Source organism: Lytechinus variegatus, chromosome 15 (genome assembly GCF_018143015.1).
Source record: "Lytechinus variegatus isolate NC3 chromosome 15, Lvar_3.0, whole genome shotgun sequence".
In the NCBI taxonomy this organism is placed as follows: Eukaryota; Metazoa; Echinodermata; class Echinoidea; order Temnopleuroida; family Toxopneustidae; genus Lytechinus; species Lytechinus variegatus.
The window spans coordinates 4,143,131-4,431,488 of NC_054754.1; the positions used below are offsets into that span (position 1 = coordinate 4,143,131).

Sequence of the window (288,358 nt, forward strand, 5' to 3'; positions counted from 1 at the left end):
GGCATGGGACTGCATTGGACTTCAGGTACCCCCCCCCCCCCCCTCAATAAAGTGTATAGGCCTACAAAAAAGAAACCAGACTTTCAAAACAGTTCCGCGGCCCTGGCACTTATTATATATTAATGAAATTGTTATTGTGTGTGGGGGGGGGTTGTCAGGTATGTTACTAGAGTAAAAGTTGGTATAGTTTTAGTTATTATAAGGATGCTTAGGTAGTGGTAGAAGAGGAATTAATAGTACTAGATGCAGTAATATAGTAGTAGTAGTAGTAGTAGTAGTAGTAGTAGTAGTAGTAGTAGTAGTAGTAGTAGTAGTAGTAGTAGTAGTAGTAGTAGTAGTAGTAGTAGTAGTAGTAGTAGTAGTAGTAGTAGTAGTAGTTGTATCCAAATATGTAAAAATAAAATTAAAAATGTAACTGTACTGCAAAATATAGGATGGGTCGCCAGCAATGTTTTAATGTTACCTTACAGTCTTTGAATCTAACTAAATAATGTAGCCATTTCAAGAAAACACTTTTATGGGGGCCTTTTTGCAACCAATTGTAACAAATATTTATTTAATTGAATTTGAATTACTGTATTTAAAAGTGCCAAACAGGCTTGAAGTTCCTCTATCATTTTTGTGTGTTACAAGTATCTGTACTAAAAAAATCTTCGGAAATGAATCAATTTTTGGAATTGTCATTAAATTGAAAAAAAATTAGTTGTTTTTCATGTTTTTATTTCATTTTTTATATTCACTCCTTGCCAACATCATAATATTAAGATATAACAGCGTGTTACTGTCTGCTCCATTGGGGAGAGTGATCAATACAGCATGAATGCTAACCAAACGGATTCTATTAACAGGTGACAACCACTCTATTGTGTTGATATTGATCGATGATGGTGACTTCAGAACGTGCGGACGACTGTTTTAGAAAGTAGTCTCTAAGGGCAGACATGAGAATTGCCTTTTAAAGGGAACTCACGAATAAGCATAGGCCTAAATGCCCTCACCTCGACCAACTCCTGAACCGGGGGCGGATCCAGGAATTTCCAATTGGGGGCATTTTTTTACAGAAAGAAATTGACAACGAACCCCTTCCACCCCCAAGTCCTCACTCCCAATTACTGCTGAATTATAGCTGGGCTATTTATAGCACATTATCATTTTATGATAAAATATAAGCCTATGCACATGCGGCTGGGGCAACGTGCCCCCCCCCCAAATTAAAAACTTAAATTTACCCCCTGATTTTTTTGTTGATAACCTTTATTTTTTCTGTTTTGCTTGTCACTTTTTTTCCTACCCCCCCCCCCCTAAAATTTTGGGTTGATAACTTTTTTTATTTTTTGCTTGTCAAAAGATTTTTATGCTCCCCCCTAATTTTTTTTTGTTTTCGCCGCCCATGAGCCTGTGTGAATCCAAAACGTACGTATGATGTGCATGCACTTACGAGCAAAATGCTTCGTGTAAGTCTTACAAATTACGTTGTGTGTGGTTGATCTTCTGCTGGGAATGATTTTAAACTATGATATTTGTTTCAAATTATTTCAAAAATCAATAGATATTCTAGTTACAAACACTTGTCATATTCTGAGTCAAGTGAGTTTCAGCTATGACATCGTTGTCTTTATGATTGATACTGACCACACTGCATTGATCGTTGATGGATTCATTATGTTATTGTCGATCCAGAAAAAAAAGACTTCATCAATCCTTCTCTGCGTTACCATGGCGCTCAAAAGAATATATATTCTCATAATAATACTGAAACACCTGCGGAGTATATCGACGATGGCGAACAAAATAGAAGGGGTGGTATAGTTCTGAAAACCTAAACTGCGATATGAGTAAATTGTATTTCACCCTTTTTTCTTCAATCATCTCCCCTCCTCCCCACTCTCTCTCTCTTCACCCCCTCTTTCTCCCTCTTTTCACACTTTTCCCTCTCTATCTTTGATCCTGCATCTCTCACATTCTTTCCATCTCCCTCCCTTTCTTTCGCTCCCTCCAAATGCGTATTAGTATATCTATCTATCTATATATCATAGCAAGTGTTGGCTAGTTATTTTTATTTTCCTTTTTATATTGTACTTAGTTGATACTTTAATAATTCGTAATTATCCATTCTGCTCATAATATAATTATTATTATATGTTTCGATTTGTCATATTTTCAAGCATTTTTTTGCTAACAATGGCAATCCACCTTCTGCTACTGATTTTATGCTAGACGACATATGCCTGATTTATTGTCAATTTATATTTGTTATATCTATGTTACATCATATTGTTATGTGAGAAGAAAAATGAATCAAATCAAATGTTTCTATCTAGCTATCTTTCTATATCTATCTATCTTTCCCCCAATTTTATCCATGTATTTATCGATATCAAAACAAAATAAAAATAAATAAATTCAAATGACTTTCATTAAAGTTCTACTAGCGTACAGATAGGGAGGGGGAGGGGGTCTTTGGGACCACAGACCCCCCCCCATAAATAATAATAATCACGACCAAGGAAAAAAGGGGAAAACGAAAGAAAAGGGTTTAAATATGCTACTTTTTATATTATGTCAAAATTTACCACCAAATTAGATTTTTGCATTTTAAAGGTCAACATTTTTGCTCGGTCGCGGCATTTTTTTTTAATTTTACCCTGCGCGCCGTGTCTGGCAACCCTAAAATATGTGGCTCGTTAAAAAGCCCCAAAAGCCCTGTTTGAGGAAAATGTATTTATATAATAATAATTCATCTTTATATAATAATAATTCAACAATTCATAATGAGTAAATTCGCCCCCCCCCCCACCACCACCGTCAAAACTATGCATTTATTAGATAATATTAATCGAAACCGTTCCTTTTTATATCATTCATTTTGCTAGATAGGTGGCCAGCCACTAACAAATACAACGTCGACCCTAATAAATGCTTGTAAATTCGAACATTATTGCTTTTATATGGCAAAACGAAGACAAGTCATTGACCCAGAAAGACTTTCAGCATGAAAATTACCTTCCTTTCTACATCCACTCGCATGAAATCATGACGACCCTTGAACATTGTTGAAAGCTGTAGTCAATGAAAATACCGGCCATATTTTGGCTAGCTCCCTCTTTTGATCAGCCATTGCCATTCTGCAGAAACCAAATCTTTTTTTTTTTTCAAAAAACACCTGTTGCATATCCCAACTGTATATACTCTGGTAATACTTCGAATCTTCTTATCTATCTATCTTATACCCCTTTCCTCTTTAAGTTCCGTTTAATCTTCCTCCTCCTCCTCCTCGTCTTCTTCTTCTTCTCCTCCTCCTCCTCATTCTCCTCCTTCTCCTCCTCTTTCTTCTTCTTCTCCTTCTTCTTCTTCTTCTTCTTCTTCTCCTTCTTCTTCTTCTTCTCCTCTTCCTCATCCTTCTTCTTTTTTTCCTCCTCTTTCTTCTCCTACTTCTCCTCCTTCTTCTTCTTCTTTTTCTTCTTCTTCATCTCCTTCATCTTCTACTTATCTCATTCCTTTTTGTCTTAATATCCTTTCTCTAAAAAGTATCCATCCATCTTTATCAATTATCCATCAATCGGCATAGGTAATTTTGTGCCTTACCTCCCCAATATGAAATTGTATACAGATTTGGTGGCATCCTATTCAAGTGGATATCAGAGGGTTTTTTTTTTTCGTTTACTATTCCAAAAAGGTGAGAAACTGAAATCACAAACAAAAGCAGCTTCATACAAGTTGTGTTCACCAACGAATGTGCTCTATAGTTCTTGTTGTATAAAATAAAATATTACTTAACAGGTGAATATACACCATGTCAATTTAAGGCAGTTTGTATTAAAAAAAATATATATCCTTCTGAAAACGGGTCCATCCACAACGACGCCGGAAAAACTCTGGCAAGTATTTTGCCAGAGTTATTTAATGTTTGATTTTCAATGGCATAATAGTGTTTGCCAGAGTTTTTGTTTATATGCCAGAGTTTTTTAATGGCAACAGTTTTATGCAACGGGTCCCGGATCCAAACGTATGATTTTGTCAAACAATAACATCATAATTAAAGCTTCGTTGAATTGAAAGGAAGTTATTACTTACAACGAGGTAAAAGTTTGTTTGCCATTCTCATCCGGATCTTTTAACTTGCCAATATCCCGTTTAGCAATAAGTTATTAAAATTACAAAAAATTGTCTCCATTTTTAAAAGGCTACCAAAAATACGAAAACGATTGAATAAATTTTCTATTGTGTCTAAAAGATTTTCCAAAAGGGCTGTTTTTACCACTACGTGCATGGGCGCGTAAAATATTGAAGAAAATTGCATTTTCGAAAATTAATTTTTAAGGTGATTATTTTCTTCGGTAGGATTTTGATTCTTTAATCTTTGGCGCGATGTAGAAAAACATGAAAAAGTCATCGTTATCGCCGTCGTCAGTAGAAGAAGTAAATAGTAGGAGTAGTAGTAGTAGTAGTAGTAGTAGTAGTAGTAGTAGTAGTAGTAGTAGTAGTAGTAGTCAGTGGCGTAACTACGGGGGGCATGGGGGCACGTGCGCCCCCCCCCCCCCTATCGGCTGACCAAAAAAAAAGTAAAAGGAGAAAAAGAGGGAGAAAGGAAGAGGAACGTAGTGGGAAGGAAGAAATTATTTTTCATTATAATTGTATATTGTATTATAATCATGTTATGTTATTTTACAAAGGAAACATTTTTTCATAACTTTATGAAACATAATTTGCTCAGGGTCCATGTCTTCATTGTTCCTGGTGCTCGCATTGTCTGTTTAAAGAGATATATAAACCTGTACGAAAACCTCCCGTTTTCAAGTCAATATATGTACACCAAATTATTGTTGTTTTATGTTGTGACATATGCTTCTTTTCATGACTACTTAAAGTGATTGCCCATGTTAAGGTCTTAATATAAAACATTTCCCGTCCGTGATTACGTTCACTTCAGTGGATTGGTGAGATATGTCTGCTCTCCATGAATTCCTAGAAAATCAGTCCTTGAAATGTCCCCTTTTCTGATCTAAATATCCAAAATTTTCAGCTCGCGCTTCGCGCTCGCATCATTTGGTTAGTGAAATACGTATGGTCTTAGTGAATTCCTACAAACAAGCCTTAGACTGCCCCGCTTCAGGTCTGAATTATCTAAATTTTCAGCTCGCGCTTCGCGCTCGCAATATTTGATTAGTGAGATGCGTATGTTATTCAAGATTACAATGACTACAAGTGCTTCATATGTGTTTAAATATAATTCTAACAAAATCAGCAAGCGCTTGGCACTCGCATTAGATGAACTATGGTGAGATATGTATACTGTTTGGGATCAATATATACAAAAATTTAGGCTCGCGCTTCGCGCTCGCATTGTTTAGAGAGACAGGTACGTATCATGATTACAAAAATTTGATTATAAATTCCCTTTTTAGGTCTGAATATAAAAAATGTTCAGCTCGCGCTTCGCGCTCGCATTATTTGATTGCTGATGCGTATGTTATTCATGATTACAATGACTACAAGTGCTTCCTTAAAATGTCTCTATTAGGTCAGTATACCTGACAACTGAGCGCGCTTCGCGCGCTCACTAAGTGACTCAATTTTTTTGCTGGTGCCCCCCAATGCTGTGACCCACGGTACGCCACTGGTAGTAGTAGTAGCAGCAGCAGAAGTAGTAGTAGTAGTAGTGTAGTAATAGTAGTAGTAGTAGTAGTAGTAGTAGAACACAGCAAAAACTGTGGTGTTAACCGGTGTACATAGAAGACCACACCAGTTATTTTACACCGGTGTTAAATTGGTGGTGTTAGTTTTACACCTATAGGTGTGTCCGCACCTCAGGGTGTGGTCCTCTATTAACACCAATTGGTGTCAGTTTTAACACCACAGTTTTTACAGTGTAGTAGTAGTAGTAGCAGCAGCAGTAGTAGTAGTAGTAGTAGTAGTAGTAGTAGTAGTAGTAGTAGTAGTAGTAGTAGTAGTAGTAGTAGTAGTAGTAGTAGTAGTAGTAGTAGTAGTAGTAGTAGTAGTAGTAGTAGTAGTAGTAGTAGTAATAGAAGTAGTGGTAGTAGCAGCAGCAGCAGCAGAAGAAGAAGAAGAAGTAGTAGTAGTAGTAGTAGTAGTAGTAGTAGTAGTAGTAGTAGTAGTAGTAGTAGTAGTAGTAGTAGTAGTAGTAGTAAAGTAGTAGTAGAAGCAGTAGTAGTGGTAGTAGTAGTAGTAGTAGTAGTAGTAGTAGTAGTAGTAGTAGTAGTAGTAGTAGTAGTAGTAGTAGTAGTAGTAGTAGTAGTAGAAGTAATAGTAGTAGTAGTAGTAGTAGTAGTAGTAGTAGTAGTAGTAGTAGTAGTAGTAGTAGTAGTAGTAGTAGTAGTAGTAGTAGTAGTAGTATTAGTAGTAGTAGTAGTAGTAGTAGTAGTAGTAGTAGTAGTAGTAGTAGTAGTAGTAGTAGTAGTAGTAGTAGTAGTAGTAGTAGTAGTAGTAGTAGTAAGAACAGGAATAGGAAGGGGAAGGTTTTTTGTTGACTGTACCGACTTAAAAACCTACCGTATATCCTGTCAGTATTTATACTGACCTGTATGGAAGAACCTGACATTTCTTCTCCAGGTGATGCACTGCATATACGGTGACTCATAGCACTTCGAGGTGAGGCGTTACCATTGCCCTCAATCATGCACCTCGGGGACAAATTAGAGGCACTTACAAAGTCTTTCCTTATGCATGCTGTTTGAAAAATTCATTAGTGCGCAAGCAAGGCTCACCATCGAAAATGTCGTTCTGAAAGGGCGTAATGTATGCAATGGAAACGAGCCGGTTCATTCATGATGCAGTTGTTAATGATGCACCTTGAAATGCAAATATCCATTTGCTCGTTCGAGAACATTGTGCGAAAGGTGATATATTTTTTTTATCTGGTATCTGATTCGATTCAATCTTTCTGGAATAAAGGGTTTTGGAACTCACGGGGTATAGAATAATATCTCGAATAAAAGGAAATGAAACGTGAAATGAAATGAAAGGAGTATATCACAAGACACTAGGGTTATTTTTCAAATACTTCCCGGAACAAGGTAGTACACATAATACTTGTAAGATAAAGCATTATAAAGGCGAATGTCATCCCCCCCTTTTTTTTGGGGGGGGGGTGGGGGGTACATTATTGTAGAGTTCACGACCATATTTGTCACTTCGGAACTCCTTATTTCTATGAGGCGCCGATCATCATTGTTGCCTATACAGTATTATAGAGTGCCATAATCATATATCATAAGTAGCTCCAGCTGCTTAAGGCATTCACCTCACCTGGGTTGAGTGTACAGCACAATGTGGTTAATTTTCTTGCTGAAGGAAAACACGCCATAGCTGGGATTCGAACCAACGTCCCTCTGACTGAATTCGAGAGGTGGACTAGGATTCAGGGTTGCCCCCTTCCCCCCCCCCCCAAAAAAAAAAAATACTCCAAAGTCCAAAAGATCAAACTGCCGACCGTTCATGGGCTTGAAACACTTTTCGTCTATTTACTTGTCATATTCCCGATGAGGCAAACGTCAATGCACTGTAGAGATCAATTATCGACCCTCTTTTGTCAACGGAAGCAAGCTTTTTTTTATGAAAAGCCCCTCCCAACCCCCCCCCCCGGAAAAAAAAGAATTTTGTATGGAAGTGCAACTTCGTGCTTTATAGTTTGTCATTGATGCTACTTTTCAGGGGCGGTGCCACTGTGGTATTTTGGGTAGGGGGGAGGGGGGGGGGGTTAAGATGCCCAAAAGTTGACGTCATTCCTTAAAAAATCAATTATAAGATAAATGACCTGGGACCCGTTGCAGAAAGAGTTGCAATCAATCGCAACTCTAAAAATCAAGCGCAACGTGATTTTCAACCAATCAACAGCGCGCATTTGGGACTTGTAATTTATTTTTTTTTTCACTTGCGTTTAAACGCAATTCTTTCTGCAACGGACCCCAGCTAGGTCTCCCTTTTTTATTTATATACTCTTCCAACCTCTTTCCTGTTAATTTTTTCTTCAATAATGTTTTAACTTCATGTGAAAAATCATATGGGCAACCGCCTGTGGTGCCCCTGAGTTTAATGGTAACGTTTACTTTTATTTAATGTAATATTTGCTGCATATTTTCAAACGAAATAATATATCTCTACGACTTTGTATACATACTTGGATATTGTTTTAGGTCCCTGGGCAAATCTGCTTTTGGTTAAGTGGATAACGCACATGGCCCTGGGAAGCGGGGGCGCTGGGGGTGTTGAAGCACACCACAAATTTTCCTTGGGGGTGCTGCGTGTGTTATTTTCCATAGGCAGCACCCCTTGGAAATCTGGTAGGTATGACGAATGACAGAAATGTAATGAAAATGAACTGCGTTTTGTAGGAACCCCGTCTTCAGAAACTCTACACATGTGGTGCTTGAAAAAGTGTTTAAATTCACCTTTATTTCTGATCGGAATATCAAATATTTTAGTTCGCGCTTCGACCTCGCATTGTTTTTGTCTTTCATTAAAAAAAAATATTTAGTATGCCCTATAGGTATAAGTCTAAACATGCGCATGCGTATTTATTCAGATACGCAGCTTGTTTTTTTTATATTAGAAACGTACTTAAATTATAAAGATTCAGATCAGAATATGAAATATTTTGTGTTCGCGCTTCGCGCTCACATTATTAACGTAAGAAGATACCAAATTACCCATCCTTTTCCTGACTTACAAAACAATGAATACAATGTCCAGTTTCTAGGTCTGAAATCTCAATTTTGTTTACGCTCGCGCTTCGCGTTCGGATCAATTGTATATATACCTATCCTGTTCATGATTACGAAAAGTGCTTACAATGTCTTCGCGCTTGCATTATTTGATTTGATTGTTGAAATATGTATAGTAAACTGCAAACATTCCCTATAACAGATCCCTTTTCGATCAGGCCAGAACGTTAAAAATATCTGATCGCGCTAGCAGTAATTATTTGTTACATACACATCTTATTTATGATCACAAACGTTGTTCAAAATGTTTTTTTTTCAGGACAAAATAAATGAAATTTCGAAAAATTTGAGCTTGCGCTTCGCGCTCGCACTATTTAATATCTACACTGAAAAAACTCCGGTGTTGATTTAACACCAGACCTGAATCTATATATGTCCACACCAGAGAAGTATTGAAACAACACCGGTTTGGAATCAAACCGATACTGTTTTAATATGAATTGGTGTTGTATAAACACCTATCTGGTGTTAGGCCAAAACCAAACTGGATTCCAGGCTGGTGTTTAATCAACACCGGAGTTTTTGCAGTGTGTTCTTTCATAAGAATAAAGAAAAGAAGTGACTGTATATATGTGTATGGGGGTATCCTTGCATGTGTGTGAGGGTGTGAGGATGTGTGTGTGTGTGATCGGGTGTGGGGGTGAGTGTGTGTGTATAAAAGAACAATAGAAAACTCAATTGTGTCCCCCACCACCTTTTAGGCGAGATTTCAACCCATGTCATCAGCACCCCCACTGAAAAAAGATCATTCCCAGGGCCCTGATTATTAGCGCACTAGTTTGATGTGAGAAAAATAGGAAATTGGTCGTAATTGGCAGACCGTGCTAAGATGTCCGCCAATTGCTTCCTGCGCTGTGACCTAGTGAATAACGATGCTGAGATAGTCAAGTGCTGAATTATGATCTGCACATAATGATATGTGTTTAAGAAATTTATATCAATATAACATAGGTAAAAAAAAAAAAATTGGGCAAGCTCTTTTTTATTTCTTTAAGGTAAAAGAAAATATAAATATCGTTGGAGTTTCAAACGAGATACTGATTTCTGTCACCTTAAATCGGTCTGAGTAGTACAAATATTTTTTTCTTCCTTATTTTTTTCTGGGGGATGGTTTTGACTAAGGCAACAAATGTGCCCCCCCCCCTCCTCCCCATATATACATAAACAACCCCAAAAAAACCTACTACAAAGTCTTTTGCGTCTCTGTACACTGCAAAAACGGCAAAAAAAACAAAACATTATTGTTCAAAAGCGACCGACGTGGATTCTTCGACTTCATATTGTATTATAGTCGAGAATAAGTTCTGGTATAATCATGATAATTGTATATTTCTTTATTCCTCCTCTCTGTCTCGTTCTCTCTCTCTCTCCATCTCTCCCTCTCTCTCACACACACACACACACGCACTCACACACCACACACACGCACATACAGACATGCATTCCGCCTTCCTCCTTTCTTCTTATCCGACCCCCCCCCCCCCTCCCCCTCTCCCCCTCTCTCTCTCTCTCTCTCTCTTCTCTCTATTTGCCATTCTGTTCTACATCTTCATTGCGAACATCGTCTCTATTATCTCTCTCTTTGTATCCTTCATGCACTACTTTATTGTTGAAAAATTAAGTCATGATTGTCCCTTGTTCGTGGCTTTGTAGGGAGGGGGGGGGGGGGACAATGTCCGACAGAAATACACAAAAATTCTACAAGGTAAACGAAAGGTCAGTAATAATTACAGTCATTAAAAAACAAATTAAACACCTTTAATGGTCAATGAGCTAGGCTTTATCTTAATTGGTCAGTCAATTGGTCAGTTAGGCAGTAAACATGGTAAATGAGTTGCATCTGTCTACATCTATCATGGTAGATAGGCGCTTTGCGGACGCCACTCTTCAAATTCTAATCACCTGAAAGATGAAATCATCTAAAGAGAATCAACCCCTATCAATCAAGAACGGAATTGGGAGTTGGTGATCGTTGATGGTGACGATTCGTATGGCGCCATTAAGTCTGAGTGCCATGAAAATTGAGTAATGTATACCCCTATCCGTTTTAATTTATGTCTATTTTTAGGATATAATAATGGATATGCCTAAGTTTCATAATCTATATATTTCCCAAAACTAGGTAAGAAAAATAGACAAACACTGAAAGATTACAGGCATTAAGTTATTAATGAACTTAAAGTGTTTTACCTATTCTATTGTTTTTCATCCATCAACATCATCATCATATCACCGTCACCCTCAGCTTTATCATCTTTATCTTCATACTATGATGAATTCATGCTTCGTATTTGAAAATATATGCCCATTCTGCTTTATAAATGTATTAATCAATTCAATTAGTATAAGTTTGGGATTGTCATTTTTTCAAGCAATCTGCTTATGATGACAATCCTTCTCCTGCAAATTGTGAATATCATATAGTTAATAATTTTTGTATGGAATTATCATTTTAGTACTCTTTATTTATGATTCATGCCAAAAATGCTAACATATTATGTTTATTATGTTATGAAAAATGTATTATACGACTGTTATTGATGCAGAAGAAAACAATAAGTCAAATCAAATCATTTATATTAATATCCACTTAAATTGCCTATTAATACATTTAATGAGATTTTGAATAATCCAACAATCAGCCTGACTTTTTTGTTGATATCTAAGAAATTGTAAGATCATATTCAACCAACCAAATATTTCTAACCCATGATGCACAGCCTCTCAACATTATACTTCGAACATAATTATATCGAATGTGAACACACCAATCATTTTGAAAAAAAAGGGAAAAACATCACCGTCTTGTTTTTAAACCCTAATCAACCCTCATTTTAGGAGGCCGCCATCATTTTCAAGCTTAACCGCTCATGATGGCGGTCTCCTGCATTCATTTAAACTGTTATTTTCTTTTGATTGAATATTGCTCCTTGTTGATATTTATTTTTCATTGCTTTATTACGACTATTGCGTTATTACTTTGTAAAGCTTAAATGTATCCCCCTTGATGTTATGTTGCATATATTATCTTGAATGCAGAAATAAATAAAATAAAATAAAATAATGTTCCCTTTGACCCTCAGAGCCAGATGCAATACAGAACATGAATGTACCTCTGTATACATACAGCAGACATGATTCGTACAGACGTTTTAGTCATGGATGTTTAATGATTTATTCCGCACAGTCACATTATACATGACACCTGCTTTCCATCCAGGGACGGTTTCACAAAGTTATCCTCAGCCTAACGTTGTGCGCATCCTGTATAAACGGATAAACTCAAACAGGTTTTTACGCAGAAAACCTTGAACTTGCGCTACGACGGTTTCAGCCATATGGCTCCAGGGCAAGTGAAAATGAAGGAAAGGCGTACAGAAAAAAAAATCGAATTTATTACCTGCATGAGCTTGCAAAGTCTATTCCACGCAGAATCATTTGGGTTGATTAATGGGAGGTGTCCACGCGAAAGCGTTAATGGTTACCAGACAAGAAACGCAAAACGCCATGCAGACCTCTTCACAATCACTTAGGTACTCGGATCTTTATCACCGAAATATGTTCATTAGGGGGAAATGTATTTCTTAAAATAGAATTAGAAAGATATATACACAAGGGAGGCGCGATAGCTCAGTCGGTAGAGCGGGGGTTTCGGATTCCGGTGACCCAGGTTCGATTCCCAAGTCGTGCGCTAGTGCCCTTTAGTAAGGCATTTATCCTCATTACCAGGTTCCTCGGAGAGGACTTTAAACCGTTGGTCCCCTGGTTAATTGCTCACAGGCATTCGTGCTGTCTTAGCAGTCAGGTAAAAAAACATCGGTATAACAATACTGTGATCCGGAAACGGGCCAGACAATTTTAGGCAATCTGTTCGGCTCCAATTTCCTATACCTATGTATTTATGATTTACATTAATTGTTTCCTATCCCTTGCTCGACCGACTTTGCCACTATTCAATTGTAAAATGGATCCACTGAACTTCCTTGATTTCTTTTGACTTGCCCGAACGCAATTGTTATTTTTTGTTATCCTCCTCAATCATATCATAAGACATGTTAGATATGCACTTAACACTGTAAAAACACTGTTTAAAATGTTGAGGCCCATCACTCTAACGACTATTGTTCAAACTTTTAAACAACAATTTGAACTTTTGAAAACACTGTTTAAACTTTTAAAACAAGTAGCTTAAAAAGTTTAAACAATTACCAAAAACAACTTGTAGTTACAGTGACAGGCTTAAAGAATGTGCTATTTTTACTGAGTATGTTAAAAAAAACACTGACACAATCTAATATAAATTTAATGGCACAAGAACGTCAGTGTCGTTAATTTTGAAAATGGGTTTATTTTGTCTCTCTTCATTTGTGATAAAATTGCGGCTTTAAAGATGACATTTCAAATGGTATCTTTAAGAATATAATCCTTGTTATTTGTTTTCGATATTTTAGTATTTCAATAACTATTGATCTTTACATTTAGGCTCCTGCAACCCCCCCCTCTCCCGAGAGTTTGATTATAAATAAAATCAAAATCTATCATTTTTAGGGGGATCTAAACTTACTTAAGGGGAAGTTCACCCTGAAGAAAACTTTGTTGTAAAAATAGCAGAAAAATTAGTAAATAATATTGGTGAAGGTTTGAGGAAAATCCGTTAAAAAGTAAGAAAGTTATTAGAGTTCAAAGTTTTGGGACGTCATAAACGAGCAGCTGCCCCATGTGTTATGTAATATAAAATGCATGAATTTCAAATTTTTTATGGTTCCTGATGACTTAATTTTGTTTTCTATTCATGATCGGATGTGAAATGATTTATCTATTGATATACAAAAGGTACAGTGAAAACCATTCTCAATTTTCTGAGAAAATGACATTTTTTTTAATTTTTTACCATTCGCTATGTATGAATGCTGCTCGCATATGACGTCACAAATCAAATCATTGAAATTCTCATAACTTTTCAATTATTTGATGAATTTTTCTCAAACCTTCGGCAATATATTTTATTGTTTTCTGCTATCTTTACAATAAACTTTTTGTCAGGATGAACTTCCCTTTAATATTACACACTTCTTCACCTTAGTCCCATACCTTCCCTTTAACAGGGTGATTCACTGAACATCTGATCAAGGCTAATATAAAACCAATTGGATAATGTTATATCAATTAAGCAGCACTGAGCTATTTTGCTGCATATCATCGTTGTTCGATGAATTATAATAGATTGGCTATATGCCGTAGTGTATATAATATTGATAACGTGATAAAGTGATTGTCAAAACAAGAAATTTCTAAAAAGAAAATAATACACCTGGGTCCCGTAAACACAAAGGTTAGCGATTGGTCGTTCACTTGATTTTTACGACTGATTGTACATTGTAGTCAATGGAATCAATCGTAGTAAAAAAAAATGTTCTACGATCATTGCTAAGCTTTGTCTTAAGGGCCCCAGGACGATATATCTGAATTTGTAACAATATTTTATCATTCAAAACGAATATGAAGGATTCATTTCTCCCAAAATACTCTTGATATGTTTGTTCGAAGTATTGTTGATTCAGACGATGTTTATTTGATGCTAAGGGGCAAATTTATAATTTTGTTTTAACTTGATAGATTCTGGATCACTCCAACGATATACTTATCCTAATATCAGAGTCTCTGCGTATCAAACATATTTTTCTCTTATTGTTAATGGTTAGTTCCCACTCACTGTTGTCATCTGCAAATATATATCTTTTTAAATATGGTTTTACATGGTGAAAATAAAACAAATAAACCTGCATTATATATCATTCAATGCTTGATCTCCTAGAAAAAAAATTAATCACCTCACCAGAATATGTAGGTAAATCAAATTGATAAATACTCTACTATAAGTAGTCCGAGTGTATTTCAAGGGTCCTCTTCGAGAATTCAGAAGAAAGAAAGATAATTTGTTTCACCATGAAATGAATAATATATGTAGTGTAACATGATTTGATACTACACATTAGTAGGTATGTAATATATAAAAATTGCCTCATGGTCACTATGAATAGTGTAAAATTGCAAACAAAGCAAATTAAAACTCAATATTTAAAAAATGTTACATTCAAGAACATGAAGAAATTGTGGGTTGATTCAATTATCAGTTCAGCCGTTTATAGCTACCTACACTGATTCACAAAATGGTGCAAAAACACTTTTTGTAACATTGAACTCAACTGGATAGTTTCTAACTGAACAGTTAACGCGAGCGCGAAGCGCGAGCTGAAGATTTTTTAATTTCAGACCTGAAAATGGACATGGACGAAATATTTCCATAACTTGGTGTTTTTCATCAAATTTAGATGAATTTTGTACTGCTAGATAGCTCGTTCAATGCTATTCTATTTATTCAAATGAAATTTGATCTCTGTTCGAAGCGGAAACCCCCTTTAATTTATATTATTTGTAGTAGAGAGTACGTATAAAGACGGATATGAGTGTATGTGAGCGTGGATATATAGGACTAAATGAGGAGACCCCCAAAATAGAAGAGATGAACATCGATGCATGTGCCCCAGTTTCGGTCGTCACACCAATCACACATCCCATCATTAATAACTGGGGAACGTTAATTGAAAGACTTCCATACTGACGGGAGGAAGGGATCAGGGGTGGAGCCGCATGGGGGGAGGAGACAAACAGTTTAAATCGGGGTATCGGGGTAGGAAAAGGAACCCAAAAGAAAGAAAAACTTACAAATGAAATGCACAGGCCATATCTTTACCTTACCCATGCAATATACTATCAAACTTGAGAAAAGAAATGTTCACTCGGCAGGTGCCCCCCCCTCCCTCCCTCCCTCCCAAAATACCTGGTACCGCTCCCTGGAAGGGATGAGGACCCTGCTAACATCAGCGTATCTGCAAACTAAAGCAGTATGCTGATATAAATAGTGTCCCGGACTCCAGAGAATATTAATGTTCACGAAGCACATGAAGAGTGCTTCAACAGAGTCATGACTTGTGATGTGAAAGAATAATCTAAAACAAAATATGCAGCGGTTTGGCGTGCGAGAATGTGAAGGGAAATATATATCTAATAATATACAATCAAAGTTTTAAATAGAGCACGACTGATACTTGCGTATATTTTGCATCCTTCGCTTTTTTTTTTTTAAAATATGCAACTGAATTCAACTAAATTGAACTTTTACCCTGATTCTGATATTTGCTATTTAAATTTATTTCCATGTGGATTTTTCTTCTCCACCTTATCATCCCCTTTTACTACATTTTATACTATTCCTACATTCGTCTCCCGAAAAGTTGACAAGACAAAAAGGTAATCGTTGCATTTTCGGGTTCTATGGGGTGCCTCATTATATCTTCAAATTTTTGGGTGCATCTGCACCTTCTGGCACCCCCTTCATCCGCATAAGATACTGCTACTTCTACTGATGCCGATGCTGCTGCCTCTTGTTGGTTCTGCTGCTATTTCTACGACTTCTACAACTTCTACCACTTAGTCGATATTCACATGCTCTTATTCTTCTTTTTTCTTCTCCTTCTCTTTCTTCTTTCTCTTCTTTTTCTTCTCCTTCTTCTTCTTCTCTTCTTCTTCTTCATCCTCATCCTCTCCTTCTTCTCCTCCTACTCCTTCTTCTTATTCTTCCTCCTCCTCCTTCTTTTTCTTCTTCATGTTCTTCTTCTCCTTCTTCTTCATGTTCTTCTTCCTCCTCCTCCTCTTTCTTCTTCTTCTTCTTTTTCTTCTTCTTCTCCTTCTCTTCATCCACTCCTCCACCTCTTCTTCTTTTCTCTCTCGCTTGCTCCCCCCCCCTCTCTCTCTCTTTGGTCAATTTGAACCTCTAATTCCTGTTCCTTCTCATCGCTGCCTCTGATCTATAAATACCATAATCGCTACACTACAATGGCAAATGGGGTTCAACTGCAGATCATCAGATCTTTCCCATGTAAAGTTCGGCGTATGCGATGAAAAAAGCCCCGAAACCACGATGTTTCCTGCCCATTCTTCGCCCCTCCCCCTTCCTCATCCACGGGTGAGGAGAGAGGCGGATGAAAGGTGTAGCTGGCTGACGAAAGCCGATTTCCGACGCCGAGACGATCAAGACAATGGAAAGAGCAAAATAGTTATTTCTTTGCCGTTTTTATAAAAGAAACTCCTTTTATGAAAAGGACGACGTAACTTTTGAAATAAAAAACAGAAAGGTGGAATTTGTCAATGGAGTCGTACTTGAGAGAGCGCACGTCTAGGCAACTGTATCACTTTTCAAAAGTATTACTGCACTATTATGGATTTGTCAAAAAACGTGTCCTAAAAAAAATATCCCAAATTGAACAAAATTATTTGTTTCTTTTAAATAATTATAATTTTTTTAAGGGGAAAGTGGACATATATTCATCATCGCATCGGTTAATGTTTATCACTCCATTTAAAGAGTGTACACGAGTTAACTTATGTTTTATTTTTTTTCAACAGTGGTTAAAAATTGCTGAATCATAGCGAGACAACAATCGCATCTTCCCTGGCAAATTTCTTTTTTACACTCGTCGATTTTACAGAGAATTTCCGATGTCAATCCTAATAAGTTTCGAATCGCTATATCAATGGAGATTTTGAAAATCACAACATTTTGCCATCAACATGGGTTGTCACTTATATAAACAGTAATGTTCGAGCAATTAACATACTCTCCTACCCCTTTAAATTGCGATCATTTATTACACTGCCCACTTCACGAAAGACAAGAAAAGTGAGAGTTTGCTTCTTCTCACCCACATGTGTCGATTAAATCACTGTAAAGATCTTCTTATGCCGTAAACACTTTGTCGTCGCAAAGTTGAATATCATATACCAGGGACAGACTGAAAATTAGAGATAATCCTAACAGGTCTGATATTGCAAACATAATTACCATCATCACTCTGCATCGTCATACACGTGACTATTTGCAAAATTCGATTCCGTGGCTGTCAAAAAATGCGTGTGTGTCATTTTGAAATTCCTACCCCTTTAAAAAGTTCGCAAATATTAGCATTTCCCCGGGGCTCCTTTTTCGGACCAGCTGATCCAACGCTCTGATAATGCAAACGTGCATACAGGGTTCCTTCTCCGGGGGCATCGAAATGAGCTCACCTCCACAGCCAGTTAAGTCCATGTTCATGAACGCATTATACTCTGCCAGTGTAATATTACACTCTTTTACGCAGCGAAATCACAATACTTTGCACGTGATTTCAGATATGTTTGCCAGCAGTTGGGGAGCCAAGGCGATTGAATGGCAAAGGACCTACAAGGGTTCCCTGTGGCAATGCGAACGTTATTTCGGAGCGGTGACTCATACGTGTTGAAGATGCGGTTTTTTGGAAGTAGCACTAACTGGCGCAACACATGACATTAATTTCAGCCAGACTGACTTCGAGATGAAACGCATGGAATAGAAAATATGAGAAAACAAATATGAAGAGTGCTCGGAGAGTTCAGTATCGTGTGGTGGAAAAAGGTCAAATTAATATTGAAGTTTATGTTTCAGCAATATTCTTGGGGGGGGGGGGCGATTGAGGTGACGTAAATCTTTCCCTTTAATGAAAAGCAGAAGTAATACATGATAATCGAAAATCTCTCTCTGGTTTACACTCTTGCCTATCCCTTTTTTCTCTCTCTCTTCCCTAGCTATATAGCTGACCCATATTCTGTAATAATTTATTTAACTACTTACAAAAATCATAAGGGTGATTGCCCCCCCCCCCGTATCTCCAGCCCTGACCCTGTTCCATCAATTCTTTTCACATATTTAATCTCACATGTCATTATACACACATGCATAATTCAGCGATAGATGCAAACGAGAGAATCTCGTTTGCATATCAACCTAAACATGCCATCATGCAATCATGCCATAACTTTCTTATTCTATATTGATTTTGGTGATTTTTTTCAGCGTCATATTTTGGTTGAATCTTCTCTATTGATTCAAATCAACATTTTTTGGGGGTGGACTTGATCTTTAAGTTCACGTCGTAATAGAACAAACAAGGATTTTTAAATAATGTATTCGTGACAAAGCACTACAAAGAAACAGATTGGGATCAAGGGTTGCAGAGCTGGAAAGGTAATTAAACTCATTATAAGCCATATGCCTTTCAGATAAAGAAGCATGGCATCGGGCAGTCATTCTATAAATAGTTATTATTTCTAGTCTCCTTCCTATCTGTCTTAATCAGTTCTATCCTTATTAGCCGCCGGTCTTTATAACAAAACTTATTTTTCGAACGCGTGCATTACTAAAAATCAACAGCAGTAGTCTGACTTGGCTCTGCTCTCACAGAACTAAAGAAAAGCTGCATTGTGATATAAAAAGAATTAGCAATCAGTTGTTAAAATGATTATAGCAGTTTTGCAAATGAGATAGTGTTCCTGTAAGACAGTCGACTGGAAAAAAAGAGAAAAAAAATTAAAAGAGTGAAGAGCCAAAAAGGAAATTGAATAATCTGACAATTCTTTTGAAAGTGTTGTCTCTTTCTGATGGAATACCTAAATAACCATGAAATTATAATTAGAGTATTATCCTTATTATGATAATTGTCTGATGACGGTTTCCTGGAATACATTCAAATGAATGCTTTCATCAATAAGAGCTATTGTAACTAAAAATATCATAATCCGTATCAATTTCTTTTTAATATTTGAGGACGACTGTATATGGTTATTACATTATCATTATATACCTATTGTATATGATCAATCATATCATTACCATAAATGTTATTATTAGTAATATTTTCATTATAATTATTATTATCATTCATTGTTTTTATCATTATTATTATTATCATTATTATTACTATTGTTATTATTATTTTCATTATAATTATTATTATCATTGTTTCTATCATTAGCATTATTATTATTATCATCATTTTATTATTATTATCATTATTATTATTACTATTATTATTATTATTACCATCATCATCATTATTGTCACTATCATAATTATCGTTATCATCAGCAGCAGCAGCAACAACAAAAACATCGTAAACAATGGTTAAGGAGTCTTGCTTTCAAATTTTTTACTTGACGCTGTACCCATAATGCACCTAGTTGGTGTTTCATAAAGCAGTTCGTACGTTCCACGTTAAATTTACAGAAAGGATCACCAGTCGTTCTTAAAGTCACTATTAACTTACAAACAAGCTTTATCAAACGCCCCCCCCCCCCCCTGGACCCCCTCATTCCCAGGCCGTGCCACCCTTCAACACCCGTTCGAAAATCTGTTTGGGAAGGAAGTGCAGAGGGAGGAAGTATGACTGGAGCAGTGACCTAAGATAGGGCGGCCAGTCGAGGTCATAACTATTTTTCTGATTATATTCTGACCGTCTTTTCTTTCCACAGGAAGGCGAGCAGGCATAGGATATGTAATCGGAGAAGTGCAATACACCAAACCGACATCATCTAGAGTCAATTATCCAATTTTAGAAATAGATGAACATCTATGTTAACATTTTTCGGCATGGAGAAAATAAGCATAAAACCTTTCTGCAGTAAAATTGATATTTCATACACTAAAGCACGTTTCTATATTATTTTGGCCTATACATCACCTATAGTATATTTACCGTTTGTGATATACATAATACCTTGATACCGTGATGAACTGTAACAGTGGTTTATGTTTTGTTTCAGGTACAGCAATGTGTTACGTTGAATAGACATCTGTTCAATGCGAACGCATTCTGGGGAATTTGAAAGATGTAAATATTTGTTGGTTTGCAACAACCAAATTAGAACATGTTCCATCTGCATAATAAGTTTATATCTAATGATGATAATTGATAGGATATTGGATGTTTATGATGATTGTATAATTTATAATTTTACATCTAATGATGGTTATTGATAGGATATTGGATGTTCATGACGATTGTATAATTTCGATGCACTGGCGGATCCAGGGGGGGCACAGCCGGCCCGTGCGCACCCCCCCCCCCTTGAGAAACAACTTTGTAGTGCAAAAATTCCGTTAAAACAGAAGTGTGCTCCCCCTTTGAATGTAAAGACTTTTTTTTTGCTTGACAAATTTTTCCTCGGAAAAATGTCCCCCCCCCTTGGAAAATCCTGGATCCGCCCCTGTTTAGGTTGATATCATTTCAACGATGATGATAGCATAATGTATACTCTTTGACTCAACTATGAATATACTATGCAGTAGATTTTAAATTGTTTTTCTTTTAAGTTGATCGCTGATTTCATTAAACTAAGTAAACACAGAAACACTGTAATCTTGATAATTTTATCGGTATGATTTGACTATTTATTATAATTGATGTATCTATGTATGTTTGTATGTATTTTATCATTCCCAGGGCCCTCTTGTAAATCAGTTTACGTAACTGAAGGGGCTACCTTGGTAAAAAAAAACTGAAAAATATAAATAAATGAATAAAAATTGTGTGATTTTTAGAATGTTTATGATGATTGGATACGTCTCGTCTGTATATGCCTAATGATGATTTTAGTAGCAGTGCACTGTTAACAACGCACTATTTGTCATCATAAAACATCACCATTTGACATAGGTAGGACTGCAGGAGGATGCATCTCTTAATGTTAGACGGAAATTAGAGGCGATAAACGCTCCAGGCTTGGCACTATAGCTAGTCCGAACCTGGTTGGAGATTTTTTTTTGTTCTTCTGTCTGAATCTAAATCAAACAAGCTGAGTCATTTAACTGACACATAGCCTACATGTTCTTAAAGCAAACAGGTAAGACTGGGTTTGAATATTTGCTTTATGTTACATCCATTAACATCGTCTGAATGCATTATGTGATCAAATGTAATTAACAATTTAACGTCGAACATTGTATCAGCTCCAGACTCTAAATTACAACCATGGGCAGATAAAGCAAATGTACACATTGGGAAGGAAACAGCCTCGAAACAAAAGTAGGCCTAGACAGAACCCCGTAATTTGCCACTCTTGGAAAAGAGGGCTCTGCCTGTCCCGCATTTTGAAACTTTAAATGAAACCAACCAAAACCCAAGATGAGAAGCAATCTTATTGCAAAGAGTGAAATAAGAGGAACAATTAAAACAACTTTCATCAAAATCGGTTGTGAAATAAGCAAGTTATGGACGTTTAAAAGGTCTTGTACTTTTTATGGGGATCCTCAATTGGCAAACATGCTTCAAAATAAGATTGCTTCTCATTTTGGGTTTTGGTTTCCTTTAATATGAATTCCTATAAAGGGTTCTAAATCACTTTAAGCAGCCACTGTCGATCGTTTTTAGGTTCTTTATAAAATCATTGAACATGTTTAAGGTTCTTGGGCAGGTAAAGATTTTTTGGGGGGAATCCTTTCTTTTCGATGGTTCCAAATACGGGCAAAAGTGTTCCGATCCGTATATCCTTTTTTCTAACAGTGTTGATACATTTTCCATCCAAATTAATCAACTTGATCATTCTGTATTGAAATTGAAGGAAACTTAAATGATGTTCACCACCATCTTCATTCTTTCCGCTTGAAGGTTAGGTGGCCTTCGACTAAAAGGCCACCCGCCATGACGCAATCAACCACTGTTTTGGTACATATAGTACTTGCCAACTGATTAAGAAAACGAATATCAGGGAAGCCCTGGGGAGTATACCAACAATATCCCAAATTCCCAATGATGTCTCAATACCATACACGGTTTTTCTCTTTTATTCAACTTATTATTATAATTCTTTTGCTTGCTGCATCTTGCTTCAGACTTGCAACCCCCTTTACTGGAAGCGCCGCTGATACAAAAACTTGGCAGTCAACACCTTTGCCTGGGAGAAAAAAAAAACTTGCCATTTCATTGGAGTGCGGGCTAGGGAATCATCGCTTCGGTTATGACTAATAAGGCGTAAATTGTTTATGATTGGCACTTGTTGTTAGCAATGTCATCTGCTGAGGTATAGTTCATCCAGAAGTCAGATACTTTAAGATACATTCATACCTCTAGGTATCTAATACAAGTGCGTGTTTGATAGAACTTGCTGTGGGCCCTATCCATTGTCGAAAAGAAAGTGAAAATCGTCTGATTTTTTAATATACTGAAATTATGTTATTTGATTAGCGAAATACTTATTGTACATTGATTGACCAACAATTTTGAGGGGTTCAAAACGGCGAGTGTGGGAAAATTTTTGAAAATCGGGAGCAGGTGATAATTTTGTGGAAATTTAGCTACGGATGTCAAAACAGTTTGCTCAGAAATTATATTATGTCTAGTTTTTTTATAGTTTTTACTTCATATTTAAATTTGGTGGATTATTCTAGAGTATATTATTTTGATAACAATTTCTTTGTGCATATTTATCCACTTCCCATCAAGATGACAAAATAATGAAAACAAACATGTTGCGACACACGGGAACTTGGAGATGAAGGGATACACAACAGATTGGAAAATTAATTTCTTATAATCAATTCCCTTTTTTTGAGGAAAAAGATGTAAGAAAATCTAAAAACAAACAGTCATATAAGCGATGCATACCCATCAACAGATCACGTGAGATAGTTTCATTAATGAAATTATAGTTTTAAATCAAGTCATCAATTAATTGGCTTAACTGTAGAATTAATCAATGTTGGGAGAGAATTATTCACACGTGACAATCTGGATTTGAAGGAAATTACGAACATCTCGAGCAATGGCTTCAATCTCACAGATTATACTAATCTACTCGGCGGAATGAAAATAAGATTAAAATATGATATAAAGTTTGCAATCTATTACAGTCTAATACTGATCACATTTCGGTGACTCTCAACTGGGGCCTATAAACTGAAGATTTGGTTCTCTAAAATGAATGCCTCATGATAATTTCTAATCGACACCGATACAAAAACATTTTCGGACTTCTAAGTACTTTCTCACTTGCCATCTTTGTGATCGCATTTTTTTTTTCCTAAAAAAAATAGTATCAAAACGATATCATCTATCAATGTTACAATAAACATTTGCAACTGTTGATAACGCATTCTTAACAAGGTTATTTATCTGACAGATGACCAAAGCAGGCCTATATGATATTGTTTTTATGCAGTCGTCAACTTGCCAGAAAGATATGAGCAGGCAGCTGCAATTTTCTTAGGAGAAGGGGTTCAAACAAATATTTCTCAGGCGCCTTCGTGTATAGATTATGGTTCTTAATTTGACTGGACGAGGACGGCCGTTTGTGACAGGTGCGCTCACTAGATCATGCACTAATTAGGGAAATGTCATCAGTCATAAACAGGGATGAGTTCACATCAGTTGACAAACTTTTTCTCCGGGATACAAGCCAGTACCTGTTATTTATACACCAGCACTGAAATTTTATTATTATTATTATTATTATTATCATTGTCATTTTTTTATTGTTATTATTGTTATTATTATTATTATTATTGAGCAATGATGGGTCTCTTCATTTCTTTTGTTTTATTTTTGTTTTACTGCAATTTTCTAATATCTAGATTCTATAGGGGGGTGCTTAAGATTTACCAGGGAGTGCTGCGTGTTTTTGTCTCCAGAGGCAGAACTCTGGAAATCTGGCAGTATGATTAATAGCCAAAATGTAACCAAAAAGACCTACATTTTCTGGTGAAAACCTTTTTTTGCGGTAGCGAAACCATTTTTTTTTGGTTGTCAAATTTAAACCAACCCTTTCCTGACATAGATTCCTAAATATGTTCATGACCGAGGAGAAAAGGGCAAAAAACAAAAGAGAGGAGTGTAAGATTGGATATCATTTTTTAAAGAATAATGTCAAAACCTATCACAAAATATCAATTTAGATTTTTGTGATAGAAGATATCAAACTTTTTGCTGGCTTACAACTTTTTACATTTTTTTGCCCGATGTGCCATGTCTAGCTGGCCCCCTCAACATGCTCAAGATTTGTTTTACTCATTAAGCCAGGGTGGGGTAGCGTTGTACTGTGAATGAATTTGGCTAACCTGTAGCTGGATGCATATTCTATGCCCATGTATGCAAGGTTGCCTTTCGTGAATTTATCCCCGAAAACAGTATTTTGATGTGGGGACCGTTTGAGATTATTCAATATGATTAGTAAAGGTGGGTGGACAGGAATCCTTAATCAGTTAATTTGGTCAACCGTGTATCAGCAGCGACCAGTGGCACATTTCCATCAATTGGGGATTTGAAATTACCCGTCCAAGGGTTTATTTCATTAGCCAAAGTGTCAGAAAACTTTGGGGGTGAGGGAATTTAACTACATGTTACGATATTAGGCAAGCTATATACAATCTATTCCCATTGCAGAGCAGAAAGACACGTATTACATAGTATCACATTTTGCATGCCTAAACATTCTCAAATATGATTTTTGTCATGTTTGCTGTTGTTGCTTGGGCGAGTTGTCACATCCTGAAATATCAACCACGATCAAAACGCAGGTAATTCAACAGGGAGTAATTTATTGAAAGAAGAGATATTTCACTTTGATATTATTTTATTATCATGATCATGCCTATTCTGTTATCATGATATCATTTTGAATAGCCACTCAGCAGAGAGGAAAGTAGATAGAGTGGGTGCGTCGTGGTCTAGTGGCTCTAACTCTCGCCTTTCAAACAGAGGGTCGTGGGTTCGAATCCTAGCCATGGCGTGTTTTCCTTCAGCAAGAAATTTATCCACACTGTGCTGCACTCGACCCAGGTGAGGTGAATGGGTACCCGGCAGGATTATTTCCTTGAATGCACTGAGCGCCGGCGATGGTAGCTCGAGCTAAAACCGGGGTAATAATAGCAGCGCTTTGTATCCCCAGGCAAAAAGCGCTTTATAAATCCAGCTATTATTATTATTATTTTACCTTTGAACACGGACATACCAGACATCGTACAATCTTCATGATCTTCCAACATCCCTTTCCTTAGTCCCAGTTGGAACACATCATTATGGTGATCAAGATATATTAATATCAGTCCATGATTATAATCCGCTCCGTTGTTTTTAGCTTAGATGATTAGACATTTTGGCGCCCGTGATCAAGCGAAACGATTAACTTGGATAAACTGCTCAATAAAATAATCTACCTAGGGTGAGAACATGGAGCTTAGTAGCTCCATGTTGAGAATGTATTTCAGTATCAATTACCCATATTTAGTAATTTCTTATAGAGAGTTGGGGGCTAATTTTTTATCGTTTAAAATATTCCAGAAAAGACCAATGTATCGCTTTATACATTAGCATTCTCTCGCTAGCCTACGTTAAATGACTTCAGTTTGTGGTGCGTGCGTGTGGATACGTCTGTGTAAATATCATCTTGTACGTATGTTCTTATCAATTTCCTTTACGGAAGTATCTGATAGTTTTTACATTAAACTGACCTCTGTTTGTCGTTGATTTTTTTCTTTTTGTTTTACTGTCTCCGTGCCACTGCTCTGAACAGGGGTTATTCAAGGCAACGCGCATTTCACATGAACTCTTTTTTTCCCAAATTTTTCTTCCGGTTTGAAATTCATTATTCTAAAATTAAGACCTGCTAGTGATTCAATCATTAAAAAGTATAAAACACAATAAACATTAAAGGACAAGTCCACCCCAATAAAAAGTTGAGTTGAATAAAAAGAGAAAAATCCAACAAGCATAACACTGAAAATTTTATCAAAATCGGTTGTTGTGACATTTTAAAGTTTCGCTTGATTTCACAAAACAGCTATAAGCACATCCTGGCTGGTATGCAAATAAGGATCGAGACTATGATGTCCTGCACTCACTATTTTTTTTGTATTTTATTACTTAAAATACGACTTATTCCAATTTTTCATCTCATTGTCAAGTGATACAACGATTAATTCCTCACTGAACATGTTGAATTAGCATTGTTTATTGTTCAGTCAAGTTGGCCCGTACTGTCAAATCTATAAAAAAAGCAATATTTTATAATTCAAACAATAAAAAAACAAAAGAAATAGTGAGTGATGGACATCTTCGACTGAGTCACATAGTAATGCATATTACTGTTCTGTGAAAAATAAGCGAAACTTTAAAATGTCATAACTTTCTCATTTTACATCCGATTTTGATGAAATTTTCAGCACTATGCTTGTTTGATTTTTCTCTATTCATTCAAGTCAACATTTTCCTGTGGTGGACTTGACCTTTAAAAGATATATGTAAGCCTGCATGACTACCCTACAACTGTACTACCCTCCATGCAGAAACACATACCCTGAACCTACTCATAACAGCATTGGCTCTCCACACTGCTTAAAAGCATATTCCAACATAAACATCTTCGTCTTTGGAAAAGCATTTTGTCCCCCTCCCCTCTTGTATTCCTTTTTTTTACATTCACGCGAACTCCGCACTACCTGCTTTTTCAGGAGACTTTCCCATCCAGGGCCGCGGATAGACACACCTGCAACCTCAAACCAAGGAGCTACCAGCGCAAAAACAAGGGATCTAAGGCCAATAAAAATGTATACATCCACAGCAGTGTAGTTTCATCAAAACGCACACGCTCAAACACACACTGTGCATATGGAGACAGGTTATCTGTGAGAAACACACACCCACAAACACACGCAAACAATGTTGCAGTGCACCCTCATTGCTCATATATGTGCCTACAATCAGAGATACTCGCTCACACACCCCATTTAAACCTACCCATATTCATGCATAAAATGACCACACACATAAACATCCTCACCCACACACTCCCATAGGCCCACATACAGACATCCATGCACATCACACATACATATTCCCACAAACATCCATTTACACCTTCACCAAACCCACCTCCCGAAACATGAGATGGAAATGTGTGTTATCTGTGAGACATCCACACACACCCACACACACAGTGGTGCAGTGCAGCCCCTTGCGCTCATAAAACATGTAAAAGTGCCTACCGAGATACCCGCTCACAAGTCACAACCCCATTTACAACCACCCACATTCATGCATATGACCACACACATAAACATCCTTACCCCCACACACACCCACTCGCATAGGCTCAAATATACAAACAAACATGCATATCACACACACATATGCGCACACACATCCATGTACACTTCCACTAAACCCACCTCCAAAAACACTAGATGGAAATGTGTGTTATCTTTGAGACACGCACACCCCCACGCACGCAGTGTTGCAGCGCAGCCCCTTGTGCTCATAAACGTACCAACAGGGATATCTACTCGCACACCCCTTTTACACCTACCCACATTCATCAATATAACCACACACAATAAACACCCTCACACACACCAACACACACAAACATCCATGCACATTACACACACATAGACCCACAAAATGTCCATGTACACCTACATCAAACCCACCACCCGAAACATTTGATGAAAATGTGTGTAGGAAAAATTGAGTCAGACTGGACGTTGCAACTAAAAATTATAAAGACTTGTGATAATGATGATGACGATAATGATAATAAATCAGGGGCGGACATTTTTCCAAGGAAAAATTTGACGAGCAAAAAAAAGAAAAGAAAAAAGGTCTTCACTTTCAGAAAGGGGGACACACTTCTGTATTAACGGCATGTTTACATCACACATTTTAATTTTGCTTCTCAAAAAGGGGGCAGGGGCCGGCTGGATCCGCCAGTGTGATAAATGGTGATAGTTATAAACGTTCTTCGTTGAATTTTGAATTCTTTTACAAAATAATAGCTCTCTCTTAAAATACACTCTCATCTCACCTTGCTTCATGAAACTCTTTTTTTTGCAAGTAAAATACAACAAAATGCAATCACAAATAATTGACTTTCCTTTTATTGAATGGAACAGTGTCACAACTCGTTAATTTTACGTTCCGTGAACGGGATACATCTCTAGTTGTATAATTGTGAATCTCATGACAGGGGCGAATTCCATGGCCAACCGATATAATTTTACCATGAACGGGTATATTCTTAAAGCCCAGTTAAAGTAACCTTGGCTAACTTCGTTCGATCGGCACTTCGTGTTGCTCAATCCTTACGCTAAAAAGTCGTGAGATTTTTATCTTAAAGAAAAAACACCTTGTGCATGTGACGACATGATATCATAGCGCCCTCCCTTAGAGGATATGGGAAATGCGTAAACTGTCAGAGATGCGCCTGCATGCTGCATAACCCCAACACACGCAAGGCAATAGCGTCAACATCTAAGATGGCGTCGTGATGACGTCACTGCATGTGGAAATTTAGTAACCGTCCTACGTTATACAATATCAATTCCATACACTCGTAATTCCGTAGATTGAAAGTCAACCTAATACAATGTATTCAGAAACCAATCTAGAATTGGATCGGAAGTTTCAATCGAATAAGATTAAATTCGAAATCTATTAGAGATTGAAAACTTTAATCCAACTTTCGATTGGCTCCTGATCACGATCATTATGTATATCAATCTAAGGAATTTAGAGAGTGTCGTTTTATCGAAGTCGATACACAGACTGCACATTCACTGCATAGTATATACATCGGAGTTCAACAATTATTATGCATTTTCAAACATTGAAAAAGATCGGACATTGTGTTCTAACCAAATATGACTTTAAAGACCATCTTCGTCACCACGTTATCACATTCTATGAGTTATGGATGGATGGTGCATGTAAAGGGTTTTTTTAATATCATTCTTTTAAAGGTTTTCAAAATATGAAAATAATCTTAAATAACTGAAAGCGGAGCATTTCGTCATCGTTTGGGTTTAGATCGCACCTATTTATCACGTTTTACGCATTGAACGGAATTATAAAAATTAATTTCGCTTCATAAGGAACCAATGCACCATTTAAACAGCCTAAGCAAAGCACTAAAAGTACCCACAAAACGGTGTTACAAAATAATAGAAACACCGACTGTGTGTGATCTGGAATTCTCGATTGAACAATATTCAATATTGGCATTTAGAAGCAAAGAAATACATTATTCATAATATTGAAAGGATACACATTTATCTGTGCCAGGCATCATTGGTAAAACAATGTAATTCAGTTAACGCATTTCAATTCATGTATAAACAACTCGACAGAAACTATATACACCAACGAGAAAATACTGATGTCCGTTGCATAAAGTATCTTACAAACAATTGGAAAATATTGCTCAATTAATACAAAGTAGTAAAAAAACTCATAACGTGATTGATTGAACATCGTACATAATGGAAAGGGGTCGAAATCTCTGTACAGATTATGTCAGAAATGGTTATAAAACGAACGGGATAAACATTACTGCTTATCAATATAAAAAATGAAATTAAATCGATAAACATTGCGCGTTGCCATGAAATATCTCCTTTGGTCGAATTCAATCATGACAATATAAGCAAAGAAAACAATCGCATGTTGACGGTATCCTCCCAAAGATGCCGAGTTTTTCCTATTATATTCCATTTGAAAAAAAATGATGATAATGATGATAATGACAATAATTATTATTGATAATGATAATAATAATATAAATAATGATACCAATAAGAACTATTATCTAGATATATATTGATTATCAATATCATTATTGCAAAACTAAAGATAACAGAAATAATAATAATAATAGATAATAATAATAATAAATCTGTTGTATGTATCGCTTGACACATCGAAATGACATCTCAACATTTATCCTACTAACAATAATTGCATGACACTTCATCAGATACGATTTGTACTCTCTGCTTTAATATCCAATACGTTGTCTTAAATATTTAGAACATTTTCGTCATATAGTGTTGTAATAATGACATATCATAATCACAGAAATGTTTGAGTTGATAAGAAGTACATGTTGTGTTTTACCTTGCATTATAAGGATCCAGTTCCAATATTGATACATTTATATTTCATGGAATCCAAGTAAATTCCATCTGTGGGGTACATGTAAATAATGTACTGTGAACTTGATATTACTAAGTTTTCGCACCTCATCACAGACCGATTTCAAGAACATAGAAAATCTATTGTCAAATGCTCTCCATGACAATGAGCAACCATAGAGCCTTTGTCGAAAATTTGTGAACATTGGTGAAACATCACTCGCTGCATGGACTTTGAACGAACCGCTGCTCTGGTCCACCAACTTTCGACAAAGCCCTCCAAGCTGTTCATTGTCATTTGGCGGGCATGTTCAATGCATTTATTTTACTGCGTTTTTAAATTCGTTCTGCGTGGTGGTGTGAAAACTCACTATTTCCTTTTTCATCAAGCCAGGGTTGGAGTTAGCCCATTTTCAAGTTATTATACCAGAACAAAATTACATTCCTAAGAATGTTTGGGAAATCCATCAAATTGAGTATAGCACCGCCCTATAATGTCATGAATGTATTCAATGTACACGTAACTATTCATACTTTCATAATAATGGTCGTAATCAATTCTACGACGATATCGTCAATAGAAAACAATTTGTGACAGGACCCTCAGAGTGTGTTAATAATTGTTTTTACTTTTTCACAAAAGAAGTCTTTCTTATCAACTGCTGTGTATAATATTTTTAACAGAAATACATGTTATATTATTATATACTCTACCACATAACAATACAGTGTATGCAAATAAATGTTTTTAAAGCACTTTCGGTATAATAAATCTGGATAAGAGCTTTTAAAGCATCTGTATATAAAATCTTTGTATAATTTACAACATTATACAAGTTCGCAATATCTGTACATTACAGTGATCATACAGTTACATTTTTTAAGGAAACAAATTTTCAAGCGATTTACACGTTTTTAATATATCATTTCACATAAAGTACGTATTTATTTTCTTATTCTCTTATTTTCTCAATGCCCATGTGCATGGCAAAACTTTACTATGGCCACCCATGGTATTGTATGTACAGAAACGGAGAAGTGCAAATTAGCGTATTTTCTCGTCTGTGACTTAAATAGCTTTGCTCAATCCCCTCATAAGTGTACAAGAGTGGTGCCATGTCATATCCATAACAACGATAGTTAACTTTAAATCTATTACAATAGTAACATCACAATTCCATCTAGATTATGCATTCAATATATGTCACAAAGTATCTGAATATGAAATACACTTTACTACCAAATTCAGTAGGTACAATGTACTCCGTCACAGCTTGATCAGAGCGTATAGGTTTCGCTTGGGCCATGTCAACAACAATCGACGGACTCAAGAACAGAGAAAATGTATTGAAAATGCCCCTCAAATGACAATCAACAGCTGGGAGGTCTTTGTAAAAAAATGGTGAAACTTAACAGCAGTTTCGTTCCAAGTTTCGGAGCTGACAGAAAATGCATATATATCGTTTGGAGGAAACTGCTGTTTTGGATTCACTAATTTTCGAAAAGGGCATCTTGGCTGTGCTTTGTCATGAAGAGCATTTGAATATATATTTTCTATGTTCTTATTTTCATCATGCGTCGTAAAAGCGATAACTCCCTATAAAAGAGTATTAAAAGCCGGAGTTGATAAATTTCATATTTTGTTTGTTATTTTTACGTTCACACGCTTCCTGTTTCACACAATTATCAAAATAGTTTTCACAATATGATACAGTTTACGATGACATTTGTTCTTTGCGGTCCATGTACATAATAAGTAAGACTTCTGCTTCATAACTCTTATGTAATGCACATGTATTGCCCCCATCCTTGCCAATGCTTATCGGACTTTTGTCAGTGTATTGGGTTAAAGAAAATGATACCTGTCATAATCCCATTATCTTCATGAGAGAATTCAATTACACACAACGTTATACCTCTGAAACTGACTTGACGTATTACCGGACTGATAATTAATCTAGCGTACCTACTTCTATATGTATGTTATATCAAGTTGATAAGTAACGCATATACTAATTAAGTGTATCCCATTTACTATGGACAAGCACGTGCCTTTATTGGCCTTACTTGCAACATCGTTATCTCCACGAATGATGATACATGTACCAGCTAACATTACCCGTCCAAAATATACCATAATCTTTCAAAATTCATTGCAGTATGCTTATTTATTTGGCAAGATAAACAAATATACATGTCCCTAACCAAATATGCAACAGAAATATATGGCTTTATAATTTCCCATTTAATAGTAGGTAAAATAAAAATATTCAGGATTTTTTGTGCATATCATGCACAGTAAAAACGCTGTTTAAGATTTTATACAACGCTGTTTACTATATGAACCTTACAGTATTTGTTTAAACAATCATGTTTAATTTATTGAAGATTAGATATTGAAAATTAAACTTTGTTGTTTAAGATTTAAACAGTTGTTTAAACTGTTTAAACAATTACTGTAAGGTTCATATAGTAAACAGCGTTGTATGATTTTTTTTTAACTGTGTGTTATCATGTAATAAGCATGTAATATGAAACAAGGAAACTCAGAAATTGCTATTCACTCTGACCAGGAAGTTTCACTTTCCAGAGCACGAATACACATACATCACTGGTTTCCATCGTCCCATGTAGAACAACACTCTACCCAACAAGGAAGTAAATATCTTAGTATCAAAACGTGATTGCAAATCACAATTGAATATATGAATACAATTTTGACCAAGTCCATGATACTTGTATAAATCAAGAAAAATCAAACGAATGTTGTGTTAGTCCATGCGTATTTTGGTCGATTTTCCTTTGTTTCAGTCATTTATAGATGGTTTTTCCAGGATATAAATTACACGCGTGACCTTGGGCTCATGTTTAAGCAACGATAGGGAGTTTTCAAGGACACAGAAAATGAATTGTGTTGATAATGCCTGCCAAATGACAAAGAACAGCTGACAGGTCTTTGTCGGAAAGTGGTGAACCAGAACACCAGTTTCGTCCTAAGTTTCAGTGCTGACGAAAAATCGCAAGAATTTCCAAGATGTAACTCTACTAAGCCAAGAAATGGACTTGGTACGTCCTCATTCATATTCTCAATCGCTTTGATGTAATAAAATAATCAAGTCAGTTTCAGGGTATGTTTTCTTTCCAGGGATGCTTAATGGAAAATTAATCGTAATATTTATAGCTATATATCGAAGCATCTAGATCGGTCTATACTTGGAATTAAGAAGAGAGTTTCGATAGTATTCAATAAATTTTGGTAAAATATGTCACATCGTTTTTATAACATGTATCATACAGTCATATCATACATAATCGCATGATACAGTAAAAACGATGTATAACATTTTATATAACGCTGTTTTCTATATATTGATACCTTTACAGTTGTTTAATAGTTTCTGTTCTTAATCTATTGAGAATTCAGTATTGAAAATTAAACTTTCAGATTAATCTTAGTTCAACTGTTTAAACTACTGTAGGGTCATATAGCATGTAAAGTGAATAACGTATAGAAGTTTTTAAGCAGTGGTTTTACTGAGAGAGGGTTTTCACTGTAAAATGCAATTTGAGTTAATGTTTATTCAATAACCAAAGCCACATTGAAATGCATCAGCTGAAGTCCTTGAATATTCATTTACATGTAGTTATCTAGGATGCTTCATTTTGAAAATTATAACTTAAAATTATAAATTGTTTTCTGCCAAAGAAACAGACGCTACAGAGTATTTGCACCGCGACACAGGACGAATCCTAAAACACAGCAAATGCTAGTCAAATCACATTGAAAACCTGGGAGGGCTTTGTCGAATATTGGTGAATCGGAACAGCAGTTTCGCCCTCTGTTTCGGAGCTGACGAAATATGCAAATATTTCGTTGGTCCAGAGCCCAGTACGAAACTGTTGTTTCGATTCACCATCCCTCGACAAAGACTTCATTGCCAAGAAGGGCAGTTGACAATACTATTCTCTATGTTCCAAAAAGCTTTCCGTGTCGCGGTTGCGAAAACTCCTGTCGATTAAACTCACAATCTTACGTAGCTGAGATAGTTCATCCCCTTTTAAGTAGCTAACACCCCCTATATTTTTCTATTTTTATCAATATCATCATCTGATCGTTACTGATGTTGAATAATATATTTTTACATCATACTCTTGCTATATAACTATTCACCTAATTATATTTGTAAGCATGTTAACAGTGTCAATTTAATAATATGTCAGGGCAAAAAGATTCGTACACATTCACATTAGAGTATGGGATAATGACATACATTGTATAAGGTACCCAGTGATTTTACATTATCATGAACTCATTTAGGGGTGCATAACCGCTAAATGGCCCCGGCACACTTTGCGACTGGTCTACGATCCTTCTTGGAACAAATATAGCATTTTGCTTGTTTTCTGAAAACAATGACTGAATAGCTTTTTTTTATTTGAGGTTCAAAGTGAACGTAAGAACAATAATAATACCAAAATTTTGATTTTTTTAGTACACTACAGGCCCCCCATTGGTTACAAATCGTGGCCGATCGTACACTTGCTAAGACGTTATCGCTATTGAATATTCCATTCGCCTTTTATTTTTTAAGAAGGAGTGTATATAGCATAGTGACGGACATAATACCCAGTTCCCACTCTCCTGATTTGCGCCACGATTCAAGTGGCGTACTTCATCGTGGAGTAATCGTAGTGATCTTATCAGATCGTATATCAGTCGTGGCAATCGTATTAGTCGTAGAACAATTTTGAATTGTTAAAAAAATTGCGATCACTTACGAAAGGCCAATCGCGGCTTTCGTAAGTACTGATCGCACGACAGTGGAAAAGATGTATTAACATTAAGTCTTGTACGATGATTCAAAACCTTGCACAGTAGGATGTACCATATCCATAATCATATTCGCATCGAATGTTACGAATTTTATCCCAAAATAGGGTCTCGCAGCGAATCGTAAAGTGTGCGGTGGCCCTAACACGTAGAGGCATCGAACACTCTCTCGTCTGCTTCGATCAAATTATATTCTCGAGAGCTTTGTCGTCGACCACTTCACAGACTATATATTTTGGCAACGGTACAAGAACTATATAGACAAGACAGGGATTACATGTAAATGTCTCTGATCTGACTGTTTATTTCATCCAATCTGTAGCTGCCTCCCCGGAAATTAACCCTTTCCTTTCTCCCAACAAGTGGTAATCAAATGATCAGTGACATTGCAAAATAAGGGTTGTGTCTTATTACAATCCGTTTCCATGGTTACTATATAAATTGCATCCTTTTCACCACTCGAGGTACAAGTTCACTGGGATTCTCAAGTTGGATTAAGAGAGTCATATATACCTAAATTGTAATTAGGGCATCAGGACATAAGACATATATTGGATACAAGCATGTATAGATGTATATCTCCGATATTCAGTATATATAACGCACATTTGATGATATTCAAAATTCTAATTCCAATATTTAATTTTAGTTTAATTTTGAAATCCAATTTTTTCTCTTGCGTACGATCAGGTGCGATATGTACCATGTGTATTATATATAATATTCTCACTCACATAAATATTCAGCAATACATTCACATTAAGGTATGGGATGATGACGTGTACGAAGGTAACTGATATTACATATATCTTCAAATCTAAATTAGCAGGGATGCTTCTAAAACGTAAATCACTTTAATAAGATACAAGATGAGAATGCGATAATGTACGCTTTACTATACTCATTTGATATTTTCTTGTAAATTCTAAAGAAACACAATTTTAACCAATATGTTAAAATATCCAAATTCTGTTTATCTATCTATTTGAAAAAGGAAAAAAATGCCGAAAATAATTTTTGTTTTATCAACAATAGAACCATATCATGTAGTTGTAAATCACCACAGCCTTATAAAACCTCACGGAAAATGGCGGCCGTGAAAGTTAAATCATAACTGAATATTTTTCAAAATCGTTTTGAGTTGAATGCACAAATCATGCAAAAGAATCTAAAAAACTTGTATTGCAGAGTATTGCAGAATATTTCTTGAAATCTGTATATTTTCATTTTGTCAATGCGGTTTGACTAATATCCCTTGTGGACATTCGTCACCATATTTTCTGTAACTGCATTTCTGCCAAGTAAATGACAAAGGTAACCGGTTACCCCTTGCTTGAACCGACATCAAAACCAAATCAGGTTAAGAAAATTATAAAACATACCACTGCATTATTACTGACAGCTCATCTCGGCACAAAGATTTAATAGTGAATCTTCAATATGTCGTATCTTCAGTGGTGCGATACAATCTGCTATTTCATTATTGGCATTAATCTAAGGAAGATCTTCGATTGCGTCTCTACCATGCCATTCTCTTCAGCTCCTACCCTGCAGAGGCCCCCGAGCATTGCACTAGGGGATTAGCGGGTTAACACGAAATCTCTTTTCTTCATCACTTCGCTTTCCTATTCCATCTACAAGCGCAAACTTGTTTCTTGTCGTAGGGGGTTCAGCATCTCCTGCGATAATTGAAGTCTCCGTTATCTCTTAAGACGACTCCTGGTGATGAGAATTATTACGATGATGAACCAACGTGATTTAATTTCCGCCAAACCGACACTCTCATGTATTTTCACCCGAAAATTTCATCTCCGCTTCCATATGTTAAAAGACCGTTTTGGGTCTTCAACGTATCTGATATATGTGATATATATATATATCCATGGCGTAAAGATGTTGTAGAATAGGATATCAAACACACATATCCTTCAAACCAACTCCTAAAAGGCACATTTAATCTTAGGCAAATATCGGCAGACTTCATTTCAGTGGACTTCATTTCAGGAACGATGTAAGCGGACTTTAATAAACGTCGGTAATACTAGGCACATGCTATGACACATCAGCAGCAAACACTTTGGCGAAACACATGACAGCAAATGTTTGTTACTAGACGAACACAATTACACGACAAGGTCGACCCAGTGAGGACAAGAAGAAAAGAAGAATAAACCATACTTTGCGCTTTTTTCCATTTGGTGTCCCTTCTTTAAACTTTATCTTTGGTTTCAAATCAACCTGGATGAGATTCCACTTTCAAACCACCACTGCCTTCGGGTATTTCCCCGATCTCCTGTAAGAGGGGTATTTCAGGGTGGAGATCGATGCATATAGCTATACCACCTATGCAAGCTTCATTGATGGGTACGCTATGATTTCCTCAGAAATTTAAATCCCCCATGTTCGTCAAGGGCTGGCATAACCGTTTTCACTACTATTCTCTGAGCTGCCTCTTCGATTTTCTGGCAAGCCATTTGATGCTGAAAGGTAGCCATTGATGGTTGCGGAAGACCCAGGACCCATCGGAAGCGGTGTCCTACGAGGGATACGTGGTGAAGGGTTTCCTCCTACATCATCCTGAGACGCAAACCGATTCATCCGCTGAATACGGCGTTGTTTCAAGTCCTCGTAGCGCCTCTTCAACGTGTCGTAACGTTCCCACGTTCCATCCAGTTTCTCATACCTATCGCCATTCCCGCCATCGAATGAGATATTCAATTGTTCCATACTGCTGTGGGCCCTCGTGCCATTTTCTTGACACTGTGCAACGGCTCTATGCTTTAGGGAGCTGGTGCTACCTAGTGGGCTACCGTTACTGGTAACTCCTAGCTGATTGTTTACGCTGGTGTTTGACAGCTGTTTGGACAAAGGTGGACTACGCCTTGGTGGGCTTGTGTACTGTATGGTAGTTTTGGCTGATTGATGCTCTGATGCTAGTCTGTCAAGTTGAAATTGTAAGACAGCACTTTCTTTGTTAATCTCCTCCCGCTCAGTTTCTATTTGGCGAATCCGGGATAATGCTGATGCACGAGGTCGCATCCTAGGACTCTCGATGTCCTGGTGGTGGACACCATTGACATGCCCATAGCCATTGGGCAATCTATCTGGATTACTGGCTGCTTCCAATTCCATGGTTCTGGCTCGCACCTCGTTGTGTCCTAGGGACCCAGTACGCACTAGAGGCTGAACTTTCCGTCTGTGGGGGTAAGTTGGTCCTGGCATGGATGATTTAGTTTCAAGTTCTTCTACCCTCAGTTCGAGTTTCTTCTTTTCAAGTTCAAGCTTTTGTGTGTGCAGTTGTTCCCTTTTCAGTTCAAGTACTTTCAAAGAAAGAGCAGTGTTCTCCTCCTCAAGTATTCTTATGTTCTCCTGCATTTTAAGGCCATCTTTCAGTAACTGGTCGAAAGTTTCTGAAATAAGAGAGAGCAATACATTGAGGGCTCCAGCGTAATCTCCAGGCTGGACCATCTTATCATCTCCACCGACAATCTTGTACGAATCGTTTGGGATACGGGCAATTTCGCCGGACCAACGCACACTAGGGAACTCCGCTGGAATGTCCATAACTGACGACGACGTACACCCGAAGCCCCCTGTGGAACCATCAAAGGGGTACACACGTTTTCCATTGGCGTACACCCTACCGCCACAGTCCAGAAGAACGACAACCTCGTCGTGTGAAGTCGTCGGTGTGCCATTGGATGATTCAGTTCGGTACAACTTCAAGCTGCAGTTCTCCAAGCTCTTACTGTAGAAAACCTGCGAAGGCTGTCCCATGCAGAGCCCATAGAGAGAGGCGTTGCTCTCTGGCCGAAGACCATTGTTCCTCCTCAATTTTCCATTCTGACCTCCCATCGTGAGTGCAACATCTACTTCCTCTGTGCTCAAAGACAATGTTATCGACGAACACTGGCCTGCGCACCTTTAATTGGGAGAAACCGGCAACGGGTTTAATGCTTGTATTTGTCAGATTAATAGTTACTGCTCATTAAACTGGAGGGATACCACGACCAGTCAGCGATGAATAAAGCGTCTGCGGACAAGCGCACAGGAAGTGGGATTAACCTGTCATACCGGAGAACGGCGACAACGGCAAATCTAGCACATGGGTTTGAGGGTCACCGGTGGTACCTTCAGGGTAGGAGAATATGCATTCATGAAGCATAGCAACAGGACGATGACACAATTACGTTAATCAATTAAAACAGCTGTGAGAACATCCGTCAGGTACACTATACACAATAGCCATGTCAAAGAGCATTGTCCATCACATACGGCTCCAAAGTTTACATCCTTATCAGGTTAAAACACAATGGTTATGCTTATGATTGTCCATGGTTAATATCATTTCCTGGTTTTACAAATACCACTTTCGTATCAAAATTGCGCTAGATGCACGAATACAAATACGAGATTAGATGCCTGGTATCACACAGACATAATATTTAAACACGAATCTTTTATAAGTTACAAGTCAATATAGTTACAAATGCACGAACATGAGACAGGTTAGCTTACTCTGGCTGCGTTATTATCATTAAAATCACAAAAATAAGTTTGAGCTATTTGTCCTCTCCCTCAACACAAGACAGCTGCCAAAAGCTTTCCGATTTGTACATACATATATTCCATGTAAATCCTTATAGGTATAAATCCTTTCGAATGTCACGCCTTAATCCTGAAACACACACTGGATGTGCATTGAAGACATGTGCACATGTAGATGCAGGGCACGCATCCCTTTTAAGCATCCACCGAAAATCAGAGACTCGTGAAATCAAGTATATCTTTTCTTTTCCCGTGAAAACGGTGGGGATTCAATGTCACTACAGTAGCAAAATGGAGTTCTCCCTTTTAATATCCTTTCCGTGTCTGTGGGCATCTCCTTATAGCTCTTCATTAAAAAGCACTTTTCCCTATACATGCACAGTCTGTTTCGCGACAATTGAGGAGACCCGGTATTGGGGTGCTGATCGCCGTCTAACTTCAAAGTTAATAATTGTCGGCGTCTCGACCTTTTCCTTCCGAATTCCCCATGCACCTCGCATCCACTCCCCAATAGTGTGCGCGTGTGCGACACAAGCGATCAGGAGTTTGTGAAATACTAGCTGTAAGCGATGCTGTTAAGGTTTGCTGCTCCCCGTGCACTCAGATTTGTACGCGTTCATTGCAGACGGACTCCAAAGTGAGAGTTGCCCACTTGAAGCCTCCCGACAATTTGCAAATGCATGCTTAGTCATAGGAAGCGGTTGCTCCTCGGCAATCGAATATAGATTTGCGAACGAACATATTGGGCATGGGTGGAAGCTTGTCGGTCTTTCATCTATGTATCGTGAATTCTGATTTCCTCCGGCACCTTACAGGGGTATCGGCAGGAGATTGAGAATGAGGGGACGGGGGGGGGGGGTGTTAGAGTTATTTTACTTGGCTATGCAATAAAAACATTGTTAGGCATATATCAGATAATTCATCCCGACTGAAGTTTTCAATGTCCGGTATGCTAATATCTTGCTTTTCGCTGATGAAGTTATGAGAAAAGCATCTTAACCAACATCCAAAAGGGGAACATCTGGACAAAATGAACGTGGACAACAAAACTTCTTTTTTTTTAATTGTACTTTTTAATTTGATTTTACGAATAGCCACTCGGTTTTAATTTTGATATATCTTCAAGAACTACAATCATGTATCTCTATCATGTATTCTACTTAATATATTTTCTCAGCTTTGTTTATATTTCCCCCCAAATATGTAATTGCGATACAAATACTTTAAATCAAATGCCTTGAAGTAAACATTCAACGCAACAACCAAAAATTGCAATATGCTTGCAGGAGTTGAAATTTTGTCAAATATCGAATTCAAAAAGGTCTAAGTCATACAACTTGATTGTCCTTGTCACTTTTAAACGGTCCCCAAATATTATGATAATTGTTATCTCATGAAGGAGTCACAACTGACAGAGAACATTAAAGAAAGGAAGAGTATCGAGACACTGGAGGAAAAAATGTGACAGTGAAAATCGAGGATTTATGTAGTAACGTAAAAGAAAATAGCAATCCAAGGAATACAGCTGGAAGAAAGGAAAAACAAGGAAATTTACAATTTTTATACAGAAAGAAAACAACAGGCATAGAAATGAAAGTTCAAAAAGGCGAGAAAAATGGAACAAAACAAAACAATAGAAATATGAAGAAAAAAGTGATGAAAATAACATCAGAAACAAAAATGGATCAAAGAGGGAACAGTATTAGGGGAAATATTAGAATCATCCCGAGCCTTCCGATTGATTGAATGTAGGGACAGTGATTTTCCGTTTCTAAAAATTGCCTTTTCCGTTTCAGAAAATCTCGAATTCCGTTTCAGCATGTCTGAAAACGGAAATTCCGTTTCCCCATAGACTTTGTGTACAAGAAAAATTGACAATTCCGTTTACATAGAAAACCAATACGCAACGAGTAGCGATGTCAAAATGCTAGCGCTGCTCAAAATTTGCATCTACCAATGTACTAACATAGCTTTAAAATCCATATTAATCGAAGAGATTCGAGCTCATAAAATATTTAGGGAAACATAATCAACATGAATATATTCTCACCTTTCATATTATTAGCATTATTTTATTGTTAAATGGGATTTTATCGCTGATTTGGGGACTTTTTGGACATCGTTTTGAGCAGTCGACGACTTCCGAATATCCGCCATTTTGGATTTGATGAATCACCGTGATCATTATATTATGACCGAACGTAGAGGGCAGCAACACACGGCCGGATTCTGCTTTCTATGCGGACGTAAGTGAAAACTAATTTGGATACGATCGAGTGATGGAGAGGCTCGAGTGACTGCAGTCTCGAGTGTAGTTACGATGTGTTGATTGTCATGATTGTTGTTGCAAAGTGAGATCGTGTTTTTTCAGTTGATATTCGTATTTTGTTGAGGATTTGGGATTAATTTCTGTTGCTTTTTTGTGCATTTTGAGAAAAAACATGTTTTCCGTGATTTTCCGTTTGAAAAGCCACTTTCCGTTTCAAACAGCCGATTCCGTGAATTCCGTCCGTTTTCCGCGATCGCGGAAAATCACTGTCCCTATGAATGGGGGGGGGGGGGAAATAAACGCGACAGACTTGTAAAACGTAGACATGGTAGAGGGAGCTCGTCCATGAAAGGGCGAGTGGAATTTCATTGACGCTCCCATTCTCTTCAGCAGCACTCAATGAAATATAGCACCAGTACTTTTGTCTTACCTGCATAGCAGAGTGAGACTATAAAGGCGCCGCTTTTTAGATGGGGGCGTCATCAAATCTTTGATAACCGAAGGTTACCATTTTTTAAATGACAGAACTTAGAAAGTATATGTACCTAGTTCATGACACTTGAACATAAGGGTAATCAAGTACTACTAAATATTCTGCCTGAGTTTCAGGTCACATGACCAAGGTCAAAGGTCATTTAGGGTCAATGACCTTAGGCCATGTTGAGGGAATCAACATCAAAATCTTAACATGAGGTTAAGTTGTTGAAATGTCATAACTTAGAGTGTACCTAGTTCATGAAGCTTGGCAATTAATTTACGTAATCAAATATTACCGAACATCCTGCTTGGGTTTCGAGTCACATGATCAAGGTCAAAAGTCATTTAGGGTCAATGATCTTTGGCAAAGATGGGGTATTTGTTGAATTACCATCATAACTTTAAAAGTTTATGGATCTGATTCATGAAACTTGGACATAAAAGTAATCAAGTATCACTGAACATCTCAGATTATTCTCGTGCAAGTTTCAGGTCACATGCCCAAGGTCATTTAAGGTCAATAAACTTCGGCCATGGTGGGGGTTCATGTCATTATTAAAATGCTGTCATGACTTTCAAAGTTTATTGTTATACATGTATTTCATGAAATGAGGACAGGGGTAATCAAGTATCACTGACAAGTCTTAGGTCACATGATCAAGGTTAAATGTCATTAAGGGTCAATGAATGTAGTATTGTATCATTATATGAATGATGTTTTTTTGTGAATGATTATTTTATATTAAAGTTTTCAAAGTCAGCAATGCTGTAATTGCGTAATGCAATGAGACTGCCAGAGGCGCTCCAATCGTTAGCTTTAATACTTTGAATATGACAAAAAAAACTACAAATTGAGGAATGACAAAGGACGATTTCTCTTGCAGAGCCATAGAATGTGTACATGTAGATTTTATGCCATGCATAGGCTCCTACATGTATATATTCCATTTTGTTAGAAAAAGTAATATCATATTTCATATTAATATATGTAGGCTTTGGTAATTCTTACTAATATTTTTTTGTATCGACAGGTTTAAGCACTAACGTCAATATCGTTATCACTATTATCAAAATATCATTTTGATACCAGTTACATAAAGAAATCCTTAAAACATACAAGTTTCATGAAATATGAAAATGAATGGGTTTGACAGAATGAGTTTGAAATTATGAAAAAAATAAATTCTAAAACTTGATGTAAAATCACCTATGAACTTTAACCAGTGATTTCACAAATTCAAATTTCATGGATAATAATGATTGATACTTTACATGTTTTGGGGAATATAAAATGGATAGGAATTAGGATTAATATTTCCAAATCAAGTATGATTTTTCTTCTCTTTTATTTCATTCTAATGATGATAAATTGTACATGTAAGTTCATTGACTAATTTTAACTTGTGATCTTCAATTGATGACAAGCTATTCATGTCACACTTTCTGAATATCTGATACCCAATAATAAAATTTGATTAAATTATGAAATTTTGAAATATTGATCATTATCAAAGTTTATTGACCCTAAATGCTATTACATTTCACCCTGGCAAAGGGATCTGAAAATGTAATTAAACAATTGCTGATGATTTGGTGACCATTATCATGATTATGTAGGAGTTTAAATAGAAAAGCCTTTGACTTAAAATAAAATCTTTTCATATAGTCCAGTCATTTTAAATTTTCACTTGGAACAAATTGCAACAGAATTTATTCCAATGCAGAACGTTTCTTTGTGGTCCATAGAAGACCATACTAAAAGTCCCAGAAAATCCGAATAGGGGAAAGTGTTCTAATTTGCATAAACATAATGGTTAATTTTGGTCATATTCGCTCATTAAGTTTTCGTAGCAGACGACGCCAGTGTATACTATGTACTCAGACCCGATTACAAATAATATCAATTCCGGCCTCGATATACTATAAACATTGACTTCCTCAAACTATCGCTGTATCATAAATATCAGTAAGCAAAGATTTATACCACAAGAACATTGTTACTATTAACATTAAATACATAAATTCGATTCTGTTTGGACTGTATTAATTGTTTAACATGAAAGGGTCTTGGCACGGAAACTATCATATGCTAGTCACGTGACATTGTACACCAAAATAATGACATTTTCTGCTTGCTCGATCTCAAAGTCTAAGAGAAAAATAAGATGTATAACTATTAGACCTGCCACATCCTATTATACTACTATTTAACTGTATACCAAAGTAGCACTTTTTCCGTATTTTGCCAATTTATGGGAAAAATCTGTCAATTTGGAGCCCCTGAAGAGGGAAGGGGTCGATGCGCCGTATTTTGCCAATTTATGGGAAAATCTGTCAATTTGGAGTCCCTGAAGAGGGAAGGGTCGATGCGCTGATAGACTAAACCTACTCATCTTTAAGTTTCAAATAATAAAAGTGACTTAACCATATAGCAGAAATGCCTTTTGCCCGAAGGGGGGGGGTCAAAAACTGCAATTTTGAGACTTCGGGAACCCCTAAGGGAGGTAGGCTTTGCTGAGCCAGCAATTCTTTATTGTAGTTGATAGAGGAAAATCTACTTTTTTATCTCCAAGTGGTTACGAAACAATGAAAGAAGTTTGCTATAGAGCAGAAACAACGTTTCGCCTTAATAGGGGCTCCAAATTGGCAGATTTTCCCCATAAATTATAAATAAAATAAGGAGGGGAAAATAGGCAAAAAGGGTGGGGAGACTTAGGGAACCCCTGAGGGGGTAGGCTTTGCTGAGCCAGAACTTCTTTATATGTAGCTGATATAAAGGATTTTTTTTAACCTCCAAGTGATTACGAAACAATGAAAGTGGTTTGCTATATATATATATATATATATATATATATATATATATAAAACATTTTTGCATCAATGAGGGCTCCAAATTGATAGATTTTTCCATAAATAGGCAAAATATGGAAAAGGGATGGTTGACTTCGGCAAACCCCTGAGAGGTAGGGTTTGCTGTGCCAGCACTTCTTTGCATGTAGCTGATGGAGGAAAATCTAATTTTGTTATCTCCAAGTGGTTCCAAGGAATAAAAGTGGTCTACTGCAAAGGGGGAAACGCCTTTTACCTCATTGGGGCTCCATTTTTACAAGAAATGGGTAAAATACGCTTAAGGGGTGGGGTGATTTCAGCAGCTCCCTAAAGGATGTAGGCTTTGATGTGCCAGCACTTCTTTATACGTAGCACATAGACAAAAGGCTACTCTTTTGTTTCCAAGTGGTTTTAAAACGATAAAAGTGGCTTACACTGTAGCAGAAACATCTTTTTGCCTCAATGAGGGCTCCGGATTTATAGATTTTTCCATAAATTGGCAAAATATGGAAAAGGGGTGATTGACTTTAGCGAACCCCGTAGGGGATAGACTTTGCTGTGCCAGCACTTCTTTAAATTTAGCTGATAGAAGAAAATCTATTTTTTCATCCCCAAGTGCTTACAAAACAATTAAATCGGTTTACTGCAAAGGGGAAACGCCTATTGCCTCAATGGAGCTAAAAATTGTGCGAATTTTCCAAGAAATTAGCAAAATACAAAAAAGGGGTTGGTGACTTCAGAAGACCCCTGAAAGGGTAGGCTTTGATGTGCCATCACTTCTTTATATGTAACTCAAAGAGAAAAGCCTGCTCTTTTGCCTCCAAGTGATTTCTAGACAATAAAAGTTTTTTTCTTTGTAGCAAAACACCGCGTTGTCACATTGGGGGCTCCAAAAAGCACAATATTTTTAATAGTTGAGCTACGGATAAGGGGGTAACTTTGACAAGCTATTGCGGGACTATGCTGTGATGTTCTTGAACGTAATTGCATACAGCATGCAGATCAATTATGCATCCTCTAACTTTTTCTAAGAAATTTCATTAACATAAAAGTTACTTTCAAATGAAGAAAAAGCCCTTTGCCCACATATCAATTTAAGTAATATACACCTTTGTATCGCTAGACGTCATTGTATTTACGCGTGTTAGTCACACCAACAAAGGCGAGGCAAGACCGATTTAGTATATTGTACTATCTTCAAAGGCATCCAAGCGATCGCGTTGTAGTCGATATAAAAGAGTGACTGGACACGGAGGTTGGTTTTTGGTGTCACTTTATCGCAATATCGCATAATACATTCGGATGTATTTGCCCTTAATCTAAGCAAGTTAAGACATTAATACTGTTATGAAGCATATCAATTTTTTCGTTGATATATCCCCTTTCTTGTCGAATGCTGATATTTTACATTAGTTGTTGATGCTAATGTTAAAACAGAAAGATTTCAATGCACATGCAAATTTTTGACCGAAAACACGAAAATTTTGGCATAATTTCTCACATTTTTCGAAAAATATGAACCGGACAGTCCCGGAAACGATTGCAACCGATTTATGATATCTTAATCATAGTGAATTGCGTATTCATTTCAAGATTTTTCCATTATCTGTACAAAAAATATTAAGGATAAGGCATATCAATTAATTTTTGCAGCCATCTTGGATTTATGCAAATTAGATGCCTTTCCCCTATTCGGAAAGTTTGGGACTTTTAGTATGTTGTACTAGGGACCTTACAGAAATGCATTGTGATAAAAAAAATTCTGTTGCAATTTGTTCCAAGTTTGGTCAAAATTTGGGCTAAAATGACTGGGCTAATAGCCTAAGTTCATTGACCTGATATTAAGACATTTGAACTGGATTTAGTGACCTAAAATTAATGTCAATAGATAATTGAGTTATTAGTATTACCTTTATGACTCAAGATTTGTGGTACAGGACATTTACCATTATTAAAAGACATTTTAAAACTAAGAAGCTCCTGTCATCTTCATTACAATAATGATAAATCCATTTGGCAATAATGAATTTTACGGATATTCCTAAGTTAACTCCAACAGTGTCCAACATACTAGAAGGACCTTTAAAAGAAAAGGAAGTGTATGAAGTGTTAAAAAGTATGAAAAATAATAAATCTCCTGGGCAAGATGGATTCTCTGTTGAATTCTTTCGCTTTTTTTTTGGAAATATCTAAAACTATTCATGGTCAGATCTTAGAATCACAAACCTTAGGGGTTATTACTTTAATTCCCAAGAAAAATAAGCCAAGACATTTATTACAAAATTGGCAACCAATTTCACTTTTAAATGTTAATTGCAACTGGGTATATAGCCAATCGTTTAAAACGTGTATTCCCCTCTTAAATAAATGAAAATCAAAAGGGTTTGTTGAAAGGACGTTTTATTGGAGAAAACATTCGCTTGCTTTATAATATTCTCCTTTACACTGAACTCAATGATATATCTGGTATGTTGTTAATGATTGATTTTGAAAAAGCATTCGATTGTGTATCGCATAAATTTCTATTTAATGTCCTCGACTTTTTTCAATTCAGTCCGTCATTTAAGAAATGGATTCATGTATTTATTCAAATGCATCTTCTGGTGTAACAGTGAATGTTTTTTCGTACAAAAAAAATTAATATACGAAGAGGATGTCGCCAAGGAGATCCGTTATCACCTTATCTCTTTTTACTTGCTAATAAAATATTAGCAACTTTAGTAAGACATTCCAATGATATTATTGGTTTACATGTAGAAGGAAAATATAGTCAACTACAACATATGCTGATGACACAATTTTTACACTTTACCTGCACTGGAAATATTAGGTCATTTTGAAAAAATGTCGGGCCTTAAGGTCAATATATCAAAAACTTATGCAATATGGATAGGCAAAAATAGATTTTGTAAAAAGCAACTTCTTCCTGAGCATAAATTAAATTGGGTATCAGAGGGCTACTCTAGGACCGGTACTTGGGTATAGATTTTTCTGTTAATTTTGCTTTGGCTGTGACAACTTATTGATTGTATAATAAGTCAGTTTGACTTTATGTCTATGTATTATGAATTATGTATATACCATGTTTATTTACTGTTTGTCTGAAAAAAAAATTGTAAATGTTTATACAGTGTAATTATGCTTTTTGAAAATAAAGAACCCAGTGGAAGGGGGAAAAAGGGAAAAAATAAATAAATCCATCGTCACCAACATTGCAACAAATCATTATATTCTTGTCATCATTGATCAACTCTTCATCATGATCACCATCATCATTATCAACTATTCATCAATTCAATCATTATCATCATATCTTAAATATCAATTACATTATCTTCACCACCATCATCATCATATCTTAATCATTATTAATTCTTCATAATCATAATCATCATTATCATCACTATCATAATAATCATATCTGTCATGATGATGATGATCATTATTATCATCTTCATCATCACCATCGTTACCACCATCATCACCATCACTGGATCTCCACCATCATAAGTGTGATCATTTTTAAAATCATAATTTAAACCTCCATCATCAAAATCATATATTCATCATCACGATCTGCATCATCATCAACGTCATCACCAACAGCATTTTCAACATCACCATTAACATGATCCTCCCCCTCTTGATCATTATCACTGTCATCAAAACATTCAGAAAAAATAAGAACTTTGTGATATAATGGAGTATAATTTCCTTTTCGTTTTAGCTTTGTGTTTGTAGTTATTTTACAATGTATACAAATGTATATAAATACAATTTACAACATAATTACAGAGAATTTACAATTCTTAATTTACATGAAGATGCACAAAATAAGCATCAAAGTAGTTCCATGAAAATCTATCAATGGCAATAGGGAAATATTTTGCTTCAGTGCAACAGCCATTAATATCTACATTATGTATTCTTCACAAAGTCTTCCAAAAGTACTGTCAAAATGTAATACAAAAATTTACATTTAATATGGTGTCAAATACGGAGATCAGATATAGTATCGAATTTTGTGCTCCCTAAAATTAATTTCCGTTTTCACAGTCCAAAATAACAAGTATAACTTCAAATCAGATTTGCATTAAATTATGACAAGGAGTCTGTAACACAAAGGTTTGCGATGAATTGCAAATGAAAGAACCGCACTGATTGGTTCTCGGTCAGTATTTTAAACAGAGTGCGCATACAACAGTGATCTTGATTGGTCATTGGTATTTATGATTGATTGTAAAACTTTTGTGCTACAAAGCCCAGATTAGAGTTTTAAAGAGAAATTCCAGTAGTTGCAGTAAACACTGATTTCATGAGAAAGTCTGTAAAACAAGGCTTAATTGTCAGTATATCATCGAGGATCTAGATCTGGTACAGTTAAATTAACTGAATTTTGTGAAATCTTGAAATCTACGCTGAAACATGTTCACACCGAAGATCCCCAACACAGATAAGCGCACGTGGGACAATGTATAATTATTGCTTAGGGCGTCTGGCCCGACGCTCTATCCGAATCCTGTGCTTATTTGCTGATTTCTCAGCAATTACACAATTCTTCCAGAATCCTTTGGCACATGCGTTTTATTTATACAAACAGACAGTATGGTGGTCATTTCATTGGATTCTGTACGAACTCATTTTGATATCGTTACCAACACTAGCATTTACCTTTAAACCTGATAAACGGAAATGTTACATTCTTGCTTCTGCACTTTTATATTGCCGTTTTCAATAAAAGTTTTAGAAAATCTCTTGATGGGGTCCTGGATTTTCTTCTCTCCCAGCACATTGACCTTTGACCTCAGGCCTTTGTTGCAGCCTGCCAGAGCAATATTCCAAGGTTAATTGCTTTCAAGTCCAATTGAACTTAAAACATGGCATGCTAAGAATATGGGAATCAAAATTATTCATTTTGAATGTTTTTCGTCTTTCTTGTCTTTACTGTCTTCTCTCCCTACTGCTTTAATGGTGAAGAAATTATTCTTACTTTTTGCTATTTGTAGACACTATACAAGTGAATTGATCACCAAATACAATGACAAATTTAACATTCAATGTTAAACAACAGTGTCAAAATAGGCTATCCATAGTTAAACTATAACTTTAGACCAGAAATTAAATCGATCCCGGGTTCAGAATATGGAATACAGTGAACATGTTTGTCTTAGAATTTTTTAATATGTACCTTTAATCCTGCTAGCTCATTTCCAGTCGGAAAGATCTCAGTGGAGGATTGTTACTGTGTTAGTGCAGAAGATAGGTATGAACATTGACATGGCCATTGTTGCTTACTTCTTTCTAGGCAAATGGACCTAAAATAAAGTTACTACAAGTCCCAGGGGCACATGTACATGTATGTGAAGTCTGTGCCACTTGCTACTTATACTTCATACTTGGATTTGCCTATATACTTCTTGGGCAGTGATTCTAACCATTGGTAGCAGCCTTTTTCAATGGTTACGATTTGACATATAGTACATCTACATTAATTACTGAGCATTGGCTTTTTTCCAGCCACATGATCTAAAAACATAGCCATAATTCTGAGGCACTGAGTCTACTTCTTGGGCAGCGATTCCAGCCATTGGTAGCAGCCTTCTTTGATGGTTATGATTTGACATATAGTACATCTACATCAATTACTGAGCATTGGCTTATTTCCAGCCACATGATCTAAAAACATAGCCATAATTCTGAGGCACTGATTGGCTCCTTGGACAAAAGTTTGAGCCTTTTTGAGCAGCGGTCACTCAAGACCGACGCCTTGATATTTCATATAAATTCTTGTGTTAACGACGGACTTAAACCCATCAACTCACCATGCAAAGTTCATTCATAACCTGATAACATAGCAAAGGCCATTCTTACAAGCAGGGTCCACTGCTACACATTTGATTTAGGCTTGACATTCTTGAGTATTGGTTCCAGCCTTTGAGAGCAACTTCCTAGGATCTGTGATGTCTTGGTAGCCATCGAAGGAATCAACAGCTGTGTGAGGCAGAAACAGTTAAGACAGAAACTAGTTTTAGTAAAACATTACTAATCTTCCTATAGTTCATACCAACATTTGAAATATTCTTTTAACCACATATCCCTTTGATTGCTCTCCATTCAACAAAATGCTGTGTCTTGGCAATTATTGGACTTGACGATAGCAGTGGCATGGTGGCCAAGGGCCACTAAAAATGAGAGTCAGGACCACCAAAATTCTGGTTAAGTCCACCCTTTATGACCCAACTATTAAAATCACCTTAGTTTTAATTACTTTGAATGTTTTATAGCATTTCATGACCACCAAAATAGCTTTCTGGGTTATCACAAATTCTAAATTGATGATTATGGAGGACTGATCAGGCCACAAAGTTAGTGTGGAGCCTTGCTTACACAATCTGTAGGGGAAGGCGGGGTAAGCTGAGCCACCACCCCCAGGCCAATAATGAATGAGTCAGATATTGTGGTGGTGTCATGTATTGATGACCCATTGCATAACCCTTCACCCCACCACTTTGTTTTCAACTTTGAAACAAAACGTACTTTTTTAGAGGGAAAAATACAAATTTCAACCAAAAAGGTAAAAAGGTGTGTGAAAATCAGTACTTTTTACCCACACATGTCTTTAAATGTAATAAAGAAATAAGAACAATATTGTTTGTCCAGGTATGGATCCTCATTCTTGTCATAGTCTTTTACATGATGGATGCATACGAAATGTGTGGATGAGAAAATTTCACATGAAGTTAGGACTGGGGTAATTTGAGCCAGCTAACATGGGGCAAGTTGAGCCATGGTAATTCTTATGGTAATGTATAAAAATAGAAAAAAACTTAAAAAGCTATTGATAAGCAGGCAGAAAGGAGCAAATTCACATGACAGTTTTTTTACTTTTAAAGGATGAGATTATTTATAGAGAATTATCAAGTGAAAAAGACTCTGAATAAAAAATTGACATGCAGATTCTTCCTGCATACATTTTGTACATAGTTTTTGTGGCTCATCTTTACCCAGAACGTGGCACAGCTTACCCCACATGTGGGGCAAGTTGAGCCATTTGACATCGATTTTTTCAAAGGTCACAGTGACTTTCAGTGTGGGGGTAGAGTGTTATATAGGTGAAAAATATTGCCCAAGAAACAAATGTAAACGCAAGATACTAATTTATGCAATATTATTGATCATATCAATTATAACATCCAAAATGCAAAAAATGTCACAACTTACCCCGCCTTCCCCTACTGGACACAAAACACTTCAAACCCTAGTTGGTACTCACCAAAAACCTCAAGCTCATGTTGAAGGTAATCCTCCATGGAATCTTTGAACTTCATCATCTGTTTGACTGTCTGGTGAACTTTAGCAATCTGAAAAAAATAAATAATCGTAGAATAGAGAGCTTGAAGAATGGCATGTCCCAAATGTTTCTCATAAATCGTTCAGTTCATTCTCATAATACTTGGTCAAGCAATAAATTTCATTATCCCCAAGTTAAAAACCCCAATTCTACTTAATTCATTAAAGGAGAATGAAACCATTGGAACAAGATAGCTTGTGTGAAAACAGAAAAATCAAAGAAACAGATCAACAAAAGTTTGAGAAAAATCTGACAAATAATGAGAAAGTTATGAGCATTTGAATATTGCGATCACTAATGCTATGGAGATAGCAAATTGGCAATGCGACAAAGATGTGTGATGTCACTCATGAACAACTCTCCCCATTACTTTAGTATATATTTCACTTGAATTGCCTCTTTTATCACATCTATCCATAGATCATGTGTTCTTTCTACATGAGGGCATGTAATACATATTTTTTAAGAATACATCATGGATAAAGAGTTTGTATCATAAGAAAAAGCAAAAAGAGACATTTTGAGGGTATTTTATAGTCTACCAAAGGGAAAGTTGTTCATCAGTGACATCACACATCCTTGTCGCATTGCCAATGGGAGGATCTCCATAGCATTAGTGATTGTAATATTCAAATGCTCATAACTTTCTCATTATTTGTCCGATTTTTCTCAAACTTTCTTTATTCTTATTCTTTGATTTTTCTGTTTCTACACAAGCCTATTTGTTCCAAAGGTTTCATTCCCCTTTAAGGCATCGTGGCCCCCGTACACGGAACAATCTTTCCGATAACATCAAGTGTTCAACTACATTGACTTCATTTAAAGCCAAGTTAAAAAACGTGTATATAAGTGAATTTTTAAAATAATTATTTTCTGCCTAATTCTACACTTTCCCCGATTGTTCCCCGTCCCCCTTGTATGTATGCTGGTGATTGCTGATGCTGTGTGTATATTATTCATTGAATTTTAATCTATATTTTTTCTTGTTTTACTGGGAGCTACAACTCACAAGCTCTTATGAACTTTACAGTAGTTTTCCATTTTTCCCTATTACATGTAACATTCATTTTTGTACATATTGTATATATTTTTTTCTTATATTTGTGAGAAAAATAAATAAATTGAACTTGAAAATGAAACATGTCGAACCTTCAAATGTATATTCAAGCGATTTGTATTCACTTGGTGTAACTCAGAATGTCTAACGCCATGGCCAACAAAATAAGGTTGATGACAGACATGCACAAAACTCACTAAGGCTGAGACTTGCACTGGTTATATAAAAATCCTTTTAGATTAAACTAGCACCTTACTTTCCAAAGCAGTCATAATGTCAGTATCCCTTTTTAATGATTTCTTCAGTAGAATGAAAATGAACTGAAGCTCAGGGCCTCATCTTACAAAGAATTGCGATTGATCCAATCAAATTCAATTGTATGGAAATCCATCCATACCATAATTTTTTTACAAGAAATTTGCACAATCTCCGTAATAATCAGAGAATCATACTGAATTTTCAAGAGAATGATGAATGTATGCATATATACTGTACTTCATATCTAGAAAATATTTTGAATATGTCTTTCAGACATTGATGTGGCTGGCCGTCCATAGTTGTGGTTGATCTGATCAATGATCACGACTCTTTGTGAGATGGGACCCAGGAATTCACAGGCCAGTATTCTGAAGTCCCGTTGAACTTGTGTCATGGTCTAATTCTATGCTGAAATTATGTGCTCTTTCATCATGCTACAGTGACAAGGAAAATTGATTCAGTAGTTATTACAAGACAGTTATGAATGACCCAAGAAAGATATCAGCTGATTAAATCCAACATGTAGTGTTAAAGGTCAAGTCCATCCCAGCAAAATGTTGATTTGAATAAGTAGAGAAAATCAAACTAGCATAACACTGAAAATTTCATCAAAATCGGATGTAAAATAAGAAAATTATCGCATTTTAAAGTTTCACCTATTTTTCACAAAACAGTGATATGCACAACTGAGTGACATGCAAATGTCACTCATTTTTTGTGTTTTAGTGTTTGAATTATACACTGTAATTTTTTACAGATTTGACCATAGGGACCGACTAGACTAAACCATATAGTATTAAACAATGCTAATTCCACATGTTCAGGGATAAATTAATCACTGTTTCACTTGACAATGAGGAGAAAATTAGAATATTTCATATCTCATATAATAAAATACAGAAGAAACAGTGAGTGGATGACGTCATCAGTCTCCTCATTTGCATACCGACAAGGATGTGCATGTAACTGTCTTATGAAATTAAGCGAAACTTTAAAATGTCATAACTTCCTTATTTTACATCCGATTTTGATGAAATTTTCAGTGTTATGCTTGTTGGATTTTTCTCTTCTTATTCAAATCAATTTTTTGTTGAAATAGACTTGTCCTTTAAAGATTTGTGTCACAAATGGCTATCCATAGATAAACCAAAATGCTAAACCAGAGTTTGAACTAAGCAGGAGTTCAGAATACGTGCCTTAGTGTACTTGGGCATTCTTAGGACAGTGTTGTCCACAGGGGTAGAAAATTGAGGCTAGGACCAAGGGCTGTATGTCCTAGGACAACATCCCAGCAAAGGACACATAATCCTCCTCGAGGTCTGACAACGCCAAGGCTATGAGAAACACAAGATTTGAATTTATACTTTCCATTCAAAAGATTTACCTGGAGGGCTGTTTCCTCAGCTGAAGTCTTGGCCCATGCTGCTATTCCCTCAAGGTCTGGTAGGTCAGCAAGTAGCCTCCTCTGCTGAATGGTCAAGGTCTCAGGAACCTTGGACACTGTTTGAGGTTCTGAAGCTGATGCAGCAATCCTATGTGAAATGATTTTATTACATTAATACTTAAAATTACAAGTAAACTTAAAGTATCAGCAAATTAAAAAGGCATATTCATAAAAAAAATTACAGCTAGTCCCTTCTTGCAGGAAGCGGATGAATACCAGTACTATGAAGAATACTAATATCTACATGCTCTTTTAATACACTATGTTGACTACTACTACACTTGTACGACTACGACTACTACTACTACTACCACTACTTCTACTACTACTACTACTACTATCACGACCAGACTTAAACCTTTACTCTTGATTCTCGACTATAAAGGGGAACAAGTAGGCTTGTGTTGAAAGAGAAAAATCAAAGAATAAGAACAAAGAAAGTTTGAGAAAAATCAGACAAATAATGAGAAAGTTATGAGCATTTGAATATTACAAATAATAATAATAGCGGCATATTTACCCAGGGTAGCCACTTCAGTTCCGAAAACTGTTCTCCCAGCGGGCCCTGCTATTATTACCCCGGCTTTAGCACGGCTACCTTGATCGGGTGCTCGAGCATTCGAAGAATTTCTTCCTACCGGGTACCCATTCATCTCACCCGGGTCGAGTGCAGCACAATGTGGATAAATTTCTTGCTGAAGGAAATTACGCCATGGCTGGGATTCGAACCCACGACCCTCTGTTTCAAAGTCCAAAGACTAATCCACTGGGCCACAACGCTCCACAATAAGTAATGCTATGGAGATCCTCCCATTGGCAATGCGACAAGGATGTGTAATGTCACATGTGAACAACTTTCCCTTTGATGGACTGAAAATACCCCAAAATTTCTCATTTTGCTTTTTCTTATGGTGATACAAACTCTTCATCCATGATGTATTTCTAAAAAATCTGTATTACATGCTCTCCTATAGAAAGAATATATGCTCTACTGATAGATGTGAAAAAAGTGGCAGTTTAAGTGAAATATATACTAAAGTAATGGGGAGAGTTGTTCACACGTGACATCACACATCTTTGTCACATTGCCAATTTGAGGATCTCCATGGCCTTAGTGATCTCAATATTCAAATGCTCATAACTTTCTCATTATTTGTCTGATTTTCTCAAACTTTTGTTGATCTGTTTCTTTGATTCTTCTGTTTTCACATCTTGTTCCTAAGGTTTCATTCTCCTTTAAGGATTAATCTACATGTAGCAATAAAAGGGTGATGTTTACCATAGCTAGATTTTGACATTTGACATTACTTCTCACAATCACCGGTCACCTAGATATGGCAAATAAACAGGACTAAATTAAAATGACATTGTTTGACATTTGAACTTACTTTTCAGCATCACGGGTCGACTGAGCGTGATCCTGGAGTAAACTCTCCCACTTGTCTCCTTCGTCTGATAACCTTCTGATGTGGGACTGCATCTTGATCAAGACTTCCTTCATTTCCAGGTTGGCGGGATTCGGCTCCAAACTTATGAAGAAAGAAAATGAACAGACAAAATTTGATATGAATTTAAAACAGGTTCACACAAGACCAAGTATGTTTTTTTGTTAGAGAGAGATGGTTTGGCTTAGTGCTGGTCAATATTTTAATTCAATGTTATGCAATCATTGCCAGCAGAATAACGCTGATATCGTGACATTTCACAGAGTCTGGCAATTTATGAGCTGCATGAGAACAGGGAAGGAGAAAAAGAAACTCAGGCTTTCATCAGTGTATGTTCATGAAAAGCGAGCCTTTGGGTACCACCTTAAAAAAATCTTAGTTGGTTGTGGAGACGCAATTCAGAGCAGCAATTGTGGTCAATAAATAGTGATTAACTTCTTAACAAGTGGAATGCCTCTGGCCGTCTCACCTGCATCACGCGGTTCAATATAGCATCAGTGCTGACTTTGAAAACTACTCTAACTCGCACAAGATGTTCAGTGATACATGGTTACTTTTATGTCCACTTTTTATGAACTAGACCAATAAACTTACAGAGATATGGTTATTCAACAAAAAAACCCAACATGGCCAAAGTTCATTGACCTTACATGACCTTTGACCTTGATCATGTGACTTGAAACTCGCACAGGATGTTCAGTGATACTTGATTACTCTTATGTCCAAGATTTATGAATCAGATCCATAAACTTTCAAAGTTATGATGGTAATTCAACAGATACACCCAATTCGGCCAAAGTTCATTGACCTTTGACCTTGGTCATGTGACATGAAATGCGCACAGGATGTTCAGTGATACTTGATTACTCTAATGTCCAAGTTTAACGAACTAGACCAATAAACTTTCAAAGTTATGATGGTAATTCAACAGATACCCCCAATTCGGTCAAAGTTCATTGACCCTAATGACCTTTGACCTTAATCATGAGAGCTGAAACTTGCACAAAATGTTCAGTGATGCTTGATTACTATTATGTCCATGTTTCATGAATCAGATCCATAAACTGTCAAAGTTATGATGGGAATTCAACAGATACCCCCAATTCGGCCAAAGTTCATTGACCCTAAATGACCTTTGACCTTGGTCATGTGACATAAAACTCACGCAGGATGTTCAGTGATAATTGATTAACCTTATGTCCAAGTTTCATGAACTAGGTCCATATATTTTCTAAGTTATGATGACATTTCAAAAACTTAATCTCAGGTTAAGATTTCAATGCTGATTCCTCCAACATGGTCTAAGTTCATTGACCCTAAATGACCTTTGACCTTGGTCATGTGACATGAAACTCTAATAGGATGTTCAGTAATACTTGATTAACCTTATGGCCAAGTTTCATGAACTAGGTCCATATACTTTCTAAGTTATGATGTCATTTCAAAAACTTAACCTCAGGTTAAGATTTGATGTTGACGCCGCCGCCGCCGTCGGAAAAGCGGCGCCTAAAGTCTCACTCGGCTATGCAGGTGAGACAAAAATGACAATATTTTGGTCATATCGTGTTACAATATATCAACATAATCATCAAACCATGATCAAATATTCAATATTTTTTTCAATATTGCAAATTTTTTATAATGCCCAGCACTAGTGTGGCCCTACATATAACTACAAGTAACAGTTAGTCGATATCTTTGTTGTCTGTTGACATCTTGCAATTCTAATATGCCATGCACACGAGTCATAAAGCTGTTATGCACAGATATAGGCAGAACTTTTAGGACTAGATTATAAAAAGCTTATTACCGTGAGCCCATTTTTTTAAATTAAATATTCAAATGTGGAAGACTTTGTAATAATCTTGTAAAAAAATATTATTTTTACAACAGAAGTAACAGAAGATAGTTGGCACTTTTGATACCTAACTAGTTTTTTAGCTAAAATGAAAATCATCAGACTATATTTTGATGTTAGATCTTGAATTTCAAACACAAATCACACTTGTTTGACGCAAGATATTTGTTCAGAAATGGATTAAATAAGTAAATTTCTTGCGAGGGTATTATACAAATAGCAACGGTGTAAACTGAAAGAAATTTCTGTTCACGTTCTTGTGCACAAGCTGGACTGGTAGCTGTCCGCAAAAGTGACCCAGACATTGCAGTGTTTGAGAGTTGATATGTGATCATTTGAATTATTTTATAGCTTTTATTACCTATTTTTCTTGCAGGCGTGGGTTAGGATGCCAGACTTGGCAACATCAGCTAAGGTGTCCTCAAAGGCTTTCCTCACTGTGAATTGAAAAGAACAAAATCATCAAATTTTAAAATATGAATGTGATTTAAATCATTCCATAGTGATGACACAAAATGTGCTCCTGCAACATTTGCTCTTGTCTTAATATATCAGAGGGCATAGCATTAGGTTTGTAATTGTGTCTTTGGTTCAGAATAGTGTAAAGATAAGGGGCCCATTGCATAAAACTTTTGCTATTAAAAAACCCATAATTTGCCATAGGTTTTTAATGTGTAATTTTCAATGGCATAATTCTGTTTGCCAGAGTTTTTTATGGCAAAGGTTTTATGCAACGGGTCCCTGGATTAGGGTTTATTCAGTTTTGGAGGTTAGGTTTTATGTTTGGCTCAACGTGTAGATATTCCGTCGGAGCAAATGTCATCAAATCTCTTTAGTACACCCCTGTCCCATTCTACCCTCAACATCCCCCATCCCCTTCACCTTATGCACAACGCCAAGTACGTTACGGCCACTATTTAAAAATTATCATTTGTAGTAGCAACCCATTAGTGTCTTGTGATACATTTGTTTGTTTTTATCAGATAGGACTCCAGAAAACCATGCATAAAAACAGACAATTCCGGTTAGGATGTATTAAGTAATTGTCAATACGAATAATCAATTTCATTGACTTAATTGTAAGGCTTAAAATAAGGACATCCAAGGTTATGGCTTTAAGGGGCATGTCCACCCAACAAAAAGTTTGTTTGAATTAAAGGAGAAAAATCCAATAAGCATAAACCTAATGATTTCATCAAAATCAGATGTAGAATAAGAAAATTAGTACATTTCAAAATTTTGCTTGATTTCACATAACAGTTATATGCACATCCTGGGCCCGTTTCATAAAGACCTGTCTATTACAAGTTTACAATCAGCCAATCAGATCGAAAGATTTCGGTAGCTTTTAAATGTTATCAAAACAATTTGTTATTATAACAAGTCAGTATGCAAATAGCATTCATAACAAGGCTTCACTAGGTAAGGGATGCAAATAGAATAAAAATTTAAAAGTAGTTAGAGAGGCACTGTACTCACTTTTACAATGGAGCTCATCGTCTGACTGAAAGAGCGGTATCTCAGCTATAAGCTTTTGTATGGTGTACTAAAGATAAATACATTTAAACAAAATAAACCGTAATGGCCCATATTCTGAACTCAAGTTTATATTAAACCATGGTTTAAAGAGAAATTCCAGTAGTTGCAGTTAACACTGATTTCATGAGAAAGTCTGTAAAACAAGGCTTAATTGCCAGTATATCAGCGAGGATCTAGATCTGGTACAGTTACATTAACTGGACTTTGTGAAATCTTGAAATCTACGCTGAAAAATGTTCACACCGAAAATCCCCAACACAGATAAGCGCACGTGGGACAATGTATAATTATTGCTTAGGGCGTCGGGCCCGACGCCCTACCCGAATCCCGTGCTTATTTGCTGATTTCTCAGCAATTACACAATTTCTTCCAGAATCCTTTGGCACATGCGTTTTATTTATACAAACAGACACTTTAGTGGTCATTTCATTGGATTCTGTACGAACTCATTTTGATATCGTTACCAAAACTAGCATTTACCTTTAAGGTTGTTGGTTTAACTATGGAGAGCCAATTGGAACACAAATCCCTTACAGTACACATCAAATTTATTAACCCATTTGACACCCAAATTGGTCATAATAATCTGGGAATGGTAACTTAAGTATTTTTCTTTGTTATAAAAGCAAAATGAAACAAAGTAGAAATCATCAGGAATATACAATATAAACAGAATATTTGAAATTTTGGCTCCCCATAATTTTAGCAGAGTTAGACCGTGGTCTAAGTTAAACCCTGGTTTAAAGTTGTGGTTTAACTATGGAGAGCCAATTGGGACCAGTACACATCAAATCTTTCTCAACTCAAATGACACTCAAATTATCTGGAAATGATAACTGAACTATACTGAGGTATTTTTCTTAAATATGAAAACAAAAGGAAACAAAATAGTAAACCTAAGAAATAAACAATGTGAAAAGGATTTTTGAATTTTTGGCTTCCCATAATTTTAGCACAGAGTTAGACCATGGTCTAAGTTAAACCTGACTTCAGAATACAGGCCTATGAGTCTAATGCAAAAGGAACCCAAGACAAGATGAGATACGTGTGTAATATGTATCTTCACGAAACCTCAAGAGAACACACATAAAGAATTAATATACCGGTAACTCTGTACAATCAGCTAGCAAGAAATATCTTCCCCCAATATTGGCTCATCAATATCTAAAAAAAAAGAAAAAAAATCCAATAGATGTCAATGTTACATGTAGACTGTCTGATGATAGTGATAATGATTCAGTTTTTAGTATCTTATTAATATAAACTAACACTCATTGAAAAAGTCTGTAACACAAATACAGGCTCATTTCACAAATGTTCACACAAATTCCACTACTAATCTTGTATACCTCAAAACTTGACTGCTGTAATTGCTCTAGTCTCTTTTCTTCTGGAAGGTCTGTTGATATCTTTTGATGGATTTCTAATATCAAAATAGAGAATACATACATTTTATATTGAAATGAAATCTGAAATGAGACAAAGTACACATGTACATAATTAAACAACATTAATAGTTAACAATTAAATAATAATAACATGGTATGTTTTCCTTTAGCAAGAATCTTATCCGCACTGTATTGCACTTGACCAAGGTGAGGTGAAGAATGGGTCCCCGGAAAGATTCATTCAAAAAAAAATTTGAGCTAAAGCTGGGGTAAGGATAGCAGCACTTTGTATTCTTAGGCAAAAAAAACGCTTTATAAATACAGCTTATTATTATTATTATAAATAAGGTAAAGAGAAAGAAAAGACAAAATTTAGGATACAAAAATGCAGAAAAGCTGATGTATTACCAGGCACCAATGACAACAAAAAGTACATGTAGCTTCCTAAAACAATAAGCATACATGGGCAAACAGAAGATAAAATTGAGTGTGATTTTTAATTAAAACTCTAAGATACCACATCACATTCCATTGACAGTGTCATTTGCCATTGACTGTATTTAATAAAGCTGGAATCTTTGTGGTATATTTAGTCATAAATTTAGAGAGTCCACATTCTGCAACAATAAAATGGTTAATGACAATTGTTACCTAAAGATGGGTTGTGTGTATTTTGATCTTGTGAAGTGAGAAAAATTCAATATTCATGTGATATGGATGTATTTCTGTAAACACGCAATGATTACAATGCCCAATTTTGAAAGGAAAATCATTTTGTTTTTAGCATATGTACAGCCAAAAAAACTCTTGTCTCTCATTCAATATCATTTCAGGAAGAAATCAGGGATGGCTCACCGGAACTTTCTATATTGACTGGGGGCAAAGACTTCCGTGAACGTGATCTCATGAAACTGGAGCGCCGCTTCTGTCTCTTCTGGTGCTTTTTTATTGTCGACATGCCCTAATGGAAAGGAACCACAACACAAAATAACATTGATAACAAGAAGTTCAAATTATGTGTATGTTGGGGTGGCGGGGAGTACTCATTCTTTTGTTTTTTCTTTGTTTTTTCTCTCTCTCTCTCCTTCTCTCTGTTTCTCTGTTACTTGTTAGTTAACAAAACATTTTGTTTTTGAAATAGGAATATTCTTAGATTTCCTGTTCATGTGCTAGAGATTACAGATTTATTTAATATATTAATAGGAATACAACTTTAGGTTTAAATGCCAATTTTCTTTCGTAATAAGATATAAATCCAAAAGCATTCAATATGAGAAAGATAATAGAGATGACGGGGAGAGAGAGGGGGGGGGGGGGGGGGGGGGTGGCAGGTACTGTCTGAGTACTGTACTGAAATTAAGCATTGAAATCAGCATTGCAATATCATTGCTGCAAGCATGATACGGCATATTTGGGTAGGCCTATACATTCATTTCTATAATCATACAATATCACACCCCATGAATTTCAAACAATGTTTGGACTTACATACATACTTGTCTGCATCCGGATGGGGGGGGTGAAAATATTTGAATGACAAGTGGTTTAATGTGAAATCATCGCTGAATGGCCTGCACCTTTTTATTTTGTTACAAGGAAATCATCATAAGGTGCCAGCTAACTCCGCATTTCAAACTCGGCCCTGCTAAAATATTAGGTGCCCAGTTGGCTAATATCTGATCGCTATATTTTTTGACAAATGTTTGTTTTGAATACAAAATAACTGCACCATTTTCTACTATGATTTTGATTGACCAAGTGTATTTTAGTATGATCAGTCTTAATACCATAGGATTAGGGTTTTTTCTAATTCAATTTATATATTAGGTAAAAAATCACATGAGTAGATATGTACATTGTAAAATGTGAGGATCAAACACCCTAGAAAAGCCAGAGGCTTGAAAAGCAGGGGGATCCATGACAAATAGATTACAGTGATACAAATACAGCAAATAAATTATAGTAGGAATAAAATACATAGGAAATAGCAATTGAAATATTACATGAAACAAGTTACAATATTTACAATACATGACAAAACAAGACCAAACAAAATATATCATATGACTGTTTGTTTAATTTTGGTTCAATTTAAAGGAATCACTTGTAAGTGGCAAGAAGATGCTGTTTAATTTTAGCCTTAAATGAGGTAACGGTGGTCATTTTTTTAAGTAGTGGGATAAGACTGTTCCAAAATTGAGCCCCTTTGTGTTTAATAGAGTTCGTCTGTCATAGTTTTAAGCTTGAATATGGCACAAATATATTGTTTCTCTGTCTTGTATTAACACTATGTTTTTTATCAACCGTAAGAAAGTAATTATTGAAAATAGCCGGTAACAAGTTATTCATATATCGGAACATAAAAAGTGGGTTTACGATGGATAACTCGGCAACTCATTTTTCAGAGGGGGGCTTATAGTTGTCTCAATTGCCAAGTTGACCTTGACCCTTATCACATTACACCCATGTATTAAAAATAATTCTGATTTCATGAAATAACATTATAAAATGAAAGTGGGAACATTATCAGCCATCCATATTGCATATTCATGACATGCCATATTTCAACTCTGTAACTTACAAACATGTTTGTTACTTGATTTTAGATTTGTTGGATAAGGTGATGGCTACAAAAATGGAAGTTTCAATATCACAATATATGAATACTGTCATCATCATCATGTACTCGTATTTTGTCAATTTGAAAATTCAACTGTAACCTCTTTTTTCCCAAATCAATTGTAAATAATGTACATGCACTCACCGCAGTACTGTCATCGTCTGCTTTTCGTTTTCTTTCAGACCTGAGATTAGAAAAGAAAACACAACAAAATAAGTTTCTTGGCTCCCTGCAATATTACATTTCTTTATTATGTTTTGAATCCCTCTCTTGGTTCATTTTTATTTTCAATTTCAAGTGTGTGTTTCGGTGTTTCCTATTTTGTAGGCATAGAGTATATTATTGTGGAAACAAAATTATTTAGTTTTATTTGAAAAGCGATTCAAATCATTTGAAAGATTTCCACTCATGCCAATTGAAATTCTTAAACATGAAGATATTAGCACATACACGAGAAATATAGTTTTTCATTCACATACATAATATGCCTAATGTCAAGTAGAGTAGACCCTACCTGTACCTGTTTACGCCTTTTTGAAGATGTACTTTTGCAGTCAAGAGACTGAATACAGATTTTCCTTGCTCTCATTTTTTTTTTAATCATGGATAGAAAAGAACTTGGACTCGACTCCCAACAGTAGAGGCGCACGGCCAATATGGGAGACTATCTCCCACGAGAGAGATTATCTCCAATATCAGAGACTTTTGTAAATAATTTGGGTATCCAATTTCAGAGACAGTCTCCAGTTTAGGAGACCAATTTCCTTTGTTTACATTTGCTGCAAAAGGATTACCTTGGCGGCAAATAAAAATGTGATAGGCAGATTCCTCGTGTAAAATTACCCCTTTTCACCGTCTACTTTTGTTTTGATAAGGATTTTTGTTGTCATCCACACACAAAACAAATGGGCTTCTGACCTCAGTGAGACAAAATTTTGGGTGGAAAAAATTACGCTTTTGTTGGTGTTGTTTCTTTTGTTCTTTTGCAAAGCAAGTCTCCAATATGGGAGATTGTCTCCCCTATTGGAGAGCGTTTCCCATATTGGCCGTGCGCCTCTACTGCCCAAGGTTGTAATTTCTAACGAAACAACAATTTTATTTTGACTAGATCTCTAGCGAGACCATTTTCTACTCTAATACTAACATGACTAATACTAGTGTTTGCATAAACAGCCTTGTTTTAATCTACCAAAGGCGCACTTTTTCGCAATGTCAGAAAATGAATTCAAAAAGACAAAGAAACGTAAGAATTCCTTTTACATAATGAGGAAACCTTGGAATAGCCTAAGTAATGAATTAGTAAATGCACCCAGTGTCAACAGCTTCGAGAATGGATTGGATAATTATTGGAGATGTGAACCTGCGAAGTTCAAGTTTGATGCTGACCCACCAGGACATGACCCGGCCAACCTAAAAAGGAGACAGAATTTGGAACTGAATATAGTTAGACTGCGTTCAGAAGCATCCATAGGCATAGGTATCCATAGGTAAGTAGGCCCTAGGTAAATTATTAGAAGAGAATGATAAAAAAAAAGTTGTTCAATTTCAAACTCAAGACATCTAATTTTAATTAAGTTGTGCTGATCCAACATCCTCAAACCTCAAGTCAACTTGACTTGAGTCTTGACCCAAATTCTTTGGATTCTGAAAAGGAAATGGGACGCGACGCGCGACCTGGCGACAAGTCAAGCAAGGCCGAATTCGAAGGGCCAATCGCCAATCGGAAGCCGATATTGTGAAAAAGAAAACTGATCTTGGCACTGGCAACACTTTAATTTTACATCTTTTGCAGGTAGATATATATATGGTGGAAGTTTTATGAACTTAGTGAAGATATCGTTCATGCGATTGCGATGTGTCTCATGTCATCGTTTGATCTCGAGTGAGCACAACTCCGGCACGATCGTCCCCGAAGCTCGCCCGGGCCACTACTGCCGCGCCACCGGTGAACGGGTGGTGGAACGCTTCGTATTTCGTTCGACTTCATTTAAAGCGCGCGCACACTAGCACAGAATATAGTTTTTGAAAAAAAACAGTTTTAATTATTAGTTAAATATATTATTCTACAAAATTCTTTCAATCAAATATAAATATGACTAAAATAAATATTAAATAAATTGAAATTCTCACCGCGACATGGCCACAGAGACGTCCATTTTGAAATCTGGCGCGCCTACCATATAATGTAGGCTCTTTTCAAGACGTATATAGGCCAATTAATAGATAATTTATTCTTGTCGGAAATTAATTTATACACTTATATTTAAATCAACATCATCCGCATCATCATCATCGCCATCATCATCATTATTATCATTATCGCACCGTAATCATTGTCCTAAATCATTATATCAATGCATTTCATCATCATCATCATAATCATTATCATCATCGTTTGGCATATTATAGGCCCAATAGATTTGTTGATATGATTATAATCCACTGCTATACAACCCAGGACTACAATATACTGCTGGGTTAAACAAACGTTAGGATGGAAATCAATTTTACTGATAAAAATGGCGTGCACACCGGACGTGCACAAACAATTATTTTATCATTTTATGACACCATTAAAGCTATTGAGGTAATAAAGGGAACTGGCTTTTACAAGGCATTGATAGGTGTATAACTAAAATCTGCTCTTAAAACTTCCAGTTACACATGATCGTACTCTCCTTCATGGAAGCAGGGGCGGATCCAGCCTTCGCCAATAGGGGGGGCCCGGAATTTTTTTCAGCCATATTTCCCCGATCGACCGCTCGAATATGATTTTTGCCGGGATTTTTTTGTTTCTTTGAAGGGGTAGTCCTAATGGTCACTTTTTAGCTTTATTCTTATGAAACATAAATGTATAATACCATAACCCTTATTTATATAATGCGAGCGCGAAGCGCGAGCTAAATTTTTTGGAAAACTTTTTCCTAAAATTTTGAACATTCTGGGAAATGTTTGTCTTCCTGAAAAAAAAGATGTGTATGCAAGTTAATAATTACTACGAACGTAAAGAGTGAGCAGAAATGAAGTGATGGAAAAGGTACTGTTAAATACTAGCTTGGAATTAGCCATGAAGACGTTACACATTTTTAAAAATGAAATAATGCGAGCGCGAAGCGCGAGCCGAATTTTTTTACCTAAGGAATGGAAATTCTTAGCACTTTTTGTTTAACAGAATAGGTATATATAAACATGCGAGCACGAAGCGTGAGCAAAAGATTTCGAGATTTAGACCTACTGAACAAGACAGTATTCAATTAGTTTTCTAAATCATGAAAAGGATAAGTGGGGATCTTCCTTACATTAATAATGCGAGCGCAGAGCGCGAGCAGAAAATTTTTGTATACGTTTTGAACTGCTCGAAATTGTACCTGTTATGGACTGCTTGCAATTAGCCATGAAGACGTTACATATTTCAACATTCAAATATTGCGAGCGCGAAGCGCGAGCTGAAAAATTTTGACCTTTTTTACCTGAATAATGGAAATGCTAAGCACTTTTTGTAATCTTGGAAGGACTCTAAGTATATAAACTAAACCTTATTGATGCGAGCACGAAGCGCGAGCGGAAAAATTCTGGACACTCTATTCATGTTTGTAAATCATGAAAATCATAAGTTATTTATCCGCAAGCAGACATTTTTGATATTGTGATCTGAAACTGGATAATGATTTAAATAGAGAACAATCTGCGTATCTGAATTAACGTGTGCTTTAGATTTCGACCTAGAATTTGGGTATTCTTAGTACCTTTCTTATCATGAAAATCAATAAAGCGAGCGCAAAGCGCGAGCTAAAAACATCTGATATTCCGATCTTACAAAGTGTCAATTTAAGCTCTGTATTGCAAACAATTTGTGGGAAAATTGTGAATCGTGATGGATGACAGTTAAAAAAGAGCTGATGTATTTTATTATTATCACTTTGAGTTTTTACATAGGACCGGGACATTCTATAAGGGCATTATGTCATCGTAAGAAAATGATGACTATCTTCCTATTTCTCTAATTCCTAAGCATGAGAGCGCGAAATCTGTTAATATTATGGCCTGAAAACTGGACATTTAAAGCACTTTTGTAATTATGCATAAAATGCACGATATCTATCAATGCAAGCGGTAATCGCGAACCGAAATTTTTGATAAACTGTCATCAAAGTAGTTTGATTTAGAATTAATATTGGGATATACATAACTCACTAATCAAAATGCTAGCATGCAGCGCTAGCTGATACGTTTTGACAATCTGACCTGAATAGGGAACTTTTTGAGAACTTTATGGAATACAGGAAAATAATCGGTACCTTACAAATCAAATTTGGCGAGCGCGCAGCGCAAGCAGAAAATGATAATATTCAGACCATAACACAGACATTTTTACAGAGCACTTTTTTAAAATCAATTTCTAAATCAAACAAAATAATGAAAGTTCAATTTCCCAGCTGAAATATATTTTGTATATTGACTTCAAAGTTTGATATTTCAAGCTCCATATTGAGCAAGATATGCAAATCCCCTAAAAGACAATAAGAGCGCGAAAATTTTATATCCTAACAAATAGATTTTTCAAAAAATCATTTTCAAAGTCTTCCCCTCATGTTATTTTATTCAATCATGTTCCTCCTCTTATGTTTGCCTTTCTTCTTTTCTCCTCTCTTTTCCCTTCCTTTTCTTTTTTCCTTTCTTTTTCCCTTTCTTTTTCTTTTTTTTGCTCCGCCAATAGGGGGGGCCCGGGCCCCTCGGGCCCCCCCTGGATCCGCCTATGCCATGTACCTCTTCTCCCCTCCCAGCTACATACCCCCCCCCCCGTCCCATTCATACCAGGCTCCTTTTCCTCTTTCTCTGGAGATAATCATCAATCTCCTTTTAAAATGATCCCTGCCACCTCTTCTCCCCTTTGACCTACCTATCTCATCTCTCTCTACCCCGGCCTCCCTTCTTAATTTTCCTGTCTCTCCCACCTCTTCTCCCCCTCCCATTCATGCAGGCTCCTTTTCCTCTCTCTCTGGAGACTGATGATTCAATAACCTTTTAAAATGATCCCTGCCACCTCTTTTCCCCTTTGACCTACCTATCTCATCTCTCTCTACTGCACCCTCCCCTTAATTTTCCTGTCTCTCCCACCTCTTCTCCCCCTCCCCCATCCCATTCATGCATTGGCGGCGGAAGCCAAAAATTTTAGGAGGGGACAACCAAAAAATTCTGACAAGCAAAAAAAAAAAGGTTCTCCACCCAAAAATTTTAGGGGGGACGTAGTAAAAAAAATTGACAAGCAAAAAAAAAAAAAAAAAAAAAAAAGGTCATCAACAACAAATTTAGGGGGGACCGTCCCCCCTCCTCAAATTTAGGAGGGGACACGTCCCTCCCGCTTCCGCCGCCCATGCATTCATGCAGGCTCCTTTTCCTCTCTCTCTCTGGATATAACATTTTCAGTCTTCATTAAAGTGATCCCTGCCACCTCCTCTCCCCTCTGAGCCAGCTTTATCTCATCTCTCTTTCCCCCCCCCTCCCCTTCTTAATTTTCCTGTCTCTCCCACCTCTTCTCCCCTCCCAGCTATCTCTCCCTCTCTATCCGCCCCCCTTACCCCTCTTTTCCTACCTCTCTTGAAATAACATATTCAGACACTCTCCTTTAAAGTGATCAAGTTCTCTCAATTCTCAAATGATGTAAGAGCTGCAATACTAAACAGCCAAACTTCTCTGAATTTATGGCGCAGTTACATATATACCTATCGTGGCCATATGGCAAGTTGAAGACCGTTTTTCAATTTGTCTGTACCAGCTACATATGGGTGGTTTGAAGAAAAATGAATAAAACAGCTGTTTTCGACTCGCCGTACGGCCACCATAGGGGAAATTTGACTGCAGCATTATGTAAAATAACCAATGCACGAGTAGAGTCAATATTTTTATATCACAATCTTTTTAATTGAAATCTTACTCAAGGTGATCAATTATGCAATCATAAATCCCTATGAAATATTTTGTTGCATTCATAATTACAAAACCAGAATACATGTCGTTTAATAGGAAGACGATCTAACATCTGCAAATTGCAGACCTTTAAAAGAAATCTCATTTCAGTAGACTGCTAGTTATATAGCCTACATTAGGAACATATTTAGAGAATATCTGTACTTGTTTCGATTCATGAAATGTATATATTTATTTTTCCATCAAATTGGTCAACCTTGTCTATCAATTCCACTATAAGGAAACAGAAAAAGTGACCACTATGGAGACAGGTGGTCTATATATCAGGTAACACATATTCTTTTCAAATGGGAGACAGGCCACTTTAAGAAGGTTAATTAGGCTTTAGCTACAGACAAGAGGCCAAATGACCAAAGACAAATATGACTATGCATGCATTTCACCTTCATATTTTCATAAAAACACATTTCAAACAATATATATTTGACACAATATGAGCTATTTGATATTTAATGAAACATAATGTATTCAAGGTGAGAGTAATTAGGAATGAAACAACACCCACATGCACACACACAAACACACACAAATTGTCCCTCCAAATTTTTAGATTTAACAAATAAAGTGAAATGTGCTTTCCAATGGTATGAATTCAATATCTCATTTCGTTTACTAAAAAGCGTTCAGTGGTAGTTTGGACATGACTATTCCCAGTTTATGTACATTTGTATGCCTCATCACATTCATATTCAGATGTAATAATTAGAAGCAAAGAGTGAATAACAACAAACAATTATTGTTCGTAATATACATGCAGCATGTCTACAACTGGAGATTAGATAATGTTCCTAACCATGAGACTGCAATTCAATCAAGCTATAAAGAACATGAGTATATAGTATCAGGAAAAAAATCCCTGATATGCAATCATTAGCACCTATTCTTTATTCAATTCAGTTTATTCATAACTTTCATTGCAGTCAATTTTTGATTAATTGGCTTGCAGTTTAACACTGCATGGGTGCATTACTGTCATAGGTAAGTCTCATATCGGTACAATTTATATCAATTTATGGCAAAAAAATACATTGCAATCGGACAAAATTTCAAGTCAATAATTAATGTTACAAATATTCAAATACTTTTTGCAAATAAATGCATGCACTTTATCATTAAAGTAATACAAAAAATAAGAGAAAATCTATACAATCTATCATATCTACTAATAATTATGTACTTCTGCTTTTTACTAAGTGAAAGACATCTTATATTACATATAATAGTTTTCTCAAATCAGCCACCATATATTTATATTATTCCATATATATGCAATGCTTAAGTAATATTTGTGTCATAGTAACTGTTTGATGGGGGATATAGACTTTCAAAAATGAAAATATTGAAATGAAAATTATACATTTAAAATTAATAAACATATGTGCCACCTCTAATGGTCACCTTTGATGAAGAATAGAAAAATGAGTTAGATCTTTTAATAAACCCTTTCAATTCAAGCACAAATAAATATAAGGGACAACTATTAAAGTGCTATCTTTTTATGATCACAATGAATGAATTTATAAATGAATGGCATGACAGACAAAATGACCCCTAAAATTTGCAAAATGGAATGCTTTGGGGCAACCATCTTGTCTAAGGTTGCCTGAATATTGCAATAAACAATATTCAAAAAAGAAAAACCATTATTCTACATTCAACATACATGTATTGCTTGTTGAACACAAAAACTAGCCCTTGAAATCAAATAAACTAGCCCCAAAACTCAGTAATAGCCCCAAATGTGACATAAATAATAGCCCCTAAAATAAAAAAAATAAAAAACTACTTCCTACCCTGAGCAGGCTACATGTAATACAGAACTGTCACACAAGGGGGGGGGGGAATAAATGAAAATCTCAAATATCTATCAACTTAAAAATGACTATATAACAGTACTATTCCATGTATTTCAATACTTCAATCAAAGCTCTACCTGTTTGCATATAAATGTTCAATACTTGTCTACAATTTAGCACAACTTTATTGCAAAATTATTTATGGCATGATAACAATCAGCAACACTGGGATCTGTACAGTGTTTAAAGGACAGTCTAAATATGGAATGTACCAAAAAGCAGGCAAGAAGCCCTTGGAATTCATGACAAGATTGGTTATATCAGGACACAATTTTATAAGATTTCATATAATCATCAAACCATAATCACTACAATCACTAACAAAAAGGATATCTCACTGAGCCGCAAATGCTTGAATATAGAGTATTTTAGGATTTTGCGAAGACTTGTTGAAGATTTGTAAAAGGTTGGAAGAAAGTTTGAAAACAGTATTTCACTGTCGCAAACTATTGTTTCTTATTGCAAATTTTAGGATTTTGCGAAGACTTGTTGAAGATTTGTAAAAGGTTGGAAGAAAGTTTGAAAACAGTATTTCACTGTCGCAAACTATTGTTTCTTATTGCAAAGAAATTTATATGCTGGTAAAAATTCTAGTGAATCCGTTTTTTTTTAAATAAACAGTTGCCACATGTTGAGCAAAACAGTTGGACTTTAATAGCAGTTGATTGTAAAACAGTGTTGTTGAAGTTATTGATTTGCACATGGCTCCTTCTATATTAATTTGTGAAAGTGTTTGCAGCACAAGTCAGAAAATTTGGTGAATCCAAAATCGTCTTAGCTTCTAAGTGAGGCATCCTTTAGTTTACTCTGGCATTAGAATGATTAATTATTTACATTATTATACATGTAACATTTACTTCAGCCTTCTTTAAGATGTTTCTTTTCTAGCATATAGAAGATGTAGACACACACAAAAATTAAGCAGAAAATAATAAATACAGTTATAAATCTTATTTTTCCTTTGATTTGAACAATAAGTCTGCTCAGCAAAGCAAACCACCAATCCAACACAACAAAATAAAATGTGTAGCACACACAGTAAATAAAAGACCAGATACCATATAATATCCCAATATTTGGAGCATTTATCATTATACTTCCACATAATAAATGTCAAATCTATTTCCATAATAAAAAGTATATACAAGTTTTAAGCTCTATGCATTCTTTATCCGGATGCTTATTTTTTTTTCATTTTCAGTTAGACTAGGAAGTTTTCAGTAGCAACCCTGGTTGAATATGCATGTACAACTGTAAATATATCCACGAACCGTGCCCCATGCTCTCTGAAATATCTCTTTATATACGGTATACACATAAGTGTACACAAACAATGCAAGAATATTGGCAAAACAAACAATTTCTTTACACTAGAAAATACATATGCATCTACACAGCACTTAAAAATTTGGAAATCATTCCATCATAGAATCTGCTCTATAGCCATCAGTGAAAACTATGACACAGACAAGAGAAAAGGAAACTAAATGAAAGCTATTTGTAAGGTTAAATAGATTCAATTTAAAAATGCAACTTAGTTCTAGAAAATAGATTTGATCAAACGATATGTTTGACAATCGTGCCATGAAAAACAATTTGGTAATCTGGCTCAGGAGCACATGGATATAGCCTTTTAAAAATATTACATTCCCTAAAACACACAAAAAGCACATAGGAAAGTGACGTTTTCATTTAGAAAGAAAGTATTTTAAAAAGTCCTACAGGGAAAAGATTAACATCTGAAAAATTATGAATAAATTAAGAACTCCCCCTCCATATTATTAACCTAAATACCTCGTTCTTTAGATTAAGATATTGGCCCGTGTGGCACATACATACATGGGTTTTGATAAAAATATGAATACTACACTACATGATCTACTTTGAATATGACATGGCATGAAAGCCAATACATGATTGCTTGTACCTCACAAAAGGAGACCCCGCCATATCAAAACACCATGGCGAGGAGAAGGAGCGGAAGCATCATCGACAGCATAAATGTGCATATCTACGGATTGACATTGAAACTCTCCAAGGCGTCAATCTGTGCTTGGAGTTCTGAAATCACAGTCCTCGTATCTTCTAGCCATGCTCCTTGCTGGGCAAGTCCCTGCTGAAGTGCCGCGACAATTGCAGCGTAGTCCCGCATGGAGAAGAGCTCCCCGGATTCCCGGAGCCTTTCCTGGAGAGCCGGTAACTGGCTGGTATCCACCTGCTCAATGTTTGCAACTTCCTGCAGGAGTGCTTCAAGTCTTCCCTGATTGGCAGAAGTGGACACGGCCGATTCATCAGCTTTGGCTGCATAAGGAAAAATAAATAACAAAATGGTAAAATCTAACTTTACCCAGGAGCGCAATATTTTTAAACGTATTGACCCAGGCCTAGTTTCACCACAGATTAATAGTTACGCAGTTATTGCATATACAATGTTAAGAAAAATCTACAATTTATCATACATGTATTGTATTGAATTGATTTGAGCTCCTCAAGGAGAGCAATTCTGAGGAGCTCAATTGAGCTCCTCAAAAAAATAAGGAGAGCGATTTATTGAGCTACATGAAATTATAAACATGAAGGAGTATATCATATCTCCTGAATAAAACCAAAGTGGCAACCAGCATTTCAAGTTGCAAGGGGCACATTTTCACTGCTAGACCCGGGTGCCATTATCCTAGACATACCACTGCATTTTACACAAGACAAATACCTGAAACTTGATCATACGATGCCTCTAGATCATCAATGTCAGGTTGGAATACATCACATGCTTGGAGTGAGGGCTGGATCTGGTCCTGGTCTAGCTGGTTCAAGGACTCTGTAATCTGGTCCGTGTCTGTCAGTTGGTTCGCTGCCTCCGTGTAGAGTTGTTCCGCTCTTTCATGGATTGGCAGGACAGTCTGTAAGGAATGGTATGGAGGAAAGATGACAATTAAAATTTTAATTTGGCACGGTAAGAGAATTAAATAATTTGGCATCAGTGAAAAAAGGAGATAAACAAGTCAATAGACCAGTTCGTAGTTAGCCCTTGTCCCCGATATCCACTGATGTTTGTAAATTAAGAGGCTTTTATAGGAGGAAATTATAATTTGTTTAACAAATTTTCGGCATTACTCCTATTTGTTTGCTCGATCTGTATGCTCGATCTGTAATGAAAATCATAAGATCAGTATGCTCGATCTGTATGAAAATCATAAATCATAAGTCAGAAAAATTGGAACCAGTGGGATTTGAACCTGCCATCTACTGCTTTCCGGGCAGCGACTCAACCACCAGGCTATTCTGGTTCACGGCTAAGCCACGAACTGGATGAACTGATGTTTGAAGTATAAAATTCTTCTTTTGCTCTTAGATCGGGCACTCCCAGAGGAAGTGCCTCATAAATTCTCTCTAGAGAAGTAAATACCTACATATGGATATCATCCACTCATTCCATCCATCCATCCACCCACCCACTCACTCACTCAATCATCCATCCATCTATACATCTATCTATCCATCCATCTATCCACCCATCCATCCACCCATCCATCCACCCACCCACCCATCCATCCATCCATCCACCCATCTATCCATCCATTTATCCATCCATCCACCCACCCATCCATCCACCCTTCTATCCATCAACTCATTTATTCACTCACTGACTCACCCATCCATCCATCCATTTCTATTATTAAGAAACACCATATATCCTTACCTGTCCTTCATTGTTCACAACAGTGAATGCTTCAGCGGCGACCCTTGACCCTTCACTTGCTGTACTTCCTACTCCGCTGACCTGAGCCCTCAATTGCCCTGACTCTGCCAAGTTCTCATTAGCAATCCGATTTATTTCTGGTATCTGCTCTACTGCAGTGAAAGCCTCAGACTGTGCAACTATATCAAATAAGCAACAAAGATGAAATATCAACATAAAATAAAAGAGTCGCTTGTTATTTTGGGGCTAATATGTATGTAAATGCATTAAGAACCATTATTTCACATTTTAAAAAATATTTGATTTCCAATACATCGAATTACTCTTTTATTTAGATTATGTACCGCAGTTAAATCAATTTTGAGATTTCACAAAGATCTTAATATCATATTAATTCTGCATCTGTGGCGATGTTATCTTAAACTCTTAACCTAAGAATTAAATTATCTACTTGGGTCTATTAATGTGTTTAACAGATCAAGTGCCTGTAATATTTTTTGAAAGATTTCTTTGCTAGTTTATTTTTTCTTAGCTTTTTTGTTTAGTTTTGTTGTTCTTGTTTTTCTGTATTCTTTTGTGGGGGTGAGATGACTGGATGAAAGCGAACAGATACAACAAACATTACATAAAAAATAGATATCAAAATATGTAGTATACTTAAACGGTTGAAGCATTCAATAACAAATATACGCTTTTTCAGGAAATAAAATATGTAAAATTATTAAATGTAAAATCTACCAAACTGAAAAATCAAAGTATTTGACAGCATTGGAGAAAAAAACAACACTCTACTAACCATTTGACTGGGCGTCAAAATTCAAAGAGACAACTAGCATTTCTTCAGCAGCATTGAAAGTATCTTGAGAGAGCATGACAGAGTCAGAAGAGTCCCGGTTAGCTTCTGCTGCTCTGTCATACCGGTCCATGACTTCAGCAACCGTGGCGTCTACCTCAAGCTGAGTGTTCTCCGTAGTGATGCGGGCCTCCTCGACGGTGGTGATGGTGTTCTGGGCATCAGATAACTTGGAATCGGCCTATCATAATTGAAACATGTGGTAAACTATTTTAAGATATCAATGTAAATACTTGAACCATGTGTTGATACTGATGAACACAAAACAGGAATAAACATGCTTATTACTCAATAAACCTACATGGGGGGGAGATAAATTTGAAATAACATATAAATGTTCATAATGACTTGTGATCTTTGACCATGTGACTCTGATATTCAAACCAGATAAAGTCACTGCTATAGATTCATACATGAGCCTAGTTTGAAGATAATGTTGCATCTTTTTCCACCCAACCCACCCTAAACCTGCAAGCAATTTCCGGAGGACATTACCGGTATGTTCAACCAACCTGAACTGTCAAAGACACTGCTTGACCTGTCTTCACGGAGGCATCCGTCATCAGAAGATCGATCCTGTCATCATCCACAGACGTGCGTGCCGCTTCCACGTCGGCCACCTTCTGCTTGGCAGAGTCATCGAGATCTTGAGCACTTCCAAGCAACTCTTCAGCATCATCTAGGGTTTCTTCGGCAAGGGTTGCAACGCTGTTGGCATGGGTGACCTCTGTGGCTGTCCTTGAGGTCGTATTGTCATGAATAACCTGAGCTGTTTGGGCGGTCTGCAGTGACAGAAGACAAAGGAGGACTCAACTCTTAACCGATTAATTCAAATTGGACATATAGGCAAACCTGATCATATCAACCTTTCACAAGGCGAAACAGTGTTAGATTCCTGACTCTACTGTTTTAAGGTGAAAACATTGACAGATTAGCCAAGAAGCCAAACATATGAACCTGACTGTAAAAAAAAAAAGATTTTGCATTTGTGCAAGTAAAATGTCTTAAAACCGAAATTCCATACCTCTAGCAGTTCATCTGCTGCTTGAATCGTCTCTTGGGTCAATTCCCTGATACGCGCCACATCCTGTTCCAATGCAGCCGTCTGATTGGCTGTCTGTTGCCTAACCTCCTCCAATGAGACGGCTTGTCTCATTAGGTCATCTCTCAGTCCTTCAAGAATGGTCTGGGCAGCTTGGAAATCACCTGAATACAAAATATAACCAACAAGGAAGAACAAAATTATACAAGGCAAAGCGATGATTTCACTTACATAGGGGGTTTACATGCAACAGTTGTTTTAGTTATGGGACAGTCCCCATAGGCCAATAAATGGATAAACAAATCACAAAAAAGTCGACATACCACTATGTTTTCACAATACAAGGGGAGGTAAGTACTCTTCAAGTTCTGGCACTGTTCAATAAATAACATCGTAATTGTAATGGAGACATATCAATAAATATGTTTTTCATAAGTTAGTGATAAGTAAGCAAGACAATGACCAATAAGCCATAACTCTTTTCTCGTAATTCAATGAATTCATAAATTACTACTGAAATATATACAGTTGAGGCCAGAAGTTTAGATACACCCAGGAAATTCAAAGAAAATTTGACACCTGCCACACATCATAAAGTTTAATGTATCTTATAAAATATTTGTGCTATCATGACGATAAAACAAATGAGTATGTCATGTCCCTTTATTACATTGCTTTGTCATCAAGAGCTGAAAAATATTTAGGTGCCATTTTCCCCAAAAAATCTTCATATTTTAGACAAATTAAAAATAAAAACATGACAAAAAAATTTCATATTTGTGCTAATTGCTTCTTAACACAAACATTTCTGATTACACTTTTTGTTCAGTGGTGACAAATCATGAAAGAAAATCTTATATAAATCATAGATTTGACATTTTTATATTTCTATGAAACGATGTTTGAAATAATAAACAATAGAATCAATTTGGCACAAATATTTCTTTTTTTCTTCAAAAAAAATTCCACCTGAAATATACTTAATTCCCAGCAACAATCCAATCTTGTGAAAGATCTTAAAACGCTCTTTCATTTGATACCAAATTCGTCATGGTAGTATTTATATTTCTGAAGATATAGTAAATTTTACGATGTTTGGTAAATGAACAAATTTCACTAAATTCCATGGGAGTATGTAAACTTTTGGCCTCAACTGTACTTACCACTTGTAAGGGTTTCATAAGCAACGGTTAAGTCGACATTCACCACACCAATGGCTTCTAAGGCAAGTTGAGCATTCTCCTGAGCAGCAGAGGCATTTCCTTGGGCAAACATGATATCATTTTGAACAGCGCCATCTAGTGTTGATATCAAAGCTTCCATGACACTGATGAGTGCAGCAATGGTGCTTTGTAGATTGGAACCTTCCTGTATTGTTGAGCTGGTCTAAAGTAACAGGAAAAAGGGGTTCAATCAAACAAATAAATTTCATTATTCTATTACAAAATTCAAACTTGGAAACAATTCTATTCACAAATCATTTCAATATCTCACATTAAAGTCAAATATTGCTACATTCTTAGTTCATTTTATGTCAGAAAAGGAGGAAATGACAAATCAACAATCAAGTTTCTTCTCATCTATATTGTAATTGTCTAATCTACATTCTTTGATGGGAAACATTTTTGCTAAATTATTTTCTTTTCTTTTATGTGAGAAAGTCTGAAAATGACAAGTCAGCAATTTTATGCTTTTAAAGAGAACTATGATATAACGAAATCATCTTTGACCCTTTCTCTCACTTCGAAAATAAAAATCCTTTGGAGAACAACATTATATCATAGTTGTGTTAAATTTGTAATAAATGATATAAATAAAAAGAAAAATACATTTCCAATGTTAACTTACAGCATCCACAAGATCAGCCAGAAGATCGTTGGTTTCCTGCAGTCGCTGATAGAAGGGTTCGGGTATGGAGGAGTTGTCTCTCTCCTCAAGGTCCGATACAAACTGAGACAGGTTACGCTGCAACGCCAGCAATCTGAGATGAGTTGTCTCGATACCGTCATAACACACATCACATTCTGAAAATTAATCAAATTGTTCTTTCTTGATTTTTTCTATATATTGAATTGTTTTGTGTATGATTTTGAATAAAAAGAAAAAAAGAAATTGTTCTTTCTGATGAGAATGTCAATAAACAGAGCTGCCAGGCTGAAGAAGAATATTTCAATATTTCAAAAGATGGAAATCAGCATTTTGGTGCAAAAATAAGTATTTTCAATTTTTCAAGAAATACCATACAATACATAAAACTAAAACTATAAATCAGTATTCTGCATGAAATCATCAGTATTCTTCTAATTTCTAAGGACAAAACATTAAAAATCAGTACTAGTTGGCACCTCTGCATTAAGGATTTGATGCATTTCTCTAGCTGAAGGGCAGCAGCAGATCTTGGCAGGTACATGAGTGACACAAATCCTCTTTAATGGTATTTCAAATAAATGCATTTACTACCATTTAATACTCATCAGTGGCCTTTAATACAGAATGTGGTTTGACCTAGATTCAGCTCCAATCTTGTGTCTACTTGAGGCAAAACTATTTGACTGAAGACTATGGATGTGTTCTACAAACAAGGTTTAATTCAAGCCCCCTTTTTTAAAGGGATGGTCCGGGCTGAAAATATATTTTTTAATAATAATAATAATAGACAGTTCTTGTATAGCGCATAACACATTATAAATAACATCTCTATGCGCTTCCAAAGGACTTGGATATTATTACCCTGGCTTTAGCCCCGCAGCCTTTTACAGCGCTGTGGCATTTCAAGGAATAAATTCCTGCCAGGTACCCATTCACCTCACCTGGGTTGAGTGCAGCACAATGTGGATAAATTTCTTGCTGAAGGAAACTACGCCATGGCTGGGATTTGATTAATACATAGAGTAGAATTCACTGAGCAAAATGCTGAAAATTTCATCAAAATCGGATAACAAATAAAGTTATTGAAGTTTAAAGTTTAGCAATATTTTGTGAAAACAGTCGTCATGAATACTCATTAGTTGGGCTGATGATGTCACATCGCCACTTTTCGTTTTCTTATGTTATTACATAAAATCATAATTTTTTCATTAAATCATACTTATGTGAATAATGTCTCCCTTATAATACGCACTAAATCAGTTGTCAATCCAATTTTTCTAGTTCTTGGAGGAAAAAATTTGAATAAACCTAATTTCATATAATAAAATACAAAAGAACAAGTGGGAATGTGACATCATCAGCCCACCTAATGAATATACATGACGACTGTTTTCACAAAATATTGCTAAACTTTAAAATTCAATAACTTTGTCATTTTTTATCCGATTTTGCTTTTTTTTTGCATTTTGCTGAGTGAATTCTACTCTATTATTAAGCTATAAATACTTTCAGCCCGGACCATCCCTTTATGTCTTTGAATTTGAAAAAAAAAAGCTTTTGCTCATCATACATGTATGTGTATACATGTAATATCACATGATACAAACTCTGCAGGAAGATAAAAGTATTCACTCAATTGCATCTAGAAAAAGCTAGGCCTTCATATATAGTTCTGCTCCAGATTTTAGCTAAGAATTCAAACTATATGTACATTTGTGTGTCCGGAATTTCAAAGCAACTGCATTCAAATCAAAACACCTACTCAAGCAACCAGAGTCGTAGTTGTAGTAGTTGTACGCGCATCCATCACAACGTTGTTCACCAAAGTTGCCGACACAGGGGCATTGGCCGCTGTCGTTGTCACACTGAGTGGCTCCTCCCGTTCCGGTGGTGTTACACCCGCAGGCTGCGGTAGAAAAACATTATAATACAATCTTTTACACGAAAGTCTTGATTTAGTGTGACCTGAATGATATTGCAGACCTAAAATCTTTCTAACTTTAATCATCTCTTCTTTTGATGCAATTGAAAATATATTTGATCTCTAGAATTCAAACCAAGAAATTTACTGATATAATAGAAATAGATGACAATAATCATAATAATAATAAAACTAATAATAATCATCATCAGCATCATCCACATATTGGGCATGCATGGGCAAAGGATATATCCCCTCTCACAATTGCATACAAATTTTAGACGATCATTTGGCTTTTCTACCAAACTATTGATCAGTGTTGCCCATTACCTGAGCAGGCTCCACCAAAGAGATCAGTTCCAAATCCGTAATAGTCCGGGATGCACTGGTCACAGTTCGGTTCCTGGACATTATCTGCACAGCTTTCACAGAGATCCCCAACCGTGCCCGAACGGCAGCCCATGCAGACGCCCGAATCAGGGTCGCACGCCGAGGAACGGCCGTTGCAGAAGCAGGGCACGCAGATGTCCGTTTTGGGCCCAAACGGAGTCAGGCGCTTCGTACCACTTGAACAGCTGCTGCATGATAGACCTGAAACGAAGTATGAATGGCAATTGATTTTAACACTTTTTAAGGAATAGTTAAGTTATCTTCCATCTTCAGAAAAGTACTAGTATCGGGAAGGGGGGGGGGGGGTGAGAATCAACGATTCATGCTGGAGTTTATGTCACTCTTTCATTCTTAGTTGAAAGCGATAAATACAACACATTCCCTGCACCAGTCAGACCATGCTCAGTGAGTTTACACATCAAATACCATGTGCACATCACCATTTCATTCGTAACTTTAAATTCACATTTACTGGATACACTTCTTCATTTACTAGTAAAAGTGCTAATTTAAGATGCTGAAGATAAATGCACAGTTTTTGTGCGTGTATAAACATGTATAAAACTTTTCACATACCGTTTTTTGTTTTTCAAATGAAGTGTTGTTCTTATAGTGCAGGTGTCTATATCAGGGCTCGAATTAATCCAAGGCCATCCAAGGCCATGGCCTTAGATGCCCTCAGAAATGGCCTTGATGCCCTTTCAAATATTTGTAGACTTAAGGCCAAAATAACTGCCCTTTTCTGCTGTGGCCTTGGTGCCCTGCGGTAATCCAGTGCATGTGCCCCATTGAAAAGTGCATTTATTATTGATGCCCTTTTTTTGGTGGCCTTGGATGTCCCATAAAGTGAAAACTGCCTGCCCTTTCCCTTAAGTGCCCTTTAAAAAATGGCCTTGCCCCTTTAAATTCTTAATTCGAGCCCTGCTATATACATATCCAAGTAAAACACTGTTTGAGGGTGTTTATTTCTGCATCAACCAAAACAAACTGAACTGTTTGTGAAACACCCCTCATTTCATTCATTTCATTTCATGGTTTATTTATTTCAAGTTAAACAATCATACACATACTACAGCTAAAAAGCTGAAATATGTGGATTTACAGAGGTATAACAATTTTGCAATACATGTAGCATAAAACATTAATGTAATGATGATAAAACTAATGGTACCTTAATAAAAAAAAAATCCAGTATATATTATGAAAGTATATTGAATGTGTACCTACCCATGGTATTTGAAGAAGTGTCGCAGACACACTGTTCTACAGTGGTCACAAACTCATTGTTCGCATCTTCAGAACTTGAGACCGATGATGCCGTTTCCATGGAAACATCAAAGAATGTGCTAACCGTTCCTGGACCAAACGATGCCCGAACTTGAATACTGGTGACGTCAGCCAGTATTTCTGCATTGATTCAGGAAGATAGATGCAAATTAAAATGTAAATGCCATATCTTAAACTTTCAAGCGATAAACTAACTTCAAAACTGGTAAAGTTTAGTAGGATTTATCAACTCTGAAAACTCCCTTATGGCACATGAAAGTGCAAACAAAATATTTTTAAAATCTCAATATTAGGGATGCCACACAGAATTGATAAAAAAGTCTGAAAAGCTGAAAAGTATCTGGAACGAGCTGTTTCATTGACAAAAAAATTGTTATCTATGTCGGAGAATGAGTAGATGAAGTCTGATTTCTGAACCATCGTCCATATACATCCTACAAAATTTATTCAAATTGGATAAAAGGCATCTAAATCTATGTTTGAGATTGTATTTTTGCAGAATGTGCCGATGTCCTGAAACTCATGAATCTTATAAATCATGGAAGGAAAAATTGAAGACAGGAGAGGAAGAGGTTGAAAATGGAAAAGCTGGCATGGAAATATTGTGAAGAATGATGGGCAGAAAGATAAATAAACGCTGTGAGATTGCACTGGACAGAGAAAGATGGAAAACCTTGACATCCAACCTCTTTAAAGGGTCCTGGCTGAAAGTATGTAAAGCTTAATAAATAGAGTAGAATTCACTGAGCAAAATGTCGAAAATTTCATCAAAATCGGATAACAAATGATAAAGTTATTGAAATTTAAAGTTTAACAATATTTTGTGAAAAGAGTCGTCATGAATATTTTTATTAGGTGGGCTGGTGATATCACATCTCCACTTGTCCTTTTGTATTTTATTATATGAAATTAGGTATTTTCAAATTTTTCATACTTGTGTGAATAATATGGCTCCCTTATAATGAAATAAGTTGCAGCAATAAATATCTAATGCACTAAATCAGTTGTCAATCCTATTTTTCTAGTTCTTGGAGGGAAAAATTTGAATAAACCTTATTTCATATAATAAAATACAAAACAAGTGGAGATGTGACATCATCAGCCCAACTAATGAATATTCATGATGAATGTTTTCACAAAATATTGCTAAATTTTTAAATTCAATAACTGTGTTATTTTTATCCGATTCTGATGACATTTCGGCATTTTGCTCAGTGAATTCTACTCTATTTATTAAGCTTTACATACTTTCAGCCCGGACCATCCCTTTAATTAAAGAGAAGGTACAGTTGTACCTGTAAACTAAGGGAAGGTTAAGTGTGTTGGCAGAAATGTCAAATAAATGCTGAAATCACCTTGAAACTGAAGCACAGTGACCTCACTTCCTGTCTCTGTAGTTCGCCACATCCCTTCATAAAACGTCGCTGTAAATTCTGAAGGCTGGTCCGTCGGGACAAACTCCTCCGCGGCGTAGAAGATACTGGTGTTTTGTGGTCCACCCGTCAACACCAAATACCTGTTAGAAGACTGGTCTGCGCTTCCTACTTCTATCTTGGAGGTGAAGCGAAAGGACCCGCCGTAGGAACTGAGCTTGAATCCAAGGTATTCCTCGGGGGCGATCAGATACACGGACGCCCCACTGGGCAAGGAGGGCGGGTGAGATACCCGGATGTTTGTCGGATTGATGTTCAAGGATGAAGGGTCTGACAATCTCCATCCGTTGGTACTGCAAGAAATATCAGGGACATATTTCATAAAGCAGTTTCGCACAACTTTTTGCATGACTTCAGGAACAACTGAAACACCTTGGCCCGAATTCACAAAGGCGGTTTTGAAAACCCACGGTTGAGTCCATGGTTTATGCAGATTTCCCGTATAAATCATGTTCAATTTACCGCTTATCTGGCGCGTGTATAAAAAAATGCCCAATTCTGGTGCGCGCTTTTGTCACAGTGCGCCAAATTGGCGCCAGTTACCAAGGTTAGATAAGCTATTTTATTCATGTTCATGGACTCATGAATAAAATCAAGGATATCTACACAAGACACATCTTTTAGCACAAGAAAGTATCAACCGTTAAGAGTAAAGTAACGCACAAACAGTTATATGAAACAGCCCTAAGGGTCCTATTGCATAAGAGTTACTATTATGGCAACTTAACCATCCAATAGTAACATGTATGGATCATGGACCATGAATCATGGATCATGATCAATCACGGACCTGTCCACGGAGAATTATCTATTGTTACTGGGGTGCTGTGACATGGCTAAGCACCCCCAGTAGCAACAGAATAATCCTCCTTGGACAGAGCCATGATTGATTTGTATTCTGAATATTTTATCGATGATTGTTTTCAAAGTATTGATCCTATTGTTATTGTATTCCTGAAAATGGTAATGAAGTAAATAAAAGAGACCTAGCAATGCAATCCAAGTTTTCTTGGATACAGAGCTCATCTTTCATGTATTTCAAAAGGAACTTTAAAAAGAGTGCCTACCTTCCCTGTGTAAAGTCAGATCTCACAAAGTCCAGGACATAGTTTGGTGCAGCGTTGCAGCTCGTTCCATGACCATAGCAGAAGCATGGCTGGCATCCTTCTGGGTTTGCATCGTCCAGGTTGAAGAACCCTGGGCGACACCCATCGCACTTTGACCCCTCTACATTAGTCTTGCACGAGCAGACCCCGGTGATGGAGTTGCACTCGGAGGTGAGGGAGCCTGCCATGTTACAGTCACAAGCGCTAGATGGGAAAAAAGAGAGAATTGAAAAGTTGATTTCAAAGCTATTCAATTATTCTCACTGGGCCTAAAGAGCATATTAACATAAAGCCTAAAAACCTGAAATGACATCTGGGATCAGAGTATTTTAACCCTTATCACACTACATTTCTCAGTGCTTAACAGATGTATCATTACCCCTTGTCGTTGGATTCTTGCTTGCCTCTATACATAATCCGTGCAATTCAATTCCCGGTATAATTATTTCTCTTTCTATATGAAGTCAACACTACCCAGGGCTCGACACTAGCGGCGGTCCGACGGTCCCAGACCGGTAAAAATCGCCGTCGGGCCAGTAGATTTTCAGAAATAGGAAGATTTACTGGTCCGACATGACCAGTAAAAAGTATCATTGTCGGGCCAGTAATTTTTCCAAAAATAGCAAGATTTAAGGGTCCAACATGACCAGTAATAAAAACCATTGTTGGGCCAATAACTTTTCTAGAAATGGTCAAATTCACTGCAAACCACTTCCCCTGCGTTAAATTCTGTCATTCACACACAGAATACACACAGAATGAATCGCACGTGTTACTAGAGTAGCATACAGTACACAGTGCATGCAGTGCAGTGTACATGTAGCCAGCCACACCCCCACATGGTACCTTCTCTACTGGCTGCTCAAACGAAGCTTGGCTAAAGTAAACTCTGGCAGAAATCCCTCACAGAACTATCAAAATTCACGGTTCATACTCATGGAAGGCTCTTATAATGTCCGTATTTCCTAAAAATTGGAATAACTCTATCATTTGTAAGCAGTAAAAGGAGATATTTTCACATCTGTTTTGGTTCAAACAGATCGGGTTTTGGGTGATATCGTCTGAATACATATAGCCCCACATATGCATTTGTGTGTGTGTTGATACACTTGGTTTCTGACTTTCTTTCGTAGCTGTTTTAATCGAGCCAAAAAAGAAACTGATAAATCATTTAGGATAAAACTTTTAGCTTTCTTCCTCTGTTTTCTTCCTATCTTTCTTTCCTTCTTTCTTTTCAATCTTTTTTTGTTTCTTCCCTATTTCATTTTTTTTTGTTACTGTTTTTTTTTAATTTCCCTTTTTTTCTTTTAATTAGTTCTTTCTGAAACCAAATATATCATATTTTGCAAAGTAAACATGAAATCCTTTCGAAAGCAAATGATGCTCACCCGAGTGACAGTAATCTTACTGAACTTAACGATGTTACTAAGCAGATTGATAAATTAATTGAAGATAAATGTAAAGGTGCCTTTGTGAGATCCCGCGAAAAATGGATGGAAGAAGGCGAAAAATCATCAAAATATTTTCTCAACTTGGAAAAAAGGAATGGTATAAAGAAACATCTAGACTTTTTGAAACGGGAAAAAGATGTCATTTTTGATGAAGAAACCATTTTAAAAGAAATCTATGAATACTACCAAAATCTATATTCAAATAAGAATAATGTTCTTGCAACAGAAATATATGATTATCTCAATGATGTTGAGTTTACTACCCTGTCGGAAGAAGAAGCTGACCATTGCGAAGGTTTACTTATGGAATCCGAATGTTACAAAGCATTGAAGTCAATGAAAGGTAATAAAACTCCAGGTAGTGACGGACTATCAGCAGAGTTTTATCAATGTTTTTGGCAAGATATAAAATATATGGTTATCAATAGTTTGAATGAAGGCTACATAAAGAATAAGTTGTCAGAATCTCAAAAGCAAGGTATTTTAATATTGTTACATAAAAAAGGTGATAGAGGTTTACTTGACAATTGGCGTCCTATATCACTTCTAAACATCGATTACAAAATTGCAGCCAAAGTCATTTGTTCACGTCTTCAGCGTGTTATCGATAAAATAATTTCTATGGATCAAACTGGTTATCTCAAATTACGTTCAGCTTCAGAAAATGTTCGTTTAGTTGAAGATGTAATTGATCTTTGTTCGCACCTAAATCTTCCAGGTTATTTCATTTTTTTAGATTTCAAAAAAGCTTTTGATAATGTTAACCATCAATTTTTATTTCAGTTATTACACAAATTAAAATTCAAGGATTCATTTATTAATTGGATTAAAGTTTTGTATAATGATGCTTCCGGAAGAGTGATTAATAACGGTTGGATGTCACAAAATTTCAAAATACAACAGGGTGTAAGACAAGGCTGTCCACTCTCAGCCTCACTGTTTTTATTAATTGCCGATGTTATGGCAAGGAAAATAAAACAAAACGATAATATTGAAGGAATAATTATTCCAGGAGAAAATGGAACCCATTGTTCAGAAAAAGAAATAAAAATATCACAGTTAGCTGATGATGCAGCAATTTTTGTGAGTTCTGTTAATTCTGGTAATATTGCGATAGAAGATATAAGGCAATTTGGAGAAATTGCAGGCCCTAAACTTAATTTAACAAAAACTCATGCAATGTCCATCTTCCCTCAAGATGAAGCCTTAAGAGATATACAATGGACAAATGATCCAGTGAAATACCTTGGAATTTTTGTAGGTACAGATAAACGTAAAAAAGAAAGAATGAATTGGGATACAAAGTTAGTTAAAATTCAATCTATAATGAACATCTGGAAAATGAGAAATTTAACTATATATGGCAAAATAGTAATACTTAAATCTTTGATAATATCACAAATTGTTTACCCTGCAACTGTAATACACGTACCAAACAACCTGGTACGTGAATTAGAGAAAATGATGTATACGTTTATTTGGGGCTCGAAAAAAGAAAAGATAAAACGAAATGTTTGTATTAATTCATTTCATAAAGGAGGATTAGATATGATAGACTTAAATTCAAAATTATCTTCATTAAAACTTTCGTGGATTTCAAAATATTTAAAATACGATGATCAACCATGGATGTACTTGTTTAAATTTTGGATAGCAAAGATAGGACCAATGCCCTTGTGTCTTCGTTTCAATTGTTCAAAAAAAGATATGTTAATTGTATGTATGAAAAAGCAAATTCCATCCTTTTATACAGATCTATTATGTTCATGGTATGACATACGTTTTACTGACTATCATAATATTAATAGTATAAAACACGAAATTTTATGGTATAACAGTCATATAAAATTTGAAAGAAACCTTTTATATTTCAACAGGTGGTTCGACCACAATATATTTTATGTTCACCAATTATTACGTAATCATGCCTGGAAACCTTCCGAAGAAATTTTTGAAACAGTAGCATGTAAATCTCTTTTAGTTGAATTTGAATATTCAAAGCTAAAAAGAGCTGTCCCAGCTGAATGGACTGACAAATGTGACACCTTATCTCCAAAGCTTCCAGAAGATCTTTTTGAAATTAGGGGAGGAGATATTGTAAATTTAAAGAATATGAAATCAAAAGATTTTTATGATTTACTCATAACCCCCAAAAAGTCCGATCCACATATTATACAATACTGGCAATCCAAATTAGGATTACCAGTAAACTTTGAATGGCAAAATGTTTTTAATTTCAAACTTAAGTATTTAAAGTATAACAAGATTCGACAATACAACTTGAAAATGCTTCATAATTTATTACCCTTTAAATTCAATTTATGTCGCTGGAAATTAGCTAATGACACATCTTGTATGTTCTGTGAAGCAAACGAAACTTTTGTTCATATTATGTTAGAATGTAACCCTGTTGCTGATTTTTGGAAAAAGATAAAGAACTCTCTGCAATTTATGTTTAAAATCACAATTCCTATTGACGAAATGACGTTGTTCATTGGATATGAAATTCACGATCGCAAGTTTACTTTAGTTAATTTGTTTATGATATTTGCACAGTACGCAATATACAAATCATATGTCTTGTATAAAATGCAAGGAAGAGCTTTTAATATATATTCAATTTGGTATGAGTTCAAGAAAGAGATACTTTTTTATGTAAAATGGAGATTTAAATCCAATGTTCATTTAATTGAAATGTTCGAAGAGCTTTAACCTTACAAATTTCATTTCTATTACAAGTTAGCTTATTTAAACAGTTGATGTCTATTACATGTACATGTTTATATGCAACTTGTTATGTAACTCTATATGCTCTGTGTTACGAAAGAAATTGTTAAAATGAGAAAGGAATATGAAGAATAAAGTACCTCTGAAAGAGGAAAAGAAAAAGAAAAAAAAAAAAAAAAAAGTTCTTTCTATCCTTTAAAAAAATATTTTTCTCTCTTTCTTTCTTTCTTCCTTTCTTCCTTCCTTCCTTCCTTTTTACCCTTTTCTTTCCTACATTGTTTGTTTCTTTCTCCCTTCCATCCATCATTTATTTACCCTTTCTTGTTTTTTTTATTTCTTCCTTCTTTCAGCCCTTTCTCTCTTTCTTACATTCATTCCTTCCTTTCTTCTGTCTTGTTCTTTCCCTTTTCCCTTTGTTAGATCTTTACCTTTCCTTTCTTTTTTTGACTGCTTGCTTCCTTTCTCTCCTTTATTCTTTCATTCCTTCCTTTCTTTGTCTCTCAGTCTTTCTTTTTTTCCTACCTTCCATCTATTCTTTTACCTTTTCTTTTTTATATTGCTTGCTTCTTTCCTTCCCTTCCTTTTATTTCTTTCCTTCTATCATTTTACCTTTCCTTTATTTCTTCCTTAATTCCTTTCTTCCTTCTTTCAATCCTTCCTTCCTCTCTTTCTTTTGTCCTTCTTTCCATCTCTCCTTTTACCCTTTCTTTTTTACTGCTTCTTCTTTCTTTCCTTTACAACTTTCTTGATTTGTTCTTTCTTTCTGTATTGCTTGCTTCATTTCTTTCCTTCATCTCTTTTTTCTTTTCTTTCATTTTTATTTTTGTTCCTTCTTTTTTCCTTCCATCCTTTCCTTCTTTGGTTTGTTCTTTTTCTTCCTTCCTTCTCATCTGTCCTTTCTTTAGCTTTTCTTTTTTTCTTCCTTCCTTCCTTCCTTTCTTTCTTTCTTTTTTTCTTTCTTTCTTGCTTTCTTTTTGTCCTTCATTCCTTCATTTTATTGGGGGGGGGGGGGTAACGAAAGGCTAGAAAAATAAACTTGCACCTTTTTTAATGTTTTCTTTAATTTTTGGGACCAGTAGATTTTAGGTTCGGACCAGTAAAAATTTGAAAAACTGGGTATCTACTGGTCCGACATGAATAGGTTGGACCAGTAGAAAAAATGGGTTAGTGTGGAGCCCTGCACTACCCAATACAAAAACTGCAATGGAGCACAATAGCAAGTGAAAAGAAATTCTTCTAAATTTCTCTAAAACAAAATAGGATTAGAAGACAGTATATCAATCAATAGTAACTAGCAAAAATAGTTCAGAAATGTAAGAGAATCATTAAATGAAGAGCGTAGTACGATGAAAGTTTCTAATTATTTCCTCCCAAGTATATTGAAAATGGTAGGGGTTTCATCATACCTGCAACCTTCCGAGGTCAGATTGTAGAAGCTTTGCAGGCAGCTATCACACTTCTCCCCACCGACCGTCTCCAGACATCGACACACCCCGTCCTCACTGCACTGCAAATCCAAAGATCCTAGGGGATGGCATCCGCAAGCACCACAGCCATCAGGGTTACCGAACCCAAAGAAGTTCTCCTGGCAGGCACTGCATCGTCTGTCGCTGGCAAGGCCGAGGTGGCTGGTCTGGCCCTCCGAGGCCACGCCCGATTTGCAGGGGCACTGACCGGTGATGAAATCACAAGCCTGGGTGATTGATCCATTTTGATCACAGTTGCATGCTATGAAGGATTTAACAAATAAGTTGTGGCCTTAACTTAATGCAACATTTGTTATGTCAAGAATAGCATGAATATTGACATATGACAGTAGGCTGTCATATATCAACATTTTTCATGATAAAACCTTTGATAGTTGGTCAGACAAGAATAAGTCTGTCATTTGAACAACTATCATCTGATATTATAATATTAAATTTATACCTTCAAAAGTATTGCATATCTCGCATAGGGTTCTTTGGGAAACTCACTCGTACCAAGGACATTTTGGTACGAACATTATCAGTATTACTAACAGTGATACGTGCATTAAAATTCAAACAAAAACATGTTTTGCACATTTCTGAAGATAGAACCAGCTTTTGATTGATCACAGTGAATGTCATCTCTTTTTCTATAAAAAAAAAATGTTAGCACTGGTTACCTTGACAACCACTGGAGGTAAAGTTGAAGAAGCCCGGCAGGCACCTATCGCAGTTTTGACCTCCGACCCCAGGCTTACACAAGCAAGACCCTCCATAGGTGGAGCAAACCGTCTGGGGAAGGGAGCCTTCTACATTGCAACTGCACTCTGTATTAAGGAGATAGAGAAAAAGAATGCTGATGTCACATAGGGCAGTTACCCTAAATGGTGACACAACATTTGCTCCTGCGACAATTGCTCCAGGCTTTATTTCATCTAAGATGCGGGGATAGGGTTGCAACGGGGTTTTATGCCAGGTTTAGGGTAGGGAATAGTGTAAAATCCAGGGTTGACGTTAGTCATGATGTGTAGATTTTACAGCGGAGCATTTGTCGGCAGAGCAAATGTCGTGGAACCACTCTCAATACACACAAACCGAAATTGATTACCCAGCTCCCATTTCATGAAACTGTTCATCAATAATAAACTAGCCATCAGCTAAATCAACTACTATAATCTCAGAAGCATTTAACAATCATTATTTTGTTACAATATTAATAAGTTTGAGGAAACGGGTCCCTGGTTTAGCCATTCCACTATTGCCCCAAAACCCTAGGAGCTGTAAATTGATACCTCGGTCCTGTTTCATTAAACAAGTTTTTAATAATAAATTCAAATTTCAACGGCAAACTTGTTATCAGACAATCATACGGCATGGGAAGACATGTGTAGCTCGGCCTGTGCATTTACAAGGTGTTTATTATTATCTCATGCATGCACATAGCAAGCAGCACATGGGAATGAAATCCTGCCAAGGTTTTGACTTTCCACTTTGGCAAAGATCAATTGGAAGGTCACAGATCAATGGTCAAAACATTTGCAGGTCCCACCCCTCCCCCCCCCTACAGTTCCAACTAATTATTTGACCTTTGACCTTCAAATTTGGCAAAACCTTGGAAGTCTTTCTTTCCCTCACACTGTTCCAAGATAGTCAACTTTTATCTAGCAGGTAATGCAGATTGTTCGCCACTGGAGTGACATTCAAACTACCAATTCAAATATTTCTCCTTCCTCTGGTGTTGGGGTTTTTCAAGTGAAAAAATAGAGTGGCGTTTTACTCCTGACTATTATTGACCTAAGTGAGCGTTGTGGCCCAGTGGATTAGTCTCCAGACTTTGAAACAGAGGGTTGTGGGTTTGAATCCCATCCATGGCATAATTTTCTTTGGCAAGAAATTTATCCACATTGTGCTGCACTTGACCCAGGTGAGGTGCATGGTTACACAGTAGGATTTATTCCTTGAACGCTTTAGAGCCTATTAAGGTGGCGGCTTAGCTACAGCCGGGGAAAAAATATGATACCAAGTATCAAAGTGCAGTTGAGAATATGAACGTAGTAACTACGCTATATAAATGGACATATTATCACTATTATTGACCTAGGTAAGCTCAAACACTGCTTACATTGGGGATTTCAGGTTTGGTGTTTACCTATTGTTTTTGGTGTAACAATATCAATGCAGCAGAGCACCAAATTTAAAATGCAGCTGGTACAGGGACTTATTTCACTAGATGTCAATGTAAGATTTCAATAAAGGTGATCTGGATAAGTTCTATAAACTCAGAATAGGTTTTGGAGCTAGGGGAAGCAATTTAATTTGTGCTTCTATCACCAGCACCAACACTGAAATTGAAATCTCACATTGTTGTTGAATCACATCGCCAATTTGAAGAGTGGCTTACTTTGTGCTTCTCCGACAATTTCCATCATGAGCGAGTAGGTGAATGGCCGGCAGGCCTCAAGGGCACGAGAACGATTGGAGTAGGCTGAAATATCTCGAAGGCAGTCTTCATAAAATCCTCTCTCTACTGGATCTATGGGGAAAATAGAATAGTAAGTGATTGTATTACCGACCGGCCTTGCACGCACTTTGTATGTGACAAAAATTAATTTCATACGCGCCAAACTTTGCAACATCCTTCCAAAGGGAACTTGAATAGAAAGATGATGAAAAATGGTGAAAAACACATTTTCAAAGTCTTAATATGCTAAAAGTAATAAGATAGGGTCAAAATAGCTTTTGTTGTTTTCCAAACTTTTCCTATAGAAAACACACGTTCGGTAATACGATACCTTTTTCAAGTGACCAAACTATTTCACATGCGAAGAGCGGTCCGATTGGAATCTAATATCATAAAAAAACACCATTTCTGCAAAATTTTTACATATTTATATTTTGTAGGTAATTATGTATTTATGGTGAAAGTTTGGTGAATATTGTGAGAATAATGTGTTTGATATGATTGAATTCATGAAAAGTGTTTGGCAATACGATCCACAACCAAACCACAAATTTTCTCTTTTCTTTTTAAAAGAAAAATAATTTTAATGCAATACCACCATTCCACAAAAAATACATAATCAATAAAATTTGACACCTTAGACCAGAGGAATGTGACCTGTAGAGCATTACATGGAAAGTTATTTCAAGGACATTCGTTGGCTAATTTGCTCTCAGCGAATCAGATGCAAGGATTTGCAGTAGCACATAACATTTGTCAGTGAAAAAGTCACCGATAATACTTTTTATCAAACAAATTCAAAACACAAAATCCAACACCATGTGCATCATTCAAGGTTGTGACACAAGATTCAGTCTTCCTATTAATACTATTCTTTCATTATCTTCAGAATTTTTAACAAGATACTTTGATATGATGGTTTTACTTGAGGAAGATACAAAAAGATTATCCTATGAAATTTCATGATTGCATATAAAGCAGGGTTGGAGTGATCACAAATAGACAGCTGAGAAAAAATTGTGAATTGAAACAGCTCCCACATTTTCATACTAAAAAAACCTAAAATAAACTGAAATTAAGTTGAAAATTAAAACATGAAAAGCTGAAATCAATTGAAAGGCTGAACTCTCACACCCTTGATAAATTGAATCAAAATTTAAAACTAAACCTCACCGCCGATCCTATAGACAGTAGAAGAACTTGGATCAGGAATGAGAACAAGAGCGTCGATCACAATGGCATTCGCTCCTAGCCCTGCACTGTCCAGTTCAAACGCTGCAGAGTAGGAACAACCCTGATGGAAGCCATAGGGCTCCTCCGAAGACCATGCAACACCCTCGCCAGGCTGCAGGGAGAAGGCAGGGCTTGCGATCACATCGCCAGCAGGGTACGGGCAAGAGAGGGCGGTGTCCTCCGTAGCTTCTACGATGATGCGCAGGGCGGCCATCAGCCAAGGCGATTGGGAGACGTAAGTGTAACGAAGAACAAGATAGCTTGATCTGTGATATTTAAAGATGTGAAAGAAGAAATAAAATTTGGTAAATCATACATTGATCTTTATCCCTACATCATTGACCCAAAATCATCATTTCTAGGCACTTGGTGTTGTTTCAGATTATATTCTTCTCCCGGAATTCATGCACAAAGTATAGAGTTAGGCACAATGTTAAGATTTTCCTTTCTATGTATAAATGGGTATTCCTGAATATGTTATGCCACACTTATTCTTGATTGAAACATCATGGATAAATTAGGAATGGATGGCTGGTCTGTTGATGGCAGGTCTGTTGCCAGCCAATAACCCCCTCCCCCAATACTTTCTTTACCAAAATCACGATAAAATATAACAAAACAACGAGCAAACAAAATAAAAGGATTAAAGAGTCCAAAAAGATGACTTACATTCTTTCTGTAACGTTGGAATACACCCTGATCCCGTTGAAGAGGATCCTATCACCGACACCACACTCCAGATAGCCCAGACCTGAGAAACCATCGGATGGAAAGTCAGATCGATGGACGCAGCTTGAATTGGCCTCCCAAGCGTCATGACTGAAGGGAATAAATAATAGAAAATTAAATGAAAAAATGAAATTTTTGAAACTTGATAAATATTTTATGAGTGAAAGGGAGGTTAAGAGGATTCAGTCAGCTATTTGCTAAATTCTCAAACCGTACTGAAATAAATGTCATATTTTACCCACTGTGGCCACTTCAGTTCCGAAAACTGTTCTCCCAACGGGCCATGCTTAACATAATAATGTTATTAGTGGTATGAAACATACGACAGTATCATGAAGAATCTTGTCATTGATTTTCACTCACGAAATTGCTCTGACCCAATCAGATACAAGGACTTCAGTAGCTTATAACAGCAGTCAGTAAAAATTATAGATTAATTCTTTTGTGAAATGCTCCCCTTGGTTAAGGAAAAATGCCAGTAGCTGCAGTAAACACTGATTTCATGAGAAAGTCTGTAAAACCAGGCTTAACTGTCAGTATATCATCGAGGATCTAGATCTGGTACAGTTACGTAACTGAACTTTGTGAAATCTTGAAATCTACACTGAAAAATGTTCAAACTGAAGATCACCAACACAGATAAGCGCACGTGGGACAGTGTATTATTATTGCTTTGAATGTCGGCCCGATGCTTGACCCAAATCCTGTACTTATTTTCTAATTTCTAAGATATTACACAATTTCTTCCAGAATCCTTTGGCACATATTTTTTATTTATAAAAAACAGACACTTCTTTGGTGGTCATTTCATTGGATTCTGTACGAACTCATTTTGATATCGTTACCACAACTGGCATTTACCTTTTAACCAAGACTAAAAAGCATTTCATGAATCATCTTGTCCGGAATTTTCACTCGAAAATTGCTTTGAGCCAATCAGATGCAAGGATTTCAGTAGCTTATAACAGCAGTCAGTGAAAATCACGGATTATCTGCAGCGTTCTCGCCAGAAAAAAATTCACCCATGTCGGGGACTTGTGCTGCCACTCCTGGGGGTGGGTGCGGAGCGTGGAAGCGACGGCCTTTTCATCAAATAGAGATGCAAAGGAAGCCCCATTGTGGCGTATTTTTAAGCCCACACAAATGCACATAAATGCACAGATACTTGCCATTCAGTCCAAAAAAAGAGAAGTGCAGCTTTCCAGCTTATGAATTGTAAATATTTTTGAGAAAAGGGAAATCACAAAATGCATTCAACTTCGGAACAAAACAGCTTTCATGATTGAGGGTCATGTGATATGTAATGGAGCTGAGTTGGTCAATAGAGTCGAGACGCGTCATCCAACTCAATTCGCTGAGCTAGCTGAGCGCATGCGTGTGGCTTTCGTGGACATACACAAATGCAAAATATATCACGGCCACTTCCTAGTGATTTACGACTGTGTGTTCCAACACCAAACAACGTAATGGCGTGTAGATCGACATGTAAGTTTTGTGTGAGTCTGTGATCTGACGTTTCACCATGGAGCATAGCCGGTGTGATGTGCGGGGCAAACGGGGGAATAGGCAACGGAACGACCGTTCCGTCATATGCCTGCAATAGCAGCCGCGAGCTAGCTGGGCGCCTTGCCACTTTCCTAGCCGTAGTAGGCCTGTAAGTGGTCTTAAGTTGGTGGGACTTCGGCGCAACCCGATAAATGAAGTTGATATCACTAAGATGAGTTCATGGAGTGTATTATTTTTTCTGAATATTTCCATTTAATTTTTCCACGCATGTCGCTGAAATTTTACGCATGGTTCCACTTGGTCTCCATTTCCGCACGCATGGTGTTTGAACCATGCGTATTATACACTGGCGAGAACACTGATTATCTGTATCATGAAACACCTCCCCATGGATAATTTTGTGAAAGTTGTCACCAAGAAAATGCTTCTAGGCGATGCTCAACCAACAAAAGCCCATTTGTCATGACGATGGCACCTCCAACCCCCCCCCACCCCCCCCCCCCCCGTCGAAAAAAAAAAAACTCACCTGGTGCCGTTTTCATCAAGACAAGTATTGGAACATTAGGCCAAATCGTGGTTTAGGAAACCACTCATAGATTTGTGTACGCGCATTTGTGTACAAAGTGAATGGAGGTGGAAATAGGGAACCGTGCGTGCGACTGAATAAAGCGCTGCTGTATGAAGTGAATGGTGGTTACCTATATCACGATAATGCCGAACATTATAACTATGGTAATTAACATTATGATAGCAGGGCTCAACAGCCAATCAAAATCAAGGTATCTATGGTAATAATGGCAAAGATACCATAGTTGTAACTGTTCACAAAATGGGCCTCAGACTTTTTATGTTTTATTTGATATTAATTTTGAGAGTACTGAGACCAATGATGACACTCTTTGTACTCAAGTATTTTGACTAGGAGAAAATAGAAAAAATGTAGGTTGCTTTCGTAAACTATGAATGGATTTTGTTTGAAAGCTAAAACCATTGCCCTGTAATACCAGGGTGTGAAAGTTCGACTATTTATCTGATTTCAGCAGTCTTTACTTATGATTTACAGCTAATTTCAGCTTAATTCAGCCTTGCTCTGTATTTGAGTTCTTTCAATTTCAGCTTTTTCAGCTCTTTTTACTTTTGATCACTCACAGGCCTGTAACACATTGACTTAAGTTGCACATGAACAAGGGCAATTCAAATGAGCCAATTCTTCCTTACCTATTAACATCAAGATAAGGAAAATAGTATCCACTCTCCACATTCGTACATGTCCGGCCTCCAGTGAACCCTCGACAATCACACCGACCAGTCACCTTGTTACAGGTCAATGATATAGCGCCCCCAGGGTCACAGTCACAGGGGGAACAGTCCTTGAAACAGAATTGAAAAAAACAAAAAGTTACAAAAATTTGACATCGATTCACAAATATTGCAGATCTAATGACAATTAAATTCAAATACCATCAATGCAGGCCTAATATAGTGGCCCACAGAAAAAGACTTTCACATGCCGTCTTCATGACTTCATACATGAACAATGTATGCCTTGCCTATGCCCCACCTCCATTATACGTTGACCAAAACAAATGTTGAGGTTCTCTATGTATAGTCCGAAAAGCAGATACTGGGTCCAAATTCAGAAAGATTTATTATAATTACAAATGCACAATTTCTATAAGAAGTTTGTTATAATCCAATCAAATTTACTGATTTCAATAACTTTAGATTGTTATTTTAAATTTGTTATTAAGTTTTATGAAAATCCATAATTTATTGTTCGAAATAGACATGAAATGAAACACTCCGAAAATTTGCTTTGCCCAACTGATCGTGGGCCCGGCAGTTGCTGTGCAGCGCCAGGTCGACGAGGCTCTATCCCTTTAATCGTTGAACGCCAAACAGGGAAGCAGCAACTCCCATCTTTTAACGTCTTGTGGTCTGACGCGGCCGGGGTTGAAACCCTGCCCTCCCGGTTGTGAGACGGACGCTCTGCCAACTGAGCCAATACATGAAACATGCGCCTCCAGTGTTCATTATCATTATCACATTTGTGTAATAAAAATAAAAAATGAGCAGGGTAATAAGAAATTATCAATTAAGGATATCGCAAATCCGTACTTACTTCGTTGGCATCAGTGGGATAGCCATAAAACTGATCCTTGCACATTCCGCATGTCCTGGTGTCCGTGTTGGCCTTACAGAAGCACTGGCCACTGGTCTGGTCACAGGACTCTGTGGCATTCAATGTCCCTAGCACATTGCATCCACATTCTGCGAAAGACAATTGATAATATCAACGGCAATTAATGGACATATGAAATGAACTAGAAAATCTGACATGTCCAAAGGACACAGATGCCCCCGCTTAACAAGATCAGAAATTCATTCAATATAATTGAACTGTTGAATATTTCATAAGTTATCATGCGGAACCCAACTCGCATATTTAATTTAAATTCACACTTAGCCTGCCTTTTGGTGTCATCTACCTACACACCAAAAAATTTTAAGATCCAGTAAATATTTTTCGAGTTATTGCGCGGACACCAGGTGGGGGAACGGATGGACAGGGGCAACGCTTAATGCCCTCTCCCGACAGCGAGGGCATAAAAAGGGGCCTCTGACTGGTAGGTTCCATAACATTTGCTCCTGAAACAAGGGCTTGCACTGAAAACGCAAGCATTAAGCCAAACATAAACCCTAACTTTAAACCATACCGTAACTTTAATATAACATGATTCTGAACCAAAAACCTAACCATAACTCTAACGCTCCCATTATAGAGAAATTAGCAGAGGAAAAATGTTGTAAGAGAAAATGTACAAAATCTTGTCAGATATGCATAAAAAAATTCAAAAGCAAGCACAGGCTCAAATTTTTCATGCTAGATTTAGTAAATATTGATTAATAATAAAACAATTTGACACTTTGAAATACCTCTACATCTGCCAGGGTCAGGCTCTGTAAGAAGTCCATAGAAGCTGTCCACGCATTGGTCACAAGCTCTCCCGGTTACATTTCCTTTGCACGGACACTGACCAATAGGAGAGCCTGTTGCATCATCAGCAAACTGAGCACAGACTGTATTGTTGTCAACAGTTCCTAGTTGCTCACAGTTACACTCTGAAAGGAAATATTGTACAAATGTCAGTCTTTTTCTAACATGAGACATATACAGAAGCGTAGTCTCCCAGGGGATTAGTCTTTCGCCTTTGAAACAGTAAATTGCTAATTCGTCCACTACCAACTCGTCCACTCACCACATAGTCTACCTTCATAGTCTAATGCCCTTCCGTCCATCAAAATTTTGTCTAACAACCATTTGGTCCAATAAGCATTTGGTCCAATCATCACTTCGTCTAATCACCACTTCGTCTATTACCATTCCATCTAATAACCAGTTGGTCTAATACCCATTTTCTTTTCATTCATTATTTTGCAAAATTAACACTTTGAGTTTAATTTATAGACCAAATGGTATATGGACTAAATGGCTATTGGACCAACTGGTTATTACACAGAATGGCATTAGACTAAATGGAAGTAGACCATGTGGTGAGTAGACGAACTGATGATAGACCAAATGGTAGTAGACAAGCTGGAAATTGGACAAATTAGCATTAGACGAATTGGAAATAAACCTTTGAAACAGAGGGTCATGGGTTCAAATCCCAGCCATGGCATAATTTCCTTCAGCAAGGAATTGATCCACAATGTGCTGCACTCAACCCCGGAATGGTAAAAGGGTACTGGCAGGAAGTAATTCCTTAAAAAGCTGTGAGCAACGGAATCAGTTCCCGAGCATAGCCAGGTCAAATTTGGAATGACAAAATCATCTGAAAACGTGGATATGCAGGATACACAGATTTCCTATATTATTATAATTACTATTTTATTACTTCACACATGATAATAACTCTGATAATAAACAATAATTTTGTCCATTTCTGAATAAGGTCATATTTTGTGAAAGCGTTAAAATTTCAAGAACAGTTTCTGTGTCTTAATGGAAGGATAGCCTACATGTAATAATCACAGAATACTGAAGTGGAAACACAATGTATTGAATGCAAATGAACAGAATTTAAAATCCTTTCATAAGGAAGCCATATTTGCAAGATGCCAATTATGGCACTCTACAACGCTCACCAATGCAAACATCAGGATCACTCCTATCACGAGACTCGTTACGGAAGAACCCATCCACACAGATGTCGCAGAAATCGCCCGCCGTGTTGTCGTAGCAGTCCTGGCAGACGCCGTACCCAAGCGTGGCATTGTAGATACAGCTGGCGGCGTGATCGTTACAAGTACACTCTGTGCAAATAGAAAGTTGTTTGAGTTTGAGGTAGGGTTGAACCTGGTTGATATTGATTGAGGCGCACAGATTTCATTGGCAGCTCATCCAGTCAGATGAAACATTAGACCCATTCACATTGGAAAAAAAAAAATCTGGGCATGTTTGCATTTAAAAATAGAGAGCAAGAGAGCAATTCCAGTCAAGATTTTGACTGCTACTGTTGTAAATATTCTGAATTCTATATTCCTTATCCAACACATGTATCTTTCAAACTTTGGAATTCTGGAAAAAAAAATTCTGGGAGTGGTGACGAAAACAGTTTTTCCACTACTTAAGCATGGGAAAGCGGAAAGTAAACACACAGGAATATACATGTACAATGTAAACAAAGACTTATAAGCTTGCCATCATTTTAATAATAAATTATGACCTATATTCAACTGAACTTAAGAACACAGGTCAGGGTGTCTACAATGTACTAACAAAGAGAGAAAAACAAGAGACGTAGGTGCACATAAAATGCTCAGGTACATGTAAGAACAGGGATAAAATAACGCGGGGGCTCGGGGCAATTTCGCCCCCTGAAATGCTCAAAAAAAGATGTGGATACTGGGAATGAAAAACTGTATTCTGTGATTAAAAAAAATGTATTTTTCCCCAAAAAAGTGTATTTCATAATAAAATGCTTAGCGCACTCCTCATCGCGGCGCTCAAGCTGCATGCAAGCTAAAATGCGCGCTGCTCTTGCAGATGAGAAAAAAACTTTGCAACATGTGTATATCTTCACCCTGGTTTTAACAAACTTATCGAAAAAAAAACCAAGTTACCTGAAATTACATTGATTTATTAACCATATTTGTGTACGTTTTATGAAATAGAGACATATAGAGATGATTTTTCTCAATAAATTATGATTTTGTAAAAAGAAACATATTTTTTAACTCTTCATACGTTCACCTGTAAACCCCGTGTGTTGTATTATTTTAGGGTCTCATTCACATTCGTGCCATGAGTCACAGACTCCTAACAATAACCTGACCATGGTATTGTTTGTAAGGAGGGTGTTATTGATTTTATCCTCTCCCTTTTCAATGAACTTCCTGGCTGTGATCAGGATGTATTGATTTTTTGGGAAAACTCAACGATTCTGTAATTTGTAAACTGCGATACTCCGTCGAACGCTAAACTAATGTTCGCACTCGCTCCGAGGCGTGCAATTGTTCGAAAAACAATGGGACAGGGGACGTCTATGGGAAATGTGTGGTTGTGCAAAAATGCGAACGAAACACGCCTACGGATGTGTAATAATGCGAACGTAACGCATGAACAGTTAAAGAAAAAACGTACTGCCATATTTTGGATGCGAAAACGTACTAAATACGCCAAAAACGTACTGGTTGGCAGGTCTGTACAAAGAGCTGTGGAAGCTCAAAAAGGGGACCCGAAAAATCCCTAATCATGGCAGTGTTAAAGCTTATCAAACGCTGCTGAATTAGGCAGTAGGTTGTGAAAAAGTAGCCCCCGAAAAATATAATTTTTTATTGTCAGGGTGACGTGCGTGAGAGTCAGAACCAAGGAAGGAGTAGAGGAGGAAGAATACTCACTTTGACACTCATTGGGTGTTCCCGTGGGGAAAGGGGTAAAGGATCCTGCCTTCCATGGACGATCGTTGTAGAGCGGCAGACATTGCTCACAATTTGTTCCCATGGTGTTATGGAAGCACTCACAGACGACATCCCCGCTCTCGGGGGAGGGGGCACAGAAGCGACCATGCTGGTTGCAGTTGCACCTGAAACAAATTCAAGAACATAAAATTGTACAAAAAAGGTAGGTCTCCATGACGTTCAGGCAATAAATTGGCAATATCATCATTTTTTCCCCTGAGTGAAATATACACAAATATACGCAAGTGAGATAAAGATGAATCTTTGAAACTGATTTTCTGCTTCTTATCCATTGATCAGATATTTATGTGTACAAGAATCTGGACATAAATTCAACAGCTCTTGTTAAGAAGAGATTGCCAATAAATTTGAAGACCCTGCATGTCCAGCAATTCACCTGTCTTCTCTTCAGACAAGTACAAGTTCATAAGTTTCAGCAGCCCTTCAAGAACATTATAATAAGTACGCTGTGAGCAAGATGTATCAGCTAAAATAAATATCAGTGATGCCCTATTTCTAAAAGCAAGATGCTCATATTTCTACACTACAGTACATCAAAGAAACAGTATGTAGTACTGTTAACTTACGTGAGGAAAGATTGAATGTTCGATATGGCATAATAATACTTGCTGAGAGAAAAAAAATATCCTGGATATTCTAATCCATCTGTGGCAGGACGCAACAACCGCAGACGCAGATCTGTAAGGGTCAAAAGGTCACGGAATTCGGTATCGTTCTGATACGCCTCAACTTGAAGCGCTGGCGAGACTCCATCAGAAAACAAAAGAGCCAAACGTTCCTCCACGTCAAACTTAACAGGAGCATTCCTGTAGGGCAAGATTCCGCTATACTCTGATGTGCAGATGACCTGCGAGACATCTTTGATGTCGGACTCCCGGGTATCATCGAGGGAGAAGTCTTCAAGGCAGTCTCTGGAATAGTACTGGAGCGTTTCCCACGTGGCACCTCTATCGTTGGATTTCTCCAATATCATTTGTTGGGGTCGTGCCGACTGAAAGATTATCTCTATACTGTCTACCAGGGTATAAGAATGGTCCAGAGATACGGTGACGTTGATTTCCAGGGGCTGCGGGAAGTCGTACCACGATGTGGACTGCCACCATGTTGGCGAGTCTCGGTCATCACCGTCTATGATGTACTCCGGAGGGTGCGCAAGGGAGGCGTTTGAGGCATCACATACGAAGACATTGTAATCCTGGTCAGCATTTAATGGGAGGAAACAGAAAAGAGCATAGATGTAGATGTAATTTAGAGGGTGTACCCTGAACAGGAAATCTAGCATACAGAATTTTATTATTGTTTGACAAATGGATTTTATACTGGTGAATTATTAGGGGCTTTTGTGCTTGAGGTTGAAACACACTTTAATTTACTTCAAATCAAGCTCTTATGGGGGTGCAGGGGGCTTTTTATGACTTATACATGTACTGTATACCCAAAATCTTTAGGCTGAATTTAACTGGAAGGGGGGGGGCAGAATACAGAATATTGCCCCCCCCCCCCCCCCCCCCCCCCCCGTCAGATCAGTCTAAATATACATGTAAACCAAGGGTTTTAAGGGACTCATTTTGGCCTGCATGTTAAGTATATACCCTCGCTACATGGAAAAACACAACCATCATTCATCAAATTTTTACACCCAGCTACTGTACATGTACATAAAAAATTATGAAATCTATCATTCATTCATATTTGAAAAGTAAAAGATTTCATTCATAGGCCTATAGATTTAAAATCGAAAGAGAACTTTGTCTCTTATGTTTCACAAGCTATGCTTAGACTATGGGGTCCCAAACCAATCATGTCATTTTCCTTATATCGCTTTTATGCTTTGAATAAACTATATCTTATATCTTCCCTTTTTTAATATCTAAAAATCATAAACAAAAATTTCCATGATGTCATGACATGTCTACAGATATTTCTATAGAACATGAGAATCTAAAATCATTCTCATTAATTTGAAAAAATATATCAATGCAAGCTGCTGGTTGATAAAATCTGTAGACTATGAAATGACAAAGGATGATGAAATGGATCATTTCATTTTCCACTGAGTTCCAATAATTAGGCCAACTGAATATCTGAATACAAAAGCCAAGGACTGTAGTCACGTTTTGATATAGGGATATACATGTATGTAGACTCCCACTGGGTCCTGAATATCAATATTTGGAAGGTGTAACCATGACAACCATTATTGTTTATGTCACAGCTGGTGGGTGTGGCCATGGGCCCACTTTGGCTAATTAAATTCATCCAGCTGATTATTCAAACCATCCAAGCATGCATGGTAATTGATGTTCAATAAAGTGAATGCTTGCGCAAGAGCTTCAAATTGCTTTGTAATTTGCAGTTAATACAATGGAATTCAGCTCTACATGCTCAGCCCTATGATTGATAATTGTTGATGATTATGATGATGATGATGATGTAAGATGATGATGATGATGACGATGGGAGATAGTGGTGGTAATGGTGATTATGATTATGATGTACACGTATGATGATGATGATGTAAGATGATGATGTAAGATGATGATGATGATGTAAGATGATGATGATGATGTAAGATGATGATGATGATAGATGATTATGATGATGATGATTATGAAGGGAGATAGTGGTGGTGGTGATGACGATGATGATGATGATGATGAAGATAATGATGATGATGGTATGATGATAATGATGATGGGAGATAGTTTTGGTGGTGATTGACGACGATGATGATGATGAAGATGATGATGATGATGTAAGATGATGATGATGATTATGATGGGAGATAGTGGTGGTGGTGATGACGATGATGATATTGATGATGATGATGGTGAGTATGATGATAATGATGATGATGGGGGATAGTTTTGGTGGTGATTGACGACGATGATGATGATGAAGATGATGATAATGATGTAAGATGGTGATGATGTAAGATGGTGATGATGTAAGATGATGATGATGATGATGATGATGATTATGATGGGAGATAGTGGTGGTGGTGGTGATGACGATGATGATGATGATGATGATGATAATGATGATAATGTTGATGATGATGATGATGATGATGAAGATGATGATGATGAAGATAATGTTGATGATGATATGATGATGATGATGAACAAAAATATGTATGGCGCCATTCAGGAAAATGCTTTAAAATGTATTAGAATCCAAATGAATGATAGAAAATGGGAGCCTTTAGATCTACATGCATTGTACGTCTTGACTCCAGATTGCAAATTATGACTCATTGGGTGGAGCCCTTTTTAGCCATTAAATCAACCTACTATACCTTTTATGTGTCACAATACACATACATGTAATATTGGGCATTAGCATTAGCACGACAACAGTTGTAAAACACCCAAGACTATAAAGCCAAGGGCTTTTGGACTGTTTCAAAGTTTCAATAACAAGCGTATACTATGTCAAATTCTGCTGCCCTGTGTGTTTTATAAAAAAAAAGCAATGTGGATCCTATTCAGATAGAAATGTTAATCATTTTACATTTTGCAGATTAAATTATTGAATTGAATGAAGTTTTTAATTGAATATGAATGTTGACTTCAGTCACTTCATATTCAGTTACAGTGTAAAACTGGGGAAATATTTTGTATGTGGCATCAATGGCTCCCCTGTTTGCATACAGCCTGCAACATTATTTTGTGAATTTAATCAAATGTTCAAAATGGTCTTATGCCAATTTCGTACTAGATATATTCCAAATCCATTCAAACTGAGTAACAATTGTCATTTCATTTCATTTATTTTCCATTTCCAACAATCAATTACTATAAGTAGGAGTGGGCTATAAATGGGTGATTTTTGGTTTTACTGTGGGAACAGTTTTTTTGTGTCCCTTTTACCTTATCTCAATATGAAATGACAATATTTTTTGTCTCGGGTCCGAGAAAAAAGTGTGCCGGGCCAAAATCCAAAATGGCCGCCAAAACCCCCCAAAATCACAGTTTTGGCCACAACTTCTTCATTTGGTGGTCTTTTTCTGTGGTTTTGGTGTCTATTCATAAGTTTTAGGGGCAGGCAATTTGTTTTTCCTATAATTAGCACTTTTAAACCATTATTTGTAGAGTTAAAAGGTAATTATACCTAAATTTTCAAATTTTTATAGCCTTTTTTCAGCCAAATGTAGGTTTTATCGTCCCAGAGTTCTTGGATATTAGATGGTACGAGGTCAACAATAGCAAGCAGCTTTATAGAGCTATATTGCTTTTATTCCTCTTCTATGGGTTTTACGGATATTTGTGAAATATATCTTATTAAATAAAAATGTTAATTTTCCATAGGGGCAATACAGTATACAATGTACTGTTACTGTACACACTACACTGCATATTTCCATGCACTGACCACCATGACATATGACAAGGCCTGTATATAAACTATAGTGTCATAGAAATAAGCTCTTAAGGTTTAAAATTAGATTGTGAATTGTGAATTTGATTGCTTGTCAGCTGATGTACATGATGAAACCAGCAACGTAAACTGCACATAAAATATCACATATTATATACGTACATCACATATCTACATGTAGCTATATCTTCTTCATTTGGAGGCTTTTTTTACCTGGTTGTGGTGTCTAACTGGCCTATGTTTATGGGGTCAGGTAACGATATAATCATGGTAACGTTGATCAACAGCCAATCAGAACCAAGGATTCCATGTAAGTTACCATTAAGTTAACGTAATGGTAAATTTTTATGCAACGGGCCCAGAATATCTACAGTTCAAATGCCATGATGTGGGGTTAATTAGCTTTCTCTGCCCCCTGAATTAGCATATTTGACAAAACATGTCCTCAGTTTCTGAGACAAAACATATCTTCAATTTCTGAGGCATCTAATTCTAAACCTACATGTAAGAGCTCATTTCTACATGTATAACACTATACCGGTAGTTTATACATGCCTTGTCATGGTGGCCAATGCATTTATGCAGTGCAGTATGTACAGTACATTGTATACTGTATAGCCCCTATGGATAATTAACATTTTTTTTTAATTTAAGATATATTTCACAAATATCCGTAAAACCCATAGTAGAGGAATAAAAGCGATATAACTCTATGAAGCTGCTTGCTATTGTTGACCTCATACCATCTAATATCCAAGAACCCCAGGACGATAAAATCTACTTTTTGGCTGAAAAAAGGCTATAAAAATTGAAAAATTTAGGTATAATTACCTTTTAACTCTACAAATAATGGTTTAAAAGTACTAATTATAGGAAAAACATATTGCCTGCCCCCAAATACATATGAATAGACACCAAATCCAAAGAAAAAGACTACCAAATAAAGAAGTTGTGGCCAAAACTGTGATTTTGGGGGATTTTGGCGGCCATTTTGGATTTTGGCCCGGCACACTTTTTTCTCGGACCCAAGACAAAAAATATTGTCATTTCATGTTGAGATACATTACAAGGAATAAAAAAAAACTGTTCCCATATTGAAATTACAAAAAAAGTATTTTTGACCCATGTATAGCCCACTCCTACTATAAGTTTTGTTACAAAACAAGGAAACTTTATAATCTAATCACGATAACCATTATCAGGTAAAAAACGGAGGAAGCTGCTGAAAAGCGGAGCTTGTAGAATGCAGCCTCCTATTACATTTTTGTATGAACAATGTAAACAAAACACAATATGGATATTTAGCCTGTATGGATAGTTAAATAAATTCCTATAGAACTTGTATTCATGATTTTCTTGTCTTTTACCATGTAGTCAACGTGTCATTTGTTTGTATTGGGCTCCACCTACTGAAAGTGGAAGGAGTCATAATTGACAATCTAATTGGAGTCAAAAAGTTCAATGAAGATTCATACATGTATTTTCAGTCTTTCAATAAAACGCTTGTATGATACCACAGTCAATCTGTCATTAGTTTGTTTTTTATAAATCTATTGTGTACAAACTTGGGAAGGCAGTACTTTGTCTACTGGTACATGTGCCGAATCCCCGGGGGGGGGGGGGGGCACTTACATTGACGAGTGGATACCATGTGTGACCAAAAAACATGTAAAGGATGTCTTTTTCACGATAGGGCACGTTACGTACGTAACGTGACAAAGGGTGTCAAAAACACAAAAATAATGAAAAAAGATTTTGCTAGGAAAATTACGTGTTTAGGGTCGAATTTGCGGGGATGATAAAACAAAATTAAAATGTTTTATAAAGGACGTCCTTTTTGCCCCAACACTTCATGTTTAGAGTCCGATTTCCCTCCCCCCCCCCCGGGCCAAATCACTGTATCAGTTTGGGTATTTTTTACCCAGACCAAGCCGGCTGAAGATGATTACCTTCTCTTAGACCTAGTCTACAAACAGTAATATCAGCTTTAGTGTCTGTTTTGGGCTCAAAATCACTGTTTTCACCAAAGTCAGATACAACAATCGGTTCCCCATGAGCATGTGACTCGCTACATATTACATCATGTATTACCGAACATACAACACCAGCATCCGCAGAAAAGTGGGCATTATCGTGATATAGGTAACCACCGTTCACTTCATACAGCAGCGCTTTATTCAGTCGCACGCACGGTTCCCTATTTCCACCTCCATTCACTTTGTACACAAATGCGCGTACACAAATCTATGAGTGGTTTCCAAAACCACGATTTGGCCGAAAAGTGGCATATTATGGCCATTTTTTATGTTAAATCTTTCCAAAATCATTGCAAATCTTGACTGAAATTATCGACTAAATATTCCTACACGTACTAGAAAGATGACATCATTTTAAAAGATCACCTGACATTTAGAATCCATGTTTTTGAAGTTACATGGCTGTCGGGTTCAAAGGGTTAACAGAAAGTCAAGCCTGCATACTTACCAAAGTACTGTATATCAGTCTGTTCACATCAGAACTGAGTCCACACGTAGAATTGACTGGATCTACAGAGACTGACAAGTCCAACAGTGAAAGGTCCTCTGAGCCTGCAGAACAAGCAAGATATTCTACGGTTCCATCGGAAAGCGTTCTTTCACACACCGGGTTCAGATTTATACCCCCGCTCTGGGTCCTCACTAATGAAAACAATGTCCATAAATATGCAAGTACCAGCATCCCTGAACCCCTCCTTCGCGTTAGACGAGTCCTCGTCACAGGCAAGAATTTGTTGAATTTCATTTTCGTCACGTCTCTCACACTGCCAGTAATGCCCAAGATTCGATCTTTCTCCTTTTTTTTTTTACAAATGTGGCACTGGTAATGCTATCTCTGCATGCCTAGAGTTCTTTGGAGTATGAAGGCTGAGAAGTTAAAATGCCAGTTCACGCCAAACATTTTCCTTAATAGCTGTTGTGCAACCTTCACAGAAATGGTGACAGTTTCATCATTCACCAATAGTGCTAGTTTTCGATGGGGATGGTCATAAACTTGAACCTCCGGCATCCACTACAAAGATTTCATCAAACAGGTCATCCTAGAGTGAGACCTTGGTGTTTTGAGTCAGCAGATGGGATGGGGAGAGAAGAGAAAGGTTGTAAAATTACTGGTAACACTAAGGAATTCCCATGTTACATCTAATATAATACAACTTAAAGAGAAATGTGGGTAGTTGCAGTAAACACTGGTTTCATGAGAAAGTCTGTAAAACCAGGCTTAATTGTCAGTATATCATCGAGGATCTAGATCTGGTACAGTTACATAAACTGAACTTCGTGAAATCCTGAAATCTACGCTGAAAAATGTTCACACTGAAGATCACCAACACAGATAAGCACACGTGGGACAGTGTATTATTATTGCTTTGAATGTCGGCCCGACGCTTGACCCAAAGCCTGTGCTTATTAGCTGATTTCTCAGCAATTACACAATTTCTTCCAGAATCCTTTGGCACATATTTTTTTATTTATACAAAAAGACACTTTGGTGGTCACCTCATTGGATTCTGTACAAACTCATTTTGATATCGTTACCAAAACTGGCATTTACCTTTAAACCCAGCAATAATCAAAGGGGAAGATCACCCTGACAAAAAGTTTGTGGTAAAAATAGCAGAAAAAAAATAAAAACTATTGCCGAAGGTTTAAGGAAGATCCATCTACAAGAAAAAAAAAGAACATAACATGTAGAGTGTATTTGTTTAAAATAATATGAATATGAATAATTAGTATAAAATACAACTAATTTTTTATAATCAGGTATTTAATTTTAAGTATCTGTAAAACAATAATTTTCATCTGTATTTGTTCTTCAAAACGGCATTGCTAGTCGGATGTACGTCAAAACGAGCGGCTCAAGGGTCAGGCTGCATTGTATTACTATTTGCTTTGTTGACAAATGGATCGAGGGATCTACAGGAGATCGGCTTGGAAAGAAAAGTCTAATTTTTACCATTTTTAGTGAAATAATTTTTATCCCTTATAGTTATACGCATTAGGCGCCTGAAAGTTATATAGCTAAATAAAATTCGTCCCTACAAACCGATTTCACCCTCTAATTTAACCCATGCCCATGGAGCTCCCGCCCGCGTACCCGCGTAGCGGGCGGGAGCTGACCCTGGGTTACTTCTAATTATGGATTTCCTAGGGAAATCCATCTTTGTGTACGTGTCTCTTAAAAAGTCTTATACATATATGGCCGACGGTTTTGAGACTCCATGATGAAGAATAAATATTTTTAAAATATCATCATGGAGTCCTCAATCAAGGCTACCCTTCCCTGTGGGTTATGTAACAGTGTTATACTATAGACTGACTAGTGTTACTCATAGAGTCATAGCTCATCAAGACATCATCCTCTGACTCCGAGTCTGACTATCTTCAAATTCATTCCCTCTTTCCATTTCCAAATCCCTAACTTCTGTTTCCTTCTCCTTCTTCTTTTGTGTATTTCACTGTGTACTTCTTCTTCAATTCTTCTCTGCTTAGTCATATCATCAATTCAAGAGCAACACCTCGATCCCGCATACTTATTCACCAGCACCACATTACAGTATACGCGGCCGCGCCGGCAGTTCCCCGGCCTCCGCACCTTACTGATCCGCTCAAAGCAGCTAGCGAACTCAGAGGAGGAGTGACTCACTTTGCCAGGAATGCCATTACCAACGAGATAGCGTCTCGCCTCCTCGCAACGGACGCTACCCTTTTGACCCCTGCAAATTCAAAACATCACTCTATTCGACAAAAATCTCTAAAAATCCGATATATGAGACTTATCAAGACATACAACCATGAATGTATTTTGATGGAAAGAGGTAGTAACTTACCAATTCAAAAATTAAAGGTGCTACTTGCTCGGGAACGTGTCATAACCGCGAATTTTTCATAACATACCGGTATACCTGTACAACTTTCCCGATCAATGAGAAATGAAACCATCAAGTGTGACCGCGTTCAATATTGATGTGCTGTGATTGGTTCATATCCTAATTGGCAATTATGTATGCATTTGGTCATTTGGGAGAATTTATTTATAATCACTCTTACCTGCAGAATCCGTGTTATGTCTGTCACGAGTTTATTTTGTTTATTTATTTCTTGTACATTTATTATATACACTGTATATATATATATATATATATATATATATATATATATATATATATATATATATATATATATATATATATATATATATATATATATATATATATACAGTGCGTCCCAGAAAAAACGAAACCGAGATTTAGTGATGATTTATCATGACTTAATCATAAATAAAATAGACAAATGACCTATCAATGTAAAGCTTAGAATCTCCTATTTCATCTGGTATTACTTAGATTATTTCTCATTCACGCATGAGTGAGCAAAAACAATTCGAAAAGGGGATACCAAAAAGTCACTTGGCGGGCCGTATCAGTGTTTTAAAAAGAAAACCACATTTTTAAAAAGTTCAATATCTGCTCTTTAATTTGATACCTCAATTACAGAAAATGGTCAAGAAATAACAAAGTTCTGGTTATTTGAAATAAGGCTTGAATTTCAATAATTTCAGAAATGAAGAGGTTTTACAGGCTAGCGTTCAAACTCACTCGACACTCCGTTTTGTTAACGATCAGCCATGCATGAAGTCTTTTGTTACCGTGCGATAGCTTCTGTGGGAAACCGGTGAAAACAAGTTTATTTAATGAAATTAGGGAAATACAAGCATTATTTTGAGGGATCATAACTTTTTTAATTCTCGACCATTTTCTGTGATTGAGGTATCAAAGAAAAGAGCAGATATTGAACTTGTTAATCATGTGATTTTCTTTTTGAAATTCAGATACCCCCCGCCAAGTGAGTTTTTGGCATCCTCTCTTCGAATTGTTTTTACTCACTCATGCGTGAATGAGGAATAATCTAAGTAATACCAGATGAAAGAGGAGATTCTAAGCTTTACATTGATATGTCATTTGTCTATTTTATTTATGATTAAGTTATGATAAATCATTGCTAAATCTCGGTTTCGTTTTTTCTGGGACGCACTGTATACATATATATATATATATATATATATATATATATATATATATATATATATATATTCAAATTCCAGCTGTTATGCTTGATTGTGTTGCTATTGTTTGTAACTTAAATTGTAACCGATGTTTGGATCAGTGGCGTCGCTTGAGAGGGAGGGAGTGAGATAGAGATAGCTAGATAGATAGATAGATTAGATTAGATAGATAGATAGATAGATAGATAAAGACCTTTGAGTCTTGGGGGAATCCTTCCAAGTTTTACAATACTGTAATATGTCCATATAGAGAAAGAAATCGAGAAACTATGAAATCCTTTAGCAAACAAATAAAATTCCATATGTGATTTTTTTTCAAGAGAATTTCAATGTTTTCTTGCATGCAGTCTCAATTGATTAAAAATATATGAAAATGCATCTATTCGGCCTTTTCCAAACGATTCTTTCTTTCTTTTAATTCTTCCTTTCTTTATTTTCTTTCTGTCTTTCTTTATCCATTTCTTTCTATATTTATTTCTTTCTTTTTGTTCTTACTTTTTTTTATTTATTCATTTATTCATTTCGTTCTTTCTTTGATTCTTTCGTCCATTCTGTCTTTTTCCCTCTTTCTCTTTCCCCCTCCCCTCCCTTCTTTCTTTCTTTCTTTCTTTCTCCCTCCCTCTCTCTCTCTCTCTCCCTTCCTTCCTTCCTTCTTTCATTCCTTCTTTGCTTGCTTTCTTTCGTTCTTTCTCTCCCTTTCTCTCTTTCCAAAAGCGGTTTTAGACAAAAAAAAAATTGTTTGGGCTTCCGGGGGGTTTAGAAAATGTTCAGCGCTGGTATATTAAAATAATGATGGAAATTTCCTATCTCTTCCCGCCCATTGGCTCGGTGTAAAAATGGCAGTGGTAAAAATGACAAAGGTAAAAATGGCAGAGGTAGAAATGGCAAAGGTAAAAATGGCAGAGGTAAAAATGGCAAATGTGAAAATGGCAGAGGTACAAATGGCAGACGGTAAAAATTGCAAAGGTTAATGGCAGAGGTAAAAATGGCAGAGGTAAAACTGGCAGAGGTAAAAATGGCAAAGGTAAATATAGCAGAGGTAAAAATGGCAGAGGAATAAATAGCAGCGGTAATAATGGCAGAGGTAATCACGGCAGAGGTAAAAATGGCTGACAGAGGTAAAACTGATAACAATGAGTTGTTTTTTTTTCCTGGACTTATATGCACGACCTTCATATGATGTCAAATCTCTCTTCTAATATTCAAATTTGAAGAACATTTTGGATCCCAAATATTGTACTTAAAGGGGAATCCAACCAGAGTAAAAACTTGATTTAGTGGAAAAAGAAAAATCAGACATGTTGACAGGTGAAAGTCAACAATATCGGACAAACAATAAGAAAGTTACTGATATGAATTTTTAAAAGATGTAAAAATTGGTAATATATGGAGATTTCCAATTGGCCGCATATGTAATGTCATAGTGATGTAAGGCAAGGGCTACTCTTCCATGCATGTACTCCAATTCATAAAATGACTAAAATTTCATTTTTTTTAAATTTATACTTCAAATTATGTTTTCTTTCATGAGGACAGAAAACAATATACTACCTGGGTTATATTATGTAGATTACTGCCCCAGGGGAATGGGTACATAGGAGAAAACCACAAATCCCTTATAATTAAGTACATGGCCTATATGGGAAAGTTGTTCTTGCCCCTTGTTATAATTCACTTACTCAGTTGCCAATTTGAAATCTACATAGTCTTAGGAATCTCAATTTTAAAGCAGCCATAACTTTCTTCTCGCTTGTCTGATTTCTTTTTATTGTTCACCATTCCGCTTTCTTTATTTTTCACTTTTCCAACACATTATTTATGACCAAGGCTGGGTTCCCAGTTTCCCTTTAATTCATTACAGGGGAAATTCATATACTGGCATAAAGTTTATCAAAATGATATTGATGAGGGTTTTATGGAATCCATCAAATTTTTAAACAGCTACTAAAATTTTACATTGGTGTATGTATGCATGTGATGAAGTGCTATATAGTCTACTCTACGAACTGACCAAGATTAATCCTTTCATCATTCACTAATTGAAATCATTTTGGCATGAAAATGTTGCGGAGTTTAATCATATCAACGATAAAGTATAGACCTAAAAGGATGATATCAAACTAATATCTCATCAGTTCATAATACTCACCTTGTCAATAGGAGTCCATTCATGGTCAATAATTATTATGACTGATATTAACTAGAAAGGCTCTATCTTTTTTCTTGCTGATAGCATGTCGTGTTCTTTACATATACCTCTGTCATTTTTGCCTCTGCCATTATTACCTCTGCTATTTTTACCTTTATCATTTTTACTTCTGCCACTTTTACCTTTGCCATTTTTTATTTATTTATTTATTTATTTATTTCCGTTCAAACAAAAGATATAATCCAAGTACAGTGTAATACATGTTCAAAATAATACATACTCAAAATAATACAGTTCTATAACATTTCATTTCAAAAATTGAAGATAAAATTATCTGAACGGAGGGACTTGCCAAGAAAAGCAGAGCTTGTAAAATAGGCAAGTCCCCAAACATAGTTCCAATACTAATTAATATAACCTATACAAAAGAGACGGGTGGAAAACGAAATTAAAATACATAATCTACAAAATACCAAAATAGAGCGTATAAGCGACAACAAAAAGTGGAAAATAATTTGGATAATAATTGGCATGATAACGATAACAATGATATTTTTTTATAGAAATTATAAGAGTGGAAAAGGGAGGCAGAGGAAAGAGAGAAAAGGGTGGTGCAAATAAACTGAAAATGAAAAGAGGAACATGACAGGTGCACAGGTCATAGGGCACTGTAGTGACATTATTTAGAATATATAATGTTAGACAAAATTTACCTCTGCCGTTCTTACCCGGCACCTGCCCATTGCCCCCCACCCCCAAAATAATAAAAAGGATATTTCTGATATTAGGCATTCTATTGTATAAGCTTCCATACTCGCACTGTAAAGAGAGAATTATTTTGCACTAATATTAGAGTTTATTTTGTTTTGCGAGGGGTGTATAGCAACCTAAGCGAGAGAATTTTCGAATTTGAATAGTACGAGCTTCGAATGAAAAGAGCAAAATCCAAGCATAACACTGAAAATTTCATCAAAATCGAATGTAAAATAAGAAAGTTATGACATTTTGAATTTTCGCTTAATTTCACAAAACAGTTATATTCACATCCTTGTCGGTATGCAAATGAGAAGACTGATGACATCACTCACTCACTATTTCTCTTGTATTTTATTATATGAAATATGAAATATTCCAATTTTCTCTCTGTTGTCGAGTGAAGCAACGATTAATTCCTTCCTGAACATGTGCAATTAACATTGTTAATACTTTATGGTTTAATCAAGTTGGTCCATATCGTCAAATCTGTAAAAAAAAATGAAATATTGTATAATTCAAACAATATATATAAAAAAAGAAATAGTGAGTGAGGGACATCATCGACTGTCTCATTTGCATGTCACTGAGTTGTGCATACCGGTATCACTGTTTGTGAAATATAAGTGAAAGTTAAAAATATCATAACTTAATTTTTTATTTTTCTGGGGTGGACTTGAGACAAAATCGGGGGCCGCGGAACAGTTTTCAAAGTGGGGGGGGGGGGCTGACCATACAAGAAGTCACAATCTTATAGTAATTTTTACGTTTTTGTACACGGTTTTGGAAAAAAAGTGGGGGGGGGCTGAGGCCCCCCCCCCCCCCCCCCCCCCCGCTTCCGCGGCCCCTGAGAAGCATCCAAGTATACCGTTCCAAGTATCCGTAATCGCATATTCGCCTCTCCGCCGTTTTATGATCGTCTAACAAATTCTCCCTAAAATTAGGCCTCCTCCCTCAATGCTCAAATCCACTGGCATCATCAACAATCGGAGAACTTGATACGGTGAAATGGGTGATAATATTGCCTTGTTTGACTCTAGTTTTTTTGCAGACTGATGATGTGCGCTGTGATGCCTTGCTGTTCGAGAAAAGATAAGGTAGGGTATGAATTTGGAGGAATGGTATTTTGATTTTAATTATTTTTCTTGTAGTGATCAACTTTTTCGTCGCATCCGAAGTAACGATGCCATGCCGGGTGGTAGTGGTAGCGGTAGCCGATAAAGCATGAGCAAGAGAAAGCCTTCATCACCCCGGGAGTTTCGGCTCTCGAAATCGAATAACGTGCAGTGTAGCTACTGTGGGCTCACGTCGGCTTCGGCTCTGCTCCCAACTATTGGTATTACTCAGCGCCTCTTTCTCAGGCTCAGATTAGCTCCTAGAGTCCTTGTCGACCTAAATTATACATACAAAGTGATGTTCATGATGTTAGCGTAAGTTAGGCTACTCCTTAGTTACCTCATGCAGGATTGCAGTGCAGGCTCCACTCCACTTCACAACTGCTAGTAGGTACACTAGACTAGTCAATTGAGACCTTTCGTTTTCTGTGACGTGCCATGTGGACGTACGAGATTAAGGAATTTTGGGAGCACTGCGCATGCGCGAAGTAATCTGTGACGAGCCTTCTCGTTGACTGACCAAATCTGTGACTCGTATTTGAGGGTTTTGACGTTCGGTGTCATAGTGCTCGAACGAGCGCTAGTTCGTACATGATGACGTCATCCCAGCTTGGCAAAAATGAATGAAGCCGCATCAACACTCGAGTTTCGTTGATTCAGCAGGGCTGGTAAACTGCAAATTACTGCTTGTTACCAGCTTTTCCATTACATTTAGTGTGTCCTGTTTTCAGACACTACATATCCGATAGGTAATTGATGTTTTATTTCCAAACAACCGTGTTTTTTCGGCTTTTTGCGCAAGAGTGCAAATGTTGCACCCACAGTCGCCCAACTGGTTCGTAGCGTGATGCTACGCCTGATTCTCCGGCCAAGCATCGGCCCACGGCCCGCTCGCTATCACGCTGGTATATGCTGTGGCGTGGTACGGGTACGTCGACTTAAATCGAAACTGTTTTTATCAATGTACGAACGTGATACTGAACGAGCGGTGTCACCACTTCCGGTGAACTAGGAATACGTTGCAGTCGCAGACAATCGAAATCTCTCTAATGTCTACGCTCGACGTACCCAAACATCAATCAAGACAAGTCGGTGAACCACTTCGCGGATACCAAGTGGCAAAGGTGGGAAAAAAGGGTATTGTAAAAATTAAAGAAAAAATACGAGAGAGCAAGAAGAATAAAAGTTTAATTTCTTATTCTACACCCTTATTTCACTCTGTGTCCATCCTCTGTGCTCTGGTTATTAATGCCATGGGTGATTTTGGGCCAGTATCAAATTCCTCACACGTATTCCAACAGTGTCGCAGGCCAAACAGCATGACTATTTATATTATATTGGATGACTCAGAATGGAGTTTGGGAAAATATTCCACTGATTCATGGAATATTTTCCAAATTTTTGCGTTGTGTTTGATGAAACTTTATGTCATGCAAGTTGGTAATGGTATTCGGACTCGTAGAAGTCCCATTTCTATTCGGTTGCAAAACCATATATCCAAATGCGCGAGTCGTGATGTTGAATGTCAACATTGAACATCCATCATTCATGCATTGGTCTTGTTTACCAGTTTCTTTTTCTACAATATTATGTTATCTTTATAATCTTTTCAATATTAAAACAAGAGTTTGTTTCGGAATCGCACTAGATTATAATGCTTTTGCCTTTACTCCTCGATCTTGCTTTCTTCCTCTTTTTATTGTGCAATATAGAAACATATCTTTGAAATACTCATCTTCGACCACCTTCATTGTTATTTTTATTTTATTTGCCTCAATAGTAGAATACAATCTACTCGGATTATTTTATTTAAAAATTGCATTCATGAATTTCTTCACAATACATTTTCTTTTCCACAAACCACAAATTTTCTTTTCTTCTGATTTCTTTCTAATAGACTTTTGTTATCCCCATTATCGGGAAGAGTTCCTTTTGAGACAGCCACCCAAAATTGAAAATGAATATGGAGAATGTTCAAAATAATATATCTAGCCCTAATATAGAACATATATGACGGGAGAGAGGAAATACACACCAAAATATTACTTTTTTCCGTCAAATTTTTGAGCAGAATTGAGTGCATGTAATTGTCCATATAGTCAAAAAATGGTCTGAAAGCCTAGACTAGTCAAAGTATCGGATTAGGTTTGCTAGAAAACCCCTTACGGTATGAGCGATTCTTGCTAACATATTGGGAAGAATCTTGACTGCAGTTACAAAGACGTATGTAAGTTTGAGTCCCAAGTAAAGGCAAGACACACTACACAAGAAAAAGAGAGAAACAGGAAGTGCATGAATCAGAAGTCTCGCCAATCTTTTGTTATTTTGGGGGGCTGTCGCCAGAGGAACTCTTTCTCACTTTTCGTTGGAATATTAATTTTCGTCCAACTTCGTTTATAAACCAAATTGCTTAGAACTAATATTTAATTTTTATCAAAATTAAAATGCTTTCACTCTCCATATTTGCAGCAATCTTTTCAGTCTTGAAGTTTTCATGGACAACCGTCAAAATGAACTTATTTCAAAGGACGAGTACAAGCAATAGAACATTAATGATGAGGCCTGTCCCGACAGTGATTCTTTTATTACTTGCCTTGCCTTCTTGCCCAGTGTATAGTCAGGGAGCATGCAACCGAGCATGCTATCCACAGTCTGTAAACTTGATCGATGACAATTCCTTCAGGTCGGTCACGACAGACTCGACATGCGGAAGTCCTCCATCCGAGTTCGATATTCCCGTCGCCAGCACTACAGGAGACACATTCATGACAATATTGTGCAATGCATCGGATCCAGACGCATCTTATCCTATCGAAGCTGCCTATGATTACACGTCGATGACATTCTTCGGTCAGGTGTTCACGTCGCCGCTGTTGGACACGTGGTGGCAGTCGGAGAGTGAAGCGTCTAACGTTCACCTTGCCTTAAACCTCGGGGACGAGTTCCTGTTTCAGAGGACCGTGATCTCATTTCGAAGTTACCGGCCAGCAAGTTTGGTCATCGAGAAGAGGGCCGATGGAGGCACGAACTGGAGTCCCTTGAGATACTACACAGGGAACTGCGCTGAGACATTCCCAGGCGTCCCTCTGGTTTCCGCAGGCTTTAACTTCACGGCAGACTGCACGCAGGAATATGTCTTTGGACACGGTATGACTGAAGCAGATGGAGAGAATATACAAAGGGTTTGTATTGATCAATTAGCCTTCTTTGTTCTTCCAATAATTTTGTTGTTATTGACCCTAGCCTACAGGACTCTGTGATGATATTTTTTATGATTTTGATATTGTCATTACATCACAGAGCCTAGACACGCATATGGGACTGTGCCTAGCAAACTATCTAAACAAAAAAGGAATTCCCTTCATATTTAACATTGCAACAGCTGATCACATTTTATACAAAAATTTCATTAAATTACATACCTTTACATGTATACACCTAATTAAAGTTTATATTAATCAACAAGTAACAAAATTGACATTTTGATTGTAAATAATTATTATTATAATGATAATTATTTTAATTTTGATTGTAAATATTAAAATCTTTTACAATTAAAATTCAAATCTTATTGAATAATGTCATGTACATGTAGCGCTAACAGATTGTTTAAATACATTAACAAGGCCACTTAAAAGTTTTTTTCACAACATAAACACACAAAGAGTCCAAATTGTAGGATTTTTTGGGGGGTATTTATCTGTTTTATTGATTCAACAAAGTAAACAAAAATAACTAATCAAATATAATTACAATATTTACGAGTAATCATAACATCATTAAAAAATATTTACGAGTAATCAGAAATCATTAAAAAAATATTTAAGTAATGAAAAATACCACAAAAAGTGGAAAGTTTTGTGCAGTGACACACAGCAACTTTGATGGCAAGTATTTGTTTGCTCATACACAGTCAACAGGAGATACACTTTAGAAAATAAGATAACGAAAATCAACATTAAAACTTCCATTTCTAATAAAATGAGCCACGAGTTTGTGTCTTTTTTGGCCAAAGAATATTCAATTTTTTTTTTTTTTTAGGAAGTTTTTGCCCTTCAAGATTTTATACTCCAGAAGTCAAGCAGGCAGGGGCCAGATTGATAATAGATAATGTATAGTGCATGCTGTGGTCTATTAAATTTCACTCTGATCCCAAACCTTTCCTCAGCTTTCTCAGATTTTAATTTTGGACATGGATAAAAGAAGTGAAAAGATCTTCATCTTGAATACCAAAACATGGAAATATTATGAAAGTTCTAGATCTAATTATAACATTAAAGGGATGGTTAGGGCTGAAAATATTTATATCTTACTAGAGTAGAATTCACTGAGCAAAATGTCGAAAATCTTATCAAAATCGGATATCAAATAATAAAGTTATATAGCAATATTTTGTGAAAACAGCCGTCATGAATATTCATTAGGTGGGCTGATGATGTCACATCTCCACTTTCCATTTTCTTATGTTATTGTGTATAAAATCATAATTTTTCATTATTTCATACTTGTGTGAATTATAACGAAATAAGTTGCAGCAATAAATATCTAATGCACTAAATCAGTTGTCAATCCAATTTTTCTAGTTCTTGGAGGAAAAAAATTGAATAAACACAATTTCATATAATAAAATACAAAAGAACAAGTGGAGATGTGACATCATCAGCCCACCTAATGAAGATTCATGATGACTGTTTTCACAAATATTGCTAAACTTTAAAATTCAATAACTTTGTTATTTGTTATACAAGTTTGATGAAATTTTCAGCATTTTGCTTTAATAGTGAATTCTACTCTATTTATTAAGCTATACATACTTTAAGACCATCCCTTTAATTTAAAGTTTTTTTTCTGATACCTTGAGCTTTCACGTAGACCTACTCATTTCTGTAGGCTCCAGACTAGTGCTAACTCGCCTAGATGGGGAAAGTATCGACAGAGTGGCAGTCCGTGAGGATGGGAATGGGAATGCCATGCCACCGATACTACCCCATCTACAGCGAGTCTGCTCTAGTCTGAAAAACCTTGCAGAAGCGAGTAGGCGAAAGTTCACAAGGTAACAACCAAATTGATTTGTGAAAAGGTTAAATTTCATTATTATTTTATTTTAAAGAACTTTATCAATCACATGAATCTCATTATGGATACTAAAGATGGAAATTCTCTTCTGTCTGAGCAAAAATCTCAATTACGGGAGATTTGATATCTACCCAGTGATGTTTGTTTTAGTCAATTGAGATCTTATGTAAACAGTGAATCAGAGTAGGCTTCTGGCGTTGTCTTTGTGCACTCACAGTGAACATTTTGCAATGTTTACCTTTTTGGCAACAGCTGGAGACCTGGTTTTGCCTTTCTCATAACTGATTTTTTCGTTCTCACTCTCTTCAATTCCGGGCACAGTTTAATCATTCCTGCAAGATAAGAATGATTTTGTTCTCATATTAGAAATGCATGTACAATGTATGTAGGCCACTTGTTTTGTATTTTTTTGTGATTTCATATGAGGAATTTGCTACATGTATTACTTTTGTAATATATTGCACTACAAAGTTTTGGCAAAATGAGAATAAATATGACATTTACTTTTAAATAGACACTAAACTACATGACATGTATTCGTAATATTGTTTCTCACTTTTTAAAGGAACCTATAATTGTATTTTTATAAAAATCATTTGGTAGATATCCTTTAGGCCTATTCATTTATTCATAATTCTGTGTATTAAAGTATTATTCATTTTTGTGAAGGTTTTATTTTCTGTTGTTACCAGTAACAGATTTCATCTTTCAGGCATTGCCGTAACTAACTGTTCACTTCATATTTCTCAGGTAATCTACAATCCAGTCCAAGAGTTAGAGGAGCTGTACTCTGAGTACGAATACCAGCGCTACTTTGCTCTCAACGGTCTGCGGATCACACTTGTTGAGCCTGGCAACCTGGAGTCCGTTAGTCAGGAGTCTCTTCCGAGGCGTAGCTTCTTTGCCGTGGCGGACTGGATTGCAGAGGGGCAGTGTCTTTGCTATGGTCACTCTGCTTCCTGTGTAGGCACGGTAAGGCCTGATAATAGAGATATTTTGCTCTACAATGCATGACAGATTCAAGAACATAGAAAACATACTGTCAAATTCCCGTCATAACAAAGAACAACCAAGAAGTCTTCGTCGAAAATTGGTGATTCAAAACGGCAGATTCATCCTAGAAAAGGGCAAATGACATATTGTATTTGCAATTTTTTTGTCAACTCCAAAACTTTATAGGACGAAACTGCTGTACTGGTTCACGAAGTTTTGACAAAGACCTCCCAGGAGTTCTTTGTCATTTGACGGGCATTTTCAATATATTAACTGTGTTCTTGATTCTGTCATGGGTCACTAAACTCCCTAATTCCATGTAATCTGACACAATGCATTTAGTTTTGATTAGAGCTGAGGCAGACCAACAGGTCCTCTGGTGCCACAGCAAATACCCCTACTGGTGTCTAAAGGGCTCTTGAATGGCCAAGCCCCTCGTCATTTTCCAGGATTGTTTTCCTTAGAAATACAATCGACCACAAAGAACCTGCGAGGTGCTCATGGTAGATTCCTTTGGAAAATACCCTATTAAAACTCTTGGAGATTACAAATGCATGCAATCAACCAACTTCCCATTTACTAGAATTCCCCAGTCTGAACCTGTTTTCAAATCGTTATTGAAGACACATTAGTGTAGGACCATAGTACAATAGATTTAATTACGTCTGTATATAAAACCAATGTACAGTATATTAATCAAAGAGAATGCTGTTGATATTTTGCAAGTATATTTTCAATGGGTTCAAACACAAGAACTACAAATGAAACACTGTAATTGATGTTGACTGCTTCAAAAAATAAAGTCTCTCTTATCTGAAGTTTCTTGTTTTAATGTTTGTCATATAAAGAATGGAGCAGAATGCAGTTGCCAACATAACACAGCTGGACCTAACTGTGAGTCATGCCTCCCCCTCTACAACAACAAACCATGGCAAGCAGCCGTGGGCTCAGAGACCAACGCTTGCGAAGGTAAGGTCTTCAAGTTACAGTAATACCATAAAACACCATTTTCTTTGTAAAAAAATCACCTTCAGCTACCTTTTGTATTTTCAAAAGGCTTGGCATTGAATTTTGAAATCTAAAATGCTTAAATAATAACCTACAATACACCATTCTAAATCAGTGTATCTTGTAACATTGACCCACTTGAATGATGACATTGATACATTCATACATTTACATGTATCACAGTGATCACATTACCAAGTAACAAAACAAGCACAAAATTAGTGTCTCAAAACATTTTAGTGTATCTTATACTATTTTGTGTAGTAGTAATGATAATTATTGAAAAAGTTGTATTTCAAAACTACATATAACTATTTATAGCACATACATTGTTTGTCAGGTTGCCCTCCCTTTACGGTTTGTTTCTTCCTTTTCCAGATTGTGGTTGCAGCGGAAGAGCGCAGAGTTGTGTGTACGATGAGGTCAAAGGTTACGGTGTTTGCCAGGACTGTCAGGAGAATACCTCTGGCGACAAGTGTGAGGTCTGCTTAGCAGACTACTACCGGAATCCTTACACTGACCCTGCCTTCAACGACACTTGTATTGGTAGGGTTTTTTAAAATCAAATATTAACCCTTTATCTACTTTAAAGCCTTGTGGGCCCTGTTTAAAGTCTGGGAATTACAGAATTCAGTAGTATCTGGGTTGAATCAATGTACAATGAATGTGATTGTTGTGTTTATAACTAATTTCTATGTGTGTGTACTAATTTCCATCCATCTTCACGAAAATCCCTAACTTCTCAAAGTTTCAATTAATGTTTGCTGTGTTTGTCTAATAGCATCTACATGTAATTCAAAACCATTTTCAACTAATCTATTCCCCCCCCCCCCCATCGGCCCGAATTCATAAAGGTGGTTTTGAAAACCCACGTTTGAGTCCATGGTTTATGTAGATTTCCTATATAAATTACGCATAATTTAGCGCATATTGGGCGCGTGTATGAAAAATGCCCAATGCTGATGCACGCTTTTGTCACAGTGCGCCAAGTTGATGCCTGTTACGATGGTTAGATATGCTATTTTTTTCATTAGTCCACTGTTTTGAGTAATAAGTCCACTCTTTTAACAGTGGACTCATGAATAAAATAGCGTGGATAACCACGGCAACAGGCGTCAATTTGGCGTACTGACAAAAGCACGCATCAGTATTGGACATTCTTTATATATGCAGAAAAATAAGCGTAATTTATACAGGAAATCTGCATAAACCATGGATTCAACCGTGGGTTTTCGAAACCACCTTTGTAAATTTGGGCCATTGTGTTTGAAATAGTGCTTGCAGCCTATATTCAAAGCTGGTTGTAATTTATGACTGGGTTTACAAATGACTGGTGACCATTTCTTACATCTCTTAAAGATAAATTCCAGTTTTGGTAACGATCTCAAAATGACTTGACAGAATCTAATATAATGACCACCCAAGTGTCTGTTTGTATGAATAAAAAATATGTGCCAAAGGATTCTGGTAGAAATTGTGTAATTGCTGAGAAATAAGCAAAATAAGCACGGATTCGGTCACTTCCGTCGGATCTTTATTCTAGCAATATTAATACACTGTCCCACGTTTGCCTATCTGTGTTGGTGATCTCCACTGTGAACATTTTTCTGCGTAGATTTCAAGATTTCACAAAGTTCAGTTTATGTAACTGTACCAGATCTAAATCCTCAATGATATTCTGACAATTAAGCCTGGTTTTAAAGACTTTCGCATGAAATAAGTGTTTACTGCAATACTGGCATTTCTCTTTAAATGTATCCCTATGCAGCTGACTTACAGTATGCTCACCTAAGAAACACGTTCCTGTCGTTTGTAAATCCTCACATAACTTTACCTTTCTTCTTTGATTGAGATTTTATTTTTTTCTGTATTCATTTTGATTACTGGAAAAGAGTATTTTTAGCAGGGATGCCAGTTTTCAGGCAAAAGCCTGAATTCAGGCCCTGGCAATTTATTTTCAGGCCATAGTTTTAGCATTTTTGTGTACAAAATATATTCTAGGTGATTTTCATGCCCTCTGATCAATTCCAACTGGCATCCCTATTTTAGATATTCAAGTAAAATTGACATTTTACATGATACCCCTTTCAGCATTGTTTCTTTAGAACCAAATGTACTGTGAAGGTGATTTGATTTGTTTAACTGTTGTTTTGCGATTTAAGAAATGACAACGGTCTTGTAATTGATTGATTCTTCCAGCTGATTTATAAAAATCAGAAGTTGAAAATATTAAATAGATCCAATCATGGAAGCTTTGTTTAATATGGCAATATAGGGACCATGATTTTCAGTTTACTGGTTAAGTAAAAACAGAAAATATGTTTTGGTTATTTACATGTGAGTTGTTTCCTATATCTTTGTATTCTCTGAATTCTAAGTTTCTTTTTTTGAGGGAATGATATTTTAAGTTTTTTTCTATATAGTGAATTTTATTACCCTGCATTTTTTTTCATTATAGAGAAATGCTAACCTCGTTGCACTTCCCAGTATTTTTCTCCATATTGATTGTTGAATTATGTTCTAATTATTTTTTCTGTGTAATGAATTTTATTGCCCTGCATTTTCTCATTATAGAGAAATGTCCTGGGCGTATATTGTATTCCTTTAATGTGCAGATTTGCAAATAAAGTTATATATAACAACTTTAGAATGTTTTGATATGTTAATGAGAATGGTTTTATTGTCACATAGTTTTAAATGTCATCATAAAAAGCCATCTCATCACCAAACAGTAACCCTACCCATGCTGTTCACCTGTATGTGATTATGCCCCCCCCCCAACATCTATATATATATCCCACTACTAACCTAATTTTTTTGTACTGTCTATGTTTTCTTATTTACCGTAACAGATTTGGATTCCCCTTTCCCCTGTGTACAATATTGCTGGCGTAAGTAACAGCTAATATGTACAATTTTATCCAGATGTCTGAAAGTATTCATTCTGTGGGTGTATCAGCACACATCTTATGCAAGTTATGAGCAGTATAATAAACTAACAACGAGAAAATGTGATACCATGTTTAGTGGAGCTGAACAAATCTACATGTATGTATATTACAGCCGATGTCGGGATATATTTTATACATGCATGAAGATGGGAAGAAACTTGCATGTAGTAGTTGGAAAGGTCATTTATTTTTATATTTAAAAATGTTCTAGCTATAGATATGTCTTTAAAGTTGAAAAGTTATGTGTCATTTTAGGTGTTTAAGCTAAACTGCAGCAATCTAATGGGTATTGTCATGATTAATCAATACATCGTAAACATCTGACATTCCTTGTTGAGAGGGATTTTCAAAATTCCAATTTCATTGTGTATGTATAATTGTATGATTTTGCAGTTGATTCTGTATTGGTAAGTGAAGAAAAACAACATAAACTATGTTTTTTTCTTCTTCCAGCTTGCAATTGCACTGTAGAGGGCACTGTTCCAAACAGCGTCTGCAACGAGACCAATGGACAGTGTGCATGCAAGGCCAATGTTCAGGGGCGAGCATGTGACGAATGCAAGGATACATTCTACAATCTCCAAGACTCCAATGATCTAGGCTGCCAAGGTATGTTAAAAAAAAACCTATTTTCATATCATGTTTGATAAAGCTTGATGTATGTTTTGACTCATCCAGGAAAGTCAAATATCGATGGAAAAAATAAATCTATTCATCTGGACTTACTTGTGGAAGCAGAGGACAGTTTCATGTCCGATCCGGGACGCTTCTTCAGCTCTCCTGAACTGGCGGGAATTCGTCGCCGATTGGTGCCGAAGCGCCGTCGATGTTATTGTCTTGGAGACGTCGAGGAATTTTTCGGATTACAGGATTGTAAATCCGAGAGATGTATACTCCCACCTGAACATGTCTAAACACATCTTCAAAGATAAAGACGTGCTCATCCTAGACAAAGAACCTAGGTGGTTTGAGAGGGGGGTCCGTGAGGCGGTCTACGTCAAAGCAGAGAACCCATCTCTCAACAAATGAGGAGGATTATGACATAACCTCTCTCGGATTTACAATCCTGTAATCCGAAAAATTCCTCGACGTCTCCAAGAAAATAACATCGATGGTGCTTCGGCACCAATCTGCAACGACGAATTCCCGCCAGTTCAGAAAAGCTGAAGAAGCGTCCCGTATCGGACGTGAAACTGTCCTCCATTTCATAAAGCTTGTTTTAATAACAAATTTACAAAATGGTTAAAGGCTACTGAAATCATTCAATCTGATTGGCTGATAAAAATTGTTATTAGAGCAAGCCTTTATGTAACAGGCCCCTGAAGTATAGAATAGTAATTATATTGCAGACTGAAACAGCAAAGATTTTAAATTTACTAACTACAAGAAAGAAAAGGTGCTTGACTCTTTGCACAAAGCTAAAATTCCTTCTGAATTAATTTTTAATATCTTTGTTTCCAATGTGATTTGTTTTTATCAATGTATTGACTGTGAGCTTGACAAGTGAAATCATAATTTTCTTGTGATATATTTTATTTCTATGAATTTGGTTGTCAATAAATAAGAAACGCCAAATATGTGATTATTACTGTACAATAAAACACAGTAACAATAGATATGGAAATAGAAAATATGTAGGGTAATTGATGGATTGGTCAGTAGATGATATTGATTTTCCCAGTTTTCTCAGAAACCTGAATTTGCTGGTGTGTTGCCCAAGAGCATATTGCATTTTGTTTCATAGATCAATTTGGTTCGAGGGATGGGGAGGGGGCTTCAAATATGTAAGATGATTATTTAAATGTATGATCAGGGGTCTGTAACACAAAACTTAGCAATGATCGTAGAATATTTTTCTACGATGGATTCCATTGACTGCAATGTATAATCAATCGCTAAGCTTTGTGTTATGGGCCCCTGATGTGGTAATCCACAGCAGGCTCATTTTATTGAATTGAATGAAAGCGCTTTGCTTTCTTTAGAGGGGGGGGATGTCTACAGTAGAAAGATAATCTTATAGGCAAGATACTAACTCTTGCGGGTGTTTTGCAAAGGGCACATTGTGCGCTTCCCTATATCAATCAATCTCATTACGCGTTAAATGCGTGCGCATTGGTGTTTAAGCCCGAATGCAAACCTGCCAACCAGTACGTTTTTTGCGTATTTAGTACGTTTTTGCAACCGGCAGTACCTTTTTTCTTTAAAAAATATGTTTTTGTAAAGAAAAAAATTATTGAGAAAAATCATCTCTATATGTCTCTATTTCATAGAACTTTCACAAATATTGTTATTAGATCAATGTAATTTCAGGTAACTTGTTTTTTTTCAATCATTTTGTTTAAAACCAGGGTGAGATATACACATGTTTTTTTTTCATCTGCAAGAGCAGTGCGCATTTTAGCATGAATGCAGCTTGAGCGCCGCGGTGAGCGAGTGTGCCATGCATTTTATTATGAAATACACTTTACAGATACAATTTTTAATTCCCAGAGGTTTGCAGGTCTGAATGTATTCAAGTCACATTTATTTCTGAAATACTCCCAGATGGCTTTGATAGATCTATCTCATTTCTTTTTTTTTCAGAGTGCGATTGTGATTTAGTCGGGACGATCGGAAACATCAACCTTGTAGTGAATTGTGTCTGTTGTAACAAGACCACAGGAGAGTGTATATGTAAAGACAATGTGATGGGAGCCCGCTGTGACCAGTGTCAGGTAAGTAAGGAGGCTGGCGGCATGTTGCAGAAAGAGTTGCCATTGACCCTTTGAACCTGAAAAGCTGGAAAACCGGTCGCGCATTGAACTTCAAAATAGCCAAAAGGCCGGAATACTGGCCCAAAGCCATATGACTAGAAAAACAGTGGTTATACATGTATGTTAATGTCACTTGGGAGGAGATCTTTTAAAACTGACGTTATCTTGCATGTTCATTTAGGGATTCAGTCTATAATTTCAGTCCATAATGGTATTGATTTCGGAAGGATTTGTAGCATAAAAAATGGCCACAGTATAGTGCTGCAAGTCAGGCGGCATGTTCGGGTTCGGTTCGGCAGGGTTCGGCAATTTTTTTCCGAACTTTGGTTCGGTTCGGGGTTCGGCAATAAATGCCAAATTATATTTAACATATAAAAAAATAAAGATCGCCGACCCACAAACGAAGTGATACAAGCATGATCTGTCATATATTTATAATAAATTTTGTTTCTAAAAAGAATAGTTATGAAAATTGTTGAACTTTCTTTTGTTTTAATCTTTAAACAAAAAATAAGTCATTTCTACTTTCTTTTTTAAAATGAAAATAAAAAAAAAGAAAAAATATTGATAATGAGAGAATCAGGACAGAAACAGAATTACAAAGATCAGAATATTTTTTTCATGATTATTTCAAGTAGCTGTGATCATGATCGATTACGATTAGGCCTGGGAGTAAACATCGATTGATCGAATGGTTCGATTGGCATGCCGCCAATCACCAATCGAAAAAAAAAAATTAGAAAAATTTACACTAATCGAATGTTCGGTAGATCCTGATTATGACATTGGGATAACTCGAATACCCAAGTAATAATAACAAAAACAAGAAAACAACGATGACAACGGTTTTTGAATACTTCATACAGGTTTAAAACTTATAATGTTACCGAGGTAATTTTTCAAAAATGATCAATGATTGTATCACATTCACAGTTACACACCAACATGAAAGCGCTCCGAAAATTTTAATCCCACCCGACCTTGCCGTCGATACACAAAATAAGTCATTGTCTGCGTGCACAAAACAATAAGTAAACACACAACCAGCTCACTTGAGCTGATTGGACCTTCGGATAGCCAATGAAACTTTGGGAAACAAAGAAGAAGGCAGTGGTTCCCTTATCAGGAAAGGTCATGACTTCAGAAATGAATTGACCCCTCCCCCATCTGTGTGTGTGTGTGTGAGAGAGAGGGACAGAGAGAGAGAGAGAAAGATAGGGTGGGAGCCGGACAATTCCTTTCATGTTTCAAAACAATGCAACCTTTTTATATCCCCCTCACACAATGAAAACGACATTCCAACATGCGCCCGTCTTCCCCAGTACTTTCTCGACTAGTCTCCAAAAATAGACCCAGTTATACATGTAGGTTCAAATGATGAAAAAATCGTAATTTTGAAGGTATTTCAAATGAAATATTTTGCAAAATATTTTTTTTAAATACATGAGTAGCAATGTGGACAGTGCCACAATTGGGGGCGGAGAAATGGTGTGGGCAAGGGATGAAATTTTTCAAGTGAAATGCTCCACCTGGGGTCAATCTCAAAGAATACTTCATGAATGAGTTGTTTACGTCTTTGGGCTGATCTGGGCTGATTCATTCATATGAAGGGGTGTGGCACTTGGAGGGATGTATGCATGATGCCAGAGTAACAGCATTGATTTAGGAAAGATTATCATTGGAACAATATACTGAAAGATTAATCTCATTTCATGTAGTTTCTTTTGATATAAAAATCATGGAAACGAGGGAAAAGGGCCTACTTTCATTTATGCTAAACATGTCTTTGATGGAGATTTCTTCATGGGGGGGGTCACCATAAATTAGGTCACCTATTGTGACTTAAAAGACGTGATTCCCCAACGAACAATCGAATCATTCGATTATTTTTTCAGGAAATAATCGAATGGTGAAAATGACAATCGTCCCAGGCCTAATTACGATGTCATTGCCAACGCAGCTTCTCAAATTGGAAAGTGTTGATCGGGAATGTCGAAACAGTAGACTTACAACCTCCACTCAACTGTTATTATACCGGTAAAATTCACATTCCAAAGAATATGAGTGTTTTAGAAAGTCCCTATTTTCAAAAGTGGTGAAATCTGGTCAATGAATTACTTTAAAAAGATAAAATATCAGTCCATTCTTTGTCCAGAAAGATCGACGCTACGTGACTTCAAACATATTTCCAACACGAAAATGAGTACATGGGACTACACTGTATTTTAGTGTTGTGAAATCACCCGGCGTTGATCGTCAGAACTAAGACGGAACTGATAATTTATCATTTCATTTTCAGTAATTGACCAGATTAAACCACTTTTAAGAAAATATTGACAATGGAAAAACGTTTCAAGTTCGGAATACGAATTTTACCTGTATAATAGCAACCGAGAGCAGGTTGTTTGGACTTCCTGTTTCAACTTTCCTTACCAACCATTTCCGGAACATCGATCAGGGAACATGCGTTGATTTGGTTTGAATTTTTATATTTTTTTGTTTTTCACCCTCATTTCTTCATCTCTTATTTATTTATCTTTTATATTAATATGGAAATTTCAGAAGATGGAATATATATACTTTACCATTACTTTGTCAGTCACAAGGAATTAATTTGTCTTGTCTTTTTCTTTTTTTTTAAATACAAAACAATTAAATGTACGTCCGATTACAGCAATACGTAATTCAACTACACTTTTTAACTGAGTTAAGCTTAAAATGTCCCCACATTTATAAGGAAAAAAATATATTCATGTTTATAAAAAAAATTGAAAATGATAAAAATTTAATCAAACACGAGACCGAAACTGTCATACTTTGTCATTTACGAGGAATGAATTTATGTCTGGTTCTTTTTCTTTATTAAATACAAAATGATTAGGTCCGATTACGATCACGATCGATTATGGCATTACGTAATTACACCACACTTTTATACCGAGTTAAGCTTCAAAATGTCCCCTCATTTTATCAAGAAAAAATATATTTATGTTAATAAAATATTCTTAAGTTGATAACAGTTCAATCAAAGACGTGATGGGAGCTATCATAGTGGATTTTAAAAATATATTGAGTGGAATTCTCTTTGTGCACAATCACTAACCAATATTTTTTTGTTCAATTTTATACTTAAATCTAGTATGTAGTCATCACACTTACGCATTGCATGTTAACATTTTTTTTTTTTTACCGAACTTCCGAACCAGGCCTTTGTGTTCGGTCCGGTTCGGAAGTGCCAAGTTCGGCGAACATCCGTTCGGTTCGGCGGTTCGGCTGCAGCACTACCACAGTATACTACTCTAGTGAGGATCGAGGCTCATGTGGCATGTGTGGTAATACATAGTGTAATACATTGACAAAAGATAATAGTCTGTACAAGAAGCTTCACAATATCAGCCCGGGCCGGGGTCGGGTACCAGTGGGGGGACATGCCGCTTTGGCCCGACATTGGCGAATGTGGCATGTGCATATAATGCAGGCTGGGTTCATGCAGGAGAAGAAAAAAAAGTAAATATGCAATTTTATATACTCAAACCAGGCACAGAATAAAAAAAATAAATCGATTTAAAATAAAATTGTAAATCAACAACATTTTCATTCTCCACAGAGCATTCAAAACTGTAAACTGCCGATTCGTCTATTGCTAACTCGTCTTCTCATCACATGGTCTACCTTCATTTAATCTGATGCCATTCCGTCCATCAACATTTCGTAAAACAGCCATTCGGTCCAATAACCATTTTGTCCAATAATCATTTTGTCTAATCACCAGTTTGTCTATGACCATTTCATCTTATAAACCTCTTGGTTTAATATCCATTTTCTTTTCACTCATTCCAACTTATTAACACTTAGTCCAATTAGACCAGATGTATTGGCTATTGGACCAACTCGTTATTAGATGAAATGGTGAGTGGATGAAATGGAAATTAGACCATGTGGATAATGGATGAACTGATGATAGACCAAGCGATTGTAGACTAATTGTAAATTAGACGAATTGGCATTAGACCAATCGAATATAAACATACAAAACATACATTTACTTTGGAGATACCAAAGTTTAAAATAGTCTTTAAACTAAATGATACATGAATTATGTATTCAGTTCTGAAATATGAGAACAATACTAACGGATTCATACAAAACACTGACATCTAAAGTTTCAGTTTTATGTATTGTCCTAGATGTTAATTCTTTGAAAATATTGATTTAATTAAAATACTGATTTTCAGCTTTACTACTGATATAGGTTCAGGTTGTTCAGGTTGGTAGCTCTGCATTTAAATTGTAAGATCTGCTTCACCACACACTTTCTATGAACCAAGATCAATACATCAATTATCTACCACATAATCCTCATTCATAAAAGAAAACAATTGGTGATTGTGTATGTATTGTGTTGCAAGGTCACTAGGGTTAATTTCTTTTATCACCCAATTTCTAAAGCGTTATTGATTCAATAGGTTATAAGTCAATAAAGAGCTACAGTACTATGTGTATTAACTTAAAGGAAAGTCCCTTGGGAGATACACTGTGGCGTCGGGGCTGTATGAATGAAATGAAAGCCAGATGGTAAGTTCTCACTCACGACTGTAAGGATTTACATTTCATGTTGAGTGTTTGCTGCAGGGGGGGTATGAGTTGAAAGTCAAAATGGAATAACCTGAGCTTGCAATAAGATGGCATTTTTGACAGTGGTCTTTTGAAAATAAATAAAATCATTGAAAGTTGACCTAAAATTGGACAGTCACACCACCCCTTCCCTCCCTCTTTCCTATATTATCCATACATGCGGTAATGATAAGACTGGATTATGTAGGAAAGGGGAGGGAGAGAGTATAATGTCAAAATTCAGAACTTTTATTCAAAGTAAAGAAGAGGTAGGGGTATATAACCTCCTGCTTTGTTACTTGTATGTACATGTACCCGGGGGGCCACTTCCATTCACGAGTGGATACCATGCGCGACCATGGGGTCTCGAAAAGCACCCTAAACACGTAATTTCCATATTCTGAAAATGCACCCCTTAACAAGTATTGGCGTGTGAAACCCTACCCTTAACAAGTATTGGAAACAAAACGATACTCTTGGCAAATATTTCCTGAAATGAACCCCTAAACAAGTAAAGGAATTTTTTTATTGTTACGGGTCCTATGGTAGTCGGTTTTACCTTATTTGGTTTAGTACGACCCCACCTTCTACACCTCGCGCAAATAGGACTCTAAACACGTAGGGTTGGGGCAAAAAGGACATTCTTTATAAAACATTTTAATTTTGTTTTATCATCCCCGCAAATTCGACCCTAAACACGTAATTTTACTAGCGAAATAGGCTTTTTTCATTATTTTTGTGTTTTTGACACCCTTTTCACGTTACGTACGTAACGTGCCGTATCGTGAAAAGGACATCCTTTTTACATGTTTTTTTGGTCGCGCATGGTATCCACTCGTCAATGTAAGTGGCCCCCCCGGGACATGTACTATATTTTAGTGAAAATGATGGTCTGATGTACCCCCAAATTTACATTTTCTTCCTGAAATTAGAATACTGACAGGCCTCGAAATAATCGACGGCCATCGACGGCCATGGCCGTCGATGCCCCCATTACTGGCCGTCATGCCCTTCTTCTTTTTGCTAAAAGTTACGGCCACTAAAAATGTGCCCTTTTTATATGGCCGTGGTGCCCTTTTTCTCATAAATGTGCCCTTTTCTGACATATAATGTGCCCCTTTTGAAAGTCTGCACCTTTTTTTCTGAGCGAGGAAAACTTTTCTACGATCTCAAAAAGTATTCAATACCTTAGCTTTACCAGCGACGTCCAGGTGCATGTATGCAGTCTAGTCCGAAGCCGCGCCGAACGATGAGCTAGCTATACACAGCTGGCCGGCCATTGTCTGCGTGCACAAAACAATAAGAAAACACACAACCCAGCTCACTTGAGCTGATTGGACCTTCGGATAGCCAATGAAACTTTTGGGGAAACATAGAAGAAGGCACGTGGTTCCCTTATCAGGAGAGGTCATGACTTCAGAAATAAATTGACCCCTCCCCCATCTGTGTGTGTGTGTGTGTGAGAGGGAGAGAGAGAGAGAGAGGAAGAAAGATAAGGGTGGGAGCTGGAGAATTCCTTTCATGTTTCAAAACAATAATGCAACCTTGCCTCACACAATGAAAACTACATTCCAACATGCGCCCGCTCCCGTCTTCACCGGTACTTTCTCGACTAGTCTCCAAAAATAGACCCAGTTATACATGTAGGTTCAAATGATAAAAAATCGTAATTTTAAAAGGTATTTCAAATTAAATATATTGCAAAATATTTTTTTGAAATACATGTGTAGAATCGTGGGCAGTGCCACAAGTGGGGGCGGGGACATGGTGTGGGCAAGGGATGAAATTGTTCAAGAAATGCTCCACCTGGGGTCAGTCTCAAAGAATAGTTCATGAATGAATTGTTTACATCTTTCGGACTCGGCTGATCTGGGCTGATTCATTCATATGCAGGGGTGTGGCACTTGGAGGGATGCAAGCATAATACCAGAGTACCAGCATGGATTTTGGAAGAATTTTCATTGGAACAATAAACTGAAAGTTTTAATCTCATTTCATGTAGTTTCTTTTGATATAAATATCATGGAGAAAGGGAAAAAGGTCCTACTTTCATTTATTCTAAACATGTGACTTTGATGGAGATTTCTTCATGGGGGGGGGTCACCATAAAGTAGGTCAACTATTGTGACTTAAAAGACCTGATTCCCGACGAACAATCGAATCATTCGATTATTTTTTCAGGAAATAATTGAATGATAAAAATGACAATCGTCCCAGGCCTAACATCCATGCACCATAGCGGTCACGCACAGTTCTCAAACTCCTTTGCTATTCGTTCATAGTGTGCAGAGAGGGCGGGATAAAATGACAAACACAGTACAACTCCTTTGCTATTCGTTCATTGTGTGTATAGAGGGCGGGATAAATGACAAACACAGTACAAGTACATGTTCCTTGTATGTACATACAATGCATTTATTCCAAGTTCCACTCCCATCATATCAGTAAGCGCAGCTACCGGTAGGTCATCAAAGTAGGTCAATTTTTGAGTGTGTGATTTCTGATATTCCAGGAATCTTGATTAATTGAACTAATCGATTGTTTCCTCTGGCAAACAATCGAATGGCAAAAAGGGTATTCGTCCCAGGCCTAGTTACGAACAACTTACGAACGACCGGTGATACTTTCTTGGGTGCTAATCAGATTCACATTTAATTACATGTAGCTCAAGAAGGTATCACCAGTCGTGCGTAAAGTCGTTCATAACTTACGAACAGCTTTATGAAACACCCCCCCTCCCTCCGATATATCCGTACAAGTACATGTTTAGAATTGAGTGAGTAGCATGTAGCTGGTGCAATTTGATCGAAAGGCACGAGATGCGAGCAAAAAAGATGTACAGCAATTACAAAATTTCTCTGAGTTGTGTTTTGATGTCGATCGTTGGAAGGTTGCATTTAGGCTTGTCCAAGTGAACACGTACATGAAAGTCACGTGGACACTACTTGAAAGAAAAAGGGCTCAGCTGCATGTAGCTAGCTGTGCACTAGCGCATCGACTATGGAAAGCCCCCGCCCCCCACGCCGCGAAACTGTAACACCTACAAATAATTTATTACATGCCCCTTAAAAAGTGGCCTTGGTGCCCCTCTGTATGGCCTTGGTGCCCTCTGCTGCCTGGCCTCAGTGAAAAAGTGCCCCTCAAAAAAGTGGCCTTGCCCCCCAAAAATCCTATTTCGAGGCCGGTACTGATGTATTTTTGGTAGGTGTTTTGCCTTTCAATGATGTTTGAATGCATTATAAATGGTGTGGATTATCATTTCTCTATACAAATATGTCACTGTCTTTCCATCATCATGCTATCAAATCTTTTTGCAGACTGGCACGTTCAATCTCGACCCCTCCAATCCAAAAGGCTGCACGTCGTGTGATTGCGACCCGGGAGCGGCCATCAGTGGATCATGTGACCCCGACACGGGGGCGTGTACCTGCAGGTCGAACGTGATTGGTCGAGCATGCAACGATACTGCTCCAGGATTCTATGTCCCTAGTTTGGACGGAATAAGTATGGAGGGTGAACTTGCCGCTACTGATCAGGTACGTGTCTTATCATTTGCTGGCATCAGTTAACCTGCTTACCTCTGAAATCCATGCCTCCCATAGGCTTTGCACAGGGACTGTCCAGCTTTAGTTGGCAATGGGTTAACTTGGTTTATCTCTAATATGAGGAGGTGAATGTGACCAAAATTGTCTCGAAATGATACGCAGGGATATTTTAAGTCCAAGGTCATGAAGAAAAAAAAAATTGTGTCAATTGCCAATATCATACAAGTATTTTCATAAGTCATTTTCAATTCAATTTATTTCATTTTCAACAGGACAAAGTAATGTGGTCGAAATAGTTACAAAGATCTTGTACTGACAAAATAAATTGAGGCATGTACAATATATGATAAGTAAAACAAAATAGAGTATTATATGTATATAAGCAAAATATCATAAACATAAATTTCTGAGAAAATGGGTATTTGGGTATATGGGTATTTTGAGCAGAGTATTCATACCACTGCAAATTTGATTGGTCATTGCATGATTTTTCAATCGACCGCAAACATTTGTATTAAGCACTATATAAATTTCACATATTATTAGTATTATTATTATTAAATTTCATGTTCCAAAAGACTGATCTTGAGTTGGTTGTTCAAGCTACATGATTTACAAAATGTATTGTTGCAATATTTTCACCCTTAGAAAAATTTCGCAAGGACGCAGTTGCACAAAATTGTGTGACTGCTTTACTTTCTAACTTTTTATTTTCAAGTCTTGTGCATGTTTTGAGACCATATTTCTGTGAAAATCAGATGCAACTTTAGGATGCTCTACAAGTATGTATACATGTACATGAGTGTCATCGCCAAATTTGCTCAAAAACATATACATGTAGCAAGGCTCCACATTAACTTTTTTTGGTGGTGGCCCGTTCGGGCCACCAAAACCTTCAAATAATTTTTTTGGGTGGCCCAGCAGTAAAGTTTGGTGGCCCGAAAAATATAAAGAAAAACATTAATTAAAATGAATAAAACAAACTTCTGAAATATTCTGCAGTCTCTACCACTATCTTGTATGTAAATCGTGCTTGCTGTTATTTTACTTTGCTTATTTTGTGGTAATATATAAATTGTTCTATCATTGTAAATATGAAATGAGTGAAAGAGAATAAAAGAATTGTATTGTTCCCAGGTTGTGTGGACTTTTAATCTCCATATAGACACACACTCATAATGGTAAAGTAAATAAATAGTGCATATAGCAAACTCAGATAGATTTACAAAACAATGATTTTTCCTTTCTTCCTTTTTGATCGTAAAACCTAGATTATGCAGGCCCCAAATCCAGATTATTTTCTCTTTTCCAGCATATTATAGCAGGAGAAAATCACAGAAAAATATGCTGCAGAATTATAACGATGTATAAAAGGGGGAAATAAACAAAAATAATTTTTAGAATAGTATATTGAAAAAAGAAAAAAATTGTAAAATGAATAAGTGAAATGAAACAAAAGAAAAAATGAAGAAAGAAAAAAACAAAGAACAGGAAAAAAAATTGAGAAAAAAAAAGAAAATGTAAGAAAAATGAATAAGACAAAATTATAAAAAATGGGGAAAATTATTATTATTATTATAATTATTCAGTAAAAACATATTCTTTAATCAGGCATATTCAATGGGAAGGGGTATCAATGGTTTAATCACTGTAAAAAAATTAAAAGAAAAAAATAAGAAAACGGCAAAAGTTATCTGGAAAAAAAGTGAGAAAATTCCTTCCCCATATTTGACAAAATGATGGAAAAATTCACATTTCATATCAATGAAATGCCTTCCCAAAGTATTAACTTCCTTGAGAGTGGTTTAAGAAGTCATTGAACAAGAAAGAAAGAAGCTGTCTATTTATTTTTGGCTAGAAGAGACACAGCTTCAAAAAAAACGAAACAAATATCAACATACATACAAATACACATGTGGGACTGTGATGTACTCACTTATGTGTTTTATGTGTATTAATGCATTTGGAAATCGGTCTTTTTGAGTCAAAAGAGAGGTCATAATTCCTCCTTTTAATGCTTGCAAATAAACAGGTTTCAGTAATATGGACTGTAGAAGGGCATTTCATTGGTGTAAAATGAAACTTTGATGTAGATTTTCAAAGTTCTGGGGAAGATTTCTTAGCAGTAACATTTCGTATCGAACCTCCCTGAGCTGGCTGCAGTGCAGTGGTTTCATGCATGCAAAGCTCAGCCAGCCAGCCGGTGCGGCCGGCTGAATAATAGTTACTGTATGCTAGCGGTAGGCCTACATACAGTCATGACTATGCAATCTTTGTGTGTGTGTATTTGTGTGTAGATTAACAAAAAAGGCGCATGACGAATTGGCTTGCAAGTTGAACTGTAGAAAGTTGATAAATGCATGCAAAATCGGGAGAAAAATTGCGCTACTTTGAAAATTATTGGTTGCCCGAATCGGGCCACCAAAACTTCACATTTTTTCAATAATGGTTGCCCGAGATGACTTTTTGGTGGCCCCGGGCCACCGGGCCACCGCTAATGTCGAGCCTTGCATGTAGTGTAGAAAATCAATGCAGATTGTATCATCAATAAAAAATCATAAATGTCTTGATTATTTTGGATTTATTTTATGCTCTTCAATTGGCTATTAGGCATAGCGGCTTTAACAGTAAAACTATACAAATACATCTGGGCCCCGTCTTTCAAAGTGTTGCGATTGATTGGATCAATTGCAACTATGGAAAGTCAGCAAAGTCAACATATAAAATGATGTTTGTTCAAAAAAATTCTAGATATGAATGTATATCCATAAATTAATTGATTTCTTGACAATTTGGTGTGTTCTCCTTTGATTACCAAGGACATTTTGCAAATTTCCTGTAGAAAAAATTAGGACACTGATAGATTCAAATAGAGTTACGATTGATTGGATCAATCTTAACTCTTTGTTAGACGGGGCCACGATTTATTATTATTTTCTTAGCCTTTTTCCCACTCCTTGATGCATGATTTTCATTTTCTACACCTTACATTCTTCTACCAGCCTTCCAGGATCGAGGAGAGATCTCTTGGCGAGGGTGCCCTTCACACTGGCCCTGGTTTCCTTGTGGTGTCTCCGTCGACGGTGATTACACTGAGCAGCATGACTGTCCCACGAACGCAGAATTATGTACTTGCTATAAGATACGAGGTGAGAAATTAATCTTTCAGCAACAAAAAAATAATAGTAGAACTTTTTTTTTTGTTTTACTGTATTCTGAAAAATGGACAATTAAACATAATATTATTTATGTACTGCGCTTTTCCCGAATTGGCCCAAAGCACTTACAAAAACAAAATAACACATCAAGTACATTCAACATGATAACTCACTTGATGGTTTTTGTAAAGAAAAATTCATTGTAATAGCCCTGGGCGTATTTAAACATTTGTCATATGAAAAATTGTCACATTAATTTTGATATCAGCAGGTGACAACCTGTCCAGCATTTGGAGAGACTGAGAAGAATTGATCTCTGACCATTTCTCTGGAATGGAAGAGCCGTGGTGTAGTGGTTCTGACTCTCGCCTTGTAAACAGAGGGTCGTGTGTTCGAATCCCACCGCGGTCTAGCGTCCTTTGGCAAGGCGTTAATCCACACTTTGCCACTCTCGACCCAGGTGCTAAAGGTACCCGGTAGGATGCGAAAGATATTGTATGTTTGATTTTGCCAGCGCCATAATGTGGCTGCGATGAATGCAAGGAATGCTCCCTAGGGAGTGGAAATTGTGCCCTTTTCGTGCTTGATTGAAATGAATCCAATGACGGGTAATAATATGCTGCAACACGCTTTGGGCCAATCTGGGAAAAGCACTTTATAAAAATTGGCTATTATTATTATTATTCTGTGGTAATAGCTTGGTACTTCCATTCCTGTGTTCTTATATGTGATCTCATGTTGTTACTCTGGGTTGTTTCATGGCCTATTTGGATTCTGAATATGTACTTGTTTATTTCATCCTAGACCTTATCTAATTGGAGTGGTGTCACAATAGAAATCAACCAGCAGAATCCAACAGCATTTGACTGTCAAGGGTCATCGAATCCCGGGACCTCAGCGACAACAGTCAGCCTTCCTGCAGCAGAGTATGGAGGTAACATAGACTTATATCCATATTTTCTGAAGTAGAGATATTGTGGATCAGTGGGTGAGTCCTAGGACATTGAACTGTAAGGTTTGGGGTTCAAATCCCACTATGGCACTAATGTCCTTTGGCAAGACATTTGACTAAGTTATTTGCTCTTCATCCAGGTGTAAATGGGTGTCTGATATGCTTAATGGGAAAAGTGAAGATATTGTGGATCAGTGGATGAGTCCCCAGAGTTTGAACCACAAGGTTCTGGGTTCAAATCCCAACCTGACACAAATTTCCTGTGGCAAACATTTGTCATCACTTGCCACTCTTCACCCAGGTGGAAATTGGTACCTGATATGCTTGATGGGAAGTGATCCTGGGGAGGCATTAATATTTATTGTAATATGCCAAGCAGTGGATATGGATCTTTTGCTCGATTTCTGCATGTACATGTACCAAGGAGTTCTAAAAGTGCATACATTGCAGGCAAGCCATGATATAGTAACGCTTGTGTTTGGAATTGACCGAGGTAATAGTGCCTAAAAGATCACAAATGTCCCAAACTGAAGGAAAAGAGTGCTGTGTGAAGTTCAAATTATCAATTTTTCTTTCACTTTTCTATTAATTTTCATACATGGAGCACTTAAAGCTATTGGGAATTTGATAATATCTCAAAGAAAATGTATATTTGTGGTAGTTTAAAGAGGTTTGAGAGATTTTTGTGTACACTGCAACATTCTTTGTGGGGAAAGTATTAGCAAATAGTATGTCAATACACAACATTTGTTGAATTCTTTTTGAAATGTTTTCTCTTGTCCTTTTGTTCTTCATGTGATTAACCAGTGTCAATTATCTATCTGAGGAATGCTTGCTGGAGGTGTCCCTTACCATGTGACCATTCTAATAAAGTTTTCTTGTGTTTCCATGTGTTTTTGTGATAAACAGGCGTATATGATCTCTCTGAGGAATGCCTTGCTGGAGGTATCCCGTATGATGTCATCATCAGTTTGGGAGTACCAGACACTCAGGAACAGTTCCTCCTAGACTCGGTAAGATTATAAATTGTACATAGTAGTACAGAGCTGCCAGTTGTAACATTCCATGATGGTTTCAAATTTCAGACCGCTTTGTGATATTATGGATGTTTGCACAACATTTATGAATTTGAATGCATGTATGTACAGTGCTTGCTCCAATAGCACCAGTATTTAATATTCTAGTCGTTTTATTATCCCTTTACGGACAATCGCAGATTCTTAATATGCATCCCTAAATCAATATTATGAGTACCCACAACAGATATGGCATATGATTCGGGGGTGGGGTAGGGGGAGATGTCACATGAAATTCATCCTAAATAACTTGATATGAGAGAAACAATGCATCATTACTTCATAATCATCAAGTGCATAGTTATCTGAAACATACTGACAGTCGTCTGTTGTACAATTTTAGATTGTACTGTTGCCTGTGTTATCTGACTTGGAGGTCTACCAATCGAACCGAACGAGCCAGTCTTTGCGAGCTAACATGGATGCATGCTGGTCTGCAGCACTGTCGGCCCACCACCCAACCAGGATGAACTGCTCAGATATTGAATTCGGAATCATGGCCGAGGTCTTTGATGGAGCTATAGGTAAATGAGTGCTTAGTAGCCTTTAAGAATATGTAATGCCATAATTTGCATAAATTTATAAAGCAAGTGAGTTATAAATACTTAACATTTTGATTTTTATTTGACATCTAGTGAATTAATAATTGTCAAATTGGTTTTGAATTAATACGTACGATTTTAAGGGATTGATTATGTTTGTATCTATCCTATTTTTTTTCAGTTCATTCACCCGCTGCTAGATTGGGGCATTGCAAGAAAATTGTGATAAATTGTCGGTCATCAATGCATAAATGTGCCCTATAGGAAAGGAACCTCCCCCCCATTGAATTTTTTGTAGTTTCTGTTTATCTGTTTCTGTTTATGGTAACTCCCGTATGAATTCGGCAAGACAGTGTTTTGCTGGTATACACCAAGCTGGTATATAACCAATCACCTAGGAAACGTACGTCTAGGTTAATCAGTCATAGTGGCTGACCTGAGTGATGACAGAAATTACTCTCGGGCCTTTTATCAAAGTGGAGACAATGGCAGAGTAGGGATTCAAACTCACAACCTTGCGATTATAAGTCCAATGTTCTAACCACTGGACCACACGACCCATGGTGTTGTGTACATGTAGTATCATGCTTCCACATATGAAATATAGAAATTTACATCACAGGTTTGAAAGAATGTGATTTATTTGAATGATTTTATAATTTTTTCTTCATTTTATAGTAAGCATAAATATACCACACATATATATTTTTGATCTATATTTTCAGGTTGTGATTGCAGCTCTCTCGGGTCAGACAATAATCCATTATGTGAGTCTTACGGAGGTCAGTGCCCTTGCTTGCCGGGGGTCACGTCCAGGTCATGTGACACCTGCTCACCTTTCTACTATGGCATTGAATCAGGCAGTGGATGCACAGGTAAGGAACACCAGGGCCCTGTCTCGCAAAGAGTTGTGATTGATCAAATCATTCTCAACTACATGTACATGGAAATCCATCCATGCCAGTTCTTTTGTCCTAACAGAAATTTGAACACTCTCCTTTGTAAACGTCAAGGAACAGACTGAATTGTCAAGCAGGGTTCCCAGCCCACCAGGGAAAATTGTTTCACTCTTTTTCAGTCTGGGAAAAATCAGGGAATTTGATTTTTAAAATACCTGAAATCAGGGGAAAATGCCTCAAATGAGGGAAAAATCAGGGAATTTTTATCGTCCCAAAAGTCGAAAGCGTGGTAACTGTGTTATATTTTGTTGCATGTCAAAACAATATCCATTGAACGACTGGTTATAGTGGTGTTTTAGTGTAGCCTCTGACTGCAGTACAGTTTTTATGCTGAAAATACATGTAATTCACTGCAACAACTTAGAAAACTGGGAATGTGTTGAATAATTACCAGGGAATTTTTAAATTTCTTGAGGGAATTTTGTTTTCTTGGAAAGCTGGGAACCCTGTCAAGACAACAATAAATTATGTGTATACATCATATCTAGAAAGCATTTTAAACAAACATGCATGTTAGATGTGGATATTGCTGGCTTTCCATAGTTGTGATTGATCAAATCAGTTCCAAATCTTTGTGTATTACGCCTTGTACATGCCTTATATTCCTAATGAATGGAAATGAAAAACACCCTTTTAACCATGTTATTCCTATTTTGAACTAATGTGTCTGTACTTATGTACAGGAAAATCAGCAATGTTCCTTTTATTTTAGATTTGTTATTACTTTTTTGTCCTATTTTTTTTAACTATCAAAGGCTACAGGTATTTTAGGATTTTTATACATCCCATTAACTGATATTATGGAGATGCTGTTGCATTGTAAGTTTTCAATATATCCAATGTTGTATAATATCTGGAAGCAATTTTTCAAATCGGATTATACAAAATGTGTTATTTACGTGACATTGTACCTCTTATATGATGGCTCGAACAGATTTGAGTGAGGCAGAATTACCCTTACATTTTCATACAATAAGAAAAGCAGTTCTTGATAAATCTGTAGTGTGCATATCTTGAATTTCTTCCAGTGTAATTCTGTAAGTTTGGGATTTTGTATTACTCTACACACATTGATCTTTATTTCTTTGAAAATAAATGAATTGAAAATTGAGTCGCTTTTGTTGACTAAAAATTGAGCATTCAAAAACAGTATTTGATTTGATATCCTAACAGATATATTACAATATTAACAAATTAAGTAAAATGCCTTGATTTATTGAAGATTTATTTCTTTTATGAAATAATTTCTTATTGAATTCATTTTAATTTCAGACTGTGGCTGTAATTTAGAAGGTTCAATCACTCAGTCATGCAACCAGACGTCTGGAATCTGTGAATGTAAACTGAACGTTGAAGGAGACAAATGTGACACGTGCGCCACTGATCATTATGGCCTTTCTACAGGTAAGCAAATATTCTCCATAAGTGATAACCTGTGTGATTAATACATAAATATCGATATATGTTAATCAGGCTGAGTGGTGGCGACGTGTCACTGTTTTGCATCCCACATCTATACCATTTTTGTCTTGCCTGCACAGCAGAGCGAGACCATAGGCGCCACTTTTCTGATGGCGGCGGCATCGTCAACAACAAACTCTTAACATAAGGTTACCTTTATGAAATGTTATTATAACTTAGCAAGTACATGGACCTAGTAAATAAAACTTGATAATCAAGTATAAGTGAACATCCTGCATGAGCTCCAGCTCATAGGATGAAGGTCAAAGGTCATTTAAGATCAATAAGCTTTGGCCATGTTATTTGTTGTGGACAAAGGATGATCAACAATAAGTGTTGTCAAAGTCAGCAGTGCTGTATTGGATCATGTAATTCAGGCGAGACTGCCAGAGGTGTTTCACTGGTTCAATATTGTCAATTCTGGTAGTAAATTTTTGCCAGAGCTTCATGGAAAATAAATGTGTTTCAAGCGGGTTAACTGCATGTGACTTGCTGCCGCTATGGCACTCTTACCGGTTTTCTGCCTAACAGACCTCTGCCGGCAATTACCTACATGTACCACTCAACTGGAACAAGTTTTGACCATGTTCAAAACTTTGCTGTGGGTTAACTGAACTTGTGTGTGCACCTGCGGGAAACTACTTGCAAAATATGCGCTAAGCCCTATCAAGTGCAGCGATCTGCCAAATTGAATGCCATTGGAATGAATATTGCTGTACAGCGTAGAAAGTACATGAGGGCGATGGGCGAGTTTGCCGTCATGACAGCCCAAATCATCCCTAAAATTCTCTAAAATTGCTTTGGGGCGACCATTCTATTTAGAGTCGGCCCAAGATCTGTCTTAAATATTCAAGATTATTAAAAGAAATCAATATTCTAACCAAATTTATGGCAGAATATCTGCTTTTACTGCATGAAAAAATTGCTCTAAAAGTAGCCATTGAAGTTAAAGAAATAGCCCCCCAAATTCTTTAAATCGCCTGAATGTGGAAAAAAGTAGCCCCTAAAAATAAAAATACTTTGTACCCTGTTGTTGTAAAAAAATAGATATACTTTTCACTTCCTCCATTCCATAGCAGGCCTCATTTATTCAATATTTGGAAAGCAATACCATTTACATGTACTATCAACATAGTAGTGCCCTACGTGTACTTTACCATTGTGTAAATTTCACTTTATTACCTACCCAAGACACGTGTTTCCACAACGGTCAAACGTGTAGCTGCACTTGCCCTCCTCCTGATATACCAAAAAGACCTACATTTTTTGGTAAGTAGTATCAGAAGGAAATTGAAATTTAAAAGAAAGAAAATATTTTTTTGTTCTGTTGGACATGGCAAATATACATCACACTTGCAGCATTGGCTTGTACCCATCCTTCTACCTTGCTGGATTCAGTGTATATTCCATCCTGAATATAACTCTCTTTATATATTCCTCCTCCACTTGCTTCTTGTATTTCTTCTTTGCTCTCTGCCCTCCTCCTTGAAATGTTTATCTTATCTCGAAATTCCCTCTTAAGTCTAAATGGGCTTAGGTTGAAACCGGCCCCACTTGTGATTCTGAAGTAACACAATTATCTCGTCGCCTTCCTGCAGAAAGGCTGTTAACGTATTTTAGCTCAAAAAAATTGAATTTTGTTTTATTGCTGAAATTGAAAATGAACTTTCTTCTGGTACCATTCTCGAACCTGAATATGACGGCATTGTGACATAATAAGCAAAAACATTTCAACATGCTTTTATAGCACATAGACGCATCCTTAGAGAACAAGACGCTTCTCGTTTATCATGCAAGCGCATAGACCGATTTGCGCTAATGGCCTTTTTGCAGTCACCTAATCAGCGGATTGCGCATTTTTCTGTCCAGAAAAAGGGCGTACGGTATTCCTTCTTATGAAGATTAGAAAGCGTTTAGAGTGTTTTTCATAAAACAAACAAAATATCAATTAAAAAAACATCTTGCTTTATCAGAAAGTATGAGAATTACTGTAGGACATAAAATATTACACTTGCTGCTTAAAGCACATAAGGTCAAAACATAATTTGCGTTTTCTCGAAAATGTACTTTTCGCGCATATGCACGTTAACAGCCTTTCTGCGGGAAGGCGACGATCTGTTTGATATTAGATTTTTTCCTTCAATGTAATTGGTTTTCAGTCAATTTTTTTGAGGCATAATCACAAGGTTGATGGCTCAGATTTCAAAAATTGGGGAGTGGTGGGGGAGGGGTAGGGGTGGAAGGAATCTACCACCCCTTTCCCTTTATTCCCTGAACCCCAGCCTATTCAGAGTTAAGATATGCTTATCGTCTGTCTTTAAACAACATACATCATCCACCTTTGCAGTCATGTCTATTATCTCTCCAAGCCCCAAGCCAGCATCTGCATCAATTCTCAATCTTTCCAATCAATCAACTTTGCACCAATTATCACTCCCACCAATGCTTGCTGTATCCTAAATTTGCTTCTTTCCTCTATCTATATCAACTTCTTCCTCCTCCTAGCTCACCATTATCGTTGTTGGCCCAAGATTTACTCTCCGTCACCTTCCATTTCCAGGATCTTTTTCTCGGTCCTTCCAGTCTCCCATTATCTCTCTTCGGAATCAGTTATCAGCATCCTTTATCAATAAATCATCGCTTGCACCCGCTGTAACTGTATTGATCACATTAGAAAGTATTGATGGCGACAGTACAGAGCCTTAATGTGTCCCACAGGGTAATAAAGTGTATTTACTTGAAAAATGTTTGAGCTTTATGTTACAGTGGCTGTTCTGTGAAACAAATGCATGAAGCTAAATACCCCTTGAATATATTGTGTTGAAGAACGGCAAAGCGACAAATCTGTGATTTTTTTTTCAATATTTACTATGTACATGTAGGTACTGGTATGTTATATACATGTAGTAATGTATAGGGATTCAAGTTTAAATCAACTTTACAAACAAATGGTGGTCCATCTGGTAAATGATGCACATGATTGTTCCGTAACACAAAGCTTTGAAGAGGAATAGCAAATATGAAAGAGCACTTCTGATTGGTTCCTGGTCAGTATTTTGAAATAAAAGCGCATGTAACATTGGTCTTGATTGGTCACTCCATTTTTTGGCGATTTATCGGTAATCTGTGTTACAGAACCCATATTTCTAATTGGTGTTATAATTCCTAAGAAAGAAAGAATCATCTGTTGTTAAAAAGTCGCGCATTTCTTTTGAACGGCTTTATAAAACACCCACCTGAGACGGCGTCTGGAAGTCTTCACTACTTACGGCTTCTTCTTAGGCCTTACAGAACTCTTGTGGTAGAGTGATAAGACTTTCAAGCACATCTAGTAATTGCAAGTTGAACGAAGAAAGTGCTTGAAATCTGTGCCTTTTTCAGGGCTAAAGCGGCAATACAATGTTCTTGTAAGCATGCTCCTTCTTTGATGAGATTTGATTTTCTCACTTGGTTTTTGTCAATTTCTTCAAACTTGATTAAGTTTATAGCGATCTGTAGTACGTTTCAACGATTCAGGGAAACTTTATTCTCTGGCCTTTCAAATGTCCTTCTAGGTATCCCAGCAACTACACTGCTCTCTAATCCCCCTTGTACTTGACCTTCAGTATCCATCAGTGCTGGTCAGTTTTTTATTTTAATGTTAGTCGATTATTGCCAGCCAAATATCGCCGATTTATAACACAATATATCGCCCAGTCTAAAAATTGACTATAATACCTCGGTCACATTTGCTCTACGGTGGCCTTACGGTGAGCCGAAAACAGCCGTTTTAACATATTTTGTACCAGCTATACATAGGTGGTTTGAATGAAAATGAATAAAATGGCTATTTATGACTTGCGGTACGGCTGCCGTAGAGCAAATGTGACCAAGGTATAACCTGCAATTCAGTAAGAGCAGGGAAGTTAGACGTTCGTTTGTGGTTGTCCGTGACAAGTGTGCATTTGGTTAACACTTAATAAGTGGGTTTAAAGCAAGTGAGACCTTGTAGCATTTGTGGTCAATAAATAGTGATTAATGTAGCTTTTCATATTGTGAAATATTTTGGGCATAACATGCTATCGCAATATGCTAACGTAGTCATAAAACCACAGTCATAAAACCATGTTCAGTGTCACAGAATATGACCCAGCGCTAGTATCCATATTTGGACCTCGTCTGGTATATGGATAAGCAATGTCAGCGGTGACCCGGAGACGGCCTTGACAGTTTTCTGCTTTGATGTTAAGATAGATCATAGTCATTCCAGGCATGACCTGTCATGATTACAGAACATACTGTATTTTTATTGTATTCCACTACTAGCACACTGATTATAGTATTCAAAAGCCTTTAGCTTTATTTAGCAAGATGCAGTCTCTAAACTTGTATTGTGAGCACCAACATACCAGTACCTGTTCTGAAATGTTGCACATCGAATTGGTGATGAATTTATGATTCAGTTCGCCGGGTATTATTCCTAATTTAACTGGGTTAGTTGAGACCAGGATATATGGAGGGGGGGGTCAATTTGATTTGCGCGATTGTTATGAATATATCCTGGTCTGAAATAGCCCAGTTAAACTAGGGTTAAACATGTTACAGTGCATCCCAGAAAAAAGGAAACGAAACCAGATTTATAAAGCATTTTTTTTAATTTAGAAAAAAACAGTAAATTATGGAAATCTGAAGAACCCCCAAACCCAAGAAAGTATTTTGTTGATATTTTTGTGTGAATGGTACCATATTTTCTTGTATCTTTTTGTAGGCACTGGTTGTGTACGATGCGGTTGCACGCCAGAGTACTCTCTAGGTACGTCCTGCAACGATGATGGTCAGTGCTCGTGCAAGACAGGAGTTGGAGGCCTTCGGTGTGATCAATGTGCCCCAGAGTAAGAGCAAAAAGTTTGCTACTGGGCAATTCCACGTTACTCACGTTACACAATTTAGGCACCTCATCATATTTTAATTGCCATATTTTGCTTACTGTGGGGTTTGACAAGCTCTCTTTTCTGCACAAGGTTTATGATAACTTAATACACCTTGGTATATTATCATAATTTAGTTTGACAATTCTATCCAGAAAATATAGGCAAGCAAATTCTTGTTACTCACGTTACATTTTTGGACCACATAAATCAAGAACATGACTTTGTTCAAAAAGTGTCCTCATACTGAGTGGAATAACAAGTAGTGGGTTTATGATTTTTATAACTGGTATAGAGGTTCACAAATGTAGATGGTCAGAAATTTTGAAACATTTCACATCTTTGAAAAATTTACCAAAATTAGCGTTACTCACGTTACACGTTACTCACGTTACATATTGAACATAACTCATTGCCATGCTCCTGACCATGAATATTTGCTTGAAAGTGTATATTTAGATGTAATTAACTATTAGAATTATTTTAGGCATAAAATGGAACAGTTTTGTTAACCTCTTTTCTCAAGAATGACTATATTGCCCATTTTATATGACTTACCATCAACAATTACCACACGTACACGTACAATGTCAATTTTAGTGAAAATACATGAATTTTGTAAGTGATGTGGAGTGAAAAATATTCTCCTTTAATTCTATTCTCTTAAAATGAAATTCCTTTCAAGTTTCTCTGAATCACTGAGTCAGGAAACACTTGAATTTTATTTAGTCAGTCATTTGAAGATTTTAATAATCGTGAAGCAACATAATTGGCAGAATGAGTATTAAAAATATATTCACCTAGACTCCACACCACATTTATGTGCAATCTGATCCAACCTCACACATGAACTTGCATGTATACTCTATTATGTTTCCCTTTCATGAAATCCCATGAATGAATTAATTGTACTGTAAGCAATATCAAGCAAACCTATCTGATAAAGTTAATGTGCTTGCTTAAAGATTAAGGGAGCAGAATTATGTGTAAAACAGATAATAGAGTAACTCTGATCAAAACATTCTATCTAAATATTGCATTACAAGGTTAAGAAATTATCATATATCCCTTCCCCCTCCAAAAAAATTAAAATCGTGAAAACAGAAATTTCCACCTTTAACAAACTAAAATGAAATGAAGTGTAATATTTTTTATGCTTTATCCATCTGTAATTATTAGCCAGCTTAATAATTTATGAACTAACTTATTTTTAGTACATGAAAGCAATGCACCAAAGTTTAGTGTTGGTATTTGAACATTAGGCTATATATATATGCAAATCATGCAGACTCTTATAAGCAAAGATACAAATTTATTCATCTTTATTGATGAAAAGTCTGAGAAAGGCTTAAAACTGAACTGTAAACTTAAAAGGGCAACAATTATTAGCTACATCCAGTTTATCTATGTTAATGGCAAAAGAATATGTACATGTAGTTGCAGCAAACAATTATTTCATGGGAAAGTCTTTAGAATCAAGGTTGATTGTCATTCTATCATAGATCTAGATAAATAACATTAACTTATCTTTGTGAAATCGTGAAATCTTAGCCAAAAACTGACAACACTCATGATCACTAACACAGAAAAACATATGTGGGACAGTGTATCAATATTGCTTGGAAACATACCTGACTTTTGATGGAAATTATTTTGCTAATTTCTCAGCAATTACACATTTTCTTCAAGAGCCTTATTTTTTAAATTTATTTTATGTATTTAATATATTAAAACACTTGGTTGGTCATTTCAATTGATTCTGATTGAACTACTTTAAGTTTGTGATCTTTACGACAACTGGCAAATTTCTCTTTAATGACATTAATAACCACTTCAAAAGGGTCATTAAAGGTCATTAGTGGACCAAACTCTTTGTTTTTACCCCATAGTCATACAGTAAAAGGGTACTGTACCATAACCTGTGAAAAAGATATCAATATCACAATTTTATGTCGTTACTCACGTTACACCATCGTTACTCACGTTACATCGTTACTCACGTTACATTTTTTGGGCCTCATTCTTTGTAATAGCATGACATGTATACAGCTCCTACTTTATTTTTCTTATCAGGTACAAGGAGTATGAAGAAAATTTCCATTGGCACATTTTGAATGGAAGGGAATATTAAAAAATCAAACTTTTTCAGTTTTTTCGTTACTCACGTTACATTGGTTTAAGCGATGGGGTGGCATGCTTTTTACCCACTCAGGGGATTGGGAGACACTTTTGTGTCTTTGGCAACTCAAAGCTAATGCTCAATACATTCTAAAAATCAACTAAACAACTGCTGACCATTCTTTAATTATTTTTTAATTCAAATTAATTCTTCAGGTAAATTTTACTGTTTTTTCTCAATAAAGTTGTAAGTTGAGTTCAAATTTCAATATTTGCAATTCTTGATGGAATTTTTGGAAAAAAATTGCTGTTCCGTATGCCCAGAAGTATACTGAACAAAATTAGGTGGGTGACAAGTTCCGAATTATGAATTTATTTTTTCACCCCACGGCACCCATCTCATGGAATTGCCCAACTGATTCTAAAATTTCCATTTGCTTCGTTTAGGGACTGAGTCCCAATGCATAAACATTACTATCATGGTGACTTTGCCATCCACTGGTAACTACCATGGTTACAGTGCTAAGCAGCCAATCAGAATCAAGGATTTCAGGGAAGATCCATTGGATAGTAACGTTGATATGATAGTAACTTTTATGAAACAGGGCCCGCTGGTTCTGGTACATGTAGGCAATGGCTAGAAGTCATTTACCCTGTATCACTCATTGCCCATGAACTATCTGGCCCGTATTCTGAAGTAGAGTTTAACTTAAACTCAGGTTTAAAGTTGTGGTTAAAGTATGGATAACCAATTGTTACATAAATTACTACCAGTAGAGATATCATATTTCAGCTCATTTGGCTCTCAAATCATTCGTAATTGCCTAGGAAGTATAAATAGACGTAGATTATTGTCTTCACCATTCAAGAATCAGGAAAGAGAACAGTAAATTATAAGAAACATACAACTAAATAACAATTTTGACACTTTTGGCTTTCCATGATTTTAGCACAGACTTTATAGACCATGGGGGGTGTTTCACAAAGATTTAAGTATGACTTAGAGTCGCACTTAAATGTCTAGTTGCGCGCAGTATGAAAGGCATGACAGCATTGGTCAGATCATGCCAAGAGGACGCGCACTACTGCGTATTGATCAATAAGATTGCGCGTTGCATATCATGTACGCGTCGACATTTAAGTGCGACCTAAGTCATACTTAAATCTTTGTGAAACACACTTAGACCATGGTCTAAGTTAAACCTGACTCCAGAATATGGGCTTCAGGTTCCAGGGGTCAATGGTTAAAATTTGTGTAATCTGTTGACTTCTGAATTCAGAAATTTACAAATTATATCCAGAGGATGTGTTGTCTGTATTGAGAAAAAATAGTAATTTTTACTTTAAAAATTCAATTAGGAAATTTGTTTATCTGAATGATAAGCACAAAAAATTATTTTATATGGCTTTGTAACTAATCATTGTCATTTTTTCATCGGGAAACCTGATATCTATATATATATCACACTGAAACATTTGTAACTCTCTGAACCTACCAGATTCTTTAACCTTACGATCGATGGCTGTTCAGAATGTAGCTGTAACACTATAGGGAGTGTGGACGGCAACTGCGACAGCCAAGGCCAGTGCAACTGCCTACCATCAGCCACAGGACTGCACTGTGATGAATGCCCTTCAGGTTAGTTTATTTACACCCCCTTCTTGCAAGATGGTCAAGTAAAGTCCAGTGTTCCATTATAACCCCAGCTCTCTCAGACTACTAAAGTCTGTTAGAAAATTCAACCCACTCCCCACATAGAAGCTCCAGACTATTCTAGAGCCTGACCCAGAGCAATCCTCGGCATATTTTAAAGTGTACACTGAGGTGTCACATGATATACCCATAGATTAAAGATAGACTGGTAGATGTAGCGACAAAATAAAATTTTCACAGAATTGAGCAAAACTTATGCCACTTATGCCAAAAAAGAGGTTAAATGATATCTACCAAATGATTTTTCAGGAAAATGTACAATTACAGAGTAATGATCAAATTAAGATAAGAAAAATTACTGAAAAATGCTTGTCTATTTATAATGTGGTCTTACATTTTGTTTCCTGTATAGCTACACCAGGAAAAGCATGTGGTAACAGAATAAATATAATTTCAAGCAAGCCTGAATTTGATTAAACTATTTTGTTCTTAATATATATACCAGAGATTGAAAAGCTCTTATGGATTGCTTCCAGCCATTTCCTATCAAAATTTGATTCTTATACCAGAACTGAAACTGAACTTTAATCACATGGCAATAATCAGGGTCTGTTATACTGCATGTATATGGCCCCTATAATGTTTTCTAATTGTATTTAAGCCATGGTCCAACTTTAACTCTTAGATTATGGGAAGCTTAAACTCAAAATTTTGTTCACCTTGCATGTTTCTTTAAAAGAAATACACTAACGTTACATGTTCCTTATGTTAAGTTTTGTACCGGAGACAAAAACTGGTCAGTTATTATTCTTACAAAGTTGGTAAAAGATTTGAGTGTCAAATTAGGTGATAAATTGCACTTGTACTTTGAGAGATTTTGTCCCACAATTCGCTATCCATATTTAATCACACAGACCTTCACGTTTATAATTTCGTGGAGCTCAATAAATCGCTCTCCTTATTTTTTTGAGGAGCTCAATTGAGCTCCTCAGAATCGCTCTCTGTGAGGAGCTCAAATCAATTCATTACAATACATTAGGCCCGGTTTGAAAGTCCATTTTTGATGCACGTGTACACGGCGTGTTTTTCGGTCGTGTACACTTGTACACGTTGTAAACACTGAGTGAGAGTGAGTTACAGTATTTTTTCAGTGTTTCCTACATGTAGCCTAAGTCACGGTTTTAAAGCTTACCTGAGAAGTTAGAAGTATCAATCCACAAAAATTGGTGCAATTAAAAAGTTTACTCAGCTTATTAGTCGATTTGACAGTCTCATAGGCTCAATACACCAACCTAGAAATGTTCTTTCCGATGAAGTTTTTTTCTTGATTCGTGTTCCTAAGGGGTCCTAGAACAAATTCAGCTTGGTTGCCAAAAGTTGCCGTTTGGGCAATTTTGCTAATTTGCATAAATCCAAAATGGCCGCCAGATGCCATCTTGAAAACCTAACTTTTGAACCCCTGTCCACAAAATGATGAGTAATGACTCGTTTTAGGGGTTTAGAGATGTGTAGAACTGATTTCTGTAATCATTTTTGCAATATAAGGTCATCTTTAGGTCAAATCCAAGATGGCCGCCATATGCAATCTTGAAAAATTGACTTTTGTTCCCCTTGCCCAAGAATAATAATAATAATAATAATAATAGGCATTTATATAGCGCCATCTATCTAGAAATATTCTATTCCGAGGCGCGTTGTTATTATTATTACCCCGGCTTTAGCTCGAGCTGCCTTTCAGCGCTCATGCATTCAAGGAATTAATCCTGCCGGGTACCCATTCACCTCACCTGGGTCGAGTGCAGAATGACGAGTAATACCTCTACTTAGGGGTTTTGGGGTGTGCATAATCCATTTCTGCTTTCTATTTTGCAATATAATGTCATCTTCAGGTCAAATCCAAGATGGCCGCCATATGACACCATCTTGAAATATCAATTTTTGAACCCTTTGCCCCAGAATCATGCATAATAACTCTATTCATGAGTCATTAGATATGTTGATTCAATTCATGTAGTTATTTTGCACAAAGGATAATCTTCAGATAAAATCCAAGATGGCCGCCAACCGCCATCTTGAAAAATTACTGTCTGAGGCTTATACGTGTTAGAACTAATGTAAAGGGATTTCAGTAAGATACTCATTTCTTTTATTAATTCTCAAGTTTTTGTCCCAGAATCATGAATAATATCCCTCTTTTCGTGAGTTATTTGGTATGTTTATTCAATTTCTGTTCATAATTTTGCAATGTAGGATCATCTCCAGGTCAAAATAATCCAACATGACCACTAAACGCCATATTAAGAAAAAAAAACTACTTCCGAGACTATTGAACCTTGAAGAAGTGCTGTCCCTAATAAGGTTGTTGTTATGTATTGGAGCTCATGTAAGGGGATTTCAGTGAGAATGATTCATTTCTTTTAATCACTCCATTTTTAGTTCAAGGTCAAGTCATGTCTAAGATGGTCAGATGGTTGATAGATTTCGTCATTAACCGATTACTTTAGAATTAAACCATTCAAGGTTTGGGCTATGATTTCGGGAGTTTTGGTCCCTCTTTTATTTCTGTGCAGCCATACTTTTCCAGTGAAATGACTTAAAAGTATTATTTGAATTAAAAAGTGATTTCTCCGTATTTTTTTTCAAAAAAATTGATTTAATTATTAACTTCCTTTATAATTATTATTGGACTTTTCCTCCTGACAAGAGCCATTGACTTGGTCAGCAGGAGTGCACTCTTTAGCCTCCTGCAGAAGATAGGCTCCCCAAGACTGTTCCACGGTCAGGATTGTTCTCATTCGTGAAATGTTTTACGGAAACGATGTCGCCCCTGCCTCTCAAGAAGTGGGAGTACAAGACCTAGTCATACATAACAGCTGCCTATCTTGTGCATGTAAGGGGTTTTAAACATCCATCAGACTTTGAGACAGTCAGAAATCCTGATAGACTCAAGACACCGACTTTCCTCCAGATATGTATACAGTACACACTCGTCTGGTTATGGTGGACTCCTCACCTACCTTGGACTGACTATATGTCTCTTGTCCCCTTTCACAGGACAAGCATATAAGCATCAGGATTGTAATATCTGTCACAGTCATGGCCAAGCTCCTGCACGGAAGTAAGTCCTGGAAAACGTACGCCGACCAAGAAAAGTGGCTAAACACCTTCCATGTCAGCTGCCTCGGACGTATCATGCATGTTAAATGGCAGGACAAAGTGAAAAATACAGAGGCCCTTCAGCGTACGTGCTGGCATCAAAAGCTTATTCTCGCTCCTTAGTCAAAGGCACCTCAGGTGGTTGGGGCATGTTTGCCCCATGAAACCTTGGCGAATCCCTTCTTGGATTCGCCAAGGTAAGGTAAGCTGTGTGATTGGTCTCACCCCATCGATAGATCACACCTCCGTTTTAAAGACACATGCAAATATGACATAAAACTTGCCGGCATAAACACTAACACTTATGAAGGTGTAGATGATAGTCGCCATCCATTCTATGGAGAGCTACTAAGTACAGGGGTCAAGACGTCAGAAAATAATCGGAATGCTAAATTGGCAGACCAAAGGCCTAGGAGGAAGGCTAGGGCAGCATCTCTATATAAACGTGTCTCAGCGCCATCCTCCTTCATCTGTAAAAATTTGCTCTAGAGACTGCCACTCTAGAGTGGAGCTCTATAGTCACTCTCGAAAATGTAAGGCCTAGCGCTACACCATCGTCTTTTAAGGCAAACTGATGCCTACCAATCATGGACACATTGATTTAGAAAAATAATATTGATAAAACACTTTCAAATTGAAATAAGACCCTAAAAGCCTCTTCAGTACAAAGGTATGAATGGACCTTAAAAAAATACACTCGAAATGGATAGCCCAAACCTAAAGAGGATTCATTCTAAGTTGAGCAATTAATGTTGAAATGAACTTGAGAATTAATAAAAGAAATGAGTATTCTTACTGAAATCCCTTTACATTAGTTCTAACACGTATAAGCCTCAGACAGTAATTTTTCAAGATGGCGGTTGGCGGCCATCTTGGATTTGATCTGAAGATTATCTTTTGTGCAAAATAACTACATGAATTGAATCAACATACCTAATGACTCATGAATAGAGTTATTATTCATGATTCTGGGGCAAAGGGTTCAACAATTGATATTTCAAGATGGTGTCATATGGCGGCCATCTTGGATTTGACCTGAAGATGACATTATATTGCAAAATAGAAAGCAGAAATGGATTATGCACACCCCAAAACCCCTAAATAGAGGTATTACTCGTCATTCTGGGGCAAGGGGAACACAAGTCAATTTTTCAAGATTGCATATGGCGGCCATCTTGGATTTGACCTAAAGATGACCTTATATTGCAAAAATGATTACAGAAATCAGTTCTACACATCTCTAAACCCCTAAAACGAGTCATTACTCATCATTTTGTGGACAGGGGTTCAAAAGTTAGGTTTTCAAGATGGCATCTGGCGGCCATTTTGGATTTATGCAAATTAGCAAAATTGCCCAAACGGCAACTTTTGGCAACCAAGCTGAATTTGTTCTAGGACCCCATAGGAACACGAATCAAGAAAAAAACTTCATCGGAAAGAACATTTCTAGGTTCGGAAAATGTCAAATCGACTATAGCAGCGCATTAAATTGATAAAGAATGCAAAAGTAAATCAGTGCAGGGCCCTAGTTAGCGCCGACGTTCATTGGATGCGCATTTTGCATACTGTACCGTACATGCATGCACAGATCGCTGCAGAATTAAGTGTAACTGAAGTTATCGATTGATTTTCATTATTTTATTGCCAATTTGAGGAGCGTGTGTTTGTAGGCTTGTAGCTCATGTTTATGAGCGTATAACACGTAACTGGAGCAATGATCGCTGTCGCAATTGGTGATTCTCAAATTGGCTCTAAAAGTGATGGAAGAACGCTTTCGAGAGTCTCCAGTTACGTGTTATACGCTCATACACATGTGCTACAAGCCTACAAACACACGCTCCTCAAATTGGCAATAAAATAATGAAAATCAATCGATAACTTCAGTTACTCTCAATTCTGCAGCGATCTATGCATGCATGTACGGTACAGTATGCAAAATGCGCATCCAACGAACGTCGGCGCTAACTAGGGCCCTGCACTGACCGGAGCATACCCATTTCGTGTGGTACAAAAACTTGAGTCTCCAGAATAAATGTGGATTAAATCGGCGATTTTGGAAGTAAACTCACTCTAGGTTAATTGAAATATATTGACATACATGTATTAGTGATTAAAACATGTGCAGTGTCTGAGAACTAAGAATTAATGTGAGGATGTGAGCTTGTTCACTGACTTTACAGTCCCACGCAAGCTTTATGCATATGCTACCGTGTACACGGTGATGGAATATAGTACACGTGCACTGACTTGACCGGGCGTGTACACGTGTACCCGTGTACCCGAAACGGGCCTACAATACATGTATGATAGATTGTAGATTTTTCTTAACATTGTATATATGCAATAGCTGTGTTAGCTATTAATTAATCTGTGGTGAAACTAGGCCTGGGTCACGTCAATACGTTTACAAGATGTCGTACGCGCTCCTGCTAAAAAAAAAAAATGAAAAAAAAATTGCTAAAATTTCACATTTTACATCTTTATATCCATGAAATGGCCTTCTTTTTTCCATAATTCCTTGAAATTACTTTGATTTTGTTTAGAACTATCAGAAAAATGAAGAATATTCACCACTTTCCCAACTCTGATTTGAACTTACCTCGGTAAATATTATAGTCCCACATGTAGACTTCCATGGTGTTGCCATGAAAATCTACATATGGGACTACATGGGACTGCAATATTTACCGAGATTAAATTAAAATCAGAGTCGGGAAAGTGGTGAATATTCTTCATTTTTCTGATAGATTTCAACTAAATCAAAGTAATTTCAAGGAATTATGGAAAAAAGAAGGCCATTTCATGGATTTAAAGATGTGAAATGTGAAATTTTAGAATTTTTTTTTTCATTTTTTTGTGTTTTTGTTTTTTGAGGAGCGCAATTTTTTGCTCTCCTTATTTTTTTTAAGGAGCGCGGTAATGGGAGCGCCGGCGCGATCGCGCTCCTCAAAAATGAAGGTCTGATCACAATTTAAGAGTAGAGTTAAATTAAACACTGGTCCCAATAGAGTCCTATACGTCAACCTTTGTGCACCTGTGTGAATATGGTTGATTAATTACAATTCTTCTTGTTACTCTTCACCAGGAACATACGGTTTTGGACCATACAGTGAGCGAGGCTGCATCGAGTGTCTCTGCTCCTCTCACACAACGAACTGTACATCAGCAACGGACTGGTTCCTCAACAGGGTTGAAAGCCAGTATTCTCTCCTCAACTTTGAGGGCGCTGTGTCAGATAGATGGACAGGCATTACGGGAGATGGAGATGAGGTTCCAATCGTCAGTGAGCCAATTCTGGAGATCACTGATCCAAGGTACATGTATGATGTATGTACTTACTCCACTCCATGTGGAGCATTCTAGCGAAATGTCTTTGCTTTTGTTTCCGTCCTTTCTCTAGGATTGAGCAAGAACTCATCAACCCTAGAAGTGCACAATGCCTTTTTCTTTTCACCTTATCTACATATACCTTTGTGTGCATGATGCATAAACTTTCTTCACTCAATGTGGAATATTCTACCAAAATTCATCATTGTTTTGCTTCTATTTCTGTCCATTCTCTAGGTTTGTGCTCAATCATATTATCTAGGAACACAAATTACCTCTTCCTTTTCACCATATCTGTTCCCTGGTGCTAATGATACGTGCAATTTCTCCACCTCATGTGGAACATTGTCGCAAAATTCTTCTTTCTGTCCTTTCTCTAGGTTTGTGCAAAAGCATATTGACCGTGGAAACTCAAAATAACTCTTCCCCTTTAACCCATCTGTTTACCTGATGCATGTACTTTCTCCACTCCATGTGTAACATTTTTCTTTTTATTTTTAGAGTAATTCTCCCAACATCAGGGATATTTATTGATCTGTAGTCTAGTCTAGATAAATGTACGATGTACTGTATACAATACAGTGAAAACTCACTTTAACAGAGTCCTTATATTGGTTCTGTTAACCTTGTCATAGCTATATTGTTATTATATCAGATTTGAATTTGAGCCTACAGCCAAATATAACCTTGCTACAGTGTAGCATTTTAGGAACTCCCCTCATGTCTTTGCTTCTATTTCTGTCTTTTATCTAGGTTTGTCCTGCAGCTTGTTGACCCTGGGAACACGGATGACCTCTTCTTCCTCTCTCCATACCCGTACCTTGGCGATCACCGCACTGCTTACGGACAGCAGCTGGAGATCAAGCTCAGCCAGACTACATCGGCGAACCAGACCCGGTCTACAGAGGGCGATGTATATATGTATGGAGGGTGTGGAGCGTGCGAGCCTCTTGTTGCCAGCCTTCCCTACGTTCCTGGTTCCCCTGTCACAAATGCAACTACTTATCAGGTTTGAGCCCAGAATATCTTAACCACTTGTTTGATATGAAAGCTGCTATGTAGATCTTACTGCAGTCACTGCATTATCTTTATTTGTACTTACAGCTTAATGAAACACAAGGGGGCATCAAATCCAAGGTTGCAGGCTGCTTTGAGCATGAGGGGTGTATATCCTGGGGAGGTGGCTCTACATTGTAAAGTTGTACGGATGTGCACATCTTGGGGAAGTGCATGGAACTAATGTTTGGATAATCAGCTGTTGAATGCAGAAGAAGGGATACAAATTTCATCTTGCCTCTGCCTTGGCCCGATGTGCACCCACTGCACCCCTAGCCTACATGTATGCCATTGAAACCAAGTTGTTCACATTCTTTGCACGTACACTACCACCTCCTAGTAATAGCTATACCTCTAAAAAGAAATATATAGAGTGTATGAGCATAACAAGCATTTTTTTTAAAAATACCTCTACTCTGTATTGAATTCTTCTTGTTCTATATTAGGGCAATTCCATAACCTAATTAAACATTTTGCACGTTCATCTCTTGTTTGTTCTTGAATAGTTTAAGCTGCATGAGAACTACTGGAATCTTGGCAATATGAGCGGAGCTCGACCCACAATGCAACAGGTGGTGAGGATTCTTGCAGACATATCTGAGATCAGGATTCGTGCCAAGTACACTACGGTACATATTATTTGCAAATGTTTGCTTGTTGAGATGGTTCATTTCATTTTGCAATTTTTTTTGTATCTTGATAAAGATATGGTTCCAGAAAGACAATAAATTGCCTGGTATTTTTCATCAATTTAAATTGGCAACTTATTCATTATAAATTACAATCATTCCAAAATAGAATTATTCATGTATACATTTACGTGTATGTAAAGTGAGTTTTGGGTTAAATCCATACAGTCCGACCTTTCTTATCAGGCCTCCCCTTATCCGGATATCTCTATCATCCGGACGCACACTTGCCGAGATTTTTTTTTAATTCAATTTAGTACGTGAGAAAATGAGATTGCAATCTAAACTCAATCTTATATGCAAACTCCCTTTGATTACATATATATTTTCCAATATTATCTACCTAAAATATTATTTTTCATGAAAATATTTCACCCAAATCACTGAAAGAACTTAGGCAGGATAACTTTCCAGTAAATCGGGGCGCAGTGCAAACATTTCATCACGTTCTCTTTTTGTTTCCCCAGTAAAAACAACACATGTCTCGCTAGCTAACGCTAGGCCTCAATACGGACAGGGCCATCTAACATGTTTGAGCCTACAGTCAGTTTAACAATGGCTGACATTACGAAGCTGCGATAGCTGCCGCGATGATCTAATTGTAAAACTTACTTTCATCGAGTCATTCATTCTCTTTCTTTCGAGGAATGCTCAATTTATACCTCAATCATTTTAGCAGGTAAATTATCCAACAGTTTTGGCCATCGTTTGTTTTCATTTCCGTTAAAATATCGCCTTTAATTTGCACTGACACTGCAGTGAATACCGGTACTGTCTGTACGCCCAGTACAATAGATACTGTGTACTGTAGCTACCGCCGTTGGGGAGGATCGAGGCCGCAGCTGCGTGTATTTAATATTGGTTCTCCCAGATCCGGATAAATCCCTTATCCGGATTGGTGCTGGTCCCAACGAGTCCGGATAAGAGAGGTCGGACTGTATTGATTTGAATTGTTTTACGACACAAAGAAAGGTTCTATCCTATTTTCTTCCAAGAAAAAATGTTATTTTTCCATTTTGAGTTTGGGCTTTGAAACTTACTCATGATGCTGGCTTGCATGAAAGAGACGGAGCAAATTTTATTTTTCTGTTTCATATCCAGCTTCCAGGCCAGTCGGTCTACTTTCACGATTCATCTTTGACTGAAGCCAGCAATAATCTTACAGCAGCTTCAAGTGATGTCACTGTGGACTATGTGGAAGACTGCTTCTGCCCTGCAGAATACACAGTAAGACTTAGGGGGTGTTGCAAGAAAATGTTTGCAATCAATTGCAAATATTCTATTGCAATTTTACAATAAAAAGATCAACTTTAACTGTAGCAGATTAGGAATCATTTGCAAATTTGCAATTAATTTGTAAACTAATGATTGATTTAGGGACCAGAAAAAGACTTGCAATCGATCGCAAGTTTCTTGCAGCGCCCCGTAAGAAAACTTTATAACTCTGCAACCACACTGCAGTTTGAATCCATCTCGCATCATTACTTGTACTTGAATAGCACTGAGATGAATAGTGGTATTATATTTAAAAACATTATTTACCTACACCCATGCCGATAACGAAGCCCAATTTACATTGACTGGTAAATGTGATTACTACAAATAATTGTTGTACAGCCATATACGGTAGACCAAATTGATCTTTTGGGGTGTTGCAAGTAAATATTTCCAGTAAAATGCAGATTTCTGTTGCATTTTTACAATTGATATTAAGATCAATTTTAGCTGAAGCAAATAAGTCTATGCTCCTTGTTGCAATGACATATTTACAATTAATTCTAAGACATATTCCCAAACCCCAAACTGAAATCATGAAAAAGTCCTTTCAATGTTATGGTCCATTCCTCTGGAAATAGCTTCCCCCTAATCTTAGAAATTCAACATCCGTTCAAGTATTCAAAACTAAATGTAAAATTATTTTTGCTGAAGCCTTAGTTTAGACCCCACTATTTTTTTTTTACTTTAACTTTACATGTACAATGTAAATGTTTCCTTATGTTATTATGATTGTACGATTGTATGTTCTTTTCATTGTTGCAGGGCCTCTTTGTAAATCAGTTCTCTAACTGAAAGGGCTACCTTACTTTAATAAAAAAAAATGAAATAAATTAATTTGACATGATTGGTTTGGTGACCTCCATTAGAATGTTGATTTCACCTGCAATTCCCCTTTGCGTTTCCCCAGGGCCAGTTTTGTGAGCAGTGCGCTGCAGGATACCGCAGGGCCACCCCTGGGGATGGTTCCTTCTCCACCTGTGTCCCCTGCGACTGCAACGGACACAGCGACCTACCCTGCGACCCTGAGACCGGGGTGTGCAGGGGTTGCCAGGACAACACGGGAGGGGATTTCTGTGAGCGCTGTCTTGATGGTTACTACGGCGATGCCCTCGGAGGAACACCAGGTGGGCTCTAAATCGAATTATTTTGTAATGTTTGCTGATTTCTTTTGGCAACATAAACAGAGCTGCCAACCAATACGTTTTTGGCGTAGTTAGAACGTTTTTGCAACCAAAAATATGACAATAAGTTTTTTCTTTAAATAATAAGATTTTGTTTAAAAAAATAATAATGTATCTATGTTTCTATATATCTTTCACAAATATAGTATTGGATGAATGTAATTATAGATATTTTCTCAATCATTTTGTTAAAACATGGGTGAGATACATGTATACACACGTTTCAAATTTTTTTTTTTCATCTGCAAGAGCAGTGCGCATTTTAGCTTGCATGCAGCTTGAGTGCTGCGATGAGCGGATGCGCCACACATTTTATTATGTGATACAGTTTTTTTTGGGAAAATCCATATTTTTAATCACTGATCTCTTTTGGCAATAGTTATAGAAACATAAAGAGAGAAGAAGAGAATACTTAGTAGTGAAACCATACAAAAAATCATAAATCAGAGCCTAAAATGAGATGAGCCTTTTAATGAGTGGCAAATGGGATTACTGTCTTTGGTTCTCCACAATTAGGAGGCTAATAGAAGCTGTGATACAGTTTTTTTTGGGAAAATCCATTTTTTTAATCATTGATCTCTTTTGGCAAGAGTTATAGAAACATAAAGAGAGAAGAAGAGAATAGTTAGTAGTGAAACCATACAAAAAATCATAAATCAGAGCCTAAAATGAGATGAGCCTTTTAATGAGTGGCAAATGGGATTACTGTCTTTGGTTCTCCACAATTAAGAGGCTGATAGAAGCAGGAAGCATATATTTTTAGATTTATAAAGAGAGAAGAGAATGATGCTACATAATATCAATAAAATCTCTTTGATTTGAGGCCAAATACTTGAACTTAAACATGCATGCAATTTTTTTTCATGCTCTGTGAGGTAAAAACAATACATACTTGACTCATGTAGAGATTAGTGAAACAAGTTGGGGCACAAAAAGACAGCTTGACAGACAGAATTTGGCTTGGGCTTGTAACACGAAGCTTAGTGATAGATTGCACCTTTGATTTGTATGCTTGATTAACATAATGACTGTTCTTCGTAAAATTCATACTTTTTGTACATGCAAGTTCACGTGCCCAGTTGTGTAAAACAGGGTCCCTAGCAAAATTCTAGCAAGGGTCAGCATTTAGACCTGAAACCTCTATTCATCACCAGGGCCTGTAACATACATGTAGTCGTTTGCGATGAACTGCAAATTACAAAAAAGAATCTCTCCTGATTGGTCCGTGGTCAGTGTTTGGAACAGAGTGCACATTCATGCGGAAATGATTCTATTGGCCGTTAGTGATAGATTGTAACCTTTAAAGTTACAAATCCAAGAGGTGATCTCTCCTGAGTTAATATATGAAATTGTCCTTTCTTCCGTTGTTTCAAAGGTGACTGCTCTCCTTGCCAATGTCCGGGAGTACCGGGTGCAAACTCCTTTGCTGCTACCTGTGATGCCAATGGCCTGTGCATAGACTGTGCAGAAGGGCATGGCGGGGACTTCTGTGAATACTGTCTTGAGGGTTACTACGGTGTGCCCTCCGACCCAGAGGTGAGGCTGTGATGGTGTATGGGGGACCGATATTCAGTTAAAAGTTTTGATTATTTAAGTAAATTAGTTAGCGTTTTTCTTAGCTAAGCAAAATTCTTATACTCGTATTCAATTCACTTCTCGGTATTTTACTTTATCAAGCCAACATTAAGCGAAATACATACCAATGACCATTGTGGCGTCATAAAGCCTAAGCCAAATAATGCGCATTTAATGCATCCATCTTTGCATAGTACAGTAGACTTTGCCTATGTACATTACATTAAAGCAAAGTGCTTAGCTAGATATAGCATTTGAATAGAATAGATGGTTAAGCATTTTTTAGAAGCAGACTACTGAGTATCATACTTGAAATTCTGCCCAAAGTATGAAAATAATTTTTATTTTTGAATAGGGAAGCTGTCTGGATTTTTTGCTAAACCAGTCGAGTTCCACTTATGAATAAACTGACTCTGTTTGTGGGCGAATTTATCCTTTTTGGAGTCTAAGTTAGGGAAGAAAGCACAAAAAATTTGTCCTGTATTGTTTTTCAAGTAAGAGGAGTAATGAAATTTAATTATTCCCACTTAGATTTTTTTTACTTGATATACATGTGCCATGAGCAAACAAAGTTTAAAGTGGGTATACGATTGGGCTTAGAGGAGATACAACTAAGTGATCATTCGGTTTGTTGCAAATCTTACCGATCGAACTTCTCCCCGAGTTTTCGCCCAATGCTCACAAAACTTGGCACAAACATTTACTTGAAGTGTAGAAATGCAAAATTTAAACTTTGATTGCATTAGTTATTGCGATGCTGTGGTATCTGCATATATCACATCATTAAAGGACAAGTCCACCCCAACAAAAGCTTGATTTGAATAAAAAGAGAAAAATTCAACAAGCATAACACTGAAAAATTCATCAAAATCGGATGTAAAATATGAAAGTTGTGACATTTCAAAGTTTCCCTTATTTTTAACAAAATAGTTATGTGAACGAGCCAGTTACATCCAAAGGAGAGAGTCGATGATGTCACTCACTCACTATTTCTTTTGTTTTTTATTGTTTGAATTATGAAAAATTTTGATATCCTCGTTATTGTCATGTGAAATGAAGTTTCATTCCTCCCTGAACACGTGGAATTCCGTTCTTTTAACATTTTGTGGTTCAGGCAAGGAAGTCCTAATTGTCAAATTCGTAAAAATTGAAATATTGTATAATTCAAACAATAAAAAACGAAAGAAATAGTGAGTGAAAGACATCATTGACTCTCTCATTTGGATATAACTGGCTCGTTCACATACCTATTTTGTTGAAAATAAGCGAAACTTTGAAATGTCATAAATTTCTTAATTTACATCCGATTTTGATGAAATTTTCAGCATTGTGCTTGTCTGATTTTTCTCTATTGATTCAAATCAACATTTTTCTGAGGTGGACTTGACCTTTAAATTAGAAAAAATCTTTTGAGAGCTTACTTCTGTATTTCCTTTGCACATAAAGCATTTCTAATGTTATGTTGATGGTATTTTTACAGAATAATGGAGGTCGTTGCCAGCCTTGCTACTGCAACCTGAGCCCGGCAGTTTGTGATAGTACAACAGGGCAGTGTCAGAACTGCACAGGGAATACTGAGGGACAGGAGTGTGAGGTTTGCCAATTTGGCTACTGGGGAAACATCGATAGCTGCCAAGGTAAGGATTAAGAGTGAATGAATGGATGGATGGTTGGGTGGGTGGAAGGATGGATGGAAGGGTGGATGGATGGATGGATGGAAGGATGGAGGAAGGGATGGATGGATGGATGGATGGAAGGGTGGATGGATGGATGGATGGAAGGATGGAGGAAGGGATGGATGGATGGAGGGTTGGGTGGATGGATGGATGGATGGTTGGATGGATGGTTGGATGGATGGATGGGTGGATGGATCGTTGGGTGGTTGGATGGATGGATGGTTGGTTGGTTGGATGGATGGTTGGGTGGGTGGGTGAATGGATGGAAGGATGGGGATGGATGGGTGGATGGAAGGAAGGAAGGATAGATGGAAGGATGGATGGTTGGATGGATGGTTGGATGGAAGGATGGATGGATGGATGGAGGAAGGGATGGATGGAGGAAGGGGTTAATTGATGGATGGATGAATTAATGGAGGAGGAAGGGATGGATGGATGGGTGGGTGGATGGATCGTTGGGTGGGTGGATGGATGGATGGATGGTTGGTTGGTTGGATGGATGGTTGGGTGGGTGGGTGGATGGATGGAAGGATGGGGATGGATGGGTGGATGGAAGGAAGGAAGGATAGATGGAAGGATGGATGGTTGGATGGATGGTTGGATGGATGGAAGGATGGATGGATGGAGGAAGGGATGGATGGATGGATGGAGGAAGGGGTTAATTGATGGATGGATGGATGGATGAATTAATGGAGGAGGAAGGGATGGATGGTTGGATGGATGGATGGATGGATGGAAGGATGGATGTATGGAAGGATGGATGGATGGAAGGAAGGATGGATGGTTGGATGGGTTGATGGATGGAAGGATGGATGGAAAGATGGATGGATTGTTGGATGGATTGATGGATTGTTGGTTGGATGGATGGATGGTTGGATGGATGGATGGTTGGTTGGTTGGATGGATGGTTGGTTGGATGGAAGGATGGATGGATGGAAGGATGGATGGATGGAGGAAGGGATGGATGGATAGATGGAGGAAGAGGTTAATTGATGGATGAATTAATGGAGGAGGAAGGGATGGATAGATGGTTGGATGGATGGATGAATGGAAGGAAGGATGGAAGGAAGGATGGATGGTTGGATGGATGGATGGGTTGATGGATGGAAAGATGGGTGGATGGTTGGATGGATGGAAGGATGGATGAATGGGTGGGTGGGTGATTTTGATGGATGGAGGGAGGGAGAGAAGGACTTGATTGAAATCTTGAAATTATATAAACTAAATAAAGAGCATATTCACACAATCCCAGTTGTCAAGAGTACACATTTTCAGGGAAAATCTACAGTGAATGTTACACAGTTTTAATAATACTTTGAAATTAAAATGTATTCTTTAAGTATCAAAGCTTCATTATTTCAAGCAAGTTTACTTTAAAAGTGTTTGTCCAAAAACAGTCCTGTGGAAAAAAATGTTATTTACATTTAGGCATAACTCTTAATCAGTGTTTTGTAAGTGATAAATCAGTGATTCTATAAATAATGAAAGACCCTTGCCTAAATAAAAAAGTGAAACCATAAAAAATTTAATCAATGATTTTCCGTGGAAATGTACCATGCCCAGACAATTAGGGTGTGATAGATATAGATAAAAATAAACATAACAATATGTATTCATTTCTAAAGTCTGAACTCTCCCCCCCCCCTTCTGGAATGAACAGCAATTTATGATTCACATAGAGAGTAGAATGTGTGCCTATATGTAATAGCTGGTGTAGAAAAGGTGACAGGACAAGCAAATTGAAGAATTCATAAGAACACAAAGATTCTTTTTTTTTATTTATTAGAAATCCAAATTATATAGGCATTGTTTTACATGTACAATCAGGGTATATTTTCAACAACTTGCTATCTGCACATCATGAGAAAAATAAGAACAATTTACATTTACAGAACAGAAAAGTGTTTTGTAAGTGAAAAGTATTCTGAATAGTTGGAGACCGGAGAAACAAGGCCGGATAAACGAGGTTAGACTGTGTAACAAAAAGCCTTTAAATTCAGGTTTGGTAAGTACTGAAGCATTGGTACATGAATAAGATTGAATTACTATTAAAAGTAACTGGGTGACCTTATGCCTCGCAATTAAAAAGAAATATCACTTGTTAATGATGCACAAACTAAAATAAGGAAAAACAATGCAACTTATTTTTGTCAAATGAGACAGCTCGGTATACCCTGATTGTAAATGACCCATAAGAACAATTTGCATGCAGAACAGAAAAGTGTTTTGTAAGTGAAAAGTAATCTGAATACTAGGTGAAAGCTGGATTAACAAGGCCGGATAAATGAGGATAGACCGTGCTACAAAAAGCCTTTAAATTCAGGATTTTGTAAGTACATGTACGGAAGCATTGGTTATTAGATTGAACCGCTATTAAAAATAACTGGGTGACCTTATGCCTTAGAATGTAAATTGAATATCATATCACTTGTCAATGATGCACAAACTAAAATGAGGAAAAACAAGGCAACTTATTTTTGTCAAATGAGACAGCTCGGTATATCCTGATTGTAAATGACCCATAAGAACAATTTGCATGTAGAACAGAAAAGTGTTTTGTAAGTGAAAATTATTCTGAATGGGTGAAGGCCAGATAAACAAGGACGGACTATGCTACAAAAAGCCTCTAAATTAAGGGTTGTGTAAGTAATCAAGCATTGGTTATTAACTTCTTAGATTGAATTACTATTAAAAATAACTGGGTGAGCTTACGCCTCACAATTTAAAACAAATATATCACTTGTTAATAATGCACAAACTAGAATGAGGAAAAATATAGCAAATTTCTTTTTGTCAAATAAGACGGCTAAGTATAACCTGATTGTAAACAACCTGTAAGAACAATTCAAATTTAGAACAGAAAAGTGTTTTGTAAGTGAAAAGTATTCTGAATACTAAGTGAAGGCTGGATAAACAAGGATAGACCATGTTTAATACAAAAAACCTTAAAATGCAGGATTTTGTAAGTACGGGAGCATTGGTTATTAGATTGAACCGCTATTAAAAATAACTGGGTGACCTTATGCCTTAGAATGTAAATTGAATACAGGGGTATGAGAGTTCAGCTTTTTAGCTGATTTCAGCTATATTTGTTCTTAATTGTCAGCATTCTTTGTTTTTTGTCTGTACAAAAGTATAGGAGCTTTTTTAATTTCAGCTATTTTAATTTGTTCTTGCTCACACCCCTGTGAATATCATATCACTTGTTGATGTTGCACAAACTAAAATGAGAAAAAAAAAGGAATTTTTTTTTGTCAAATAAGACAGCTTGGTATACCCTGATTGTAAACAACCTGTAAGAACAATTCGCTTTTAGAATACAAGTGTTTTGTAAATGAAAAATATTTATGGAACGAGTCATTTATGAATAAAGGAAGGCCGGATAAACAAGGACGAATTGTGTTACAAAAAGATATATCTTGTTTTTGTTTGGAAGCCAGCACTCTATTAAATATCAGTATTTTGTAGCTTATACATAGATATGAATTACATTAATAGGAACTTTATGAAGTCATTTATCAAAATCCGATATTACTGATAGGCAACCGGAAATATAAACAAACTTTTAAAGGCCCTGTCATGTTATGTTACCCCACTTCTAAATGAACTACACTAGCTGCCTGTTTCTGATAGAATATTTTATCGAATACTTGTTCAAACCTATAAATCTCTGTCAACCACACTACCTTATTTCTTCATTATTTCAGCAACAAAGATCTACAATGTACATACTCTCTTCGTTCTGCAGCTGCTCCTTCCTATGTCATTCCAAAATCCAGAAAACAGGCTGGTTTCAACTCCTTTCAATCTCTTGCCCCCCATGTCTGGAACAAACTCCCTCCATCTTTTCGAAACCTCTCTTTTCTTGACCTCTTGAAAAAACATCTCAAAACACATTTATATAACCATAAACCTTAACTTGCTTTATGCAAATGCAATCAACAGCACTTTGTATCCTCTGGAAAAAACGCTGTATACATGTAAATCCAATTATTATTATTATTATGTGCAAGTTTGCAGGTGAGTTTGAGTAATCATCCACAACTCGCCTGCCAAAAAGTTTTAGGCATGTTCAAAACTTGTCTTTGGGCAAATCAGACATGCGTGCTCTCCTTCGGGCAAATGCGTGAGCAATACCTGTGAGATACATGTACTGTCAATGTGCTTGACTGGCGGCAGGACTGACTTGCTGGTAACCTGTAGGTCACTTTTCAAATTCATTATTTCAAATCTCTTAAAGGACAAGTCCACCCCAACAAAAACTTGATTTGAATAAAAAGAGAAAAATTCAACGAGCATAACACTGAAAATTTCATCAAAATCGGATGTAAAATAAGAAAGTTATGGCATTTTAAAGTTTCGCTTATTTTCAACAAAATAGTTATATGAACGAGCCAGTTACATCCAAATGAGGGAACTGATGACATCACTCACTCACTATTTCTTTTGTATTTTATTATATGAAATATGAAATATTTTTATTTTCTCGTCATTGTCATGTGAAATGAAGTTTCATTCCTCCCTGAACACGTGGAATTCCATTATTTTAACATTTTGTGCTTCAGGCAAGGAGGTCCTAGTCGTCAAATTCGTAAAAATTGAAATATTGTATAATTCAAACAATAAAAAACAAAAGAAATAGTGAGTGAGTGACATCATCGACTCTCTCATTTGGATGTAACTGGCTCGTTCATATAACTATTTTGTTGAAAATAAGCAAAACTTTGAAATGTCATAACTTTCTTATTTTACATCCGATTTTGATGAAATTTTCAGCATTGTGCTTGTCTGATTTTTCTCTATTGATACAAATCAACATTTTTCTGAGGTGGACTTGACCTTTAAAAAACAGGGTACAATATATAGTGAGTCAAGCTGAAAGAGTAAACACAGGTGGGTTGTCAGGTCCAGACTTGTCTCCCTGTCATTTCTTAAATTAATTTGTAACAACAAAGGTTTCACTATTAATCATGACTAATTCATGATTATTTCCTCTCATGCCTATATTTTAACCTAAATTCTTCACTATATTATTATTTTACCTGTTATTGATTGAAATCATTTAATTCCATGTTAATGATTGGAAAAGTATTGCTGACGATTTCTATCATAAAGACATTCAAAACAAAATGTCAACCCCCTAAAAAATACACAAAATTTTCACATAACACTAAAATACATACATGTGAAATAACATTTCAAATGTTTTTGTGCATTTGATCAGATTCCCACATAGACTCTCTCTCTCTTAAAAAAAAATAGTTCAAGGGCTTGATTTATGAATTTACAGCTAAATTCGAATGTCCTGCATATATTTCAATTTCTTATAGAATGCACCTGTAACCTTACCGGGGGTTACGGCAATTGCACCCAGGATACCGGTACCTGCTACTGCTACCCCAATGTCATCGGTAGTGAATGCACCGAGTGCGCCCCTGATACCTGGGGCTTCGCCAGTGGAACCGGCTGCTTGGATTGCGAGTGTCATCCTGTTGGTACAGTTGGTCAACAGACCCAGTGTAATTTGGTGAGTGTTGTGTACCCGGGGGGGGGGGGTGTTTCACAAAGATTTAAGTTCGACTTAGAGTCGTACTTAAATGCTGAGTCGTATGCGATATGCAACGCAAAATCTTATTGATTGATATGCAGAAGTGCGTGTCCTCTTGACATGATCTGACCGATGCAGTTGTTCCTTGTATAACGCACACAGCTAGGCATTTGTATGGTTTATGAATTTATGATTATGTTGTATTATTATTATATTCGATGCAAATTTTTGTAAAGCGCTTTGGTACAAACGTGAATTGCGTTTCTTAAATACAAGTATTATCATTATTATTGTTTAAGTGCAAATCTAATTCATAATTGCCTCTTTGTCAGACACCCCCCTGTTTATTCTCTCTCTCTCTGTATATGTGAATATAGATATACAGTGTATTTGGGTGGTCAATGCTTTGTATTGTTTTCCATTAACTGTGTGCTTGAAATGATTCATCTTAAAATACATGTAAATCATACTTTTTTGAGGTTATTAGGACTAATATAGATGAACAAACTAGCCAACAATATTATTTGTGTATAGATGAAATATTTCTTCTTTTTTGTGCTTTTGGTGATCACTATGCAACTCATGTAAAATACAATAAATTTAACCAACAACACACAGCATAAAGGTTTTAACTGATAACATACCATTCAATGGCACCTCAATGTGATTGTTTTGTACCAATTTGTTCATGCGTTAGAAAATAAAAGAGGAAATTTGAAGTCTTTGTCCTCATTTTCATAATTGTCTTTCTGAAATGCTACAGGTCACCGGCCAGTGCAGCTGCAAGTCATTAGTGACGGGCCAGAAGTGTGATGGGTGCATGATGGGATACTATGACGTAGATCAGGAATGTATTGGTGAGATCATTGTTAATGAATGTGTTGCTATGTCAGATAACCTGAGGTCTGTTTTTAGACCAATACTCCCCACAAGATGAAGGATGAAAGTGTTTTGGATAATAATGCTACGACAATTTTGTTTAGGAGCAGATTTAAAAAAAATTACAAAAAAGAGACTTGGAGGCATTATTGAAGCTCCTCCCCAATAACATGTACTGCTTATCATTATATTCAGTACAGATTTAGTTGACAGTATTGTGATTAGAACGAAGACGGCAGTTTTGAGGGCAGATTAGCCTCTCTTTTGACTTAATTCACTTTAGATGTTGTTTGAAGGTTTGCATGGTGGCATGTACAATTGCTGATGTGGTTTACGGTACACCATGTGGAGTGTTATAGAAGCAGTGGATAGAAGAAGAGAAGGAAGTGGATAGGCGAGAAAGTGGAGATTTGAGAATAGAGTATTCTTTCTTGAGAATAGTCCTGAAAAGGACTGTAAACCAGAAGGAATGTTGAGTGAGAACAGCTTGAGTAGTAGAGCTGATGAGGAGATGCTGGCTTGCGTCGGCGAGTAGAGATGATGAGTAGTAGAGAGACTCGACGTTTCGGACAGGTTGACTGTCCGTCTTCTGTCAACCTCTATCCCTAGCTGACAATAACTAAAGTGACAATAACTAAAGTGAATTATAATTCACTTTAGTAATTGTCAGCTAGGGATAGAAGAAAACTCATGGTTATTTAGAACCGTGCCGCTCGATTAATTTTTGGTTTTGGATCCCGAACTCATACTACACCCTTACTTGAGGAACTCCACTTGCTACCTCTATTCCAACGTATTCAGTTTAAAGTCTGGTTATATGTCATACTTGCCAACCATTCCGATTTTGGTGGAATCATCCTGATTTTTTATTGCCAATTCCGCATTACGAATATCAACTCCATAATTCCGATTTTCATTAATTTTTACATTGATGATATTAAAAAAACGGCTGGAGCGAAGGTTAGACCAATCTGAAGCTTGCGGACACCTGGATATCGCGATATCCCAAATAGCATTATTTTTCCACTAACTGAACACACTCTTGTACGTAGTTTTTCACTTTGCCTATCTCACATGGCGCGCACATTGCAGAAGCGCGTGCAAACACAGCTAGAGCGACAACACATGCAAATACAATGCATGCTGCGACGTCGCGAGCGCGAGTATACCTCGCTGCTAACCCAGGAAGCTTCGGCCTGTGCCGGGTTACCGACGGGCCGGAGCTCCGTGGGTTACCGCGCTGCAAGTGCATACGTGTGGAAACGTAAGATCCAGCTCAACGATCGTCGGATTAATGGCCAAAGTCATAGTTTTCCGTGAAATTTTGAAGCCAAAATTACAAATTTAGTGTGTGGAAACTGGATACCGTCGCCAATGCGTCGTTTGGATTGTGAATGTGAGTTGTGACTGTGATTCCGATCGTTATACAGACAGTGCATGGGTGCACTGGGCAGTGACTGAGTACCGGTACCTAGCCCAGTCGCGGCCCGCCCGCTTAGTGTACCGTACCGGTGCATTTGCAATTGCATAAGTTCATGTGTAAGTTACATATGCATTTAGACTGTTAGTCTGTTTTCGTGAAATAAAGCCAAAATTATTTAGAAATACAAGGAGTATTCTGAGAAATATCCAGTTATTATTGTAATGGAAATACATGTTTTTGAAGTAAAAAAATATGGTACAATTTCATGAAATGAATCCTGTTGATTTTCCTGTTTCATATTTCATTACTTTGGGACAAAATTAAGATATTTTTCTTCTTTGTGGACAGGTAAAAGGCACTTCAAAAGTGAAGGAAAGCCCCCCATTTCATGTTCTAAAATTCCAAAAATTTCTTACCGTGGCAGGGGGGTACCCCACACCCTTCCCGCGCAAAATGTCACACGCTCGTGAGTTGTTACTCTGCGTGGAGTGAAAAATGGATTCCTCTTTTTTTTTCTTCTAAAGTTGGCAAGTATGATATGTATACAAAACTCTAAATTAATCGGCACCTGAATATCTTAATAATACCATCAAAGTATACACACCCTCTCGTAATCTTCCCTTTTTCTTCAGTAATTAATTTCCCTTTTTATCTTGAATGACTTATTGTGGTTATTATTGCGAATGTTACATGTAATTTGTTATTCATACATTGTACACGCGATGGTACTTTTTGTTTTTAGCGCCTCTAAATATCCATTATTATTATTATTGGTGGAGCCCTTTTCACCAATAGGAAGACCCGGGGAAATATGCATTTTTGACATCCACCAGAAAACCGATTCTGTATCTCTGAGAAAAAAATGGAATATTGAGAAAATAGCATGTTCAGAATACTGCCCTTGACCTTTTTTCTCTCATTGGAGTCAGTGGCATATGAAGGAAGGGGCAAGTGGGCACGTACACGTGAATGACCTGGGCACCTGCTCCAGGGAGCACAATACAGTGTACGTAAATGCAAAAATAAAAGGCCGAAAAGATAAAAGAGAGAAAGAAATTAAAATTCAATGTGATGATGCATTGTTTATGATTGAACGGGTGCAATTCAAGGGTTAGCCCCATCATACACATATTTGAAGGGGGTGCAAGTTGAATGCTTTTCGCGGGCACATCATTGAAATGGGTATAATTTTCCATTTGCCGCTAATGCTGATATTTGTCTCGCCTGCATAGCAGAGCGAGACTAAAGGCGCCGCTTTTCCTACGGCGGCGGCGTTGTCAACATTGAAATCTTAACCAAATTTTTTGAAATGTCGTCATAATTTAGAAAGTATATGGACCTACATTAGTTCATGAAACTTATACATGTAGACATAAGGGTAATATTGTATCACTGAAGATCCTGCCTGAGTTTCAGGTCACATGATCAAGTTCAAAGGTTACTTACATGTAGGGTCAACAAACTTTGACAATGTTGAGGGTATTTGTGAAATTGTCATTTGAATTTTAATGGATCTAGTTCAAGAAACTGAGGCATACGAGCATTAAGTATTCCTGAACAACTTGTGAATGTTTCAGGTTTCATGACCAAGGTCAAAGGTCATTTAGGGTCAACAAACTTTTATAATGTTGGGGGTATTTGTGGAATTATCATCATACCTTAATATGGATCTACATGTAGTTCATGAAACTTGGACATAAGACTTAACCATGTACCCCTTAATATCCTGTGATCGTGATCATGTGATGTAAAATGCACATTTTACATCACATGATCAAGATCAAAAGTCATTTGAGGTCAATGAACTTTGGTCGTGCTGAGGATATTTGTTGAATTGACATCATAACTTAGAAAGTTTATGGATCGTCACATGTAGTTCATGAAACAACGACATAAGGGTTGTGAAGCATGTTTTGCACACGTCTTAGGTCACATGATTATTGTCAAAGGTCATGTTGGGTCAATGGACTTAGTATTTTATTATCATATGAAGTAATGTTTTCTTTTCTAAATAACCATTCAATAGCTGTTTTCAAAGTCAGCACTGTTGCCATATTGAATCGCTCATTGAGGCAAGACGGAGGTGCCGTGGCCGAGTGGGTCTAAGGCGCCTGGCTATACATAGAAAGTCCGGGGTTCGATCCCCGGCCGCGGCACCTATGCCCGTGAGCAAGGCGTTTAACCTACAATGCTTTTTTATCCTGCTTTCAAATAAATGGAAATGCTATGGGCATTATTGGTAACTGAGGCGGTCCATTTGTTTGTGCTTTGCCACTGATTATTGCTGATTGACATTTTATGTTTTCTATATCTTGCAGCATGCAACTGCAACATTAATGGCACCAACCCGGTGACGTGCTCCAACGATCTTTGCGGATGTGATCTTGATACTGGGCAGTGCGACTGCAAATTGGCAACCATTGCTGGACGGACATGTGACCGGTGTGGTCGACTGGATCAAGGTAGGGGAATGGAAGAAGCTGGGAGCAGCTTCTGAATATTCCTGATATTCTCAGTGCTGGAGGCTTAACCATAACCAACCAGATGGGGGGGGCACAATATTTTTAGTGAGGAAGAAGCTCTTGTGACGTTTTGTGACTTTTTTTCCTTTGAGTCTCCTGCATATGTCCACACCAAGTTTATGGTGCTGGATACGTTGTTCCAAAGGTACCCATAATTTGTACATGCATGTAATACCAAAAATTTCTCGAAATATTGTTTTATGTACAATATCAGTAGATATTGTTTTTTCAGCCAAATATCACAATATGTATGAATATGTTTGCGTTTACTGATTTATATTGCTTGATTTTATGCTGTTTATGATCTCATAAATGTCACTGGCAATTTTGATAAAAAACAGTGAAAAATAATTAAAAAAACAAATAAATACACAAGGAAATGATATAATACATACAAATTTATTTGACATTGCGATTTGTGTAAAGTGCATTTGCTATTAACAACACAAAGGGTTTCTACACCAATAATAAGCATATTTGGAGCTTTATTTAACCCTAAAAAGACTGGGGGGGGGCTGATTCAGCCCCCCCCTCGACATTTTTCGCGATAAATCCGCTGCGCAAAATTTTTTGACCGCGTCGCTCGCTGACTTTTTACTTTCAAGTCTCGCGCAACTTTTGAGACCAAAATTGTGACGCCCGGGTACGCGGTTCCAAAATTACGCAACATTTCGTAAGTGCATGCAGACCCAAAATTACTCAAAAACGTGAATTTGTGTACAAATCCAATGCAAATAGTGTTCTTAGCCAAAATTCATAAATGTTTCATTATTTTTCCTTTTACTGCTTAAAATCAATTGATTTTATCTTGTTTATGGTCAAAATAAAGTCCCCGACAATTTCCATTGAAAAAACAATAAAAAACAAAAAGTCGAAAAACAAAGAAATACATAAGAAATTTAGAAAACAATAGAATACATATGAAAATAAATTTGATTTTGAAATTTTTTTAAAATCAATTTGATCAGATGCCTATCTAGAGTATGTGAAACAAAAATTAGCATTTCAGGGGCATTATTTTATTAATTAGAGCAAACTTATGATTTTACGCATAAATTAGCATAATTAATGAGACATGAGATTTTTTGCCGAATTTGATGTTATAGTTTTGTAGATAATGCCATGGGTAATGCGTGTGCCAATTTTCGTCGCGATCGCGCGATCAACGGCCGAGATCATAAGGGGGGGCTGAATCAGCCCCCCCAGTCTTTTTAGGCGTCGAAATAGCCCAGTCTATTTAGGGTTAAGGGAGATGGAGCAAAGATTATGATTTGTATATTAATAACTTAGCATAATGAACAAAAAGCAACTTTCATGAAATTAATAACTATACGTTTTTCAGATTTGGTTGCGGGCATCTTGTTTACGAGCTTACTGTAGCAATGTGCTGTAGATTATATGCTTACAGAAGCTGTGCTACATAAAGTGGACTTACATTTATTGGTATTATTATCTCTTTCAGATGTAGTGCAAGTTGTTGAGGAGATTTTTGTTGGTAAGTAAAAATGTTGCGCTTCCATCATTTGTTTTACTTTGCAAGTTTGTAGTGTTTCAGAATCCAGAGATCCGCAATTTTGTCATTGAACCCTAGCAGCCATTTTCATTTGTTACCAGCTATCCCAAACCCGCAATAAGTTGCCAGGAAACGTTCTCTGTTAAAAGTTCTAATAACTTCAAAGAGAAGAGTGGGATTTTTTCTACTTCGTACTTCATATGTGGAGCGTTGTGGCCCAGTGGATTAGTCTTCGGACTTTGAAACAGAGGGTTGTGGGTTCGAATCCCAGCCATGGCGTAATTTCCTTCAGCAAGAAACTGATCCACAATGTGCTGCACTCAACCCAGGTGAGGTAAATGGGTACTGGTAGGAAGTAATTCCTTAAAAAGCTGTGTGCGCTATGAACGCCTAGCTTAGCCGGGTAATATAGGAGCACCTGACAAGGTGGATATGTGCGCAATATAAATAACCTACATTATTATTATTATTATCATATACTGTCATGATTTAAAGTTGTAAAGTAAAATGAAAGATGAGATAAAGCAATTTTTCTTACACCTTTTTTATTCGGACTGCTTGTAAGTTTCATAGCGGTTGCACAGTGAGCATAGCTCGTGCTTGAGTGAGCCCAAAACTTGTTTTTTAATGATTTTTTTAATGATTTTTTTAAAACTCTCACTGAATTTCTTTTACATCGTATCAAGTACATATAAAGTCGGAGGGCGCCCTTGACCATCTGTCATGAAAGTTGTGAGTGGAATTTAATCCCACATTTTCACTAAAAACCGGCGGAGGACACACGATTGGTGACAAGAAAAGTTATTGGTCTTTTTGAGCAGTGTTTCGTGAATTTTTAGGGACGAGATGAGTCTTAAGAGGCAGCTGAATACTCCAGAAAAGCCGAATCTGAATACGAAAATGGGGAAATCGAATAAGTTTGAAGTGCTACGGGATGAGCTGATGGACTCCCCCGCATCTTCGGCAAAGAAACCTGATGAATCTCCGATGAAGCAGAAAGTCGATGAAGATTTAGCTGATGCCAAGAACAGCGCAGCCAACATCAGGCGAGGGCTCACTCTTACGTTTGATGAACAAGAAGGAGATACCGATTCACCTCCACGATGGTTCAGTAAGTTCACCAGCATGTTAGATCAAAGATTTACTAATCTAGAACATTATATGGAGATGCTTGTGGTGGAAAAAGTTGAGAAAATCAATGAGAAAGTAAAAGCCAACGAGGAAACAATATCAGCTTGTACTATCCAGTTGGATGAAGTTGTCAGGGAAGTGAACAAATTGAAAGCTGAGAACGAGGTTTTGGTATCAAAGCTAGACGACCTTGAGAATCGCAGCAGGAGAAATAACCTGGTATTCCATGGGGTCCCAGAAAGCCGTGGAGAAAACACCCAAAAGCTCGTGGAGAATCTCATTCATGATTTTGTCGGAGTTCAGCCATCCAGTGATGTTCCCAAGATATCTATTGAGCGTTGTCATCGCACACCCACTGTCGTACGAGCAGATTCACAAGCAGCCAAATCCCCAAGGGTTATCCATGTTGCTTTCTCAACATACGCTGGGAAAGAATTTGTGCGCAAAGCATGCATTGCTAAATTTAAGCAGAGCACCTACCAGGGGCAAAAAATCTATGTTTCTGAAGATTTTTCAAAACGCGTGGCTGAGCTGAGAAGGGGAAAACTAGACCAACTCAAGAACTTGAAAAGAGAGGGCAAGAAAGCATTTTTTATGTACCCGGCAAGGTTGGCTTTTAGAGACGCTGCAGGGAAACTTCATGTTGTTGGTTAAATATTTATTAGCTTATGTACAAGGAAACCTCATTTTATAGGAAAGCTGTTTACACAGTATACAGCAAGTTGGTTTAGCTGGATCATGATATTTACAGTTGACCTTTTGCTGGGTCTTTTTATTTTTATGTTATATTTTATCTTTAAGTAGACCAAACAGATTAATTATTTTCTTTTGCCAGAAGTCGGTTTTTAGTGCATATGTGTGTGTGGTTTTTTTTGCCTATCTTTTCATCAGTGCACATATGATCAGGACTGTGTTTTGATTTGAAGTCCTGTCCTTTTATCATGTGCCCGCCTTCCTTTTCCTTGTCCTTAATAATAGTTTTCAATCTTTTTTCTTTTTTATTTATATTTATTAATTGTGAGAAGAAAATATACCCATACGTCATGAAGATCAACCATAATTTGTTGCTTGTGTTTTTCAATTATTATTATCCTTTTTTACAAAGCATGGTTAATATTTTTTTATATGATGATTTTTACAATGAACTGCAGCTAACATTCATATTGTGTAAGTTTTGTATGCTTTGCTTGCTGGCAGTACCTTATTTCTGTTTGAAGAATTCAGCAGGCCTGCCTGTATGCATCAAGGTGGTTATTCAATTGGAATTATGGACATGAAATTCCTTACTTTTAACTGTAGGGGCTTACAAGATTTTGTGAAAAGACGAAAATTATTTCATTATTTAAGATCACTTGAGTCAGACATAATTTTTCTTCAAGAGACTTACTCTTCAAAATCAGACGAAGTTACCTGGAAACAGCAATGGGGTGAAAGAATTTGGTTTTCGAGTCATAATTCTAATAGTAGAGGAGTTGCTATTTTAATTCGTAATTCTGTGTCTTTTACTTTTAAATCACTGTATAATGACCCGAATGGTAGATATTTATTGTTATCTGCTAGTATCAATGATGTACCATTGATTTTAATGAACGTATATGGTCCCAATAACGATGACCCAGACTTTTTTCTGGAAGTGTTTAGCAAATTGGACAATTTTGAGTATTCATCCATAATTTGTGCAGGCGATTTTAATGTTGTTTTAGGGCCTTTGGATTATCAAGGAACCAAAGAGAGACACTCAAACGTGAATGCAAGTAATATGTTACTTGCGCTCATTGAGGAATTTAATTTATGTGACATCTGGCGGAATTTTCACCAGAATGTTAAACAATATTCCAGGCATCAAAAAAAACCCAAAGTCTTATCTCGTCTTGATTTTATTCTGGTTTCAGATAACTTTATTACAAATTGTTTGCAATCTAAAATTATTCCTGGTATTCAATCTGACCATTCTGCAGTTATACTAAAATTTAAAGGAATCCATCCAGTTAGAGGTAAATCTTTTTGGAAGTTAAATTGCCAATACCTGCACAATGATTCAAACTTTATTGAAACCATAAAACACAAAATTGAAGAATTTAAGATGATTCATATAGACTCAAAATGTAATGCTAACGTATTATGGGATGCCTTGAAATGTACTTTGACAGGAACATGTCTGGAGTATTGTGCGAGGAAAAAGAAGGAAAAAAACTTTGCTAAAAATCATTTGTTGAAGGAAATAGAAGAAATTGATGGAAAATTGAAGGTTGATTCTGATAATGAAGCTTTGCTTGTTGAAAAGGAATTTCTGACCAAGGCTTTAGATGATATGTTAGAAGTGGAAACAAGGGGTCTCATTGTTCGTTCTAGAATCAAATGGGCTGAAGAAGGAGAAAGAAGTTCAAAATATTTCTGCAATCTAGAAAAGCGAATGGGTGAAAAAAAGACTATTTTTAAACTTAAAGATGGAGATGGAAATATATATGGCAGTCAAAAGAAAATACTTGAAGAAATTCACTCTTTTTACCAAAATTTGTATACAGAGAATCATTGTACTGACCAAAATAAAACCATAGAGGACTTTTTGAACTCTATTGAAACACCATCTGTAAATGAAGATGACAGGCATTTTCTTGAAAAACCCTTTTCAAAACAGGAACTTTATACTACTATTTGCTCTATGAAACAGAATAAATCACCTGGATTTGATGGTTTACCAGTAGAATTTTATATTGTTTTTTGGAAGGATTTATCAGATATGCTTCTTGACTCATTTAATTTTTCCTTACAAAATGGTTCGATGTCCTCTTCTCAAAGGAATGGAGTAATCACATTGATTCCTAAAAAAGATAAAGATATTTTATATTTAAAAAATTATAGACCCATATCTCTTCTAACAGTTGATTATAAAATGTTAGCAAAAACAATTGCAAATCGTTTGAAAAGGTGTTTGGATTCACTTATTCATTCTGATCAGTCTGGGTTTTTGAAAGGAAGAAGTATTGGAAATAATGTTCGCTTAATTATAGACATAATTGAATACACCAAATCAAAAGACATCCCTGGTGCAATCCTCCTCCTTGATATCCAAAAAGCTTTTGATAGTGTCTCACATTCATTCCTTTTCAAGGTTTTATCTAAATTCAATTTTAGTGAAAATTTTATCAGTTGGATCAAGGTTTTGTATGCTGAAAGAAAAAGTTATTTAATTAATTATGGAAATCTGACAAACCAAATAGATATGCAAAGAGGAATTTTCCAGGGGTGCCCAATTTCCCCATATTTATTTTTGTTAGTAATAGAATGTATGGCACTTGCAATTAGACAAAACCCTAATATCAGAGGAATACCTGTAGAAAACACAGACCTAAAAATTTCCTTATTGGCAGATGACTCCACTTGCTTTATTGATGGTTCAGAAAACTCATTCCAATCTTTATTTGATACCATTGAATTCTTTTCCGAGAGTTCAGGATGTAGATTAAATATCAATAAATCAGAGGCAATATGGATTGGCTCAAAAGAGGGCTTAACCTCCTACCCCTTTGCAAGTAAGGAATTAAAATGGAACCAACGTACGTTTAAAACATTGGGCATCCATTTTTCAATAAACACAGCTGATCTATATAATCTTAATCATAAACTAAAACTTAAATCTATTGAAACTACCTTAAATTGTTGGAGAGCCAGAAATTTGTCCCTTGTTGGGAAGATCTGTGTGATAAAGACCCTATTGCTACCACAGCTGCTTTATTTCTTTTCTGTGCTGTGTATTAAAATTCCTAAAAGATTTTTTAAACAATTGAATTCACTGTTTTACAAGTTTATTTGGAACAATGGTAGTGATAGGGTCAGAAGGCAATTCTTGTGTAATGATTTTTCACAGGGGGGTTTACGCATGATTGACCCCTATACCTTTTCTCTGGCGCAGAAAATGTTTTGGGTAAAATTATTATTGGATGACAAGTATCAAAGTTTGTGGAAAGAGATAGAAATTTCTGTTCAAAAGAGATTTAGTTCTAAAGAAAATTTATTATGGTATGCTAATGCTCCCTCATGTGTTCTTGATAAATTAATTTCCTCGCAATTAGCTGAATCACTTCAAACATGGTACTTGTTTAGGGAATATTTTACTATACTGGAATGGGATACACCATTTTCATTGATTGGTAAATGCCAGTGTATTTGGTACAATAAAAATGTCAGATCTAAGTCAAAGCAGTATTTCTTGTATCAGAATTGGCTAAATAATGGAATTGTATTTATTTCTGATTTACTGAACCCCCCTCTCCCTGGCAGTATGTTATTTGAAGAGTTGATACTAGAGTATGATATAGCCCCTCATGAGAGGAGAAAATATAATTTCCTGATGAAGAATATTCCTGAAGACTGGCTGTCCTACTCTGAGTTCACACCTGACACAATATTTGAGGAAATTAAAAGAAAACTTCTTGCAAGTCACAAAATCCCAAAATATGCTTATGGTGTCATGTTGAAAACTTTTTTACCTGAAAAACAATTTGAATATTGGGGGAATTTCAGTGAATCAGGTATAAATGATTGGGAGAAAATTCATTTAAGTAATTTGAAATCTACAAATATTACACGTATTCGTTCATTTTACTTCAAACTGTTTCATAGGGCTATAGCCCTGAACAATTTTTTATATAAAATAAAAAGGAAAGATTCCCCAGATTGTGTTTTTTGTTCCTCATCACCAGAGACCTATATTCACTTGTTTGTGGAATGCCCTGTAATTAAACCCATTTGGAGCGAGATTATTTATGTTATGAGTAAGAAAATGAATAGAGTGGTGAACCCCTCGATCTTTGAGAAGATGTTTGGTTCTGAGAAGGACAAATTTGTTACATTTCTATTTCTTTTACTTAAATATTACATATATATATGTAAATTTCAAGGGAAAATTCCATCATTTGAAGGTTACAAAACATATATTGTTACTCACAAAAATTTAGAATATGCTATTGCAAAAAAGAATAACAAATTGCCTCTTCATTTCAAGAAATGGAGGTTTATATTTTGAATCCTCTATTGTATTTTTTATAAGGTGCCACAAATTTTAATGGCTGTACAGTATTCCCCCTATACCCAAAACAATATTCAACTGACCTACCCTACTAGACGGAAACACTCATAAGAAAGTTGTACTGGATAATCAATACTGAGAAGGATGCTATCTGACAAAAGGTGTAATATTTTGGTTTCTTTATAATGTTTACATTTTGCCATTTTATAGGGTAGAAAGCTATTTTTTCACATAATGATGCTGAGCTTCAGCTTGTTTTGGTTTGCAGAGGTCATTGGTTCGCAGAGGTCATTCGCATCCTGTTAATGTGTTTTCTTCCCACCCCCTAAATTCCACCAATAGGGCAGACATCATCCATTCAATCCTGATCTTTATTCTGATTAATGATTGTGAAGCTTAGCGAGTAGTTTTACCAAGCAGACACCATGCTTTGTATTATGTGTTTTTTTTCTAACTTTTTCTTTTTTTTTTCTTTTTTTTTGTTTTGTTATATTGTAACTATTGTTTTACATCTATTTTAAATCATTGTAACAATCACTTGTAAATTTGTAATTTTGTTGATCCAATAAAACATATAAAAAAAAAAAAAGTACATATACAGTCTTGTGTGGGTTATTGTTCATGATTATTTTTATGTATAATTCTAAAGCTGAGGATATGCTCTGTCTATCTATCTATCTATATATCTATCTTTCTTTCTATCCATCCATCCATATTTCTACATCTATCTATCTTTCTACATGTATCTATCTATCTATCTATCTAAACCCCTCAAAAAAAGTTTTGCAACTCGGATTTGGGGGATGATATCTTTTTGGTTAATGAAGTATAAAAGATGAAACTGGTATCATTGGAAAGCAGAATTATTCATCTTTACAATGACATGCCATTTGCTGTGATTATGTAATCATGGAATATGCAATCACCCTGAACATCGAGAAAAGTCAGAAGTGAAATGTTGCAAAATGCATTGATTTCCAACAAGAGTCTCCATTTCTATAGAATTCCCACCATGCAGGTGACAGTGAATGCACTCGGTCCATCCTCGAAACAATTGGAAATTCGCTATTACAAACGACGCATTTTGCAACATTTCATGTCTAACATTGCTGCGTATTATCATGTCTGTGTATTTCATGATAACACTAGCATTACAAATGACACATGATTGTAAAGGAGAATAATCATACTTTCTAAAGATATCACTTTTACACATGATGATGGCACATTAAGAAATTTATTAGCACTCAAACCTGCAGTTTGAGTTGCAGAACTCAAACATGACATGGCAACGAATTATGGCAACATTTCATTTTTTACATTGCTGCATATTTATCATGTCTGTGTATTTCATGATAACACTAGCATTACAAATGACACAGGATCGTAAAGAGGAATAATCATACTTTCCAATGATACCACTTTTACATATGATGATGGCACACTAAGAAATTTATTAGCACTCAAACTTGAGTTGCGGAACTTTTTTTGAGGGGTTTATTTATTTCAAAATTAATTTTGGGGGACTTGTTAAAAGATATAATAATAATATATGACCTTGCTAGGTGCTCAAGGCGCTCCTATATATATAATATATATATTACCCCGGCTAAGCTAGTCTACCGATTCCGGTGCGCACAGCTTTTTGAGGAATTTTTTCCTGCCGGTATCCATTTACCTCACCTGGGCCGAGTGCAGCACAGTGTGGATAAATTTCTTGCTGAAGGAAAACACGCCATGGCTAGGATTCGAACCCACGACCCTCTGTTTGAAAGGCGAGAGTCAGAACCACTAGACCACGACCCGCCCAGGTTTGGGGTGGAAGGTCACATGTGGAATGTGTCCTTACACAAGGGTTTTCCAGTGCCTTTAATCTAATTTTGCTTTAAAAATTGGTGTACATATTCATCCTCTATAAAAAGCATCTGTTTGCTTCCAAGCATTGGATGGCCATCACAGTTTTTTCAGTCAAAAAGTAAATTATTTGTGGTCGATGAAAGGGTTTGTGTATTGCCTATCCTAGTGCATGGGGATTAATGTGTATTCAAATTCAGCGTTGACCTTTTGGTGCTGGCTTTAGGCCAATTTTAACACGAGTATTACACCAAACATAAAATGAAGATGGCACTGAAAAGTCACTCACTAGTTGTTGAGATGTCAATAGTGTGGTCTGGACAAACCCGGAATAGGTTTGTGAGCTACATGTAGGGGAAGCAATCCAAATTCCAACACCAACGCCAACACTGGACTTGAAATTGCCCAATATGTTCTGAAGCTTCCGTAACACAATGGTTAGTGATTAATTGTACGCTCGATTTCCACGATTGACTGTACATTTCAGTCTATGCTATCAATCATAGAAAAATGTTCTACAATCATTGCTAACCTTTGTTAACCTCTCCTTAGGTCATCAATAATTTGCAATGGTTGTGAGGCTGATCAACAGAATTTGTTTGCGCAATGCTTTGGAAAGTTTCAAAATGGCATTAAAGTCAGCTGTTGACATCTGTTCACCTTTAGATTTTGATAATGAGTCTTATTTTGGGGGGGGCTTTGTTCAAATCATTTTTTAATAAAAGCCACGTTACATCATGCCTGACATTTTGTAAATGTCAAAATTACATAATAACGGTGTCGGCTCAATATATTACTAATGACATCCCAAATGTCAATTCCAGTTTATTAATATCTGATCTTTGAACAAGTCATCCAGTGCACGTTTGAAGTGGGGAAAACATGATAATTAATTTGTGTCTTGACATTTGTAGAAGAACGTGAATGGAAAACGTGTTGCACTTTCTACGGTTGATTTAAAAAACTGTAAAATGATAATGCAGATTGTAATAAAAATGATTGGCTGAGAAGTATCGTGTGACCAGACCAGTCATTTATTTTCTCTAATGATTAATGCTAACGACTAGGGATTTGAGATGAGTGTGATCCATCAGATACACCATGTAGCAAGGTTCCACACTACTCTTTGTGGCCCAGCACCACAAAACCTACAAAAAGTTGCACTGTGATTTTTAGTCGGAGCCAAATGAGAGTATTCTGGTCAAGATATCAAATTTAAGATTTTGGTGTTTTCTGAAAGAGTATACTCTCCCCTATTTACTCTAAAAACTGAGGTGTACCAATCAAATCAAAAGTGTAATTTTTTTTTATAGTGTTTTGATTAAACCTATTTCTGTCATTTTGAGTTAATTGTAATCATGTTCTGTTTTCACGAAAACCTGAATGTTCATCTTTCTTTGAACCCCTATAAATTAAAAACAGGATAAGTTCTAACATTGACTCTTTTATACAAAGTCATATGGTGAGCGTGCTTTTACTCATGCCTCTGCTGTCCTCTGGAATGCTTTACCTAATTCAATGAGATATCAAAGTGATTTATGTACATTCAGGAGATCCCTCAAAACATCTATTCAATGCATAAAATACCAACTTTGAACTAATGGTCCAATATAAATATCTTGATTACTTTATTCTTGCCTTACACTATTTCTTCTTTAAGTGCATAGGGACATGCTACATGTATGCTATGTGTGATGCGCTTTACAAGAATTGAGCATTATTATTATTAGTGACTCTTGTTCAAACTAACTAATGGACAGGATATACCTAATTAGTTTGTGAACTTAAGGGCAATGATCTGATAATTCCCTCTATTGGAATTCTATTGATTTCTAATCTTCCTTTTGTCTACAATACACAATGGTGGAAGAGTAAGTGCTCTTTAATAGACTAATAGTTTTTAATCCCCCTATTCCCATGTCTCAGACAGGTGAGAACTGTTCCATATGCAATGTGCGCATGTTATTCTTACGAATGTATTCAATGATGCATTATTTGAATGTATATGAACTTCAGTTTTATCACTACTGTACAGAGATACATGTACATGTATATAGTAAAAATATCTTCCCCCCCCCTCAAAAAAAATAAAATAAAATAGGCCTGGGTCGGTACAGACGGAATACTGGAATTTGTCCAATGTGGTTTTTTTCCCCATTCGGGTATTCCGATAAAATAATGTAATACATAACAAACTAGATGCATATAGAGGGTGGCATACTCTATATGTGTCTCACAGAGCTGCCAAGTAGTATGGATTTTCTGTATTTAGTACTGGAAATAAGAAGAATGCTGATGGTTTCATGCAAAATACTCATGTGTAAAATATTAGCTTTATGTGTTGTCCTATGTTACATGTATTTCTTTGAAAATACTGATTTCCTCACCAAATACTGATTTTAAAAATACTGGAATGTTCTTGTTTAGGTTGGCAGCTCTGGTCTCGTAGCTTAGCTACTAGCAAAGAGAACAAGATGGCCACGTAAACATCAGCAACTATTTTCCTATCTTCTCATAGTAATTTTCTCGTTTTTTTAGGAATGTTTGTTTAAAAATGAAATCAATATTGTATAATCTGTGACTTCTTTGTGCTTCTCCATTTGTGAATTCAATATTGCAAATTTCTTATATATATATATGAAACGGGCCCTAGACTAACATAATCGATGCAATGTCTTTGGTTCACTGTCCACATTCTGCAGGTAATTTCCCCAACTGTGAGCCTTGCCCGGAGTGTTTTCAAAACTGGAGAGAAGAGCTTGAGATCCTTGGAGAGCTGTTGGTAGAAGAAAGGAAACGTCTGCTTGGTAAGTCTGAATGTTGCTCCCAAGTTGCCATAATTCGGGCGACCGATGCTGTCTATAATGAGGAAAATAATTGATAAATGTCAATCTTAACTAGCAATATACATGTAATATCAATCTGAATTGATATAATCACCAAATTTTACATACACTAACTGTAAAAAAAAAAAATGTACCTCTGTCGAAACTTTCAAAAATCTTCTAAAAACTTTGCTATTTAACTCTTAGCTCTTTATGCGCCTTGAGCACTCTACAGAGTGGATTTGGTGCTTTACAAGTCTCATTATTATTATTTATTATGATTTCTTGTATGATTCGGGCATGCATATAGCCCTATTGCACGGTAATTGCATTGGCCTTGCTGATCCGCGGGTTCATCTCATTGGGTGATTTCAAGTTCAGTGTTGACCTTTTGGTGTTGGTGTTGGGTCAATTTTTACACGATTATAACACCAAACATAAAATGAGGATGGTCCCGAAAAGTCACTCACTAGTTGTTGAGATGTCAATAATGTGATCTGGATCAGCTTTACAAGCTCTGAATAAGTTTTGGAGCTAGGGAAAGCAACCAAAATTTCAACACCAACACCAAGGCCAACACCGAACTTGAAATCACCCATTGACGACTTCCGTCATTTCTTCTGAATTTGATTAGAAAAGTCCTTGACCACATAAGTCTGGTGCTTATATATTCATTTGTTTAGATCTCATTTGAATATTGGGAAGGCTCTTTTTTATACAGTCTCACACAATCTCAATACACTTCATGCTCAGAATCAAACTGCCAGTGTTTTAAGTGGAATATCTAGATATCTAACACCAATATCTAGATATCTAACACATACAGTATCTCCAGTTCTTAAAGAAAGTTACATTGGTTGCCTATCTGGAAACGAATTTTCTCACTTGGAAAGCTTTTAATGGTATGGCACCAATATATTTTGCACCGGCTCGTAGCCTGAGATCATCAGACCAGCTTCTTCTTAAGTCTCCCAAAACATGAGTAGCCTATGCTGCCCAACTTTCGCAAAAGGATGCAAGTGACACATCAGTCAAATTTGAATTATTTTGTTTCCGAAACACCTTTTGCATGTTGCATGTTCAGGCAAAATTTGGGAAAGAAATGATCGTTCTATAGAAAGATATTGAAAAAAATATGCTGTTAAATTGCATTGATGCCAATGTAAATGACAAACACACATTACTCATTTCAAACAAATAACAATTTTGGAACTTGTTTCCTTTTGCCAAAGTACGGCAGTATGGTGAGTGAGCTTTCTCTGACATACTACCTTCTCTGGAGAATAAACTACCATCGAATTTGAAAATTATATCACCATTAGAGACTTTGAAGTCTAAACTGAAGTCTTATTTTATGATGAAAGTATCAGTTCTTGGCACTCAGACACTCATCCAAACTCTCTCATTCCTTCTTTTCTTTTGAGCACCCTGGAGTACAATATTTCTAGATAGATGGTGCCATATGAATGCCTATTATTATTATGCAATATCATTATTATCATTTCCTTTGTCCACAGCTTGATGTTCTGTTGGTATATTAAACAGCAACCGGACATCTTCCAGAAATCTAGGGTTATTGTTCTATATTCTATCAAATGGGTCCTCTTCTCATTGTTCACTTCTCTTTCTAATTCAAGACCTTCCTTAGGATATGAGCTGTTCCAAGCAATAATAATAATTATTATTGTTGTTGTTGTCAAAGACACAATGAAGGTCTCTTTTTCAGATGATACTACATACATGTATGGTTGGTTAATATTTTGTCAAACAGTAGAAATAATGGCATGCCAAAGGAATTATTTGGGGTACCTCTTTATAGCGAGCTGTTTTTGTTTTTTTTACTGTTCTGAGCACGACTAACACTTAATAGAAGAGTTTCTGTTTTTGGAAAGTTCTTCATAATTTCAAGAGAGCAAATATCGGGGTTTTCATTATCCTTGATGTTGTATGGCTTCATTTATCACTTAAAAGATACATGAAAATAGTAAATACCAGTTGTGGTATCGATCTCAAAATGGGTTCGAACAGAATCCAATGAAATTACCACCAAAGAGCTTGTATGTAGATAAATAAAAAAGATGTTTGCCAACTAGCCCTGAAAGAAAATGCGTAATTGTATGGCTTCATTATCACTTAAACGATAAATACTAGTTTAGTAGACTTGTTAAGAGGTTGAACGCTGCATTTTTGAGTACAAATGTCCCACTTGGCACAAATGTTCCTTGAGTCAAAAGAAAAAGATTCATCCAAAGAGACACGCTGTCTCTATGCAAATAAGCAAGTAATTTGCATAAATTTGCATATTAGGTCGATATAGTAAAAACAAGTATTTCAGAATATATATTTAACCAGAACTGCCCTAAAATTGGAAATAAAGACTGAGGGTAAGACAGGGAAGAAAATTGACATAAAATAATTGGGATATCCTTGTTTATTATTACCTAATTTACATAAATTATGCAAATTATAATTTAAAACAGAGTATTTTTTCATGAATCCTGAACTGTTTTAGAAAAAACAGCAACTAATACACAATGTCAACATTCTACATGAAAGAGAATATATTAGCGAAAACATCGATATGCTTCATGACAGTATTAGTGTCTTAATTTGCTTAGAAAGAGGGCAAATATGTCAAAATGCATGACGTGATATTGCACTAAAACGAGACCAAAACAACTTCTATGTCACAGTCACACTCACGAATCGGACAATAAAGCGATCAATGGTATGTCATTCGAAATAACACAATCTCAACACAATAGCTTCCATCGGCTACTCGTATCGCTTTTGTTGGTGTATCTGCCACACCGTAATCTACGGGATATACGGGCAAAATGCATTTCGGTATCGGTCAAACAATATTAATTTTGTTTTGCTTCTCTTGGAAAATTTACAGGAGACATTGCTTTGCAGTTTACTGCTTTTATGAAACTCTGGCACATGAATCATGACGAATGTATCCTACCTCAATCCATACTTTATCAAAATATATATCTTTTGGAGACCCCGAAGTGGAAAACTGCTTTCCCCCGGCATTCCCGCCACTTTACAAAACCAGTTTAACTTGTATAATTGACTTGGAAAAGACAGATGCATGAGACATCAGTCAACACGTTTCCTGAAGAAAGTTTTTTTTTTTTTTATTTAAGCCTTCGCCCACGGGAACCCTCCGAATCTATTCAATCCCCTCCCCGTATTTCGACTTTAATTTAAAAAAAATATCGTGTTTTAAAACCATCGGCCAGGTAAATTGCGTTATTTGGTATAATAAAGCAACTTTTATATCTATATTTTTATATTTACATTCATCATTACTGATATTATTATAATTATTATTAATATTATTATTATTGTTCTGCCGTTTGTAATAATGCTCTAGCACAGTAAATTATATAACCCAACAGGAGAATGTCTAGGATACACTTTCCCTTTTTGGTTTCATGTATTAAAAAATAGTTTATTGTCTTTATAACTCTTTAAAGATTACTTTTGCTTGTATTGAAATCTTGGAATAGATTGAGGAGAAAATACTCTACAATTGACATGAAGAAGAGCTGTGGTACATTGAAGAACAGCCACACAGCCCTTTATTTATTCCACTCTGTTGAATTCAAATATTTTTAGAGCCCAATCGGAAGAAAGATGCATTTCTTCTACACACAGTAAAGAGGCTTAATGTGTGAAGTAGAAATTTTTGTAAATATTGACCCCAAACAGGAAGATTTTAAGGACTATATTTTAGGAATCCATTAAGAGTATACACATCTCACCATAGTCATCTAATGCGAGTGCCAATAAGCGCTTGCTGATTTTGTTAGAATTACATCTAAACATGCACATAATGCACTTGTAATCATGATTAAAATACCCATCTCACTATTCAAATCTTGTGAGCGCGAAGCGCGAGCTGAAAATTTAGGAAATTCAGACCCGAAGAGGGGCACTGTTTGTAGGAATTCACGAAGACCATACGTAGTTCACTTACCATATGATGCGAGCGCGAAGCGCGAGCTGAAAATTTTTGATATTCAGATCAGAAAAAGGGACATTTTAAGGACTGATTCTAGGAATTAATGGAGAGCAGACATATTTCACCAATCCACTACTGCGAAGGAAATGTTTTATATCAAGACCTTAAAATGGGGCAATCACTTTGAGTAGTCATGAAAAAGAAGCATACTATTGTACATAAAACAATAATAACTCGAAGTGCGAGGAAATATATTAGGCAGTATGTTGTATATTGACTTGAAAACGGGAGGATTTAGTATAACAGGGTTATATATCTCGTTAAACAGACAATGCGAGCACCAGGAACAATGAAGACATAGGCCCTGAGCAAATTATGTTTCGTAAAGTTATGAAAAAAATGTTTCTTATGTAATATAACATTACATAATTACGATATAATATGACATTATACATATAATGAACAATAATATCTTTTTTCCCACTACGTTTATTTTCCTTTCTCCCTCTTTTTCTCCTTTTCACCATTTTTTTTTTGGTCAGCCGATTGGGGGGGGGGCACGTGCTCCCCCAATGCCCCCCCGTAGTTACGCCACTGGACGTAGGCTTAAATAATAAAAAAAAATATCTTCAGGAAACATGTTAACTGATGTCTCATACATCTCTCTTTTCCAAGTCGATAATACAAGTCAAACAGGTTTTGTAAAGTAGCGGGAATGCCGCGGGGGAATGCAGTTTTGCCACTTCGGGGTCTCCAAAAGATATAAATTTTAACAAAATTAAAATATGGATTGAGGTGGGGTACATTCGTCGTGATTCATGTGCCAGAGCTTCATTAAAGCAGTAATCTGCAAAGCAATGTCTCCTGTAAATTTTCCAAGAGAAACAAAACAAAATTAATAGTGTTTTACCGATACCGAAATGCATTTTGCCCGTATATCCCGTAGATTACGGTGTGGCAGATACACCAACAAAAGCGATACGAGTAGCCGATGGAAGCTATTGTGTTGAGATTGCGTTATCTCGAATGACATACCATTGATCGCTTTATTGTCCGATTCGTGAGTGTGACTGTGACATAGAGGTTGTTTGGTCTCGTTTTAGCGCAATATCACGTCATACATTTTGACATATTTGCCCTCTTTCTAAGCAAATTAAGACACTAATACTGTCATGAAGCATATCGATGTTTTCGCTAATATATTCTCTTTCATGTAGAATGTTGACATTGTGTATTAATTGCTGTTATTTATAAAACAGTTAAGGATTCATGAAAAAAATACTCTGTTTTAAATTATAATTTGCATAATTTATGTAAATTAGGTAATAATAAACAAGGATATCTCAATCATTTTATGTCAATTTTCTTCCCTGTCTTACCCTAAGTCTTTATTTCCAATTTTAGGGCAGTTCTGGTTAAATATATATTCTGAAATACTTGTTTTACTATATCGACCTAATATGCAAATTTATGCAAATTTCTTGCTTATTTGCATAGATACAGCGTGTCTCTTTGGATGAATCCTTTTCTTTTGACTCAAGGAACATTTGTGCCAAGTGGGACATTTGTACTCAAAAATGCAGCGTTCACCCCTTTTTTTGCAGTTAACAAGTCTACTAGTTGTGGTATCGATCTCAAAATGAGTTTGAAGAGAATCCAATGAAATTACCAACAAAGCGTTTGTATGTACACACAGTGTAAATAAAAAATTTGTGACAAATAGCCCTGAATGAAAATGCGTAACTATTGATAAATAGGCAAAATAAGCATGGAATTTCATCTAATGTCGGGTAATTTTCGAAGCAATATTAAAACTTTGTCCCACATATGCTTTTCTGTGTTAGTGATCATTAGACTTATTGATTTTGAGCTAAGATTTCATGATTTTACAAGGATAAGTTCACATTAATGTACCAGATCATGTATGGTAATATTTTTGACAATTGATCTTAATTTAAAAGACTTTCTCATTAATTCATTGTTTGCTTCAACTACTGTGGAGGTGCCGTGGTCAAGTGGTCTAAGGCGTCCTGGCTATCCATGGAAAGTCCGGGGTTCGATCCCCGGCCACTTCACCTATGCTCTTTTATCCTGCATTGAAATAAATCTATATACTTTACGCATTATTTGTGCACTTATATCAAAAAAATAAAAAAAGTTGTTTACCTTTGAAATGTTAAAAATTTCATTTTGATGTAGGGCTTCTCCGTAACTATGGTAACATGACGGAGGCTGACGTTCAAGCTTTGATCCGTGCTATCCAGAGTAACTTGACGTTGGCAGATGAAGTTATAGAACAGGGCAATCAGCAAACACAGAATCTTATCGGCATCCAAAATTCCTTCTTAATGGTAAGTACCGTAATAAACCCCACATATTTTGAGATTAGGGGAGACAGGGGTTAGTTGGAACATGGGGTAAGTTGAAACATCGTTATTTTTTTTAACATCTGTAAAATAAATTTATGCAATACTGTCCTCAATTTATTGCAATAATAATTCAACACTAATGTATTATTAATATAAAAAAATTAGGGCAGTATTGCATGAATTTATTTTACAGGCGTTAAAGAAAATTACGTTTCAACTTACCCCATGTTTCAACTAACCCCGGTCTCCCCTATTGAAAGAAAAGGAAGAAGCCTGCTCCATGTGTGCACCAAGCGAAACAATTTCCTATAAATTTGTAGGTTCTATTGATTAAAAAGCATCTGATTTTTTTTTCTTCAATGGATATGAGTACGCACTTAAAAATGTCCATGCTTTCAATCAAAGCAAACCCCCCTAAACCACATTTTTATTGCATGATAGAGCCTACATGTACATGACGAAAGCCCCCATTTGAGAACACTATACCCAGTTTTTTGTCTCACCTGCATACAGAGTGAGACTAGAGGCGCCACTTTTCCGACGGCGGCGGCGGCGTCAACATCAAATCTTAACCTGAGGTTAAGTTTTTGAAATGACATCATAACTTAGAAAGTATATGGACCTAGTTCATGAAACTTGGCCATAAGGTTAATCAAGTATTACTGAACATCCTATTAGAGTTTCATGTCACATGACCAAGGTCAAAGGTCATTTAGGGTCAATGAACTTAGACCATGTTGGAGGAATCAACATCAAAATCTTAACCTGAGGTTAAGTTTTTGAAATGTCATCATAAATTAGAAAATATATGGACCTAGTTCATGAAACTTAAACATAAGGTTAATCAAGTATCACTGAACATCCTGCATGAGTTTCACATCACATGACCAAGGTCAAAGGTCATTTAGGGTCAATGAACTTTGGCCGAATTGGGGGTATTTGTTGAATTCCCATCATAACTTTGAATATTTATGGATCTGATTCATGAAACTTGGACATAATAGTAATCAAGCATCACTGAACATTTTGTGCAAGTTTCAGGTCTCATGATTAAGGTCAAAGGTCATTTAGGGTCAATGAACTTTGGCCGAATCGGGGGTATCTGTTGAATTCCCATCATAACTTTGAAAGTTTATTGGTCTAGTTCGTTAAACTTGGACATTAGAGTAATCAAGTATCACTGAACATCCTGTGCGCAATTCAGGTCACATGACCAAGGTCAAAGGTCAATGAACTTTGGCCGAATTGGGTGTATCTGTTGAATTACCATCATAACTTTAAAATTTTATGGATCTGATTCATGAAACTTGTACATAAGAGTAATCAAGTATCACTGAACATCCTGTGCGAGTTTCAGGTCACATGATCAAGGTCAAAGGTCATGTAAGGTCATGTTGGGGTTTTGTGTTGAATAACCATCATATCTCTGTAAGTTTATTGGTCTAGTTCATAAAAAGTGGACATAAGAGTAACCATGTATCACTGAACATCTTGTGCGAGTTAGAGTAGTTTTCAAAGTCAGCACTGCTGCTATATTGAACCGCGTGATGCAGGTGAGACGGCCAGAGGCATTCCACTTGTCTAAATCATGAATTCTCTTCTCCAAGTACGACAAACCCTACTGCCCCAAGTAAGTATCAAAACACCTGTTTCTTGACCTCGGTCCGAAGATAACACAACAGCCCGAGGGCGGTCCCGGCAAAGCATGCCGCCATTTTTTATTCACTTACTTTCCTTATTTCGAGGTCGATTTTCTTCGTTCGAAATTGAAAATGGACTACATGTAACATTGAATTTCTGAATACAATATGCCTTTGAAAACGTGATTAAATATTGAATACAATAATTTCATTCTGAAGGTCCTACTACAGGCAGAGAAGTCTTACGTAATAGCACAGCTGTTTATCATTTTGTCCCTGGCTCAACGCTCGTAATCTGGCCTGTGGAGGTGAAATTGAGACAGCGGGGATTACCTGGCCAAGTGGGGTTGATCAGGCGGGTGTTTCATAAAGCTGTTCATAAGTTAAGAGCGACTGGTGATCCTGTCTTGCGGTAAATGGTACACACCGTTGGCGATGATCACCAGTCATTTTTAAAGTTGCTCTTAACTTACGAACAACTTTATGAAACGACCCCGTGGGCTTGGAAATGATTTCAAAGACAATTTGGGGTCTAATACCGCAGTTTCCAATCTGAACTGCGGTCTTTCTCCAAACGGGGGTTTAACGTAATGTATGATAAGTATTGATAAATCTCTCCAATATCCATGTCGCTATTCCAATTTATTACTATATGTAGATTGGTAATTTGGGAATCAAATATTTCTATGTCAGCAAAATTCTTCCTGTGTAGGGTATGTGTAGAAAGTACATGTATCCTTTTGTATGGTCCAGAAACATGGACAATCAATAAATCTAAAAGATAGAATACATGAAGATGACACATACACCCGACTTTTAACGAGGGTACAAAATATTAGTTGGAGAGATCACAAAACGAAATGGAGATCTTCCACCTATCGCCACCACGGTTTTTAAACGTACAAGTAGTTTGAGAATTACTGATCACCGTTTCGGTAGGGAGAAGGAAGGTATTTCTGATGTATTTTTGTTGCCCCTCCCTCATAAATTAGAGATTAGAGGATGGAAACCTTTAAAGTTTGTTGATTGCAATATGTAGGGATACAAATAAATTGTTAGATGATATACCAAGTCTCATGTCAGATTGCAAAGCCTAGCGTACCATTGTTGATTCATTCTCGGATGCATCCGATTCATAGTGTAGTGTAGTTATGAAAGCATGAGCCCTTAAATGATTATGATGTAAAGCATACAAGAATGAAAGTGTTTTTTTATAAATATTCTGATTTTTCATCAAAGTTAATCTCTGTCTGCAGCTCTCTAATATTTCATTACAAAATTTGTAAAGGAAGTGATTAAAGGGCTGCTTGTAGATAAAAGTAAAAACAGTAATATGAGAGGTCACTAGAAGTAAATGGTTTAAATTCTAATGGCTCAAGAATGCTTCATTTGCTTTGATTGGTATGCAGATTAGGGAACCAAGGATGTTGTCTATTGTATTTTAATATTCATGTACATGTACGAAACATTTTTATTTCCTCATGGCAATGTAAAATAAGGTTTTATTCCTCATCTCTTGAAATTTCGAAATACAGATAACAGAGTCTATTGAAAACAAGACGTTCCTATTGGATTCCTTAGCATCGTTAGAGAACAACATCACTTCCCTTCTCTCAGAGTCTTCCAACTTTGATGGCACTGTCGAGGTGGAGACGGGGGTGAGAAGAAGTTCCGAAAGACTAAACCAAGAGTTGTTGGCGGTGACCAACACCATAGAGAACATTGTAACAGAGGCAGAAGGGAATTGGGAGTCGGTACAGACCCTCTACCAAGCGATCCTCGACTTCCAGGACCGCGCTCGGCAGCTGATAGCGGAAGTGGACTCCTTGCTTCTTGACGTGGAGGGTGCATCGCAGCAACGGCTGACGGTTGAAGACATCTTGAGCGAGCCCACCAGGACAGCTGAAATGGAGGTGAATTCCCAGCGCCTCAGCCTGATAGACTCTACTCAGGCCAGGTATCCATTAGAAGAGGCAGCCCAGAATGCTTCAGCAGCACAGAGACTGGTGCAGGAGGCTAACCAGACAGCGACAGGTGCCTATCAGCAAGCCCAGAGCGAGAGGACAATGTCAGAAGAAAGGGCATACAGGAGTGAGGTGGCACGGTTCAACGCTACAAGTGCAACCTTGGCAGCAGCTAATGCATTGTCAGTTGCGAGAAACTACAAGGTATGATCAAGTATTCTGCTATTGTAACTTTTTTGGGGTAAAATTTTTGCGGTGTTTGAAGACATTTTTGTTCTGTCTCTTATTAACAGGTGAAGTTAGGGGTCAACTAAAAAGAGAATAGGCCTTCAGAGAGTTTTAGAAGCAAGTGTTACATACATGTAGGATGCTGGGTCACACACAATTAATTTTCTATGCATATACAATTGTCTGTCATTTGACATTAGTGAAATTTGTATATTATGATTTTATTTTTTTCTTCCCTTCACAAAAATAACTATTAGTCATCAAAGTCAGCACTGCTGTTATAATTACATAATGCAGGAGCGACTGCCAGAGGCATCCCACTTGTATTAAGTTTATTTTATAACCATCATGTTTCTTTTTTTCAAGAATCTCTCTGACTTTTCAAATCCCCAAAATCTGTTTCTCAAAGGATGTTGCTCTGGAGACCAAAGCAAACATAACTCAAGCCTATGTGGACACCCTGAACCAGCTCTCTCAGCTGGACGATGCCCAGGTCAGAAGCCAAGAGGCCAGCGCAGCATCACAGGCAACGGTCAACATGGCAGTCCGGTCACCGACCGACATGGAAGCCCTGGTGAGGGATATCAACGCAACCGGCCTGTCTGATGCTGCAGTGCTCCCCCTGTTGGAGAATTCCACCACTACCCTGGATGAGGCAACAGCCAGCCTAGACACGGCTAGACGTTCCTTGTAAGTGCTTTGGCGCTCTTGTTGCCATGACAGTGTCTCCACCGTTGGAGGTCTTGTCGATTACGCGGAGCAATTATAGCAATTTATGTCATCATTTAGGTTGCGGAAATTCTCCCGTCTCTCGTGCAGAGTAATTAAAGGGATTGTATGGAGCTAATGCAATTCTTATGCCATACATGTAGTTTGTAGAAAAGTCTCTTGACTATCATTTTCTTTTAAATCATTTTCTTGTAAATCCATTTTCTTGTAAATTGTTCACAAAGAAATGAGTACCTGTCAGTTAATGCAGTAGCTTCCATGCAATGGTACAGAAGCTTGCATACTGTAAATATCATCTGAATATGTGTATTGGAAAGGTAAAGTAGTTTGCAAATTATTATGGTAAAGTAGTTTATTTGATACATGTATCATATGATAATTATATATGATGCTTTCAGGTTAATGTCCTTTATTATTGTCTGCTCTGATTGCATTGTTCCACCTCTTTCTATTTTTTGTCCTCTTTCTCTTTCAACCTGTTTATATCTCTCTCCTTAAAAATCATGTATCCTCCAAATGTATGTATCGTAAGTGTATGGATTCTCCCATCTCTCTCATCAGTGTATCTCCTATTTTGTTCTTCTCTTTTTCCTCAATGTCAATTTCTTCCTCATAAATCATGCAATTAGTACTCAATACATGTATATACCTGATACATTACAAAGTACATGTATGTGATCAGGGCCCAGTCTTACCAAAAGTCACGATTGATCCAATCAACGTAAGTCTATGGAATTCCATCGATGTCAAATTTGTTCTCTAGGAAATTTGCTCATTGTCCTTTGAAAACAAAGAGAAGCATACTGAATTGTCAAGAAGATAGTGAATATATGAATTATAGTCATAAAAAATATTTTGAACAAACATGTATTTTAGATGTTGATGTGGCTGGCTTTCCATAGTTGCGATTGATCAGATCAATCACAAGTCTTTGTAAGATGGGCCCCAGAACTTTGCAATGTGCATCAGACCTTGATGGCATTTCAGTGTCATGTTTCTTTGCCTTTTTCTCTATTCATCATTCAAATCAACTTGACCACAGTCCCATTTCATTAAGTCTTGTAATAATAACAAATTGACCATCAGCCAATCGGATTGAGGGATTTCAGTAGCTTTTAACTGTTACTGCAGTTTTGTTGTTATGACAAGTTTTATGAAACTGGGCCCCAGGTGGACGCGATCTTTCAGTACTATCGAAATTACACTCTCATTGTAGTGAAAGGCATTCTTTTTGACTCCTTTGATTTTTATACATTTATCCATCAGACAAGATGCCATATCGGTGAAATCCCAGATTGACACTATAGAATATGATTTATCAGAGGCACAAAGGGTTCGAGAGGCCACAGGTCAAAGGGACGTCGACACACAGAACATGGTCACCAACATCAGTCAGATAGCCGCCGAGGTGAGAAAAAGAAATCCATTAAATGATTCTAATAATTATCTGGTTATGCATAATGTGCCTAGGACTACACGGTACACAATAATTTAATCTCATCAAGTCTGACAGGGCATTTGATGTGAAATACTATTTGATAATCCCAGACTCTATGAAAGGCAATGTAAATGCATGTTTTGTACACTACATATTTTTGCTTGGCTCATTATTCTGACGTATCGTATTGAATGAAATACATAATGATAATGATATGTCCATTTATATAGTGCAGGTACTATGTGCATATACTCAACTGCGCTTTGATACTTGGTATGATATTATTACCGCGGCTGTAGCTAAGTGGCCATATTAATAGGCACTAAAGCATTCAAGGAATAAATCCTACCGGGTACATGTACCCATTCACCTCACCTGGGTCGAGTGCAGCACAATGTGAATAATCTTCTTGCCAAAGAAAATTACGCCATGGCTGGGATTCAAACCCACGACCCTCTGTTCCAAAGTCCGGAGACTAATTCCACAGGGCCATAACACTCCACACATATTCCATATGGGCAAATTTTTTGCCAGAGATGATGGCAATAAAATTTTATCTTTTTTTTTTTTTGGGGGGGTACTTTTCACAACTTACTGCCTAAATCTGCAACTTTTGATAAAAATTAAGATTTTAATGAATGGGGTTTTTTCAGGGCTCTTTGAGCACTTTGGGGGCAAAATCGCCCCGAACCCCAGTGTCAGGCAAGTGAAAATTTATATAGACAATTGCATGATATCTGTATGTTGTCCATTGGTTGTAAAATGTATGCAAGTAATGAGGAATGCAGGGAAATTCAAAATGAAACATGTACAGTGCCTCCCATTCTGGCTATATAGGGGCTAAGCTTCTTTTACAGCAGTTTTCTTGCTTTTCCCAATGTTCTGTCTGTCACAAATGAGTGAGAGAATTTGCGATTCGAAGGTGCTTCCCGGATTCCTGCGTCAAATACACTGCTGTGACTTTTGCTCAGATGCCTTACCAGAAGAGCTCTACTGTATCATTTTAACTCTGAATGAGGATAAGTGCCCCCCCCCTACAAATGTTTGCAATCATTTTCTAAGTGGTGATAATCAATCCAGGGCCTGGTCTTACAAAGAGTTACGATTGATCCCATCAATCCCAACTATCTGGAAATCCAACAATTTCAACAAAATACCCTTTGCTGTTCTTCCGTCTATCTGCAAATTAATTTTGGAAAGAAATCAAGCTTGACATTGTAGAATAAAATGTAATTCAATTCATGTGCATGAATAGGGGATTTACAAAAGAACAATATTGAATGACACAAGACAAAGTTTAGATTTATGCTATTAACAACATTTGTTTTATCCCATTACATTGTACATGTATTCAAAATTTGTTTAAAAATTCTTTCTTCTTAGGGAGTCCGAAGAATATTTAATGATGCTGATCCATTTCATGATTTTCTCCCGCCAGGTTCAAGCCCAGTCCGAGTCGAAGAACAGCGATGCCCAGGCCACCACTGCCCTCTTACAGGATTTATCTACAGAAGCAGCTGATGGTCAACAATGCTTCAGTGCTAAAAGGGCACAAGTACAGGACGCAGGCCGGAGAATAGACAGGGTCAAGCAGAGTGTAGAAGTGACCCAACAGGTTGGTCATCTTTTTAAAAAACATTGAATGAATCGGAAAACCTTTGTTTCTTTTTAGTCCAGGTAAAAGGTCATGGGAGGTCAACTGACTTGGTCCAAGTCTTGGGTCATTTGAAGTCAACCAACTTAGGATTTTGTTATCAAGTGACTGTTTTTTTTCCCTTTGTGAAAAGTTGTTCATCTTAGTTCATACCAAAATCAGCTCTGCTGCTGTATTTAATGGCGTGATGCAGATGAGACTGCAGGCTGTTCACTTGTTGAATTCTCTTTGATATTTTGGGGGTTGTTGTTACTTGTTTGTATTTTTTTCAATCGTTATTTCAATAAAAATAAACAAGAAATTAGATGATTTTGAGCAGAAAAGTTAATCATGATGCAGTTATTATTTTTGTACGCTACATTGATTATAATCTTGTTCTATGTACATAAACTGTAGTCCTTGCAAATGTCAGTTACATGTACTTTCCAAATTATGAAGGAAATCACTTTACATTTCAGGTTCTTTCTGACTGACGGTAGATTCATTCATATTCATTTGCTTATTTTTTTCATTTTCTTTTGTCTTGACATTTTCTTGAAGGTTTGCTCAGTATTTATTGTGCTTTTTTTTCAACTTGCTGAGTTAATCCCTTTATAACTTTGTGTGGAATCCGCTTCCTTCTATGAAATGTGCGCTAAAAAAATAACAGTAAATTATCTGACATTTCAAGAGTACCGGTGAGTGTTTCATAAAGTCTGTTTCTGACAAGGCCTTTCATGAAGGTGGGTGTTTCATAAAGCTGTTCGTAAGTTAAGAGCGACCTTAAGAATGACTAGTGAAACATCTTACATGTACGTGCTAAATAATCACCCATGAACATCACGGTGAATATCATTTACCGCAAGAAAGGATCACCAGTCGTTCTTAACGTCGCTCTTAACTTCCGAACAGCTTTATGAAACGACCCCCTGGTAAACATACTTTATGATATTGTATGGTTTCGTTTATTTTTTATTTAAATGTTAAGTGGACCACATCCTATTATCTTTGACTTTCGATTCTTATTTTTAGCTAGTGTTTATCAATATAGAGGCATAATCGGGATGTTGTGTTGTCCATAAGTAGGCTGTACTTCTAAAAAAAAGAGCTAGAAATAGTTTGTTAGTCTGTTTGCTTGCTGAGATTGTGAAAGGAATTCTATAATTGGAGAGAAAGGCGGAAGAGCAGGTGGAATGGTTATGAAATAGATTAAGAGATGGGCAAGAGAAGAAGAACAGGAGGAGAAAGAGGAAGAGGGAAGATGGAGGAGGAGAAGAAAGAAGCATGATGAGAAGATTGCAGGAAGAAAAGAGGAGAGGAATGATAATTTTAAATTAAACAAGGAAAAAGGAAGGAGAGAAAAAGGAGGGGTAGAAGTGAAAGAGGGAGGAGGAGGAGGAATAGAAAGGAAGGTTCCAAATATGTTTCATTTACTGGAGTTGAAGGGCAGCCTTAGGGATTCCAATGTCGTCTATCAGTCACAAATGTTGAAGTGTACTGTACATGTGAGACTCTTACATGTATGATTCACAACTTTACAACTGCTGGGGTGTTTCACAAAGATTGTCATTGTCATTGGCATCAGACCTCTATTACATGTACATGTACCTCCGAGACTTTCTTGTGAAATCAAACTTAGTCGGAGATGTACTTATATACAATCATGTAGTGGGTGGGCGAGACACAATGTGGCTATGGTGATGACAGTGAATTGTATTTCTTACTTTTCCCATTTCAGGAACTGAATCTTGTACTGTCCAGTGCAGAAGAAACGGCAAAGGAGATAAATGATTCTGAAAATGAAGCAGTCCTCAATTATAACCTTGTGCAGGAGGTTGATATGGCTGCCGCTTCCCTTGAAAGAGACTTGATCGGTATTGAAGAGATGACCAATTTAGACGGTACGTCAAGCATTTCATTTCATTTATAAGTTTTCACTTTCAAAAACCCAACATTTCATTCAAACATGTAATCATTCAAACAAACTAGGTTAAACTAAATGAAAGTAGTTGCAGTAAAACACTGATTTCGTGAGAGGTTATGGGTACATGTATTACTATATCATCGTGGATCTAGATCTGGTAGTTACAAAAACAGAATTTTGTGAAATCATAAAATCCAAGCTGAAAAACGATCACACTGAAGATCGCCTACACAGAGAGGCACATGTGAGACAGTGTATTATTACACAATTTCTTCCAGAATCCGTTGGCACATATTTTGTATTCATACAAACAGACATTTGGGTGGTTATTATATTGGATTCTGCAGGGCTCGACACTAGCGGCGGTCCGACGGTCCCAGACCGGTAAAAATCGCTGTCGGGCCAGTAGATTTTCAGAAATTGGAAGATTTACTGGTCCGACATGACCAGTAAAAATATCATTGTCGGGCCAGTAATTTTTCCAAAAATAGCAAGATTTAAGGGTCCGACATTACCAGTAATAAAAACCATTGTTGGGCCAATAACTTTTCCAGAAATGGTCAAATTCACAGCAAACCATTTCCCCCGTGAAATTCTGGCATTCACACACAGAATACACACAGAATGAATCACACGTAAGTGTTACTAGAGTACTATACAGCATGCATATACAGTGTACATGTAGTCTGCCACACAAACCACATGGTAAATTCTCCATTGGCCGCACGAATGAAGCCTGGCTAAACTCTGGCAGAAATCTCTCACATAACTGTGTCAAAATCCAAGGTTCATACTCATGAAAGGCTCTTATAATGTCCATATTTCCTAAAAATTGGAGCAACTCTGTCATTTGTAAGCAGTAAAAGGAGAAATTTTCACTTCTGTTTTGGTTCAAACAGATCGGGTTTTGGGTGATATCGTCTGAATACATAATAGCCCCACATATGCATTTATGTGTGTGTTGATACACTAATGGTATCTGACTTTCTTTCGTAGCTATTTTAAATGAGAAAAGAAACTGATAAATTATTTATAATAGTTTTAGCTTTCTTCCTATCTTTCTTTCCTTCTTATAAATCTTTCTTTATTTCTTCCCTCGATTTTTTTTTGCTACTGTCTTTTTTAATTTCCCTTGTTTTCTTTAATTCATTTTTTCTTTCTATCCTTTTATAAAATATTTTCTCTATATTTCCTTTTTCTCTCTCTTTCTTTCTGATATTTTCTTTCTTTAGTTTTTGAGTCCATCCATCCTATATTCATCTCTTCTCTTCTTCCTTTCTTTCCTTCCTTCTTTTTACCCCTTTCTTCATTCTTTGTTAGTCCGTCTTTCCATCTCTCCTTTTACCCTTTCTTTTTTATTGCTTCTTCTTTCCTTTACTACTTTCTGGATTTGTTCTTTCTTTCTGTATTGCTTGCTTCATTTCCTTCCTTAATTTCTTTTTTTCTTTTCTTTCTTTCTTTCTTTCTTTCTTTCTTTCTTTCTTTCTTTCTTATATTTGTTCCTTCTTTATTCCTTCCTTTCCTTCTTTAGTTCTTACTTTTTTTTCTTCCTTCACATCTATCCTTTCTTTACCTTTTTTTCTTCCTTCCTTTCTTTTATTCTTTCTTTCTTTTCCTTCCTTCCTTCCTTCCTTCCTTTCTTTTATTCTTTCTTTCTTTTCCCTCCTTCCTTCCTTCCTTTCTTTCTTTCTTTCTTTCTTTGTTTCTGTCTTTCTTCGTTTCTGTCTTGCTTTCTTTTTGTCCTTCATTTTCCTTCATTTTTTTTTGGGGGGGTAACGAAAGGCTAGAAAAATAAACTTGCGCCTTTTCTTAATGTTTTCTTTATTTTTTGGGACCAGTAGATTTTAGGTTCGGACCAGTAAAAATTTGAAAAACTGGGTATCTACTGGTCCGACATGAATAGGTTGGACCAGTAGAAAAAATGGGTTAGTGTGGAGCCCTGGATTCTGTAAAAAGTCATTTTGAGATCGTTCCCACAACTGGCTTTTATCTTCAATACAAATGTATTTGGTGGGAGGATCACATAAAGCACGAGTGACTTTTTAAAATGATACTGATGCCGACAAATTTAATGTATAATTATTTGATATCAGGAGAGCATTTCATCAACATTTTCGTCCGACAACTTGTCAGGTCTGACAACTCTCCTTGATAATGATTGGCTGAGAGGCACTGTTCCTATGGTAACTGTCGGATAAAACAGTACTTGTCGGATAAAACGTCTGACAAGTCCTTTCATGAAACGCTCCCCTGAACATCATTGGTGATGCGAGTGCTATTTTCAGTGCATTTGCATGGTGACACCTAAGACTATGAGAGGGAGTGGAATCCACACCCCTCTAATAAGGATTGCTGTACACGTTTAAGAAAATACCTTTCAAGAGAAATACACAATGACAAGTAGTGCTTCATACTTTTACATATTCTTCCCATCCCTGATGATTGGAACCTTCAAGAATGAAGTTAATACAAGACTTTGATTCTTTTTTAGAAATCTTCTAAGTAAAGCAATGAAGACGTTGCCAACTTGGATATTCTCGTGTCTCAGGAAATTAATGTACATGTACATACTTACATGTATGATCCAAGTTTACATTTATTTATTTGACTAAATATTGCTATTTTATTCTGTATGAAGGAGCTTTTCTTCCATATAGAAACCATGTGTTCAATGTCGATTTCATATTTAAACAGCAACATTAATCCTGCTTAAAAATGCTATTACATGTACACAACACAAACACGATCAGTGGCACCGATCAGTGTAAAAAATATATAGCTGATTATGGGGAAATTGTCTTAAATTTCCGGCTCTTGTTAGGAGAGCTTACTACGCAGTTTGACCCATCACAAGAGAGATCGATTCTTGAATTTGCTTGTGTAGGCTTCCACTGCGAAGGCAAGTTCAAAGATGTTTCAAAACCCAATCGTGTTCAGTGTAGCATTTTGTTGCATTCGCGATGCTGAAGGTCGTGTTTCCGTACTTACCTTTTTCAGCATTTAAATTTACGAATCGTGATCTGAAAGAATTTACGAGCCGCAACATTTCTTCATGGGGCCCTTTTTTAAAACAATTTTTTTTTACAGATTTGATTGCACAGTACACTACCCAGAGGCAAGAGATGGAACAGCTATCCTCGGACTTGGATAACATGGAAACCACACTTGATACCATCCTAGCCAACCTTCAGGGTATCAGTACAGATGATATACAATGCAATGACTGATAGACTATGACAAAGCTGCCAGTTACTTTAATCCTAAGTAATTGAATTTTAAGGGGGAGGTGACAATAAATAGGATTTTCCCCTAGAAATGGGATTTTTGAAACTTAAAATAAAAGATTTTTGTTATGTTTTTTCAAAATATTGAAGCAAAAATGGGAGTTTAAACTTGAAAATAGGATTAACAGAAATGAAGAATGGGAGTTTTTCACAGTTAAGCTTTACAGCCCTGCTGTGAGGAGACATGGAAGGGGAGGAGGAGGGGGGGGGGGAAGGAGGAGGAAGTTGTCCGCAGGCACATCCAGGCTTTCAGGTAGTGTATAATGTAGATTATAATAAGCCATGCCCCCAACACCCTACATGCACCTAAACACCATGGAAATATTGATGTTTTGTTACAATTCATGAAGCTTTATATTTGCTGCATAAATTCCTGAAATACACCCTTATGTAACAGCTGACATTCATGTACAAAAGGGACGTTGGCCCTGCAGACACCGTCAAAGAAGTAAGTTTTTCACAACCGGTGTGTTGGCTCAGTTAGTAGAGCATCCATCTCACAACAGGGAGGTCAAGGGTTCAAACCCCATCCGCATCAGACCAAAAGACATTAAAAGATGGGAGTTGCTGCTATCCTGTTTGGTGTTAAATGATTTAATGGATAGAGCAATTATTTTTCAGAGTATATCTACATGTATGTCGGATTTCTATTTCAAGCAATATAAAAATATGGATTTTTCATAATCTTATCTGAAAGCGCTGCTTGTTGTGTACAAGTATCAATTATCAAGATGCTTGATATATGGTTATGAAGTTTCATCATCATATTGCTGTCCGCTTTGTGGTGTGTGTGATATGGTTATGACTTCAATCTTCATTGTTAATTGATGCATGCCGTTAAATTTAAAGTTGTTGCATACATGTAATTGTAATCTGATTTTTTATTACTGTACATGTAAGCAAAGATACTACAAGGGGAAGATTGGACAGTACATAGACCGCGTAATGAAATGCTTGGAGCGCCCCACAGCGTTGAGTAAGTAACGACCTTTTTTTACCTTTGCGTATCACAAGATGGTTGTGTACAAAACCTATGAGAGAAATGGCGAAGGGTTGAAGGGATAGACTATTTTTACATTTCAAAAAAAAAAATTTCAATATTTTCCCCTTAAATTTGAGATGAATATATTTCAGATGTTTCTTGGTAAGAAAATGTGGAAATATTTTCATGAGCCACCCTTGAGCCCTCTCCAAACTCCACTCTCTCATTTCCCCCATATGTTTTATACACAGTCGCGTGCCGATATGCGAAGGTTTACTTACTCAACGCTGTTGGGCGCCCTTTCCCATAAGCATTTATCGAGCGTTTCAAAAAATCGCCGAAGTGTCCGCTCTTCCCCTTGTATTATCTTTGATGTAAGTTTTTGAATGGGTTTGAATTTAACAGACTTGACTGGGATGTTTAAGTACTGTCATCATACATTGCTTTCCCCTTTGCTGGATTGAGACATGGCTGTCATAGAAGTTTCTACATGCGTATAAATTGTTTTTATTGGAGTGTATTATTTTATATGGCGTGTTTGTTATTTATGTTCTACAATTATAATATCAAAAATTGTTTTGGTGTTTTAAAGGCTGATTTTCCTGTTTTGTGTGCTGAAATTTACTAAAGTTAATATTTTTAAGTCTTTCAGTCTTTGTAATAAAAAAATATGTTGAACATAATCTCCAAGAATATTGTTATGTACAAATAAGAAGGTGCATGATTGTATTTTGATGATCATGTTACTGTTAGCTTTGGGTGCTTTACTCTATGTGTATGCTTCCGAGCAACAGCTATTAATTATGCTTTTATCACCCCTGACCAGTATGTAGCACTGCTCCATTCTGTATTGTTTATCTTCAACGTAAGGTTTTTTTATTGAAGTGTCTTAAAAAATAAAAAGCATTTAGTTTTGTAAATTTCTGGAAAGCTGAAATTTACAAAACTAAATGCTTTTTATTTTTTAAGACACTTCAATAAAAAAACCTTATGTTGAAGATATGTATCTCCACAGAAGACTTTATATGACACCTAGATAGATCCTTAGCATTTGATTTGTTGTTTGATATCGATCATTTGGACCATTTTATAATGACGTCATCGACCGTGCAATTTAGGATCTATACGATTTTGTCCATTGCACACGCGCATTGTACGCGACAACAACAAACCGAGCTCACACTGCATGATCATATTTTGCATCGAAATTGAGCAGTTTCCTATGAAAAATATTCTAGTTTTAAATGTCATATAAACCAAGTAATGAATGTTCCTTCATTTGTGCAATGGGCAGAATACTTCATTCGGTCAAAATTGAAATGAATGATCTATTCATCTTTCACCTCATGAAGTATTCTGTCCATTGCACTCATAAACATTCATTATTTGTAAAACATACAGTACTTGTCATTTATCCATTATGAAGATACTTGATTGTAATTTTTAATTTTAATCTTCGTATTGCTGTCAGATTATGAAAATGATTGATCATGATATTGCAGTATTGTACATGTACCTTCTTCATTTAGCTCTCAAATTTTGTTTGGCTGTAATACAAGCACATGTACAGCATGCTGTAGCTGTCAATAGACAGTACATGTAGCTTCTTTCTAGATTAATAGCATGTTATTCAATCATGGGCAGTAATCCCAAAATAGTAGGGGGAGGGACACAATACCAAATGTCCCCCTTACTATTTTTAGTGAAAAGAAATACATCATTCAAAATTGAAATAAATCATGTTATTTGGACGGGTGACGTTACTTTTTGGGTGATTACCCTTTTTTTTTGCTTGTCAAATTTATCATTCAAAATTGAAATAAATCGTGTTATTTGGACGGGATGACATTACTTTTTGGGTGATTACCCCCTTTTTTTTTGCTTGTCAAATTTATCATTCAAAATTGAAATAAATCATGTTATTTGGACGGGGTGACGTTACTTTTTGGGTGATTACCTTTTTTTTTTTGCTTGGCAAATTTATTTTGGTCAAAATGACCTTACCTTTTGGGTGATTACCTTAGGGGTTTTTTTTTTTGGGGGGGGGGGTAGCTTGTCAAATTTTCCAGCCCCTGTTCCCCCTACCTTTGGGGAGAGATTTCCACCCTTGTATTCAATAGAGTACTGAAGCGATGATGTCACTTTCTTTGTTTTTCTTCATTTTTTTTTGGTTTCAGCAGCAATTTTCAATCCATAAGTCGGTGGGGGCATGATGAAAAACACCCGCGAATAATGTTTGATTTCCTTGCTGTGTGTGTGTGCATTAGTCTACCTTAAAATATTTCAATGCTTTCACTAACTGTATCACCTTGACTTTGTATATGTAATCACCTTGATCATGTATTTATAACTTCGAAGTTTTCAGAAGAGTAGAATATATTTGTCCAAGTAAGAATCAATTTTGTATTTTCTAATACTTAATACGATAGGTTGTAATTATAGCAAGTATTTGCTAAATGTAGAACTTTTTTTCAAATTTTATGTTAAATGTATGTACAGTATTTCTTAATAGTTATTACCTTTAGATTTGAGCAATGTTCTTTATTTTATGAAATGAATTTAAATGTTTTTCTTAATGATGAGGATCTTAATTCTTACATCATCTTTTAACTTGAAATATTTCTTGCTTTGATTGTATAATGAGCGATGAAATCAAGTGATATTGAGAATGCTTACTTATTATTCCCCCACCCCCAGGAATATATGAGTTTACTTTAACCAAAAATGCCTTGAAACTTATCTCCATATACATGTATTTTGTGTGATAAGTGTGCTTAGATATGAAATGAATTGATGCATATCCATGGGTTCTATATTTTGTCAAATTGTAAAATGTGAACAAAATATCAAGTTTGTTTACACTCAATTGGAGCCTGTACGTGTATCACAAAGGTTCACAATAAATTAATGTAGGGAATCAAAGTATATTGATTGACAAGCCCCCCAACCCCAATCAACAATAAATTACCCAAATTCAATTTTGAAAGTTTTATTGAACTTCAAAAAACATACTATTAAAATGTCAGATAACTTTATGGCAAAATTGATCAACAATGCCCCTTACTAGCACTTTATGGAGTGCAGAAAATATGTAGCAAGAGCTTAAAAAATCAGGAATAAACATCGTTTGAATTTCGGGGGTTCACTCAAGCATGAGATGTGCATGCTGTGCAGTCTTTGTGAAACTTCCAAGCAGTTCACAGCAAAAAATGATGTCAAAAAATTATTGTAGATAATCTTTTATTCAGCTTCCAACTTCATATTTTGATAGTATGAAGACGAATTGGATACAGTTTTGATATTTGTTGTACTCTCGGCCTCCAATAATTTTTAGCATGGATTCATACTGGATTGCAGAATATAGGGTGAAGTGTAGTTATAGATAAAATCAAACATTCTTAGCTTCAATTAAAGAAAGTATGCAGGTTATTAATTTTATAAAACAAGAATTACATAATGATTAAAGGTATTGTTTAACTTTGTGAGCAGCCGATTTAAAAAATTCTCAAACCAAGGTGAAACATGTGTACAAGTGCATGTATTAGAACTAATAAACCCATTATTTGGAATGAAAAGCTAAAACTGCAAGGCAAACCCCAATTTTGTAAATAGGTGTTTTATAGATGCCTAAATACTACACATAAGTGTATGGGATGAAATTAAGATGGTGTTTCTGGTCACTTTATATTTCGATTTTTGAAGCACTAAATAATTATTTTCGAAAGCAATTTTTTCTGGGCTTCATTTTTGTAACATATCACAGACACAGGTGACAAGTGTGACCTTCTAGCTCAGATTTTTTAAAAGTCAAACCAATGTTAACCAATCACTTTAATTAAAAAGAAGAATTGTTGCATAGTATATACATGTATGTGTGTGTAAGATTTTTAAGGCCTGGTCCCACTGGCCGACGGACACAAAACTTATTCATAAAGGATTCAGTACACAAGCAAAATTTCAGGGTGGCTCCATGCGTTTTCATCAACTCCAGACAATGGACAAAATGGGCGAACATCGGAATTACAGTGGACGGATGCTTGATGGATATAGAGCATATGAAACACGAATGCAAAGAGTACACAACAGATACATAACATTTTCAAATGTATGGCAAGATTCTTTTCTGTTTTACATCCTCTCTGCATCAGTAAGTGCGGTGGGACTAAGCCTAAAAGAATTACAATTTACAGGTTTTGTAGAGCTGTCAATATATAATACTTGGTACAATATAGTTCAAACTCATGGAAACATGTAAAATGTGCTGCATTAGTTTTCAAATTTGGATACATGTTCATGAAAATCATCGGAGTGCTCTATCCATATAAGAATGTTGATGTAAAGTTATATAACTGCTGGAATATGAGAATAAATGAATAATGTACAGTTTTCAGAAAATGAGAAGATTGCGTATTATTTTAGTTTGCATTACATTTCTGTTATCGAAGGATGGTGTGTATAGTGTTCGTGTGTACATGATTTTAATGCTGTATGATAGACGAATGGTCATATACTGGAAGTTGTTCTATTTTTGGTACCAATAGAACTTTTGTAGCTATTCAATGCGTTTTTTCACTTAGATTTTCAACAGTATGAATACATACAAATTTATTTTATGTTCAATATATTTGATATGATATAAAAGCCTCTGCTCGCATTTGTGGCACAAAGTTGTGATCTCTAAAAAAATTCAAATGACAAAATCTGACAGGATTTTTAAGTAAAGGCCTTTTATTGTTTTATTTCATTGTCTCACCTGCATAGCAGAGTGAGACTATTGGGGGTATCTGTGGAATTACATGTACCATCATAACTTTGAAAGTTTACAGATCTGATGCATGAAACTTGGACATAAGAGTAATCGAGTATCACTGAACATCCTGTGCGAATATCAGGTCACATGACCAAGGTCAAAGGTCAATTAACTGGCCATGTTGGGGGTATATGTTGAATTACCATCATACATGTAACTGAGTTTATGGATCTGATTCATGAAACTTGGACATAAGATAAGAGTAATCAAATATGACTGAACATCCTGTTTGAGTTTCAGTTCACATCAAGGTCAAAGGCCAATTAAGGTCAAAGAACTCTGGCCATGTTGGGGGTATTTGTTGAATTACCATCATAACTTTGAAAGTTTATCGGTCGAGTTCATAAAACTTGGACATAAGAGTAATCAAGTATCACTGAACATCCTCTGCGAATATCAGGTCACATGACAAAGGTCAATGAACTTTGGCCATGTTGAGGGTATCTGTTGAATACCATCATAACTCTAAAAGTGTATGGATCTAGTTCATAAAACTTGGACATAAGAATAATCAAGTATCACTGATAAGCTCATGTGAGTTTCATGTCACATGACCAAAGTCAGTGGTCATTTAAGGTCATTGAACTTTGGCAATTTTGGAAGTAATTATTAGATTGTTTCATAACTTTCAAAGTTTATAGATATAGTTTATAAAATGTGGATATAGGGGTAATCAAGTATCACTGACAAGTCTACGGTCGCACGAACAAGGTCAAATGTAATTTATTGTCAATGAACGTATTATATCATTATATGAATGGTGTTTTTTGTGAATAATAATTTTATAGTAGTTTTCAAAGTCACCACTGCTGCTATATTGAATCACATGATGCAGGTGAGACTGCCAGTGGCGCTCCTCTTGTTTTATTATTTATTCATTTTTTTTCCCAATTTCCATTATAATAATAATAATATGTCCATTTATATAGTGCAGTTACTATGTGCATATACTCAACTGTGCTTTGATACCCCGGCTGTAGCTGAGCCGCCATATCAATAGGCGCTAACGCGTTCAAGGAAAAATCCTTCCGGGTACCCATTCACCTCACCTGGGTCGAGTGCAGCACAATGTGGATAAATTTCTTGCTGAAGGAAATAATGCCATGGCTGGGATTCGAACCCACGACCCTCTGTTTCAAAGTCCGGAGACTAATCCACTTGGCCAAAATGCTCCAAATTATGATGTTTCTTTATTCTTTTGACCAATTAGTACATTATAAAATCTCTGAATTTGGGGGTAGTGGACCTTTTTTTTTTATTTCGAAGGATGTTGTCAATACAAGCAACTCATCAAATTACTTTGCGTCAGGAAGTTAGTGGGATGATTGGCTAATACTTTATGAAGAAATGTTTAGTTGGTAAATATGTTATTTTCCTCGAATACCTCATGCTGAAGTAATACTTGATTATTAGGGGTTACTGAGCATAAATATTTGTTATCTTTGTTCTGATTTAAAAAAAATCATTTTGGTTCCCAGAACTTTAAAATGCCTTTCTCAACGGCATAGGTGCCGTGTACTATTATCAATAGTATCAATATCACATATCGTGCTGACTTTTCGATCGAATCGAAAACACAAAAGCATTGTGGACAGAAAGCGATTTCCATATTCCTAAAAATTGTCCAAAGCTGAATATTCACTGTGAAAATTTTCGAGAAAACCCCCAAACATATTTACACAACTATTTACTCTTGAAAATGATGGTATTCTATATCCTGGTGACGCGGTTAATGCGATATCTCAGGCCAGGGTGTATGGTTAATCGTAGCAAATTGAAACTCTTCAATGGATGTAAGAGGGTGTAAGGGCGCGTGTGCCGTACGTACACTATGTTTCAGTTTATATTTTCATTGTATTTTTTTCAGGGGTGGCCTTCTCTTAGCGAGGCAAAAAAAGATGCAGCTGTCATTTGGGTCTTATATTGCCTTCATAACAGAATAATAATAATGACGTCTTCTTTTTACGACAGGTGCGGCGGCGACTACTTTCCGATGGCTGCGGCGGCGAAGTCGTCAACATTGGAATCTTAATCAAGATGAAGTTTTCGAAACGTCATCATAACTTAGAAAGCATCTATTTCATGAAATTTGTACATGCTGAGGGCAATCAAGTGTCACTGATCATCGGGGAGGGGGGGGGGGTGCGTTTCATGAAAGGACTAGTTGGGCGTTTTATCCGACAGTTTCCATAGGAACAATGCCTCTCAACCAATCAAAATCAGGGAAAGGAATCAGATCTGACAACTTGTCGGGTGAAAATGTTGACGAAACGCTTCCCTGGCATGACTTTCTGGTCACATGATTATAAGGTCAATGGTCATTTAGATTCAACAAACGTTGACCATGTTGGGGGTATATCAACATTGAAATCCTAGCCAAGGTGTCATAAATGAAAATATGAGGGTCTGTTTCCTGAAACTTCTGCATAAGGGTAATCAAGTGTTATTGATAATCTTTCATCGGTTTCGGATCACATGATCAAGGTCAAACGTCATTTTTGGTCAATGTACTTTGACCACACTGCGGAATCAACATTGAAATCTTAAGTTATTTTTTAATGTCATAATAAGTTTAAAAGTATAAATCCCTATTTCATAATGATTTCATTTTTTTGGTATCCATGCACCATTAAATGGACTTGGCAAAGGTCAAGTTGAGATCAATGAACTTAGGATTTCATTTTTTTCGGTGAACGTTTGGCTTTTCCTCTCTTTTGAAAAAAAATTGATTATCTTACTTATTTCCAAAGTCAGCACTAATGCTATATTGATTTGCCAGACGACTTCCACATTATCCATGGCGAGAATCCACCGCCCCGTTTTCTGTCATGAATATTATAATTACACTGATCGTTGATATACGATATCCTCCACGCGTATCATTTATGTTTCATATCACACGCCGATATATCATCTATATTTATGAAAGTAAATCTGATATACAATTCGATTATTCTATCTATTCAGTAAAATGTTCCAAGGGAACCTCTATCGAGGGACATCAAAGGATGTGTGCTACCTTAATTGATTTGTATTTGTGAAGAAAGCATTGCCCCATTTTCTTGTGTAAGACTGTATACTAGATTTATGAGATTAGTGTTTCATATCCGGAATAATTTATTTCGTTTCCTTCTTTATTGATGATAGCAATGTTGACGATCATGATGTGATATTCTTTCATCTCATTTGATAGATTCATAGAAGTATAGAAGTATGTATAATATCTACAGCGCGTCGCAGGAAAAAATAAAGAAAACGAAACCCAGATTTATCAGTGACTTATCATAAAATAATCACATTTTACATAGTTCATAAGGAATCTTCTGTATATCAGGTGAAAAGGGGAGATTCTATGCTTTACAGAAATAAAGTTTAGATCAATCCGGGGGGGGGGGGGGCACTTCCATTGACGAGTAGATACCATGCGCGACCATGGGGTCTCGAAAGGCACCCTAAACACGTATTTTTCATATTCTGAAAATACACCCCATAACAAGTAATGGCGTGTGAAAACCTACCCTTAACAAGTATAAGAAACAAAACGATACTCTTGGCATATATTCCCTGAAATGAAGCCCTAAACAAGTACAGGACTATTTTATTTTAAGAACATGGGTCCTTCGGTCGTCGGTTTTACCTTTACACATCATTTGGTTTAGTACGACCCCACCTTCCACACCTGGCGCAAATCGGACTCTAAACACGTAGTGTTGGAACAAAAAGGACATCCTTTATAAAACATTCTTATTTTGTTTTATCATTCCCGCAAATTTGACCCTAAACACGTAACTTTCCTAGCAAAATAGATACTTTTTTTCATTATTTTTGTGTTTTTGACACCCTTATCTTAAAAAAAACCCTTTTACGTGTTTTTTGGTCGCGCATGGTATCCACTCGTCAATGTAAGTGCCCCCCCCCCCCTTCGGGATCAATCATCGATATTTTCGGTTTCGTTTTTTCAGGCACGCACTGTTCCACATACGATGTGGCAGCGGACCATTTAGATGCCGTCGCTGTGGTGGGCGCTCATACTTTTACAGTATACAAGTTATTGCCGCTTCTTGTACTTTCGTTCAAATTATATGTCCTTTTTTTCTGTCTCGCTTGTGTAGCAATACACATAATAGGCGCCCAATTTACCGGCGTCGTCAACATTGAAATCATATCCCAGGTAATTTTTTTTATTATAGCTTTGAACGTATATAGATCTATTTCATGAAACTTTGACATAATGGTATCATAATTTTGCAAGAGTTCTCATATTTATAAAGGTTAATGGTGTTTTACGAATCAATGATCTTAAAAAATCTTGCGCGTTTTCTTTAAACTAATGTTATGAATTTTCAAAATAATCTATAATGGTCATCGGCAAATAGAAGAATTAAATTTCATGTTACTTCGCGAAGGTCAAATGTCATTCGAGATCACAGAGCTTGGTACATTTTAATCATATGAATGGGTTATTTTTTGGAAAATATATAAATACATGTATACCTAACACACACACACACACCCTTACATACACACACACACACATACATAAATACGCACACACATACATACATAACAAGTAAAATGCTGGAAGCTTCCAAAAGTTGGCAGTTTCTTCAAGGGCATCATCAAATCAGATCAATTTCACACCAGACTTTATGTCTGGTGTGATAGTTTATTTCCCACTGGAATACAACATTTACCTTCTGTAGAATTATTTGCACACCATCAATTAACCGCAGTTATTTTGAGAAAAGAATTCCTAGTTCTCATCGTGATTATCAACCTGTTCTAGAGAACATGTTTCAACCCATGGATGAAATCGACTTTTTATCGTCGTCAACTTCGTCTTCACGGACATTTGAATTCGTTACAGTGACTCTTATTATTCATCGTGTTTCAACATCAATCTCATCATCGCCAGCATTGTGGACGATGATTTAAGGAACCTTTTCCAGTCAACTTGGATATTTGTATCATTTGGAATAACTGAGAACTGAACCTTTAAGATATGTCATATACTTTTTATTATTTTGTTTGTGTAAATACTCAAAAGGTAAAAAATAATCTAATCAAATTTTTCTTTATTTGTTCGGTGGTGTAGTGGTTCTGATTCTCGCCTTGTAAAAAGAGGTTCTTGTGTTCGAATCCCACCACGGTCTGACGTCCTTTGGCAAGACGTTAATCCTCACTTTGCCACTCTCGACCCAGGCGCTAAATGGGTACCCGGTAGGACGTGAAAGTCACTGCAGCTTGTTAAGTACTGTGTGCGCCTCATCGGCGACTGACTGGAATACTCCCCAGGGAGTGGAAGATTGCACACATTGTGTGCGGGAATGACTGATTGTATCCGATGACCGGGGTAATAATATATCTGTAAAGCGCTTAGACACGTCGTTTCGATGTTTTAATCGCTATATAAAAGCGGATTATTGTTGTTATTATTCAATATCGTAACCATGTGCATTCAATTTTACGCAACATAGGGTATATATGTAAAAAAAAAAATCTGCAAATCAGATAGAGAAGGGGGAAATTGTACGGAACTAGCACAAAATCAATCATCAACATTCACACCAAGATTTACACTCGCACCCCACATACACACCACACCTGTTCACACTCTACACCTCAGTTTTCCACAAATTTTCACTCGCAACACGCCAAACCACCTCCACATAAATTACCGCACGTAAAAAGACCCACCACACTCATTACCCTTAACCATCTCTATAAACTTTTCACACTCAATACACCCCACACACATCACCTAATCACCCACATACCTTTTCACACCCATCTATTTTTTTTCTTAGCTTAGTCATCATAAAACATTAATTTTCAAGATTTACATAAAACTGCGCGTCTGATTCTTACTTTCATTTTTTATCAACCAACAAAAAATGTTGCTAGTCTCACCACGGTTTTTTTTGTATTTTATCTACTGTGTAAAACATAAAAATTATAAAAACAAAATGTTTGCTTGATATTTGTTTAAAAATGGATGATGACACCTTTATTCACTTTGAATTGATGTATTATATTGGACCTTTCCTGTGTTATGCATAAGTGATCGATCCTCCCAATGATGAATGTGTCATTCAGATGGCAAATGTGATGACATAATTGTGTTTGACGTTTTGCTGCGTGTTTAGTGTTCATAATTGCATTACACTTTTCTGCTTTTCTCATCTAAGGATTGCGATTGTTTCTTATCCATGATCGCAACTGTTTGAAATGTAGGGCCATTTTATTTTTCATTTCTTACTGATAATTCAATCCATATAAGTTTCAAACTGATGACGGGAAATGTCTGAAAGTCAGGCAGAGTCTTGGTTCAGTGTACGTGAAATATGAGATTAGACCTGTCCGGGAAATTTTGATGAGGGTGGGGGGAGGGACATCACCCTAAGGGGGTGTTGCAAGAAAATATTTGCGATCAATTGCAAATATTCTGTTGCAATTTTACAACTGATAGACCAACGTTAGCTGTAGCATATCAGATTAAACTTCTTGTTTCAAGGAGAAAATTAGCAATCAAATACTAATCTGCAATTAACTGCAAGGCATATGATTGATTTAGGGACCAAAAATTGACTTGCAATTGGTCGAAAGTTTCTTGCAACACCCCATAAATGTTGCGTCATATTTTTTTCTCAGTAAGTTGAAGTTGAACAACAGGAGTGATATGAGTAACTTGACGTCTCGTCCACCCATCAAATGGTCTACCTTCATTTAGTTTAATGCCATTCTATCCATTAACATTTCGTCTAACAAGCATTTTGTCCAATCATCACTTCGTCCAATCACAAGTTCGTCTATGACTATTTCGTCTCACAACAGGTTGGTCTAATGTCCATTTCATTTTCATTCATTTCGCCCAGTTAACACTAAGTCCAATTAGACCAAATGATATATGGACTAAATTGCTATTGGACCAACTGGTTATTAGACAATGTGGATATTGGGCGAACTGATGGTAGACCAAATGATTGTAGACGAGTTGGTAATGGACGAATTGGCATTACACCAATTAAAAATAACCCGTGATATGTAGTTACTCTTCTCAGATCACTAATTTTACACTCGCCTTCCTTCCACTTTCTTGCTCTTTTTCCTCCTCCTTTCTCTATTGTCCCCCTTTTTATATTTCTCTTTTCACATCTTAAAAAAAGGGGGAGGGGCGGTCGTCCCACCCCCTTTCGATGCCGCCCCTGATTGAATGTAATATAAGTAAAGGATTTTAGTAAAATACCAGTGGTTCAATGTTGCAATTCTATTATTTTTTTGTTTAATTCTCTTAGAGTTGTTTTGTGTAATTAGAATATCCAAGTTGAACAAGAAATTGTGTATCGTATATAAATTATCGGAAAGAATTATGCATTTATTTTTGCTCTTATATGACAATCGCTTGATTGCATGTCAAGGTTCTCGGAAATTATTCAGCATATTCTTGGTTCTTTGCCTTTAAAGCGAATAAAAAAAACAACGTAAATATTAGCTCGGATTTCGAGGTATCCGTTTTATGCAAGACTGGTATCATAAACAGAGACTCTCAGTTTCAACCAATTCAATATTTTGTTTTACATATATACACTTGGAACAAAATCTGACCTTTAAGTCGCTTCCGTCTGTCACGTAACGCACCATCGGGAAGCTTAAGTCGTAAATATTTTATTTGTTTAGAATTTCATTCGGGTACTGTTTGAGAAGCTATTAAGATTGAGGACGAATGAGATGTTTTCCCTAGGACATGTGAAAACAGATAATTGAGTAATAGCCGATACCCTTGTGACTGTTCCCCACTGTTCGTCACAACGATAATTTGATTGTAACCCAAGAGCAAAATCCATCTTAAAGCGAGGAGTAAGATAAGTGAATAGAAATGGAAGGGTAGATAGACTTGTTGATAGACAGACAGATAGATAGATAGATATGATAGCCTGGATGGATAGATGGATGGATATATATATATATATATATATATATATATATATATATATATTATTATTATATTTTTATATATTATATATTATATTTTTATTATAAATCTCTGTAAATATTTCTCTCTGTATATATACAATTATACGGCAATTTTTAAAATAAGTCTCTTATCATATAACATGTTTTCTGTCTGCATTTCCTTAGATATGTTGGCACCTATACATGTATACATTTATAAAAAAAATCTATATATAATTACATAAATATCTCTTTCTATAAATATATATCTTTATCTGGCATTTGTCAAAATAAGTCCTTTTATATCATATAATATGTTCTCTTGTTTATAATTCCTCAGATATGTTGACTCCTACACGTGTATACATTTATAATAAATCTCTGTATATATATGACAATTGTAGTAATATAATTACATAAAATTAATATCTCTTTCTATAAATATATATCTTTATCTGGCAATTGTCAAAACAAGTCTTTTTATATCATATAATATGTTCTCTTGTTTATATAGTGTAAAATAATTAATAATTATAAGTAACCGTGAAGCATGTTTAGATTATTTTAGAGGCCATCATATTGTATTATTATATTATTGTATTGTATTTGTACTTTGTTTATATATTTATAGTCCTGAGGAAGATCATGCATTGATCGAAAGCTTGATTAAATGGAGAAGCAAGGAGCTACGACCACTTCGTAGTCATTTCCCCCCCCCCCCCTCTCTCTCTCTCTCTCTATATATATATATATATATATTCCATTTTGGAACTTCAAATCATTGAAACAAGTTATATCTAAGATCGAGAATAAGGCACGTCATTGAATTTTGGCGGCCAAAATGATTGGCCATTGGATTTATGCAAATCAGATGCCTTTCCCCTATTCGGATAGTTTGGGACTTTCGTTATGATAAACTACACAGCAAAAACTGTGGTGTTAACCGGTGTACATAGAGGATCACACCAGTTATTTTACACCGGTGTTAAATTGGTGGTGTTAGTTTTACACCTATAGGTGTCATTACAACACTCTTTGATGTTATGTTTAACCTTTATGGTGTAATTTTAACACCTTAGGGTGTGGTCCTCTATCAACACCAATAGGTGTCAGTTTTAACAGATTGTGACAATTATTATAATAGGAGTGGAATCAATAATGGTGGTTATAATCATGATAATACTAAAATCAATGATGATGATAATACTATGAAACATCACTCATCATTATCATAATCATCATTATCATTACTCTTACAATGATCTCGTCGTTATTACTATTATCGTTATGCTGACCTTCATTCCCATTATTATCAATGTTTTCATCAATATTTTATTGAATATAGAATAAACTTTTATCTATACTGTCTCCTGTTTGTTTTCAGAGAAAGTGAGATGTGGAAATAAATTAATTTGAATAATATCATCATCGTTTTGATTACAATCATTATTCATATTATTACTAATATCAATGGGAATAAAACCAAAATGGAAATCACTGTCTAACTACCAATGAACATACACTTAACAGCACATCGAACTAGTTGTAATCGGAGGAGAGAAGAAGCAAACGATAAGGGATTGTAAGTAAATCTGTAAGATCCAGATTGACACGTCGTGTCCGTGCTTTGCTTCTGGACCAACCATTAGTTAAAGGACAAGTCCACCCCCAACAAAAAGTTGATCCGAATAAAAAGAGAAAAAATCCAACAAGCATAGTGCTGAAAATTGCATAAAAATCGGATGTAAAATAAGACATTTATGACACTTTAAAGTTTCGCTTAATTTCACAAAACATGTACATCCTGGTCAGTATGCAAATTGGCAGAGTGATGATGTCACCTCACTCACTATTTCTTTTGTATGTTATTATATGAAATATGAAACATTCCAATTTTCTCCTCCTTGTCAAGTGAAACAAAGTTTTATTTCTCCCTGAACATGTGGAATTGTCATTATTTTAACAGTTTATGGTTAAGTTAAGTTGGTCCTTATTGTCAAATCTGTAAAAATTGAAATATCGTATTATTCAAGCAATAAAAAAAACAATAGAAATAGTGAGTGATGGACATCATCGACTCTCTCATTTGCATATGTCGGCTGAGTTGTGCATTTAAATGTTTTGTGAAAAATAAGCGAAATATAAAAATGGCATAACTTTCTTATTTTATATCCGATTTCGATGAAATTTGCAGCGTTATGTTTGTTTGAATTTTTTCTCTGTCGATTCAAATCAACAATTTTCAGGGGTGGATTTGACCTTTAACGCTTGTGTATCACAAGGGGCATTCGGTGGATAAATCCATGTAAACTTCCGAATTTCCTATGAAATTTAAAGGGGATTCCAACCCAAGTAGATATTTGCTTGATAGAACGAAAAAAATCACCGAAATATGAAGTGCACGTTATTTGAATAATAGTACAAAGAATAAGAAAACTATGAATCAATAGAAGTCTTAGAGAACAGTATAGTGGGGACCAAGATTTGGCCACATTGTTGCCAATTCTTCAAATTGCTTTTAAAAGATGTCCATCCTCCCAACAAAAAAATGATAGGAAGGAAATGAGAAAAATCAAACTAGGTTAAGGATGATAATGACATAAAATCGGATGTAAAATACGAAAGTAATGACACTTCAAGGTTTCGCTTACACAGCAAAAACTGTGGTGTTAACCGGTGTACATATAAACGACCACACCAGTCATTTTACTCCGGTCTTAAATTGACAGTGTTAGTTTAACACCTATAGGTTTTATTACAACACCTTTGGTTGTTATATTTACACTCTTTGGTGTTATGTTCAATCTCTAGGGTGTAATTTTAACACCTCAGGGTGTGGTACTCTATTAACACCAACTGGTGTCAGTTTTAACACCACAGTTTTTACAGTGTAATTTCACAAAACAGTTATAGGTACCTCCATCAGGAAACCGATGACGTCACCCACTTAATAATCAAACTTGGATTCATCTTTGAACATCTGTCATTACTGTAATAATAGTATTAATAACACCATCAATCGCAGCAATAACAGCTAGAGAAAAACATATAAGAGAAGGACGAATATTACTACTACTACTACCACTATTCCAACTACTACTACTACTACTACTACTACTACTACTACTACTACTACTACTACTACTACTACTACTACTACTACTACTACTACCACCACTACTACTACCACAACCACTATTCCTACTACTACTACTTCTACTACTACTACTACTAATAATAATAATAATAATGCTGATGAAGATAATACTGATAACAAATACTAATAAAATGATGGTAGTAATAACAACAACAACAATAATAAGAAGAAGAAGAAGAAAAAGAAAAAGAAGAAGAGGAAGAAGAAGAAGAGGAGGAGGAAGAAAAAGAAGAAGAAGAGAAGAGAGAAGAAGAACAGAAGGAAGAACAAGTTATAAAAGAAGAGGGCGTTATATAAATTATGTTAGAATAAAGTTTACAAAGGAAACAAAAGAGTAAAATGGTTGGAAATTTGAAATCAGCCATGAATTAAAATTGAAAAGAAGGAGAGAAAACAAACAAGAGCAACAAGAGAAAAAAAATGCAGGAAAACATTCAAGAACTCCATCCTCATCAAAGGTGATTGTAAGACCGTCGTACCTTGGATATAGAATGTGAATGGTCAAGTTTAACTGCCCGAATTCGACGAATGGATGGTGATCGATCAAACCATCGAGGCTCTTTGGATGAAATCGAGCTTGAATAAAGTACTCACTGAACCAGATTATTTTCTCTCTGTTGGTTTAATGTGATATACACTTTACCGACGTGTATGTTGTTTCAACCATTTCTTCCAGCGAGTTGACGCTTCTCGCCTATTTGAGTCCGAATAAAACACGATTTATAATTTACATAATCGCATAGGTGCACAAGAGGACAATCATATTCCTTAGGGTCCTTCCTCATGAACGATACATAGCGTTTACCCGGCCTTAATAGGATAAATATATCACATAAAACATCGGACGTATTCATTAAATACCCCAACAAAGAGTTAATTGAATAAAAAGAGAAAAAAATCCAACATGTACATGTATAACACTGAAAATTCCATCAAAATTGGATGTAAAATAAGAAAGTCATGACATTTTAAAATTTCGCTAATTTCACAAAACGGTTGTATAGCACATCCTGGCTGGTATGCAAATGAGGAGACTATGACGTCATCAACTCACTTTTTCTTTTGTATGGTATTATATGAAATATTCCAATTTCCTCCTCAAGTTGTATCACTTGTCAAGTGATACAACGATTAATTCCTTCCTGAACATGTGGAATTAGCATTGATTAATACTATATGGTTCAGTCAAGTTGGTCCTTACTGTCAAATCTATATAAAAAAATGAAATATTGTATAATTCAAACAATAAAAAACAAACGAAATAGTGAGTAATGGACATCTTCGACTGACTCAGCTAGTTGTGCATATCACCGTTTTGTGAAAAATAAGCGAAAACTGATGTCATAACTTTTTTAATTTACATCCGATTTTGATGAAATTTTCAGCACTATGCTAATTTGATTTTTCCCTATTTATTCAAGTCAGCATTTTCCTGGGGTGGGCTTGACCTTTAAATGGGGACACTATAGAGTTTCTGCAATCGCGACGGGGACGGATTCTACAACCTAGAAAATCTATTGTTAAAAGTCCTCCGTGACAATGCTGTCTCTGTCGACTAAAATCGGTGGACTAAAGCAACTGTTTCGTCCTGGACACATACTTGTCATTTTCCATCAGATCGGAATATTACGACGATGAGCTGCCCCTGTCCAACATTGAGCTCTGAACTGTCCATTGTGATTGAAGGGTATTGTTTATAGATTTTCTTTGTTGCAGTATCATTCCCAGTCGTGATTGCCGAAACTTGCTGTTTGGATACGAACCGGCGAGAGATGTCCATGTTATGACGTCAATCTTTCCATTCAATCGTTCCGTATTCAAAAGACAAAGACGAAAGAGTGGAAAATCCTCCATCACCCTCATCTATACAACCATAGTTCAAACATTTTGGTAAAAAACAATTGTATGTTACTTGTCAAGGTGTATGCTTCTGCACAAATATTACTATCATTATTATCAGAAGAGGAAGAAGACGAAGAAGAAGAAAAATAAAATAAGTAAATAAACAAAGAAAAAAAAATGTAATTCATGTAATTTATCATTTTATTTTAAAATTAGGTACAAAATCTTTGTATGGAAGAATGTTTGTCAAAATATAGGAGACAAGCTATAGTGACACGTGATACATTACTCACATTGTTTCCAAAGTATGGAATGCCTTTACAAAAGGTCTAACGTCTTAGAAATGTTGTTCAAATAGATAAAAATAAACTTTCTTCAGGTCTTGCCCTACTGGCCGACGGATACAAAACGTCTTCATAAAGGACACAGCGGACGAGCAAACTTTTGCGGGTGGCTCCATCCGTCTTCTGCTTCAGGGAGAAAAGAATAACAGGAAAAGGAAAACAGAAAAGATCGGACGTGGGCACTAGCGTACCTACGGGGGTAGAGGGGGCTTACTGCCCCCCCCCCTGATGAGTCACAACCCATGCAAGGGACCTATCCCTGCCCTCCCTGACGAGATTTTCTTTCTGGTACGAAACCCTATATTTGTGGTTGAAGAGTTTTTTTTTTTTTTTTTTTTTTTTTGGGGGGGGGGTTGTTTGTTTGTCAATTCTTTTTCTGGTACGAAATCCTTTATTTGTGGTTGAAGACCTTTTTTTTTGGGGGGGGGCTTGTCAAAATTTTTGGTAGACGAATTTGCCCCCCCCCCTCTGGAAAATTTCCCGCGCTACTAAAAATAGATGTTCCATGTACCTCATCTTACTCTCTCTTTCCGTTGTTCAGCTTCTGTCAGTGGATCTGAGTTGCGATGATGCCCAGAGGATGCAGAAAGGATAAAGCGAACGTTTAGCGGATGATAACGGACATGGAACGTTTGTCGCTTGTACGTTGCGGATTTACATCGTACCTGGCGGAAAGTTCATCCTTTCTATAAGTTTTGTGCGCAATGACTACACAACGGATATTATGTTTTCCAACAGATGGGATGATATTTTCCATTTTACATCCTCTTTGCATCCGTGAGTGCTGTGGGACCGGGCCTTTAGTATCGAAAATTGAATGCAGCAAAACAGTCTTCATCGAACATCTGCTAAGATGTTTTTAAGTGTCTTATTATGTCAAATTCCAATACCTTTAGATTTTGCTTTAATTCAATTCTATCGCAACCAGATTTATGTATGTATCTCAGGTTCGATTATGTAAAAATAAAATGGTTCATAATTATTCATTTCACATTTCAAAGATTATAAAAAATTACAAAACATGTTCTTAAAAAGTGTGCACTCATAAAAAACTAGAAAGGATAATATTTTTCATATTAAAACATAGACAAACAACCACACATGGGCAAAATATCAATATATTTTTGCAATAACGTTTATTTGAAAAAAAAATAAATAGCATTAAAAAATCATATGAAAGTGTATTTGCCGTTACATATATAACCTACATTTTTGAGGTGTTCGGATTGTTTTTATAACCTGTAGCTAACACTAAATATGATATTGTCACAATGTGTTTTTTTTTGCGAGTTGGGAATAAGTAACGACATCGCTAAGCATACCTGAAGAAATGGATTGCAAAGCACTTAACACAAATCCGCGTGATTTATAACATAAGATTATACACAGAAAGGCAAAGGCAATGACTTTTTAAGAAATTCTTTCTTTGGAAAAGTTTAATCATCAACAATTTTACTGGAAAAGGGACTTTCACCCGCTGTGGTCCTGTAGACCATGGAGGGATCTCCATTGTGTTTCACAGGGGCGGATCCAGGGGTAAAGGTGGCCTTCCCCTCCCCCTCCAAAAAGGGGGTAGTGAAAGAAATGAAGGGGAAAGAGGAGATACAAAAGAAGAAGAAGAAGACGAATAAGGAGAAGAAGAGGAGAAGAAGAAAAAGAGGGCGAAGAACGAAATAATGCCCCCATCATTAAAAGATAAAGAATATTATCATAATCATGATTATCATTATTATTCTTTTTTCCCTCCTCCGTTTTCTTTTATTTCTTCGTTCTCTCCTCCTCCTCCTTCTTCTTCCTCCTCTCCTTCTTTCTGTTCTTGTTCATCTTGTTCTTCTTCTTGCTTTCCTCCCCTCCTCCTTCTCCTGCCCTTTCTTTCTCTTGTGCTCCCCCTTCTCCACCTACTCACTCTCCTCCTTTAAAAAAAATATGTTCTTGTTCTTCTTTTTATTATTATTATCATGTGTATCTGTACTGAGGGCAATTACCATTTTATAAAAGAAGATAATCACCATGAATATCATAATTTCCCCCCTCAAACCGATCGTTACAAACCATGGAGCTACTAAAACCATGTAGCTCCATGCAAATACTTGGCTCCTTGGTTATCCTTTCTTTGATATTGTTCTGTGTCTACCTTGGTGACATCACCAAATTGTGAAGGGCTTTGAACAGTCATAGATTGATAAAGCGCTATATAAATGCCAATTATTATCATTATTATCACACCTTGCAAAAAACACATTTTGTGAATATTGTCGGCGCCAGGATGTTGTGATAGGAGGGAGGGGGGGGGGGGGGTCAGGGCAACCACAACTTGGCATCTGGCATCATATTTTCTCCAGGTTAAATATTGGTAATATAAAACTGCATGGGTTGGACCTCTCATTTTTAGACTCTTCTTGCTCCCTCCACTCTATCTCTCTTTTTGTCACTACTTGAAATATTATAAAGAGAGTGATCACCAATGGCGCCGCTCCTGTTTGCCCCTGCATGAATGGGAAACGATGACGGGAATTCTGAGAAAAAGCGATGAAACAATTGTTATCTGGTTTTGTTACCAATGAATCTTATACAAAAAAATAATAGAAAGTGAAACCTATTGAGTTCGATGCTCATTAATATACTAATGGGTAATTAAATGATGATCAAATTATTCCCGAACTCGGTTCTTAAAAAAAGCAGGTACTCATCATTTCAAAATACTTTAGAAAATATATATATCAATCAATTAATTAGTGCTAGAAACATTTGTTTAATTAACGTTTCAGGTTTTATTAGATTCATTTGACAGCATTTCAGCGGTCATTAAAGACATTTCTTTTCAATAGTTAATTTACTTGTTATTTATGCCTGTATGTATTTTGTTTTCTTTCTCTCTTTCACAATTTTGATTTTGCTCATTTTGTAAAGCACCGTGATACAATCATTGTGAATAGCGCTATATAAAAACTTATATAGGATTATTGTATTGCATTCATTCAAGAACCATCATTTTTTGTTGACAAAAAATAACTCAGTTGATGAACATTTTAGCTCGGTTATTTTTTAACCTTAAGTGTAAATCCCAAATAAATCCAATAAACCGGTAAAATCAAGCATGCCTATTGTCATCAATCCTTTGTCATAAAAATCCATTAGACACTAATACCATTGATAGAATCTATCAATTGAAGATAATAATTTTTAGATTCACTTAAAAATAAATATCAATTGTGGTAACGATCTACTACTCAAGAGTTTTTAAGTATAAATACAAAATTCATTAGACCCTAATACCCTTGATAGGTTCTATCAAATGAAGATAATATTTTTTTAGATTCACTTAAAAATAAATTGTGGTAACCATCTTAAAATGAGTTCAAACAGAATCTAATAAAATTACTACTCTAGAGTTTGTAAGTATAAATACAAAATGTGTGCCAACTTGCTTTGAAAAAAAATGTGTAATTGATGAGAAATGAGTAAAATAAGCACGGGAGTTCCATCAAAATAATGTCGGGTATTTTTTTCCAGCAATATTTGATACACTTTCCCACATGATGCTTCTCTGTGTATGTGATCATCAGAATTATCCGCTTTGCGCTAATATATCGTGAGTTTAAAAAGACAAGTTTACGTTAATGTACCAGATCCAGATATATGTCAACATGGTGACAATTAACCTTGACTTATAATACTTTCTCTTGAAATATTTTTTTTTGCTGCAACTACTTTCTTACTTTAACTTTAAGGATAATTGATTTGTAGAGTCACTTTAGTGAAGTCAAAAGGATCTATAAATTGAATTCGAGTGCCATCTGAAGTGTCAAATATTGTAGTGGCCGTTAAATCTACATGTTTCAGTCTGTTATCTACCGTCGATTCTCGCTATTTTTAAAATTCTCTTTGAACAATTATCTTAAAACTTTAGTGTTAACATAAAATTTCGTTCTGAATATTTTTCAAACTAATCCTTGCTTGGAAAGAGGTTACATTATCAGTTTAAAAATGCACCTCCCTATGTTTTATTTTGATCGGTGAATTTATTTGTTCAGTAAAACGCCACGTCTTTCCATTTAAACACATTCGTATGTTACATTTATTGCTCACTTGCTCGCTTCCACTCCCTGGAACCAGTTAAAAATGGTTTGCTGCTTCATTTTGTAAGCCTACATGTACGTGGATTTAAATTTTGTAAACGAAATTAAACTCGACGATACTGGCTGAAGTCGCCATCTTTTTCTGCTGGAAGTCTATGCAGAGAATTGACAAGCATTACCCAGTGTATTCAGATATCACATTCTGTAAACTAGTTTGAAATTGGTTATGCCGATATAAATCTAAACCCCTATTTTCTGCCGCATCCCTATTCAGCAGAGGAGGGGAACGGTTTTGAAAGGGAGTACAGCCAATTGGGGGGGGGGGTGATCGCGACCATGCATACGATCACAATAAGATGACCGTTTTCCTGTTTGTAAACGGTTTTGAGAAAAAAGGTTGGGGGTGGGGCAGTCCACCCATCCCCCCCCCCGTTTCCGCGGCCCCTGTTCAGGGTATTGGCAACAATGCTTTATATGCACTACAACATACATTGATATATGTTGAACGAGGTTTCCAAGACTCCGTAATATCCATGCATGCCTTCATACCAATAGTTTTATGTTTGGTAGTTTCTGCGTAAAGTGTGAAATAACGAATCATTATGATGAAACGATGGATAATAATTCTATGCCTGGAGCGTTGGAGTGAAAACAAGACTGAATCTAGTGTATTTTATTGCAACAAAAATGACAATCCGTTGAAAACTCTTTCACCCTTTGAACCGACTGTTGCAAAACTACATATTCGTATACAATTAAATCTAGCTAAATTTTGTTATAATTACAGTAATAATAATAATAGAAATAATGATAATAATGATAGTAACAACAATAATGAATATGATAATAATAATGATGATAATAACAAAAATAATAATAATAATAACGTTTTATTTACCAATGAAAGGTATAGCCACTTCAGTGAGGAAACTGCTCTACATTGTTAGACAATTTGTCCTTAAAGTAAAAGAAGTTCCTGCAGCAGTGTTTCGAGAACACCTGTAATCTTACCAGATTGCACAATCTTACATGATATCATGAAAAATTACAGGAAATTGGTATTTTGCATATGGAACCTTACAAATTTCCTTAAATAAAACACCCTTTTCCCCTTTTTAAGCAGACCTGTTCTGTTAAATTGCAGAAAAAATCGTGTCTTATGAATTTGCAGAATGATTCTGTTACAGCTTTCTCCAAAATCTTCTTTTCCCCTGTAAATTCAGTTTTTTTTAACAGTGTATACTAGCAGCCCTGCATGAAAATAATTACCCTTCTACCATAAATTGCTAAGCGCCAATCAAGAAGGGAGAAGGTTCCATTTTTATTTTTATAAGTCTCTAGTATAACTGAGACAGGGATCGAACACATTCATAAGACAGACGCTCTACCACTGAGCCACCTGCCATTCGTTTCCTCCTTTATATTTTTATCAGTGGAGCCTATTGATAACTACAATGTAGGGATAATACAGTAATTCAGGATAAGATCTACAAAATAAATATTTGGGGCCCGTCTTACAAAGAGTTGCGATTGATCCGACCAATCGCAACTATGGAAAGCCAGAAAAGTCAACATATAAAATGCATGTTTTGTTCCAGAAACTTTCTAGATGTGAATGTATATCCATAAATTCATTGATTTCTTGACAATTTGGTGGGTTCTCCTTTGTTTACAAAGGACAATTTGCAAATTTCCTGTAGAAAAAAATTATGACACTGATGCATGGATTTCCATAGGGTTACGATTGATTGGATCAGTCGTAACTCTTTGTAAGACGGGCTCCCGTATCAAAGGCACAGGAAGGAAAGCAAAGCGTAAAGTAAACATCAAAAGAACGAATCAGAAATTGATCCAGCGTTCAAAGAGTTAGGAAGACCGCTCTTATACCGCGATAGGTCTCGTTGAATAAGTATGTTATCAATACGCCATAAACATAAGAGACCGCCCTTGTACTAAGCTCTGCCCACGAATAAACGCATTTGCATCTCATTCCATCATTCCCAAGACACTAATTCATCGACTCATCAGGCCTGGCCAAGTACGACTTAAGTGAATCGTTTGGGCGGGCCTTTGCATGCAAAAATTGTGACGTCACCTCTCTGTACTGCATTGAATAGCCGCAAGTACGATACAACTTGCGAGAGATGACTGGAAAGCGGGCGTTTGCATCGTGCTTGCTTGTAGCTAGTTTGTATCCAATTGTAGCCGAGCGTCCGACTTCCTGTCAGTTTTCGCGTCTCCTCTTCTCTCTTTCGATCTCTCTCTTTCCGTCTCTCCGTTATAAATTAAATCCTTTGGGGGTAAAGCCTAAGAAAACTTCTAGCGATTTGCCGCTCTGCTTGTAAGGCAGATGTGCACCAGCAGAGATATGACTTCAACTTTCCAACACATTAGGCTATACTGAACTAAAGGCTCAACTTTTCACCATCGCTTCATCAATATATCACATATCAACTCGGCGTTCTAGATGACCCGAATCGGCCTATTGTAGAGATATAGTCGTTTTCTTTTCGTTTTGTTGCAATAATTGGCGGGAAAATAAATGGTTGGACTCGGGTGACAGAGACGTGGAGGCGGTTTTTCTCGACAAGCACCAATCGACCCGGGAAACAGGTGGGTTAACTTCTTTCATATCTACCGTAGATCCGGGAGCCGTTTCATAAAACTTGTTATTATAAAAAATAATGCAATAACAGTTAAAAGCTACTGGAATCCGTCAGTCTTATTCGCTGATAGTGCATATGTTGTTATATGAAATCTGTTAAACCGGGTCCTGACTTGAAATTTAGGATTAAAAAGCATGTTGTTTGTACATTATAAAATACTCTTTTGAAGCGAGATAATCAGGTAATCTCTATTCTATAAACATGCAAACATGCAAAATACCTGATTAAAGCATTTCATCTCCAATTGCTGGTGTGAGATTGTCTAGGGGATTCTCTTCTTGTTTGATAATTCTGAATCTTGCGTTGCATTATGATTTTTTTCATGTTTCAACTTTTATATCATTAAAAAATTGCTTCGTTTATCATGATAGATTTCTATTACATCAGATATTCCATTGCACTTGTGTTAACGTCGATAATTATATATATATATATATAAATTTACATTGTGAACGAAATGGATGAAGAAAACAACGGTACGCGTAGCTTACATTAAGGTTCCCCAGAGCTCTCTACAAGAGAATACATATATACTACTTGTATTTTTTTAGTACGCTCCTTTTAAAACCTTTGTCATGATTGTATTGTTTTTTTTTTAATTAATCATGCTAATTAAGTTACATGGACAGATACAAGACAATGTTCTTTTTCGAAAATGAACACTTCCTTTTTTTAACTTGGGCGCACCTGCAAAGGACGTGTTGATTTTGTTTTCTCCACTGCGGAAAAATGCAATGAAGCATTATTAGTTTGATATCTTGGAAATTAGTAGGAGGCTTGCAATGCGTCCGGATGAATGCTTATACTGACGCTGCGAGTGTAAATGATTTAATCACAAAATACAATGCTTTTTTATGGCCGCACCATGACCCAAAACTAGGCGAACTTTGACAACAATAATAGCTATGTATATACTATTCATTTTAGGCGTTTCTTGTATGTCATTAATTTTGCCTGGGAGACAAATACGTCAAAAATCTAGAATCCAATACATATAGGACTTCACATGTAGAACTATAAAAATACGATATTACCGAACACCTTACCCGAATGTATCATGTATGGTAAGCTGCATTCCCATTTAAAAATTACAGAGATCAAATTGAGTGTCAGTTCTCAAATAACTTTCCGATTATACCTTGCAATATATACGGTATCAGTTTTGTAAGAGAAAATGATATGTAGGATGTTTCGGCGTAAAGTAACTATCTGCAGGTTTCTTCGCCTATGTGCTGATGATCCTTCAGAAATGCATCCACTTCATATCTGACCTCGAATGTTTCCTACAGAGTCGACAAAGCCGCTCAATTATCATTTGCTGTTGCATCCAAAACCGAGCTCCAATTCTAACAAAAAATCAATTCTGCTGTCAGGGATGGGAAAAATCAAAGTATGTTAATTGACAAATATCAATTACTCGTTACAAAAGCCCGACCTACTTCATGATTATCAATACAAAGATGGGTGGAATAGACTTGCAAAATTTAAGCATTTTAGTTGGGGGCGTATCCAGGATTTTCAGGTGGGGGGGTTGCAGGTGGTATTCAGAAAAATTTTGAAAATTTTATTGACCACGAATGAAAGTAATTTATGTCACACACTCCCACCCTTCCGCGCACACAAGGTCTTCACTTGTGTGTGCCCAACATTTTTTCACTACAAACATGACAATATTTTTTGTGATAATTGAATAACGAGAAATGTATAGAGTGACACGATCCATGTCCGACTTCCTGATAGCGCCTAGTCTATATTCGTTCTTCCTTTCTCCTTTCATTTTGTCATCACTTCCTCCTCTGTTATTTTTTTCACTACTTTCACGAGCATAATAGGGAGGCATTCGCCCCCGTCGATAACGACGCCCTGGACCTGGTACGACCGGGTATTCTAATGCTGTCTCTAGGCGATACCCCTATACTCACCTGTGTTGAGAAAATGGGACTCCACTAAAGCGCATTTGGGCCACCCTCGCTTAGAACTAAACATTAATAGCAATATTTTTTTTTAAATATTTTTGATATCTATAGACTATTTTAATGAATAAGTTGATAATGTTTTATCGGTACTCTCTGACATTTTTGTCTCTTTAAAGCCATGCGCATTGCAACAGACCTACAAAAGTTGGGATAAGATGAACATGTTTTCTTCGCGGTCCTGTTACGGCATATTTTTATTCTTTAAATGCTTAAATTGCACATTAGGTCATCTCTATCTCTTGGTAATTTCTTGGTAGCTTTGTTCTTTGAAAGTCTGGACAAAAATTGGCCAGTTATTTATTAGCTAAATTATACACTCCTCTAATTCGGTCGTTTATTTTTGGCCCTCATGGCTGCCCATACAAATTTACACTAAACTTACGCACAACTTGTTATATAACAAGCCCCACTAACCCTGGTAATGATGGTGATGATGATTATCACCATGTTATTAAAACAAACACAAACACATATTGATTTGGTCATTTTGACTAACTTTTCTGAGAATAATCACCTGTCTCAATAGCAGCAGCAGCATTTTGTCTCATTACTTAAAACAAACACGAAAAATCAACCCATCACATTGGCTTAGCCGCAACGAATGAATATGTTCAATTTCTTGCCTAGAAAGAGTAAAAAGATCCTGAGAAATATTTTGACGAATGGTCAACTTTCCCAGCGTACTGCATCCGGTCTATACATAAAAAAATCTTTTCAGTGCATGTTAACATCGCCGTCGTGATTAAGTATTACCATAATATACTGTGTTATTTGTGATGTTCGTTTTAACCTAAAGCTTTACTGAAATGCTGAATGATATCATATTTCTGGCAGGCAATCAATCAAACGAATACATTCGTGATTTTATTTTGGAAGATCACAGAGGCCTGTGCCTATAGCACAATTAAGAGAAGGCAGACATGACAGATGCTGCCACATGGGCAAAAGAAAAAGTAAAATTATTTCACCGTTGATGAAAGATTAAGAGCTTCCCAACATTGTCACGGTTGTGATAAAAGAAATTGAATTACGATTTACGATTTCTCAGAAGATTGTGACGGTACGACTGATGAGGTCTTCAGATTTTTTCTTTATTTTGTTCTGATTTGTTGAAAACGAACAATGCCAGCCTTCATGGGGTTAATACTTCCCTCCACTTCTCTGGCACTTTTGTCCCCATTCTTTTATTTCTTCTCATTGCATTCCATTTTTGAAAAATAAATTGTCTTATTTGTATATCCTTTCATTTTTTTAAAAAGTATCCTACGTCATTCATTTTCTTAACTTGACTTCAGACATGAATGGTTGGATGTAAAAAAGAGAAATATTCTGAATCATTACTCTGATGAATTATTTTTAAGAAGTTGCAGTCTGTTCATATAAGGGGATTTCATGTTGCTAAACAAACTGAACGGAATTCAATTTTTTTCTTGATCACATGCCCTTTCTGCAGCAAACATGCTTACATTGTTTGGGCATCATTTTGTAAATTGTAAATCATGTCTGCCTCATTTGCAACAAATTCAGGCTGTAATCATCTCCACATCTGCCTGGGGTACTCATTTATTTCTTTCTGGTTACGTACGGAGCGAAAATCTTCAGCGCAGCCACGCTCAAGTAGCACTATGGGACCATCGGCAACATGGAAGGTTCGGATAATGAGACGAACATTAAAGCCATTCAAAGGTTGCTAAAAATCGAATCCAATGTCAAATTATCGCCGATAAAGAACGTATGCATAAAGCGTTGAAATTATATAAGAAAAAAAATGTATCATGACAATTGATAACTTGATGTGACTTTCAGCCTTCTGGGACCCTAGAAGGATCAGGCTACTTGAATCTGTATTTCTTGTTTGGAATCATATTACGGCATCAGTAATGTGTATTTTCAAGATTGCCGATCCATCATTGTAATTGGTACGCTATTTGATTGATTGAAAGAAAAAAATGACTGCTCAAAGGATTATGAAACAGAAGGAAACAGATTACAACTTAGCTTGGAGTAGAACCTTCGGCAAAGAAGGGTGCAATACCTTACAATGATCTATCTAAAAACAAATAAGTTCTTCTCACAAATATATTGGGCATTGGCGGATCTACGGGTGAGGGGGGGGGGGTGGATTACGGACTTGTTCCCCCAACCTCTTTGGTCGCCAAATAAGAAAAAATAATGGCCTACATTTTGGAGCCAACCCCAAATTAAATTATTTCTATATTGAATCCCTTTTTGCCTGTATAAGAAATATCGGTACCAAAATTACCTTCATTTGGTAGTGAAACTCTTTTTTTTTTGCTTGTCTAATTTCTCGGTCAAACCCCCTTCTTGTAAAAAAATAGATCCGCCCCAATAGCTGAACGCAGTTGAAAGTTTTCCGCAATAGTTCGGCAAAAAAAAATATGCATGAGTCGATCCAGTTCCAAGCTAACCTTAAGATCAAATGAAAGAAAGATGTATTTTCCATTTCTCACTATTGACTACTTCTTAATTTGCATGTGTATTAGTGGTATTATTCTGCCGTAAAAAACACCTTTTTTCGGGAGGGGGGGGGGGGCTGGTGGGTGGGGCAGGCATCGAATAATTTGGCGATGGAGGGGGTCCATGATGATGTTCTCAAGATTAGTAAGCATGTAAATTTACGTTAGTCGTTTTTGGGCATGGGCAGTCAATATCTTGCCGGCGGCAATATTTTGTACGAGGTAAAAGTTAGAAAATTACTTGAGAACGAATCTCGCAATCTTAACACGGACGTAGATTCCATGTGGAGGCGCGATAGCTCAGTTTGTAGAGCGGGGGATTCGTATTCCGGTGACCCGGGTTCGATTCCCGCTTGGTACGCCAGTACCCTTTGGTAAGGCATTAATCCTCATTACCAGACCCTTCGGAGGGGACCTGAAGCCGTCGCTCCTCTGGTTGCATGCTTACAAGCATTCATGCTTTCTTATAATAGCAATCAGGTAAAAATCCCCACCAATCACGGTTCGTGCGCAAAATGGATAAGTCACCAAGACAAGAGCGGTCTTGTTGATTCTGTAATTGAATCTACCACGGTCCGCGAAGTTATTGGACAGGAGCCTGTTTCTTGGAAGCCACACCCAACCAACGCACTTGATCCGGAATCAAACAATCTCACCTGCGGTATCTTTGGACTTGCAAAACCGATCTGGTAGGTGTTTCATAAAGCTGTTCGTAAAGTTACGAACGACTTTACGCATGACTGGAACATGTTCTTAGGTCATAACTCAATTACATAGGGATATCACATAGCTCAAAAAAGGATCACCAGTCGTGCGTAAAGTCATTCTATCTTACAAACAGCTTTATGGAACACCCACCAGGAATCGAGGGATGATCGAGCATTACGGATGTAGAATTGTATTACCTATATGCGTCTCTGAATGTGAGTGCGACGAACGAAATCGCGCCAACAGCTTGGTTCACGGTTAGCAATAACGCAACTCCACGTGTGAACACTTTTTTTCTGCGCATGCGGGATCGCAATATTGTTGGTTGACTTCCTAGTGTTTCATTAGGTTTTTTACGATTGAAGATGAATAGTATGCGTTTTCAAGTCTCAAAGAAAGTGAGGTCAAAATAAAAGGTGTGCACCCCGCCGCCATTCCACTTTAGTTCCATCTCCCCATGCTCAAACCGGTCTGCGCCCTTGCTAACTTGTATCTTATGTTATCTTGCGTGTAAATAACAAATATTGTATTAATCAGTCAGGCATTTCAGTGTCATGGACATATCCACGGAGGATTATTCTATTGTTGTGCTGAGCATTGTCACAGCACCCCCAGTAACAACAGATAATCCTCCGTGGATAGATCCGTTTCCAGTGTAAATAAAATGGTGTTATGATCCAGTGGAAGCTTAATTTCTACCTTACGATCGCCGCGATTGGACTACCGTATCTTGATCGCGAAAATTTGTAAACTGTTCAAACTTTTTCAGCGATCTGGACGATTGCTATCGCATACATTCGTAATTCCGAAGCTTCGTTATTCCGAAGGTTCGGATATTCCGAAGGGTCGTTATTCCGAAGGTTCGCATTTCCGAAGGTTCGTAATTCCGAATGTTCGTAAGTCCGAAAACAAAATGAGGTTCGTAATTCGGAAGGTTCGTTAGTCCGGAAACAAAGTGAGGCTCGTAATACCCAAGGTTCGTTAGTCCGAAAACGAAATGAGGTTCGTAATTCCGAAGGTTCGTTAGTCCGAAAACGTAATGATTAACGAACCTTATTTCGTTTTCGGACTAACGAACCTTCGGAACAACGAACCTTATTTCGTTTTCGGACTAACGAACCTTCGGAACAACGAACCTTATTTCGTTTTCGGACTAACGAACCTTCGGAACAACGAACCTTATATCGTTTTCGGACTAACAAACCTTCGGAACATCGAACCTTATTTCGTTTTCGGATATCGAACCTTTGGAATAACGAACCTTCGGAATAATGCCACAAATTTTCGGATTAACGAACCCTTTTACTTTTGCGGATTAATGAACATCGAGGTATGGGCAATTTACGTGTTTTGGAATTACGAACCTTCGGAATTACGAAGTGTAACCGATTGCCATCACTGATCTGATACGATTATTACACGATTAAGATCACCGTTTCAATCCTGGCACGAATAGTGAATGTGGGAATTTGATAGTAAATCATTAAGATAGCCTTTTCACGAAGAAGGAAGTACGGTACAAACTTAAAATAATTTCCTCACAAAGGTGCTGATGGCTTCGATAGATTACAAAAAAAGTGAAAGTGAACCATTCCTTATTCGTTTTAGGTCTCGAACGGTGGAGGTTTGATAAACAAATTGTTTCAATTTTCAGGTGTATTTTTTGATCAGCAACATCATAACAAAATATCTTCTCATAGTAGGCAGAGGGAGAGCTTAGGCACTTTAGGGATCCACTAGTAACCAGGATTGGTTGTCTGGGGACCCCTCAACTGAAATTCCTGTAATATATGTATTGAGTTGAATTAAGGTACAAACAAAAAAATGATGCGGAAAAAGGGAAGAAGAAAGTCGTTCAAAGTTTGTAAAGATCATCAATCCGACATCATGCAATATGGATAGGATAAAGAAAAAAAAAGAATATTTCCTAAACTTATGCACATTTGAGACTTTGATTTTCCGGTAATATTAGGTTGTTTGTAAATTCGAGAAGAAGCGAATTTGGGTCAGTAGACAAGAAAATACTTTAGATTAATTTCGTTTTAATAAGCTTCCAATCTCATGGACTTAACCTACATAAGTCTAACTTCACGAGATCAATTAGGTCAGCGAAAAGAGACGGCTCCGTTTTACATTAAGGAGTATTTTTTCAGCTCTGAACTAAGAACGAATTGCTCTTCGGTTCACCAATTTTCGACAAAGAAATCTCAGCTGTTCTTTGTCATTTGACTGGCATGTTCAATACATTTACTGTGTTCTGGAACCCTCCGTACAGCTGTACAGCGAAAACTCCGTGTTTTCAGATGCTCACGCCCGTGGAAAGCGATCAAAGAGGGGTTTAGGATGAGGGAGGGGGTGGGGGTGGGTCGGGATGGGGGACGTCATCCTCTCGAATTCAGAATTCCGCATAACAGTCCGTTGCTGGGAGATCATTCCACCCCCCCCCCCCGAACGACCACAACCCCCCCCCCCCCAAATCGCTGCGTGTATATACCGACGCGTTAGTTTGCTAGCTGCTTTCTGTCTGTGTCAGCTTCACAAATTAATGCAATGATTTGCCACTATACTGTTTATTATATACTTACCTTCATTGATTAAAAAACCCACCTTCATTTTTAGTTTTAGAATGACTTATTTGCTTTGCTAGGACCTATTATTATTATTTGTATTCCACGATCAGTCGTAATGCAATTCTAATTTATGATTTTAAAGTGTGTTGGATCTTAAAGGAAAAACGACATACAGGTTACATGCAATAGCAATGAGGGTAAATACACTGCCTCGATGATAATAATAATTGTTATCATTATTACTAATTAAAAATACTAACAACACATGCGATTTTGATTTATGAAGCCTTTTGTTCATATTTCAAATCCTCATGCTTTTTGAGATTTCTGCACATTTGAACATTATCAAGAGGTTTTGGGTGCTCTGATATGTCGTACTAGTTTTGTTATTTTATTCGATTCATGTCATTAATTTTGTTAATCAATTCTCCGCATATTGACGTGATAGACCGTCTCCAGTCAGGGTCTTGACATTTTCCTACAATTTCGGGTCAAGGTAAACCAGATGACGTCATTGAATCAAACAAAAGTTAGAACTAAACGCGATGGAGGCACGATAGATGACCAGGAATCTATATAACATTAGTAGTCATTGTTTGCCAATCCGAATATTTTCTAGTTTCAACAGACGATTCTTTGATGCGAGTGTAAATATATTCATTTATACCACTGTCGTGCAGATTGTGAGGTGTGTGTGTGTGTATGGTGGGGGGGTGGCTTGGGGTGCTCTTCTCCCCCCCCCAAAAAAAAAAATCACGACCAAGAAAAAACAAAAAAGGAAATGAAAGGGATAAGGGTAAAATATATTATTTTCTGAATATTAGGTCAAAATTTATCACAACTTTGATTTTTGTAATAAAAATTCCAAAATTCTTGCTCGCTCGTAACTTTTTCTCAATTTTACGCAATACGCCATATCGAGCCCCCTAACATTTTGGGGCACATTACGCCACTAGTTCATACTAAGTGTTTACACAAAGAACTGTTGCAGTACGGCCATTGAGTACACCAGTTTCCAATTTTAGGCTCTGTATGCAAAGTTCATCATTTTACGAAAGAACTAAAGCAAAAAAAAAAAGAATTTTATCATGCTCGTTCGCTTTTCTGTGTGTAAATTCCAGCTTTTCTATTTGAATGATCAAAGATATGGCTGTTTATTACTTTAGAGAAGTATTGATGTTTAGCTTCTGTAATAAAGTATAAAAAAAAATCCTCGGCTGCCTTTTTGCAGATTTGCGCACGTTATAAGTACAAAATTATTATGATTAATTTTTTTCCACCATGGAATATTAAAATATTTTCATCTCCATTATAGACGGCGTAATCCGTAACGGTTGGCCATTTTTGAGGTATTGATTTCTTTTTGCAATATCCTCTCAGATCCACAGATGTTGCGAGAGAGGAGTATGGATTTCTCTTTTGATTATGATTTGCGTAGACTGTAAATTTGAACTTGATTTTCAGGAGTAAGCAAGACTCAATAACGCAAAGAATCAACGTCATATGGAGAACAAAATAAAAAAAAAGAAAATCAGACACTCTCGTCAACATATCATATATGAAAAATTATTATCCGAATGGCGCATTTTTTAGACATGATACAAACGTGTATTTTGTCTGTCTAATTGATTGACAAAAATAAAACATAAAACCAAAAGACGAAAATACCCATATATTGCTCTCGTTATCACTCGGGGAAATATGAGACTACTTCGAGAAATATATATATATATATATATATATATGATAATACATAATATTTATATAGCGCACTTTCCATCTTGATTAGATGCTCAAGGCGCTTCAGAGCAGAACAACAAAAACTATTTACATATACATGTAATACATGTCTGAACAATAAGTCAATGTCTATCAAAAAACACTTTTATACAGGTATGTTTTCAGGTTGCCCTTGAAGGTGGTCACTGAAGTCTGGGTTTTCAAACTGTGTGGGAGAGAATTCCACAGGCTAGGTCCTGCATGAGCAAAGGCCCGCTCCCTGCATGATTTCTTTTTATTTTGTTTTGTAACCCCATCATAATTATCATGAAATTTATGATTCTCTCTTAATTCCGTAGACTGAAAGTCAATCTACTGGTCAGGCCTGGGACCAATCCAAAATTAGATCGAAAGTTTCAATCGAATAAGATTGAATTCTGAATCTATTGGATTGAAAACTTCAGTGGTCCCTGATCGCTATTTCTAAATAATCAAAACTAATCTAAATCTAAATAATCAGAGCTTTGTATCTAGCTCTGGAAAAGCGCTATATAAATCCAATTATTATTATAATTATTAGTATTAATTTTGACATTTGAGGGTGAATACACGTTTGCATTTTTTTCATCTATGATAATATCCAGGGGCGTCAAATGGAAATCAAGAATTAATTGATAATCATCATAATTAGTTCTCCTTTTGGAATTGCTGTCTTGATTAAGATATAATGGACTAGGGTAATATATACCTTTTATTAGTGTCTGTCTATTTTTTTTTATATCACTGCTGGATGGATTTTCGACGACAATGATGTAGTTGTATATGATCAAGTAGAAAAAAATAATTTCCGGTTGGTCCGTCAAAAGCAAAGACGATCAAAATTGATAATTATCTGTTGATGAAAACACTGGTATTTTCAAAAGCAGCTAAGAATTAGTTAGGAATGATCTACAAAATTGTCGCCCACTTATATATATGGAATGCCAGATTTATCCGACCCATCTATCGTTTTATAGCATGTATTACATCCCTGTCAAGCCATTGTCAGATAATTGTTCGACAAGAATGCTTTGACAATTTCCAATTTACGAATAAAATTACACGATGGCTAATATAAAAAAAGAAGATAATCACATAAGCACCCAAAATGGACAACTTTAGTAATAATAATGATTATGATGATGATGATAATAATAATTTTCAATGGTTTTGTTGACATGTATTAATCAGTAGAAAAAATAAGGACGTGATAACGAACTAAAGCGATCGCTTTCCTTTCCGAAGAAATTAAGTTATTTATTTTCAATGTGTTTTCATGTATTTATTTAATAGGCCCATGCATGAACATCACATGTGTGTCTCCTCTACATAATGTGTGATTTTAATGTAAATTATTCCCCCTTTTAGATACTGACAATTTATATATATCATATAGACCTATACTCTCGCATCCGCCACAGACTCGAGCAAGCAAGCCTATGTTATCTATACTCGAGAGAAAATAAAATTAGTTCCCATGGCAACTCTACAGTGCACATTTTACGAGCAACTTCTCAATTTTAAAACGTTGTTGGGAAAATAATTCTTGTTTTAACACATCACACGTTTCAGGGGGTTTATGATCTCTCGTAAATGCTATTGAGTGGCCGTTAAATTAAAACCCCTGGGAAACAATAGCGCTATACCTTAAACCGTCACAGTTTTGGATGAAAGGAAGAAAAGGTCTTCCCGCATTCCCCCCTATTCCTGAATCGTTCATATTTATTTCCACACAGAATTTTTAGATTTGCAGATGTTTTGTTCCATTCAACAAATCAAAAAAGGAAAAAGAAACACTTGTCAAATCTGAGTTATATGTGTGTGCTTAATATCTTATATACAGATGTGTGTAAATCAGATATCATTGCGTCTGGGACCAGTATTCAACGTCACCATCCGGAAGATGAGACCAGGTCCCCGTCCTACAAAGAGTTGCGATTGATCCGATCAATCGAAACTATGGAAAGCCAGCAAAGTCAAAGTATAAAATGTATGTTTGTTCAAAAAAAATCTAGATATGAATGTATATCCATAAATTCATTGATGTCTTGACAATTTAGTGTGTTTTCCTTTGTTAACAAAGGACATTTTGCAAATTTCCTGTAGAAAAAAATTATGACACTGATGGATTTCCATAGAGTTACGATTGATTGGATCAATTGTAACTCTTTGTAAGACGGGGCCAGGGCTAGAACCTCAGCATCAATTCAAAACTTCCCCATGTGGCTTGGATTACTGAGGACGCCTCAGCGTCCTGTGTTATGCAACAGTTCAAATAGTTTGAATTCCAGTCTGAAACGTGGGTAAATCCATGATATTTATAAACCAAAAAAGATACAAAACCGGTAAATCGATTAGAATATTGTAAAAACTTACTGAAAGTTACTGCTCAATATATTTCAAACAAGAATTTGAATATAATTTATATAATTGAAAATGAAACATTGCAGCAAAAGCCCAATTGACGAAAAAATCAAAATCAGTCCAAAAACACCTACATATATGAATAGGCATATATTTAGATAGATTGGATTCACCTCTCTCCGTTGCTTCGTTTCTAAAGTTTTACGAATTTCTTCAGCTCTGTTTTAACCATAATTACGTTCTTTTGGCTCGGTAAAAGATATACTTTATTACACTCACTAGCAAAAAACTACAAAGATATATCAAATTGTTTTATTTTCTCAAATTTTAGCCAGTTAGACTTCCTTTTCTTCATGGGGGTGTATTGTTTTTCTACATTAAAAATAAAATGTGCATTTTGCTATTACCGTCCTTCAACTCAACCTTGCAAGCTCGGTTACTTTAACCATTGTATGAATATCACTCTCTAAATCATGATGTTAAAATTCATAGTATACCTTTTGTTATTGTAAAATTTGCTGGAAACCTTTTTAAGAATGCAAGTGCATGCTCATGCAACCTGGGTTATTCGGGGGCTTAACGATCAGCCAGACCATGAACTATGAATTTTAATAACGAGAAGCGACTGTAGGTCAGCGTAGGAAATTCCAAAGGGAATTTGTAAAATTACACAACGCATTGATTCTCCGAAAGGCTAATGCACCGAATTCATGAATTTAGCAAATGCTTATATTTTTTGGTAAAAGTTCAAAACTTAGAGTGCACAAACAAAGGAAAGCTGTTTTTGTGCAAAACAGAGGTCCTTCTTCGTGCCACTGAACTCTGATAATAAGAATTCACATTATTTTTATTGGATTGAGGCCGGACGTTGTAAACAATCCTTGCAAAACCCTCTCAAATCGTATTTTGCAACATATCGTATCAGTTCGAATCCTAAATTGCCATAAGAATGTCTGGTTCTTCACCTAGAATGCAAATTTGGATTCTTAAAATATCCAATACGACAAACTTCGTTTCCACTACAAAAGTCATATCAAACATGCAAAATAAAAATTATGTTTTCCATGATTATTTGTAAAAATAAAAAGATACAGACTACCCTCAATCATTGCAATTCGTTAAGAATGATTAAGTTAAAATGATAATTAATACCAACTTTCGCATCGTGTGTTGCGAAAAGATATACAGAAGAAGAATCGGCAGTAGATATGAACATACTGCACTATTGACTACCCAGGGATCAGTTGTCTTTAGAAATAAATAATAGATCCTCCGTTTAAACAGGGTTTCATTTACTTAATGGCAAACGTTTCGTTTCAAATGAAAAATAATACTTCAAAGGCTCATAAGAAAGTTGTGAATACACAGTTGTGAAAAGTTATCTCGAAAGCGAGGACTCGTATTGAAGTTGAGGGGTGTCTATAGCAAAGATCATAGGTGAAAACTTGATGGAGATTCTGTAGCGTGAATTTAACTATGATTTAACTCTTCATGCGTTGCGTTCGCATTATTGCACATCCGTAGGCGTGTTTCGTTCGCATTTTTGCACAACCACACATTTCCCATAGACGTCCCCTGTCCCATTGTTTTTCGAACAATTGCATGCCCCAGAGCGTGGCTAGCTCCAATGTACAGCCTGGCATTTTTGTATACCGTACATGTGTACCAATCGATTGATCGCGCGTGCGACATTAGTTTAGCGTTCGAAGGATTATCGCACTTTACAAATTACAGAATCTTTGAGTTTTCCCAAAAATCAATACATCCTGATCACAGCCGGAAGATCATTGAAAAAGGAGAGGATAAAATCAATAAAACCCTCCTCACAAACAATACCATGGCCAGGTTTATTGTTAGGAGTCTGTGACTCATGGCACGAATGTGAATGAGACCCTAAAATAATGCAACACAAAGGGGGTATACAGGTGAACGCATGAAGAGTTAAACACTTGGAGAAATTCTTTGAAAAGGGTTCGTAACATTGACCGTTGGCTGATTTCTACGATAAAGCACGCACAATAATCAATGCATTAAGATGTAATGGTAAATTGCCAATTCGTCTACTGCCATCTCGTCCACTCACCACAGTCAAGGTCTATCTTCATTGAGTCTAATACCATTCCGTCTATCGAAATTTCGTCTAACAACCATTTGGTCCAACAACCGCTTGGTCCAATTACCACTACGGCTAATCACCAGTTCTAATGGTAGGCCTATTTGGACTAAATGGCTATTGGGCCACCTGGTTATTAGAAACGGTGATGAAACGGTGAGTGGACGAAATGGCAATTAGACCATGTGGATAATGGACGCACTGATGGTAGACCAAATGACAGTAGACGAATTGGTAATTGGACGAATTGAAAATAAACAGTATAAATTAGCCCCACGAACAACTGCGAAGCGTTGTGTTACAGAGCCAGGTATTTTCTGGGCTACTGAAGAAGAGCGGCTCGCAATACAGTTGGTTTATTTACTCACATCAGCCAGTGGGATTGGACGTATAGAATGTGCGGATACTCGGCGGATATGAGACGAAACACATAAACTTGATGATTTTTTTTTCAAAGAAAAATCCGATTTATAATGAAATATCATTATATACGCTTATTTCTATTAGCTGCTGATACCTGTCTGTGTTTTCTTGGTTCAGATATGGCGATTAATTATTCCACGGTAACAAAACTACTTGAAGGAAACTAACAACCCTTTCACATGAATGCCCTCATCACCTTTTCTAGCAGCTCGATACATGAGAATAACTGTACGAGGTACTACTCATATTTGAAATGAGACGCAAATTTGTACATTTGACCTTTAATCCACGCTTGAGTTACAGATCATTGATGCGTTGCTTTGCTCTGATTGCCTGAAGGTTCTTATCACTATTGTCAGAACGCCTGCACTGCCCCCACCACAAATGAAATACAAGCGTTATGCCAACAGTGACAGAGTCTGTATTAAAGGTCCCCTGTCAAACGTTTACCCCCATGAATTCCAAAACGTTGAATACCTTTAGAGAAAGTATTCATTTCATTTGTGGGGGCGGTGCAGTGTCATCTTATCATTGTTCTCAACATGCTCTGGGAATACAGGATGGTAATCACATTTTGTAGTTTACCAAATATTTGCCAAGATTGATCGGGAAAAAAAATCCGAATTCCCAGAGTAAGATGAAACAAGAAAACAATAGAGCTTTCACATTAGAACGGTCTGTGACAGTCCGTTTGGACAGTTTTTATCTTTCTATCAGGCATAGCTATCTAGAGCTTTATGCCCCTACAAAAAAAATAATAAAAGAGAGGGCAGAAAATAAAAAAAAGTTTTACCATCAGCAAAGCATCTTACAATAGACACTAGCAGCTTCTTCAAGATACAACTGACAACATCACTAAAACCTGAGTATACCCCTTTCCCAGAGAGCTTTTATTCATGTAGCATTGCGGAGATCGGCATCCATTAGACATGGTAGATGATCTCTTTCCAAAGCATGGGCTACACTGGTTTGATATTTAAAGATTATACATGATTGTAAAATGTCAAGAAATGAAAGCATTTGGAATGGGCTTTTCTGCGTTTGCTATAACAAAAGTGATAGGAATGGCCTAAAACAGCACCGGGAACAATTTGGAGGGCCACATCAAAAATGCTTTCTTTGAACTAGCCTGCATAACATGTTGGCCATAGCGATTCTTGATAAGTATCTACGTGTGCAATTGGAAAAAGGAAATAGACGATTTTTTCATGGATGTGATATCTTCAAAGAACAATGTTCACCATCGACTCTTTTCATATCTAGTGTAGACAATGGCAAACTGAGCTCTCTTTAAAAAGCAAGCGATCCTCACCAAAAGAGAGTTGACAACTCCCATCACTGGATATCGCATTGCGTTGCGTACATTTCGCACTCCATACGACTCCGGTAGTACTACTCCATTTGTCGTATCATTTTTCACGAATTCAGTCATGTTTTGAAAGTTCATTGCACTTATAATTCTGTTATTGAACTAGAAATGAAATATATCTTGCAAACTGCAGTAGACTGTAGTGTGGTACAGGTCATGAAGGCTGGCGACGATACGAATACAACTAATGTTCAGTATTGACAAAATGCGTTCTCAATGTAATCTAATTATAATATATATTTTTTATGAGTGAATGGAAACGGCAATAGCGCAATGGATTTTAATAAAGTAGCAGAAGTTGGAGAGACGGGTAATTTTAAACATAAACTCAATTCAAAAAGTAATTTGCTTGATACTATAAACAGCAGAAAATGAAAGTATTCGTTAATAACAGAGCTTGAGAAGCACGTATCAATATTAGCAGTGCGTGTGTACATAAAAACAAAAATTTAGCAACATAAAAGTACAGTGCTTCCCGGTGATAAAATAGGCAAAACATGAATCAAGACCAAAACTTATAGGAGTTTAATCAGGTGGGGACATCTGGAAATCATTTAATTTTAGCAATATGTGTATATCACTAGTTGTGTACTAATGCCCAGACCTCATTTCAAGGGGGGGGGGGGGGGGGGTAGAGTTGAAACACAACACCCCATCATTAACATGGTTATCATGGCAGTGTTAGTGTGCAACTGTCGTGAATGGAGAAGATTATGACTGCAGGGGGTCTTTGGTTTAAGCGTGATGGAACCTGGAACCATACTGTAAAAAAAATGAAGTGCTAATTTAGCACTTAAAGTGCTTGTATAGTGACTGCACTTCGAGTGCTGATTTTCTATGAACTAAATCAGCACTGGTAGTGCAGTCACTATACAAGCACTGTAAGCGCTAAATTAGCACTTCATTTTTTACAGTGCATATGCGCATATTTAAGCTTATTTAAGTCCGAAACCTATTAGCTATCACTGGAAACTATTTTGTATTTTGTTTTAACCCACTAACAGTTATTCAAAATGAAAAAAGGAAAATCAATATTTTGTTGTTCGAAATAGACATGAAATGAAATACTCCGAAAATTTACTTTGCCCAATTGATCGTGGGCCCAGCAGCCACTGTACATCACCATTCTCAAAGAATGTAATCTTTATCATGGTTTATGACACTTGCACTTTACACAGTAAAACTTTGGGAGGGGGAGTCAAAATTTACACCATTTGGCGTCCCTACATCATGTACATGCCCACACCATTGAGAGTTAAAACTACACTCTCAAGATTGGACATAACGCTACAGGGTGTAAAAGACCAAGAATGGCGTTGTGTTGACAGCAATATATGTATCAAACTAAATATGTAAAAGTATTGAAACAGGAGTGAAATTACTGGTGTTGCACTCTGTACACACCAATAAGCACCGTAGTTTGTGGTGTGTGCGTAATGCTCTGTATATATTCCATGTGTTTCTGCTTTACGAGGAGCTCTTGAGCTTCGTTGGTATGCATTTTCTATCGGTGTGGATTTCCAACCCGGGATTAAGAATCTTAAGTTGGGAAATACCTTCCATGGATGCTTTGATCTCGTGAAGAATCGAGGGGATTTCGAATCATGACATTTATTAAATAACAATATGCTATTTTTCCCCACCACAGTTTATCATAACCCGTATTTAACGGATCTATTTACGGATTGCCTTTCCTGGTCTGAAACTTGAATAGAATAATTGTATGTATTATACGTCATCAATAATGATCGTTGATGATTTCTCTAAGGCACATGTGTTAATTCGCCTTTATTTGCGTCACATTTGACGTTAAAAAATGTAAAATTGCGACACGATCAATCAAATGTAATCCATTAACTCCCATTGTAGTAGATGCCTCATATTATGGTATTCTCTTTATGAAAGGTCATGGCTTTAAATCCTATTCCCGGCTGAGCAATAGATTCATCCATATTGTGCTTCTAATTAAAGGGAAAGTTCAACACTGAAACAAGCTTGCTGTAAAATATACCAAAAAAGGGAATGACAAATATTGGTGAAAGTTTGAGGAAAATCCAATGAGGATGGAGAAAGTTATTAGTTAATGTAAAGTTTTGGATTTGTGACGTAATAAACGAGCAGCCGCCCAATATATTGTATTATATAAAATGCATAATTGAATTTTGAATTTGAATTTTAATGGTTCGTGGTGACTTATATTTTTGTTTTCTGTTTAAAAACGGATGTGAAGTGATTTGTCTTTTGATATACTGCAGGTACATTAAAACCATTTTCAATTTTATGAGAAAATGACATTTCATTCCAACGCCAACATTTTTTTTTATTGTTCGTTATATTGCAATACAATAGGTTCGCTATTTCTGTTTCAGTGGTTAAGTGGTTAATGTGGTCACATATTAGATTATGTTAAGTTGTGATCTACAATGCTTACTTTGTTACAGTACTCAAACTCAACAGAGTAAAATTAATTAGTAACACTGTGGACACCTCGACAATGTGAATCTTTATAATAATTATGTTCACATAATATGTGAAAACGTGACTCGTACCGTTAGTGCACTGGAATATCCCTTAACATCGTCTTTAGAAAGGAGTCTTTTATCAACAAAGCAATTTATAGAAAAATATGGATTATCTGGTAACCATTAAACTGAATATATATAAATATATGCCTGGAGTACTTTACGCATATATATATATATATATATATTGTAAAGAAATGGATGAAGAGAACAATGGTAGGCGTAGCTTAAATCAAGGTTCCCCAGAGCTATCTACCCTTTGGAGAAATTGGTGATGCCGAAAAAATGTCTCTGCCGGGAATCGAACCCGGGCCCCCAGCTTTGATGGCCGGTGCCTTAACCACTAGACCACAGAGACGGGTTAATGGTTAGGGCGAGCCAGATCCGATTGACCGTCAGATAGATTTTCGACACTATACTAGTGGTTAAGGCACCTGCGTTCAAAGCTGGGGGCCCGGGTTCGATTCCCGGCAGAGACATTTTTTCGGCATCACCAATTTCTCCAAAGGGTAGATATATATATATATATATATACATTTCAGTTTATTGGTTAACAGAAAATCTATATTTTTCTATTAATTATTAAAAAATGTGTGGTGTGTGTGTGACGGTGGTGTGTATATAATACAGTACGTCACTTCCAATTAAAACTGCTCTGAATATATTGTTGGACACCTTGTCGGGTTTGTGATTTTAAGACTGTCAAGAGCTAAAGCTCGTTTCATGTCCGTAAGGCCCACCCTTCCGATAAATGTCAGTGGAGTGGTCCATAAAAAATAATTAAGACCATATATATATACATATATATATATATATACATGTATATAACATTTGCTATCTCTTCTTGTTTCCATTTCATTTTAATTGGCGCCGTGAAGCTTTCTTTCCATTGAAGCGTTCACCAGGTTGTTTATTCTACTACAGGGAATTGAAAACCTTCCCGCCTAATTGCTTGGTGGATAGTGTGTTTGGGGAGTGTGTGGGTGCCGATGTGGGTGTGTCCGAGTAAGGGTTGCACGTCTGTGCGTTCTAGTTTGAGCAACGAGGACTCCATCGGTTGATCCTTGCTTGGTAAAATCTGCCCAGACACCAATCAGTTAAAAGCAGGATACAACTATTGTTCCGGCAAAAACACTTTAGCTCAAATTGCAAAAAGGGGAGTAGCGATAAACGTGTCAGATGCGTTATCTAAAAAAAGGAGGGTATATTCGAACAATCGTATATGCATTAATAAAAATTGTGATAGACTTAAATATGCTCTTACGTACTCGAAACTTTTTACTTGTTGCTAAATTAAAATTTTCAGTATAATTCACTTAGTGAATTAGATCAAATAGATCTTTTTGCAGTACAGCTCTTTGTGAGTTACAGGCGATTCTCCGGGCAACTGGTGATCCTTTCTTGTGGTATTACAATAACAAATTTGGAATAACTGTTTAAAGCTACTAAAATCATTGAATATGATTGGCTGATAGTAAACTTGATATAAAAATTGTGCATTTTTATTATACCAAGTCTTAATGATCCGGGACTCCAGTCAGTATGCGCAAAATTGTTTCACAGGAACGTCCGATCTGAGATATATATTTGTCACTGATTTTGTAATGTTTCTTAGATAAGTATATAGAATTTGTTGTGTGTGAGTGCGCGTGTGTGTGTGTGCTCCGTGGCCGAGTGGTAAGGCGCCTGGCTTCATGGAAATTCTGGGATTCGATCCCCGGCCGCGGCACCTATGCCCGTGAGCAAGGCATTTAATCTACAATGCACTTTTATCCTGCTTTCAAATACTTGGAAATGGTACTTGGTAATTAGGGGTGCACTTGTTTAAAAAAATAAAATAAAAAGTGTGTGTGAGTGTGTGTGTGATAGGACTAGTGTAATGTAATTGATTAGAATGAATGGAATTAAGAGCTGAAACTTAAATAATGATTCAAAATTTGCACCTCTCCACTTGCAGGTATTTTTTTCTTTATCATTTACACACCCACTGTCACTGACTCTCTCACACACTCACATACATGCACGAAAACAAACCAATTGTTTTTCGCATAACATAAAAACACCTGTTTTTTGTAACACTAATAAATGATTGCTTTTAAATTATAGATTATTTTCTCGCATTGTATTTCCGAATCATATCGGTTTGGGAATAAGTCGGGGGAAGAAAATGACGGAAAGCCCACGAATTGTGACACTTCCTGAAAGGTCTCGGAATGGAGCAGGGATGTCATGCACCTAGCGATTGGAAAGACTAGGTTTTGGATAGATTTGTCGAATGGTAAACCTTTAAATAATAATATTAAAATATTGGTCCAACAATGCATGGTTTTTGTTTGAAAAAAAAAATGTAATGTGAAAGAAATGTATTACTACTGACAAATCTAGTCATTTTACAGAATGTTAGTGCAATCCCCATTAGTCAGAACGCCAGTTGTGCATGCATGACCAAAGATAAAAATACACTACGATGCACTATTCCCCGTTTACTTGAAGAAGTTGTAACATAATGTCAACAATATTATTGGAGTATTGATAGTGATGGCAGAAAATAGCTTGGGAATTAACATTCTCTTTTGAATCCCAAACTATGACACACACTTACCGAAATGAAATCTGGGGTTGGGGTGCATTCCCAAGAGATAATCTTTTAAAAGTATTAGCCCAGCGTTGGATGAAAATGATGGGGTAATTATACTGATACCCGATCGTTCTCACATTGGATACTTTCAATAACCATTTAACAACGAATTGGTCAACAGATTCAGACAAGCAAACATAATCTGTCTATGAATTAATAAGTATACATGCATAATAAATAGGAAATCCACTGAAAGGTATAATGACTTCCCTATCCCTGACCCACCCCCCCCCAAAAAAAAGGAGAGAGCATTGACATGAATCAAACAGTGCATGAAATGACCATCTCCTCAAATAATGAGCTTCTATAGATCTTAGACTATTTTCGTTTTATTGAAGCCAGCACCCCTTTCTTCCTGTGAGAAAGAAAGAGTATCCTACATGACCCGTTGATAGATGAGGGGAAGGAGGGGGGGGGGGGTAATATTGAAAATAGATTGGACATTAAAGACAGGTGTTTTTGGAATGGAATTTCTATGTCACAGTACGTTGATAAAGAAGCTTTGGACATGTTTTGGCTCTTGGCAAAGTGATATACTGAAACAATATTACAATTACCCTGCCTCTGATAATATGACAACATTATCACTCTATATCTTTATCTATTTTCATATTGTCCATTGGACAAAAATTACAAGTCAAAAGACATGTAAACAGAACACCAAACAGAAATTATTGTGACTCGTATATATAATATATTATAAAATCACGGGTATTTGCCTAATTGTGAGTAATATTAGCAAAAGAGACTAACTTGATTTAACGAAAGGGGTCAATCTTTGACCTCGTTTAGAAAAAAGAAAATGTAACTTTAAATTCTTTGGCATTTGTGTTTTTCTTACCTCCTCTTGTTTTTTTAAAAACACATGTATTAATGATAATCGCCGTATCTTTAGATTATTAAAAATAAATAATTAATTTTGGGATTTTCAGGAACTTTCCTGGACAGTATTCGTTGTGCAATAAAAAAGCACAACCACACAAACAAAGCAACAACAGCAAAAAAAAGTTGGTCGTAACTATATCCCCTCGAACACGAGCCCAATGACCAAACTGTAACCTTAATCATGAGCAATGTTGTGGACGAGGTGGGGAATCCGAACCCGATGAGTCGGTCGCGGCGAGACTATTCCAGGTCAAAGACTAGGCCAAGGCCGGACTACCAAGACCAATACTAACGCCCAGTACTATAAGCCTTCCGAGGTCAATGACAAGATCAGCGTCACATCATTGTCATCGAGGATCATAAGGCTTCGGATGATTATCTACCTTTTAATTCCTGGTATTATCGCTTGTCTCGTTTGAGGACCTGCCCGAGGTTACCAAGGCCAATGTCTTCTGAACCCCGATGCCAAGGCCAAGTACTAACCCGAGGCCAAAGCTAGCCTTCAGGAGCACATTGTTGATCACTACCTAATGTCATTCCTCCGAACCCTAGCCCGACATCTTAGACGAAATAAAGCCCGAAGCGATTGTCGCAGGAGCGAATGTCGTGTCGCCCACACTGTACCCAGATCTGGTGTAACCACAATATTGATTTGGTCAGGGGCATTTTTATTTCGTAAAATTTTCAGTTGTATCAATCAATTACCACAGGCAACTTTCCGAGGTGTTGGCTGGGTGAATGAGTGTGCTCCTTGATGGAAGATATGAATAATATATTAGTTTGTGCTTTCTTTGTAGCAAACGTCTTTTCCCAGGCACCTCCATTAGCGTTATCAGTTACTACTTTATCGATATCTTGGTACAGGCCATCGATGCTTCGATAACAATCTGATGGCTAACGGGATTGAGCGAAATGCTCCTAGGTTTTTTCTCCTATGATGATGACGACGATAATGATAGTGATATTTATGATGATGGCGGTGTTGGTGATGATGACGATAATGGCGTTATTGCTGACTCGTATCATTGCGATGATGGTTATGGTGGCGGAGATGATGATCATACTGAAGGAGGTGTTGACAGTAATGGTGGGGGTTATGATTACGGTGATGATGATTAAGATGATAATGATAGTCTTGATTATGATGATTTTGATGAGGTTGGTGGTGGTAACGATGATGATGATTAAGATGCTGCTGCTGCTGATGATGATCATGAATGGCGACAGTGGTGACGGAGAGTATGATAATAAAGACGGTTTTGATGACAAAATGATGGTGGTTATGATGGCAATAATGAAAACGACAATGACAGTGTGAATATGATGATACGAGATGAAAATATACTGAAATAAATTAATGTCGATTTTGTAATGGCATGGTAACATGCAGACGTTGAAGGGTGCGTGATCTTGCTTTCTAATTGGTACACGCAGAGTGCACACTGTAACTGTAAGTTATTAGCACCCTGGCACCATGTTTTAATTAGCACACTTGCAAAAGTAAAATGGTTGTGCCGGCAAATTCAACCTGATTTGTAATAAAAGGTTGCTACCATGGCAGTCGACGACACATTAAAAAAAACACATTAATAACATGAGATGATACATTACCACATGCCCAAATATGGCGATGCAATTTTAAACACATCAAAAGGTATGTCTCTGGCGCCATCAATGTTTTTTTTTTTATCTTGACTAGCAAGAACAATGCTTGAAAAGTGAGGAAATAATTGGAGTGACAGTTGTTGCCCTACTTCATTTGTAATGATATGACACTGCCATGTCAACGTGATTTCCAACACATTATCATTCTAATAAAAAATAAATAAAAGAAGAAACCGGCTCGATGCAAAATATATGTGACGATCCTTATTGTGTCACAGCTGGGTAGAACTTCAATTTAATTGTATGAATGTTTTATTCTGAATCAATCGCGTACAAATGTACGTTGAACTTCGTTTTCCTAGGAATTGGATACCTGAAGATATTCTTATGCTGCTCTCGATTTATCTCGGCACCATTATCTTGGAGAAACCAAAGGCCCGAATTCACAAAGGCGGTTTTGAAAACCCACAGTTGAGTCGATGGTTAATGCAGATTTCCTGTATAAATTACGCTTAATTCAGCGCGTATCTGGCGCGTGTATAAAAATTTCCAATTCTGATGCGCGCTTTTGACACAGAGTACCAAATTGACGCCCGTTACCATGGTTAGATACGCTATTTTATTTATGAGTCCACTGTTTGAAGAGTGGACTTATGAAATACAGAAAATCTGCATAAACCATGGACTCATCTGTGAGTTTGCAAAACCACCTTTGTGAATTCGGGTCTTTGTTTCTGGATGAAAAAAAATCTGTGTATTACTTAGGTTTCTTGATTTCTGTTCGCTAAACGAAAGCGAACACATAAAAATATATTGAATATATCAAACGAAGAACTGTGTGCTTGCAGGAACCTTGTGCTGTAGCATTTTTTTTCATTTTCATCGTTGTTTATAATTAGACTTATTGTCATTGATTTCTATAAATATGACGGACTGCACATGCATGCACAATACAGCCAGTCATATTCATAGAAATCAAAGAAATTACGTCTAATTAGGAACAATACGGAGAATGAATCATTTTGTTACATAAATTATGCATGTTGTCAGATTATATTTTGAAGAAAGGATATTGATATGTTCTGTGTTCAGTTTAATCAGAATACAATTTAACATGAGTAAATAAAGCGAAGATTTTGAAAATAAATGATCTTTTATCAGCGTGGTCTACTTTTATGTCGATATCACTATTTTGTGAAATGATTATAACATCTAGTCCATGCTAGTAACCACATTATATATATATATATTATCTTGGAGAAATCATTATTGTTTCTGGATTTTATTTTCATCTATGTGTATCACTTACGTTTCTTGATTTCTGTTTGCAGTGTTTCTTCGTACATTAAGCGAAGGAAATATATATAATTATATATATATATATATATACAAAATGCAAAATGAAATAAATGAATTGAACTGAACTATATCCATACATACAGAGCAAATTCTACCCAAGGTAACTAATGTAATTTGTCCAGTATGAAATTTTTGCTTTGTTGGGGAACTGGTTATTTTCGTTCATAATGTTCCCCTTTTAGGTAAAAAAAAATCAATACTACAGTATAATTAGGTCCAATGCCAATGCATGCAAAAGGATAAAAACGACCTTCAAGACGCTGATATTTTTGTGTACAGGTGTATAATTCCATATCATTGTTGAAAATATAGCTTGGTAATTTTCTTGCAATTAAAGATTATTCACCAACGATCTTTAGATGAATGTCTCGAAGGCATTCGCATCATCACTCCATTCTCGCTTTTATCGTTCTTTTATGGCATATTTCAATCTTCTAACGATTGGTTTAACATGCTTTCAGTCGTGGGTCACCTGGCAATTTGGTCTCGGCTGTGAAATCTCAATCCATAGTAATTCTATTTGAAGAGATGCACCGGGGAAAATAAATCTCGTTAGTATGACTTTTCCTCCATCTCTTACATTCATTCAAGTTGCCGTTCAAAGTATCGCAGTATATCAAGACCCTCTTCCATCTTGAAATTGACACAGCGAGGGTCATTACTGATGATGACGTCCGTAAACTGCGTGAAAGATATTGGAGGGGGGAATATCATATCTGTGTTCAGTTTACTCTAGGGAAAGTCACACGTTTTTATAATCCCTTTTCGCTCTCTTTATCTGTTTTGTCTTGCAGTTTATTCCCGCCGGCAGATCGCGACGTACAAACTGCCACCTGTCAGCTGCCAGGCTCTCAGAGGGGATCGTCCGGCATCCGCTGGGGTGTGAAATAGAACCATGGATGCTATCAACGCCGCAAGGTTACTTCTGCTTGCACTGATTTACGCCGGACCCAACATGCAGGAGGGTACACATGACACCTTGGACGAGGAAGAAAACGTTGTTACTTCACTGATTAACGACGACATCCGGAACATTCAAGTACAAACCAAGCAAGAAGACGAGGTCGTACGCGCACTTCTCCACAAGCTATTGGTCTCAAAACGCGCACACGGTCCGACAGGTCCGGGTGGACAGAGCCGCCTGGCACAATTCCGCTCCAGGAACTCTGACATAACGCGAAGATTCCCTTTTAAGACAGACCTTAATGATGGACCGGCTTGTGAGTTTTCAGGCACCTGCAATATCGGATGGAAGAGAAGCATAAGGAAGAAAAGAAGCACATCCTCATCAAATAAGGGTGTTTCTAACGGCCGTACAGCGTTGAGACATCAAAACACGCTAAGATTACTTCGTAGGTCAGCTATGTAGCACCCACATTTAGGGGGACGTTTTGTGTAAAAGAAAAATCTTTCGAACTTTTTCAGTCTCTCCTCGATTTGGTTTTTCGATCCCTGATGTCTTCTGTTCGGTTCCTGTTAACTTCGAAAATGTACTTTAAGGAAAACTCTTCGCAGTATTCAACGAGTCTTCAATATATTCAGTAAAATTTGAAGTCATTCTAAAGTTAATCCAACCCAAATCAATAGATGTTGCTAGAAGAGAAGACAAATCAGACAGGAAGATAGACGAAAGTTTGAAAAATATCGGACAAATAATCTGAAACATTATGAATTTGTAAAAGTTGTAAAAATTGGTAATCCGTATACCCATTGAGAATTAAAATTGTCAGAATTGGTGATGTCATAGTGAGGTAGGGCGATGACTCCTCTCCCATTTACTCCAATACACATAATGAATAAAAATATCATGTTTCAAAAATTTGTTCAAATATTTTTTTTTCATGAGGATATACCACAATATGCTACCTTGATTATCTATACTCAGTTAACAATAGCTTGCAGTTCGAATGTCATTTTCGCCTCGTAAACCCTATAGATTTCCGACAATGTATCAATATCCTGTTTTAATCAAGGAGGTGTTACATTCCATATCCTGAACAGTGGTATTGATTCACAGTTTTGATGTTTTATTTCCATAATGTATTTGACATTTCATACGCACCCCCACATTAAAAGTGCACGCAATGTTACCAATAATGTCGGTACACTGTAAAAAGTGAAGTGCTAATTTAGCACTTACAGTGCTTGTATAGTGACTGCACTACGAGTGCTGATTTTCTAGTTCAAATTTAAACAGTCACTATTCGAGCACTGTAAGTGCTAAATTAGCACTTCAGTTTTTATAGTGTAGCATTTCCATTTATTTGAATATAGGATTAGCAGAGCAATGTTCATTAAAGGCTATGCTCACATCACTGGCATAGGTGCCTTGGCCGAGGGTTGATTCCCAGACTGTCATGTGTCTATTCAGGCTACTGAGACGACTCGGCCACGTTACCATTACACACCCTCTAACACACACTCATCATTACACCCATATGTATATATATATATATAGGCTAAAAAAATAAAAAGACGATTGAACGTAGCTGATAGACCTCAATTTAATCCGAGCTTTCGGCCTTAGGCCTTCTTCATGGGTTCTTTAATTGTTAACAAAAACGAATGAAACGTATCAATATAGAACATAGTTACATATATGAAAATTCTTTTCGCAACAAATGCATATTACATAACCATCAAAATGTGTCAAAGCAAGGAAAGCTATGCAGTTTTATATGCATTTATAAACACAAATGATCTTTAGTACATAGAATCAGAAGACTATGATCGAGTATGTGTATAACGGATTCCCATTATTTGTAAACAAATTTTCGGCATTACTCCTATGTATTAAGATCGCATGCTCGATCTTTAATGAAAATCATAAGTCAGAAAAAATTGGAACCAGTGGGGTTCGAACCTGCCATCTACTGCTTTCCGGGCAGCGACTTAACCACCAGGCTATTCTGGTTCACGGCTAAATCACGATGAACTCGAATTCAAATACCCTCGAGTAATGCCGAAAATTTGTTAACATATTATGATTTCCTCCTATTAAAGCATCTTTAGTTGGATTCCCATTAATTAGATCAAATGAGAATCTTAAGCAAAATTTAATAATCCTCGCTTATTACGGAGGAATTGATACCAATCAACGATGTTTATGATGTCATGTTTAAACATGTTCTAATTGTCTTTGATTTGGCTGCGTATCTATATTTACCCATAAATTCTTAGCATTGTGTTCATGTTCTATGAGCTGTATGACAATGTCTTCTCAACAGAAACAACATAATGAACCGATGATGATAATCATTATCTTCATGTGATATTGAATGAAACGAGTATTAACTGTCATGATGTTCTTAATACTACTAATAATGAATAACTATAAGCTACGAAATACTGTAACCTATACTAATGAGGATAATAATGCTAATGATAAAAAATACTATTAATAATCAGAACAATTTTGAAATCGAAAATAGTCATGACTGTAAAAAAAATAATGCATGGCATAAATCATCACTAACAGCACAAAATAGATTATCTAAGGTTAAGAATAAAAAACCCGAATTGTAAGCGTTTTCGACGATATTGTTTAATTTGTGGTGTTTGTCTAAGTTTGTAAATTTAAGTGCACTTTTTACGTGGTTAATTTAAGTCACTCAAGAGAAATTTGATAGGCTTATTAGCACGAATAGAGGCGACAACTGCATGTAAATAATAGTAAAAAAATACATATCGCAATGTAATATTTCTTGCACAACGGAAGAGGTTGAATATAAGTCATTAAGTTAGTAATGACTTGTATTTGGTTTTCTTGAAAGAAACTCATGCTTTCTAAATTCGTGGGTACTACCCCCGCCTGAATGAAGTAACACACCTAATGATAATTGGTTACAGTCAAACGAAGGACGCTCCTTTTAATAGACGTGAGTTATTCAAATGCTTCGGACCCTCCGCAATTAGAATATGTATGAATATTTCATAATTCAATTAAAGACATCAAATTACATTTGATGAATTCTGTGGCTAGCGTTGCGCTGATGAAAGATGCAGAGCAAGGCCGTGTCCACATTAGAAAATGATTGTGAAATTTCAAAGGGAAACTTCTGATGGATATAAAAAAATAAAAAGGTGATAGGAACATGATGAAAATAATGATGAACGTGATATGGCGTGCACGTGGATGTATAACCTTTCGATGAATTCCGTGTTCGGGGAATATATTTAAAGCCCTAAATTGACCTAAATTGGTGAATTTCGAGTTTGAAAACGTAAATGTGAAAATGTTTGGTTCCCAAACGTAGTAATGACGCCTTGTACTAAGTTGACAAAGGTCTTGATATTTTGAACGGACGAAACAGCTATTTCCTATTCTATGTAAAGCTAATGTGTGTAGTAATGATGTTTGTTCGTTAATAAAACCTACATGCATTCAACCCGTTCATGTGTGATATTCATAACATCTGAAGTCAGAATTATCTAGTTGCTATATTCATAACGTTACATAATGTGGATAAATGTTATGTAAACTTTAAATTTGATAAACAAGAGGGTGGATTGGAAGAGAGGTGATAAAGTGTGAGGGTTAAAACGACTGAAATTGTGATGAAAGGGTGTGTGTGTGTGTGCGTGGGTGTGTGTGGGGTTACACGTGCCGTGGCCAAACTGCAACACCTACCCCTTACGTCATTGAACGAGGCATGATCTTTCTATTGCTTTTCTGGCTCACTTTAAATGAATGAAAATGCTATTGCCATAATTGCACTGCATTGGTGTAATGTGCAAGAGTGTGAAGAAAAACATGAAGTGTGCGTGGTTGTGTGAGCAAGAGAGAGAGAGAGAGAGAAGGGGAAGGGTGAACGGGCTGGGGGGGGGGGGGGGGAGGAGAAAGGGGAGAGAGGGAGGGAGACTGACTTCATCCAAATATACACTACCAAATTCGATTTACATTTGGATGAAGTATATGACACAAATCTCCCCCAAATCATGCGCAACGTTTGTTTGTTTTGCTTTTTAAAAACATTCATCGAAAGCTGGAATATTAGAACTATATCATGAACCCACACTGTAAAAAATGAAGTGCTAATTTAGCACTTACAGTGCTTGTATAGTGACTGCACTACGAGTGCTGATTTTCTAGTTCAAATAGTAGAAAATCAGCACTTGTAGTGCAACCAGTATACAATCAGTGTAAGTGCTAAATTAAGTGCTAAATTAGCACTTCATTTGTTACAGTGCATAATGGCAACCGTTCCTACAATAAGCCCCTGATGTATCATGTTCACCATGCATGGGCATGTAGTTGACCAAATTCAAATAAAAAAATTATAAAAGGCTAGAATTACGGTTACACTTCGTAATTCCGAAGGTTCTTTTTTAGGTTCGTAATTTCGAAACACGTAAATTGCCTATACCTCGATGTTCGTTAATCTGAAAACGTAAAAGGGTTTGTTAATCCGAACATTTTTGGCGTTATTCCGGAGGTTCGATAATCCTAAAACGAAATAAGGTTAGATGTTCCGATGGTTCGTTAGTCCGAAAACGAAATAAGGTTCGATGTTCCGATGGTTCGTTAGTCCGAAAACGAAATAAGGTTCGTTAATCATTACGTTTTCGGACTAACGAACCTTCGGAATGACGAACCTCACTTTGTGTTCGGACTTACGAACCTTCGGAATTACGAATCTTCGGAAATACGAACCTTCGGAATAACGAACCTTCGGAAAATCCGAATCTCCGGAATATGGAAGTTTCAGAATTACGAATGTATGCGAGAATGACTGCATCCCCCATACTTTTTTTGGCAACAATCTTTGTAAGAAAATAATAATACAGCATAACAACGTGTTATGGTATAATGCTTCAATCCATTCGGTCCGTTAAATGCTCCAAAGAGTACGTTTCCAAATTTCAATTCGCAAAATTATCCTCCTCAGTCGCTACCACCTCTTTTCAAAGGCTTTTCATTGTATCATATCACTGTCCGATGCATCTGCAATGTTGTGGGCAGTTAGAAAAGAAAATGTATTTTTTTTACAGCATAGTGATGTATGTTTTGTCAAACCCCCCATGAAACAACACACAGGGATAAAAAGGAAAGACGATAGTCCAGCGTTGAAGAGACAGCTATGATGTTTTTGTGGTTTTGCAGATGGGTAAAATAAGATATAGCATGTTATCGATACTGTGCAAGAAGTGCAATAGTTTCGTCAATGAAAAATAAATCAATTATCATTTTCTTCTAGCAAATACTCGCTTTACTGCAACACACTCTTGTAAAAATATATACTCGAATTACAAAACTATCACCCATGAAATTAGGAAATATTCTTTCTCAGTCGCTAAGTATCCTCGTATTTGATAGAATCCACCACTCATCCATCAGCGATGTGGTTATAATTTTGCCTAAAAACAGTGATAGATTTTTTTCGTTCTATATTGGTAGGCTCTCTTGCGTTCATTAAAAATATTTATCTTCGCTGCGACCAATGGGGGAGGGGGTGGTACAAGAACTGGAATATCCCCCTCCTGGGAGGGGAGGGGGCTGGGCGGGTGCGGGGATACCCACCTTTCCTTTGCCGTAGAATAGTATTAGCCATATTGAAAAAATGCCTTTTTGGTTTACGAATATGCAGAGGTTATCCAAACCATTATTTCCATCTGACATGTCTGATAGAACAAGACAGATCAACTACGGAATCTTGATATGAAAGGCACAATCGTTTGAATTCAATGATAAATATAACGAGTGGGAAAGTAAAATTAATCATGAAAGTATTTATGGCCGTGATGGCCCAATTTTCTTACAGTAGTTCAATCTATTCCGAACGCAAAACGAATACCTAAGTACACTGTTGCCCCTCTATTTAGAAAACAAGTTGTTATATTATGACTTATTCATGATGAAATATATAAACCTCTCTTGGGATCTTGTGGAAGAGAGTAAGTAATTTACGTATCGTCTCATTGATAGAATTCCCACATAATTTTAATAGTCATTACTATTACTACTACTACTACTACTACTACTACTACTACTTCTACTACTACTACTACTACTACTACTACTACTACTACTACTACTACTACTACTACTACTACTACTACTACTACTATACTACTACTACTACTACTACTACTACTACTACTTCTACTACTACCACTACTACTACTACTACTACTACTACTACTACTACTACTACTACTACTACTACTACTACTACTACTACTATTACTACTAGTATTACTACTACTACGACTACTACTACTACTCTACTACTACTTCTTTTTCTACTACTACTACTAGTATTTCTACTACTACCACTGCTACTACTACTAGTACAACTATAAGGGGGTCATTCAGTGAGGCTAAGGTGACGTTCAATTTGTAAAGGATGAGAGAAGACAAAAAAATATATCCCACTATAACGTCTGATATAATACTGATTATAATAATAATAATAATAATAATAATAAATAGTTTCTTGTATAGCGCATATCACAATTATGAAAAGACTTGGATATAAACACGTGAATACTTGTTGGGACCATCCAGTTCTTGCACAGTGATGTTTAAAATTTCCATACAGTCCTGTTTTCTGTATAAACTGTACAGCAGTGGTCTGATAGATTAATCAAGTGATTAAAATCTTAACTACAAGTTTTATGTAAACATGTAATATATTTATTCATTTAACCCGTTGTCTACAAGAACAGGGTGGGCCCTGTACAAAGTCTAATGGGGATTTTTGTAACCTTGCGGTGAACGGGTTAACAATATTTGAAGAGCATGCAAACTAACGGCCTGAATAGCCAATCTCAACTGCTCATAGCTGGCCAGATTAATTACCCGAAATGCAACATTTTGAGAAAATGAAGTCTTGTAATATAGGCCAACTTGAATGATAACACACTGATTAATCACTGAATTCATTCATATCGCAATAATTACATTACCATGAAGCTAATCAAACATCTTTCCTCTCAAAATCACTTTACATTCTCCTCCCAATTAAAAGTATAGGATAATGCTTCCTTGGTGCTACTAATAAGTATCTCAGAAGGTTTATCTTAAGACTAGCCATTTAAAACACACAGTAGATAAGAATCGGTTCGCCCCCTTAATAGATTAAGCATGATTGTTTAAACTGTTAAACAACTATTAAGTTATCAGTTTAAACAGCGTTGAATAGAATTATAAATAGCGTTTTTACTTTTCATATTCAATATTTTTCTCATTTTTGCCCTGTGGCATTCATTTGCCTGGGTTCTCTGCAATGTTGAGTGATGTAGCGGTGGATATCAACACATCCAATATATATGGACAAATGGCCAGAAAGGGAAACCAAAATTGCAACTTAAGGAAAATAAATCAACAATAGTTAAAATGTGCACAAATACATGCGCTGGTTTGTGGTTTTTCCTTTAACATATTTGGTTTTGGTAACTGAATGTGGTTTTCCTCATTTTTTTATGTTAAAAGGGAAATACATGTACACTGTTAGAACATTTATCCTTAAAATAAAAGAAGTTCCTGCAGCAGAGTCTCGAGAATACCTGTAATCTTACCAGAATGTGTAATCTTACAGGAAATCGGTATTTGGTGTATGGAATCTTACAAATTTCCTTAATTAAAACACCACTTTCCCCTTTTTAAACAGAATGATTCTGTTATTGCTTTCTGCAAAATCTCTCTTCTTACGTAAAATCACGTTTTTAACAGTGAAGAAATTGATGACTGCAGAAAGGAAGCTGTTTACGAATCCATTCTATAAACGACACGCTTTTAGTCGAAATATAGGAGGAAGTCTTTAGTTGGTAATTGATTATTGTATCGATGACGCGCTTGTGAGGGAATAACAATAACATAATAATCATTAATAATAATCGTCCGCTCACAAAAATAGGAACATGCAACATACAAAAAAAAAACAAAGGAAGAAAACTCTTTAATGGCTGTTTTTTTTCAACATACATGATAACCATTTTTTATTCGTGTGTCTATTATTAATGTATTATTTCATAAATCTTCTTTTCCTTTATTGTTTATGGGCATATTACTCATAATCATAAGCCCGGTTCAAATGAGGAATCTCGTGTGCATTACCAGACATACCAAATCCCACGCCTTATGCGTGAGAATTCCGCCTTTGGGACTCTTGCTCATCCCCCAAGTCTCGCTCTCACACATGTATCACAGCCCTGCGATCTCACGCCGAGTTACGGAACATCTCACGCATAGCTGGCCGCATGGTTTCTGAACTTCAAAGTTTCAAAATGGCAGCATTGCTGACTTTGAAAACAACAACGTGTACGATAAATATTTGTTCATAAAGAGAGAGAGAAAAAAAGTTTGATAATAGAATCGTTAATTTGCTGACCTTAAATAGCTTATGCCTTCACAAAAACACATTTTTCATCTCAAATAATTTTAAAATCCAATAACTATCTCTTACTAAGTTTCTTTTGATTTGACTTGATGTTTCTAATGAACAAAACGTCAATTCTTATCTTAATCAACTGATCTCAAGTGAACCTTAACCCAGTAACCTGACATTCTAATCACTTTATTTTGGATACATGTTGACCATTATATTCAGGACAAACGTAATAAGCGTTGTGGCCCAGTGGATTAGTCTTCGGACTTTGAAACAGAGGGTCGTGGGTTCGAATCCCAGCCATGGCGTAATTTCCTTCGGCAAAAAATTTATCCACATAGTGCCGCACTCGACCCAGGTGAGGTGAATGGGTACCCGGTATTCATTCCTTGAACGCTTTAGCGCCTATTGATATGCCGGCTTAGCTACAGCCGGGGTAATAATAATGATGCCAAGTATCAAAGCGCAGTTGAGTATATGCATATAAAAACTGCGCTATATAAATGGACACATTATTATTGTTATTTAATAGCTGATCATTTTGAAATTATCTTGAAAATCAAAATTCCAATCTTTGGTTAAGGTTTTTTTTTATTTGATATCATAATTTGATTGACGTCATGTGACATTTCCCCCTACCTGGTGGCCTGAAGCTAATCGATACGTTTCATTCATTATTATAAAGTTTTAAGGAAAGTTTTCAAAATACAGGAGAAGGCGTTGTGTGTTATTTTTAAAACGTCCTAGAAATCCCATACAGATCACTTGTTTTTACAGTACAAATAAGCAATAGTATGCTACCATCAATCTTGAATTCACCATTTAACAAAAACAAAGCTATTCGTAAGTACCCAACACGTAAATCGGATGACTTTCTTTCACCACTACCCCAGACCATTCTTGCGAAATCAATATTTACTCTCGAAGGCCCTAGGCTCTAGGGCAATATTGATATCTTCAAAGAACATCCAAGCCTAAACTCTTGAATTTGATTTCAAAAAGTTTATCCAAGATTATCATCAAATTGATTTAAGTCTTTATCACCTAAACATTCATTTTTTTTCTTTCTATTTTTTTTTATATGTATAGGAGCCCTTGCGTACACGTATACATGCATGTTGATCAGTGAGATTCGATGTGACCGCAGCTGGGACATAAATCTGGAGACTTTTTAATCTCATTTTCTCTTTTTTTTAAATTGCTTAAAATATACATTACATTTAATTGGTTGTAAGCTCAAGTTTTCATCTCATTTTCATTTTCATCTTTTTTTGGTCCATGTGATTTATAAGAATATTTTCAGTAGGAGGCTGCCTGCATTCTGCAAGCTCGGTTTTTTTTATCAGCCTCTTCCATTTCCAACCTGTTCTTATGATAGTCTTTACTATATTGTACATAGAGATTTGCTTTATTTTTTATTGATTATTATATCAAGATGCATGAATCCAAACATGGTAATTATCAAAAATTGTAACTTCAGTTAAGTTTTTGAAATTGTTACCATTACATGATCAAAGTTCATTGCTCATAGATGACCTAGGATCTTTATCATGTGACCTGCAACTCATATCAGGTGATGCTTGACACTTGCTTAACTTCATGTTTAAGTTTCATATCACAGCATTTCAAAAACATAAACTTGGTTAAAATTTCAATGTTGACGACTCTGCCGCATTGACACCGTCGAAAAAAAGACGCATTTAGTCTCGCTCTGCTATATGCAGGAAAAAGAATGAAAGGCGATCTCTAATTTTCGATTTGCTAGCCGCATAAATCCTAGATGTAAATTTGCAAAGCAGTAATAGTATTTTCAAAGCGTACTGCTTTATAATATGCATGCTACTGATTGCGCTATTAAGGTGAAATGCACGTTTTTTTCTTCACAGTTATAATTAATTGTGCTTCAAAGTTTTCTAGACATTTCCATGTCTAAGGGGGAAAGAACGTATTCTTCCTTACTTTTTGCTTTATAGGCGGCACAACGGATTTGGTTTATTAGGTGTTAAGATTTAAACAGAAATCTTGTCAAAGTATACTCAATTCCTTTTAATTTGTGGGAGAAAAATCAAATGGATGATCCATTAACCATGTAAACGAGTTCAGTTTTGGTTGAATTGCAGGCAAATTACAGGCGTTTATGCACGATAAGATGATACAACTATTTATATAGCAAGGGCTGAGTTTAATAACCAGGTTTAATGAGATATTGACAATCTAGATGTGTTATAATTGCAGAATGTTGTGGAACAATTAATGTCAATTACCTGTGTTTTTTACCCGAAGAAATCCATTAGCATTAGTTACTTGTAATGAATAGGCTACAGGCGCACAAATTAATTGAATGGGCTTATATAGGGGTTGTCTTATCAAAAGGTTTCATGACCGCGAAAACATGGAAGATCAAGAAGGAAAAGAAAGGAAATGAAAAGAAATTGGTAGAAGAGAAAATCAATTACTGAATATCATGTTAATATTTGTCATAACATTCATTAACCCATACATTTAGCCGGTTATAGAACTTTAACTGTGTCAGCCTCAAAATACTGGAATGAACTGCCTTTTATACAATCCCCATTGCTAGCAATTTTCAGAAACTTACAAATCATCTCTTTCGCAGTTTGTAGTTTTAAAAGTAAATAATTTCATTCAAATAATTTATTGCAAGCCTCATGGAAGAGCGCATGATAAGTAATAATGATAATAATAACAATATTGATAATTAAAATGATGATAATAATAATAATACCAATAACAAATATTAATAATAATAAGATTTTGATTACAAAAAGGGTAAGTTTGTTAAGCGGTTGCTCCACTCACTTTACCCGTACGCATCCACCCTCAAAGTTGTTCACAATTATTACCCCACTGCAAATAGCTATCATTTTAAAAAAGCTATTTGTCATTACAAAGATAATGAAGCGCTGTTAAATTTACAATCTTTCTTCATTATTTTGAAGGTAACCTACGCAGCTGTTTTGATTTCTAATGAAAAATGTACATTCCTTTGTGTCCATTCCAACCAGTAAATAGCGTGTTTTTTTAATCGATTGCAACTTGGAAGTATTTGATAGTCCCATACGCTCATTACTCCAAGCTAGAAATATATATTTTTTATGAAGTTTTTTCATGATTCATGTTCCTTTAGAAAAAAGCCAGCTTGGTTACCAAAACGCCAACTTTAATCAATTTCGTTAATCTGCATAAATCCAAAAATGGCCGCCAAATACCATCTTAAGAACTCAACTCTTTCAACGCTGAATTGATTTTGGGTGGATAATAATGACAACTGTTTCCATGTTATTTTCTTTAATTCAAGATTTTCATATTGCACCATTGATATTTATTATTACATAGATGTCATCCAAGAACTATTGCCTTTTATTAACTTATCTAATTTGAAGGTAGAGGAGAAAACTAATTATTACGATTTATGAATTTGATTGAACAAATGTATAAGATTGCAACATCAGCGCGCAAAGGGTTAATTAAGTTGAAACCTTAAAGTTGTCACGGTCACATCTGGCGGCCATCATGGATTTCAACGAAAGATGACCTATATGGCAAAATAGATAATCGAAATGGATTCTACACACACCAAAACCCCTTAGAAGAGGCATTACTCATCATTCTGGGGCAAGGGGTTCAAATTTTTTTCGAGATGGCTTCTTGCTGCCATCTTGGATTTAGCATGAAGTTCGCCTTATGTGGCGAAAATGATAATATGAATGGATTCTACACACCCCAAAACCTCTAAAAGGAGGAATTTCGTATCATTTTATGGCAAGAGATTCACAAGATCAAGTCCCTCCAAGCAAAAAATGTTGATTTGAATGAATACAGAAAAAATAATTTTAGCATATAGCAACTGAAATTTCATCAAACATCGGATGTAAAATAAGAAAGTTATGACGTTTAAAAGTTTAGCTAACTTTTCACAAACAAATAATATGCACAAATCAATGACATTCAAATGAGACAGACGACGATGTTCTTCACTCTTTTCCTTTATTTTGTTTGAATGACACAATATTTCATTTTTTGCAGGTTCGACAATAAGGACCAACAATATAACTTACCAAATCGTTTTCTATTGTACTCAACCATCTCGTTTTACTTCCTCTTTTGTTATTTTACTGCTACCCTTTTGCTCTGTATACTTTTTGTTACCCGTTAGTTACTTTGCTGTTATTACGACTTTATTAGCATGGTTTTGTTCTGTTTTGTTTTGCATATAAGCCTGGTGAAGGCCTGTGGCCGAAAGCTAGCCAATAAATGAGAGATACGATTGAAAGCTACGTCTAGTGTCCATGCCTGAATTCGGTTACACTTCGTAATTCCGAAGGTTCTTTATTCCGAAGGTTCGTAATTCCGAAACACGTAAATTGCCTATACCTCGATGTTCGTTAATCCGAAAACGAAAAAGGGTTCGTTAATCCGAACATTTGTGGCGTAATTCCGACGATTCGTTATTCCGAAGGTTCGATAATCCGAAAACCAAATAAGGTTCGTTGTTCCGAAGGTTCGTTAATCCGAAAACGAAATAAGGTTCGTTGTTCCGAAGGTTCGTTAATCCGAAAACGAAAAAAGGTTCGTTGTTCCGAAGGTTCGTTGATCCGAAAACGAAATAAGGTTCGTTTTTCCGAAGGTTCGTTAATCCGAAAACAAAATAAGGTTCGTTAATCCGAAAAATGAAAACCGGGAAAGCAGAGGCAGAGGCAGGGGGGGGGGGGGGGGACACTTTTGCCGTTCAATTATTATGAGGATGGGAAGGCAAGGGCGGCCGAACGAATTTTCGTTGGGGGTAAAGCCAAAAAATGAAACTCATACGTCAAAATGGGCACTTTGGTGATATTTTCACCTTAAGATTATCATCTGCTTGAAGTCATTGTGTGTTTGATTTAAGTAGAGAAAAACTTTTTTGAAGTGACTTCTTATTATGGCAAAATGTATATTTAGGCTTTATTTTTCGGGAGAGAGTATAATGAGCGAGCGGCTTGGTAAAACAAATTCAAGGGTGAGGTTGTATAACGTTTTTTGTGGTCAATTATTTTTAAAATGGCATTATTGCGAGGTGTTGCGAGCGTGAATCACAAGCTAAAACTTAAAGGAGAATGAAACCATTGGAACAAGATAGCTTGTGTGAAAAGAGAAAAATCAAAGAAACAGATCAACGAAAGTTTGAGAAAAATCGGACAAATAATGAGAAAGTTATGAGCATTTGAATATTGCAATCACTAATGCTATGGAGATAGCAAATTGGCAATGCGACAATATAAGATGTGTGATGTCACTTGTGAACAACTCTCCCCATTACTTTATTATATTTTTCACTTGAATTGCCTCTTTTATCACATCTATCCATAAATCATGTGTTCCTTCTACATGAGGGCATGTAATACATATTTTTTTAAGAATACATCATGGATAAAGAGTTTTTATCATCATAAGAAAAAGCAAAAAGAGACATTTTGAGGGTATTTTATAGTCCACCAAAGGGAAAGTTGTTCATCAGTGACATCACACATCCTTGTCGCATTGCCAATGTGAGGATCTCCATAGCATTAGTGATTGCAATATTGAAATGCTCATAACTTTCTCCCTATTTGTCCGATTTTTCTCAAACTTTCTTTATTCTTATTATTTGATTTTTCTGTTTCTACACAAGCCTATTTGTTTCAAAGGTTTCATTCCCCTTTAAGGTTATTGCAATAAAAAATGAAAATTAGTTTTTAAAAATCCGAGCAGATTTCTGCTGTCATTAAAAAAGTATCTAACTAAAGAATTAACACGAGCGCAAAACGCGAGCTTAAACATACTGACCAGAAAAGGAACCTGTTAAAGAAAGCATTTAGTGACCTTTTTAGGATGCATATTTCACCAATCGAATGAGAGTGCGAAGCGCAAGCTGAAAATTTTCAATATTCCAGCCTGAAAACTTAATTTAACTTGTATACTTTAAAAAGAGTATTTTATTTCGAAAAAACATGAAAAACGGCATATTTATTTTTGAAAAAGGAACTTTCCCATTTTGGAAAATATTAATTCCCCTGTTTTTTATTTCATTTTTGATGCCTCCTGCCTCCCTCCCGGCGGATCCAACTTTCGTCAAATAGAGGGGGGGGGGGGGCAATTTTTTTAGCCATATTTTCCTTGATCGGCAGTTTAAAGTTAATTTTTGTTTGTTTCTTTGAAAGGGTAGTGCTAACAGTCAATAATTAGCTTTATCCTTATAAAATAAAGTAAATATGTAATAACATGATAAACCCTTTTTAAATAATGCGAGCGCGAGCTATATATTTTTGTTAATATGATGGGCAATATGTTTGTGATCTGCAAAGCGAGATGCCTATGTAACTAAATTTAGACAATAACTGCTAGCAAGAAGCGCGAACAGAATTTTTAAATATATAAGCTCTGACCTGATCTAAAGGGGACATTTTAAGAACTTTTTGCAGTTAGCCATGAAGACGATGCGTGTTTTAACCAATGGCGGCGGAACGTATATTTTTTTTTTTTGGGGGGGGGGGGGGGCAAAGCAAAAAAAAAAAGGGGCCAATAGGGGCAATTTGGTGCAAACGGATATTTTCACCATTAGATTATCATCTGTGTAAAGAGGTTGTGTGTTTTGTAGTAACTAAATTGAGCACAAATTTTTAAGTGATCACTAAAGTTATATATTTACGTTTCATTTCTGCGAGCGTAGAGAGCAAGCGGTTTGGGGGAAAAAGTCAAATCTGAAGATGTAAAATTCACCTTTTTGGTCAATTACTGTTAAAAGGGCATCCTTGTGAGATGTTGCGAGCGAATCACGTGCTCAAACTTTTGGAAATTTCATGTGGGCCTAGAATGATATTGATATAGATATTATTTACCCAGGGAAGCCACTTCAGTTCTCAAAACTATTCTCCCAGCTATTATTTTTTACAAGAATGCTTAGAATTTCCAGTTTTCAGGTTGGAAAATCAGAAAAATTTTGCACACGTTTCTCGCTCGCATCAAGTATTGAGGAACTCATTCTATTCCTGGTTACAAAAAAGAAGTATGAAATGTCCAGTTTTCAGGTTGGAATATCACAAATTTTAAGCTTGCGGTTCGCGCTCTCATTATTTAGTTCGTGAGATATATATTCTATTCATGAGTCACTAAATGCAGTCCTTAAAAGATTACTTTCTGAAGCCTGTTGCATAAAACTTTTTACCTGAGAAAACTCTGGTAAAAAATGAAAACTAAGGTTAGTCTGATTTCCGCCATTGACTTTAGCACAGGGCAAAAACTCCTGTAAAAACAACCTGAGTTTTCTCAGGTAAGAAGTTTCATGCAACGGGCCCCAGATCAGTATATAAACAAATTACAGCTCGCCCTCGCATTAATTCTTTAGAAAGATACACATCTTTCTCATGATTACAAAAAATGCTCCGAATGCTCACTTCACGTCTTGTTACATGAAATGTCTACTAGTTTGAGCTTGCGATTCGCTTTCAACATCTCACAAGGATCATTATTAGTATTATTTTCATTTTTATTACCAGCAGAAGCTGTTATTAAAAATGACATCCCCTCCAATACAAATCCTATTATCTAGAGGTTGCTCGCACGCTTCCAACACACTTGATCCCCTGCATCTTTAATTAAACCATTTGCTTATAGGCAGCAATTGCTCAGATAAAATCGAAATTAGCCTATGCTTGATCAGGGCGCCTATATTCTTAATGAAATACATGCTTTGGCCCAAACACACGCATGTATCATCGATCGTTATTACTATCATTGCATAATATCGTGTAATCTTGTAATGACAACATCGTTTTTGTCACGGTTACCAAAATGAATTATTTTCATTTTCGGAAATACGAACCTTATCTAATTTTCGGATTAACGAACCTTATTTCGTTTTCGGATTAACGAACCTTATTTCGTTTTCGGATTAATGAACCTTCGGAATTACGAACCTTATTTCGTTTTCGGATTAACGAACCTTCGGAATTACGAACCTTATTTTGTTTTCGGATTAACGAACCTTCGGAATTACGAACCTTATTTCGTTTTCGGATTAACGAACCTTCGGAATTACGAACCTTATTTTGTTTTCGGATTAACGAACCTTCGGAATTACGAACCTTATTTCGTTTTCGGATTAACGAACCTTCGGAATTACGAACCTTATTTCGTTTTCGGATTGACGAACCTTCGGAATTACGAACCTTCGGAATTACGTACCTTCGGAAATACGAACCTTCGGAATAACCGAACCTTCGGAATTACGAAGCTTCGGAATTACGAATGTATGCGCCTGAATTCGTATACGTCTACATGTACATAGAACATAACGCGCTGCAACACGTTGTGCAAAGGGCCCTCTTTCCCTTATTTTATATATATACATACAGACACACACACACACACACACATATATATATATATATATTTATATATATGATTTTTTTTATGGGACTTGTGCTTTGCGCTCGAATACCTTCTTCAATATAGTGTTTGTAAGAATGGAGCTAAATATGTACAAAAATCTCAAATTAGGAGTCCCTCCTTAAAAAAAAACAACGACGAAAATCAGATTTTCACGGTCGATCAGGGAAAATTTGAATAAAACCCCCCCCCCCCCCTATTGATTAAAACTGGATCTGCCCCAGCATGTGAGGAAATACAATGTGACTGAGGAGAATGAGGAACAGTACAAATTACTCTTTCGTTGAGCTTTGAAGAAATAAGCATCCATTTGCATACATTTTCGGTAATTTGCTCATGAATCATTCACTTCTTCTTTGCAGCATCATGCCTTACGAAGATAATAATAATAATAAATATTATTATTATTATTAGTAGTAGTAGTAGTATTTGTTTGCCGTCACCTGCGACTGTGCGGCGAAAGGCAGACTGAATCACTACGACCCGCCGGTTTTTCCTCCCTTCATGCCCTTATGAAAATGAAAACTTAATATCAAAATCAGTTTTTACTAATTTTACCCTTTTCGTCATTTCCACTTTCTGAAGAGTTGAAGAATATATCCTAGAATTGTTTTCGCTAAGTTTTATTAGATTGACACTACACCAGTGGCGTACCTAGGATTTAACCACAGGGAGGGGGGGGGGGAACCGTCAGCCAAAATATTTGTTAAGCAAAAAAAAAGGGGCCTTCAATCCCAAATAAAGCAAATACTAGAAAAAAAAAGGTTTTCAAGCTCGTCAGGGGGGAGGGCTACGTCCTTTGCATGGGTTGTGACTCGTCAGGGGGGGGGAGGGCAGCTGCCCCCCGCCCCTCCCGTAGGTACGCTAGTGCACTACACGTAACATGCGTGCGTAATGGCTTAATAACCTAGACAACTTCTGTCAGTCATATGAAGTAGATGTACTAATTTCTGATATTAGATATGGCTATCGTTTGTTTTCCGTTATCATTAATAGGACTGTGTTTAAACGATTTATGCTTTATATCTTTTCAAAGGTTATGTTATCAGAAGGAATCTAATAGAATCCTTGGGATTAAGAGCCTATGTGTGTGCATACCTGTGTGCATAGGCATGTATCGATTAGATATGAAATATGTACGTCTGGGTACCAACCGTTTTACGTTATACAATCGAACCTAGGAGTTTTTAATCCTTGATTATTTTCTTCTGGGAACCTAAATGTCTAAAAGCTTTGCTTTTTGATAGGTTCCTCATATTTCACGATATTGTATTTCCTTGTAAAATAATATACAACTATACAACTATTTTTTGTCATCATCTTCTCATAATGATAACTTCTGCCATCAATCAAGCTACACATACAGGGAACTGATCCTGTTTCAAGTTTGATTTGATTTGACTTATTGTTTCACATTCCACAAAAACATACATCTTGAACAGTGGAATGTGAAACAATAAGTCAAATCAAATCAAACTTGAAACAGGATCAGTTCCCTGTATGTGTAGCTTGATTGATGGCAGAAGTACAATACTTTACCCATTTGTTTCAAATCTCTTGTTAATAAGCTTCATTGAATTCATTCAGAAGCCACACACTTATGTTCCGGATACGATTGCGAACTTCGGTAATTCATGGACAGCCCACGTACCCTACCCCCTGAACACTAAAAAATAAAACCGTCGTTTTGGAGATTCTCCTGTAGTTCATTAAAGGACAAGTCCACCCCAATAACTTGATTTGAATAAAAAGAGAAAAATTCAACAAGCATAACACTGAAAGTTTCATCAAAATCGGATGTAAATTAAGAAAGTTATGGCATTTTAAAGTTTCGCTTATTTTCAACAAAATAGTTATATGAACGAGCCAGTTACAGCCAAATGAGAGAGTTGATGACATCACTCACTCACTATTTCTTTTGTATTTTATTATATGAAATATGAAATATTTTTATTTTCTTGTCATTGTCACGTGAAATGAAGTTTCATTCCTCCCTGAACACGTGGAATTCCATTATTTTAACATTTTGTGCTTCAGGCAAGGAGGTCCTAATCGTCAAATTCGTAAAAATTGAAATATTGTATAATTCAAACAATAAAAACAAAATAGTGAGTGAGTGACATCATCGACTCTCTCATTTGGATGTAACTGGCTCGTTCATATAACTATTTTGTTGAAAATAAGCGAAACTTTGAAATGTCATAACTTTCTTATTTTACATCCGATTTTGATGAAATTTTCAGCATTGTGCTTGTCTGATTTTTCTCTATTGATTCAAATCAACATTTTTCTGAGGTGGTCTTGACCTTTAAGAAGCTCGCAGAACAAAAAGATAATTGGTTAGGTTGATTAATTGGGATAAATCTTCTGTTCGTGTGTTCATTAGTATATGGGTCTTGACGATGGTTAACGATATTCAAACTAAAGGGAAAAGGGTTCTTTTTATGATCTTTAATGTATTCCCTTAAAGCCCCCTCACACCTGACCGAATGTAGGCGGACGAAGGGTGACGAATGGAAAAAATGCACGAAATACACGCGAATTCAACGAATTCAAATAAAACTTCCGTCAAATCATGTGATCAGTAGCTATTGTCAAATTTTATCAACGATTGGTAAGCGAAGGATATCGATTTTTCGGTTTACCTCTTTGAGTAAATTACAGCCGAAGGCGAGCGAAAGTTTGATAAAACCCAATAAGACGAACGAACAGTGATCAATGGTTTGACATGGCGTGCGATTAGAAACGAAGACGAGGGAATATAGATCGGGCGTTCTTGTGCGTTTTTTGTCATCGTGTTGCTTCTTTCGAGATCGGTCCGCAGACTAAATAAGAGATGCGAATTCAAACAGATCACCAACGATTTTCATTTCGTCGGGAAATTTAAAACATGTTCAAAATTTCCGCGCGAATTTCAATAATCGCAACTGTTAGTTCAGAAGTTGTACGAACCCAAACACGAAGGGTAAATATGATTTACTATCAGTTATCATCAATGCTTTCGCCAGCCATCGGAAGGCATATTAGATGTGAGGGGGCATTTAATAAGACGGCAGAATTACAAATGTGCGTGTGTGTGTGTGTGTGTATGCGGGGGAGTAAGGGTGTGGGTGTGTGTATGTTTAATTTGTTATGAGTGTGTTTGTGCACGTGCATGTGCGTGTTAGACGAAAGAATGAATGAGAGGAAGAAAAACAGATAGAACGGAAGAAAGATAAAAAAAGGAAAGAGAAGAAATATAAAGGGAAAGTTAAACCATGATCACGTTAATCGTTACTACGTCTTTGGGTATGTCATCCTGTTAAGAGAAAAAAGAAAATAAGAAAGGATGGAATTTAGAAACAAATCGAAAGAAAAAATATGTAACATAGTAAATAGTAAAGGAAGGAGAACGGAAGGTGGGAGGGAAAACTAGATTTTGAGAAATTCAAAGGGTCCAACTGTATTGATAGATTTTGGCGACGATCTTCCTTGGCATTTTGTTGTATCTCTTGTTAGTCTTTTGGATCAGGTTTGGAAGATTTTTTTTTACCTAATCTGATATTTTATCCATCCGGAAGAAATTGGCGCCGTAAAGGGCAAACTCTAGATAAATCTAAACACAGCTGCACCACGTCACTGGCCCAACACTTCAAAAGCTGGCGTCGGCTGCCGGTTTCTATGTCGTATGCTAGGTGATTCTTTTAAAGTGAAACACTTTCAATGTCCATTTTGCTTTATGCATTCCGCTTTTCCGTGAGAGATACGATTTTGCAAATGTTATCGAGGAAAGCGTGAATACCACAAAAGAAAGGTAGGCATGGGTTTACAAGGGCAGACGAACCATTTCCCCAGTTTTACGTCTTTTACCACTTTCCATCTCTATGCTAGTGTCTAGGTATGCTTTTTACTTTTTTTCTAATGGACAAAAACTAGAGTGTGATCAGAAACAGTTTTTGGATGGCGTTCAACAAGTATGGCTTCAATGGGGAAGAATTAACAAAGGCAGCTTGGCGGTAGTAAACATTTATGTTTCAATACAGGCGTATCGAAAGATATCTGCTAATCAGTCATCCAATTTCTGCCTGAATAGGCCTTATAATTATCTGTTTTATTCTGTTCTGTATTTGTTTTTGTTTTTCATTTGTTGTTCGTCTATGTTTTTGTTGGCTTTTTAGTGCACTCCTTTTTCCCATTTATTTATCATTCGTTTTGTTTTTACAATGATTCAATGATATGCCGACGGAGAATATAATTTTCATCTTTATATTCACAAGGTGCTGTAGTTTGGTGAATGATTAATACCTCTCGAGAGGTAGCTTCTAGGGCCCGCATTCTAAACTCGGGTCTAAATTAAACCCTGGGTGAAAGTTGTGGTTTATCTATGGAGTGCCAATTGGAGCACACATCCCTAACAGTACTTTTAACTCATATGGAGCCCAAATTGTTCATAATTGTCTGGGAATGATAACTGAATAATTTTTCTTCATTATGAAAGCAAAAGGAAACAATAGTAAACATAGGAAATAATTATGCAATATTAACAGATTTTTTGAACTTTTGGCTCCCCATTATCTTAGCACAGAGTTAGACCGTGGTTTAAGTAAAACCTGACTTCAGAACTCGGGTCTCTGAGTACAGTGTAAAAAATCTAATTCTAAATCTCTGATTCGAAATCTCTATTCCTGGATTTCCAATTGATTTACATTAAATCATAAAAGTCATTTTGTCCCACAGTCATTTCAATTGTTTTCATTCATTTCATCCTTTTCAGTGATGTCACCTTCAGCCCAGGCCCCTATCTACAGGTTCACGTTGTGCAACGAATTAAAATTGTATCTGATTTTATATTACTTTGTTTATGTTTTGAACGGAAACGAAAATTAAAAATTGATTTGGAATTGAAATAGAATAAGGAGACTGCACGAAATATTGATAATCATCAAAATACTCGATAATGATATAGCGTCAGTACCAGAATCGCGTCATCACATGATATTTGCCTCTCGATCCGAAATCAGAGGAAAAAAAATCGGAAATGTTTTGTTTATCCACTCTATTGTCAAAAGTCAGGTAACTGCCCTTTCCACCTAAAGATGTTTGTTAGATGATATATTTCCCAGACCTTCGGTTTACACAGGTGTGCTCTAGATCGCTTTGTCTTTATTTCCAAATGTCAGAACGATGTGTGAATGTTCCCTTTAGCTCTTCTCCTTACTTTGAAGATACCTTACAGTTCTTTCTTTAAAAAATTCCGAGCAATAGTTACCATGGTTATTTCGATAGATATTCAATTTAAATAAGAAAGACCCGGTATTTCTATTATGGTTTTCATGTAGTCTTCTCTTTACCCCTGGCTGCTATTATTTCAAGCTTTCAGCTTACGATAGCTGGCCTCTGCATTTAAATTTATTTGTTATTGTTTACATGAATTATGCCTAAATCTACTTAACTACTATACAATTGTCACCTTTGTAATTTAATCATTACACAGTGCGTATCAAAAAAACGGGACAGTTTTGAAAAGTCTATTAAAAAATTGTTTCAAAATATTATATCTATATTTTGATGTTAATAGATGCTGTGAGATCTTATCTTTGAAATGCCATTCAAAAAAATAAATTTTGTTCATACTTGAGCGAACACGGGACGTTTTTGTCGGGGGTTCAAAAAGAGGCTTGCGCCAAAATGGCAGAAATTAGAAATTTGAGAATAAGGCTTTTTGCTAATCAACACACTTTCTTTTAATCTTTTCATTGTATTTGCCATAATTTTCGAATCATGCTGTCAATTTTCATTACAATTTTATTTACCTGAATTATTTTGTTTTTCATTTAAACTACTTTTACCTTTGTATTTTCTTTCATACATGTAAGTAAGAAAATAAGACTTTTTGTCAACCCAAGTAGGAAGATTTGCATTATTAATTGGAAGAATTTGTATTTTTTTCAAATCCTTTTATTTTGTGAAACAAATCATGTTATGGTACCTATAAGAGACATGAATCCTATTTTCAAGGGGTTATTGAATCCTTCACCAAGTTTAATTATGTGCTTGACAGGGCAAACAGGAAGGGATTCATGTCTTTTAATGGCAATCATTGCTCCTTCAAAATTGACTCAATAAACCATTATGGTTTATTGAGCAATGGTTTATTGAGTCAATTTTGAAGGAGCAAGATATGGCAGATTGAGTAAAATGTATTAAAAAGTTGTGAAGCGAGCAAGCAAAAAAATTTCCACCTTTTCATTAAAATGTCTGATTTTGTGATTTTGACATAATATTCAGAAAGCGATATCATATTTCACTTTCCATGTTTTCTGTTATTTTCTTGGTCATGATTTTTTTTTTTTTGGGGGGGAGCACCCCTAGCCCCAACCCATCAGTATGCCACTGTTCAAGCACCATAACCTTTGTAGCACACAATGAAAGGATTTGAAAAAAAAACACTCTCTCATACTTCGGTTTAAAAAAAATTGTTCTTGCCTAAAGAAGGAAAATTCAATGCTAAAACAGGATATTAAAAAAGGAACAACAGAAATATTTGAGCAAATTAGTAGATTTGGAAATGAATTTTGACCGCATAATACAAAAATTATGGCAAAGATAATGTAAAGATTAAGAGGAAGTCTGCTGTTAGCAAGAAGTCCGATCATCATGTTTATCATTTGATGCCATTTTGGCGCAAACCTCCTTTTTAACCCCTGACAAAAACATTCCGTGTTCGCTCAAGCGTGAACGAAACTAAATTTTTTAATAGCATTTGAAGGATAAGACCCCAGAGTATCTTTTGACACCAAAATATAGAGATCATAATTTGAAACAAAAAATTTATAGACTTTTCAAATCTGTCCCGTTTTTTTTGATACGCACTGTATATGTTTGATGTTATATCATTGTTAAAAAATTGTAATTTTGATTTAATGATAAATGCAGGAAATACCTGCTTTAAAAAAATCCTGGCCGAAAATGATATATAAAAATCCGGAATAAATTATTCACTAAAATCTAAATTGCGCTAACGGAGGATAATACTATCAGTACTCTCTTTTAAACGAAACCCTAGTCTCATCAAGTTTCATCAAAACCTATCATCAAGGTTTTAACCTACGAAGGGCAACATTTCTAGAGTGAATAGAAAGAAATCAGTAGGTCCGCACTTGCACTCGTTAGTGAAACGCCACTCTCAATTGTTCTTTTTTTTTGTGGGGGGGGGGGGGTTACCATTTTGACAATACAAATGGTATATATTATTCACACATTAACATGGATAAAGATTTATTGCGGTAAAAGGTCATAATATATGACAAATCTCACATGTAGAGGTTAGAGTTCGATAATAAGTTATACGAATATTCTATTGATAAGGGTTTACAAAACAATTGAAGTTAGCCTCAGGCTCTATCAAAGAATAAAATGTAAAGTCGGGATGACAATTGGCAATTGAGTTGCCATCCATTTTCTTGATTAAACCTGCTGCATTTCGTGGATTTTAGGTGCTCGAAGTTATCAATCACACGTTGGGCATTCGATGGTATTAATTCTACCAATTAAATCCAATGACCGGTCGATGTAACTTATTAGAGGACCATACTTTTAAGCAGTTCAAATTCTATTAATGATTTTGGGGAGATAAATCATTTCTAATTGAGGTCTCCCTTTTAATTATTGACCAGTAATAAGGACATAATGAACAGCCTTTTAACCGATCCAGAGGCGGATCCATGCACACTCTAGTCAAACACTCTAGTCAATTTCGAATAGAAACTAGTAAAATTTGACTAGATATGGGGGTAAAATGGGATCTTATAAGAATCCAGTCAATTTCAATATAATGATCCAGTCAACAGGAATGACTAGAAATACTTGTCCAAAAAATCACCAGAAATATCTGCAGCTTCCGCCCATGGGGGGGGGGGCTGAAATTGTTTAACCCACATTTTCCCCGATCGGTCGCTCAAAGTTGATTTTTGTTTGTTTATTTGAATGGGCGGCCCTAACTTCTTAGCTGTATTCTTATAAAACATAAACGTGTAATAATCCCATAAGCCTTACTTAAATAGTGCGAATGCGAAGCGTGAGCTAAAATTATTGGAAATCTCATGTATTTTGTCCTGAAAATTGAACATTCCGGGCAATGTTTGTAATCCTGAAGAGGATTCGTAGGTAACTAGATAATTACTACGGGCGCGAAGAGTGAGCAGAGATTTTTAATATGCGTAATGGCCTGATCGAAAAAGGACCTGTTAAGGACATTTTTGTATCTTTTAAGCTGGGACGCTTCTTGTGAAAGCTTTCATGAAATATATTATATTCATCTGAATATTCGCAGTAGTCATTAAAAATGGAAAATAGAAGAATGGAAGTGGAAATTACACACAGGCAGTTTTGCTTTATTTTATCTTAAAAATTGCCACCGATATTCGCATTTTTGCACATTATTTCATCGT

General features: G+C 36.5%; 3 protein-coding genes across 4 annotated transcripts; 1 reads left to right on the top strand and 2 right to left on the bottom strand.

The window, feature by feature from the left end:
* Window positions 1-50,217: 50,217 nt before the first annotated feature.
* LOC121429009 (kinetochore-associated protein DSN1 homolog) lies at window positions 50,218-66,660 on the bottom strand. Its single transcript, XM_041625906.1, has 10 exons — window positions 66,594-66,660; window positions 64,608-64,647; window positions 62,699-62,804; window positions 61,805-61,878; window positions 60,396-60,462; window positions 59,278-59,353; window positions 57,002-57,142; window positions 55,554-55,701; window positions 52,777-52,864; window positions 50,218-51,494 (listed from the first exon to the last, which is right to left on the bottom strand). The coding sequence occupies exons 1-10, from the start codon at window positions 66,641-66,643 to the stop codon at window positions 51,403-51,405; spliced, it is 882 nt and encodes a 293-aa protein (XP_041481840.1). The 5' UTR covers window positions 66,644-66,660; the 3' UTR covers window positions 50,218-51,402.
* Window positions 66,661-71,784: 5,124 nt separating this feature from the next.
* LOC121429056 (laminin subunit gamma-2-like) lies at window positions 71,785-112,822 on the bottom strand. Of its 2 annotated transcripts, XR_005971863.1 has the most exons (27): window positions 112,714-112,822; window positions 110,334-110,937; window positions 104,036-104,664; window positions 103,389-103,573; window positions 101,634-101,801; window positions 100,422-100,607; window positions 99,607-99,755; window positions 98,703-98,854; window positions 95,919-96,068; window positions 95,190-95,515; window positions 93,957-94,088; window positions 92,236-92,382; window positions 91,493-91,814; window positions 85,870-86,112; window positions 84,725-85,095; window positions 83,310-83,489; window positions 82,023-82,283; window positions 81,534-81,677; window positions 79,751-79,926; window positions 79,066-79,288; window positions 77,885-78,066; window positions 77,373-77,642; window positions 76,804-77,041; window positions 76,008-76,186; window positions 75,018-75,207; window positions 72,794-74,608; window positions 71,785-72,692 (listed from the first exon to the last, which is right to left on the bottom strand). XR_005971863.1 is itself a non-coding variant. In XM_041625961.1 (26 exons), the coding sequence occupies exons 2-26, from the start codon at window positions 110,628-110,630 to the stop codon at window positions 74,319-74,321; spliced, it is 5,790 nt and encodes a 1,929-aa protein (XP_041481895.1). In that variant the 5' UTR covers window positions 110,631-110,937; window positions 112,714-112,822; the 3' UTR covers window positions 71,785-74,318. The 2 variants fall into 2 exon arrangements, 1 of the variants encoding a protein (XP_041481895.1); XM_041625961.1 differs by having other exon boundaries at window positions 71,785-74,608.
* Window positions 112,823-120,409: 7,587 nt separating this feature from the next.
* LOC121428978 (laminin subunit beta-1-like) lies at window positions 120,410-211,609 on the top strand. Its single transcript, XM_041625874.1, has 35 exons — window positions 120,410-121,147; window positions 123,792-124,013; window positions 124,883-125,003; window positions 125,421-125,588; window positions 127,895-127,933; window positions 128,447-128,602; window positions 130,577-130,707; window positions 138,678-138,896; window positions 141,908-142,054; window positions 142,868-142,997; window positions 143,925-144,028; window positions 144,435-144,615; window positions 145,359-145,508; window positions 146,865-146,996; window positions 151,801-151,924; window positions 155,578-155,717; window positions 161,974-162,202; window positions 162,969-163,224; window positions 163,778-163,900; window positions 165,062-165,187; window positions 166,146-166,362; window positions 167,795-167,955; window positions 169,475-169,631; window positions 175,001-175,197; window positions 175,982-176,075; window positions 179,839-179,982; window positions 181,505-181,537; window positions 192,272-192,376; window positions 198,567-198,718; window positions 201,912-202,544; window positions 202,978-203,258; window positions 204,564-204,705; window positions 206,174-206,350; window positions 208,107-208,269; window positions 211,380-211,609. Exons 1-35 carry the CDS (start codon window positions 120,410-120,412, stop codon window positions 211,517-211,519), a joined length of 6,432 nt encoding a protein of 2,143 aa, XP_041481808.1. The 3' UTR covers window positions 211,520-211,609.
* Window positions 211,610-288,358: the final 76,749 nt, after the last annotated feature.

Excerpts from the sequence above, each read along its gene's own strand:
- LOC121429056 (XM_041625961.1), bottom strand. The coding sequence starts at position 110,630 with ATGAAATTCAACAAATTCTTGCCTGTGACGAGGACTCGTCTAACGCGA. Across the intron at positions 104,665-110,333 it reads GACTGATATACAGTACTTTG|GATTACAATGTCTTCGTATG; the intron begins GTAAGTATGCAG and ends AATGCTGACCAG. Across the intron at positions 86,113-91,492 it reads CTGACCTCGGAAGGTTGCAG|CGCTTGTGACTGTAACATGG; the intron begins GTATGATGAAAC and ends TTTCCCATCTAG.
- LOC121428978 (XM_041625874.1), top strand. The coding sequence starts at position 120,410 with ATGCTTTCACTCTCCATATTTGCAGCAATCTTTTCAGTCTTGAAGTTT. Across the intron at positions 138,897-141,907 it reads AACTTGCCGCTACTGATCAG|CCTTCCAGGATCGAGGAGAG; the intron begins GTACGTGTCTTA and ends TTCTTCTACCAG. Across the intron at positions 163,225-163,777 it reads CAAATGCAACTACTTATCAG|TTTAAGCTGCATGAGAACTA; the intron begins GTTTGAGCCCAG and ends GTTCTTGAATAG.
- LOC121429009 (XM_041625906.1), bottom strand. The coding sequence starts at position 66,643 with ATGGTAGGCGCGCCAGATTTCAAAATGGACGTCTCTGTGGCCATGTCG. Across the intron at positions 64,648-66,593 it reads GTCTCTGTGGCCATGTCGCG|GTCTGAAAGAAAACGAAAAG; the intron begins GTGAGAATTTCA and ends TTCTAATCTCAG. Across the intron at positions 52,865-55,553 it reads CTGAGGAAACAGCCCTCCAG|ATTGCTAAAGTTCACCAGAC; the intron begins GTAAATCTTTTG and ends TATTTTTTTCAG.